Below are 288,358 nucleotides of genomic sequence, written 5' to 3'. Positions count from 1 at the left end.
TGTGTTTGGATGAAAGGCTGCCATAATAAACAATTTCCCTCCACTTAACTAAGGAAAAGATAAGTCAGGACACATCTGTATTATTTGTTTGTTTAGAGAGTTATAAAACACAGACAGAACATACAGTATATTTAATACTTACTAAAGTTATTTGTGGAGCTGCAAAATCTTACTTCAAAGCTTATGAAAAGCAGAATGATAGGGTGCATATGCAGCAACATATCCTCCTTCAGCTTCCAACAGCAACCTAAAAAAAAGTCACCAGGGTTATCCAGGGTAAAAAAAAAAAAAAAAAGGCTGCTTTCTTCCAAAAAACAGCACCCCATCTTCAGATTGTAAGTGGTATTACAACAACCACACATATACTATAAATCGCAGCTACAGTACGTTTAAAAAAAAAAAAAAAATCCCGGATAACCATTTTAATGGAGAAGTCTGGCAAAAATGTACAAGTTGTGGCTGCTGGAGTGGATGATGGCAGAGGGATGCTTAGTGTCCCTCTGGTGCCTTGTGTCACACAGTAACCCCCTGCCATCATCCTCCCAGCAGCCACAGCCCGCACAGCTCTGGGAGTCGGGTCGTGACATCACCATGTTATCCAGGAAGTGAAGCCTTGATGCAGTAGTAAGTGCAGGGCTTTATAAGCATCTCCCGTAATAAGTATATATTGGTGATTTATATAACTTTTGGGGGGCAATACAATACTAAGGAAAAGATAAGTCAGGACACATCTGTATTATTTGTTTGTTTAGAGAGTTATAAAACACAGACAGAACATACAGTATATTTAATACTTACTAAAGTTATTTGTGGAGCTGCAAAATCTTACTTCAAAGCTTATGAAAAGCAGAATGATAGGGTGCATATGCAGCAACATATCCTCCTTCAGTTTCCAACAGCAACCTAAAAAAAAAAGTCACCAGGGTCATCCAGGGTAAAAAAAAAAAAAAAAAAAAAAAAGGCTGCTTTCTTCCAAAAAACAGCACCCCATCTTCAGATTGTAAGTGGTATTACAACAACCACACATATACCATAAACAGCAGCTACAGTACGTTTAAAAAAAAAATAAAAAATCCCGGATAACCATTTTAATGGAGAAGTCTGGCAAAAATGTACAAGCTGTGGCTGCTGGAGTGGATGATGGCAGAGGGATGCTTAGTGTCCCTCTGGTGCCTTGTGTCACACAGTAACCCCCTGCCATCATCCTCCCAGCAGCCACAGCCCGCACAGCTCTGGGAGTCGGGTCGTGACATCACCATGTTATCCAGGAAGTGAAGCCTTGATGCAGTAGTAAGTGCAGGGCTTTATAAGCATCTCCCGTAATAAGTGTATATTGGTGATTTATATAACTTTTGGGGGGCAATACAATACTTAAAAATAAAAATACAATAAAAAAAATTTCAACAGACTTCTCCTTTAAGACTATGTTCAAGGGGGACAGGGAACTGGAACTGAAGACAGCGGACCCCCCCAACTGGCTGTTATATGCAGCCGCCTCCTGCCCAGCTCTTTTGAAAAAGAAAAATGAAAATTAGAGCCCGTATTTCTCCTTTAAAGTGTCATTCTAATAAAACATTTGATATGTAAGAGAGACCTGCAAAAGGTTTGATCAGTCTACGTCTGAGTGTTCAGACCCTTACTGATCATGAGAAAGACTGGGGAGAGGGCCGTGCTACTGACTGATTTCTGTTTATAAAAATTTTGCTACCAAGAAAGTAAAAACATGAGTGTATAAAAAAAAGTGATGTACCCCTATGGTATATTTTCATACAGTGTATGGCTATGTTCACACATAGTATTTCCATCAGTCTTTTGGTCTTCTTTTTACAACCAAAACCAGGAGTGGTTTGAAAACATAAAACATAATTTACCCTGCTAGTGCTACTCCTTATTTTGGCTGAAAAAAAGACTGACCAAAAGATGGAAAGAAAAACTATGTGTGAACATAGCCTTAGTATGACACCAAAAAGGTGCCATGGGGTACCCAAATATCAGTACACTTCCATAAAGCTACCTAAATAGCATTGCTCTAAGTTCAGCCACCAATATACACTGCAAAGATAATAAACGGCAATGCCACATGGTACCAATTTACCAACATAAAGTATTTTATTGTTTGAACAATATCATATAACAGATCCATATATAAAGTAATGTAATAACACTATATAACAAATATTTATGCAATGCAACTAATATTAAATTTCATGGGGGTCACAAGTCTCTGCTGCCAGGTCATCCCCTTAAGAGGGAATGACAGTACAAACATCTATGCATATCACTATGGCCAGTTATAACCATCCTAAACATCATAAAAAGTATTAAATATCCTGAAATAATATAAACATTTCAACTTAAACATCAATCATGCAATTTTATACTATGAAGCAAAATCCACCATACCGAGCACAGATAGTCTGTTGATGAAGTTTTCTTGTCCTCTCTGCGTATATTCTAGTGCTGGTAATATTTCAACTTTGTCATATATTAATATATATATATGGGTTCTCCTCAATGATGATGCCAGGTGCACTGTCCCCACATGCACTTTTCATGGCTATTGTGAGTTATACAGCATTACAGACTATATTAAAACACTTCAATGAAACAATACAGAGACAAAAGATAATGTAGTCCACATTGTCCTCATAATATAATTTATTTAGTGGGTATGAATGCCTCAATAAACAAATACATGCATTCTAATGGACTAAGTGTTAAGTAACAGATGGACTATGGACAAGCAGTAAGCAGATACGTGTAATATTATCTGTATTACAAGGTATTATTCACGTGGTATGTTTATCAATGATAGTAATAATAGTAGTCTTAGAAAATATGTGAAAGGCAATATATATGCGTTTATGCTGCACTTAGGCAATACATATTTAATAAAATGAATATTTAGTAAATTGTTAAAGGGAAAGTCTGGATAGGAAAAATATATTGAGTGTTATATAGATGTCTCTATACAAAGTCTGTGCAGTTCTGCCACACTGGTAGTGATGGAGTAAAGAAAAGTGGCCCTCCTGCAGTCCACTCTGTCTCCTCCCCCCCCCCTCCAAGACAGAGATCATGTGACCTACATCTCACATTCAGTTTGTTTGCCAAGCACACAACATGGTGGATGCAGACATGGCAGGTGACAGAAAGGGGGTGGGATTGGGTGGAGAGGGGACTGAGCATAGGTGTATGTGTGTGTGTGGGGGGGGGGGGGGGGGGAGGAAGTGGGCAGGAGGGGAGAGGAGGGAAGAAGAACAGCAAGATTGATCAGGCAGAAAAACGCCTCTGAAGAGAAGGATTACTTTAAAACTGTAGCATCTAAGAGCACAATTCCTGCACCTGTCCAAAAGTGGTTTATTATATGTTTTATAAGGTAACATGTTTTTATGTGAAACTATGCTTTGTATTTTCTGTACCAGTGTAACTGGCAGGCAGAGAATGGGTTACATGCCTTATACTACACACACCACACAAACTGTTAGGCAACCATGACACCTGCAGTTTTTAGTGGGTACTGCTTAGGTAGCATAGAAAGTCTCTAGTTTATTCTAGACCTTCTAGGCCTCTGTACCGCCTCTTTCTGAATTGACATCCCCCTCCCCCCGTTAAGATGTACAAGGACCCCCTAGGAACCAAAAATAGTTGCTTATTGCTGCTGCCCTAGGCACTACACCTGAAGACGCCACCATCTTCACTCACCAATTAGCATCATGATTTTCTAGTTTCTGAACATCATATTGATATCTTATCAGTCTTAGGCTAGGTTCACACTCTGTATCTGTGCGGCTGTATTGCGGGCGGTAAATCATCGGCCGGATTTTTCCGGTTCATGCGTACGCTGGAAAGTATACGATATACGGCTGCACAGTGCACACTATGTATGAATCTACGGCCCGATCGTAAACGGACCCGTAAAAAATGAACAAGACCATTGTTTGCGGCTGGAAATGCGGCCGTGGATTGACAGGCGGTCCGTACGGAGTACTTCAAAAATAGCCGGCAATGATGCCGAATGACGATGCCTCAAATAGTTAATATATTAAATTAATAAAACACATTTTTTTTGTAATAAAGTCACTTTCGTTGTTCAATAATTTAATTCTAACGAATCCATCATTGTGCAATTAAATATACTGTTAAAATAAATATATATATAAATAAATGTATATTTATATATATATTTATTTTTTGACAGTATATTTAATTGCACAATAATGGATTCGTTAGAATTAAATTATTGAACAACGAAACTGATTTTATTTCAACGAAAATGTGTTTTATTAATTAAAGGAGAAGTCCGGCGAAAATTATTTTTTTATATGTTATTACTTATGGAAAGTTATTCAATTTTCTAATGTACATTTATTATGGAAAATGCTCATATACTGCTATTTCCCTTAATTTAGTGTATCAGGAAGTGTTAGAATTATCTCTGAAGCAGTGACGTCACGACCAACGGTGTAATTCCTATGGAGTGTCCAGCAGGGGGCGCTCTATATATAGAAGTCAATGAGTACCATTGACTTCTATATATAGTGCGCCCCTGCTGGACACTCCATAGGAATTACAGTGTATGTAATGTAATGTAATGTAATGCACTGTACTGTTGTGACTTTATGAATACATTTATGGAATACTTTGGGGAGCAAGTGTCCTTGCTCCCTAAAGTATCCCATAAATGTATTCAATGAATACATTTGCAGGGCACAGAGCAGGGAGGAAGAGAGGTGCCATCTACCTCCCCCCCCCCTTGCTCGGTGCTGGGAACATATACAAAGCACTACTCCCCAATTATCTGCAGATAATGGGGGACTAGTACCTTTTGCTATCCCTATCACCGCCCGCGCCACCGCCGCTCACACAGGGGCTGCTATTCATGCCCCCCGCCGCTCCCCCTCCTCCTCCTCCCGGCATCAAACTTACGATCGTGCCGCTGATTCCCCGCCGCCCCTAACTACCCGCCCGCTCGCTCACCCGCCCCGTTCCTGCCCGCCGCTCTCTGCTCATGCCGGCCGCGTCAGCCCGCCCCCACCCCGGCCAGGGACACCAGGAAGCGCCGTGCTCCCGGCCGGGGTGGGGGTGGGCTGACGCGGCCGGCATGAGCAGAGAGCGGCGGCCAGGAACGGGGCGGGCGGGCGAGCGAGCGGGCGGGTAGTTAGGAGCGGCGCGGGCGGCGGGGAATCAGCGGCGCGATGAATAGCAGCCCCTGTGTGAGCGGCGGCGGCGGCGCGGGCGGTGATAGGGATAGCAAAAGGTACTACTCCCCCATTATCTGTAGATAATGGGGGAGTAGTGCTTTGTATATGTTCCCAGCACCGAGCAAGGGGGGGGGAGGTAGATGGCACCTCTCTCCCTCCCTGCTCGGTGCCCTGCAAATGTATTCATTGAATACATTTATGGGATACTTTGGGGAGCAAGGACACTTGCTCCCCAAAGTATTCCATAAATGTATTCATAAAGTCACAACAGTACAGTGCATTACATTACATTACATACACTGTAATTCCTATGGAGTGTCCAGCAGGGGCGCACTATATATAGAAGTCAATGGTACTCATTGACTTCTATATATAGAGCGCCCCCTGCTGGACACTCCATAGGAATTACACCGTTGGTCGTGACGTCACTGCTTCAGAGATAATTCTAACACTTCCTGATACACTAAATTAAGGGAAATAGCAGTATATGAGCATTTCCCATAATTAATGTACATTAGAAAATTGTATAACTTTCCATAAGTAATAACATATAAAAAAATAATTTTCGCCAGACTTCTCCTTTAAATATTAATTAGTACAGGAAGCTCCAGAAAGCCGTTAATTCATATTGCCGGCAATAGAGCTTTCTGTACTAATCATCACTCTACTCTAATTAAAACATCAAATGTTTCTTCCAATTATGTTATCACAATAGCATTATTAGAAGAAACATTTAGAATTATATGTGCGCTCAGCTGATTGGCTGATCGGCTGAGCGCACATATAGTTAGCGGGTGCGAAGTCACTGTGCTGCGGACCAGTGAAGAGGACACATTGGGGTGAGTATAGAGCTCTCCCCACCCCCTCCCCAGCACTGCACCCCCCCCCCAGCAAGGAAGGGGGGTCACTTAACCCCTTCCTTGCTGGGATGGTTGCAGTCTGACATCAGTCTGGCCCCCAAAGGGTTAAGGGGGATGCAATACATCCTCCCTTAACCCCTTGGGGGCCAGACTGTAAGCAGCGATCTGTAAAGATGCTGCATACTGTAAGGAGCACAACACCGCTCACAATGATGGGTGTTGTGCTCCTGTTTGTGTGTTTTTTGTGTGTTTCTCCCTTTTTGTTTTTCAGATATCGGTATCCTGTGGATTACGTCGGATTCCGTGGACTACGTCGATGACCAGCGGTTGTTTGTTGTTGTTTTTTTTAATAAAATGGTCAATGAGGGGTGTGGGGGTGTTTTTATTTGAATAAAAAATTTTTTTAACTTGTGTCTTGTCTTTATTTCTTTACTTTATAGACTTAGTAGTGGAAGCCGTCTAATAGACGGAATCCATTACTAAGTTGGGGCCTAGTGTTAGCCGGTATAAAATGGCTAACACTAACCCCCTATTATTACCCCAGTACCCAATGCCACCAGGGGTACTGGGAAGAGCCGGGTGCCAGTGGTCCCGGAGCGTTAAAATTGGAGCTCCTGGACCGGGCGGCAGCAGGCTGGTAAGATTTAGGCTGGGGTGGGCCTAAAACAATGGCTCTTCCCACCCTGGTGTTACCAGGCTGCTGTTGTTTGGTTTTTAACCCGGCTGGCTATAAAAATAGGGGGGACCCTATGCGTTTTTTTTTTATTATTTATTTAACGCATAGGGTCCCCCCTATTTTTCCCAGGGGTGCAGTACAGGGGAGGGGGTGGGGAGAGCTCTATACTCACCCCGATGTGTCCTCTTCGCTGATCCGCAGCACAATGAAGTCACTGTGCTGCGGACCCGCTAATTATATGTGCGCTCAGCCGATCAGCCAATCAGCTGAGCGCACATGTAATTCTAAATGTTTCTTCTAATAATGCTATTGTGATAACATAATTAGAAGAAACATTTGATGTTTTAATTAAAGTAAAGTGATGATTAATACACATTTTTGTTGAAATAAAATCAGTTTCGTTGTTCAATAATTTAATTTAAACGAATCCATCATTGTGCAATTAAATATACTGTCAAAAAATAAATACATATATAAATATACATTTATTTATATATATATATATTTATTTTAACAGTATATTTAATTGCACAATGATGGATTCGTTTAAATTTAATTATTGAACAATGAAAGGGACTTTATTACAACGAAAATGTGTTTTATTAATTCAATATATTAACCATGAGAGACATCGGCTATAGTGCAGAGGATCGCAAAGCCCGGTAATAGCGATTCATGTAAACTGTGTTCCCTGCTTTCCCAGATGCATCCAGAGGTGTTTGCATCACTTTCTTAAGATTTTATTTGTTATTTTTAGTTGAACCAGTTTTCTAAGTAAATGACCGTATGTTTTCAGCCGCATGTCTATTTTTTCCTACGGCCGTAGTTTCAGCCGCACATTTCCAGCCGCATAAAAAATACAGCCGCACACATTCATAGTGTGAACATAGCCTTAGGCCGCATTCCCGCATTTACTGTACGTCACTACATGCAGCCAAAACCAAACTCTCATGTAGTAACCAATAGGCGTATGGCCAATAATCCTGGTAACAGCACATGACTACTGGGAAGAAATGGGAGCGTAGTTTCGTCCACATGCATTTCTCTACATGTAGAAACATTGTCTGAATTGCTTCTTTTATGGTTTGTAACTGCTTAACCTTTAGAGGACCGGGCCAATTTCAAATTTAGCGTTTTCGTTTTTCCCTCCTTGTGCTTAAAAGGCCATAGCACTTGCATTTTTGCACCTAGAAACCCACATGAGCCCTTATTTTTTGTGCCACTAATTGTTCTTTGAAATGACAGGCTGAATTTTTTCATAAAGTACACTGCAAAACCAGAAAAAAATACAATGTGGGGTGAAATTGAAAAAAAAAACAAAAACAAAAACGCATTTCTTTTATTTGGGGGATTTTCGTTTTTACGCCATTCACCCTGGGGTAAAACTGACTTGTTATATATGTTCCTCAAGTTGGAAAAAAGAAAAAACGTGGAGAAGACTACAATGGTTGTAGATACTATGTCGACAATTTATACACAATTAAAACATAGGGTAAAAACATCAAAAGGTTTTTCAAAGCATACAAAAATACAAAAATACAAAAACAGCAGCATAAAATGTCCCAAGATGGATAACTGTGATTGCGAGCTGATGTTTGCAAAAGCCAATTTTACTCACGCTATCCGGCCGGATAAGCAGCTATAGTTCAAGAGCCTAGTCCATACGAATGGAACAACCAGATGGTATAATCCTCGGCAGCTGATCTCCCGGACGTCGTGCCGTGGCCACAGCACGTGATGTCCGCTCGTGGTATAATTGGTTGTTCAAGACGCAGAAGTACTCCCAACAGAGTCGTATTGGAATCACAGTTAAAGTAGATTCAGTAGGTGTATGATGGGGGTAGTTGTCCACCCGACTGTACTGTGCTAGACGCGTTTCGGAAACTCTCTTTCCATCCTCAGTAGCGAAATGGTTAATTCATTATTAAAGGAGACAATTTATAGTAACGGGAAAATAGAAAAAATGTATAACGAAGTAAAAAGCAAAAAGATGAATGGACGAATATGACCTGGGTCTTTGGTGGATTCTAAAACCTGGATCCTGTCTGTTCGGTTAGAATTCACACATTAAATTAGTGGTTGACTCTATAGCGCCGTACAAAACTGCCGGCAGACAAGAAGTTATCTTCTTCCTCTTTATTCTATTCGTTGACGAATGTCTCTTCCTCCGGCACTCTCTGCCTCTTCACATCAAACGCAGATTCCTCTTACAGCCTGCTCGCAGTTTGTCAGGGACCAAAATGTAGAAGATTTCTTTATCCTCCACGTTTGACAGATTCGATCAAAAAACAGAAATCTCTTTATTCTATTCGTTGACGAATGTCTCTTCCTCCGGCACTCTCTGCCTCTTCACATCAAACGCAGATTCCTCTTACAGCCTGCTCGCAGTTTGTCAGGGACCAAAATGTAGAAGATTTCTTTATCCTCCACGTTTGACAGATTCGATCAAAAAACAGAAATAAGGTGATACATGCAGGACACTGTATGGCAGCAGGCTTAGATACACGCAGGACACTGTATGGCAGCAGGCTTAGATACACGCAGGGTGATGCAGTAGCTTCTCCCCTGTGGCGCTACAGGGGAGAAGCTACTGCATCACCCTGCGTGTATCTAAGCCTGCTGCCATACAGTGTCCTGCGTGTATCTAAGCCTGCTGCCATACAGTGTCCTGCATGTATCACCTTATTTCTGTTTTTTGATCGAATCTGTCAAACGTGGAGGATAAAGAAATCTTCTACATTTTGGTCCCTGACAAACTGCGAGCAGGCTGTAAGAGGAATCTGCGTTTGATGTGAAGAGGCAGAGAGTGCCGGAGGAAGAGACATTCGTCAACGAATAGAATAAAGAGATTTCTGTTTTTTGATCGAATCTGTCAAACGTGGAGGATAAAGAAATCTTCTACATTTTGGTCCCTGACAAACTGCGAGCAGGCTGTAAGAGGAATCTGCGTTTGATGTGAAGAGGCAGAGAGTGCCGGAGGAAGAGACATTCGTCAACGAATAGAATAAAGAGGAAGAAGATAACTTCTTGTCTGCCGGCAGTTTTGTACGGCGCTATAGAGTCAACCACTAATTTAATGTGTGAATTCTAACCGAACAGACAGGATCCAGGTTTTAGAATCCACCAAAGACCCAGGTCATATTCGTCCATTCATCTTTTTGCTTTTTACTTCGTTATACATTTTTTCTATTTTCCCGTTACTATAAATTGTCTCCTTTAATAATGAATTAACCATTTCGCTACTGAGGATGGAAAGAGAGTTTCCGAAACGCGTCTAGCACAGTACAGTCGGGTGGACAACTACCCCCATCATACACCTACTGAATCTACTTTAACTGTGATTCCAATACGACTCTGTTGGGAGTACTTCTGCGTCTTGAACAACCAATTATACCACGAGCGGACATCACGTGCTGTGGCCACGGCACGACGTCCGGGAGATCAGCTGCCGAGGATTATACCATCTGGTTGTTCCATTCGTATGGACTAGGCTCTTGAACTATAGCTGCTTATCCGGCCGGATAGCGTGAGTAAAATTGGCTTTTGCAAACATCAGCTCGCAATCACAGTTATCCATCTTGGGACATTTTATGCTGCTGTTTTTGTATTTTTGTATTTTTGTATGCTTTGAAAAACCTTTTGATGTTTTTACCCTATGTTTTAATTGTGTATAAATTGTCGACATAGTATCTACAACCATTGTAGTCTTCTCCACGTTTTTTCTTTTTTCCTTATTGTGGTTGTTGAAGTGCATTTGGTATACACTTTGGAGTGTGGACTCTGGTTGTAGGCGGTTTTAAGTGAGTGGGACGCTGTTTTTTCTTTTTTCTTTTATGTTCCTCAAGTTGTTATGATTACAACGATATGTAACATGTATAACTTTTATTGTATCTGATGGCCTGTAAAAAATTCAAACCATTGTAAACAAATATATGTCACTTAAAATCGCTCTATTCCCAGGCTTATAGCGCTTTTATCCTTTGGTGCATGGAGTGAGGTGTCATGATGTTTACTTTCTATTGGTACCTTGATTGCACATATGCGACTTTTTGATCGCTTTTTATTACAATTTTTCAGGATTTGATGCGACCAAAAATGCGCAATTTTGTTCTTTGGGATTTTTTGCGCTTACGCCATTTACCGTGCGAGATCAGGAATCTGATTAATAAATATTTTGGGTGATTATGCACGCAGCGATACCAAACATGTTTATTTATTTATTTATAACATGGGAAAAGGGGGGTGATTCTGACTTTTATTAGGGGAGGGGGCTTTTTATTGATAATAACACTTTTTATTTTTCTTTAACATTTATACTAGAAGCCCCCCTGGGGGACTTCTAGTATAAGTACACTGATCTCTCATTGAGATCTATGCTGCGTACATAGGCAGCATAGATCAATGAGATAGGCACATTGATTACTTCCAACTGCTGCAGCCGGAAGCAAAGGAGTAACCGAGCCGGGATCAGCTCCATTACGGCGCTGACTCCCAAAAGCAACAGATGTGTGGATCCTGGAGGAGCGATCCACCACACTAGACACCAGGGAACGGCTGCATCAAGTAATCGGATGCAACTGTCAACTTTGACAGCTGCATCTGATTACTTTATTACCTCCAGGGTTCCAGGTGCCGCATGTAGTCCGGGACTGCAGCTATTAGCGGGCACGGTCCGGACCCCGGCTGCCCTGCGGCCCCGCTCTGGACACATGGAGGCGGCCCTGGACATACGGGTACGTCCAGGGTCACCTAAGGGTTAACACTAGAGATGAGCGAACCTCGAGCATGCTCGAGTCCATTTGAACCCGAACTTTCGGCATTTGATTAGCGGTGGCTGCTGAAGTTGGATAAAGCCCTAAGGCTATGTAGAAAACATGGCTATAGTCATTGGCTGTATCCATGTTTTCCAGACAACCTTAGAGCTTTATCCAAGTTCAGCAGCCCCAGCTAATCAAATACCAAACGTTCGGGTTCGGATCGACTCGCTCATCTCTAGTTAACACATAAGCAAATTTCCACATTGAATCAATGATTAGAGCTGTCTGCATATTGTCTGATGGAATTCTCACCACAGGATTGGTAAATTGGTAGGTAATAGCTCCAGGCGTCACATTTACCACCACCACACCAGACCTGACCAATACCGCCATACTGTGATTGGATAACAACGCCACACCAGACCTGACCAATACCGCCATACTATGACTGAATAACACTGCCAGACCAGACCTGACCAATACCGCCATACTATGACTGGATAACACCACCAGACGTGAATGATACCGCCATTCTGTGACTAGATAAAACCCCAATACCAGACTTGAACGATACCGCCATTCTGTGACTTGATAAAACCTCAATACCAGACCTGAACAATACCGGCAAACTGTGACTGGATAAAACTGCCATATCAGACCTGACCAATACCACCATAACACATGAACGGGAGGTTAGAAACTAAAAAAAATAAAAACATAAAAAAATTTGTTTCCTTCCCCCTGCTTTCTGGAGCTACCCCCCTGCAAGGTGCTCCCCACCTGAGACCATGACAAGTCCATGTGTAAGGCTGCCATGCACCACAAGGCCCAGCCATTTTGCATGTAGCAGCACTCTCACTCTGCAGCTCTCGTTGTATCCCCTCATTCTAGAGTTCAGCGCTACACACAGGAGAGATCTAAAAATATACAGCCTTTCCAACTACCACCACCATCATCCTCTCCTCACATCCTCTTATTCTCTTCTACCCGCACATGCAAAACCACATGAAGAGTGTTAGACCTTCCCTTGTTTTCTTGGAGTTCCCCTTTAATAATTTTTTCAACCACATTTTTTATTTAAAAACTTAAAAATGCACATGCAGTCATGACAAAAAGAAAGTCCCCTTTCTTGAGTTCTATGGTTTAAGGTATCCTTACTTCCACAGGATTTAGGAGGGTAAGTAGAAGCCAGTATGATTACATGTATGATTATATGTAGGGAACCGAACCTAAAATGAACCTTGCAATAAAGGCTGAATAATTGCAGCTACAATAGTGGGAGTCTGAAAGGGTATAGTTTCGTTTAGTTGCAGTTGCTATTACAATGGGAAAAAAAAGGAAAAAAATCAAAGTGCAAAAAAAGTGAAAAAAAAAATAAAAATTGGCAAGGTGTATGTGATTACACGGAACATAGGACACAAAGTTCCTTGGACCCAGTACGGTGGAAAACAGACATTTGACAGTGGAACCAGCAGCAGTAATAGTACTATATTGGACCCAGTATGGTTTAAAAGAGACTATTGAAAGAGGCGGCACCACTTGATTGCACCCAGTATGCCCAGTATGATTGAGAACAGACTATTTGAGGAGGAGGAGGCAGTACCTGATTGCACCCAGGCCAGTATGATTGCGAACAGACTATTCATGGAGGAGGATGTCCAGCCTTGGAGTAGTGGCCTGGGATTCCTCCCTGATGATGTTGTTCACCGCACTGTGTTGTTGATGCCTGCTCACAGAGTCGCGTCCTCAAAAGGGATCAACAATTGGCATGACATGTTCGAAGAAACCTGTGCACTATGAGATTTATCACATTTGCCATACAAAGTGTATGACTCCCTGCTGCACTGCAGAGAAAAGGTTCCAGGTTCCTCCCTTTGTGGGCTACAACACTTCCCACCGTTAGTTGACCTTGGCTTAGCCATTCATATATCTCCTACCTGATGGTCCGGAGGAGCTCCTGCCCACTGTGGCTACGTTCACAGAGGCTCACCAAATGGAGGACAGCCTGAGAGTGCCGGGCCTGACATCGTTGGTAAGAAACCAGGGCAGGTTGGACTGCAGTCAAAGCGCTGGATGGTTGCAAGCTGGTGGAGGCCGAACCGACCTTTTTCCAAAGTTTGTAACAAAACTGGTTTGGAACGGTTCGGTTCGCTCATCCCTGATTATATGTATAAAAGCAGACATTTGTGCAGTTTTTATTGTCTGGAGCTTTCAAACATGCAGTTTCTTTATCAAATGACTGTATAATATGTCTAATGTTAAGCTGCGCTACATATTTATGAACCTACACATGGATATCAGTTGATATCATTGTGTTAACCAAGAACATACTCTGCATTAGTGATGAGCCAATAGTGAGATATTCGAATATTCAATATTCGTACGAATATCCCGCGAATATTTGAATATTCGATCGAATATTCGATCCCATTAAAGTCTATGGGAAAAAGTATTCGATTAGTGAAAAACATCTATTTGACCATTTGGAGGGTGAAACCGGAAGCTGGGGGACTTAAACACTTATCGAATATTTATCGAATATTCGTGGGATATTCGTACGAATATCGAATATTCGAATATCTCACTATTCGATCGAATATCTATTCGATCGAACAGTATTCGCTCATCACTACTCTGCATATATTACTAAATACTGATGGACTTCCAGGGCCCCTTGTGCAGTATTATATAGGCACCCTGCCAGTGAGCTGCTTCTTATAGTGCACTTTGCTCATGGCTCACTAGTATTCCTTTACCATGGTGTCAATATCATTAGTGGACACTGTTTTATCATTTACTTTGATCCAGTGACATTGGTAGCATAGCCTGCTTTATAGAGAGCTTCCTGGACCTACCCACCTATGTGCCAGATTTGGAGTCAAATGACTTGGGTGTTTGAATACCCATAGAGGACAGACAAGCATATATTCACTTTTAAAGTATAGATGTACAAAGACACATGCTGTGCAAAAAAGTTTAATGATCAGATTAATGCATTTCTCGTTAAGTTAATTTGTATTTAGGAAATGATGACAAATCATACACCTAATCAGAGCTTAAAGGTTTACTGCCTGGCCATATCTATTGATAAGACAAGGGTAGGAATAGTAGATACTACATAGTCTCTACTAAGTCACTACTATAGAATATCAAAGTAGTCAATAATTATAATATAGATATAATTCCGATCAATTGTTGAGCTATGGTCCAAACAAAAAAAACTCAAGTCATCAGAAAGAGGAAGAAGCTGATGAAGGTAAATGATGCATGTATTCCTGAAAAAAAGATAATATTTATAATTAGAATGCTATAATTTTATTGAATTTTGAAGGTGCTTTCTGTAAAAAAAAAACACTATTTTTCTGTAACAGTCTCTAATAGAGGTTTTCTGGGATAAAGTTTATTTTACACAACTACTGTTTGTAGATACATAACAGGGTGCCTGGTAATAATAAAAAAAAAAACTGTACTTGCCTCCCTCCTTCACTCACTGCAACCTCTGTTATCAAGGTGCCTGGTCTCTTTTGCACTCCACTTCCTTGCACTGAGGTCGGAACAACAAATTGCCAGTTGGCTGAGCAGCAATGTCTCCTGTTGACCCTAGCACCAGGAAGTGGAGTGCAGCGGAAATTGTGTTAAGTGATAACAGAGGCTGAGAAGAGCCAGGAAGGTAAGTATAATATTTATATCTGATATCTATAATATTTATATCTTATATATTAGGCATCCTGAGATAGCTGTGTAAAAATACTTTTGCCTGGAAAATGTATTTCTTCCATTTTTGCAACTATTATTAATGCGCCAATGCTGTTATTGTTCTAGCCTTTTACTAGAGTTATGTGCTGCTATCTCCCATTTGGCCTCTATCTTAATGTTTTAACAAGAAGAAGCATCAGATGGACACACAACTGCAGGATAAGATTACAAAGAGTTTATGTCAGGGACGGGGAGGCAGGGACAAGACACAACAGTGAGCCCTGATGCTGAACCCACCAACTGTCCCTACCTACTTGCCTCAAATGGCCTAGGCGGCCGTGGACAACCACAAAGACGTTACCTGTACTTTGATACGTGTACACAGAACAAGACAGACAAACAAACACAATATCGGATAGTTAAACAAGTAAGGTCAGAACCAAACGGCAGCGTAGTACAAAATCAGGTACCAATCGGATAGTCAAAAAGTCAAGCAAGAGGTTAGGTGACAAAGTCGAGCAAGCAGAGGGAGTTAGGACAGGGATCGCAGGAATAGAAAATGGGAGCTGGGATCAGGGTATGAACCTAAATAGCCAGCAGGGAAAGACTGGCTTCAGCTTTCATTTATCAGGATCAAGAGCCCGGTCCGGATCCCCATTGGACTGGCGCTCTGACCCTCCAGGTTCCAGACAGGCAGAAAAGAACATCAATCAGCTCAGCTGCGGCAATTAAGGTTTGGAGAGTTCAGTGGTAACTCTTGCATTGCCGGAAGCTGATAAGTAATCGGGCGTGTCACACAGAAGCAAAAAACTAGGCCCAGTTCACAAGAGGCTACTGCACATTCCTGACAGTTTATTTGTAGTCTGTAACAATGAAAACACCTAGGTATTCATAGATGCTAAATACAAAAGTTAGGTTAATTTATTTAGTATAGCTTAAGTCCTTATTAAACAATTGTATAGTTTTTCACGATATATGTGCTGTTTTAGTGCAATAGTGCAAAATAAATATGGCATGTCATGTAAGGGTGGGTTCACACACAGTATTTTTGCTCAGTATTTTGGTCCTCATATTGCAACCAAAACCAGGAGTGGATTGAAAACACAGAAAGGCTATGTTCACACATGAAATTTAGTGGATGGCCGTCATTTTATGACAAATTATGGCCGTTATTTCATAATGACACCCATTTTTTGCTATTAAATGACGGCCATCCACTAAATTTCAACAGTGTGTGAATATAGCCTTTCTGTGTTTTCAATCCACTCCTGTTTTGGTTACAATATGAGGACCAAAATACTGAGCAAAAATACTGTGTGTGAACATAGCCTAAGACTGTGTTTTGGTGCATATTGTTTCAGGATTCTGATGGATTTGCAATAGTAAATTTGAGCATTATTTTTCTAATGAGTGCTGACCATTGAATGACATATATAACTTACCGATACAGCCTGATGCTGGAGTGTCTGATACTTTATCTGAAAAAATACATTTGGGGGTTAACTAATCAGTAACATGTAAAAGTTGACTGTAGACAAGACAGAAATTGCTACTAAATCCAGAAACGGAATCATAATGCCTTTGTACAGTATCTAAAAATGCTATTCTCCAGCAGAAGAGTGACTCATTTCAGTAGGCATTTTCTTTTTCACTATAATTTACAATAAAAAATCCTATTTAAAGGATTTAAACTATATTATGTGTTCTATTGTATTGAGAAATCCATGTGAATACTGTTAACAAGTTTATAAGCCACCCTCAATAATAATTTTTCAAAAATACAGCGCAGTTTAGTTGCTCCTTTGTTTCAGTACACATATGGAATAAGCATTCCAAACTACTTTTTGGAAGTCACAAAAGGAATACTATTTACGGAGAGCACAAGTAGATATAATTATTGTGTGGGTGGATAGAGAGGAGATTAACTACTGTGGGGGGCACAAATTGGTCTTATTACTGAGTGGCAATATAAATGGGCCTAACTACTTTGTGGAGCCAAAAAAAGGACCTACATAGTGTTTAAAAGGAACCAAGAGGCCTAATCATTGCATGGGCATACAAAGAGGTGCCTATTAAGTGTACGGCGACACAAAGAGGGACATAAATTGTGTTTAGGGATACTAGAGCGGCTTACTATTTTGTGGGGTAAAGAATGGGTCGGGATGTAGTTGTGTAAATACCAAAACGGATGGACATTATTAAAGTATTAGGGCACAAGGCGGTCATTATTACTGCGGGTGCACTAAGCAAGCCTAGTCTTTTTTATGTGGGACATCTAATAGGGCATTTTTACCATTTGGGGCATTATAGGTGGGAAACAGGTGAAGAGAGTGGAGGTAAGGTGAGGAGCCAACATTTATCTGGCATACTCTGCAGAGACAAGAGGTTAAAAGTCTTCGTGGCCATCTGGGACAGATGGAGAGGGAAAGAATAAAGCCTCCTGCTTTTGCTGAAGACAAAAAACACTATGTGAGCTGCACTCTCTATCTCCCCCCAAAGACAGCTCATAAAAACAGCTCCCTGGCTAGCTAATTCTACAGGGTTAATCACAGTGAGGTCACCAGCAACAACTTGACTTCAGATTGACCCTCCTGGCTTTACAGAGGGCCAAGACATACGCCCAGGTTGCTGTTTAGATTATCCATTTTGGAAGAGAAGGGGGGGAGGGGTGACAAAGAACAGCTCACACACAGTTTTCTGTGTCTTCAGTAAAAGCAGCAGACTCAGATCTGACTGAAGGAGACTGATAGGGTAATGACATGTATGGAAGGAATTAGTCTCCAGAAGGGGGACAATTTTACATGTATTGTACCTAAGGGAAATACTCCTTTAAAACATTAAAATAGTTATTTTGGTCACCTTGTCTCCCACAAAATGGAAAAAAGTGATCAAAACGTGATATTGACCCACAAAATACAAGCTCTCATACAAGTTCATCAGTCCAAAAATATGACAACACAAAGCATTTTCTTTTTTATTTGGTATCCCTATAATGATACTGTCATGCAGAGTAAAGTTACTGCAGGATAAATGATAGAAGATGAAACCATGCACAATTGGCAGAATTGCTTTTTTCTATTCCACCCCAAAGATATCCTTTAAAAAAAATCTCAACATAGTATATGGTATATTATATTATACTATAGAATGGCACCATAAAAAAAATAAAAATAATAATAATATTAATCTGCAGAAATTATTAAAGGACAACTCCGGCCAAAACTATTTTTTAATATGTTATTACTTACGGAATGTTAGACAAATTTCTAATGTACATTAATTATGGGAAATGCACATATATGGCTATTTTCCTTAATTTAGTAGATCAGGGAGACTTCAGATTCTCTAAAAAGAGATGACGTCACGAACCGGGGGTGTAATTACAATGGATCGCCAGCAGGGGCGCACTATATATAGAAGTCAATGAGTACCATTGACTTCTATATATAGTGCACCCCTGCTGGACACTCCATTGTAATTACAATGGATGTGTATGTAAATGTAATACAGTATACAGTGTTTTTGATTGAATACATTTATGGAATACTTTGGGGAGCAAGTGTCCTTGCTCCCCAGAGTATTCCATAAATGTAATCAATCAGTACATAACAGTAAGCACGCCGCCACCACCACCGAACGCCCGCCGCTACCGAACGCCCGCCGAACCGCCGCTCTGGACTACGCTCATCTACTACTCTCATCAGGGTTCTATCGCCGCTGCCGCCGCCAATGCTGATGGGCGCAGGGGGAGCCGCTCATCACTCTGCAGCAGCTATCATCCTCCTCCGCTCCCCCCTCCTCCTCCAGCCAAACTTTACTCTATGTGATTGCTGAATCCCCGTCGGCGCCGCTCTCCGATAACACACCAGGGGACACCAGGAAGCACTGGGAGCCGGCATGTGTGATCGGAGAGCAGCACCGGGCGGGGATTCAGCGATCACATAGAGTAAAGTTTGGCCGGAGGAGGAGTGGAGGGGGATGATAGCTGCTGCAGAATGATGAGCAGCTCCCCCTGCGCCCATCAGTGGTGGCGGCAGCGACGATAGAACCCAGCTACCACTCTCTCTGATGAGAGTAGTAGTTGAGCGTAGTCCAGAGCGGCGGTTCGGCGGGCGTTCGGTAGCGGCGGGCGTTCGGTGGCGGCGGCGGCGTGCTTACTGTTATGTACTGATTGATTACATTTATGGAATACTTTGGGGAGCAAGGACACTTGCTCCCCAAAGTATTCCATAAATGTATTCAATCAAAAACACTGTATACTGTATTACATTTATACACACATCCACTGTAATTACAATGGAGTGTCCAGCAGAGGCGCACTATATATAGAAGTCAATGATACTCATTGACTTCTATATATAGTGCGCCCCTGCAGGCGATCCATTGTAATTACACCCCCGGTTCGTGACGTCATCTCTTTTTAGAGAATCTGAAGTCTCCCTGATCTACTTAATTAAGGGAAATAGCCCTATATGTGCATTTCCCATAATTAATATACATTAGAAATTTGTCTAACTTTCTGTAGGTAATAACATATTAAAAAATAGTTTTGGCCGGACTTTTCCTTTAAGTTCTTACTTAATTACAGCAAAGTCAACAGAAAAATAAAAATGTTGTATCTCTTGAAAGACCGGGTTAAAAATAAAAAAAAAATCACATACTGTTATAGTAGATATAATGTTAGCCGATTCATTCAGCATTCAGGAATCCAAACAAGTTCGCTCATCACTACTCATGGCTCTATTTATCTATATATTATAACACAGTTAGGATTCTTACCTTCACGAACTATGGGACCCACTTTTAACTGGTAACTTTGATCAACTGATGCACTTCGGGACGCGATTCCGGAACATGACTGCAATGATGGAATAATATCAATGTATGGAAATAAGAATTGATAAAGCTCTAAAATGCTTGAGTGATTATTACTCGATCAAGTGACAAGACCCATTGAAAATTATTGGAGACTCACATATTTAACCAGGTTCCCCTTGCTCAGCAAAGCAAATCCTAGAAAGTGACAGTATGGCCCCCAGGGTGCTATGTAATCCCCTAGGGCTCAGAATGAGCTCTTTTGGACAAACAGCGGCTGCAGTGATGTCCTGTCTCAGGCAATGATTGACTGGAGCAATATGCATAATTTTATGATTTGCTGAGTGCATAGACCAGAGCGGTAAGTAACGTTTTTAACAACCCCGACCACCACCACCACTACGGCCTTAAAGGTTGCCGAAAGGCTTTTTTATACCGAGTACCCGAGCAGCACAAGGTACTCGACCAAGCATGCTTGCTTAGCTCTAATGGGAATCATATTGAATAAATCAATTCAGAGAAAATAATGTAAGACAGAGTAAAATACAGGTATTACTTACAGGGGAGCATGATCCAGTGGTGGGGTCACACAGACTTACAGCACAGTGAATGTAGACAAAGTTGAAATTGCCAACAAACTTAAACACTTGAAGTGACAGGCGACCTTGTCTTGAGACAGCATTTTCCAGTACGCTAATGGTTGTGTCTTGCTTATTAGGACAACTAAAGGGAAATATAATACAAACACCAGTTACAATAATATAGTCAATACCTACAACAAAGATAGTGAGCCCTCAGCCCTCCAGCTGTTAGAAAACTACAACTGCCACTTTGGCTGTCCAATCATGATGGGAAATGTGGAACCTACCTGTAGAGACATGCAAAGCCTCTCTACCTCATAAAACCAGCATTATAAAAGCACACGGTAGGAGGAGGCCCTGCTACCGATTCTGCATTAGGGCCCAGAGCTTTATTATTAACTGATATAACTTTTATTTATTATATATTTATTTTTATTTTTTATTTTAAAGAGGGGGGTTATACTAACTATATGTATGATGTACTAAAACATATATATTTCATTTCAAACTCATTTGTGTACTAATATATTTATTTTTATTATCAATCTGTCTCCCACAGGGATTGTAACCCCTTCTCCCCCTTTAACACAATCATATTGTCTGTATTGTCATTTATTTAAAATACCAATAAAAAAAAATTCTGAGTAAAAATGATCACATGTGGAAATAACAAGAAAAACAGAATTAACCAATTAATATTTTTTTTCCCCTTTATGCCATGCTGACATGAGCGGGGAATACAGACAGTGGGTGAGTTCCACATAGGTCTTACTACAAGTCTGGAGGAAACATGGTGCAAAATGGCTGTGGACTGCATTGATTTTTGGGTGAGTGCCACTTTTTTCTTGTTTTTTTCCTGCATGTGATGGTTGACACAAGGCTACTAGGTCTACTAGTCATTGCTTCCTAGGTCTACTAGCCATAAGTCTGCCTGAGGTCAATAATGATTTTGCCGTGGTGGTCTACTAGGCATTGCTCCCTCCTAGCCAGATTCTCCTTTGACTGGTCTACCTGAGGTCAGTGAACGTTTTGCCATGCTGGTGTACTAGGCATGGCTCCCACCTAGCCAGATTCTTCCTTGACTGGTCTCCCTTAGGTCAATAATGATATTTCCATGGTCGTCTACAAGGCATTGCTCCCTCCTAGCCAGATTCTTCTTTGACTGGTCTACCTAAGGTCAGTGAACGTTTTGCCGTGCTGATATATTAGGCATTGCTCCCGCCTGGCCAGATTCTTCTTAGGCTGTTCTCCCTGAGGTCAGGGTTCATTTCGCCATGGTTGGCTATTCAGTAGAGCACCACTTTGCAGTCCCCATACTAGCCGAAGCCCAAATGGAGAAACTTGTCAGCATTTGGTGAGCCGGGACTTCATTTCATTAATTATAAAACTATTGTCTGCCTCCTCTGTAGCAAAATGCTAACTTAGAGACTATTAGTCTGTACCTGTCTTTTATGATGTAATACTTCACACCATCATCTGAGTTGCTTGTAGGCGTTGCATAGCAGTTCTTCATTACTAAAACATACTGAGAAGTGTCTCCTCCCTGAACGAACACACCAACGTACAGCATAGACTTAGCTGAGAGCACAACTTCTGATCCTTCATACGGAGTCACAAAACTGCCGTCTTTATAAAGAGCCATGTATGCTGTGAATTGTCCAGTCCCACCAACACTGATATTTGTGGAGCTGTAGAAATGAAAAGAATAATTCATACATTTTACCATATATAAGTGCTACAAGCTAATATAAAGTAAAAAAAAAAAAAAATAATAATATATATATATATTTTTTTTTTTTTTTTAAATACTGTGTTAGATGTTGCAGTTCGGCTAATGCCAACAAAAGAGGAGAACCTTTTTAAAGCTGGCTTTACAAACTAGGCTTCTACCAATTTTGACTGAAGATGCAATGTGTAAGGCCTATTACTGTACATGGAATGATTATCTGACAAATCAGGCATGTATTGTGTTGGGGTAAAGTGAAACAGGTTTTGCATAAAATGCTTAAAATGTACAATCGCTCATTACAGGGGACCACTAATTTTGTGGGACTTTTAACCTACACCAAGCAGACTGTACCTAAAGTATAAAGGTAAGAATTAAGTTGAATAAATGGGTTACCTAAATATTGGATTCACAGCTATATTCAGACTGACCATCATGTCCAGGGGGTACGCACAAGACATTGTGACCGCCAGTTCATCTTCTCTTGTGATTAACCCAGTAGATTCCAGGGCCAAATAGGCAGTGTTTTCATAAATTGCATGTGTTCCATTGTTCTAAATAAATATATAAATAGTATATTTATCAAGGCGAAAAGTTGTATTTTTTGGTGTAAAAGGTCCAGATGTGAATAAATTTATTAGCAAAGGCTTATTTTTTGTAAATAAGTTTTGTCATCTGGACCTTTTATTCCTGTTGCGCCAGAGGGCATCTCTTAAATCTGCGAAGAAGCGGCACCACAGGACATTTTTAAGCCCGGGGAGCGTAAATGTCCCCCTTAAAGTGTAGCTGTCTCAGTAAAGCCTTTGAAATTTCTTCTTGCTGAAGAAGTTGATGCCAGATAATTTACGTAATTTTTTTTTGTACACTATTATGGGGGCTGCCATTTTCCTTCTAGGTTGGGGGAATGTCAGTAGTTTTCCAGCAGCTCTTCCCTGCTTCCTCCCACTACTCCCTCACACAATTTGGTTTAAAAAAAAATAATAATAATAAAAAACGGCAAAAGAAAACAAAACACAAGCCAAAAGTGGATTTAAAACTAACAGTAAATATAAAGGCAGGACTTATTCTTCTACTTGCAGGATCCCTTTTTGTCTTTGGCTCAAAAAAGCAGGGACATATATAGTATAAGCCATTTGTGTCTAAAGAAAAATGATCAAGGAATGTCACCTACAGTTATCCGAAGTCCACATCTTCCTGCTTGAAGGAGCGCTCTTATAGTAAACGTGTTTATGCTCGGATCATCATAGAATTCAAAGCAGCTGCTATTTTTCAAAGCAACAGTATTGGCATTAAGGTTCAGGCTCTTCAGCTGACATTTATGAAAAGCCGCTTTCATGTCATAGACATCACAGGTCAGATTGGGGTGTATGTCTGCAACATCTACAATAGGAAATGCACAAATGTTATTTACTTTCCATTCAGCCGGTAAAAGCTTTCTTGTCAGTGACACAATGTACCTCCATAGTCAAACATTTGCTGTGCAAACTATGTAGTGCTTCGTCTCCAGTGTGTTGGTGCTGCAAAATGGTATACTTACTGCAAGGATTCCAGGCAGACACCCTGGGGGGGATTTATGAAGACTTGTACTTGAACGCCGGTCTTATATAGGGCCCCTCCTACTTTTCCCAGCAGGATTCACTAAGAGGTGCACGCCTCTTAGTGAATCCGGCTTCCCGGGAACCCAAACCTGCTCCTGGCGTTCAAAATCTACACCTCCCAGTAGGTGTAGTTTGGATCAGGCGTAAATGATAAATGAGGCGTGGGAGGAGCCACGCCTCCTCCCCGCCTCGTCACGCCCCGCCCCCCCCCCCCTACCCTGCCTATTGGGCAATCAGGGTGTTCGGGAGGCATACACTAGGGAAAAGGGGTGAATCTGCACCTTCTCCCTGGCGTACGCCTCAGGCGTGCGCTTAATATCCCCCCTTGTCCTCCTACCCTCCTTCCTCGACTCCTCCTCCTAGCAATATGTATTCCCCCCTCCTCCCTCCAATTCTCCTCCTAGCAATATGTACTGTATTCCCATCTGTTCCCTCCAATTCTCCTCCTAGAAATATGTATTGCCACCTCCTCCCTCCATTACTTCTACTAGCAATATGAATCCCAACCTTGTTCACTCCCACTACTTTTGCTCGAAGTCTGCATACCACTATGTTCCCTTCCACTCCTCCTCCTAGTAGTCTGCATCCCAGCTTTGCCCCCTCTACTACTCCTCCTAGCAGTCTGCATCCCCACCCTGCTCCCTCACTACTGCTCTTATCAGTCATTATCCATGCCCTTCTCCCTCCCACTATTCCTTCTAGCAATCTGTATCTCGACCCTGTTCCCTCCCACAAATTTTCTTAGCAATTTAACTTCTTCAAGCAGTCTACAGCCCTGCCCCCTCTGACTGCTCCCCCAGCAGTCTGCATCCCTGCCCCATTCATCCCATTGGGATAACAGACAGACTGCAACAGAGTGGTGAGGGTTACCCAAGCTATACAATGGATACCCGTCCTGGATACCAGGCGTAGGCCAGTGTAAAGGTTGTGAGGAAAACCCATTTTAGGTAACAATACACCTTAGACTAAAATAGGCTGAATCTGCCCCAGATGTGCTGGGTTTACACAGATGGACTGGCACCAAAGCAGTCTGGCAGTGGCTTACCCCACCCCTCTGCATAGAGAGCACATGAAGATTTGGTCTTGCCAAACATTCATGTGCTTGAGGAGCTCGGGAAACCTAACTGTGAGCTGAATGAATGCTTAGCCGACAATTATCCTAAAATATACGGACAAGTGTACTTTTTAAGAATAAATGTTGCTACGGGAGATGTGTTTTGTTTGCAATGACAGACTTACCTGCCACTTCATATTTGTCTTTGCAGTAACATCCATAGCTTCCATCTATTAGCTTCAATTCTTCATCTGCTGCACATGTCTCATTTGCTGTGGAGGGATCTTAAAACATAAAGATGAACTTTTGCTTCATCAGTCTCTCTACATCTGGGATCAATCAGTACGTGGGGATGCATCTGGGGTTGTTTAAACAGTTTAACTGATTCACGTACATGTACATGGGGTTGAATGGGCTGCAACACCTTACATACAGTACATGTACGTGATTCCGCATCAAGAGGTTAAGTACACATAGAAAATTCTATTGGCAAACTGTGATGACAAGTCACTTTTATCATTCCTTTTGTAGACTTAACATTGCAAATTGGATCCTTGACCCTGGAGAGCCCTTTGGTTGTCAATAAAAATTATTGACAGCTCTGCAGAGAAAAAAAACTTACAAAAACAATTTCTCATATGTCAATCTTGATTCCTTTGAGTTAGAGATGGGGAAGAGGGGTTGGAAAGCATATAGTAAGGATAATAGTCTATAATGAAAAGAAAAGCTATTACTTACCTGTGCAATAGGACGAATAGCAACCTGGGGTTCCATTCAGTCTATACACATGATATCCTGCAGGACAGGCTTTTATCTGGACGGTAGTTGACCATGTACAGCAGCCCCAATACCAGCTGGCACAAACTGTCCGAGTCACAATCCCATCACTTACAATTGGATGTGTGCCCATCAACCACATTGAGCCTTCTGTACCACAAGCGTAAAGTTGTGAGCAACTTTCTGGCAAGCGAATACCCCCACTGCCAATAAAGCGATACCATCCATTTTTAGTAGAGTCACAATTATATCTGTAATCATACATATTGGATGTACTTCTCCAGGGTTCATTGAGAACAGTGTGGTTTGAACATGGATCGGAACAGGTATAAGACCCAAGTGATTTTATACACTCACTCCCTGGGTCACAGAATCCATATAAACATTCATTAATTTCACAATGGAAACCATCACCATAATAACCAGAGGGGCAGTAACAGGAGTAGTTGCCATAGGTATTGATACATAATGACTGTGAATAGCACCTGTTTAGGTCAGGGCGGGCACATTCATCTATATCAATACAGGTGCCTGCTGAGCTGGTAAAGCCACTTGGACAGTCACAGGTGAAGGAGCCAAAAGTATTACGGCAAATGCCATAAGAGCAATTATTTGACCAAGAGTAGGCACATTCATCTATATCAGAACAGGTGAAACCATCACCAATGAACCCTTCTTTGCAGTTGCATTCTACATAGCCAACATAGTCTTCACAGGTAGCATTTGGATGACATTTGGAGCAATTTCCTGCAGCTGTAACAAAAAATAAAGACAGTGTAAAAATGTTAATAATTTTCATTTAAAGTGTCACTGTCGTTATAACTTTCCAAATCTAAAACAGTAGATGTCATATAAAGCAAGTTTGCAATTTACATTCATTATTTTTTTTCAAAGAGTCTAAACACAGGAAATCCCATGTTTCCCAGGTCATCTGCACTTACAGAGAAGGCAGTCAGTCAAAATAATTGATGGACACATTGACCCATGATACTCTTTATTGGCCGGGACTTCATATGTTTAGTCTCTTTTCTCAACCAGCACAAGACTAAAAAGCTTCCTTCAGGAGACTGGACCTGGATACAAGTGAGTTTAACTTTATTTTACAGCATGGAAACTAAAAATAATAATGAACATAAATTGCAAACTTGCTTTATTTCACATCTACTGTTAATTTAGATTTGGAAAATTATAACAAGTACATTTTAACTACTGCTGTAATCCATTGAATTATACCTGAAAGGAACACATCTAGAACGCACTCCTTACTTCTTGTCATCTCATTGATTCCCTCCCTCATCGTCATGCCTAAGTTATTGTTGGGAACCGGACAGTAGGACAAGACAAGACAGTGAGCCCTAAGCTCAGCCCCGCCCACTGTCCTCTACCTACTTGCCACAATCCGCCCTAAGATGGCGGCGAGCAACTGGGCGGCAGTCCCTGCACTGGCTAGGTGGGACACAAAGACAAGACAGACAGACAAAACACAATGAAGAATAGTCGACAGTCCGGGTCACAACAATCGGGCAGCAAAAGTACAAAATCACAATCCAATACGCAGAGTCAAAAAACAAGCAATATGGTCAGGGGCAGGCGGCTAGCAAGGAAGGTCAGAACACAAGGCAGAAGGGTCAGAGAAACGACAGATAATAGCAGAAACTTAAGCAGGCAGAGACTAAGTCTATAACCAGCAATGATATCCCAGACTGAGGAAGTTATATAGGAGGCCAGGGTTCTGATCCAGAACATAATTGGACCATCCCCCTGATCTCCAAGCACAGACACCTGAGAACAAAACAGATCCACTGGCAGGAAGACCTGTCAGTCACAGCAGAACCAAAACACAGATTAACCCAGACATGACCAGACAGAACTCAGCAGGTGAAGTCGGGTGTGTCTCTCAAGGTGAGCAAATAACCAGTGTTCACACACTAAAAAACAAAACACAGAAACAGAATGCAAGAAAATCAGCGCCTTCTCGGCCGCACAGCATGAGCCGAGGGGCGCATAATGCTCCGCAAAGATACAGTCCTGACAGTACCCCCCCTTTTATGAGGGGCCTCAGGACCATCACAGGACTCAACCTCACTTAGAAAATTACCATCTGACTCCCATTCATCAGAAGACGAGTCCATGGCATGGAGAACAGGCTTACTGACAGGACGAGCAGAAGAACATGATAAATTTACATCAGATACAGGCAAATAAGGTACAGCAGAACTAGAATCATTTATTTCGCCGGAGGGTACCTGTGCGCCCAAGTGACTTTCCTGGGAATCACCTGAACGCTGATGATCTGAGTGCTGGTTTTCTTGCCGCCTGGGACGCTTGTGGCAGAAACTGATGTAATGGCCGCTGTCACCACAGTAGTAACATAGACCGTTGTGTCTCCGGTGTTCTCGCCTGGTCCTGGCGTCCAATTGTCCCAGCTGCATGGGCTCATCCTCATGAATATCAGGGATAGCAACAGAGTTTTTGACAGAGCAGGGAACAGAGGTCTTAGAAGGCTCAGAGCCTACTCTCTCCCTATGTCTTTCACGGAGCCTACGGTCTATGCGAATAGCTAAATTCATGGCCTGCTTAAGGGTGAAAGGATCTGGGTGTCCTGTCCAGGCATCCTTGATGTCATCAGACAACCCCTGCTTAAACTTGCACCTAAGCGCAGGATCATTCCATCCGGATGGAACGCACCACTGGCGGAACTCGGCACAATATTCCTCCACCGGTCGCTTGCCCTATCTCAAAACTGTCAACTGCCTCTCAGCTGCTGCTGCCCTGTCAGGGTCATCATACAGTAATTCCAATGCAGAGAAAAACTGATCCACAGAAGACAATTCCGTGGCAACTGGAGGCAAAGAAAAGGCCCACTCCTGCGGAGGTCCTTGTAAGAGTGAAATAATAATGCCCACTCTCTGGCTCTCATCCCCAGAGGACCGGGGACAAAGTCTGAAAAACAACTTACATCCCTCTCTGAAGATTCGAAAGGTCTTTCTCTCGCCTTTGAACCTATCAGGAAGCTGCACTGGAGGTTCTGGGGGAACAGCAGCAGATAGCATGGCATTTTGGCCCAGGAAAGACTCTACCTGCTGCACCCGTTGCGTAAGGTCCAGAACAAGCTGGTTGAGACTTTGCATTTGCTCAACCAGAGCTTTCATGGGGTCCATAGCAAGGTGGAGAGAGAGAAGAAAAAAAAAAAAAAAAAAAAAAAAAAGTATGGCTGGTTATTCTGTTAGGAACCAGACAGCAGGACAAGACAAGACAGTGAGCCCTAAGCTCAGCCCCGCCCACTGTCCTCTACCTACTTGCCACAATCCGCCCTAAGATGGCGGCGAGCAACTGGGCGGCAGTCCCTGCACTGGCTAGGTGGGACACAAAGACAAGACAGACAGACAAAACACAATGAAGAATAGTCGACAGTCCGGGTCACAACAATCGGGCAGCAAAAGTACAAAATCACAATCCAATACGCAGAGTCAAAAAACATACAATATGGTCAGGGGCAGGCGGCTAGCAAGGAAGGTCAGAACACAAGGCAGAAGGGTCAGAGAAACGACAGATAATAGCAGAACCTCAAGCAGGCAGAGACTAAGTCAATAACCAGCAATGATATCCCAGACTGAGGAAGTTATATAGGAGGCCAGGGTTCTGATCCAGAACATCATTGGGCCATCCCCCTGATCTCCAAGCACAGACACCTGAGAACAAAACAGATCCACTGGCAGGATGACCTGTCAGTCACAGCAGAACCAAAACACAGATTAACCCAGACATGGCCAGACAGAACTCAGCAGGTGAAGTCGGGTGTGTCTCTCAAGGTGAGCAAATAACCAGTGTTCACACATTGCAAAACAAAACACAGAAACAGAATGCAAGAAAATCAGCGCCTTCTCGGCCGCACAGCACGAGCCGAGGGGCGCATAATGCTCCGCAAAGATACAGTCCTGACAGTTATCTTGCACAAATTCTATTTAATGTGATACTTACATGAAATATTCATAGCTGAAAAAAAAAAAACAACAACATTGAATATTTACGTTATTAATGTAAGATTACATAGAACATACTCAACAGAAAACAGGTAAAGTGGAGACCGCTTAGAGATAGATAGATAGATAGATAGATAGATAGATAGATAGATAGATAGATAGGAGCACTGGCGTAGCTACCATGGGGGCAGGGTACGCCGTCGCTATGGGGCCCGGGGGCTTAGGGGGCCCGGGCCCCCGCGTTAAAGTATGCCCCCGCCCCCTGTATTGCCGCTCACTATGCATATGCATAGTGAGCGGCCCTGAGCCATCCCCTCCGCCCGCCCCTTCTATCGCTGCTCAGCTGAGCCGATCAGAAGCCCGGAAAAGTGCAATGAGCAGCACTTTCCTGGGCTCCTGATCGGCTAAGCAGCGATGGAGGGGGCGGGCTGGGCGTGCGGAGGGGATCGCTGTCCTACTCACCTGTCCGCCGGCCCCAGCAGCTCCTCTCCCGACACTCCGGTCTCCCGTCATCCTCCGGGCACAGGCAGTGGGGTACAGAGACGCTGCCTGTGTCCCGGAAGTGTTCTGCAGCGGCAGTCTCTCTGTCCCCCGCTGCCTGTGCCCGGAGGATGACGGGAGACCGGAGTGTCGGGAGAGGAGCTGCTGGGGCCGGCGGACAGGTGAGTAACCTGTTTGTTGTTTTTCTGGTCGCAGGGGGGATTGGCTACTATTGGGGCACTGTATGGGGCATTGGCTACTATGGGGGCACTGTATGGGGCATTGGCTACTATGGGGGCACTGTATGGGGCATTGGCTACTATGGGGGCACTGTATGGGGCATTGGCTACTATATGGGGGCACTGGCTACTATGGGGGCACTGTCTGGGGGCATTGGTAAACTGGTACTGTTTGTATTATTCATCTTAACATACTGGATTTGGTTGGTAACAATATAGTGGTAATGGCAGTGGTCATGGTGCTATAATGCTTTTCCTAATACTATATATACATATTGCTCTCTCTTCACAGCTTAGTGGTCAGTTGTTGGGGGGGGGGGGGGGGCAATCAAAAGTTTGCTATGGGGCCCAGCTAGTTCTAGTTACGCCCCTGGATAGGAGATTCTATATCTTCTTCCTAACAAATGTCAGATAAGTTTTACTAAGTTCTTGATTTTGATGTCATCTTCTTGTGCTTGCACTATATCGTATGCTATGTATTCTGTATGTAGTTCACACTGTTAATGCTGTATTAATGTCTTTGTGAATTGCCTATTGACTGTTGCTGCCATCTAGTGGCCATTATGTACGAAAGTCTGCAAAAACAGGGCAATGTACCTATATTGACACATGGCTTTAGGATAGAGGTCCTGCCCTCCTTGAAATGCAGGTACCATGAAGCTGGCACTGCAAGCCCAGGTAACCTGCAGGTTTTACTCCATTCAAGTGGTAGCCTCAGGCTGTGTACTAGTGACTCTGCACTATACATATACCTGGGATCAGAGTTTGGGGGAGCTGGCACCACTCTCTACATGCTGAGTGTTGCATCTGCTTTGCAGATAGATAGATTTTCAAAGTAAAATACCTGTAAACCCTTCCACTCGTACAGAGTTTTGACCTCCTGCATATATGTATATAGTCCACATTCCTTGTCCAGGGTCTTTCAGCAAATACATGGATCCCCACACTTCTAAAACTATCTGTTTTAGTGGAAGTTCTGTAGCTGCACATAAAATAAATAAAAAGTGATGTTACTGCAGTGCTCAAAAAATAAAGGAACACTTAAACAACACAATATAACTTCAAGTAAATCACACTTCTGTTAAATCAAACTGTCTACTTAGGGAGGCAACACTGATTGACAATCAATTTATCATGCAATTAGCAAGACACTCAATAAAGGAGTGGTTCTGCAGTTGAGGACCACAGACCACTTCTCAGTACCTATGCTTAATGGCTGATGTTTTGGTCACTTTTGAATGTTGGTGGTGCTTTCACACTAGTGGTAACATGAGACGGACTCTACAACCTATACAAGTGGCTCAGGTAGTGCAGCTCATCCAGGACGGCACATCAATGCGAGCTGTGGCAAGAAGGTTTGCTGTGTCTATAAGCGCAGTGTCCAGAGGCTGGAGGTGCTATCGGGAGAGAGGCCAGTACACCAGGAGACCTGGAGGAGGCCATAGGAGGGCAACAACAAAGCAGCAGCACGGCTACCTCAGCCTTTGTGCAAGGAGGAACAGGAGGAGCACTTCCAGAGTATCCAGCAGGCCACCAATGTGCATGTGTCTGCACAAACTGTTAGAAACCGACTCCATGAGGATGGTATGAGGGCCTGACGTCCACAGATGGGGGTTATGTTCACAGCCCAACACTGTGCAGGACGCTTGGCATTTGCCAGAGAACACCAGGATTGGCAAAGTTGTCACTGGCGCTTTTTGCTCTTCACAAATGAAAGCAGGTTACCACTGAGCAAATAGGACATATGTGACAGAGTCAGGAGACGCCGTAGAGAGATCTCCAGCCTGCAACAATCTTCAGCATGACCGGTTTGGAGTGGGTCAGTAATGTGGAGTGGCACTCCTTTGGAGGGCCGCACAGTCCTCCATGTGCTGGCCAGAGGTAGCCTGACTGCCATTAGGTACCAAGATGAGATCCTCATACCCCTTGTGAGACCATATTCTGGTGCAGTTGGCCCAGGGTTCTTCCTAATGCAGGACAATGCAAGACCTCGTGTGGCTGTGCCATCAGTTCCTGCAATATGAAGGCATTGAAGCTATGGACTGGCCTGTTAATCCCCAAACCTGAATCCGGTTGAGCACATCTGGGACATCAAGTCTCGCTCCATCCACCAATGTCACGTTGCACCACAGATTGTCTAGGATCGTGCCCAGGTGTTGTAGGGAGGTCATACAGGCACGTGGAGGCCACACACAATACTGAGCCTCATTGTGACTTGTTTTAAGGACATTACATAAAAGTTGGATCAGCCTGTAGTGTGTTTTTCCACTTTAAGGCTATGTTTGGGGGGGGGGGGAGCCTGCAGCTGAGGGGAACGGTGGCACATCAGAGGAGCTCCGTGAACAAAGCATCTCTACAGCCAACAAGGGGTCTTAACTTTTATTATTTTATCTTCGGAACACTGCTGACTCTCTCTGGAACCCTGCAATATGGGAAATACATCGAGACAGGCATCGGTAGCTGCAAGGAGGAAAACTCAAGCGTCTCTCCCTCAAGCTGCGACATCACAAGATGGCTCCGGGTCTTTACAGGATCACCTTCTGAATGCGCTTGTGGCTGAAGCAGGAGCAGCATGGTGGGACCCAGCGACACCGGAACAACCAGCACCCGCATCGGAATCTAACGCTGGTACACCTGTGCCTATCAAAGCGGCTAAAAGGAGGAACAGGAGACATAAGCCTGATAGCGCTCATTCCTATCAGCTGTGCTCGACTAATGTAAGAGATTGTAGACAGAACTCCTCTCCTAGCATAATTGCTTCCCCAGCACTTACTACGCCGGCAACAACAGATATCTCCCGGCACACTCGATCTCAAGCTTGTGTCTTCATGAAGTTTTCTCCGAAGATCAGCCTGCTCTCTCACAACAGACATCACAACTGACTGGAGCAGATACTCCTGGGGGACTGTTGCAACCTCCATTACCACCCCAATCTCCGTATGGATATACTACCCTCTCTCCCATGGCTCTGATATTTGTGAGTAACTCATCTACAACTCCTTCGCTTCCGCCCGCACAAATTGCAAGGGACTTATGTCCCCCTATCTCTCCGTTATTGATGCGAATACAGAGAGACTCGGACTTAGCCCCTAATTCGCTACTTGCCGACCATGCCCAGCTATTCCTACCAAATGTCAGAGGATGGTTTCTATAAGGGACTCTCTGTTAACAGGCATGGATCACTTATTTAAAGCGTAACTGTCAGTACAAGCGATTTTAAGAAACTCTGTAATAGGTTTTATGTACTAAAAGAGTTTCCTTCTGTACAGAAAAAGCAATCTTCCAGCTTCCCCCCTCACATCAAATGAAGCAGGATTTCTGTCTCCATTATGTGGCTATGGAGAGGGGAGGGGCTGTTTGGAGTGACTGAGCACAGAGCAGTCCTGCACAGCACAACACCCTGCAATCTTCTCTCAGTAAGTTCATAGATAAGCACTGACCTTTCTGACACCTGAATTTAGCGTTTTAGGTGCCCAGAGAGTCTACAAACAGCTGACCTTCATGTCACCTCTTCCTGCTCCCTCATCTCCCTCAGCCTCTCCCCCCTTCATAGGCTTACAATGGAGAGAGCAGAGCCCGTCTTCACTGGCTTCTCTGTAATGAAGACGTGTTTGCCTGATAATGCACAGATAAGAAGTCAGGGGGGGAGGCTGGGAGATTGCTTCTTGAGTACAGAAGGAGGCTTTTTTGGCTGATGAAACCTATTACAGAGTTTCTTAAAATCGCTTATACTACTGATTTCTGCAATAAAAAAAAACATGACAGTTACGCTTTAACTCTGTTACCCAAATGATACGTGGGGTTGAAGACAGGACTATATTAACGGAGCAAAAAATGGCTGAGGTGATAGATGCTCAGAATTCCTTATTAGATACTTGTGAGCAGTTGAAGGACGAGACGATAGTGCTCCGCAACAAAGTAGCCGCATTGGAGGACTATAACAAAAGACATAACCTGAAATTCCATAATATACACGAAACTTCCACCAACACAGAGCTCCCGTCCTTCCTACAGAACTTACTCAAACAAGTATTGCCGGATTGCACAGACTCTGAGTTAACAATTGATTGGGTGAGGAGGATACCCAGTCCCCATCATTTACCCTTAACATCATCCCGAGATGTAGCTGCCAGAATGCATTTTTTGCCTATAAAATCCAAGATTCTTGCAACAACAAGGAAATGGGGGATAGTATCAGCCGACTTTCAAAACACTTCTGTGTATTCAGACTTATCATCTGAAACCTTGAAGCAACGTAGGACATTTGCAACACTCACTCAGAAACTTCGTGAGAAACTAATTGTGTATAAGTGGCTAACCCCTGCTCGCCTTTTGCTTATTTATCATGGCGTTAAACACTTCATCTCTACCCCAGAGGAAGGACAACAACTGCTCGACTCATGGAACCTCACTTGAACATCTGTTTGTTGGACCACCTGTTGGTACCCCTGGCATAGGCAAAACTTTATGCCCCTACCCTCTAATAGCGTGTTGATTCCACTCTAACACGCAGATTTTTATGTTTTTACTAGCAAGATAGTCACCTTCCACTTTATTGCAAGTTAGATGTTGAAGCAATTTTGGTGACTTCTCTCATTGATCATTAAGTTACACTTAAATATTTCATAGAATATCTTTTTGCAACATAGCATGACGATGGCCTGTCTAATCATCTTACCATCGCTGCACCCTGCTCAGCTTGGCCAAATTTACTGTATACTCATATAGGCTTAAACTTCTCCCCAATCTTTATTTATAACCAACGCTTTTTATTTTGATTTTTACTCTAAGCGTCTGTAGTTATGCGTTTAATTTCCTATACTTATGTTGAGGCATAATATACGTTTATGTATACATTTAAGTGTATTTATAAGCATTTAATGTCTGTTTGCCTGTTTGTTGTTTGATTTGTACCAGCACTCTACAAGCGTTGAGTGTTTATCTGTTTATTGTTTTCTGCTCGACTTATACCAGCTTTGTACTTATAATTGCCTATCGTAGTGTTAAGCCCCGCTACCTGCTTGTTCTTCATTTTCTTTACCCATAAAGGGACATGTCTTTATCTGTATTGTAAAATTTTATGCAAAATTTCTAATAAAAATTTATGGAAACATCAAGGCTATGTTTAGACTACGTAAGAGACCGCCGTTCCGTGACCCAGCCAGTTTCTGAAAAGATCATCTCGGCCAGTACTGCAATACCGGCCGGATGATCTATAGGGCCGCAGAGTTCTTATGTGGACGCAGAAAAATGAAATGTCAATTGTTTGCGGCACCGCTAGGGATTCCGGCCGAAGCGTACACCATGTGTATACGCTCCGGCCAAGATTCCATAGGCAGCAATGGCACGTATATTTTCGTATAAATCACGGCCGTTGTTGCAATCCACAACAATGGCCGTAGTTATACGAAAATATACGTAGTGGGAACATGGCCTAATTTTGTGTGTGACTCCAAATCCATGGCTCAGTTGGTTAATAAATTTGATTTCCATTGATGATTTTTGTCTGATTTTGTTGTCAGCACATTCAACTTTGTACAGAACAAAGAATTCAATGATAATATTTCATTCATTCAGATCTAGGATGTGTTACTTGAGGGTTCCCCTTATTTTTTTTTGAGCAGTGTATAAAACAAGCAAGCAGGTTATCATTATGTCCAGAGTAAAGAGACTTACAGTCAGGTCCCAATACTTGTATTGAATAGATCACTCCATCTGTGGTAATGATTAGAGCTGTAAAATTGTCTGCAACAGCAAAGTTCGCAGAATTATATCCTGCATTATAATCCCCGGAGAAGAGGCGCACAGAGCTGTTGGAAGGTCTTGAAAGTGTGAAGTCCAAGTAATTAAAGACCTGGGAATAAGGTATATTATAGGGTCAAGTCAGATGTATATTACATCATTACATCATCAATACATTGGTCATGATTTTGTTAAAGGGGTTGTCCAGCGGAAATCTTTTTCTTTCACATCAACTGGTGTTTATAGATTTTATAGTTTTATAGATTTGTAATTTACTTCTATTAAAAAATCTCAAGTTTTCCAGAGCTGTCCAGAGCAGGGGAGGTTTTCTATGGGGATTCCCATTGATTTGAAAGAAAAAGATTTTTGCTGCACAACCCCTTTAAAGAACTCCACTGAATATGTGAAAACTTCACAATCACCTTTTACCTCTGCCCTGGTCCAGAATGTTACTCAAATGATAACTGTGTTGCAGTGTCATACAGAGTCTTGGGATTAGATGTGCAACACATACACCCACCAAGAAGAATATTGATGGAAAAGAACATTCCAGAAAAGTGACAATAATGCCTATGATAAATGAATTGAATACTAACATGTAACCGGTTGCTTTTGATAATAGTCGGAGAAGGCTATAACCACACAGATTTATAGAAAAATAAGGTATTTAATACAAAGAACAATACTTAGCTGTAGTTACAGATGGTACAGATGCATAGTTGTTTTATCCACAATGAAATGGGGAGCCCCTTTGTATATTATGGTCTAATATACGCCCATTTCCCTCGATGACCACCAGGGTGCTGGGCACCTTCCATCCATGGTCCCAGCTGAGGCTGGCTCGAAGCTACATACCCCCGACCTTTATAGTAAGTTTGGGTGGGGGTGATGTGCTTGTATGTCTATGTAGACCACTGATGACCATGAATGGAAGTTATCTGATGTTTCTCCGGCCTTGTACATATTTACCAAGCACAATGGGGACCCAGTTTTACAATTACAGCTATAAGGTTCTTTCAGCCATACAACAATAGCAACAAACAACTGTATCCTCCAATGTCTACACTATTGTGCAGGTATATGGCTGGACAGCTGACATAGGTGTGACAGTATACATACACACACACAACTACAATGACTTCTACACACATAGCCATACGAATAAATATATATACATATATATACATATATATATATATATATATATATATATATATATACACACACAAGACATTAAAATAATACATTCCTTCTCATTACATCAATAAGACACTTTAATTTTCTGAAATGAACCCATCCGGTTACACTCCACCCCTTGTCTTATTGATGTGATGTAAGGAAGTTACAAAACATTATTTGTGACGCCATTTACACATTCTTCTGATATCATCCTCATTTAACCATGTGATTGCTCACTTCCTATTTTCTCTTACATTGGTCGGTTGCTACAAACAGAAACTAGTGCGGTCACAGCTGGGCTTAAAACCAAAAAAGAAAAATCAAATGTCCAGTAATACAAAATGCAATATCCATTCTGGTGGGAATTTTCTTTCTTCTGATCTTCTTAGACCCCAATCTCAGGTGCAGGGAAGCAAGGGGATTATTGTGCCCTCGCCACAGGGGCCTATTGCTCAGGTAACGTCACTACTTCCATGGTTGGCCAAAGGACAGACCCTCAGTAGGCATCTGCCCCAGCCCTTTACACGTTCAGAAGTCTGTCTCATTCATTCCCTCCCCCTCTGTATCTCTGGTGAGGGGTTGGGGGGTTGCAGGTATGGCTGCAGACTGTAGAGCCCCTTTGGCAGTGCTGTTCCAGGTACATTGTCTTCCTGCACTTGTGCATCATCTTGGCACCTTTGAAGACACTAGATCTCGGGATGTCAGCTCTTCAGGCTCTCTGCACTTGCTGAGACAGACTTAACAAGGGTCAATATCCAAATAGGAATAAATCAATGAATCCACAGCAGATAGGAAACACGGTGGCTTTAGATTCAGTCACATGAGAACAGAAGGTCATTTGCGAAGTCTCTGTAAACTCTGTATGGTGGTCACTCATTCCTTCATCAAATGGAGAACTTAAAAATAAAAATCCAAATGTCTTTCTTAGGGAAAAAAAACAACAAATCAAATCTCTGCCCAGGAAAGTGTTTCTGTTGATAGCAAGGACATGTAACAATGGCTATCTACCTAATCCCATTACCAACATGTTTATCGTCAAACAACATTCCTAAATTTCAAGCATACAAACTAAACATATAGTATATGACTTCAGTCTATTGGATGGTTAAACAAATCAAGAGTATACACACATATCCTTTAATATGCATCCCATGTAAAGCAAACCCATCATCCTGTATTGGAGATATATACTGTATATACACACATACATATATAGCTATATCCATGCAGGCATTTTCTCAGTAATGGGTACCCATACATATTTGCATTTTCCCAACACAATTCACCCACCCTTATTGTTTTGTTTGTAAACAATCTTGAACGTTCTGAACTCATTCAGTTTATTACTTCAATATTGATTAATTTTTATCCCAAAACAATTTTAATCAAACATTTTCCATTTAACATTCAGATACACCACTTATATAGCTCCAAGTAGGCATCTGAAGATAATTCAGACTTCTCAACCTTATTTTCCTCTCAGGTTTCAAGTGACCATAACATCTTTAGGAAGAGCAAAGGACTGGTATATCCAAACATAAGGGGCTGTCACTCTCCCTTTCTTATCCCACCTTTCTCCTCCCACCTTTCTATGTCATTAGTCACCACCCCCTTAGTCCAGGTCTTTGTATTGTCATACTTCAGGTCAGTTGTCTGTAACCCTGGGACCATACCAAACCTACTAACCTTCTTGTGGTATCACAAGACAGACAACACATATAACAATACAGACATGTACAAACATAAAACACACACATGGGCCCATCCATTCATAACATACAATTCACACAAAAGAAATGATAAAAATAAAACAAAACATGGAGCTCCTTTCAAAAAAAAAAAACATCATGAAATGCCTAAAAAATTGTGGTTAACCATATCAAAAAATGTCTCTTTCATGTGCAAATCCTAAAATATTAATGGACAATTAATGGCATTTTCACACAGTTGAAGTTCTTGGTCTCCATCTTGCTTAACTGTGGAATAAACAAAACTTTTCATTAGGGCAAAACTCTCCTACAGCTGTGGAAACAAACAAAACTCATGGTTATTTTTCAAATCTTATAAGGTGTAATCAATATCACCACGTGGATTTTTCTCTTTCTATACCCCAATTTAAATTTACCAATTTAAATGGATCCATTATATTACAAGTTATACACATACTATATACTGTATAGCAACATTCCTTCAAGAACCTGCAGATAAAACACAGACATATTAGTTTTATCATAGATTAAATAATCCCATGACGTCACCATATACTATCAGATTATATCCTCTATCTGACTGGTCCACAAACAGAAAATACAAACACTAAACAATGGAGAGAGGACAAGACTTTGCACAGAGATTACGTTTATAGCTCTCAGACACAAAATAGCCATAAACTCCCCTACAAATGACAAACACACAGTACCAAAACCATTCTTATTCAACAGAGATAGCACACAAAAAAACAAACAACTAACACACTTTTCCACAGCAGCAGAAATATACATTCCTAGTCATCTTTCCTTGAAACTAAACTTCCCATGACCTACACCTTGTCTTTTTATAAACATTCTCTGAATACCAACACACAGATATTACTGAGCAGGAGTATCTCCCTGTACCCTGTTTTCCAAAATGACGTACTACTCAAAATACCAACCAAGTCCGATATTCTGGAGATTCAAAATACAAATCACCTTCTGTCACTTGCATTTATACCTTTGTAAAGTAACTAACAAATCACATCCATGACCATTTCCTTCATTAGTTCCAAACATGAATATCTAGTAACATTAGACTTAAAAACATAACTTTAAAGTTGAAACTTTACTCCACTAACTCCATATCAAACATATAGACATCAGTCTCAGAAGCTGAACAAAGGCTATTGACTGCTCAAGCCTCGCCCTGCTTTTCAGAATACAAATAAACAAACAAAATTTTCTGCAGTGCAACAACACATGCAACGTCAGAAACTCTTACATGTCATGACAATACAAACCATTACAACACACAACAAATACAAATTCCATTTATGGTTGGAAGTTACACTTCTTACTATCACACTGTGACCGCTCATTGGCCAAAACCTGGTGAGGAGCCTGCTCCCACCCTAGAATCTCCACATCCATGAAGCCCACTTGCTTCACTTCTTTTTCTTGTATGTCTCTCTCAATTCGCACCAGCAGACAGATCCATCCCACATCTGCTGCGGTCTTCTGCCATTCAAGAGACATAACAAGATGCACCACCACCGACTGGGGTCTGTCAGCTGAAATGGTGTCACCACCTCGAGTGCTGGGTGCCCAGGGTCGCGAACTATACACCCACCAGGGGACTGGACTCGCTTTGTCATCTACCCCACAACTACACATCTCAGCTAACACATACATTATATCCTATCAAACAGTTATAGCAATTCTATGACTATTATCCCACTTCTGACACCATTATGTAACCGGTTGCTTTTGATAATAGTCGGAGAAGGCTATAACCACACAGATTTATAGAAAAATAAGGTATTTAATACAAAGAACAATACTTAGCTGTAGTTACAGATGGTACAGATGCATAGTTGTTTTATCCACAATGAAATGGGGAGCCCCTTTGTATATTATGGTCTAATATACGCCCATTTCCCTCGATGACCACCAGGGTGCTGGGCACCTTCCATCCATGGTCCCAGCTGAGGCTGGCTCGAAGCTACATACCCCCGACCTTTATAGTAAGTTTGGGTGGGGGTGATGTGCTTGTATGTCTATGTAGACCACTGATGACCATGAATGGAAGTTATCTGATGTTTCTCCGGCCTTGTACATATTTACCAAGCACAATGGGGACCCAGTTTTACAATTACAGCTATAAGGTTCTTTCAGCCATACAACAATAGCAACAAACAACTGTATCCTCCAATGTCTACACTATTGTGCAGGTATATGGCTGGACAGCTGACATAGGTGTGACAGTATACATACACACACACAACTACAATGACTTCTACACACATAGCCATACGAATAAATATATATACATATATATACATATACATATATATATATATATATATATATATATATACATACACACACAAGACATTAAAATAATACATTCCTTCTCATTACATCAATAAGACACTTTAATTTTCTGAAATGAACCCATCCGGTTACATAACACATAATTGTAACAGACACCTCTTTTTGAACAGTATCAATGCCATTGGCTTCAAGCTACTGGGACACCTCTATAATTTCTCATTCAATGTATAGCTATGAAAACATTGATTTATAAGCTGGTAAATTACTGTACTTTGTTAAGATCTGAAAGGGAAACTTGAAATACGTGTCCAAAACTGGCAGCGGCGATATCTCGATATACAAGGAAATCTGCATCATAAATGCTTCCACAGAGCCCAGTGATAAGGAAGAAAACCTGAAGGGGAAATGAAGGAGCTTATCAATGGTTAATTAAAGCAGCTCTATACTTTGTAATATTGACAGCAAATCCTTTAGGTTCTGTTGAGATTTCCCAGGGACCAGTGACGTCGGCAATATGGATCCTCATATTGGCCACAAGTAAATCGATTCTACCTAAAGTGACATCTTTGATGTCCAGGAAATCTCAACTCTATGTGGGGAATTTCTTGTGCAGTACTAATGGAGCGCGCCACAGGCCGGGGCGCCTCCGATAAGGATGTTCGGTATTTGAAAGTGAATTTGCAGGATTAAGCCATCATACATTAATGAACATTATCCAGCTTCACAAACTTCCGATTGGGACGTGACCCGCTTTAACACACTGAAAAGATACTGCATTTTTTTTTTTTTTTATTAACACTGAATTTCATACATTGGTGTACAGGAATGTCAAACTCAAATACACAGTGGGCCAAAATTAAAAAAATTGGAGAAAGTTGCAGGCCAACCATGATATTTAATGAAGATTGCATGCAGCGTTTCTGGCACTGTCAGAGCAGCGTGCGACGTTCCTGGTACTGCCTATCCTAAAGTAATTTTCCCCACATGAAAGTTACGCATTATATCCCTCAAGCAGTAAGTAATGCCATAATTGTGCCCCATGTAGTAGCCACCCCAAATAGTGCCCCACATACTAGCCAGGCCTACTATTAGAGAACTACATAGTAGCCAGCCCTCCCGATAGTGTCCCATATAGTAGCCAGCCCTCCCAATAGTGTCTTATGTAGAAGCCAGCCTTCCTAGTAGTGTCCCATATAGTAGCCAGCCCTCCCCATAGTGTCTTATATAGTTGGCAGCTCTCCCCAAAAGCCTCTAATGTAGAAGCCATCCCTCCCAATAGTGTCTTATATAGTAGCCAGCTCTCCCCAATAGCCTCTTATATAGTAGCCAGCCCTCTCCTACTGTTTTATATAGTAGCCAGCCCTCCCCAATAGTCTGTTATGTAGAAGCCAGCCCTCCCCAATAGTATCTTATATAGTAGCCAGCCCTCCCCATAGTCTCTTATATAGTAGCCAGCCCTCCCCAATTGTGTCTTATATAGAAGCCAGTCCCTAAAATAGTCTCTTATATAGTAGCCAGCATACCCCAATAGTTTTTTTTTTTTATAGTAGTCAGCCCTCTCCAATAGTCTTATATAGTGGCAAGCCCTCCCCAATTGTCTCTTATGTAGAAGCCAGTCCTCAAGAATAGTCTCTAAAATAGAAGCCAGCCCCTACTGTAGTTGCTCATGACTGCCCCCTTAGCTTGGACTCACCCTACCTGCGGCTCCAGAGGCTGCAGGAGGTGCCCGTTGGAGGAAGGGTGCGATGACTTCACCATATTGCCAGTGTTGGGGCACTACTGAGATACTTCTAGGCCATGGGCTAAAAACTGCCTGGGGCCTACAAGATTATAATATGGGTGGTCCAAGCAGCTCTACGGAGCATCCATATTATAATCTGCTGCAACGTCAGGTGGGCCAAATATAACACAGCAATGGAAAAGCATGGCAGGCCAAAAATAATGGCACCACGGGCCAAATTTGGCCTGCGGGCCAGAGTTTGACATGACTGTTCTAGGATACTAGACAGTATGGGGGAGATTTATCAAACAGGCTCAGTTGCCCCTAGCAACCAATCAGATTCCACCTTTCAGTCTGTGAGGAATGAAAGGTGGAATCTGATTGGTTGCTAGGGGCAACTGAGCCAGTTTCACTTTACACCATGTTTGATAAATCTCTCTCTAAATGTGTATTTATGAGTATTACAAGTATTAGAAATAGTAGTAGTATCATCATACCTGTGATTTAGTGATTTTTATTAATGAATAGATGTGGTTTATCAGGGATAAATCCCAGTAATCTAAAGCAGATGCATCTGTTAATACCAGGATGAAAGAATTGGGTGGGGAGCTTTCCAAGGCCAGTTGAAGTCCATGCATTGCCAGCTCTGGACAATCTCCACCTCCGCTGGCCCCCAGGCTGTTAAAGAAATCTGCAAACTGTTGTTTTGATTTGGTTATTCGAACAGGTCCATAAGCTGTGAAAGCAATGAGGAAAAGCACAATATCACTAAAGAGGATTCCCCACCTTTCAGAAATTTCTATTTCTCCCTACTCTGTGCACGAGACAGGAGACGGCCCCTTAGGGTCCATTTACTACATTTTCTGGTGCCTGGTGGAGGTCTGAACACCCAGACTCTGATCAATCAAACCATGTTCCTGGGAAATGTCAAAAGTTTTCTCAGATGAAAGTACTAATGTAAGAGCTTTACATATTGTTCAATCTTTAACCCCTAGATGACCCTGGACGTACCTGTATGCTCTGGCCACCTGTCACCAGACGACCCTGGGCGTACAGGTACGTCCTTGCTGTATATCCCACTATGAAGCGTGCTCCAGAGAGGAGCGCGCTTCATAGCAGGTGGGTGCTGGCTGCAATCAGCAGCCAGCCCTCACCGTTAATGACAGGCTGCACGATCGTGCTGCAGCCTGTCATTAACCCCTTAAACGCCGCAGACTGCCGGAGGTCTCTTACCTTCTTCCGTGCAGTCCGATCGGCGCTCTGCTCCTTGAGTCTGCCACAGGCATAAAAACAATTAAATAAATAAACATGTAATATACCGTAGCGTGCGTAATTGCCTGATCTATTAAAACATAACAGTATAACTATATGACGAGCGGCGTAAACGAAAAGAGGGAAAAAAGTGCCAGGATTACCGATTTTTTGTTACATTATCTATTTAAAAAAAATTAATAAGAAGTGATCAAAACGTCCGATCTACACAAATATGGGATTAATAAAAACTAGAGATCATCGTGCAAAAAAAAATGACACCCCATACAGCCCCATAGGTGAAACAAAACCGTTATAAGAGTCACAATAGGCCCATTCGGACTGAGCTATAGAATAATGGTATCATGTCACTTTTACCATATAGTGTATTACTAGTAGTGGATTATAATAGGGGCATTCTGGGCTGCAGCCCGAGGCCCTAAGCTCCTGGGGGGCCCATGACCACCCAAAAAGACTTATACTTTCAGTGGTGTACTGTCTCCTGGCTTCACTTCCACCATGATTTGCAAAAAAAATCACAGTTTTTTTATGGCAATTTTGCACAAATTAAGACATCAGGACATTATATATACTGTACTATGAACGCCAGGCTAGTGCCGCCATAGTTACAGTGGGTTGGGGGGGCCCAGGCTTGGTGAAATGCCCGGGGCCTATGGTAATATTAATCCGCCCCTGTGTATTACGTAGACACAGGAACCCCCTCAAAGGGGTATCAATGTATCAATGCACATGTATTTTTTCCAGAGACCCTCCCTGCACAGTGCAGAGGTGTGTCCTCCTCCAAATTTATCAATATTTTCGCCTGGAATTAAAAAAAAAAAAATCGAAAAAAAATCGACGTCAGCTCGGATATTTTATCCTGCAGTGCAGCAACATCAACTATGTTGGATTTATCAAGAGGTGTGTACCTCTTGATAAATCCAGCTGCGCAAACAATACAATTATAAATAGGTGTGGCGCAAAAAATGTGGACTCTTGCTTTTGAGCATCTTTCCAATTTCATAGTACATATGAAGCACTAATGGAGAGCCTTCTAAGGGGACCTCTAAGTTCAAAGAGAAATATTGGAACATCTGAGTATCTTTAAACTATTTAAAAGGGCCAAACACACCCCTCTGTGTTAAATAAAATTGTCACTATCTAACGTGTAATAGGGTATACCGATTGTCCTGCTAAAGCAAGTGTTTGGAAAAAGAAGGATCGGGAGTCTGAGATTTCATAATTTCTAATAACTTCTTCCTACAAATATTATACTGCAACCTCTGCTTAAGAAGACCTCCAAACTGGCATATGAACTCTTAAGGGAAGCTACCTCCAACAGGTGGCACTGTAAAGCAAGTTCTTTTCCTTTTGCTTTCTAACACGTTGGCTAATTCATTATCTAGTAAACATTATGGCAGCCTAACAACCTCTTGGATTTTCTGATCCCTCTTAAGTTTTGACCTTCTCATTGCTCTTGTTCTTAGTTTGTTAAAGGTTCTTTTGTTATCTGTCTCTATTCTTCTATTCTATTAATACAATGTAACTGATTCTTCATCTCTACATTTATAGAATTCTTATTTGATGGCATCTTAAATTTCATTGGTAAATAAACTTACCACCTTTGTTGGATTTTCTTCTCTAATTTGATCATATTTTTGAGCACATCCTATTTTTTTTTTTTTGGCTTTGTCATGCAACCATTTGATCTAAAATAAGAATGTAAATCCATCCGTTCAATGTCAACGTAATAACGTTCCGATAACATACCTGGATCATTAAACTCCACCATGGTATACTGGCGAACACCACAAGGGAACCTGGCGGTCACACGGTCCAGAAGCCAACTATTTACAGTCTTTAGCTCTATAAAATCATCAGACATTGACCCTGTAGTGTCCACCAGGTAAGTGAGGGATGAAGACTCTAGAGAAGATAAAGAAATGTAAGTTCATACTACAAAATTAGGGATGGACCGAAACTGCCGAGGTTCAGGTTCGTATGAACCCGAATGCTTAGCATCAGATTCCCGCTGTCTGCCCGCTCTGTGGAGCGGGTGGATACAGCGGAAGGACTGCCTGGAAAACTGGGATACAGCCTATGGCTATGGCTGTATCCCAGTTTTCCAGGCGGTCCTCCCGCTGTATCTACCCTCTCCATGGAGTGGGCAGACAGCGGGAATCATTACCGAGAGTTCGGGTTTTTACGAACCTGAACAACCATCCCTATACAAAATCCATAATATACTGTAGAGTGGTCACTTGTTGGCCTCTTAAAAAAATCACTTTAAATTTTTTTCATGGACTGGCCATCTGAACGTCCCAGTGAAATTATCCATTTGAACAATTTTTAAACAAAAAGAATTTAAGTCATTATGGTCTTAATAAATAGCTGAGAAGCAACAAAAAATTGGTTATCTGTCAGGGTCTGAGTGTTCCTCTCCCTGCTCTGTGTCTGCGACCTAGACAGACCCAATTGACTTTATCTAGTCAAAAGTGAATGGCAGTGCCTATTTAAGTAGCAACTCTAAGTTCCAGCAGCAGGACACCCTGTTATCAGCTTATCATCAGGGAACTTCTCTAACAATAAGCAGAGACAATTCCTTTAACTCCTTGGCAACATCTGCTGTACATGTACAGTGAATTCTAATTACTCCTCTTTTGCCTCTTTTTCGCCCCCAAATAAAAACATATTAGGTATCGCTGCATGAGGAAATGTCCAAACTATTCAAATATAAAATTTATTATCCTGCACAGTATAGATAGAAAAAGAAAAAAAAAATACAATGTGATAGTTGCTGAATAAAAATTCTCACATAACCCAGCATGTTTTTAGCTGTCTTTAAAGTGTCACTGTCGTGAATTTTTTTTTTGCAGAAATCAATAGTACAGGCAATTTTAAGAAACTTTGTAATTGGGTTTATTATCCGAAAAATGCATTTTTATCATGAAAAAGCAGTTTGAAGCTCTCCCCCCTGTCTTCATTGTTCTCCTATGGAGAGAGCTAAAGAAAAGACCAAAACAGGACAACAAACAGTTAATCTACAAATCCCTCACGGGATATCTCCTGTGACAGTCACCAGTGACCTGTCTGAGCTCGGATTACAGCTGTCACCCAGCTCCGTGCCTGTAATCCTCTGTTATCTGCTTTCTGCTGCCGGCTAACTCCCTCCTTCCTCCTCCCCCCTCCCCTCTCCCTAGAACAGACAGGGGACGTCTCCTGCAACAAGTCACAATTTTCAGATTTTTCAGAGTGGATGAAAAAGAGGAAGGAGGGGGGGACCTGGGAAAAGGCTTTTTACATGCAGATAATGGCAGATTTGGCTAATAAACCCAATTACAAAGTTTCTTAAAATCGCCTGGACTATTGATTTCTGCAAAAAAAAAAAAATACGACAGTGACTCTTTAAGGGGTAAATATTATTTTTAAAAAAAATCCATATTCTGTCTGTATTCTGCATGTTTGGATCAAAAATTGGGGTGATCAGGCAAATGTGCTACCATAGAGTATATTTTTTATATACAGTATTTCATATTTTGCGGATACAAATGTATTATAGTGATTGTGAACATGTCTTACCTGTGTACACATCACAGTTCCCTCCAACTTCATCAGTGACAAAAACTGTAAAGGTGGTAATGAAATTGAGATTATTTACAACTGATAAACAAGATCAAATACATATAATGCCACAGACTTGCAAAAACAAACATTATTTGTGGAATGTAGTCATATTGGTAAGATCTTAACAGACATACACATATATGTACCCTGTCTACAGATTTATCCACAGAGGTAGCTATTGACATTGCCGAGGTAGAAGTTCCACCTCTTTCAATAAATTTGATCTGTGCCACAGTTCAGCTGCACATCTATCCTACAGACTGCCCACTTACCACTGCTGTATGGGATTGTTGGGGATGTTTCAGGCACTGTGGTGTTAACTCCTGTTATAGTATAGAGTAGAAAACCATAAGGACAAAAATAACAGATACAATGCAAGATCTTAATCTTCAGAGGCTGGGTTCACACTACGTATATTTCAGTCAGTATTGTGGTCCTCATATTGCAACCAAAACCAGGAGTGGATTAAAAACACAGAAAGGATCTGTTCACACAATGTTGAAATTGAGTGGATGGCCGCCATTTATTGGCAAATATTTGCTGTTATTTTAAAACAACGGCTGTTATATTGCAATAATGGCCGTTATTTACTGTTATATGGCGGCCATCCACTCAATTTCAACATTGTGTAAACAGAGCCCTTTTGTGTTTTCAATCCACTCCTGGTTTTGGTTGCAATATGAGGACCACAATACTGACTGAAATATACGTAGTGTGAACATAGCCTTAAGGTGTTAACAAATTAGGTTCCACATTTGGCACTCACCCATAGCTTCTACTGTAATGAGTTGGAAGAGGAGGGTCAGATATAGATACATGGTTACCTATAAGCTGTCATGCAACATTAAGTTTCTGGTGTGTACAGCAAGGTCTTCTCAATGTAAGATGTCCCTTGTCTGATATCTGTGAACACTTGAGCCCAGGATGATCTGCTTTTATAGAGTATACGGGAGCCATCACTCATCTGACATATTGTATATATATGTTATTTGATATGGATTTCCTTGTCCTTGTTATTCCCTACATAAATATAGACCTTTAAACTGTCTTGTTAACATATTATACATTGTAAATTGCAGTTTATAAGAACAAACAAAGGACAAAGTTTTCTAAATGCTTCAATAAGTCAACTGATGCTACCTCAGCCTTTGATACAGTTCCCATAAAGGAATCCCATCTGCCTCAGTGTGTAAATGCGATGTCTCTCCACCGAAAATAATGGGGGGGACAAGACAAGAAAGGGGGGGGGGTAAAGAAAAGGAAGGGGGGACACCTTTAAATTTGTTAAAGGACAAATAAGGTTCACGAGGGAAGTGTTTTTAGGAAAAAAAACTGAACTCAGAAACAAGAGGACACAGTGAGAGGTTATTGGGGGAAAGATAAGAAACAATGTGAGAAAAAATTACTTTACTGAAAGAGTAGTAGATGCTTGGAACAAACTTCCAGCAGATGTGGTTGATAAATCTACAATAACAGAATGTAAACCTGCCTGGGATAAATATATATCTATCCTAAAATAATAAGTAGGGAAATACTAATAAGAAAGACTAGATAGACCAGGTGGTCTTTTTCTGCTGACAATCTATGTTTCTATGTATTAATAGAGTGTATTCCGAGCAGAGCCTGGTTACACGTGGTGTGCCACAAGGTTCTGTTCTGTGTCCTGTTCTATATAATATGTTTGTAAGTGACATAGGAGAAGGTTAGGTAGGTAAGGTTTGTAACAACAGGGGCATGCATTAGGCTTTTTCACACATTAAACCCTGTTGGACATCACAGCATAAAGAATACCCCCATGGTCACAGGGCTACCAGAATATGCGATAGCTGGAAGCACAACGTGCAGCAGCCTGAAGTACATTCACAGTAATAAATTCCTTCTTAGCTACAATCATAGTCATGGCCTTCAGCACAACCATAATATTACCAGCATTGAGGGAGCACAGGTAAGAGGGGGCACCATATAAAATCAGTGACTTCAGTGACGAACAGCGAGCAAGTTACTGAGCCTATGCTGCATCCTGTGACTTGTCTTCAACAGCAAACAGAATGGAAAAAGCGATAATTGTCACAGGCCCTTTGGCAACAGCACAGGCGCCGATAAAGGTCCTGCTGGACAAATCAGACAATTTTTACCTTAGATTAATAGCTCTGGGCCAATGTCTAGGGGAGAGAAGTTAAAGAAACTATATGCTTTGTACTAAAGCTAGGCCCCTCCAAATGCTTCACAGGATGTAACTATCAGATTTCAATTCTATCGTATAAAGCCCTGTTATGTTCACTTATTTTGAATGCCTGCCAGAATAAAAAAAAAATGGCTACCATTTACTACATATATGGATTTTGTATGTGAGACAGAATAGCATGATAGGTGCTTGGCTAATAAAACCTATGGGTGCTTTGCATTATATGTTTAAAAACCTATTTTGCCTTTATACAAGCAATGCAGTACTGACTTTACATATGAACAAGCCCTTGCATGCACACTATCATTGACCTTTTTTTTTTTTTTTTACTTTTATGCACGTCAGCACTTGCCGACACTAATCTGTAACTTTATCTAACCCTTAACAGGACCTAATCTAACCCCTAGCTCAGGGTTATATGCACAAATCCCAAGTGGCATTCAGTCTGTTCACTTATCGCTCACCATTTGTTTAGTGGTTGACATGAGGCGCTGATTTCCACCTTTTCTATTTCTTGCCCAAGGTTCATCAAAGCCTCTGTGCTTAATGATAAATTTTGAGCAAGGTTTGTGAATTTTTGTGCTGCATTGAAAAAAAGCTCAAGCACAAAAACATTTTGGCAAGATGGTAAATATGCCCATTAAAGTGACTGTACCACCAGGCCCAGGCTGAAGCACTGGAGGCGGGCCAACCCACCCCCAGTGGGAAGAAACCTCAGCCCCTCCATGACGTGACTCCATTAGAATCAATGGAACTTTATCATAGAGGTGCTAGGGTTTCTTCCCACTAAGGGTGGGTCGGCCCGCCTCCAGTGCTTCAGCCTGGGCCTGGTGGTACAGTCACTTTAAGGCTCTGTTCTTACAAGGTATTTTGTCAGCATTTTGGGCAGTACTTTTTCAACCAAAACCAAAAGTGGGATGAAAACTGTGCAAATCTTCCATTGTAGTTTTTTTTATGTCGGCTCTTCTCTTAATTTTGTCTGGCTAAAATATTGACAGAAACACTGGCCAAAATAATAAAGGAGTATATTTTTCATTTTCACAATAATTCCTGCGCTAGCACACTTTTCAAGTGCTGAACAAAAATCTCTGATCCATCTCTGCTCCATGGTCTAAATTTATTAATAGGTGCATAGGCCTTAATAAATATTGCACAATTTTTGCGCTTTTTTTTTTAACTAACAACTTGCACCAGGGTCTGACTGGAGTACTGCTGCAAAAATTTTTGTGCAAAAAAACATCCAAAAATATGGTCAACACATGATAAATTTAGCTAAAACCCAACCTAACTTAAACCAACCCCCTCCGAGCAAAATATTTCAAAAATAGCGCAGCCAGCCATAAACTGCTCAAAATAGTAAAAAAATACCTTGATAAATATGTTGTTAGAAGATACAGCTACCGGCACTACTACCCCCATGCGGCCCGGACCATATATGGGGTGAGCAGAGTATTAACACTTTTGTCAATGTTGTAGCCTAGGTGGTGCTCACTTACAAGAATTGCAGCATTGCAGGCACAATAGTCTTGGTAGAAGAAATAGTGTAAGGACACTCACCGATATGTGCTGTAAACTTTATGTAGTGAGAACTTTTTTGTTACATAGCAATTAGCAGGCGGCAAGGATGCTAAAACCCTCCAGGAGACAGCAGTATTATTTGCTTGTACTGGTTAGACTACAGCTACTCAATGTGGGTGATATTTAAAGCGAATGTACCACCGGTACATAGCTTTTCTGATAGTTACATGGGGAGACTGGCACCGGTCTATTCCTGGGCACCAGCCGGGGGTGAAGCACTGGAGGCGGAAAACCCCCTCCCCTTTATGAAGCTGCTTCATTAAAATCAATACAGTATGATACAAGCACTTTATTTTTAACCATTCTAGGCAACATATTGGATGACACATGGACAAATGTTTCCAAAATTTTAAAGTAAATAGCTAACACCTAGTAACAAGACAAGTTACATGATAGATCTAATGTGCATTTTGTAATATTTACCAATTTCTTCCTTTGTATTGTATATACAATAAAGACTTGCTCTACACTATTTAAAGAGTCTCATAATAAAAGTTATGTTTTGCCTAAATATTGATAGCTAGCATAATGGGTTTATTTACAGTACTCTGGTGTCAATTAGGAAGCAAAATATTTATATTACACTCCAGAGCATTTACATACTGTGGAGAAGTGAATCATTGCTCAGGTGAAAGAAAGATGGGGTTGAATCTGCTTGACCTTCCTATGGTATGCGGAAATTACAGCAACAGATCCCTGGGACTACCCAGGCTTTTAAAACAGTTCTATTTGTCCACAAACATCATATAAGGAATACTGTATATTTCAATAATGTTAATACTATTGTAATATTAATTACATATCACAAAAACAGACTCCATGAATAAAAATAAAAAAGATGATTCCCCTTAAATAAAATAAACTTAAAGGAGAAGTCCATCAAAAATTTTTGATTTGAAAGTATTATATTGCCCCCAAAAAGTTATACAAATTACCAATATACACTTATTATGGGATTATCATAGGCTTTACTTCCTAGATTAAATGGTGATGTCACGACTCACTGGAACTCTCAGAGCTGTGCGGTGGCTACTGGAGAGGGGCGCAGGGACACTGTGGCACTGACCTATAAATGCTGCAGATGGCTTTTCTGTATTAATTTATATGGTAAATAGCCACAGAAACGCCTTATTCAGCATAAATAGGTTGCATTGCCTGAGAACATGTATATAGCCCCCTTAGCCAGGCTATTTGACCTAATAATGCCACACAGGACTTTTCTATATTAACCCCTTTGCGTCCCATAATGTACCTGGTACGTCACGGCGGCACGATGGGAGTTCTGAGAGGGGTCCAGCTGGGACCCTGCTCTGAGCGGTGCCACTCCTTGCTGCTATCTGTTGTTAAAGTAGTTAAAGTAAAAGATAAAGTAAAAATTTTTTTTTTTTTTTTATTAATAAAAAATCCCCTCCCCTAATAAAAGTCCAAATCACCCTCCTTTTCCCATTTTTTGAATGTAAATAAATGAATAAACAAATAAACAAACATATTTGGTATCGCCGTGTGCGTAATCGCCCTAACTATTAAATTATCACATTCCCAATTCCAAAGTGCAAAAAATTTAATAAAAGTGATCAAAATGTTGCATACTGTATAAAATACTGTACAAAAAATGACACCTCACAGAGCCCCATAGACCATAGGATAAAAGCGCTATAAGGATTTTAAACAGATTTATTTTTTTTTTTTTAAAGGTTTTCATTTTTTTAAGCCAACAAATAAAATAAAAGTCATAAAATAGATAACATGTCAGTTTTACCATAGGGTGAACAGCATAAACACAAATCTCAATGAAATGATAACAAATTCCTTTTTTTTTTTTTTTTTACAGCGCAAATGTTTTCTTTCCGATTTTGCTGCATATTTTATGGGGAAATAAAGCCTGCCAATGCAAAGTACAATCGGTGTCACAAAAAATAAGGGCTCATGTGGGTCTCTAGGTGAAAAATTGCAAGTGCTATGGCCCTTTAAACATAAAAAGGAAAAAGCTAAAGCGCAAAAATGAAAATTGGCTTTGACCTTAAGGGGTTGATATATATGGTTAAAAAGGTTGGCCACTTTATAGTAAAATTGTTCAATGTGCGGTATTAGTAAGTGTATTTACTATACTTACTGACAGCAGCTCCCTGAGTACCTCATAGAGCTCCCTTCCTCCAAGCTGTGCTGCCAGGCTCTGTGGTGAGTCTGTCCATAAGATGGCCAACATAGAGGAGTATGTGACCATGCTCCACTCCCCAGTGTCCACCACAGAGCCTGTATTTGCCTATGGAGGACACTGGGGGTGGTGCATGGTCACATGCTTCTCTATGTTGGCCATCTTATGGACAGACTCACCACAGAGCAGGACAGCACAGCCTGGAGGAGGGGAGTCTGATATTAGCTCTATGTGGTACACAGGGAGCTGCTGTCAGTAAGGGCAGTGAGTACACTTACTAATACTGTACACTGAGCAATTTTACTATAAAGTGGCCAACCACTTTAATAGCCACAGAAAAGCCTTATGCAGCATCTATAGATCCCATAGCCTGAGGACATGCATATAGCCCCCTGAGGCTACGTAACCTATAGATGCTCTACAGGGCTTTTCTGTATTAAATTATATAGTAAGTAGCCACAGAAAAGCATCTATAGGTTGCATAGCCTGAAGACACAGAGGGATATATACTAACAAATCTAAAAACACAATTTTGGCATAATTTCCAATCTAATGTGTTTAGTCAAATTTATGTAAATTGTCTAATAGCATAGTAAATGTGTCTTAAAAATAATGGTCTTTTAATTAGTTTAATAAATTCACCAAGTTCGGAGCAGACGTAGCGATGCGCCAATATATGCGACTTTTTAAAAAGATTGCGAAGTTAATAAATTTTGCTAAAAAAGAATTCTGACGCACTTTCAATCTAATTAACAACAAAAAATCTAATTCAAAAAGTTGCATCTAATTTGGATAGTCTTGGCTAAAAAAGCTTCATAAATTTATATTAGATTTATTTTGAGCCCAAACTAGATATATTAGACTAAAAACAGGCGCAATAAGTTTGATAAATGTCCCCCATGGTGTATAACCCCATTGGTCAATTCTATTGATTCTGACCTGATTACAAATTAAACATAGTCTGTTTAAGGGTAGCTTCACACGTACCGACTCGCAGCGTTAATAACGCTGCGAGTCAGCTAGGTCCTGGTAGATCACTTTCATTACATACACACAGCGGTCTGAAACGACCGCTGCGTGTATGTAATTCTGCCGGCCGCTTAACCCCTTCAGCTCCCGTCCGCCTCCCGCTCCGCTCCCCAGCTCTGTATACATTACCTTCCAGTGCTGCACAGGGTCCCAGCGTAATGCTCTCCCGCCCGGCCAATCAGTGGCTGCGGCTGGGCAACACACTGATTGGCCGGGCGGGAGAGCAGTACACCGGGACCCCGTGCAGCGCGGACAGGTAATGTATACAGAGCGTGCGCCGGGCGCAGCTGAAGGGGTTGAGCGGCTGGCAGAATTACATACACGCAGCGGTCGTGTGTATGTAATGAAAGTGATTTGCCAGGACCTAGCCGACTCGCAGCGTTATTAACGCTGCGAGTCAGTACGTGTGAAGCTACCCTAAAACAATATCTAGGTGTGATCATGTCTGTTAAATAATTAGGAAATTACTATATTTGAAATGTGAGAAGACATCTATATAAGTGGGGTAGGGCAGAGGGCGGGAAGGAGTCATGGTTAGCAGGCAGGGTTAGTGGAACCATGGTCAGTGAAGTAGGGGCAAGGCTAGAGGGGGCATGGTTAGCGGGGGGCCACAATTTCTGAACAGCCCAGGGCCCACTGTATCCTTAATTTGCCCCTGCACAGAGAGTTTGCGTTATAATTTACTGGGCAAAAAAAATTGTGTTTCTGACCATCATCCTTTGTTCTGACTGAACACAATGAAAGGCAACGATCCTCATTTAACAGGGTGGTATTTAAGCTTACAACCTTATTGCTTCTCAGTAGAGTACAAAGCAGGAAGTCAGCACAAGAATGGTGATCACCTATTCCGATTTGGTACCAAAAATACAAGAAATTTCTGTTAAAGCGACTCTGTACCCACAATCTGGCCCCCCCAAAACCACTTGTACCTTCAGATAGCTGCTTTTAATCCAAGATCTGTCCTGGGGTCCGCTTGGCAGGTGATGCAGTTATTGTCCTAAAAAACAACTTTTAAACTGGCAGCCCAGTGCCCAACGGCCGTGGCTTAGATTGTGTATGCATTAGGCTGGCACAACCTCTCTGTCCCTCCTCCCCACCCTCTTCATCATTAGGAATGCCAGTAGAGCATTTTCTCCTGTCTGAACATTGCATAGATACCTTAATGATCCAGCCCATGTTCAGTATTCACTGATGAATAGGAGACAATCTGCCTGGAGCATTCCTAATGATAAGAAGGGAGGGGGAGGAGGGAGAGAGAGGTTGTGCCAGCTTAATGCATACACAATCTAAGCCCCTGCCGTTGGGCACGGGGCTGCCAGTTTAAAAGTTTTTTAGGACAAAAACTGCTGACCGGACCCCAGGACAGATCTTGGATTAAAACCAGCTATCTGAAAGCACAATCGGTTTGGGGGGGGGGTCACATTGTGGGTACAGGGGTACAGAGTCGCTTTAAGGAAGGACAAGCTTCTTCTTCAGCTAGGGTGAATTCCGACAAAATGGCACTATATATTTGCAGGAATCATAGGATAATGGATTGTCCACCGCTCGAGTTAAATAAATGTAGAATCTTTATTTCACATCTTTAAAATGGATGACAAAATAATAAAAACATGCGCCGACGCGTTTCAGGACGTAGTCCCTTAATCATGGCATCAGGGATTACATCCTGAAACGCGTCGGAGCATGTTTTTATTGTTTTGTCATCCATTTTAAAGATGTGAAATAAAGAGTCTACTTTTATTTAACTCGAGCGGTGGACAATCCATTATCCTATGATTCCTGCTTCCACTTGTTGGCACCCGGTGTTTTCATCTACCTGCTCCTTCCCAGGATCCCGCCACACAAACAGAGGACTAAGTAATTGGGCATTTACGGGAAAATTGCTGCTGCAATAGAAAAAAGGACGGTGACGGTGAGGACAACCCAAAACAACAGGATTACTTCAACCAAAGTTATTAAGGTACCAGATCTTTAATAGCTAAGGTCATAGGTTTATATACAGCACGAATAGTTGCATACTAATAGGGATATTCACACTGTTATGAGTTGTAGCGCTATTTGCATCCATATGGTATCATTTTTTTGTAACTATTAATGTAGGAATATGGGGTATCTATTTGCATTTGAGCAGCAAGCAAGAGTTCCGCAACTACAGCGCCGTGTTATATATGTGAATCTTTTGTAGGGAAGCACATGATGTTTTCAAGTCATGCTAAAATTTATTGACATATTAAACATGACATAAACCCAATCAGAACCCAACAATTTTCTGCACAGTCTTTGTTTCTATTACCACCGCAGTCAATGATACAGAATATCAGAATATTTGTAACATAATGAGAATATCAGTGATGATCGGTCTAAAGAAACAAAACTTGGGTCATCAGAAGGAGAACAAAACCAAGGAAGACAAATGATGCACGTGTGCCTGGGAAAAAAAAAAAGATACAGTTTTTAAGAAGAATTTCCGTGCTTCATTACTAGAAGGAATATTCCATAAAAACACCTCTTTGTAGCATTATAGATTATACTTATATATTTTTTTTTCTTTACAAGCAAGAAAACTTAGTGACACTGTCACCTCCTTTTTTCATACCTTATTTTATATCATACGTCATGGTGCTTGTTCAAGTAAAAAGTGATCTTTTATCAACTGCAGATTGTGTTAAGTGGGCGGGGCTTCGCCGCATTAGCACCACTTAGCCACTTAGCCCTGTAAACGGCACCACCATTGGCCCCACCCCCTCGCCGGCCATTGGTACAGGCTGGCCTAAAAGTCTCGGCCCCAACCCCTTTAGGTCAACCCACCAATGGGATCAAGGGGGTGGAGCCAATGGTGATTCTGTGGGTGGGGCTAAGTGGTGCTAATGCCGTGAAGCCTCGCCCACTTAACACAATCTGTAGTTAATAAAGGATCACTTTTTACTTGAACAAGCACCATGACGTATGATATAAAATAAGATATGAAAACCACTAAATTTATTCTTTACATCTAGAGATGTCACAATGCACAAAAGGGGGTGACAGTGTCACTATAAATCAACTGATAGCAAAAAGTTGTACAGACTAATACGTCTACTAATAAAAACAAAAACTTGTCTTTCAGTACTTATCAGCTGCTGTATGTCCTACAGGAAGTGGTGTATTCTTTCTAGTCTGACAAGGTTCTCTCTGCTACCTTTTTCAATGTAAGAAATGGTTCAGACCAGGAAAGGTTTTCTATGGGGTTTTGCTCTGGACAGTTCCTGACATGGAAAGAGGTGGCAGCAGAGGGCACTGTGTCAGACTGGAAAGAATACTTACTTCCTGCAGGACATACAGCAGCTAACAAGTAATGGAAGACTTGAGGTTTTTTTTTTTTTTAAAACAGAAGCAGATTTCTACTTTACTACTTGACAGTTCCCCAGTGAAATTCATCTAAAGCAAATATACTTAAACACACCATAACTTTGTGTGTGAGCAGCTTCTATTCAGATCTACAGTAATGTATTGTGGTTTGTAACCGTGGACACACATGAGTCTGCACAGGTGCTGTATACAAAAATATTAGAAAAGGTTTAAAGGGGTTATCCAGCGCTACAAAAACGTGGCCACTTTCTTCCAGAGACAGACCCACTCTTGTCTCCAGCTTGGGCGGGGTTTTGCTGCTCAGTTCCATTGAAGTTAGTGAAACTAACTGGAGACACGAGTCGTGTTGTCTCTGAAAGAAAGTGGCCATGTTTTTGTAGCACTGGATAACCCCTTTTAAGAGTTGCTTATTTTTTTTCTTTATTATCTCATATGTAAAAAATCATTGCAGATATACATATACCTTTTAAAGAATATTGATGTTTAAATGACATACAGCACTTACCAATACAGCCCGAAGATGGAGTAACTGCATCTGTGAAAAACAAATGTGGATTCATTTGAGCAAATGTAAAAAGTTATCTATAGAAAGCCTCATTCACATGTACTGTATATGGGGAAATATATACACTGCCGCTTTGTTCTTATGGGAGGTTCAAAGAATTGATTGAGCTGCTATATATTTATATGATTTATCAGTGACATACCTCTTTTTTTAATTAACGCGTATGGGCCACTATTAATATTGGGAGGGGGCCTAATTACTGCATGGCGACCTGGAAAAGAGGCTAACTATTGGTTAGGGGGCACAACCAGGGGCCGAGTATCGTCACACAACCGAGGGATAAGTTTGGGGGGAGGGTCTAAATATTGTGTGGAGTGCACACACAGGAGCCTAACTTGTGTGTTGCACAAACGGGAGGGCATTTTTAATGTATTTGGAAAAAAAATGGGGCATTTTTACTATGTGGGGGAAAAAAATGGGCATACTACTGTGTGGGGTTCACAAGAGGACATGACTGTGGGGTGTAACAGGGGTACTGTGACTATTAAGGGACTGTGTGGTTACAGCACAGTATGCAGTTACATATGATATGACGAGGAGACCAGTTTGATCTGGAAACATAAGTTTATTATGGGATTTCTTGAGAGTAGTTGCGCCTGATATACCCTGATTCTGGGAGAGGAGGACTGCATCTTGTCATGACCCCAGCCTTCCTTCCTGTTAAAGGAGACTTGTTACCAACCGTGCCAGGGTGACAGGCTCCCGACCCCCAGCTAGATCCCCTTATACTTACCTCATGTCGCTGAGTCCCGCTGCCGGAGCCGGTCCCGGGACGGAGATATCCAAGTCAGAAGATAGTTCTGCCGTCTATAGAGAATGAATGGAGCCGTGCGCTGCAAAGATGAGTCCGGCTCCATTCATTCCCTATGGACGCCGGACCTATCTTCAAAGCGAGTGTGCCGGCTTCTGACCGGGATATCTCCGTCCCGGGACTGGCTCCGGCAGCGGGACTCAGCGACATGAGGTAAGAATAAGGGCATCTAGCTGGGGGTCGGGAGCCTGTCACCCCTACACGGGGGATGACAGGTCCTCTTTAAAGCATGTGGAGAGTTGTGCCTCTTTCTTGTACAACTTGACCAGGTGAGAGGGGAGCCAGTTTCATACATGCAGTGTCCCTGAGCCGGTGTCCACTGCTTTATTTAGGCATGTGTGGGTTGGTGATATTATGTATTTCCTGCTCTGTGACTGAAGGGCCTGTAATTCACACTCCAATCATTTGGTGCCTCTGTCCTCTAGTACACCACTGAGCACCGCTGAATAAAGCTAAGCAAAAGAGCTAACTGTATTATGATGTATTATGTATTTTTTATCCAGTGGTATCCAGAGACCAATCCCTGTCCATGATCTCTCACACTATATCCTCTACTATCCTTAAGCCTATCAAACAAAAAATGTAATAGCCGATATTCTACCCCGATAGTGCATAAAGCAAGTGCAAATGTAATACATATGGGGATATCCTACTGGGTGCTACAACAGCAAAACGATACATATACACCTACAAAGAAATACTGTACCCAGATGTAATATAATCACAAAAAGATATTTTATTGATCACAAACAAAAATAAATATAAAAATGCAATAAAATCGCTAAATGAATCAGAACAGATGATTACAGAAAACACATGGGTAAAGTGCATATACTAAAGTGCCGACATATAAGAAGAATGTGCAAAAATGCAAGTGCTACAAATACAGTGCCTGGTACAATAAATAATCAAGTCTACATATCCATCAGGGGTTCATTGCAGTAAACAACATATACCAAATAATCATAAACCAATGTCATAAAGAACACCGCTACTGAGACATTGCCTAAGGTGCTGGTTCACACAATACCCATGAGGTGCGCCCCGACACGCGTTTTGGCAACACGCCTTTCTCGAGGGTCTATCAGAGGCCTTATTCTATGTCACCAGATGTGTTTCTCCCAATTGTAGAGCTCCCTGAGAGATCAATAATGCCAGGGAAGTTAGTTGAGGCCAGTTGGGGAGTGGGGAGTGCTTCAGAAAGGTCTTGATTGTGAGACTGAGGCGTTGCATTGGCTGTCACATGGATTGAATAAACCACCTTGATTTATTCATGTACTTAGGTGTGCCGCAGTATTTTGCTTTTGGATAATTGTTGGTCTACAGCTGGCACCCAACGCTGTGATATTACTTGAGTGCTGTGTCCCTTTCTGGTTATAGATAGATAGATAGATAGATAGATAGATAGATAGATAGATAGATAGATAGAAAAATACTCCTGACTTATATATCATCACTGTTAGGATTCTCACCTTGACGAATTATTGGACCCACTTTTAGCTGATAGCTTTGCTCAACTGCTGCACTTCGGGACCCAATTCCAGAACATGACTGCAATGATGGAATATAATGTCATTATATGCGGATTGTACAAGTTCAGGCATAATGCACGCTGTGCTAAGAAACAAAATGATGCAGATTAATGCACAGTTTATACTTACAGGGGAGCATGATCCAGCAGTGACGTCACACAGACTAATAGCACAGTGAATGTAGACAGAGCTATAGTTGCCAACAAACTTAAACACTTGCAGTGACATTCGGCCTTGTCTTGAGACGGCATTTTCAAGTACGCTAATGGTTGTGTCTTGCTTATTAGGACAACTAAAGGGAAATATAATACAAACACCAGTTACACTAATATAGTCAATGGGCCACCTAACGTGCCCTGTTTTGCCACCCAGCACATAATGGGTGTGGTGTTTAACAGCCCCTACTCCTACCAGTATAAACTTTGCCCTACACCAAATGGTCCCATATCTGCCTCACATAATGCATAAGGCTATGTTCACACTACGTATGAGACCAGCCGTTCCGTGACCCCGGCGGGGTCACGGAACGGCCGGTCTCTGGCCGGATCATCTCAGCCGTCCGGATGATCTTTCCGGCCTCAGAGCTCTGATGCGGGCGCATCAGCGCGCGCCCGCATCAGAGCTTACCATAGCACACAGTTTAGCGAGGGGCCGGAGCCGCTCGCTTCACTGTGTGAACTGACAGGTCTTTCTGCGGCCGAAATTCACTGAATTCCAGCCGCAGAAAACTTAACCTGTCAGTTATTTGCGGGGCCGCACAGATCCCGGCCGGAGCGTATTCGATGTGTGTTCCGCTGTACAAAAACTACATCCGTTGTTGGCATCGGCAACAACGGCCGCAGTTTTACGTAGTGTAAACATAGCCTAAAGTCACGTAAGCAAGTTTTCTATAGATCAGTTTCAGTGAGAATCCACAATAAGGCTATGTTCACACTACGTATATTTCCGGGCGTTTTTTTTACGTGGCCGGAAATGTGCGGCTGAAACTACGGCCGTGGGAAAAAATAGACATGCGGCTGAAAACATGCGGTCATTTACTTGGAAATCTGGTTCAACTAAAAATAACAAATAAAATCTTAAGAAAGTGATGCAAACACCTCTGGATGCATCTGGAAAAGCAGGGAAACATTTTACAGGAATCGCTATTACCGGGGTTTGCGATCCTCTGCGGTATGCCGATGCCTCTCATGGTTAATATATTTAATTAATAAAACACATTTTCGTTGTAATAAAGTCCCTTTCGTTGTTCAATAATTAAATTTAAACAAATCCATCATTGAGCAATTAAATATACTGTTAAAATAAATATATATATATAAATAAATGTATATTTATATATAGATATAGATATATAGAGATTTTGTATTCACTTGCTTGAAAAAGGATCCTATGGATGGATCTGAAACGTTGCTACTGAGTGTATCCATGAGCTAATAAATCACCGTTTTTTACACGACTTGAGAGTGCTGCAGTCATATCCTTCTTGTAGATATAGATATATATATATATATTTTTTTTTTTTTTTGACAGTATATTTAATTGCACAATGATGGATTCGTTTAAATAAAATTATTGAACAACGAAACTGATTTTATTACAACAAAAATGTGTTTATGTACAGGAAGCTCCTTTAAGCCGTTAATTCATATTCCCGGTAAATAGAGCATTCTGTACTAATCAACACTTTACTTTAATTAAAACATCAAATGTTTCTTCTAATTATGTTATCACAATAGCATTATTAGAAGAAACATTTTGAATTATATGTGCGCTCAGCTGATTGGCTGATCGGCTGAGCGCACATATAAAGAGCTGGTCCGCAGTACAGTCACTTCATTGTGCTGCAGACCAGCGAAGAGGACACATTGGGGTGAGTATAAAGCTCTCCCCACCCCCTCCCCAGCACTGCACCCCTCCCAGCAAGGAAGGGGGGTCACTTAACCCCTTCCTTGCTGGGATGGGTGCAGTCTGACATCAGTCTGGCCCCCAAGGGGTTAAGGGGGATGCAATTAATCCTCCCTTAACCCCTTGGCGGCCAGACTGTAAGCAGCGATCTGTAAAGATGCTGCATACTGTAAGGTGCACAACACCGCTCACAATGATGGGTGTTGTGCTCCTGTTTGTGTGTTTTTTTGTGTGTTTGTCCCTTTTTGTTTTTCAGATATCGGTATCCTGTGGATTACGTCGGATTCCATGGACTACGTCGATGACCAGCGGTTGTTTGTTGTTGTTTTTTTTATAAAATGGTCAATGAAGGGTGTGGGGGTGTTTTTATTTGAATTTAAAAAAAATTTCACTTGAGTGTTTTTTTCTTTACCTTATAGACTTAGTAGTGGAAGCCGTCTAATAGACGGAATCCATTACTAAGTCGGGGCCTAGTGTTAGCCGGTATAAAATGGCTACCCTATGGTATTACCCCAGTACCCAATGCCACCAGGGGTACTGGGAAGAGCCGGGTGCCAGTGGTCCCAGAGCGTCAAAATTGGCGCTCCTGGACTGGGGCGGCAGCAGGCTGGTAAGATTTAGGCTGGGGAGGGCCTAAACCAATGGCTCTTCCCACCCTGGTGTTACCAGGCTGCTGTTGCTTGGTTTTTAACCCGGCTGGTTATAAAAATAGGGGGGACCCTTTGCGTTTTTTTTAAATAAATAGATAATTTAAAAAAAACGCATAGGGTCCCCCATTATTTTTATAACCAGCCGGGTTAAAAACCAAGCAACAGCAGCCTGGTAACACCAGGGCGGGAAGAGCCATTGGTTTAGGCCCTCCCCAGCCTAAATCATGCCAGCCTGCTGCCGCCCCAGTCCAGAGTGCCAATTTTGATGCTCCGGGACCACTGGCACCCGGCTCTTCCCATTACCCCTGGTGGCATTGGGTACTGGGGTAATAATGGGGAGGTTAGTGTTAGCCATTTTATACCGGCTAACGCTAGGCCCCGACTTAGTTATGGATTCCGTCTATTAGACGACTTCCACTACTAAGTCTATAAAGTAAAGAAATAAAGACACAAGTGAATTTTTTTTTTTTATTCAAATAAAAACACCCCCACACCCCTTATTGACCATTTTATAAAAAAAAAAACACCAAACAACCACTGGTCATCGTCGTAGTCCATTGAATCCGACGTAATCCACTGGATACCGATATCTGAAAAACAAAAAGGGAGACACACACAAAAAACACACAAACAGGAGCACAACACCCATCATTGTGAGCGGTGTTGTGCACCTTACAGTATGCAGAATCTTTACAGATTGCTGCTTACAGTCTAGCCAAGGGGTTAAGGGAGGATGAATTGCATCCCCCTTAACCCCTTGGGGGCCAGACTGATGTCAGACTGCACCCATCCCAGCAAGGAAGGGGTTAAGTGACCCCCCTCCTTACTGGGACGGGTGCAGTGCTGGGGAGCAGGTGGGGAGAGCTTTATACTCACCATCCAATGTCCCGATGTGTCCTCTTCGCTGGTCCACAGCACAATGAAGTGACTGTACTGCGGACCGGCTCCTTATATGTGCGCTCAGTCAATCAGCCAATCAGCTGAGCGCACATATAATTCTAAATGTTTCTTCTAAAATGCTATTGTGATAACATAATTAGAAGAAACATTTGATGTTTCAATTAAAGTAAAGTGTTGATTAGTACAGAATGCTCTATTTACCGGGAATATGAATTAACGGCTTACTGGAGCTTCCTGTGCTAATTAATATTTAATTAATAAAACACATTTTTGTTGTAATAAAATCAGTTTCGTTGTTCAATAATTTAATTTAAACGAATACATCATTGTGCAATTAAATATACTGTCAAAAAATAAATATATATATAAATATACATTTATTTATATATATATTTATTTTAACAGTATATTTAATTGCACAATGATGGATTCGTTACAATTAAATTATTAAACAACGAAAGGGACTTTATTACAAAGAAAATGTGTTTTATTAATTTAATATGTTAACTATTAGAGGCATCGGCATTCGGCATCATTGCCGGCTATTTTTTAAGTACTCTGTACGGACCGCCTGTCAATCCACGGCCGTGAATTTGCACAGTTCCGGCCGCAAACAATGGTCTTGTTCATTTTTTACGGGTCCATTTACAATCGGGCCATAGGCTCATACGTAGTGTGCACTGTGCAGCCGTATATCGTATACTTTCCAGCGTACGCATCAACCTCAAAACTACGGGCAAATATTCGCGGCACGCACTATGGCCGTACATATACGTAGTTTGAACATAGCCTAACAATGGAAAATCCAGTGATCTGAGCAACTTCAAATTAAGACTGGTCATCAAAACTAGACTAAGGCCACGTTCATCATCCTCTCAAAAGAAAAAAAAGCATATGCACAAAACATGGAAGCACATCACAAAAATCTTTATTATATGCGTTCCAGCCGGGACTGGACTAATCTACCACTCTGACTCAGGACTGTATGTACAATAACAAAAATCCAACATCTCTACCTAGACAGAGACCCAGTAAAACAAAATATAACCACAAATAGTGGAGAATAGAAAAAATTGGAAAACAAATCACCATATACAGTCCAACAGAATGAGAGTCAGATGGGATAAAAAAAATCACCCCACGCGTTCCGCCATCTCAGGGATGTGGGCAGAAAGGTGAGGGGCATAGTATATATACCTATACAACATGTGAGAGCAATTACAGATTAGATAAAAAATCAAACCATGTGCAGGAGAAGCAAGCATGTCCGGCGCCATCTTGGAAGAGCTGCACATGCGCAGTAGCATCAAGAAGCTGCCACTGAAGGCAGAAGTGTATGGGCTTCAAGAATATGGCAGTTTCATATATGACTATAAAAGCGTCTGAGAAGCCGACGCCATTTTGGAGTGGTCACGCATGTGCATTAGCCTTGGAAGATATTGTCATTAGAGGTAAAAGTAACCATATGTTTGCAAATGGTGATTTTTTTTTTTTCCATTTTTTTTTCTATTCTCCATTATTTGTGGTTATATTTTGTTTTACCGGGTCTCTGTCTAGGTAGAGATGTTAAGGGAGAGAAAAAGAAGAAAAAAGTGGGCACCGGCGCCTCGTGTGATACCTCAATACACCAAGGATAAGGATTATGTGAGAAGGTGCTCATCTGGATGCCACTTGGGCTTTGTGCATATCACCCCTCAACAGGGTACAAATCCGAATCCAGGGTCTTGTTTGGTGACAGTCCACTGTATAGGGGCCTACTACCTCTAGAGACTGCTAAGCTGACTGTACCAAAAACACAGGATACTCCCAAAATAAAGGGGCCCGTGGAGAGAGTAAATGAATAAAATAAAAAGGAATTAAGGTACTCACGGTCAGCGCTGTCCACATAGAGAAGTGGCCGAAAGATTTAGAGGTCAGTATCTACTACAGCCATGTGTAATGCTTCCCTGCTGATGTTGTGAGTGTCAGAACGCTACTTCCTTTTTATTTTATTCATTTAGGTAGAGATGTTGGATTTCTGTTATTGTACATACAGTCCAGAGTCAGAGTGGTAGATTAGCCCTGGCTGGAACGCCAGCAGGACTTATGGTGACATTTTAGTGTTTTTAATATAGAGCAGTATTTGGGGTGTTTTCTCCCTCATTTTACTACTCCTGTACATTCATATATTTATGTGGTATTTTTGTATCTATGTCAGTGTTATAATAAAGATTTTCTACTATGCTGCTACTATTTTTTGTGCATATGATTTTTTTCTTTTGAGAGGATGATGTACTACTTATATGCATTGGTTTAGCACTCCATGATTATTAGTGGTGCCCACTAGCTTTATATATATATGAGGCCACGTTCACAGGTTTGCAACAACTGCCGTTGTTTAATGAAGTGCCCGATTGCTTTCATTACTATGACATTCCGGCCGGAGTGTATACACTCTGTATAAACTCCGGCAGAGATTTTATGCGGCCACCCAGGAAACTGACATGTCAGTTTTGTGAGGCCACTTTTCATTGAAATTTGCCACACAAAACTGACAGTGCAGACAATGTAAACTGTGGCTCTGGCAGCACTTTACATTTTCTGCAATGGTTAATTGGAATTCGGGCACACTCGACTGCGTCCGGAATTCTTGGAAGAAATTTTCAAATGTTGGTAACTATGAAACACCAGTATTTTAAACAGCACATGGTAGGTCGTGACCCTTATACAGAATTTGTATTGGAGGCCAGGAGCTTTATGTTACGCCTCTGCCTTCAATATTAGGTAATATAAAGTAAACATTTGTTCCTTGAGCCAAATAGCTTTTTGAGAGACTATTAGTCTGTACCTGTCTTTTATGATGTAATACTTCACGGCATCATCTGAGTTGTTTGTAGGCGTTGCATAGCAGTTCTTCATTACTAAAACATACTGGGAAGTGTCTCCTCCCCGAACATAAACACCAATGTACAGCATAGACTTTGTTGAGAGCATGACTGCTGATCCCCCATAGGGTGTCGTATAACTGCTGTCTTGATAAAGAGCCATGTATGCTGTGAACTGTCCGGTTCCACCAACACTGATATTTGCATAGCTGTAGACATAAAAAGGTTAATACATAAGCCACATGTATAAGTGCTATACAGCAGAAAATATCGATACTAGAGGTTTTTTTGTGTCTGTTTTCTAAAGATCTGCGCTGTTCATGCAAAGAAAATGAAGGCTTCCCTCTGATCTCAGCGTCAACAATTTCAGTGCTTAGTGTAACCCCTTCGTTGCCACACTGCTGCTGTTTGTCTCATTTCTGCTCATACAACATTTGCACAATCAATGCATTAACAACCTCCTCCACCAAATACCATTTATAGCAGTATACCATGGAAACTACAAACCACACATTGCAGTCTGTCCAGTCTATGGCATTGCAGAGTGGAATACTGTATGTGCTGTGCTATTGTGGTGGTGGTGGTGGTCGGGTACGCGTTTTCGGTAGTAACCGGATGGTATAGCATCTCAGGGGTGCTTAGGGTCACTTGGGCACTTGTCACAGTAGCCTGGAGTGGTATTAGACCCACCCTGGACTGTTGGTACCGCCACACATAGAAAGAGGGTAGCACAAGTGTACAGAGATGTGTTGGTGCAGGTTCCGAAAGAGTAGCCCAGAGTCTCGTAGTGAATCAACGTAGTGCAAACCAAGAACAGTACACATAGTGACATTATAATACAGTAGTACAGATCTAGCTGAAGACTTAGGTACTAGTATCTGAGGTAGAACACCAGTGCTTTTAGTAGAAAGGTGCTTTGCAGTAGAGAGAAAGGAGAGAAGTAGCCAGAGGGGCTCTGCCCAATGTAGTAAGTGTGCTCTGCCTGAACAGGTTAAGTACAGAAGAGGTGAAAAGAATACTCGTACTCACAAAGTAATTCGAGCCCCAGTTGTCGGTTATCTGAGTGTAACAGACTCCCAGGATTACCCACTTGTCCTGCACTGCGCAGTAGGATACGTAGACCTTTCTCACAGGAGCTTTGTCCCACTGGGGTCAGTTACTATAGCTTCAGGTAACTGCCCTGAAAGGTGTTCCCTGTTTAGCTTCTCTCTCATTTTTAGAGCTTAGCACTGCATAGTTCTCTTAGCGTTTAGTCGGAGAACTTTGTAACTCAGCTGCTTCTCACACATCCGTCCGCTTGGACCTCCAGCCACTAAATCACACTAACTTCCTCCCTCCAAGAACTTACTCCTCCTACAGGTGCTGTTTTAACACTCCTGTTAGTGGTGGAGCTGAGTGTGTGAGTGAGAGAGAAGAGAAGAGACGGGATAAGACAGAGAAGAACTAACACCTGTGACTGGTTAATATCCAACATGTGACACAAAACAATTTAACCCCTCTGCTACTTCAGTTGTGCATAAATAAAACAGTAGTGACACCTAGTTGGAAAAAACATAACAGTACACCATCCCCTACTTGTGTGATCACGAGAGAGTGACTTACTGAGGTGCCATAGACAGCACCCTGTGGTGGGACACCACGCTATGATTGGACTGACAACTAAGATAGGAACTATCTACATATGTACTACAGATCAGCAATGGTTCCAACCCCCAGAATGGAGAGAATGAGAAATGAACTGTGCACTATGGTGGGGGCTTCAAGGGGCTCTGTACCAGGGTGAGAGTAGTAATACCAACTTGTCGCTAGCCTGAATTTTTAATGTAACTAGCCCAGACAGGTTTTACAAAATTTTTGAAATGAACTTCTTAAAGCTGGCTATGCAGAGCTAACATTTTTTCCCCCAATTTTGGTGTAAGGGGGCTGTACCATAGTCCCCTGGACCCAAGAATGATTGGGCATATTGGATTTTGACATGCTTTATTTATTCTTGGTTGATAAACTGCTGCCATAGAGGCCAAACGTAGCTTTCAAAATTGAAACATATAGAAAATATAAATAAACTTTGAAGGGTGAGGGATGTGGCTGATTCCCTTTAGGATGTACAATCTCTCACACCAAGCACACTACACCTAAGGTATAAAGGTTAGAGTTCAGATGTGAATAAATGGATTACCTAATTATTGGATTTACAGCGATATCCAGACTGACCATCATGTCCAGTGGGTACGCACAAGACATTGTGACAGCCAGTTTATCTTCTCTTGTGATTAACCCAGTAGATGCCAGGGCCAAATTGAAGGTGTTTTTATAAATTGCATGTGTTCCATTGTTCTAAATAGGTAGAAGATATAAACACTTTATACACTGTGAAGAAATGAAACTGTAGCCTACTACATGGACCAATCCAGCTTAAAGGAGTTATCCAGAGAGAAGAAAAAGGTCCTGCCTGTTCTGCTCTCTGGTGCTGCACTTCCTCCCTCTGGCTGTCTCAGACAATAACTTTCGAGATGAGAGGGAAGCGGGTGCATGTTATGGGCATTGTTCAATAGCTGCCCGATATTACCGATTTGCAACAAAATTGCAGATAGGGACTTGCCTACATCAGCCGTCTGGGAAGGGAGGGAGGAGGAGGAGACAGAGAGAAGAGCTCACACACAGATTTCTGTGTCTTCAGCACAAAGCAGCAGTTGCGAACTGGGAGAAGGAGACTGAATAGATAATTCATGGAGGAATAGATAATTCAAGTATGGAAGGAATTGTTAGTCTTACCATGGGCAGCAACATATGAAAAGTTATGTTTGAGCAGAATTCCCCTTTAAAGGGAACCAATCACTTAAAAAACTGCTATAACGGTATGGGAATGTGCTGTGGCAACAGCCAGCACACTTCCCAAACATGCTTCTACACCCCCCGTCCCTGAAGTGTACAGCCCGAAAACTTACTTTATAAATATGGAGCCCTGTATGTAAATTGCCCCCAAGTAGTCACAGTGGGTGGTCCCTGGGCGTTCCGGAGTGGTAATCACGCCCCTCTGGGGGTGATTAGGCTGCATATTTGTGGCGACATCACCGGGAGGCGGGCTGTCCCTAACGTCAGCACGCCTACGTTCTTTCTGTGCCACTCATGTGCAGTACAGGGGGTCCGGACTGCACAGGTGCAGAAAGCCTCAAACTCATTGCTGGATGTCCGGCAATGAGTTCGAGGCTATTTTTCACCTGCGCAGTAACACAAAAGACCATAAAAAATGTCATGTCTCTATGGATGTAGGTGTTTATCCCCCAAGCCTTCAATAGAAATACTTGAATTGCATGATTCGCATGTAGAGAAAAACATGTAGAAGATTAAACACTAAATAAAAAAAAAAACAATTAGGCCTTTACATATCCTTTGTCCCATGGGCAGGCTTGGACCTGCAGCTATGCGAGGGACCATGGATGTGTATTCGCAGATTCCCACAGCCTGTGTGAAAGGGCACGGTCCCCTGCATTCAAGATAGGGGAGCCATGCCACAAATGTGGACCATATTATGGCTTGTCAGCATTTTTGCACCATGGATCTCGGCCCCAATACACATCCACAGCACATATGGATGTATACATGGCACCATAGAAATTGATTGGTCCACATTCTGCCTGTAGTCGCAGACCTGCAGCTACAGACAGAAAAAAAACCCATGCAAAATTTGTGTCTAAAGGAAGCCCAACATACACCAAGCCTTGCTCTCAATAAAGACATAGAAGGAACCATTTTCCAATAGTATGAAAAGAATAATGATCAAGGAAGGTCACATACTGTTATCTGAAGTCCACATCTTCCTGCTTGAAGGAGCGCTCTTATAGAAAACGTGTTTGTGCTCGGATCATCATACAATGTAAAGCAGCTGGTGTCCCCCAGAGCAACAGTATCGGCATTGACATTCACACTCTTCAGCTGACATTTATGAAAAGTAGCTTTCATGTCTATTTCATTACAGGTCAGCTCGGGCCGTATGTCTGTGACAGCTGCAATAGGAAATACATAACTGATAATTACCGTACTTTCAGTTCAACCATAAAAAGATTTCTAGTTAAAGCCACAATGCAGTCCCAAAAGGGCTTTAGTGTAAACTATTTAGTGTTTCAACTCCTCTGTGTTGGTTCAGCAAAGGTTATATTTGCTGCCAGGCTTCCCCAATGGCTTCCCACAAAACCATGGATCTGTATGGCACGAACACCCAACAATGTCGTCTGTGAGCCTTGTGCAGTCAAAGACTGTGCACATGTGAAGGAGACCAAAAGTCTATGCGATCGGAGCATAGTCTGGACCATATAAGTGCATGTCCATATATTTTTAGTCCAGGCTTCGGCAAGTGCTGACTTGGACTTGGCCTGTATTCTATGGCTGTGTGGAGAAAGCCCTACGGATCCAAGGTTTTGCAGACCAGAAAAAGCACTATGGCTGTGTAAAGAAGATCTTTACTAAAGGGAGTAATTACATATAGGAATGTTTCCATGTCGACATACTGTAGCTAAGAATCATGGATAGACTGCCAAAGACTTTGGAAGAACCAATGTTTTTGGTCATAAGCTATATATAATAAGGTTTATATGGTTTGTGTGGGTTGTAGAAATGCAATTTCTTTGTAACTTTAAGGGGAACTAACAGCAGGTTAAAAGACTCTAACCTGTTATTATGTCATCATATGGCTGGTGACGCTGAAAATAATGGTAATTGAATGAGGTTTTGTACTGCGTTGACAGAAATTGGGCAACTGGTGCACCAATGGCTATATTCCAACCCCAGTGCACTAAGTCATCTAATTATTTAATACTATTTTAAGTAAAAAGGAGTTAAATAAGATAAGCAAATGACCTTCCTTCTCAGTGTCCCCAGCAGTATGGGAACATAGCAGCAGGTGAGTCATCTAACCTGCTGTTAGTTTTTCTTTAAGTGGATTGGCTAGTCATGGCATGGAATAGAGGTTTCCAACAATGTCATCAACTGTTCTGGTAGTTATCCTTGGATGGAAGCTTTCTAGGCAGTAAATCCTTTGTTAGGATTAGTGGAATAATTTATAATAATAATTGTCTTTGCTTTTTGCTTTTCGTCTGTTAATGGCCATAACTATTTTATTTTTCCATCTACACACCCACATGAGGTCAAGTATTTTGCAAGACTAATTTTCCTTTTTAATGAGACTTTTAGATTTTTCCTTCTAATATATACAGTACTTCTAAAACAAAAAAGCATTAAAAAAGGTGATCTATATTTTTTAATGTCACTATGAGTACACCAATTGCCAACTCATGTAGCTTTTATTTTATTTTAACAGAAAAGATGATGTAGAGACAGCACACCCAATACTTTCAACACTTTAATCACACCAGTGCAATGTATAGGGCCAGTTCATGGGAGCTCTCCGCTGCGGAATCCCACCTGCCTCAGTGTCAAACAGCATGTCTATGGGAGGGCTTGCGCGCCTCCGCTCAACGCTCAAAGAGTTAAACATGTCAGATCTTTTAGTGGGGGGCCACAGAGAGCGAGCCCTCTCATAGACACGCTGTTTGACACTGAGGGAGGTGGGATCACATGGTGGAGAGCAATTTTCTCAGTGTGAACAACCCCTTAGGCTGTAAGGTGTAGCTTCTTTCAAGCAGATGTTAATCTTTAAGAGATGTTTATTAAAGACAGTGGATTACAAACACTAATGTTAGCACTATGATCAGTTAAACATTTAATATATGGTTTGTTAATGCCAAAACTAGATGTTGTTTTAGACAGACTATATTTAATTTTTAATCAAGTCAGATACAACAGAATTGACCAAGGGAGCTATATACCATGCCCTCAGGTTATGCAACCTATAAATGCTGCATAGGGCTTTGCATTAGCCATTAATTAAAAAATAACACATACAAGCCCTATACAGCATTTATAGGTCAAATAACCAGGCTGAGGGGACTATAAAACATGTCCTGAGGCTGTGAACTATAAATACTGCAGAAGTATCTTCTGTGGCCAATAGCCATATAAATTACCTGTTGCCTGCCCCCCGAGCCCTCTCTATACCCCCAAACCACACCATATTGTATCTGGATGTGTTGGTGCAGGTAGGAGAAAAACATTGGGTTCTATTAGGAGGCTTTCTGTCATTGCATCATTTATATCAGTGGCTCAGAGGGTTTTCATTATATGCAAGGGAGCCACTACTGTTCAACAGAAAGAGGCACAACGTTTTTTGTGCAGTTTTTACCGGGTTTGTGCCGCTGGATTTATGAAAAGGTGCATGCATGTAAAAAGGTGCACGCCTCTTGATATATCTAGCCAGTGTCGGACTGGAGTGCCTTGGCCCACCAGGGGAAAACATTCTTGGGGCCCACCCTTCTGCCACCGCACTTATCTATGGTAACATTAATAAAGGTACATTAACACGGCGTGATATGGGGCAGTGTAGGGCTGCAAATGATTGCTAATCAGCAGGGCAGGTGATGTGCAGCCGACAGCAATGATCTTAGCCGCACAAAAGATCAAATCAGCCGACTATGGGGCATTTGCTTGCATGTCAGCCAATCTCTGGCACTTTTACATGGGCCGATCATCGGCTGAATAGACTTCCTAGGAGCACTTGTTACCGATTATTGGCCGGTGTAATCGCGCTATAAGACAATTTTCTTTGCATGATAACACTGTATGCTACCAATAACACCAGTATATAAAGAGCAAATATCCCCACACATATTACCGCTATACAGTAACTGACCAAATCCTGTATATCAAGACCGATATTACCAATAAACCAGTATACAGGAGGGAAATAGTATCACCATACATATTACCGCTATACTGTTACTGACCAAATCCTGTATACTGAAACCAAAATTACCAGTACACAAGGGGGAAATATTACCGCCACACCACAACCATCACCACCATATTGTTACTGACCAAATCTGGTATACTAAGACCAATGAACACCGCACCAGATTACAAGTAACAAATAATACCCCCACATACTGACTAACACCGCCATTTACTGACTAACACCCCCACATACTGACTAACACCACAGCTGCTACTGAATAAAATCCTCTGAACAAAGATCAATATCCCCTCATACAGTCATATAGAGGTGGCCCCAGCTCTACACCATATACATTACGGTGCACATAGATTTAGTGACTCACAGGGGACGTCTTCTCTGATCGGAGTTCTTCCCTTTTCATCTACTTCTCCATCTGCCCTGGGCCCTTATGAGAACTTCTCCGAGCCACGAATCCACAGAATCTGCCAGAGAAATATATTAGGCTCCTTACTCTGTCACCATCCTCATCTCTCTACAAACTGCACATCTGTATTGGCCTCTTTACACCTTCTCTCAGTGGTTAGCCCTGACTATTGTGTGTGTGTTCATATATATATATATATATATATATATATATATATATTGTGCACACACCTTGTAGATGGCCCCTTGTTCAGTCCTCCATATAGATGGCCCTGTGTCCCTCTACTATAGTAGAGATCCCCCTCTGTGTAATCCCTTTATAGTAGATGACAACCTCTGTGCATTCCCTATTATCAGGGGTAGGGAACCTTGGCTCTCCAGCTGTTGCAAAACTACAACTCCCTTCATGCCTGCAACAACTGCAACAGCTGGAGATCCAAGGTTCCCTATTCCTGCCCTATAGTATATGGCCCCCTCTGTGTAGTCCACTAAAGTAGATGCCCCCTATAGCCTATTGTATACACACCGCACCCAGTATAGTTAACCTTATAGATGCCCCCCATTGTTGTCCCCCTCTGTGTAGTGCCCTTTATAGATGCCTCCTCAGTGTTGTCCTCCTTATAAATTGCCCCCATCCAGTGTCCCTTATAGATGGCTCCCTGTGTTATTCCCCTTATAACTGGCCCGCTTGTGTTATCCATCCCCCCATATAGATAGCCCCCTTATGTTGTCCATCCCTACCCCCCATATAGCCCCTTATGTTGTCTATTCCCCCGTATAGCCCCCTTATGTTGTCCTTGCCCCATATAGCCCCCTTAAGTTTTCCTTCCCCTGTATACAGTCCCTTATGTTGTCCTCCCCTGTATACAGCCCCTTATGTTGTCCTCCCCCTGTATACAGCCCCTTATGTTGTCCTCCCCCTGTATACAGCCCCTTATGTTGTCCTCCCCCTGTATACAGCCCCCCTTATGTTGTCCTCCCCCTGTTTATAGCCCCTTATGTTGTCCTCCCCCTGTATACAGCCCCTTATGTTGTCCTTCCCTGTATATACCCCCCTTATGTTGTCCTTCCCTGTATACAGCCCCCCTTGTGTTGTCCTCCCCCTGTATACAGCCCCCCTTATGTTTTCCTTCCCTGTATACAGCCCCCCTTATGTTGTCCTTCTCCTGTATATAGCCCCCTTATGTTGTCCTCCCCCTGTATATAGCCCCCCTTATGTTGTCCTTCCCTGTATACAGCCCCCTTATGTTGTTCTCCCCCTGTATACAGCCCCCTTATATTGTCCTTCCCTGTATACAGCCCCCCTTATGTTGTCCTTCCCTGTATACAGCCCCCCTTGTGTTGTCCTCCCCCTGTATACAGCCCCCCTTATGTTGTCCTTCCCTGTATACAGCCCCCCTTGTGTTGTCCTCCCCCTGTATACAGCCCCCCTTATGTTTTCCTTCCCTGTATACAGCCCCCCTTATGTTGTTTTCCCCCTGTATACAGCCAACCTTATGTTGTCCTCCCCCTGTATATAACCCCTTATGTTGTCCCCCCTGTATACAGCCCCCCTTATGTTGTCCTCCCCCTGTATACAGCCCCCCCTTATCTTGCCCCCTCTGATAAAAAAAAAAAAAAAACACAAGACTACTCACCTAACCACACGCTCCCCCGTCGGTCGCCGGCCTCCTCTTCTCTCTTCTCTGACAGCAGCTCCGATGTGAAGTCCCGCCGGCGCCATCACTGACCTCAGTGTGCGCCGCGGTGGCTGGGACTTCCGGTATGCGCTGCATGAACCGGAAGTCCTAGCCGCCGCGGCGCACACTGAGGTCAGTGATGGCGCCGGCGGGACTTCGCAACGGAGCTTGCGTAACTCTTGTGATCGCAAGCAAATCTCTGCTTGCGGTCACAAGAGTGATTGACAGGGCGGGAAGCCGTAGGCTTCCCGCCCTGTCAATCACAACACTGCTTACATTTAACTGGAAGCGATTGTTGCGATCGCTTCCAGTTAAAAAGGGAGGAGCAGGGGGCCCACTCCAGCTCGGGGCCCACCGGGGGTTTCCCCGGCCCCCCGGTGGCCCAGTCCGAGCCCGTATCTAGCATAGTGGAGGCAGCTGCACAACAGGCTAAAAAAAATCTTATTTTTAATTTTATTTTTAATCTGTTCCCCTCCCTGCCCCCTCTCTGCCCATATGGCATACAAGTTGCCCACTTTTTGCACTCTTCTTTAAGTTTGCGTTAGGCACAGAGCTTGATACTGTAAATATGGCCCTAAATGTTTATCTAGGAAGCACATGTAACATATTCTCAATGATGGACTTACCAGACACTTTATACTTGTCTGTGCAGTAACATCCATAGCTTCCATCTCTTAGCTGCCATTGTTCATCTGTTGGACATGTCAGTGTATCATTTGCTGTAGATTGATCTGAAAAGGAAAGGAAAATTCTGCCTCAAAAATCTCAGGTCGGTAATTGGATTGGACTATGAGGTCCTTGAACTATGGGTGCAGCCACTTCCAAGACAGATTCTTCTTGGCAGTGACAACTCGCTCGGCCAATTACTGACCACTGGGCTGTTCCGTCTCAGTCAGTGATTGAGCAGGCTGTCATTGTCAAGACTATTCCATCTCAGAAGTGGAGATGGAATCTTGCAGTGGGAGACCCAGAGACTCAGCAGATGGATTGGGGTGCATTGAAGATGTGCTAACTAAAGCAGTATATCAAAAGTAAATAGGGGGTTTAATGTGCCCATACACATTCAATAACTGTTAGTTATGACAACTACCTCTCCCGTCCTCTCTGTATACATGAATGTATGGCATGGCCGAATTTTCATGTGTTCCCTATTGGGAGTGGTAAGTGGTGGTGGCTTATTTCTTGTAGAGCATGATCTGTTGGTGGAGACTTAGGAGGCCCCTTATATCTTATACTGACAGCCAAACATGCTTACTAGTACAAAATTTATGGGGTATAAATAAGGGTGGAGGAGCTCACTATATGTTAAACAAATAAACTAAAGTCTTAGGAAAACACTGATATCCTAAGTGTCAAAAGATAATGAAAGTATCTTGGTAATGATAGCGTGAGTATCTAAAGTGTATGGAGGCCTAACTGTAATGCTGTCAGGATGGGAGGTATGAGACAAGACAGTGGGCACTGAAGCTGGACCCACTCATTGTTCCTATCTACTTGCCTCAGTTGGCCCTAGGCGGCCGCGGACTACCACGAAGGCGTGCCCTACACTTAATAAGTGTAACACTGAACAACACAGACAGTCAAACAATATGGGAGAGTCAAAAAGCCAGGTCAGAACCAAACAGACAACACAGTACAGAATCAGGAAGCAAACGGGTTGTCAAAAAGATCAAGCGGGAGGTCAGGTAATGAGTCAAGCAACAGAGGAATTAGGAACGGGGATTGCAGGAGTAGACAGGGGGAGCTGGGATCAGGGTATGAATGTTAATTGCCAGCATGCAGAGGGGTAATCAGCCAATTACCAGACCAAAAGGAGTCCTCACAAAGCCTGGATCAGCGCAGAAGTACTGAGGTTTGCACACGGCGGTACAGCCAAAGGTCAACCAACCATGGAAAATGTAATAACCATATACCATATAGGTATATGGTTATTACATTTTCCATGGTTGGATGACCTTTGGCTGCACCGCCGTGTGCAAACCTCAGTACTTCTGCGCTGATCCAGGCTTTGTGGGGACTCCTTTTGGTCCGATAATCGGCTGATTACCCCTCTGCATGTTCTTCTTTTACCGTTGATAGTGATGTCCCCTGGAATAGCTGCGGAGTACACCTTTACATGTCCTTAATAGAGTTGTGTCTATAATTTGCACAACTCACCCAGGTGAGTGGATCCCTGCAGAACTTTGCTACCACACTCACTGTCTCCTCATACTACACAAGGAAGCGCCCCCCCTCCCCCTCCCTTCTTAATTGCCAGCAATGAGAGACTGATTCAGCTTTTATTTATGAGGATCAAGAGCCCAGCCCGGATCCTCATTGGACCGGCGCTCTGATCTTCAAGGTTCCGGACAGGCAGAAGCATATGTCAATCAAAGGACACTGCTGCTGTAACTCCTGCATTGCCAGGAGGCTGAAGGCAAGCGGGTGTGTCACACAAAAAGTAAAAACAGGCCCAGTTCACACCAGGCTTATTGCACATTCCTGACAAATGCCATGTATAACTTTTGAAGCTGTATAACCTGTGGCTTTACTGCAATTCCGTGTATAACCTGTGAATAGATACTGAGAATAGAAGAAAGCCTTCATATTTTTTAAGTTCTGAGAGAACAATAGCCTATTTACTGGGCATTGGATTATTATTAACCTCTTCAAGACAGAGCCCTTTGATGCACAAAAGTCTGGGTCAAATTAATGCAATGTTCCTCCCCGCCTTCTAAGAGCCTTCCGTTTACGCCGTTCACCGTGTGGGAACAATAATGTAATATCTTAATAGATCGGACAATTCCGCATGCTACGATATGTAATATGTTTATTTATTTTTATTTTTTTATATTTTTATTTTATAATTGGCAAGGGGGTATATTAAGCTTTTATGGTGGGGGGTTAGAAAGGATTTTTTTTATATACTTTTAAAAACTTTTTTTTCTACACTTTTTTTTCACACTTGTTTTCACTGTAAATTATGCAATCATTAGATTGCATTTACTGATGAATGCTATGCCATAGCATAGCACAGATCAGTGTTATCGCCTAAGAGTAGACTCTATGCACAGATTGCCGAACCGACAGGACGGAGCAATGTCGGACTGGGGTACCTTGGGCCCACCAGGGAAATTGTTCTAGGTGCTTACCCTACATACATACACTGTACATAACCGACGCCAAACCTTTCATGTTAGTACAGCAACCTTGCATACAGCTGTGTATGTGACCAGCGACGTAGTGCACTGTCACTTGTACAATCTTTTCTGTGGCAGCATATGCAAATAGCATAGAGTGACACATAGGTGAAGCAGGAACACCTATCATCCAGACAGGAGTTCTTATTACTTTCATTAAACTACCACGTGTAGAGAATTTTCCTAGTACTTTGGCAGTGTTAACGCATGGCATTTATGCTGGGTTTTTCATGCCATTTTACCATAATTTTAGATACAGTAAAATTGAGCTATCATGATGTATGCAATTGCAATATAACAGCACCATTTATGTAGCAACTTCACTGAAATTGCAACAATATTGCTGCAAAAAAACATTAAAAATGCCACGTGTGAGCACAGCCTTAGAAACATAGATTAGAGAAAAGGAGCATCTGGTCCATCTAGTCTACTCCTTTATTAAAATCTCCAGCAGAGGAGACTATGACGGATTATTCTAGCCTCACCACATCAAGGTGTCACCAAGAATAACACCTCTTAATAACCGCAATGAAAGACATAGCAGTGGTCATTAAAGCGTTTATGTCAATGTGAAAAATATATTTGACCTCAGACATGATAAAGTGTTTGATCGGTGAGAGTCTCAGTGTCTCTAAAACTCCTGATGGCAGCCCTGCCCCTCAATATAAGAGAATACCCCTTAAAAGTTTTTTTTTTTTTTTTACATATTTATACCCTTATAGAGAACATAATAAAAATCCTTTTTTTTACCTCACTGAGCTCCCCGGGTCCTCCTGTGGCTTTTTCTGGTCCCCTGCTGAACGTTCCGGTCGCCATTTCTGAGGCATTGACAACTCACTGGCCGCAACACTGTCCTGTCTGTCAGTGTTTGTGGCATCGGGATCATTCAACAGGGGACAAAGAAAAGCCACAGGAAGATACCGGGTGAAGTAAGAATAGGATCTTTATTACATTCTCTATAAGGGCATCAATACATAAAAAGAACTTTTAGGGTAGCTTCACACGTATCGAATCCGCAGCGGATTCCATGCTGTGAGTTAGCCGCAAAATCCGCTGCGGATCCAGTAGTGTGAAGCTGAATGGGTCCCATACACGCAGTGGACGGGACCCTGCCCCTTTAACCCCACCGCCACCGGCCACCCACAGTCACGGCCCGAAGCATACATTACCTGCTCTGCGCCGTGGCTGTGTGACGCTCCCGGCTCCCCACGCTTCAGCCAATCAGTGCACGGCAGCGCTGATTGGCTGAAGAGGAACGAGGGGAGCCGGGAGCCTGAACAAAGCCGCGTAATGTATGCTCGGGGCCAGGGCTGCGGGCTGCCGGGTTAAAGGGGCCGGGTCCCATACAGGCAGTCCTTAAATCCCAGAGACAGGGATGCAAGTGAATATAGACGGATTGTGTGGCTATGAGCCACCTGGGAGCCCTGCACGCAGACAGCTCGAAGAATGTACCATCAGCCCTATGTAAAATAAATTTTTGCAGTATGTTATCTGTGATGCACCTCTATTAGAATCAGCAGGAACGCGTCACCAAGGGCAGGGGCCCCCCTCCAGTGCATAGAGCCGGGCTGGTGCACAAGAAAAAAAAAATGTGCCAAGCACGGGAACTGGGCAGCGTTTAAAAAAAAAGGTACTGCAATTTTTTTTTTACATAAATCTGATTACATTCGGATTAAGGAATAATCTGACATTCTATACATGTACACATGCAAATATATAGAGATACACACAGATGCGCACACAACACACCTTTCATACATATATCTAATAATACAAACACACACAAATAGACACATACTGCGAGGGCACCACCTGACTTTTACACTGCTACCACTAAGTGTTATGTATATATGGATAGATACACAAATATACAAACACTAACACAAACTAACTTACTTATGCTCTCACTGACACACTGACTTAGTTTATGCAGTGAGCTCCAGGGGTCCACTAGTCACCATTTCCTGTACAGCTTTCAGCCTTTCCCCCTTCTCCTCTGCACCGACAGCACAAAGCATCAGGAGAGGGAATACATCACTGCAGGGAGAGGGGGGATGGAGGGGGCCCTGCTGCTGCTTCTCTGTGCAGCTTGCTGCGTGTACCTGCTGCCACAGGGTTTGTTTACTGTGAGGACAGAAGGAGCATGGTGACAGGCAGCAAGAGAGCCACTCTGGGAGCTGATTTGGACCAGACTGTTCCATTGACAGTGCAGGGGGAGGAGGGGCCGTGACTTTACAGCAGTGCAGTGAAAGAACGGCCCTGCTGCTGCTCTCACTAGAACAGCATGGATGGCAGCAGAGGGCCCCTTGATCCTCGATCATACGGAGATGCTAAACTGGAGGCCCACCTCAAGCTTAGGGCCCTTTAAAGGAGGAAGGGCCCACCGGGGGATCCCCCGGCTCCCTGTTGGCCCAGTCCGAGCCTGGGATGGAGGTACAGTAAGGGGCTTACCCCCGGCCGTCGATACAGCCCCTTCAGTCAGAATCATGGATATACTTGGTATGTGCAGCAGGAATGTATAGCTACGTATTGCTGACAGGAAGGGGTTAATGTCAGTGGGTTGGGCTGACTTTTCAATTGTGTGTATGGCTAACTTTAGGAATCTAGGTGTTAGGATGGGGACTGGGAAGACAAATAGATGGTGCAGTCCCTGTCGCTGACACCCGCCTCAGCTGTCCCTACTTGCCTGCCACACTCTGTCCTAGGAGGCAGTGGACAACATGGAGGCATTCCCTCACCTGCGGTAAAGTGAAACACACAAAACAAGACAAGATGAATACACACAATAAAGGGTAGTCAGCAGTCCAAGTCAGCAACGTTCAGAATATAAACAGGTCAGAGGAATGCTAGCTCAAGATACACTAGGGTTACTAGGCTCTATCACAGGCACTGGACCTGATACAAGTGCAGGTACTTGTGGAACTAGAAGTCCCAGCCCGGCCAGTTGCTGACAACTGACTGGTAGTGTCAGCTGTCAATCAAAATCACTGAGATCACCAACAATTAATGCTAATGGACCGGGGGAGTAACACCCCGGCCACTGCTACATCAAGGAATAGCAGAGCAGAAAACAAGAAGCAGTCTGGCTGCTATGGACGCCGTTGACGCACCCCTAGTCCCGATTGTTACGTACAGAAGTTCTAACACTAGGATATTGAAATACTGTTATGTAGGATCCTGTTTTCTACAAACCTGTTCCAAGAGCCCTCTTTCATTAATCTGACTGCAAGAGGAGAAACTTTGTTTAAAGGGATACTCCGGTGGAAATATATTTCTTTCAAAGCAACTGGTTTCAGAAAGTTATTTAGATTTGTAATTTACTTCTATTTAAAAAAAAAATCTTGTTTTTCCATACTTATCAGCTGCTGTATGTGCTGTGTTTTAATTTCAGTCTTATACAGTGCTCTCTGCTGCCACCCCTGTCCGAGACAGGAACTGTCCAGAGCAGGAGAGGTTTTCTATGGGAATTTGCTACTGCTCTGGACAGTTCCTGTCTCTGGCAGAGGTGGCAGCAGAGAGCACTGTGTCAGACTGGAGAAAACACACCACTTCCTGCAGGACATACGGCAGCTGATTAGTATGGGAAGACTTGAGATTTTTAAATAGAAGTAAATTACAAATCTTTATAACTTTTTTAATCCAGTTGATATATATATATATATATATATATATATATATATATATATATATATATCCCCCCCCCTCCGGAGTACCCTTTTAAGCCCCTTAACCATACACAGATCAAATCCAATTGAGGACCTTTAAAGGAGGTTATAACAAAGATAATAATCTGTAATAAAAAGAGAAGCTATTACTTACCTGTGCAAAAGGACAAATCGCAATCTGGCGTTCCATTCAGTCTATACACATGATATCCTGCAGAACAGGCTTTTATCTGGACGGTAGTTGACCATGCACAGCAGCCCCAAAACCAGCTGGCACAAACTGTCCGAGTCACAATCCCATCACTTACAATTGGATGTGTGCCCATCAACCACATTGAGGCTGCAGTACCACAAGTGTATTTTGGTGTGCAACTTTCTGGCATGCGAACACCCCCACTGCCAATAAAGCGATACCATCCGGTTTTATTATAGTCACAATTCAGTCGGTAATCATATATATTGGATGTACTTCTCCAGGGTTCATCGAGAACAGTGTGGTTTAAACATGGATCAGAACAGGTGTAAGACCCAAGTGATTTTATACACTCAACCTCTGGGTCACAGGCTCCATGTAAACATTCATTAATTTCACAATGGAAACCATCACCATAATAATCAGAGGGGCAGTAACAGGAGTAGTTGCCAATGGTATTGATACATAATCCCAGGAAAGCACACCTGATTAGGTCACGGTCGGGACATTCATCTATATCAACACAGGTGCCTGCTGAGCTGGTAAAGCCACTTGGACAGTCACAGGTGAAGGAGCCAAAAGCATTACCACAAATGCCAATGGAGCAATTATTTGACCAAGAGTAGGCACAGTCATCTATATCAGAACAGGTGAAGCCATCGCCAATTAACCCTTTGTTGCAGTTGCATTCTACATAGCCAACATATTCTTCACAGGTAGCATTTGGATGACATTGTGAGCAATTTCTTGCAGCTGTAAAAAAATTAAATAAAATGGATTTTTTTTAAATGGAATTTAAAAAAAAAAAGAACATTATTCACATTCTTTACTCCTGTCACCATATTTCTCCATCTTCAGGATATGGCATAATGCAAAAAATGTTAATTAACATGATACTTACATGAAGCATTCACAGTTGAAAAACAGAAGAACAATAAGTAGTAGAAAATATTATTCATGTATAATTATACAGTTAATACACAAGAAAAAAAAAGGAATTTATATGAACTTCCCAGTACATTTATGCAAAACAGTTTTCTGAGGTTGGAAAAAATGGCCCTTTTTCCCATGAACAGCACCACCTTTGTCCATGGGCCGTGTCTGGTATTGCAGCATTGATTTGAATGAGGCTCATATGCAATACCTAAATGATGGTGTCCTTTTTTTTTTAACCTGTGACAACCAGTCCAAGCTACACAATGCTTATATCATGAAAGTTAATTATTATATGGCTATGTTCACACAACATTTTTACAGCTCCATTTAAAATGACGTCCGTCATTTTGAGTCTAAAATACGACGTTATTTAGCAACCTGGCCTCCCCTAGTGCTGGTACATTATTCTAGTTTGCGGTTACTAATTGCCCTTTGGGTGCGGCTTAATTGAAAAGTCCATTGAATTTATTAGTAAAAACGGAAAAAGAACGGTGACAAAAGAAAAACTGTGTGTGAACAACTAATAAAAAATGTCTGCTGTTTGCAAAAGACCTCCGAAAATAATGATCATGTTCATTATGTTGACATCTGCGGTAAAAACGTCCTTTATTCAATGCATTGTATGCATTGGACGTCCGTCTTCCCATTGACTTCAATGCATTGCCATTGCAGTCAGTTAAATCACGGCAAAAACTGACGTACTTTTAAATAGCAAAATTGGCCGCCTTTTTTCTATTTTTGACATTGTGTGAACATAGCCTATTTAAGGAAATATGATAGATAGATAGATAGATAGATAGATAGATAGATAGATAGATAGATAGCAAAAAAAGATAAAGAGCAGCACTGCTGTGGGATTGCAGGTGCCTGCGGTCCAAGTCCTGACCAAGGACCGATTTAAATATCAGTAGAAAGTCCGCGGCACACAAAAGTGTAGGTGAAAAGTTAAACGTAGTTTATTTCATAGTGCAGCAATCCAGACGCAACGTTTCGGTGATTACATATCACCATTTTCAAGCGTATCAAGTGAAACATTCAAAAGACATATATAGTGAAGTAAGCAAACATGATTGGTGTACAATAATTGTCAAAACAGAAAACAACTGTGTTAGATATATTCTTATTGGTAGAAAATAATCTTCACCGCCCAGTGTGGGCGTAAAAATCCGTGTTGGTGATTTTAGGTCACATGGGCTTCATAGCCATTGTGATAGGTGAATAGTCCGTGTAAGTCCGTGTATCACCAAAGTGTATAAAAGTGTGACCTCTTGAAAAGGTGATATTCCATCACATAATCGGGAACATTCATAGGTAAATATTGAAAATTAAGAATAAGGTTAAGTAGCTTTCGGATCCGGGCTCACCACTTCTCCTACGGGATGTCTGTAAGATCGCGCATGCGTGGTACATCAGCCTCCCTCGCGTCCTGTGTTGTCATAGAGACTGGAGCCGGGAGCGCATAATGGAGTGTCACAGCAGTAGTTACAAAGAGGCTATCTATTCGTCACACGGCCCCAGGACTACACGGTCCAATTAAGGATCGTAAAGGTCCCCCGCCACCTTGGAATCAAATACCAGCCCTGTGAGGGGCAGCATTACCTTCCTTGGAGCGAGGCCCGTGACACGGACCTCTCCAGGTCCATTAAGGAAAACGCATCTCTACCGCATCGTGTGACTGTCTCCTTCCAAAGTTGTTGCTCCACAGGATGTCCGAGAGGAGGTAAGAGGAAGACATTCAGAGTGGATTAGTGTGGTGAGTCCTTATCCTCCAGCGCACATCAAAATCTGGAATATATAAGGTATATAGGTAAGAGATAATAATATTGTACACATGTTTCACATAGTTAGAATATTCGGCTTAAGAGGTAGGGAAAAAAAATTATAATGGGCAAGTGGATAGAAGATCACTTCAACATACTGTTACTGATTTTATATTCCACATTTAGTCCCTGTGGGGTTAGAGCCCCTAGTCTGTAAATCCATTCCAGTTCTCTCTTTTTTAATAGCATCAGTCTGTCACCCCCATATTTTAATGGTGGTACTCTGTCAATAATCATAACCTTTAGGTCGCCTTCCGTGTGTTTCATCTCAATACAATGTTTGGACACAGGTAAGTCCATTCGTCCCTTTCTGACTGAGTATCTATGTTGTCCAAACCGTGTCCGTAGATTATGTGTTGTTTCACCAACATAAATTTTTCTACATGGGCACCAAAGTACATACACAATCCAATCTGTGGTACAAGTAAGAAAATGTTTAATGGCATATTTATTCTTGGTTTCAGGATGTATGAAATGTGAACCCTTCACCAACTGTCTACAAGTCACACAGTCCGTACATGAAAAACATCCCAATCTGGGAGAGGTAAGTAGAGTTTGTTTGTCTCTTTTTTTGGAGACATCAGTTTTAACTAATCTGTCTTTTAAATTTTGATTTCTTCTATATGACAGTAATGGCGGAAGTTGGAATTCACTGATATTGGGATACGTGTCCTTTAGAATACGCCAATATTTGTTAACAATCCTGCCTATATGTGGGGAACAGTCTGTGTAGGTAGAAATAAACGGAATACGTTTTTGGGGCTCTCTTTTCCGTGTGTCCTTTTGTAATAGTGTCATCCTAGATATATTGGTCACTTTGGTCTTACATTGTCTTAACAATGGCCCTGGATAACCTCTACCTAGAAAGTCAGTGGTCATTTTGTCTAGTGCAGAATCTAGCTTGGTGTCATCTTCTATGATACGTCGTGCTCTGAGCATCTGACTATATGGTAGTGATTTAATCATACTTTTTGGGTGACAGCTAGAAAAGTGAAGAGTATTATTGGTGTCAGTTGGTTTTTTATAGATGTTGGTAGTTAGTGTGTTATTTACACGTGATACAGTAACATCTAAGTATTGCATTTCTTGTTCAGAAAAATTAACTGTAAATTTAATGGTTCTGTCTACAGTGTTCAGATATGTCACAAAAGCCTGTAGAGTGTCCTCTCCTCCTTTCCACAGGAGGAACACGTCGTCGATGTAACGCCACCAGACCAAAACATTCTGGAACTGGGGCGCCACATAGATTTCGTGCTCCTCCAAGTGGGACATGACGATATTTGCATAAGTCGGGGCGACGTTCGCGCCCATAGCCACGCCTCTCGTCTGCAGGTAGATACTCAGTCAGAAAGGGACGAATGGACTTACCTGTGTCCAAACATTGTATTGAGATGAAACACACGGAAGGCGACCTAAAGGTTATGATTATTGACAGAGTACCACCATTAAAATATGGGGGTGACAGACTGATGCTATTAAAAAAGAGAGAACTGGAATGGATTTACAGACTAGGGGCTCTAACCCCACAGGGACTAAATGTGGAATATAAAATCAGTAACAGTATGTTGAAGTGATCTTCTATCCACTTGCCCATTATAATTTTTTTTCCCTACCTCTTAAGCCGAATATTCTAACTATGTGAAACATGTGTACAATATTATTATCTCTTACCTATATACCTTATATATTCCAGATTTTGATGTGCGCTGGAGGATAAGGACTCACCACACTAATCCACTCTGAATGTCTTCCTCTTACCTCCTCTCGGACATCCTGTGGAGCAACAACTTTGGAAGGAGACAGTCACACGATGCGGTAGAGATGCGTTTCCCTTAATGGACCTGGAGAGGTCCGTGTCACGGGCCTCGCTCCAAGGAAGGTAATGCTGCCCCTCACAGGGCTGGTATTTGATTCCAAGGTGGCGGGGGACCTTTACGATCCTTAATTGGACCGTGTAGTCCTGGGGCCGTGTGACGAATAGATAGCCTCTTTGTAACTACTGCTGTGACACTCCATTATGCGCTCCCGGCTCCAGTCTCTATGACAACACAGGACGCGAGGGAGGCTGATGTACCACGCATGCGCGATCTTACAGACATCCCGTAGGAGAAGTGGTGAGCCCGGATCCGAAAGCTACTTAACCTTATTCTTAATTTTCAATATTTACCTATGAATGTTCCCGATTATGTGATGGAATATCACCTTTTCAAGAGGTCACACTTTTATACACTTTGGTGATACACGGACTTACACGGACTATTCACCTATCACAATGGCTATGAAGCCCATGTGACCTAAAATCACCAACACGGATTTTTACGCCCACACTGGGCGGTGAAGATTATTTTCTACCAATAAGAATATATCTAACACAGTTGTTTTCTGTTTTGACAATTATTGTACACCAATCATGTTTGCTTACTTCACTATATATGTCTTTTGAATGTTTCACTTGATACGCTTGAAAATGGTGATATGTAATCACCGAAACGTTGCGTCTGGATTGCTGCACTATGAAATAAACTACGTTTAACTTTTCACCTACACTTTTGTGTGCCGCGGACTTTCTACTGATAGATAGATAGATAGATAGATAGATAGATAGATAGATAGATAGATAGATAGTAAAATACCTGTAAACCCTTCCACTCGTACAGAGTATGGAGTTCCTGCATTTATGGCTATAGTCCACATTCCTTGTCCAGGGTCTGTCAGCTGATACATTGATACCCACAATTCTGAAACAATCTCTTTTAGTGGAAGTTCAGTAGCTGCAATTAAGAGACATAGACATGAAACTATAGAACAAGCAAGCAGGTTATCATTATATCAGGAGTAAAGAGACTTACAGTTAGGCCCTAATACTCGTATGGAATTTATCACTCCATCTGTGGTTATGATTAGGGATGTAAAGTTTTCTGCAATAGTAAAGTTCCCAGAATGATATCCTGCTTTATAATCCCCAGAGAAGAGGCGCACAGAGCTGTTGGAAGGTCTGGAAAGCTTGAAGTCAAAGTACTTAAAGACCTGAAAATAAGGTATATTATAGGGTCAAGTCAGGTATAAATTGAAGGCATTTTATCCATAACCAGTTGGTCATGATTTTAGTAAGATTTTATTAAAAGAGAACTCGACCTGACTTGTACTTCTGCCAGCATGTTACCAAAATAAAAGCTATACATCAGTGACATTAAGAATCCTGATATTAGAGGTGTAACACATATGCAATGTCCCAGTACCCCGTCTACCTGCCGAAAAATACAGGTTGTAGTAGATTTACCTCTGTCAGTATGGCACTGTATGGCTACTGTAAGTTCAAACATGCCTAATATGTACTGTATTACTTCATACTGCTTAATGCCCATGCCCCCAAACTACAGGGGCACCTCTATAAATCTTCCATGTTCCATAAATAACATTACTTATATAGAATATTATTTATAAGATGTAAATTACTGTACTTTATTGAAATCTGAAATAGAAACTCGAAAGACTTGTCCAAAACTGGCAGCGGCGATATCTCGATATATAAGGAAATCTTCATCATAAAAGCTTCTACAGAGACCGGTGATAAGGAAGAAAACCTGAGGGTGAAATAAAAGGGAAAATAAGTTGATAACAGTTACATTTTTTGTTTTGATAATCTTGGGGTGATAAGGAAATATAAATCCACCATTTACAGCAAAAATGACAGAAGTAGGACCCTCACTTATCATAAAGTGATAGCATAGCCTAGTAATATACCATTACTAGAGGTGATCGAATCTTCCAAACTTGAATTCCGGTAGATTTGCTTGAATCAGCTGTCAAATTTTATAGAAATTTGGAAGCAGATTACGATCTTGGGTTGAGCACAGAGTGCCGTGTCCAGGAAACCTGATAATATGTTTAAACAACAATGTACTAGACAATAACACACATGCTCTGCCTCGCTGCCCAGTGTACAGGAGTAGACACTCTAATACCAATCCTGGAAACTTTGATTTCAGACAAAACAAAGTTTTTTGGGGAGATCTCCATTTGTTTAGAATCAGTTTGTACAACTCTAGCTATAAAAGATGGGAATATTGGTAAAAGACTAAAGGGCCATTCCATCCAAACTGAACCTTTCGTAACACCTGTAACACCTAGTTAAACATTTTTTTTACAGCTAATTAACAATAATGCAATTTAACCACAAAAGTTATAAATATACATAAAGACTCTTAATGTATATTTATAACTTTAGTGTTTAAATTTCAGTTTTACTAGGTTTAACTAGGTGTTACGGGTGTTACGAAAGGTTCAGTTTGGATGGAATGGCCCTAAAGCTATGCAGGTTATGCCCAATATTCCCAATATTACTAATGGTCTACACCACTAAGTAGGGACTGTATGTACTTTGATTAGGTCAGGTTTATCATTATCAACCATCAATATTATTATTATTATTATTATTATTATTATTATTATTATTATGTTACCTGGGATTTGGTGATATTGATCAGTGAATAAATGTGGTCAATCAGGGTTGAGTTAAAGTAATCGAAAGAAGAGGATGTATATACCAGGATAAAGGAGTTAGGTGGGGAGTTTTCCAAAGCCAGTTCAAGTCCATGCATTGTCATCTGCCCACAATATTCACCTTCTCCTTTGGCCACCAGGCTGTTGAGGAATTCTGCAAACTGCTGTTTTGATTCCGTTATTCTTACAGGTCCATAAGCTGTTCAAGCATTAAGGTTTTTAATTGCAATATCGGAATATATATATATTTTTTTAAATCTATTCTCCAATGTGCTATGGCTGCAGCAGGCTGTGTGTGTGTGCGTGTGTGCGTGTGTGCGCGTGTGCGTGTGTGCGCGCGCGCACGCGCGCTATGGCAGAAGTGAAAGGAATATTCTGGGCATCAGTGAAAAATCTAGGGGGACAGGGATCATAATAAAGTAGCCCTATTTACATGTCCCCGTTCCCCCACAGTGTAGTTCTGAGTTGTTCAGGACATGGAGGCTGGAGACTAGCTGCATCCACTGCACACGCACAGGAGAATCTGCTTTATATCTTTGCCTCATTCCCTCAGAAGTTGACCCAGGATCAAGTAGGACATTAAACAGAAGCTTCTGAGCCAAATAATACTTTACACTACTTAGGCTATGTTCACACTACGTAAAAGTACGGCCGTTTTGGAACACTGCCTATTCTGCTATGGGATCCCGGCCGGAGCGTATACACATCGTATACGCTCCGGCCGGGATCCCATACAGACCCGCAAAGAACTGACATGTCAGTTTTCTGCGGCCGCAATTCACTGAATTGTGGCTGCAGAAAGACCTGTCAGTTCACACAATGAAGCGAGCGTCTCCAGCTGTTTGCTTCATTTTGTGCTGAGTGAAGTTCTGATGCTGGCGCGCGCTGATGCACTTGCATCAGAACACTGTGTCCGGAAATATTATCCGGTCAGTACTGCAGTACGAGCTAGACAGATCTTGGCAAAGACCGGCCGCTCCGTGACCTGGCCGGTCCTATACTCCATGTGAACGTGTCCTTAGACAAATAAGTCCCCTGGTGTCTGACTGGCCATTTATGAAAAAGTTGGAGTCCGGAGATGGAGTCAGCCCTGTTCAAATTTAGGAATCAGAGCTGTGGTTTACAGACTCCACAGCCCTGTATACAAGAGTCAATGTATTGTGGCTATTTATAGTGATCCTATTCATGGTCATACTACCATTACAACTTGGGTTCCATATGAAAGGATAGTGATCACCTGTAGTGTAGTGATGTCTGAAGTATATGACAATACCTGCAAAGTGTTTGCAGTCCTGACTTCCTTGCATTCTATGTCTCTGTACAGCTATTATCTGCAGGTCATGGGGTCAATGAAGTCAGTGGTGTGTTGCAGACAGTCTAATTAATGGCCACTACATAAAACATGCCACCTCTAAAAGACTCTACAAAGCTCCTGCCCTGAGCAATAAACTTGTCTCACCTCATGGCAGAGACTGCCCTAAGAATATTTAACACCGAAATTATTTCATATTTGTTCAATGTTTGACTGCCTTTTAGTTTTTGTCAGACGCCTTAGGTCCCTTCTCTGTCTAACTTTTTTCTTTCTGTTTTCTCCTTTCTGTTTTACACCTTGTTCTTGTTCCTTTTCTTTTATTGTACTTAGTTTTTATATTTTTTTAGAGCATGCATATAAAAACTGGCCCGCGGGCCAAATCTGGTTATTTTTGGCCCACCGAGGACATTAATTGATTTCCTAGAGCTGACCCACCAATAAAATAGTAACATAGTTAATAAGGTTAAAAAATGACAAGAGCCCATCATGTTTAACCTAAGGAAATCCCACTGTATTGTTCCAGGGGAAGGCAAAAACCCCTATGAGGAAGATAACAATTGCCCCATCACAGGGAGAAAATCCCTTCCCGACTCTAATGACAATCAGAATAATCCCTGGATCAACATATCACCAGAAATCTAATGCCCATAACCCCTGTACTGTCCATTCATATATTTGAACATTGTAATTAGATTGCCCCTAAGACGTCTTTTTTCTAGCGTAAATAACCCCAAGCTTGATAATCTGTCCTGGTACTGTAACCCACCCATTCCCTTAATGACCTTTGTCGCCCTCCTCTGCACCCGCTCCAGTTCAGCTGTGTCCTTCTTATATACCGGTGCCCAAAACTGTACACAGTATTCCATATGTGGTCTGACCAGTCTGACAGGACCGATCCCTCATAAATCCATGCTGATGCTGCGTTATAAGATTGTTTTCATTAAGATTCTCCAATATAGCATCTCTTACAAATCCCTCAAATACTTTACCCACTATAGATGTTAGACTTACAGGCCTATAGTTTCCAGGATTACTCTTACACAGAAGATTATTATATGGGTGTTCTGGATGGCTGCTCAGACCACCTACAGTATATTATAATCTTCTAGGACACAGGCAGTTTGAAGCCTGTGGCCTAGAAGTGAGGGCTTGCTACTATGTGAAGAACTCTTGGGAGGGCTGGTTACTACTGTATGAGACACTATTGTGAGGGCTTACTATTTCATGGAGCACTTTTGGGAGTTTTAATTACTCTATGGGGCACTATTGGGATGCTGACAACTATATGAGGCACTAATGGGAGGGCTGGCTACTATGTGCGACACTATTGGAAAGGCCGCACACCACTTTGCACGCTTTAATAAATATCATGGTTGGCCCACGACTTTGTCCAATTTTTCAATTTTGCCCCACTGTGTATCTGAGTTTGACACCCTTGTTATAGAGGATTCTCATTTTAGGGACTTTTATATGTTATATGTAAATGTATTTTGGTAGATTTCCTCCTTTTGTTTTAATTATGATTTTTTTTTTGTTTATGTTTGTTTTTAATGTTTTCAGCCATGATGCTGCCATGCAACATTTGATAAAACAAGAATGTAAAATCTAATCTGTAAACCTAGTGACAGTCAAAGTAACATACTTAAGTAATTGAACTCCACCATGGTATACTGCCGAACACCACATGGGAACCTGGCGGTCACATGGTCCAGTAGCCAACTATTTACACTCTTCAGCTGCATTAAACCATCAGACATTGATCCTTTAGTGTTCACTAGATAAGTGAGGGAGGAAGACTCTAGAGGAGAAAAGGGAATGTTTTTTTTTTTTCAATTCACAATAAATAAATGCAGAGTCCCTTTTCATATTTGCTGAGTGTTCAATAATATTGTACCTAAATGTTGGAAAGATTCCCCAGTTTCTTAAAGCGACTCTGTACCCACAATCTGACCCCCCCCAAACCACTTGTGCCTTGTAGCTGCTTTTAATCCAAGATCTTTCCTGGGGTCCGTTTGGCAGGGGATGCAGTTATTGTCATAAAAAAAACTTTTAATCCTACATCGCTGTGTCTAACAACCGGGGCTTACATTTGTGTATGCATTAGGCTGGCACCACCTCTCCGTCCTTCCTCCCCACCCTCCTCATCATTAGGAATGCTCCAGGCAGATTGCTTCCTATTCCCCAACTGTGTGTATAATGAACATGGGCTGGATCGTTAATACATCTTTGCAAAGTTTAAACAGCAGTAAATGTTCCTGGATCATTCCTAATGATGAGGAGGGTAGGGAGGAAGGACGGAGAGGTGGTGCCAGCCTAATGCATATACAAATGTAAAACCCGACCGTTAGACACAGCGCTGCAAGATTAAAAGTTGTTTTTAGCACAATAACTGCATCACCTGCCGAACGGACCCCAGGACAGATCTTGGATTAAAAGCAAATATCCGAAGGTGCAAGTGGTTTGGGGGGGGACAGATTGTGGGTACAGAGTCGCTTTAAAGATCCCCATCATACTTCTAAGATAAGAACTATTGAATATTATACAGTCCATCTATATCATTAAAAAAAAGTACCAAATAAATCGTTATAAAAACTGATAATAATAAATGTCAATCAACTTTTTTCATAATTTTCTATTAAGAGTCCTACTAAAAACCTTCTCGGCAGTAATAACTACTTTTGAGGTAAAAGAAAATTGGAACCCAATATGGCTCTGGGATATATTACCTGGATCAAGCTGTATACATATAATGAGAACTCTACTCTTGAATTATCTCGCTACTTTTGCTATAATAGCCAATTTAGGTGTTTCCCGAACATAGAACACTCTATTGGCTTGAATCCACTATCTCTTAAACCTAGTTCACCTTGCATGTGATTGACAATTCATGTAAAGAGTAAAGTAGATGATGATAATGATGAGCATGTATCTGTATTTTGCTGTAAATTACTTCTATGTAGCCAAGAAATCGACTACAATGAAAGCACCGACCTCTGCACATATCTAAATAATAGATTTACAGTAAAACGTGAAGAAAACCTCTTAATAGCATTGAGATAAAATTGCCTTTTCAACTAACAGGATAAATGTCATTTAGCTATATAATTCAAGCTGTTGAATTAAAGATATTACTAGATTTGCAGATATCTATCATAAGGAACACAGTTTGACAGAACAAATAGGGACTGTGTGGTTTAAAAAGTTTATAGACCCTTATCTGGTAGCAGGAGTGGATAGCAGCTACAAAAAGAGTCTATTACGCTGGAGGACCCAATATGCCCATTACATGGACAACCCAATGTAATGACTATCTCCCTTGTAATGGCACTGCAGGGTAATATCAACACTTGCTGTTGGGTTTCCCTCTAACTGACCCCAACTTATCATCAGGGACATTTCTAAGAAAAAAGAAAACAGCAGTCAACTCTATTCATGTCACCAAAAAAATCAGACATATTCTGTTTCTATCCTGTATATTCAGCACAGAAACTAGGGTTATTACACAGTCATGAAAACATATAGGGGAAAATTTATGAAAGGGTGTAAATATACACCTGGTGTAAACTGCCCAGTGCAGCCAATCACAGCTCCTCTTATATTTTACCAGAGCTGAAAGCTGAGCTATGACTGGATGCTGTGGGCATTTTATACCAGATGTATATTTACATCCTTTCATAAATCTCACCCATAATATATCCCTATACTGTATCATGCTTTATCATGATTTCATATTTTGTAAATAAATATATATATATATATATATATATATATATATATATAAATCTAGTAATTGTGGATATGTCTTACCTGTGTACACTTCACAAGTCCTCCCAGCAGCAGCAGTGGTGCCATTACCTGTAGAGGTGTTATTGAGATAGTGATTTACAATTGACATAAACACAAAATTAAAGGAGAAGTCAGGCGAAAATTTTTATTTAAGTATTGTATTTCTCCTCAAAAGTTATACAAATCACCAATATACACTTATTACAGGAAATGCTTATAAAGTGCTTTTTTCCCTGCACTTACTACTGCATCAAGGCTTCACTTCCTGGATAAAATGGTGATGTCACAACCCGACTCCCAGAGCTGTGCGGGCTGTGGCTGCTGGAATGGATGATGGCAGGGGGACACTGAGGGACACAAGCACTGAAGGGACACTGAGCATCTCTCTGCCTTCATCCTCTCCAGCAGCCACAGCCTGCACAGCTCTGGGAGTAGGGTCGTGGCATCACCATTTTATGTAGAAAGTGAAGCCTTGATGCAGTAGTAAGTGCAGGGAAAAAAGCTATTTATGAGCATTTGCCGCATTTGGTGTATATTGGGGATTTGTATAACTTTTGGGGGCAATGCAATACTTAAACTAGATTTGCATTTCCAGGAAAATACATAGTGCTTGAAAAGAGCGCCCCTTTACCAGTTACTTCCAGAGCACCCCTTTAACAGTGACTTCCCTTTAAGAGAATCTTTAACCCTGAGTGCCATCCCTTTAAAAGCGACCTAGGTCCCGTCCCTTTAAGAGCGACTTGGGTCCCGTCCCTTCAAGAGCAACATGGGTCCCGTCCCTTTAAGAGTGACTTGGGTCCCCTCCCTTTGAGAGCGACTTGGGACCCGTCCCTTTTAAGAGCGACTTGGGTCCTGTCCCTTTTAAGAGCGACTTGGGTCCCATCCCTTTTAAGAGCGACTTGGGTCCCGTCCCTTTTAAGAGCGACTCTGGTCCCATCCCTTTAAGAGCGACTCTGGTCCCATCCCTTTAAGAGCGGCTCTGCTACTTATAATGGTAAAGATCATTGCTTGGTTACCATGACAATCTTAGGGCCCTATTCCACAGTAACGATAATCGGCCGAATCGGCCCCATTTGGCCCGATTCGGACGATTAACGCTCGGTAGAATAGAGAGAACGATCAGCCGATGATCGTGTCATCGGCTGATCGTTCATTTAGGGCCAGACCTAAAATCATCGTTCACACATCGCTATGGTTAAATAGCGGTGCGCGGCGGGCGACCGACGATTTGACAAGCAGCAGCAGCAGCATACATTACCTGTCCAGACTTCTTCTCCGCGCTGTCTTCATCCCCGGGTCCCGCGCACTCTATCTTCAGAATGGCCGGTCAGCTGACGGAGCGCTCAGCCAATCACAGGCCGGGACCACCGGCCTGTGATTGGCTGAGTGTGGCTTGTGGCTGACAGGCTATTCTGAAGCTAGATCGCGCGGGACCCGATGAGGAAGACAGAGGGGAGAAGAAGACCTGACAGGTAATGTATGCTGCAAGGACATCGGTAACAATGTCCCTGCAGCCCTCGCTCAAGGATCATCGGGCCATGGAATAGGCCCAGTAAATGAGTGGCGATCTAGCAGATCGGCGCTTGTTTAGATCGTTGATCGGGCCCTGCTCGGCCCGTGGAATAGGACCCTTACTCATGTCAGGTAGACAAAATCGTTAAGAAATTTCCATATATTACATCTTCTATTGGCCAATAGTGGACATGTGACTATCTGAATGTTGTGATACATTGCCTGACAAGACCTTAGAGTTCCTATTGGCTGCCATATTTCAGCTATTTGCATATGTGCTGTGATTAGAGTGTGGCCATTATTTCCAATGGGCCATTATTTTCTATGGGAAATTCGGGGTCTTTAAACGTAAATTACTCAAAAACGAAAAATCCGATCGAAACGAAAAATAGATAGCACACCTTACACCGCCAAGGGCTTTGAAACGCAGTTTAAACAGAGTCTGTGTGCAAAGCGGTGCGGGCTGTATTACATGCAGAAAAATGGCTGAAAGAAGAAGAAGAAACGGAAGAATAAGAATACGGATTACAATATGGTGCTGTTCAAGCACTATAATAAAAATTTTCACCAGACTTCTCCTTTAAGTACATATAATGTCACAGAGGTGGTTAAAAATATTCTACATGGAATATAGTTATATTGGTAAAATACACAAAACTACCTGTACCATACAGTATGTCCATGGATTTATCCACAAAAGTCACCCCTCTGCCAGGTAAGAAGATACTGGTATTATAAAAACCAAGACTCTTTATGCATTTGATAGGTGCCAACACATACAGTTGAGTTGCATATCTATCTTTTATACATTTTACACTTACCACTGTTGTATGCGGTCGTTGTATTTGATGTTGTGTTGTATCCCCCTATTGTTACAGTATAAAATGGGAAAAAAAGGTAAAATATTGCAGATGCACTTTAAGCTGCTAATAAATTATAGAAGGTTCCACATTTTGAACTCACATATTGTTCTTGCTGCGATGAGTTGAAAGATGAGGCTCAGGTATAGATACATGGTTATATTGCTTATTAGTTGTCATAGAGAACTGAGTTTCTTGGTGCGTACAGCAAAGACTACTCAATGTAAGACGTTTATTGTCCTAGTCTCTGGAGCTGAAGCAGCTTTTTCTAGTTTAGACAGGAAACCACCATTCACTGGATATGTATTGTAATCATATTTTTCATGCATTTCCTTGTCCCCTTTGAATAAGTTTTTACCCAACTGGTTTAATGCAGAGACAATAGCGTTAAAGTAATGATAACCTACATATTTCACATAATTTGCTGTATCTATGTTAATGTTGAGAGGACAAACAGGATTCTCTGAATGCTTTCTTAGCCAAGTCATCTGCTGCTTTTTCCACATAGTGTTTTTCATGTTTTTGTATGATTTAAAATAAATGTAAAATTTAATTTTTTTCTTGTATATTCTGTGTATTTTTGCTAAATTATATACATATTATGGCTGGAGGTAGGTGCAGCTCACTTAAATAAATCCCAATGCTGAGGTTAACAGAAAAATGTCAACACCCGAGTATAAACAAATATAGAATAAAAGGAAATATATCTGTCCTTTAACCACTAGGCGACCCGGGACGTACCGGTACGTCCTGGAAGTCTGTCCCCAGACGACCCTGGACGTACCCGTACGTCCTAAGCTATGAAGCGCGCTCCGGAGCGGAGCACGCTTCATAGCAGGTAGGGGCCAGCTGCAATCAGCAGCCGGCACCTCACCAATAATGACAGGCTGCAGCGATAGCACTGTAGCGTGACATTAACTCCTCAAACTCCGCGATCGCGCCGCAGCGTTTAAGTACAAGTGACAGGGGGAGTTCCCTGTCACTTACCGATCGGGACCCCCGCAGTGTGACTGCGGGGGTCCCGATCGGTAAAACGGACCGCCGGAGGTCTCTCACCTGCCTCCATGCGGTCCGATCGGCGCTCTGGTCACTGAGCCTGCACAGGCAGGCTCAATGAGCAGAGAGCCGATAACACTGATCAATGCTATGCCTATGGCATAGCAGTGATCAGAGTGTACAATAAAAGTAATCAATGTACAAGACCCCCAAAGGGACTTAAAATGTATAAAAAAAAAAGTTAAAAACACCCAACACACTACCCCAAAACCCCTCCCCCAATAAAAGTCTAAATCACCCCCATTTCCCATTATATAAATAAAACATATACAAATAAATAAACATACGGTATAATATACCGTAGCGTGCGTAATTGTCCGATCTATTAAAATATTAAAAGCGTCATTGTGAACGGCGTAGACGAAAAAAGTGCGCGGATTACCGATTTTATGTTACATTTTATATATATATATATATATATATATATATATATATATATATATATATAGAAAAATTTATAAAAAGTGACCAAAACGTCCGATCTTCACAAAAATGGTATTAATAAAAACTAGAGATCATGGCGGAAAAAATTACACCCCATACAGCCCTGTAGGTGAAAAAAGTAAAACTGTTATAAGCGTCACAATAAGCCCATTTAATTAATATTTAATTGGCAAAAAAAAAGGATTTCATAAAAAAAAAAATATAACATTAGAGAATCTGTGTAAACCTGCATATGGATGTGTTCGGGCTGCCCTATAGAATAATGGTGTCATGTCGCTTTTACCATTCAGTGCATTACGTAGACAGAGGAACCCCCCAAACTTTACCATATTGCATTCTTTTTTACGATTTCACCTATTTATATCTTCATAAATAATATATTTGGGATTCCGTCATACATGTTATGGTAAAATGAAAGACACCATTACAAAGTACAACTATTCCTGTAACAAAAAAGCCATTAAATGACCTTGTAGATAGAAAACTGAAAGTGCTAGAGCTCTTAGAAGGGGAGGAGGGAAAAACGAAAGCGCAAAGATCAAAATTTACGCGGTCCACTGGGTCATTTTGGGCCTGGTTCTTTAAAGGGTTAAAGCAACTCTGTACCCACTTTCGCCCCTCCCCAATTACTTTTACCTACTTGTACCTCATGTGAAGTCCATTCTTTTAGTATTTTTGTGGACACTGGTCGAGTTTTCGTTCGTGTGAAAAAAGAATTACTTGTGGAGATGTTGTGTCTAAGAGGCAGGTCCCAGAGCCTTCGTGCCCAGGTGACGCGCCGCCTCTGTGGTCCCGATCTGCGCCTCCCCCTCCTGCCCTTTGTCTGCCCTCACTCCTGAAGTTGTTATTGGGTCTGCGCCGTGTGTCGAAACCCCTGGCAGCGCAGCCTCATTGCGGGTCACGCTGCGCGTCGTCCAAGCCTAGTGTTGGCGACGTGCTTCTTGTGGCCCGCCTCCAATGTGTTTGTAATCAGCCTCCCCATCTTCCTGTCCCGCCTCCCATGTCAGTCCTGTTCCACCACGCCCCCCGCTTACGCTGTTTCCGTCCCTTCTAGCTTCGGTGGCGCAGCACATGCGCAGTAGAGCGCCGTAGTGCACGTATCCTGCGCCGGATATGTGCGCTACTGCGCTCTACTGCGCATGCGCTGCGCCACCGAAGCTAGAAGGGACGGAAACAGCGTAAGCTGACCCCTAACGTCACAGAGACTTCGCCAGGGATTTTGACACACGGCGTAGGCGCAATAACAACTTCAGGAGTGAGGGCAATTATGTACAAAAGATAGTGGGTTGTCCAGGTTAATCTTAACCAGTATCTGTTCTTCCTGTTCGTCTCTAAAAATGGCAGCTGAAATCGCAATGGTCCGTATAGCGTTCAGTCACCTTAGTCATAGCGACCCCTGTCGGTCAAATAAGCCTTCAACGGCTTATGTCAAATTATGACCCCTGTCGGTCAGTATAGCCTCAAACGGCTAAGATCATATGCAAACACCTGTACTCTAAGCTTCCAATGGCTTTTGTGGAGTTATGACCCCTGTCGGTCAGTACAGCCTTAAACGGCTAAGATCATATGCAAACACCTGTACTCAACGCGTTTCAGTCAATTGTAATATAAACATCATCAGGAGTATTAGGTGGAATATGTGCAACAGTAATAGTTATTCAATATGCAGTTTATATTATGGACACGAGGTTCCAACAGCGGTACTCACTATCCCATGAGGGTAGGGCAAGGAACATGTAGATACGGTTTAGCAGTGGCCAATGTGTGACGTCACTCATTAGCCCAGTGTGCGCCACACCAACTGCCCTCCTGTGCACGCCTGCAACAGGGGCAGGACCCGCCCCTCGGCGTGGTAAGAGAGGGGCGGGACATGGTGTCGACCTGATCACGCTCCCGGGTCCTGTAGTGAGAGCCAAGGAAGGTACTGTGCTTGGTGCTGAAATATTCGTTTAGACATTGGTGGGTGTATTCTGGTTATACGTATGGACAGATAAGTGCAGTTGTGATGATGTGCAGTATGTGATAATTCTGCTGACAACAGTGAATGGACCAGGGGTAGGGATAAACCTATTTGGAAATATTGACAGCAGTCATGACTGTGAATAATAGAGGAACTATTAATTAATCTAGTTATCCCTAATCACTAGGTCCCTATGCCTAGGTGGGGTGGCCGCCCTAAAAAGGGCGGTTCCACTCTGGATCCTAATCTATCCGTCCCTAATGTACCCTAATTGAATCGGTACAGGCCAGTGTTACCTCATACAGGGCCTACTAAGGTCCTGGCTACGTCGATAGCACAGCACATTAGACAGGTGCACAGGGGGGACCCATCCTGTAACAGGTTCTCAGCCATTGAGAGCCTCAAACCCTCACAGAGAGGGGGGAATCTGGACAGACTCCTCCTGCAAAAGGAAACGAGATGGACCTATACCCTTGATCAGGGGCGTAACTAGAAATGGCTGGGCCCCATAGCAAACTTTTGATTGGGCCTCCCCCCCCCCCCCCCCCCGACCGCCCCCTCTCGATCGACCACTACGCCATCAACACACTCAGCTCTACACAGGTCCTGTACACCATATAAATTACAGTACAGTTATATCAGGTGACTTACAGGGGACGTCTTCTCTGTTCGGAGTTCTTCCCTTTTCATTTTCTTCTCCATCTCCTTCTCCGAGCCACAAATCCACAGAATCTGCCAGAACAACATATTAGTCTCCTCACACTGGCACCATCCTCATCTCTCTATACTGCACATCTGCATTGGCCCCTTTACACCCTCATTTAGTGGGAAGGCTGACTCTATGTGATCCCATTTTATTTTATGGCTCTCCTCTCTGTTGCCCCTCCTTATAAATAGCCCCCTTATGTTGCCCCCCTTATAGAAGCCCCCCATGCTGTCCCCCTTATAGATGCCCCCCATGTTGTCCCCTAATAGATGGTCCCCTATGTTGCCCCCCCCTATAGATGGCCCCTCCTATGTTTTCCTCTTATAGATGGCCCCCTCTCCCCCTATATTGTCCCTTTATAGATGTTCCCCTCTCCCCCAATGTTGTCCCTTTATAATATCCCTCTCCCCTATGTTGTGCTCCTCTCCCCTATGTTGTCCCCTTATAGATGGCCCCCTCTCCCCCTATGTTGCCCCCCCTTATAGATGTCCCTCTCCCCCCTTCCTTATAGATGTCCCCCTCTCCCCCCCTTCCTTATAGATGGCCCTCTCTCCCCCTCCCTTATAGATGCCCTCCTCTCCCCCCTCCCTTATAGATGCCCCCTTCTCCCTCCCTTATAGATGTCCCCCCCCCTTCCTTATAGATGGCCCTCTCTCCCCCCTCCCTTATAGATGCCCCCTTCTCCCTCCCTTATAGATATCCCCCTCTCCCCCCTTCCTTATAGATGTCCCCCTCTCCCCCCTTCCTTATAGATGTCTCCCTCTCCCCCCTTCCTTATAGATGTCTCCCTCTCCCCCCTTCCTTATAGATGTCTCCCTCTCCACCCTTCCTTATAGATGCCCTCCTCTCCCCCCTCCCTTATAGATGCCCCCTTCTCCCTCCCTTATAGATGTCCCCCTCTCCCCCCTTCCTTATAGATGTCTCCCTCTCCCCCCCTTCCTTATAGATGCCCTCCTCTCCCCCCCTTCCTTATAGATGTCCCCCCCCTTCCTTATAGATGCCCTCTTCTCCCCATCCCCCTTATAGATGCCCTCTTCTCCCCATCCCCCTTATAGATGCCCTCTTCTCCCCATCCCCCTTATAGATGCCCCCTTCTCTTCCCCCCCCCCCCCCCGGAAAGCAGGTTTAAAAAAAACAAACAAACTCACCTTACAACGCGCTCCCCCGTCGAGCCTTTTTCCTGTCAGTCTCCCGTCTGATGCGCGGCTGCCGGGGGTGTCGCGTCCTATCCCCGACAGCGCGCGTATCATAGAGCTCTCTGTGGGCTTGTGCTGCGGCCGCGACTTCCGGCACACAGAGAGCTCTATGATACGCGCGCTGCCGGGGAGAGGACGCGACACCCCCGGCAGCCGCGCATCAAACGGGGGACTGACAGGAGCGCTGTCGGTCGGTCCCGTGCTCCTCCTGGCCCAGTGACTCCTTTTCCCTATGGTTGGGGAAAGGAGTCGCCGGGTCAGGAGGAGCACGGGACCCGCGTCACGGGCCCCCTGATGCGGCGGGGCCCCATAGCAGCCGCTATGGCTGCTACGGCGGTAGTTCCGCCATTTCCCTTGATACAGTATCACCAAAAGGGCTCAATGAACATCTTAATTTTGCCTGTTATATCTAAACTACGTTATTTCCGTCCCCTTAATCCTACTTTTACCCGATTTTCCTCCCCCACCCTTTCTCCCCACTCCTTCCCGACTCCCTTATATCCATCTTCATCACCCCGGCCAGTAAATAGGCAGATAGCCAGGACCTTAGTAGGCCCTGTATGAGGTAACACTGGCCTGTACCGATTTAATTAGGGTACATTAGGGACCGATAGATCAGGATCCAGAGCGGGACCGCCCTTTTTAGGGTGGCCACCCCACCTAGGCATAGGGACCTAGTGATTAGGGATAACTAGATTAATTAATAGTTCCTCTATTATTCACAGTCATGACTGCTGTCAATATTCCCAAATAGGTTTATCCCTACCCCTGGTCCATTCATGTTGTCAGCAGAATTATCACATACTGCACATCATCACAACTGCACTTATCTGTCCATACGTATAACCAGAATACACCCACCAATGTCTAAACGAATATTTCAGCACCAACGACAGTACCTTCCTTGGCAGCTGATCCACTCACTACAGGACCCGGGAGCGCGATCAGGCAAACACCATGTCCCGCCCCTCTCTTGCCACGCCGAGGGGCGGGTCCTGCACCTGTTGCAGGCGTGCACAGGAGGGCAGTTGGTGTTGGTGCACACTGGGCTAATGAGTGACGTCACACGCGTCGGGCCCGCTCTCTCTATATGGTAGCGCGCTGACCAGGGACTCCCTTCTATCTGCCACTGCAGAAGAACGGAGCGCTCACGTCTCCCCACCCTTGAACAAAGTAAGTTCACATTATTAGCTGTCTTTTCCTACCCATGCTAATGTCTTTTACTTGTGTAACTAATTTTAGTCCATTTACCCTTAGACCGGCACACCACCGGATTCTAAGACAGCTACTAGACTCACATTACAGGGGACAATTGAGGGACTTAGTAAGTATGATTACAGAAACTAGTCTGTACATAGCCTGTATATAATTACATATACACTTACACTTGCCTCATTGTTTACAGGATCGGTATTGGCCACTGCTAAACCGTATCTACATATTCCTTGCCCTACCCTCATAGGATAGTGAGTAATGCCGTTGGAACCTCGTGTCCATAATATAAACTGCATATTGCATAACTATTACTGTTGCACATATTCCACCTAATACTCCTGATGATGTCTATATTACAATTGACTGAAACGCGTTGAGTACAGGTGTTTACATATGATCTTAGCCGTTTAAGGCTGTACTGACCGACAGGGGTCATAATTTGACATAAGGGTGGCATACAGCAGGGCCATCTTAACAGCATTATGGGCCCCTGGGCAGAGGTGCGAATTGGGCCCGACCCCCCGCGGCCACCGCCATCAAAACCCCCCATCTTTGCAACCCCGCCCCTAGCCAGTACAATTACGTACAATAAAAAAATACAAATTATTGTTAACATAAACTTTAATTCACAACACAGTCTTTCAGCAGCGCAAAAACAAAAAATAACCGTGCGTGCATGCCTCACCAAACCAGGCCAGGTTGGCTTTAAAGTATCCAAAAAACGCAATGGAGACAGCACTTCCAACAGCAATCTGCAGGGTTTATTGTCACACCAGTGCAACATGTCTCATATATACAGAGGGGCAACAACATGACTATTATATATGAGAACCATGTTGTTTCCCTGTATGTATACTGTATAATACAATATACAGGGAAACAACATGGCTTATATATAGAGAAGGGCAAAACAACATGTCTCATATATACATAGGGGCAACAACATGACTATTATATTATATATGAACCATGTTGTTTCCCTGTATACAGGACACAGGGAAGCAACATGGTTCATATATAATATAATAGTCATGTTGTTGCTCCTCTGTCTATATGAGACATGTTGTTTTGCCCGTCTCTATATATATGCCAGATAACAAGCAACAAATATTACCACCGCATACTGACTAACACCACCGCTGCTACTGACTAATCCACTGTACACAGATCACTATCACCTCATCCAGTCATATAGAGGTACCCAGCTCTACACAGGTTCTGTACACCATATACATTACAGTGCAGATACATCAAGTGACTCACATGGGACGTCTTCTCTGATCAGAGTTCTTCCCTTTTCATCTTCTTTTCCATTTGCCCTGTACCGTTATGAGAACTTCTCCGAGCCACGAATCCACAGAATCTGCCAGACAGACATATTAGGCTCCACACTCTGTCACCATCCTCTTCTCTCTACACACTGCACATCTGTATTGGCCCCTTATAGATAGCTCCCCCTGTATTACCCCCTTATAGATGGCTCCCCCCTGTGTCCCCCCCTTATAGATGGCTCCCCCTGTATCCCCCCTTATAGATGGCTCCCCCTGTATTACCCCCTTATAGATGGCTCCCCCTGTATTACCCTCTTATAGATGGCTCCCCCCTGTATTACCCCCTTATAGATGGCTCCCCCTGTATTACCCCCTTATAGATGGCTCCCCCCTGTATTACCCCCTTATAGATGGCTCCCCCCTGTATCCCCCCCCGTATAGATGGCTCCCCCTTTTTCCCCCTGTATAGATGGCTCCCCCGTATTCCCCCCTTATAGATGGCTCCCCCCTGTATCCCCCCCTCGTATAGATGGCTCCCCCCTGTATCCCCCCTATAGATGGCTCCCCCCTGTATCCCCCCCCTCATATAGATGGCTCCCCCCTGTATCCCCCCTCGTATAGATGGCTCCCCCTGTATCCCCCCCCCTCATAAAGATGGCTCCCCCTGTATCCCCCCCCTCATATAGATTTCTCCCCCCTGTATCCCCCCCTATAGATGGCTCCCCCTGTATCCCCCTATAGATGTCTCCCCCCTGTATCCCCCCCTATAGATGGCTCCCCCCTGTTTTCCCCCTATAGATGGCTCCCCCGTTTCCCCCCCTATAGATGGCTCCCCCCTGTATCCCCCTATAGATGGCTCCCCACTGTATCCCCCCTATAGATGGCTCCCCCTGTATCCCCCCTATAGATGGCTCCCCCCTGTATCCCCCCTATAGATGGCTTCCCCTGTATCCCCCCTATAGATGGTTCCCCCCTTTATCCCCCCCTATAGATGGCTCCCCCCTGTATCCCCCCTATAGATGGCTCCCCCCTGTATCCCCCTATAGATGGCTTCCCCTGTATCCCCCCTATAGATGGCTCCCCCGTATTCCCCCCTTATAGATGGCTCCCCCCTGCAAAGCAGATTAAAAAAAAAAAACACCCAACTCACCTACCAGCGCTCCCCCATCGCTGCTTCCTCTCCTCTTCTGCCCCCGGCTGATGCGTCGCTCCCCGGGGGAGTCTCTGGGAGCGCACACATCCGGAAGCTCAGTGTGCGCCCAGGCCGGGACTTCCGGTACAGGAAGCCCCAGCGACGCGCACTGAGGTTCCTGATGCGTGCGCTCCCGGAGAATCCCCCGGGGAGCGACGTATCAGCCGGGGCCGGATTTCCTCTTGCGACCGCAAGCAAAAAAGTGCTTGCGGTCGCAAGAGAAGGGGAAGGGGGGCGCGCAGGGCCGTCTTACCCATTGGGCATGGGAGGCGGCTGCCCGGGGACCCTTGCGTCCTAGGGGGCCCCTGCCTGCTGTGACAGTGGGATGGGGCCCCCTAGGACGCAAGGGCCCCCGGGCAGCCGCCTACCATGCCCAATGGGTAAGATGGCCCTGGCATACAGTATATAGCAGCACTCAAACTTAGCTTATGCTTGACTGACGTGTGCAACCTGTGCCACGCCAGGATCAGCAGAAGAGCCAACACTACCAGCCTAACCACTACTAGCATGCACAGGCATATGAGTGCTAAACACCCCACTCAGTGGAACTAAGGCCGTTCAGTTACTGCAACTCACACCCCTGCTCCTTCCCCTGTGTCACGTGCCGGCTCTGTCAGTCCCCCCAGGCACGAGGAGCTCCCACCCTACCCCCACCCCTTCACCTCCACTATGCTCCACGCCCTTCAGTAAGGTGTCCAAGTGCAGCATTTAACTGTCCCTACAACAGACCTTTGAACGGCAGCGCAAATACACTGCCACTCACCAACATGCATAAGCCCTAAATGTGCACATAGGCAAACTGCTGAGCCTGGAGATGCTGCCCTATCGGCTAGTAGAGACAGAGGCTTTTAGGAACCTCATGGAGGAGGCTTCCCCTCGGTACTCTACTGTGCCAGGCCTAATTTTTGGGAGGTTCCACACCTGCCTTATCTACTTTATGGTCTTTTTTTAATCTTCTATTTCAATTTTCAAATCAAATCAACTTCAATTAAAGTGCTATTTTGCAGGGCTGTCAGGTCATCTATTGTATCTCCTAGATACACGCCACCATTCAAAGGAACAGACAGTGAAAGTGGTGGATCCTAACTGAGCATCCCTGTGTTGTCCATTTCGAACCATACTATGTATGGATGTCAACTTGCGGGTGTCCTATGCTTTCCTTTTATTTTTTAGCTGTTTCAAAGGCAGTAGTTAGCTACTGCTCAGTGTATCTGAAATGCACAGAAGAAAAAAAAATTTGGGAGCGGAACTGTTATCCCAGTAGAAATCTCAGAAGTCAGCAATCACAACTTACACTTGGTGAGTGGTAAAAATGTTCACCACTTACTAGATGTACTGTATATGCCCAAAACAGTTTCCACATGCAGATCCGCTGCAATCCTCCCGGACAGGCTCAAGGTCTCCTGATATTGAAGATATTTGCACATAAAAAATAAGAAAATGGAGAACGGATACTTATATGATAAATAACAATCAATGACCTTAGCTTCTCAGATATGAGGATACTCACTCTTCGGAGGGGAGTAATAGCCAGACCCCCCCCCAGGCCAGGGACATCCTTTTCTTATATCTCCTTATTACATTGGGAACTCGATGGCTGATCGAACTCCAACTTGTCCAGCTCAGCAGTAGCACACACCTTGTTGCACAGGGAATGATTCAGACACTTCAAACCTCCTGGATCTTCACAGCTGCACAGATTCAGCAAACCTTGCCACAGGGAGAGCCACTGTTCACAAACAGTGAAAATGGTGGATCCTAATTTAGCATCCTTGTGTTGTCCATTTCGACCCATACTGTATGTGGATGTCAACTTGCGGGTGTCCTCTGCCGTCTTTCATTTTTTAGCTGTTTCAAAGGCAGTAGTCAGTTGCTCGTTAAATGCCACTTTATGGCCTATTTTTTAATCTTTACTTTCAATTTTAAAATCATATCAACTTCAATTCGACTAGTAGTCGAAATTAAAATTCAACTATTTTGCAGGGCTGTCTGGTCATCTATTGTATCTCCAAGGTATCAGGCTAAGTTTTTGGGTGGTTCATATGCTACCTCTGTTTTAATGGTTTTCTGTGTTCTCACAGCCATGCTGTGTCAGGCTACATTTTGGGGTGGTTCATATGCTACCTTTGTTTTAATGGTTCCCTGTGTTCTCACTGCCATGCTGTGTCAGGCTACATTTTGGGGTGGTTCACATGCCCACGAGGTGGAATTCCACCTTCCAGATGGTATCCAAGGTTTACCAGCAAGTCAGAGCCATTGTGGAATGTCAGATGTCAACCTTGTCAAGAAGCGGTAGTCAGGTCAGTCAGCTTCCTCAAATCTACAATGAGGAGTGGACGTGGATGTCTGCTATCTGTCAGGTTCTGGGCCCCTTTGAGGAGTCAACACAGATGCCACCATCATCAGCCTCACCATCCCGCTGCTGTGTCTGCTTCAAACCTCCCTGCTCAGCCTGAAGTCTGAGACTTTGCCATCGTCTCAGGAGGCAGGGAAGAACATCTGCCGCTAGCTAGCCGGCCCACCCTCACTTCTGTTTCTCTGCACGAAGTGGAGGAGGAGGAAGAGGGGTAGGAGGAGCAGACTGCTGTCGTGACTGAAAAGGGTGCCCATGCTCAATCCTTAGCTGTTGAGCGTGTATGGCCTTAAGAGGAGGAATTGGTGGAGAAGGAGGAAATTGAGAGTCAGCCTATGGAGGAGAGGGAATTCTTGCGTGTTGGGACCCTGGCGCACATTGCTGACTTTATGTTAGGCTGTCTTTCCCTCGCGTTAAAAATTTTTTTTGACAACACCGATTACTGGGTGTTCACCCTCCTGGACCCTCGGTACAAGCAGAAGTTTTCCACTCTTATTCCTGCCAAGGAACACAGTAAGAGAGTGAATCAATATGAACAGGCTCTGGTGCAGAAGCTGAGAATTTACTTCCCATCTGACACCACTAGCTCCAGAGGACGTAGTTCTGTGGGCCAAAGAGTGGGGGAGAGGAGGGATGGAGCAGGTAGCTTGTCAAGGTGCAGGGGAAAACTCTCCAAAGCCTTTGACAGTTTTATGGCACCCCAGCAAGACTATGTCACCCGTCCCCAGCCTAGACAGAGTAGGGGGAGGCCTTCAAAAAGATGGTGAGGGAGTACGTTGTTGACCATACCAACGTATACAATCTGTGGGTAACTGCAGCTATATAGTATATGCCACGATCTTACACAGGGAAATTAGCAGTGAGCTTGGATGTGACTCACCACTTCTCCCCACCGCTGATTTGATTTTGAGTTTGACTTTGAGGTGCTGGGCTTACCTGCCGCTAACGTGTTGTCAGAGCGGGTCTTCAGTGCAGCTGGTGGCATCATCACTGATAAGCGCAACCGCCTGTCAACTGACAGCGCTGACAGGCTGACATTTATAAAAATGTCACCTGAATTCAACTGCCCAGCCGAGGAAAGCAGCTCAACATGAGGATTCTTCGTATATCCTCTCCTCCTCTTCCTCCTTCAATTCTCAGCCAACAGCCAATTCTTGTTCCACCATGCTGTGTCTGGCATAATTGTTTGGAGGCTCACCTGCTACCGCTTCTACCTGGGTCACTCTGTCCTCATTGCCATGCTGTGTCTGGAATAATTGTTGGGAGGCTCACCTGCTACAGCTTTTACCTGTGTCAACCTGTCCTCACCGCCATGCTGTGTCTGGCATAATTGTTGGGAGGCGCATCTGCTACAGCTTCTACCTGGGTCACTCTGTCTTCACCGCCATGCTGTGTCTGGCATAATTGTTGGGAGGCTCATCTGCTACAGCTTCTACCTGGGTCACTCTGTCCTCATCGCCATGCTGTGTCTGGAATAATTGTTGGGAGGCTCATCTGCTACAGCTTCTACCTGGGTTACTCTGTCCTCACCGCCATGTTGTGTCTGGCATAATTGTTGGGAGGCTCACTTGCTACCTCACTTTTAATGGTTCTCTGTGTCCTCACTGCCATGCTGTGTCAGGCCTAATTTTTGGTAGGTTCCACACCTGCCTCATCTAAAGGCCGGTAAAGGCCACTTTATGGTGTTTTTTTAATGTTCGATTTCAATTTCCAAAGCACACTGCAGACATTCACTCTCTAGCTTCTTTCCGCAACTTACAGGGCCTCAGGGTACACCGCTATTGAAACCGCAGCAGTGTGATCACGTGGAGATAACATTCAAACTTCATGCAGATGTTGTCCCTGGTGGGATTTGAACCCAGGACCCCAGCGCTGCAAGGTTACAGCGCTAACCACTGAGACACTCAAATTCAAACTCAAGCTCAAATTCAAACTCAAACCAGCGGTGGGGAGAAGTGGTGAGTCACATGATACAAGGGAAATTAGCCCAACTGCTCAAGTAGTCAGGGGGTGTCATGCCCCAGCCCAGGTGAGTCTAGTAACTTAAATAGACAAGTAATTAAGGAGGGAGGAGGAGAGCAGTCAGCTTGTCAGGCACTGGCAGGGGAACACTCTCGAAGGCCTTTGACCTTCAAAGTGACCTTCAGGCCTTTGACCGTGGTTGCATGTGCCTCGCCCATCTTGGTCTAGGTCAGCACTATTGTCTTGAGGTTGACCACCAGGCTGTTGCCTAGAATGTGGCATAATGGTGCGATTAGGCAGCCTCAGAGGCATCCATGCATGCTGCCCCTGCTGTTTCCTGTCCATTTCCGTGCTGTTCAGTGGTGTCAGGCTAAATTTTGGGGTGGTTCATATGCTACCTGTGTTTTAATGGTTCCCTGTGTCCTTACTGCTATACTATGTCAGGCTAAATTTTAGGGTGGTTCATATGCTACCTCTGTTTTAATGGTTCCCTGTGTTCTCACTGCCACGATGTGTCAGGCTAAATTTTGGGGTGGTTAATATGCTACCTCTGTTTTAATGGTTCATTGTGTGATCACTGCCATGCTGTTGCCCATAATTTGGCGTAATGGTGCCATTAGGCAGTCTCAGAGGCATCCATGCATGCGGCCCCTGCTGTTTCCTGTCCATTTCCGTGGTGTTTCCATCATTTTCTGAGGTTGACAGATTTTTACTAGAGTTGAGCAAACCTCGAGCATGCTTGAGTCCATTCAAACCCGAACTTTCGGCATTTGATTAGCAATGGCTGATGAAGTTTGATAAAGCCCTAAGGCTATGTGGAAAACATGGATATAGTCATTGGCTGTATCCATGTTTTCCAGACAACCTTAGAGCTTTATCCAAGTTCCCCCCGCTAATCAAATGCCGATCGTTTGGGTTTGGATGGACTCGAACCCAAACCCGGTTCGCTCATCTCAAATTTTTACACAAACTTCCCAGTGCCAAGCTTGGGTCCCCTACAAAAATGCTCCAGTTTCCCATTGACTTCAATAGGGTTCGTTACTCGAAACAAACACCCGAGTATCAGGAATTATTCATCTCAAGTAGTACTCGCTCATCACTAATGGTTTTAAAAAAGGAGTAAAGATGTGACCTGATAGGTAATTAACAGGGTTAGGCCAGGATCACACTATGTATGACACCGGCGGTTTTGTGACACGGCCGTGTAACAGAAAGGCCGGTGTCTGTGAAGTTTATTCCAGCCAGTACTGCAGTACCGGCCAGATGAACTTCATTCTTTTTGATTTGGAATGCTGGCAAATTCCGGTTTTCACCAAATTCCAAATAACTATATCTGACAATGTAAAGTGCGGCCGGAGTTGCACTTTACATTGTCTGCTCTGTCAGTCTTCTGCAGCCGCTATTCAATGAATAGCGGCCGCACAAAATTGACATGTCAGTTTTTTTGTGCTGCCACGAGAAATCCTGGCCGGAGTGTATACAGTATATGTACTCCGGCTGGGATTCCATAGAAGTCAATGCAATGTACTGTATTTATTCAATTAAAAACGTCTGATGTTGCAATCTGCAACAACAGCCGTTATTAATTAAATAAATACATTGTGTAAACTTAGCCTTAAAGTGTCACTGTGGTTTGTAAAAACATTTGACACGTCAAAGACATGTCAAAAGTTTTGATCGGTCCAGGTCTGAGTGTTCAGAACCGTACCAATTGGGAGAATGGGCCTGTGGAAGACCGTGCTAAGCTGTATCGTCAGCTAGAGTAGGTTAATATTGAGTCAGCTTGAGCAGTATATTTAAAAAAGAAAATGTAAAATATTAAGGCATTTGGAGACAGATTCCTCACCAAACGACAACTCTAGTTTACAGCAAGTGGGACACTGGTGTCGGGACACTCTTCTTCTGAAAACTGTGGTCAGTTCTGCAGACCTCACCTACAAAAATGGTGGCAGGAAAGACTTGAAGAATTAGATCTGTATACTCTCAAGGAAAAAAAAAATAGGGACATGTACTTCTTTACATTCACACTCCAGTGCTTTGACATACAGGTATACAGCAGAGAACTGAATCTTTACTGATGTAAAAGTAAGTTGAGTTTGACCTTGCTTGACCTTCCTCTCTTGCAGAACGCTGGTATGGGAAAATGACAGCAATAGATCTCTGGGACTACCCAGCTTCTTGAACAGCTCTCTTTGTCCACAAACATTACATGAAGTTGTACGTCTACTCCATGGATTCTAACAGAAACAGCAACACATAAGATATGCTGCCGTAGAGCAAATAAGTGCAGAACCCTATGAAAGAAATGAGAGGAACAATAATTGTAAGAAGCTTTACCTATTTATAATTATTTTCTTGTATTACAGAAACAACCCAATGCATAATAATAATAATAATAATAATAATAATAATAATAATAATAATAACTAGATTTGCATTTCCAGGAAAATACATAGTGCTTGAAAAGAGCGCCCCTTTACCAGTGACTTCCCTTTAAGAGAAACTTGCATCCCATTCCTTTAAGAGCGACATGGCTCCCGTCCCTATAAGAGTGACTTGGGTCCCATACCTTTAAGAGCGACTTGGGTCCCTTTAAGAGTGACTTGGGTCCCGTCCCTTTAAGAGCTAAATGGATCCCTTTAAGAGCGACTTGGATCCCTTTAAGAGCGACCTGGGTCCCTAAAAGGGACCCAGGTCGCTCTTAAAGGGACCCATTTTGCTCTTAAAGGGATCCATGTAGCTCTTAAAGGGACCAAGGTCGCTCTTAAAGGGACCAATTTTGCTCTTAAAGGGACATATTTTGCTCTTAAAGGGACCCAGGTTGCTCTTAAAGGGACATATTTTGCTCTTAAAGGGACCCATTTTGCTCTTAAAGGGACACATTTAGCTCTTAAAGGGACATATTTCGCTCTTAAAGGGACCAAGGTCGCTCTTAAAGGGACCGATTTTGCTCTTAAAGGGACATATTTCGCTCTTAAAGGGACCCAGGTCGCTCTTAAAGGGACCTCTTTTGCTCTTAAAGGGACATATTTCGCTCTTAAAGGGACCCATTTTGCTCTTAAAGGGACCTAGGTCGCTCTTAAAGGGACATATTTTGCTCTTAAAGGGACCCAGGTTGCTCTTAAAGGGACCCATTTTGCTCAAAAAGGGACATATTTCGCTCTTAAAGGGACCCATTTTGCTCTTAAAGGGACCCAGGTCGCTCTTAAAGGGACCCAGGTCGTTTTTAAAGGGACATATTTTGCTCTTACAGGGACCCAGGTCGCTCTTAAAGTGACCCATTTACCCCCTCAAGGGACCCAGGTCGCTCTTAAAGGGACCCGGGTCGCTCTTACAGGGACATATTTCGCTCTTAAAGGGACCAAGGTCGCTCTTAAAGGGACATATTTCGCTCTTATAGGGACCCAGGTCGCTCTTAAAGGGACCCAGGTTGCTCTTAAAGGGACATATTAAAGGGACATATTTCTCTCTTAAAGGGACCCAGGTTGCTCTTAAAGGGACCCAGTTCGCTCTTAAAGGGACATATTTCGCTCTTAAAGGGACCCATTTTGCCTTTAAAGGGACATATTTCGCTCTTAAAGGGACCAAGGTCGCTCTTAAAGGGACATATTTCGCTCTTATAGGGACCCATTTCGCTCTTAAAGGGACCCAGGTCGCTCTTAAAGGGACAAATTTCGCTCTTAAAGGGACCCATTTCCCCCCTCAAGGGACCCAGGTTGCTCTTAAAGGGACCAAGGTCGCTCTTAAAGGGACCAAGGTCGCTCTTAAAGGGACCAAGGTCGCTCTTAAAGGGACCAAGGTCACTCTTAAAGGGACCAATTTATCTCTTAAAGGGACATATTTTGCTCTTAAAGGGACATATTTCGCTCTTAAATGGACCCAGGTCGGTCTTAAAGGGACCCATTTTGCTCTTATAGGGACCCAGGTCGCTCTTAAAGGGACCCAGGTCGCTCTTAAAGGGACATATTTCGCTCTTAAAGGGACGTATTTCGCTCTTAAAGTGACCCATTTACCCCCTCAAGGGACCCAGGTCGCTCTTAAAGGGACCCGGGTCGCTCTTACAGGACATATTTCGCTCTTAAAGGGACCCATTTTGCCCTTAAAGGGACATATTTCGCTCTTAAAGGGACCAAGGTCGCTCTTAAAGGGAAATATTTCGCTCTTATAGGGACCCAGGTCGCTCTTAAAGGGACCCAGGTTGCTCTTAAAAGGACATATTTTACTCTTAAAGGGACCCAGGTCGCCCTTTAAGAGCGAAATGGGTCTCTTTAAGAGTGAAATATTTCCTTTAAAGGGACTCAGATCACTCTTAAAGGGACCCATTTCGCTCTTAAAGGGACCCAGGTCGCTCTTAAAGGGACATATTTCGCTCTTAAGGGGACCTATTTCCCCCCTCAAGGGACCCAGGTCGCTCTTAAAGGGACCAAGGTCGCTCTTAAAGGGACCAAGGTCGCTCTTAAAGGGACCAAGGTCACTCTTAAAGGGACAAATTTATCTCTTAAAGGGACATATTTTGCTCTTAAAGGGACATATTTCACTCTTAAATGGACCCAGGTCGGTCTTAAAGGGACCCATTTTGCTCTTAAAGGGACCAAGGTCGCTCTTAAAGGGACATTTTTCGCTCTTATAGGGACCCAGCTCGCTCTTAAAAGGACCCAGGTCGCTCTTAAAGGGACATATTTCGCTCTTAAAGTGACCCATTTACCCCCTCAAGGGACCCAGGTCGCTCTTAAAGGGACCCGGGTCGCTCTTACAGGTATTTAGTTTGCTCTTAAATGGACCCATTTAGAGCGGCTTGGGTCCCTTTAAGAGCGACTTGGGTACCGTTCCTTTAAGAGCGGCTTGGGTACCGTCCCTTTAAGAGCAGCTTGGATCCCGTACCTGCTACATGGCTGCCTCAGCTCTGCTATTTTACTGACTGACCTCTGCTACTTATAATGGTAAAGACCATTGCTCGGTTACCATGACAATCTTACTCATGTCAGGGAGACAAAATGGTTAAGGACCTTCCATATATTACATCTTCTATTGGCCAATAGTGGACATGTGACTGTGGATGGTGTGATACAATGCATGACGAGACCTTAGAGTTCCTATTGGCTGCTATATTTCAGCTATTTGCATATGTGCTGTGATTGGCTGTCAGCAGTTAGAGTGTGGCCATTATTTGCAATGGGCCATTATTTTCTATGGGAAATTTGGGGTCTTTAAACGTAAATTTCTTAAAAACGACAAATCCGATCGAAACGAAAAATAGATAGCACACCACACACCGCCGAGGGCTTTGAAACGCAGTTTGAACGGAGTCTGTGCACAAAGCGGTTCGGGCTGTATTACGCGCAGAAAAATGTCTGGAAGAAGAAACGGAAGAAGAAGAAGAATACGGATTACAATATAGGGATTTTCAAGCACTATAATAATATACATTGCTTTTATTACAACCCAAATTAATTTTGGCCCATGCTGCAATACAAGATATTTTATTATAAAAATATGAAAGCTAATTCCCTCATACACCTTAGATTGGGGGCCGAACGAGACGCAAGTATCTAAATTTTAATCTGTATGGTAATCTTAAGGAACCTCTTCATTCCTAACCTTAGTGGGGAGGTTAGTGGCTGAACCGGACGATATTGTTGGCCTAAGAGAGTAGTTTGAAGCTCAGCGAGGCAGAGTATGAGGTTGAAACTGGAAAAAGAATAACATGTACCCAGAAAGCGATCCAAAGGAGGCAATCCAGAGACAGAATCGCATTACCAAATGTTTATAGTGTCCATCCCATGTGTCATCCCTTTCCCTGATCCAAAACATATTGTACTGTATGCCCCCAGAGGTCACACTTACAGAAGAAATAAGTACCAATAACGTGGTCAAACAGCATCAAGATCAATTCAACTAAAGTGACCTGTTTTTAAAGGTCTCTGAGAAGGCTTTTTTTTTTTCTTTACAAAAAGAAACCCATCACCAGCAGGGAAAGAGGAATGGTAGGTGAACCCCCTGTCCAGACTCTCTTAAATATATAGTGACATTGCCTCAGTCTTGTGTTAACACAACAGATTGACCTGAACCCTGGAAGGTTCCTCATTGGGAGGGAGGGCTATGGCATAGGAAAATGGTTTTCTTTTCTTTTTTTTTTAAGTAGTTTTGCTTGATTTTTGCTTTCTATTTTGTCCTCAAAATCGCAGTACTGGGGCAGAACTCTAGACATCAGTGAAAGTGACATGACAGGGACCTAAGAGAAACAGATCACTGATCTCGGGAAGACCAGCCAAAGATAACACTGCTGGTTGCTGATTAAATCACTCAAAGCAGTGGAATCCTAGGTGCATTGCACCTTGGGAAACATGAATATGCAAAGAAAAGAGCCTGTGGAGCCTCATTGAAGAGTCTCGAAACACAGGACTAGCCAGATATCCCTCCGGGAAGGACCCCGCCAAGGGGTGGCTCCTGTAAGGAAACCACCATATTAAGTGGCCCTATAATGGCCCTGTAATGACAAGGGAAAACCCAAAGCCAGGTATCCATCCACAGACAGCTGTTTTGGGGTGTTGCCCCTCATCAGTGTGGAGCAGGTTTCTGGCTAGGTTGGAGCAATTCCTAGTAGAGACATACAGAAAACTGGTTTTAGATCCCACCTCTCCAGGATCCATATAGGTCTGAGAAAATTTCAAATGAGTACTATTAGCTACAGTGATAATGTCAGGATTACAGTGAAACCTTTCCAAAAGATCACCTCTTTGAGAAGACCCCACACCTTACTATACTGTACCATGCATAGTGAGAAACCCTCTCCCCTCCCCCAGAAGGTTACTTTTTTATGCAATTTTGGATGGCCTGCCACAAAGATGTTTCATCTTATGTATTGTTCTCAGATTTGGCCACTAGTAGCTGCTGTTTCAATGCAAAAATGTTGTACTGCTTATGGTATCGCTAATGTAAGCCATCATGCTTCCTGTTTTGGGTCCACTTCAGATCACACGACAATCACAACGATACATAATTATTGTGAATTAGACTTGTATTGTGCCCTTGTGAACTGTTTTTTCCAAACTGTTCTTGTTAATTTGCTGTGTTTAAACTTACTTTGTATCCAACTCTTCTGAGTACTTTTTTTGCCTTCTCTATGGAATCCACCAGATATGTACTTTTGGAGGTTTGTGTACCTAACATCTACCGCTTGCTTAATAACATTTATTCTTACATATAAAAATTTGAAGACAAAATATTTGGAATCGAAAATCAGATATATTACAATGTAAAAACTACCAAGTAGTCACTAAACGCTGGATCTCCGCAAGAAAAATCATGTTTCTGAGATAAAAGGCTTTAGTCTGGCTAAGCCCTTTAAAGGAAAAGTCAGGCGAAAATTTACATTCTTACGATATGTTCACACTGAGGAATAGAGGAGGATTTGATTTCAGCTCTGGCGGAATCCAAGCAGAATTCAAGCCCCATTGACCTCTATAGGATTTCTCTAGTGGAATCTGCAGCTCCATCGCTTGCATCCGCTCACGGCAGTGCACATCTCCACCTGTCCCATGGACACCATTTTATGGCCGAGTTGATTCCGCCGTATGCCAAAAGAATTGACATGTCTATTGTTTCGGCGGGTAATGGAATCGGGACAGCCATAGAATGGTGTTTATGGAACGGGCACAGATGTGCGCCACCCCAAGCGAGTAAGAACGACGAAATCCACCTAAACTTCTACGGGCAGATTCTGTAGTGTGAACCTACCCTCAGTCTGTCTGTATGTATGTGTGTTTGTTTTTCTGTCGTCAAGCAAAACACTTATATTCCTGTGCATCTACTTTTTTTAAAACCCACCACACCTCCTTAAATCTCCACTCAGCCAATCAGTGGCTGCAGCAGTGTCCCTCTTTAACCACTAATTGCCTGAGCGGAGATTACAGGAGAAGCTGACCCGGCACACATGTGCGCAGCATCTGAAGAAATAAGAAGCCCAGCAATGTAAGTATAACACCCTCATCCACCATCCTAAAAAGTGCACTGCGGGTGCAGTGTGTGTGTGAACAGGGGGTTTACATTCACCACTATTCAATGTACCCAGCACATTGAAGTTTTTGTGTACTGCATTGGCCCTACTGCAGTGTCTGCAGTTTTATCTTTGGCTGGTTTCCTTGAGATCTGTTTCTCTTATGGCTCTACTAGGCATTGCTCCCACCTAGCCAGAATCCTGCTCCACACTGATGAGGGGCAACACCCCAAAACAGCTGGCTGTGAATGGATGGGCCTTGGTTTTTCCCTGGTCATTACATTGACTTATACGGCCACTAAATATGGTGGTTTTGGTGGTTTCCCTACAGGAGCAACCCCTTTTCTTTACATATTCATGTTTCACAGGGAGCAATGCACCTAGGATTTCAATGCATTGAGTGCTTTAACTAGCAGCCGGCAGTTTTATCTTTGGCTGGTCTCCCTGAAATCAGAGAAGACATTGTAGATCTTATACAACCTGCACAAAGAGCCCAGATCGTTTGCCTCCAGGAGACTCATTTCAAAATGGGTCATTTTCCTTACCTTAAGAATAAATACCATCCTACCTAGTGCCATAATCTTAATTCAGAAGCCAGATCAAAAGGAGTCTACATTGGCTTCCGCAAATCATTGCCACATAAAATCATTGAGGTCTCTTTTGACCCTTTCTACATTTGCATCTCTGTCAAGTGTGAAATATACATTACAGTTAGGTCCATAAATATTTCAACAGAGACATCTGTACATTACAACAATGAATTTTGAACAAAACAATTCAGATGCAGTGAAAGTTCAGACTTTCAGCTTTAATTTAGTTGAACAAAATGATTCCATAAAAATGTGAGGAACTAAAGCATTTCCTATACACAGTTCCTTCATTAAATAATTGTAAATACAATTTTAATTTCTAACTCTTGGTTGAAAACCCTTTGTTGGCAAGGTCTACCTGAGATCTCGAACTCATGGACATCACCAGATGCTGTGTTTCCTACTCTTTAATACTCGGCCAGGCCTTTACTGCACCAATTTTCTTTTGCTGTTTGTTTGTGGCCTTTCTGTCTTAGGCTATGTTCACACTGCGTACGAATCTGTACGCAGTTCTTACGCCGCCGTACATGTGCGGTTGATACTACGGGCGTGTGAAAATTTGACATGTGGCCGGATGCGTACGCACTGCGAACATACGCCCGTAGTGCAGTTATGCTTACCTAGTGTTAGGACTAGGAATAACCGCTCAGGTCGGTGGCTGGGGGCGCGACGACGGCCTCCATAGCAGCCGGACTGCTGTGCATGGTTTTCACTAACTCTGCTCTGCTACTCCTTGTTGAAGCAGTGGCCAGGGTGCTCTCCCCTGGCCGATCAGCATAAGCTGTAGTAGGTTTCACTAATTGTTGATTGACAGCTGACACACCCAGGGCCGTCTTAACAGCATTATGGGCCCCTGGGCAGAGGTGTGAATTGGGCCCCACCCCCCACGGCCGCCGCCATCAATATCCCCCCATCTTTGCAACCCCGCCCCTAGCCAGTACAATTACGTACAATAAAAAATACAAATTATTGTTAACATAAACTTTAATTCACAACACAGTCTTTCAGCAGCGCAAAAACAAAAAATAACCGTGCGTGCCGCACCAAACCAGACCAGGTTGGCTTCAAAGTATCCAAAAAACGCAATGGAGACAGCACTTCCAACAGCAATCTGCAGGGTTTATTGTCACACCAGTGCAACATGTCTCATATATACAGAGGGGCAACAACATGACTATTATATATGAGAACCATGTTGTCTCCCTGTATGTATACTGTATAATACAATATACAGGGAAACAACATGGCTTATATATAGAGAAGGGCAAAACAACATGTCTCATATATACAGAGGGGCAACAACATGACTATTATATTATATATGAACCATGTTGTTTCCCTGTATACAGAATACAGGGAAACAACATGGTTCATATATAATATAATAGTCATGTTGTTGCCCCTCTGTCTACATGAGACATGTTGTTTTGCCCTTCTCTATACATATGCCAGATAACAAGCAACAAATATTACCACCGCATACTGACTAACACCACCGCTGCTGCTGACTAATCCACTGTACACAGATCACTATCACCTCAACCAGTCATATAGAGGTACCCAGCTCTACACAGGTTCTGTACACTATATACATTACAGTGCAGATACATCAAGTGACTCACATGGGACGTCTTCTCTGATCGGAGTTCTTCCCTTTTCATCTTCTTTTCCATTTGCCCTGTGCCGTTATGAGAACTTCTCCGAGCCAAGAATCCACAGAATCTGCCACACAGACATATTAGGCTCCACACTCTGTCACCATCCTCATCTCTCTACACACTGCACATCTGTATTGGCCCCTTATAGATAGCTCCCCCTGTATTACCACCTTATAGATGGCTCCCCCCTGTATCCCCCCCATATAGATGGCTCCCCCCTGTATCCCCCCCGTATAGATGGCTCCCCCTGTATTACCCCCTTATAGATGACTCCCCCTGTATTACCCCCTTATAGATGGCTCCCCCTGTATTACCCCCTTATAGATGGCTCCCCCTGTATTACCCCCTTATAGATGGCTCCCCCCTGTATTACCCCCTTATAGATGGCTCCCCCCTGTATTACCCCCTTATAGATGGCTCCCCCTGTACCCCAATAGATGGCTCCCCCGTATGCCCCCCTTATAGATGGCTCCCCCCTGTATCCCCCCTATAGATGGCTCCCCCCTGTATACCCCCCTTCTTGTATAGATGGCTCCCCCCTGTTTCCCCCCAATATAGATGGCTCCCCCTGTATCCCCCCTCGTATAGATGGCTCCCCCCTGTATCCCCCCTATAGATGGCTCAACCCCTGTATCCCCCCTATAGATGGCTCCCCCCTGTATCCCCCCTATAGATGGCTCCCCCCTGTATCCCCCCTATACATGGCTCCCCCTGTATCCCCCCTATAGATGGCTCCCCCTGTATCCCCCCTATAGATGGCTCCCCCCTGTATACCCCCTATAGACGGCTCCCCCCTGTATCCCCCCTATAGATGGCTCCCCCCTGTATCCCCCCTATAGATGGCTCCCCCCTGTATCCCCCCTATAGATGGCTCCCCCCCTGTATCCCCCCCTATAGATGGCTTCCCCTGTTTCCCCCTATAGATGGCTCCCCCTGTATCCCCCCTATAGATGGCTCCCCCTGTATCCCCCCCTATAGATGGCTCCCCCTGTATCCCCCCCTATAGATGGCTCCCCCTGTATCCCCCCTTATAGATGGCTCCCCCCTGTATGCCCCCCTCGTATAGATGGCTTCCCCCTGTATCCCCCCTATAGATGGCTCCCCCCTGTATCCCCCCCCTCTCGTATAGATGGCTCCCCACTGTATCCCCCCAATATAGATGGCTCCCCCTGTATCCCCCCTTATAGATGGCTCCCCCCTGTATCCCCCCCCTCGTATAGATGGCTTCCCCCTGTATCCCCCCTATAGATGGCTCCCCCCTGTACCCCTCCCCTCTCATATAGATGGCTCCCCACTGTATCCCCCCAATATAGATGGCTCCCCCTGTATCCCCCCTCGTATAGATGGCTCCCCCCTGTATCCCCCCCTATAGATGGCTCCCCCCTGTATCCCCCCTATAGATGGCTCCCCCCTGTATCCAACTCTGTCACCATCCTCATCTCTCTACACACTGCACATCTGTATTGGCCCCTTATAGATGGCTCCCCCCTTGTATCCCCCCCGTATAGATGGCTCCCCCTGTATTACCCTCTTATAGATGGCTCCCCCTGTATTACCCCTTTATAGATGGCTCCCCCCTGTATTACCCCCTTATAGATGGCTCCCCCTGTATTACCCCCTTATAGATGGCTCCCCCTGTATTACCCCCTTATAGATGGCTCCCCCCTGTATCCCCCCCGTATAGATGGCTCCCCCCTGTATCCCCCCCATTTAGATGGCTCCCCCGTATTCCCCCCTTATAGATGGCTCCCCCCTGTACCCCCCCTATAGATGGCTCCCCCGTATGCCCCCCTTATATATGGCTCCCCCCTGTATCCCCCCTCGTATAGATGGCTCCCCCCTGTATCCCCCCTCGTATAGATGGTTCCCCCTGTATCCTCCCCATAGATGGCTCCCCCTGTATCCCCCTGTATCCCCCCCTCATATAGATGGCTCCCACGTGTATCCCCCCTTATAGATGGCTCCCCCCTGTATCCCCCCCTCGTATAGATGGCTTCCCCCTGTATCAACCCAATAGATGGCTCCCCCCTGTATCCCCCCCCTCTCGTATCGATGGCTTCCCACTGTATCCCCCCAATATAGATGGCTCCCCCTGTATCCCCCCTCGTATAGATGGCTCCCCCCTGTATCCCCCCCTATAGATGGCTCCCCCCTGTATCCCCCCTATAGATGCCCCCCCCCCCCTGTATCCCCCCTATAGATGGCTTCCCCCTGTATCCCCCCCATAGATGGCTCCCCCCTGTATCCCCCCTCATATAGATGGCTCCCCCCTGAATCCCCCCTATAGATGGCTCCCCCCTGTATCCCCCCTATAGATGGCTCCCCCCTGTATCCCCCCCGTATCCCCCCCTCATATAGATGGCTTCCCCCTGTATCCCCCTATAGATGACACCCCCCTGTATCCCCCCCCTCTTGTATAGATGGCTCCCCCCTGTATCCCCCCAATATAGATGGCTCCCCCTGTATCCCCCCTCGTATAGATGGCTCCCCCTGTATCCCCTCTATAGATGGCTCCCCCCTGTATCCCCCCCTATAGATGGCTCCCCCTGTATCCCCCCTATAGATGGCTCCCCCCTGTATCCCCCCTATAGATGGCTCCCCCCTGTATCCCCCCTATAGATTGCTCCCCCCTGTACCCCCCCTATAGATGGCTCCCCCCCTGTATCCCCCCCCTATAGATGGCTCCCCCTGTATCCCCCTATAGATGGCTCCCCCTGTATCCCCCCTATAGATGGCTCCCCCTGTATCCCCCCCTATAGATGGCTCCCCCTGTATCCCCCCCTCGTATAGATGGCTCCCCGGTATTCCCCCCTTATAGATGGCTCCCCCGTATTCCCCCCTTATAGATGGCTCCCCCCTGCACAGCAGATAAAAAAAACAAACACCCAACTCACCTACCAGCGCTCCCCCGTCGCTGTTTTCTGCTATTCCCAATAATGAGACACAATTTTCATCTGTAGCTGAGTTGACTCAAAAACTGTGCACAGTTTGGGCAGAGAGTCTGTTGACTCTTCAAGATGCCCAGCAAAAACAAATAAAATACGCCAACCGTAAACGCCGTCCCGGCCCTGACTACTCCATTGGTGATAAGGTTTGGTTGTCAACAAAAAATTTGCATCTCCGTGTTCCCTCTCACAAACTTGCTCATCGTTTTATTGGTCCATTCCTTATCATCGAAGTCATAAACCCAGTGTCTTTCAAGTTACAGTTACCCCGATCTCTGCGTGTGCACCCTGTGTTCCATAAGAGTCTCCTTAAACAATATGTACCTCCTGTGGGTTCTCGTCCGCCACCTTTTCCAGTGGTAATACAGGAGGAATTAGAGTTTGAGGTGGATCGGATTCTAGATTCTAGAAAAGTACGCAATTCCACACAGTATTTAGTACACTGGAAGGGCTACGGCCCGGAAGAGCGTACATGGGTAACTGCACAAGATCTCCATGCTTCTGATTTAATCAGAAAATTTCATCTGTCATACCCTGATAAGCCTGGAGGTCCTCGTGAGGGTTCAGAGGCCCCTCCTCAGGGGGAAGGTTCTGTTAGGACTAGAAATAACTGCTCAGGCCGGTTGCTGGGGGCGCGATGACGGCGTCCATAGCAGCCGGACTGCTGTGCATGTTTTTCACTAACTTCGCTCTGCTACTCCTTGTTGAAGCAGTAGCCAGGGTGCTCTCCCCTGGCAGATCAGCATAAGCTGTAGTAGGTTTCACTAATTGTTGATTGACAGCTGACACACCAGTCAGCTGTCAGTACCTGGAGCCTCAGCCCCTATCATGCCTGGGGGCTGGGACTACAGGTTGCATAAGTATCCTCCTCTGTCTTCCACCCCCTGCCTGTGAAAGTGCCTAGTTCGCTAGTGTATCTGGATCAAGTGGTTTCCCTCCTTTTTATTTCTGGTAACTTGACTTCTGGCTTCTGACTTATTGACTACCCCTTGGACACGTTTTGTACTGCACTGCTCGACTGTTACTGACCCGGATTCCTGACCTTGCTCTCATTGTGTTTTGTCTGTCTTGTTTCGTTTAGTGTTGCACTTTGGTAGATCAAGTAATGCCGTCCAGTTGTCCGTTTGCCACCTAGGGCATCTGAGGCAAGCAGGTAGGGACAGCCGGGTGGGTGCCAGCTTCAGGGCTCACCTGTCCTTGTTTCTCCCTGTCCCTATCCTAATACCTAGCTTGTTTCGAAGCAATCTGAAGCAGGTCATTTACTTGGAAATCTTTGCCCAGCCCAATAACACACACAGAACCTTTCGGATCAAAAAATCAAGTTCAATTTGACTGAAATAAGTACTTCGTACGGGACTGCATGTAAATCCACGGCCGTGAGTTCGAACATTTCCGTCCTCAAACAAAGGTCTTGTTAATTTTTCCTGGCGGGGTATACAATGCGATCATAAGTTCATACGTAGTGTGAACTGTGCGGTCTTATATCGTAAACTTTCAAGCTAACGCATCAACCTCAAAACTACGTGCGTATATTTGCGGTTCGCACTACAAGCGGAAATATATGTAGTGTGAACATAGCCTTAAAGAGAACCAATCCCCTAAAAATCACTGCCCCTATTATCAAAGGTAATCTCTCCCTAAGTCTATCCATGAAGATACAGACTGCCTTTGCAGTCTGTATCTTATCCCTTTACCCAATTCTCTTGTTTGCTGCATGAAGGCCAGGCGCCACCATCTTGATGACGTCACTTTGCTTTTTACCTCTGGAACGCAAGTGACGTATTCAAGATGGCGGCGCCCGGCCTTCCAGCACTGAACAAGAAAATCAGGTAAAGTATAAGATACAGACTGCAAAGGCAGTCTGTATCTTCATTTTGTGTATTCAAATGAAGATACAGACTGCCTTTGCAGTCTTTATCTTATACTTTATCTGATCCTTTTGATCCCTGCAGCAAGGCCGGCGCCGCCATCTTGATTACGTCCAGTGGCGTAGCTACCATAGAGGCAGGGAAGGCGGTTGCTATGGGGCCCAGGGAAGATTAGTGCCTCCTGTGTCCTTTTCCTTAACCTCTTATTTTCTGCAGTGTGTAAGTGACCCACTGTTCTCTAACATGCTGAAAAACAAAAAAAAAAGGGTTAATACAGAAGACAATTAGCTTTCTGCCTGACTACTCTAATAACCTCTAACCTCTGTTCTCTGAGTTCCTGCAGAGGTCAGGGGTTATCAGTGCAGGAGTAGCAAAGGAGAGATCTAATTGTCTTCTGCATTAACCCTTTTTTATTTTGCAGCATGTAAGAGAACACTGGGTCACTTACACACTACGGTAAATAAAGGGTTAAGCAAAAGGTAGTCTGCTCCTGCACCTATGTATATAACCATAGGATTCTGCCTCTGGCCACAAGAGAATTTGCGTTCCACCACTGGAATGCAATTGATGTCATCAAGATGGCGGCGCCCGGCCTTGCTGCAGCAAACAAGAGGATCAGGTAAAGTATAAGATACAGACTGCAAAGGCAGTCTGTATCTTATACTTTACCCAATCCTCTTGTTTGGTGTAGCAAGTCCGGTGCCGCCATCTTGATTACATTACTTGCGTTCCAGCCGTATTCAAGATGGCAGCGCCCGGCCTTGCTGCAGTGGACAAGATAATCAGGTAAAGTATAAGATACAGACTGCAAAGGCAGTCTATTTATGAACATACAGGCTGCCTTTGCAGCAAGGCCGGGCGCCGCCATCTTGATGAAGTCACTTGCATTCCAGCGGTGGAACGCAAGCAACGTAATCAAGATGGTGGCGCCGGCCTTGCTGCAGGGATCAAGAGGATCAGGTAAAGTTTAAGATACAGACTGCAAAGGCAGTCTCTATCTTCATGAATACACAAAATGAAGATACAGACTGCCTTTGCATGACGGGAGCTTCCTTTCTCGAGCCGACTCTTTTAAAAAGAGCTGGCGCGAAGCAGGAAAGTAAAACGTCTGTAATTAACAAACGCGGCAATAAAAATTATTGATTATATTTACAAATATTCTTAAAATTATAATATACATCCAATAAGGAAAAAAAAATTTGCCCCTCACTATCCAAACCGAATTTTGTCAGCTTCTCAACAAGTCCTTATTATGGGACTTTATCTGTGTTGAGTGCACTAATATTGGCACCAATAGTGGTCCATCTGTAGGAGCACCCATGTTCTTGTTTGTTGTTTTTAACTCTTTCTGCAGCCGTGATTCGTTGTTCTATAGATTATGAATTGAGGTTCAGTGTTTTCTTATTGGTAGATAGTTAGCAACTAGAACCCATTTCTTATCATTGCAACACTTATTCCCCATTACAGTATTCTATATATGTCTCTGTATGGTGGATTTCTGCATACTGTCTTTTGGTGCAAGCAAATATACCGAGCCCTACCCAGTCTGCCTCAGGACACAATTGAGGGGTTGGAATCCATTTTCACAAAAGAGTAACTGCTTAACCCTTAGGGGACACAGCAAGTTTGGGCTTTTATGACAAAGCAATTTGTCCCTGATCAGCGCCGAGTCCCTGATTGCGCAGCCCCGTTCTCCTGTCCTGCAGCCGCTTCGTGGTCTGAGCTGTGGCTTGAGACGTCATGTCTCAAGGCAGCTCAGCCATTTAGCAGTCTCAGCCGCTAAATGGCTGAGCTGCGGCTTGAGACGTCACGTCTTAAGCCACAGCTCAGACCAGGAAGCGGCTGCAGGACGGGAGAACAGGGTGGCGCAATCAGGGACTTGGCGCTGGAACAGGGGAGGTAAGTGACCGGCGCCTTCTATATCCACCTCCTCCCCGGCCGTACAATAAAAATGACCCAAGCCCAGAGTACCTCTTTAACCCTTTAGGCATTTCACAGAAATAACTGCAAAGTGTGAAAAGTAAAAAAATCCCATTTTCTTAGCAGAGATTCCAATTCCATCCTATTTTTTAATACCACACCAGCTATAAAAAGTGAAATGCAATAAAAAAAAATGTATTCTTCTGAATCTGTAGTTTTTAAAAATACTTAATCTGTGGACATTAAGTGTTGTGCAGGCGCACAACATAACTCAGAACATGAGGAGCCCCTTTTAAATTTTGGACTGTGGATTTGACTGGAATGAATATCCGAGGCCATGTTACATTTACAAAGCCCCCCTAGTGCCGAAACCCCCCACAAGTGAACCCAATTTGAAAACTACACCCCTTAAGGAATGTAACAAGGGGTTCAGTGAGCATATTGATCTTACAGGTTTTTCAGTTTTTCACAATTTTCACATTTATACCTTGCTGAAAACCCTAATTTTTTAATTTAAAAAAGATTGAAGGAGAAAAAGCCCCCCAATATTTGTAATGCAATTTCTCTTGAGTACAGAAATATCCCATTTGTAGACAGTGTTGCACAGGCGCACAACAGGGCTCAGAAGAGAAAGAGCACCTTTTGGAGAGTGGATTTAGCCAGAATTAATGTCAGAGGCCATGTTTCATTTATAAAGCCCCCCCTAGTGCAGGGACAGTGGAAACCCCCCACAAGTGACCCCATTTTGAAAACTACACTCCTTAAAGGGAATGTACCATCAGGCCTGGGCTGAAGCACTGGAGGTGGGCCAACCCACCCCCAGTGGAAGTAAACCCCCGCCCCTCTATGACACTGCTCTATTAGAAGCAATGGAGCCGTATCATAGAGGGGCGGGTGTTTCCTCCCACTGGGGGTGGGTTGGCCCGCCTCCAGTGCTTCAGCCTGAGTGTGGTGGTGCATGTCCTTTAAGGAATGTAACAATAGGTACAGTGAGCATTAGGACCACACAGGTTTTTCAGTTTTTTGCATAAGTGGGCCTTGAAAATGAAAAATCACAATTTTCACACTTGTACCTTGGTGAAAAACCTTTTTTTTTTTTTTGTTCAAACTTAAAAAAGCTTAAAGGAGCAGAATTCCCACAGTATTTTGTTAAGCTATTTCTCCTGAGTACGGAAATACCCCACATGTAAAAATGAAGTATTGTGCAGGCGCACAACGTGGCTTAGAAGAAAGGGAGCACCTTTGTCTGTGTGTGCACTCATAGCAGTAAATGCACGGGCATGGACTAATGCTGAATTATGGACACTGACTTACACTTACTTACGGATGCTGACTGACGCTTACTAATGGACACCAACTAATGCTTACTTACGGACGCTGACTGACGCTTACTAACGGAGGCTGACTGACGCTTACTCACACTTACTAACAGACGCTAACTGATGGACACACGCTGAGTGATGCTTACTGATGGATGCTGACTGACACTGACGCTTAGTAAATGACGCTGACTGACGCTTACTAACGGAGGCTTACTGATGTTTAATCACTTTCTAACGGATGCTGACTAATGCTTAGTAAGGGACGCTGGGGGCGCATGGGGGGCGGCAGAGGCGATCGCATGAGGGGGGTGCTGATCTTTATGCCTTTTTTAGCAACTATAAAGTAAATATAATCAAAAGTGTGGTTTCTCACATTTCCATCCCACAAAATGAAGAGAACTAAGTAAAGCCAACTTTTCCTTTTACAATGCAGCCTTCTTCATGCCCTTGAAATAGACCTCAGCAAATGGCATGAGAGAGATTTGTCATGGACAGGCCAGAGCAATATTTAAAAGATGAATGCGCTACCCTGCTTGCTTTACTTATATCAAACTATCCCTGTGAATTTACCCAGATCTTCTCTATCAAAACTGGATATTGTCCTTGGGTGCTTTGATTGGGGCTGGGTCCCCACAGAATGTCAAATCCAAACTTACCAGGCATAAAGTCGCAGGAGATCCTTGGGAGCTCCCTCACCCCTATGAATTAGGATGAAGTTCCTGGTTCAGGTGTCCTCTTAACGGTGAGAGCATGGAGGGTAACCCGATTTAGGAGGAGGTGTAGCAGAGTGCATGTGGACTGAAGGCAGAAAAACCATCACAGGAGAGCTATGTAGTTTAAGCTTAGTGTCTAAGGGTGCGTTTACACAGAAAGATTTATCTGACAGATTTTGGAAGCCAAAGCCAGGAATGGATTTGAAAAGAGGATAGATCCCAGTCTTTCCTTTATCACCTGATCCCAGATTATAGTCTGTTCCTGGTTTTGGCTTCAAAGATCTGTCAGATAAATCTGTCTGTGTAAACGCACCATAAGCAACTTGTGCCTGAAAACTATTTTGATCACTGGCAGTGTGATTGTTGGTGTGCATAAATAGATCTCTACTGGGAATTCTGCTGGCTGGCCTATCGGTGCACTAAATCATTTAATTTGGTGAAGATACTTGTGCACCAGAGAATAAACTGTGAGGGTATTGCAGTATAAGCAATTGCTTCTTGATAATCTGCCAGTGCATCACCACAAAAATAACTGCTTCCTGGTACTTGTCTGTGTAACGGCCAGTGCATCATTGCATAAATAACTGTTTCTGATATTTGCATGAGAGATTGCCAATGAATCAACGCGCAAATAATTGCTTTCTGATATTTAACTGTGAGACTGCTGGTACATCATTTCATAAATAACTGCTTCCTGATATCTGACTGCGAGAGTGCCAGTACATTATTGCATAAATAGCAGCTTACTGATATTTGTCTGTGAGATTGCCAGCGCATCATCATATAAATAACTGCATTCTGATATCTGTCTGTGAGACCGCCAGTGCATCACTGCATAAATATCTGCTTTCTGACACCTGTCTGAGAGATTGCCAGTGCATCACAGCATAAATAACTGCTCCCTGATATCTGTCTGTGAGATTGCCAGCGCATAACCGCATTAATAACTGCATTCTGATATCTGTCTGTGAGACTGCCAGTGCATCATCGCATAAATAACTGCATTCTGATATCTGTCTGTGAGATTGCCAGCGCATAACCGCATTAATAACTGCATTCTGATATCTGTCTGTGAGACTGCCAGTGCATCATCGCATAAATAACTGCCCCCTGATATCTGTCTGTAAGACCCCCAGTGCATCACTGCATAAATAACTGCATTCTGATATCTATCTGTGAGACCGCCAGTGCATCACTGCATAAATAACTGCCTCCTGATATGTGTCTGTGAGACCGCCAGTGCATCACTGCATAAATAACTGCATTCTGATATCGGTCTGTGAGACTGCCAGTGCATCACTGCATAAATAACTGCATTCTGATATCTGTCTGTGAGACTGCCAGTGCATCACTGCATAAATAACTGCATTCTGATATCTGTCTATGAGACTGCCAGTGCATCACTGCATAAATAAGTGCATTCTGATATCTGTCTATGAGACTGCCAGTGCATCACTGCATAAATAATTGCTTCCTGATATCTGTTTGTGAGACTGCCAGTGCATTACTGCAAGAATTACTGCATTCTGATATCTGTCTGTGAGATTGCCAGTGCATCACTGCATAAATAACTGCTTCCTGATATCTGTCTGTGAGATTGCCAGCGCATCACTGCATAAATAACTGCATTCTGATATCTGTCTGTGAGACTGCCAGTGCATCACTGCATAAATAACTGCATTCTGATATCTGTCTGTGAGATTGCCAGCGCATCACTGCATAAATAACTGCATTCTGATATCTGTCTGTGAGATTGCCAGTGCATCACTGCATAAATAACTGCATTCTGATATCTGTCTGTGAGATTGCCAGCGCATCACTGCATAAATAACTGCATTCTGATATCTGTCTGTGAGATTGACTGCTAGTGCATTACGTGTTACCTGAAGTCGTAGAATGAGCCGTAAAGCAGGAAAGTCAGAGAGCCCGATTAAAGAAAATAAAGATCCAGGAAAAATGGAAAAAAAAAATTCTCCCAGTCAAGCCACAGGTAAACAACGCAATACGAGAGGGGCACAACAAGAAATAAGTGAAGGAACTGAGTCAGGGGTCTCACTGGAAAAAATTAATTCGGCAGTCACTCAAAGTACAGTAATTCATCTTTAGAAGATTTAAAACAGGTGGGGAGTATGCACGCAGAGATATCACTGATTAGGGATGAATTGGGGAAAATAAGAGAGAGATGTACAGAAGCAGAAAGCAGAGTTAGTCTGCTAGAAGATGATGTAAATAAAATAAAAAAGGATATGGAATTTTTACGCAAGTAAATACCCAGATGAAGGAGAAAATGGTGGACATGTGTAACGCCTGGAGTAGTGGATCCACTGGACCGTCACTAGCGATGGCACTAACCTCACCAGGGAGCGGAGTCTAAGGGGCCGATGGTTTTCACCAGAGCCCGCCGCAAGGCGGGATGGACTTGCTGCGGCAGGCGACCCCCAGGTCGCTACCCCTGGCTTGGTTGCTAGTGACGGCAGGCGAGGCGAGGCGTGGCAGGAGCAGTAGGCAGGAGATGGTGCAACTATCCAAGGCCCATAGTTGCCAAAATCTCTCTCTTTAGAGATAAGGAAGCTATCATGACTAAGGCTAGGGAAATGAAGTCTGTGCTATATAAGGAACACAGAGTGGCTATCAGGACTATGCCGTTGAAACACAAAAAGTAAGAAAGATGTTTTTTACTGTAAAGAAGCACCTGCGGATAAATGAAATCCAATATGCGTTGGTTTTTCCCGCAAAACTGCGGTTGACTTTTGGAGGAAAGGCCCATTTTTTCCAGGCCCCGGAGGATGTGGAAAGTTGGATGGACATAAAGGGCCTGAAATAGTGAAATACTGGACATTGACATTGTGTTTGCTTTTTTGATTAAGATATAGAGCATGCAGGGGGGTAGATCTCAAAGTAGAGAGACCCACTGCGAACGTTTGTAGTGGGTGAGCGGGTTGGTGGGGGATTGAGGGGGGGCAGAGCTGTTTTTTTTTGTTTTTTGTTTTTTTTTCTTCCTTTTCTTTTCTTTATTTCTTCGCATACACTTCAGTTAGATTTAACCCTTTGAGGACCAGGCCCAAAATGACCCAGTGGACCGCGCAAATTTTGATCTTAGTGTTTCCGTTTTTCCCTCCTCCCCTTCTAAGAGCTCTAGCACTCTCAGTTTTCTATCTACAAGGCCATGTAAGGGCTTATTTGTTACAGGAATAGTTGTACTGTGTAATGGCGTCATTCATTTACCATAACATGTATGATGGAATTCCAAATATATTATTTATGAAGATATAAATTGGTGAAATCGCAAAAAAGAATGCAATATGGTAACGTTTGGGGGGTTCCTGTGTCTACGTAATGCACTATATGGTAACAGTGACATGATACTATTATTCTATAGGTCAGCCCGAACACAACCATATGCAGGTTACACAGATTCTCTAATGTTATATATTTTTTTTAAATTAAATCCTTTTTTTTGGCAATTAATTATAAATAAAATGGGACTATTGTGACGCTTATAACGGTTTTATTTTTTCACCTACGGGGCTGTATGGGTTGTCATTTTTTCCGGCATGATCTCTAGTTTTTATTAATACCATATTTGTGAAGATCGGACGTTTTGATCACTTTTTATTAATTTTTTTATATATATAATGTAACATAAAATCGGTAATCCGCGCACTTTTTTCCCTCTTTCCGTGCACGCCTTTTACCGTTCGCAATGACGCTTGTTATATTTTAATAGATCGGACAATTACGCACGCTACGGTATATTATATGTTTATTTGTTTATTTATTTTTATATGTTTTATTTATATAATGGGAAAGGGGGGTGATTTCAACTCTTATTGGGGGAGGGGTTTTGGGGTAGTGTGTTAGTGTTTTTAACTTTTTTTTTTTTTACACATTTGAAGTCCCTTTGGGGGACTTTTACATAGATTAGTTTGATTTCTACACTGATTAATGCTATGCCGTAGGCACAGCATTGATCAGTGTTATCGGCGCTCTGCTCATTGAGCCTGCCTGTGCAGGCTCAGTGTAGCAGATCGCCGATCGGACCGCACGGAGGAAGGTGAGAGACCTCCGGCAGTCCGTTTTACCAATCGGGACCCCCGCAGTCACACTGCGGGGGTCCCGATCGGTAAGTAAAAGGGGACTCCCCCTGTCACTTACACTTAAACGCTGCGGTTTAAGGAGTTAATGACACGCGGCAGCGCGATCGCTGCAGCGTGTCATTGCCGGTGAGGTCCCGGCTGCTGATTGCAGCCGGCCCCCACCTGCTATGAAGCGCGCTCCGCTCCGGAGCACGCTTCATAGCGGGAGAAACACCCAGGGCGTACAGTTACGCCCTAGGTCGTCTGGGGACAGACTTCCATGGCGTAACTATACGCCCTGGGTCATCTAGGGGTTAAAGGGGGAGGATGACCACTAAAATAGTGGCATTAAACATTAGAGGTATGGGGGATAGGATTAAACGTTAAGCTGTCTTTTCTGCACTGAGTCACTTTTTTCCTGCAGTTATATGCCTTATAGAGACACATTTAACTAACACTGCCCAATATTTGGCTGACAAAAGATGGAGCACGTATAGATATCACTCTTGTTTTTCCTCCTATGCAAGGGGGGGGGGGGTCACGGTTTTAATACACAGAAGTATAAATTGGGAATTAATAGAAAAAAGTGAACACTGAGGGAAAGTATATAATATTGCACTGTAAAATAGACAATTAGTATATCAGTTTTTTTTTTATATATTCTGCCACCCTTTTCAACTTCTATTTTAAATATGATTTTTAGTATGTATGCTAAAAGGGAGATCTTCCATTACTGATAGTTGGGGACCTGAACTGTGTGATGAATGAGGAGAGGGACAGGAAAAGAGTTAAGACGGTGGAGACTCCGCCAGTATCGCCTTTGGCATGAATTTGTGGGGAGATAGGAATATATGACATATGGAGAGAAAAGAACCCCAATGCCTCGGTGTTCTCATGTCACAATAAAACAAAAGGGACTTTTGCAGTTAGTGAAAAATGTAAAATATATGACAAGAACATTGTCAGATCATTCGCCAATTGTTGTGGAATTGCAGACCAGTCTAAATAGAAGGAGTGAGGTATGGAAAATTAACCCAGTCTAGTTTGACCTCATTGGTAAGGAAAAGAAAGTAGGGGATCAGTTGAGGGAGATGATGGAGCACAATTGGGGATCAGCAAGAGATGGAGTTGTATGGGATGCAAGCAAAGCCTTTTTGAGAGGGATATTAAGGAAGGAGGTTGAAAGGGAAAAAAAAGAGCTGAGAAAGAAGGAGGAAGATCAAAGAATTCAGGTATCAGAGTCTGAACAGAGGTATATAAAAGACCCGGGGAGGAAAATAAGGAGGAGTGGGAAAAGGCCCAGTTAGTATATAATGATTTCTTGCTTAGTAAGGCAAAAACAAGATGCTTTTTAAGGGCAAAGAAAAATATTTAGGGGCAGGTAAGCCAAGTAATCAATCATTTACCCTAATTAAAAATCAGAGAGGTAAAGAACTTATATCTGCAATTCAAACGGAAAGGGGTAAGATGGTTAAGACGCAAGAGGAAATCATGGAGTGCTTTGTTCAGTACTATAAAGAACTGTATACCTCCGAGGAAGTAAGAAATAGCTCGGAAGTGCAGGAACTGTTGGATTCCTTGCGATTCCTGATGGTACCTGAAGAACAGAAAGAGAAGTTGGGTGCTCCTCTGACTCTCAGAGAACTCCAAGAGGCTTTGTGGGAGATAAGAGGTAATTCAGCCCCCCGTCTGGACGGCCTCCCTTATGAGACCTACCGTAGGTACAATGAACAACTACTCCCAGGACTCCATCGAGTCATGTTGGAGGGTGGAAGGGAGGGTGTGCTACCAGAGTCGATGAGGGAGGCAAGAATTATTCTGATTTAGAAGGAGGGGAAAGATGAAACAAGGGTAGAGGCATATAGGCCAATATTATTGTTAAATGTAGACATTAAGATCTATGCTACAGTATTGGCGAGGAGGCTTAGAACTGTAATAGAGGAGCTGATTCATCCAGACCAGAAGGGGTTCGTCGCTGGTAGATATATAAAACAGAGCCTGACTAGGTTGTACCACAATATGCAGGTGGTTTCTGTGTGTGTGTGGGGGGGGGGGGGGGGGGGGGGGGGACACGGCAAAGGCATTTGACAGGGTGGAGTGGGATTTCCTTTGGGAGGTAATGAGTAAGTTTGGTTTGGGGGATTCCTTTATTGACATGGTAAAACTGTTACACTCCCAGTCAAAAGCTAGAGTAACAGTAAATGATGAACTATCAGACAGTTTTGAGCTTAAAAGGGGGACCAGACAGGGATGCCCACTGTCGCCAATGTTATTTCTCCTTGCAATAGGACCACTTGCTATGATTATAAGAAAAGATAATAGGATAAGGGGGTTTGGGGTAAAGAGCATAGAGGATAAGATCAGTCTCTATGCTGATGACATGCTCCTATATTTGGAACATCCGGAAGCTTCCCTGAAATATGTTATGAAAGTAATAGAGAAATATGGTAGTAAGTCTGGACTAGCAATAAATTGGGATAAATCGGTTCTCCTTCCCTTTTCTGGTTCTATGAGTACGCAAGACTTCCAAGATTGGAAGGTTAGGGTTCTGGGACCGGGTGAAAGTTTTAAATACCTGGGTATAAATGTTACAGGGAAAATACAGGAATTCAAGGACCTTAATGTTGAACCTATATTAAAAACTCTGCAGAATAAAATAAATATTTGGTGTGACCTCATTAGAAACAAGGCCGATAGAATAATGTTAGTTAAAGCTATAATTCTTCCTAAGCTCTTATATTTGTTTAATGCCCCCCAATATGGATGATAAAGGAGGATTTGCCCTTCCAGATATGAAACTTTATTTTTTGGCAGCACAGCTTAACGTATGAGAAGAAGATAAAGGGGAATGGTACAGGTATTTACTGTCCGAATCTGAAGGAAAGTATGAGAACATCTGGGAGCTTCTAGAATCAGGTCAATTAAGGGATAAGAAGTGGAGTTTGTTCCCGTCGGTAGACTTACTGTTTCGGACCTGGGAAGAAGTAAAAGAAGTTTTGAAGACAAAAAGGGGATTGATTTTCTCGCCAATTTGGTATAAAACAAACTTAGATGAGTTTTATAAGTTAAAAATTTTAGTGGAGCATAGGAAAGTGGGTATAAATCAAATAAGTGATCTTTTTCTGAATGGAGAGATAAAAACCTGGCAAGAGCAGAAGGAAGAGAGAATGGTATCAGATAAAGGTTGGTTAGAATACTGTAGCCTGTATCATGCATATATTACAACTAAAAATAAAGAGATACTTATGGTACAGGATACCCCAGTTACAATAAAATTGGTATTTACAGAGGGGAAAAAAAAGGGGACTATCAAGATTATATGGAAGTCTGAGAGATGTAAAATATGAAGGTATGCAGGTAAAGAGTCGGAAAAAATGGGAGGAACAGTTGGGAAGTATATCGGATGAACAGTGGAAGGGAGTCTTAAAAAATATAAAAAAGTGTCATTAAACAATAATCATAGAATAATACAATTTAATTTGGTGAATAGAATTTACTATACCCCTGCTTTTCCTTATAGGATAAGAAAGAAACAGCTAACTAGATGTGGTAGAGCGGCAGCGGGTTGGTTATATATGTTATGGTCCTGCTCTGAACTGCAGAGCTATTGGGAAAGCGTAGTAAGGGAAATTCAGTCCTCTCTAAAGCTTAGCATTCCTTTGGAACCAAAACTGATTATTCTAGGGGAGGACTCTGGTCTTAAAGGGGAACCTGGGTAGAGGTTAAAAAAATTTAAACTTCTGCAGAAGCATATAACAATACTTACCTATCTATCCCAGCTTTGAAATTACCAAAAATCCATTTGTTTTGGGGGATTTTGTTCTGTTTTGTGTTTCTGTATTTCCTGGTTGAGCAGATGTCCTCAGTACTACAGGTTCCAGAATGCAATGCTTTCCCTCAGTCCTCCACCCTGCCCATTCCCCACCCAAAGCTGTTGCAGAACATCTAGGCTGTGTTCACACATTGCAGTTTCATTGTGTTACTGAATTATTTGCAGTACTTTATCATTTCATTGTGGTCCCACTTGCACAGCGCTGTATTCTCTACCTGTAATGCTAATATTGGAATAAAGCAAAGAACTTTTTAAATTTAATTTTTTTTTCTTTTCATCTCCATGCACATATTATGATCAAGCATCTTTTATCTTTGAAGTTGATTGCCACAATAAGGAAATTATCCCATATTATGTTACATGGGATATACTGTTTGTGCCTTGTTTTTTGTGCAGGTGGGATTGGCAGTGCCGGCTCTGATCCTCTCTGCTGTTTAGCAGTATCTATTTGTGTTACTGCATCATTTTTGTGCAGATACTGCAGTACTGCAATGACAGTCCAACATGTGTGAACACAGCCCTAATTTCTCTGTAGACTTGCACAATCAGCGAAAGTTGAAACACCTGCTGAGACGAGCAGACTGAGACTAGCAGACACACAATGTGAGACAGAGGCATGGAATATTTGTCTCCTAAGGGGGGGTAGCAGAAGAAGGAGCAGGAGACAATGTGGATTGACACAGAGGAAATTTTTTTTTTACTTCCTGAATATCTATCAGCTACCAGTGTGGCAGAACCGTACAGATACAGTAATACAATGTATAGACACATCTATATGATTTTTATTGTACTTTTAATAGAAAACAAGTTTTTCTTATCTGGAGTTCCCCTTTAACTGTAATAGGAAAAGAAGGGTCCTTTTGAGAAAACGGCTTTTCATTGCCAGGTTGCAAATAGTGAAAAGGTGGATGTCTGAGAAGGCCCCAAATATTAATGAGTGGAAGAAAGCATCTGTTTTATGCAAATTATGGCCGTCATTTGAATAAAATGGATGTGCTTTGGCGCCACAATGACGGCTCTTAAAAAAAAATGCCCAAATTAAACCAGTTGTTTGCAACTGTTTAATATACGCAACTGGGCAAGTATAAACTAACGTGCGGTTACTATTGCGACCGCCATGTTTAACAAATTTGCAAAGGGAATCTGGCGAATTAGCAAATAGCAATGAGGCGAATTAAACACCCGTTTCGCTGCAAATTGGAATTCGTCAGATTTGCTTCGCTCATCTCTAGTGTCTACTACTCATAATTCTACCTTGTTAACAGAAATAATGGGGGAGATTTATCAAACGTGGTGTAAAGTGAAACTGGCTCTACATGGCTTTACACCATATATATGTATATATATATATATATATATATATATATATATATATATATATATACATACAGATTGTGTTCACACGTGTTTTTTTTTTTGTATTTTTGATCGATTGCAAACATAACCTTAGGCAGCTGCAACAAAATCGCTGAACATTCTGACTATAAGTTGTTTTGTTACTTAAAGTAAAGAATGACTCTGTTTTTGTGACTTCAACCAAACTCACATCACAACAGTAACATAAATTCACTTTTCCCACTAAAATTTATTGACATTTTGACAATGACAACATAACATGAACCCAATCAGAACCCAACAATTTGCTGCAGAGTCATTGGGGGAGATTTATCAAACATGGTGTAAAGTTAAACTGGCTTAGTTGCCCCTAGCAAGCAATCAGATTCCACTTTTCATTCATCACAGACTCTTTGAAAAATTAAAGGTGGAATCTGATTGGTTGCTAGGGGCAACTGAGCCAGTTTCACTTTACACCACATTTGATAAATCTCCCCCATTATTTCTGTTAACAAGGTAGAATTATGAGTAGTAGACACTAGAGATGAGCAAAGCAAATCTGACGAATTCCAATTTGCAGCGAATCGGGCGTTTAATTCGCCTCATTGCTATTCGCTAATTCGCCAGATTCCCTTTGCAAATTTGTTAAACATGCCGGCCGCAATAGTAACCGCACGTTAGCTTATACTTACCCAGTTGCGTATATTACACAGTTGCAAACATTACGCAGTTGTGAACATTACGCAGTTGCGCACAACACAAGATAAACGTCCGCATGTCTGAAAATGATTGTTAAAACCATTCCAATCATCGAACAAATTGTTCGTATCGGCGAACAAGAACAATTAGCGGCATGTTCACTCGCCACTATTTTTAATGAAATTCATTTGTATGCAATTTGCGAATATTCGCGACCTTCGCGAAACAAATTTCCGAGTAATTCACTCATCTCTAGTAGACACTACAGTCTCTGATGCAGAATATCCGAGTATGTGTAACTCAGTGATGATCGGGGTAAAGGAACAAGACTTGGGTCATCACAAGGAGAACAAAACCAAGGAAGACAAATGATGCACATGTGTCTGAAAGAAGAAGAAGAAGATACATCTTGTAAGAAGAATGTCAATACTTTATTTCAAGGAATTTTCCATTAAAACACTTCCTAGTACTTTTATAGAATATACTTAAGGCCCAAAATGGCCTTAAGGACCGCACTGATATTCAGTTTTGTGTTTTTGTTTTTTCTTCCTCACCTTCTAAGAGCTATAACTCTTTTATTTTTCCATCTACAGGGCCATGTAAGGGCTTGTTTTCCCAAACAGGTGTATGGGTATCTTTCAATCTACCATAACATGTATTTCTTCTATAGATCGGTCTGAATACAGCGATATGAAGTTTATATAGCTTTTCTAATGTTTTACTATTTTTATTAACAACTTTTTTTTTTTTGCAAAGAGGTGTGATTATAATGGCCCTATTGGGACTCTTATAATGATTTTAGTTTTTCACCTACGGGGCTGTATGGGGTGTCATTTTTTGCACAATGAGCTCTAGTTTTTATTATTACCATATTTGTGGAGATGAGATCTATTGAACAATTTTTATAGTTTTTTTCTAATAAAATGTAATAAAAATCATAAATCTTGGCTTTTTTTTTTACACCGCTTTTTGTTTACGCCGTTCACCGTGCGGGAACAATATTGTTTTATTTTAATAGATTGGAAGATTACACAGACTATAGTTCATAATATGTTTATTTTTTTTATTTTTATATGTTTTATTTATAAAATGGGAAAGGGGGGTGAGTTAAACTTTCATTGGGGGAGGGGCTATGGTGTTTTTAAAAATGTAAATTTTTTTTATTCGATACGATTTATGTCCCCTTAGGGGACTTTAATATTTTTACATTACATTATATCCATTGATCATTGCTATGCCATTTTTAATAAATAAATAAATAAACATCTGAGGGGTGGGGCCAATGCAGTGGTACATCACGGAGGCCTATGGTGGCGATGTGGGCAGGGCTAAGTGGCACTAAATCTGTGAAGCCCCGCCCAGGTAGCACAATCCGCAGATGATAAAAGATCACTTTTTTACTGGAACAAGCACCATGACGTATGATATAAAATAAGGTATGAAAACTGCAAAATTTACCCTTTACACCTGTGTAGAGAAGTCATAATGCTAAAGTGGGGGGAGAGTGCCACTTTAAATTATCACAATTTTGATCTCGCAGGGAAAACAACATAAGCACAAAGCCTCACCAAAGTGCACATTTTTTGGTCACATCTTATCAAGAAAATTTTTATAAAAGGTGATTAAAAAGCTGCATGTTCACAAGCAAGGTATTGATAAAAAGAACATATTGTGGAACAATGGCTGCACACACAGCCCCAACGACCAAAAAATAAAAGTGTTCAAAATTGCTCAATACCAGGGGTGTCAAACTCAGGCCCTCCAGCTGTTTTAAAACTACAATTCCCATCATGCCTGGACAGCCAAAGCTAAAGCTTTGGCTGTCCAGGCATGATGGGAATTGTAGTTTTGCAACAGCTGGAGGGCCTGAGTTTGACACCCCTGGTATTGAGCAATTTTGAACACTTTTATTTATTTAGTTTTTTTTTTTTTATTTAATTTTTAAAAAGCAGTCAAATAAAGTTTATAAATTGCCTATTATTTTAATCATACTGACCTCAGGAACATAGATAACAGTTTTACCGCAGGGCGAATGATGTAAAGAACCCCCCTTCACCCCAATCCCCCCCAAATTTATGGATACTATTTTATGGTACTATTTCATTGCAAAGTGCAATTGTTGTGACGTAAAAAGACCAGACTGCATAAGGGTCTGTAGGTGATAAAATGAAAGCGCAATGGCCTTTTAAGCATGAGGAGGAACAAATAAAAATGCAAAGACGAAAATTGGCTCAGTCCTTATGGGGTTAAGTGGCATACAATACTTACCAATACAGCCTGAAGATTGACTAGCTAGAGTTACTGTATCTGTGAAAAAATACACATACAAATTACCCTGAGCAAAAAAGTTACCACACAGATTACAAAAATTGCCTACTGACTACCAGAGAAAAACATTTATCATCTGGCCTCAGAAACCTTTGAAAAGACTAATCTTCAGAGCTGGATGACCTGCTTCTTAAGACACCTTTTCTTTATCAGGAATGTAATTTACCATAGCAAACAATTTACTAGTTTCTAATCAACAGTAATTCCATGTAAATGCCCAAACCAAACACATCTTTAACCCTTTGAGGACCAGGCCCAAAATGACCCAGTGGACAGCGCAAATTTTGATCTTAGTGTTTCCGTTTTTCCCTCCTCCCCTTCTAAGAGCTCTAGCACTTTCAGTTTTTTATCTACAAGCCATGTAAGGGCTTATTTGTTACAGTAATAGTTGTACTTTGTAATGATTTCTTTCATTTTACCATAACATGTATGATGGAATCCCAAATATATTATTTATGAAGATATAAATTGGTGAAATCGTAAAAAAGAATGCAATATGGTAACGTTTGGGGGGTTCCTGTGTCTACGTAATGCACTATATGGTAACAGTGACATGATACTATTATTCTATAGGTCAGCCCGAACACAACCATATGCAGGTTTACGCAGATTCTCTAATGTTATATATTTTTTTTAAATGAAATCCTTTTTTTTGGCAATTAATTATAAATAAAATGGGACTATTGTAACGCTTATAACGGTTTTATTTTTTCACCTACGGGGCTGTATGGGGTGTCATTTTTTCCGCCATGATCTCTAGTTTTTATTAATACCATATTTGTGAAGATCGAATGTTTTGATCACTTTTTATTAATTTTTTTTTATATATAATGTAACATAAAATCGGTAATCCGCGCACTTTTTTCCCTCTTGTCGTGTACGCCGTTTACCGTTCGCAATGACGCTTGTTATATTTTAATAGATCGGACAATTACGCACGCTACGGTATATTATATGTTTATCTATTTATTTATTTTTATACGTTTTATTTATATAATGGGAAAGGGGGGTGATTTCAACTTTTATTGGGGGAGGGGTTTTGGGGTAGTGTAATAGTGTTTTTAACTTTTTTTTTTTTACACATTTGAAGTCCCTTTGGGGGACTTTTACATACACTACTTTGATTTTTACACTGATGAATGCTATGCCATAGGCATAGCATTGATCAGTGTTATCGGCGCTCTGCTCATTGAGCCTGCCTGTGCAGGCTCAGTGTAGCAGATCGCCGATCGGACCGCACGGAGGCAGGTGAGAGACCTCCGGCGGCCCGTTTTACCGATCGGGACCCCCGCAGTCACACTGCGGGGGTCCCGATCGGTAAGTGACAGGGGACTCCCCCTGTCACTTACACTTAAACGCCGCGGTCGCGCTGCGATCGCGGCGTTTAAGGGGTTAATGACACGCGGCAGCGCGATCGCTGCAGCGTGTCATTACCGGTGAGGTCCCGGCTGCTGATTGCAGCCGGCCCCCACCTGCTATGAAGCGCGCTCCGCTCCGGAGCACGCTTCATAGCGGGAGAAACACCCAGGGCGTACAGTTACGCCCTAGGTCGTCTGGGGACAGACTTCCATGGCGTAACTATACGCCCTGGGTCGTCTAAGGGTTAAAGCGTAACTGTCATTTCAGGGTAATTTTTCTGAAAACATTAAATATCAACAGTACAAGCGATTTTAAGAAACTCTGTAATAGGTTTTATGTACTAAAAGAGTTTCCTTCTGTACTGAAAAAGCAATCTCCCAGCCTCCCCCCTCACATCAGATGAAGCAGGATTTCTGTCTCCATTATGTGGCTATGGAGAGGGGAGGGGCTGTTAGGAGTGACTGAGCACGGAGGATTTCTGCAAAGCACAACACCCTGCAATCTTCTCTCAGTAAGTTCATAGATAAGCACTGACCTTTCTGACACCTGAATTTAGCGTTTTAGGTGCCCAGAGAGTCTACAGACAGCTGACCTTCATGTCACCTCTTCCTGCCCCCTCATCTCCCTCGGCCCCTCATAGGCTTACAATGGAGAGAGCAGAACCAGTCTTCACTGGCTTCTCTGTAATGAAGACGTGTTTGACTGATAATGCACAGATAAGAAGTCAGGGGGGGGGGGGCTGGGAGATTGCTTCTTGAGTACAGAAGGAGGCTTTTTTGGCTGATGAAACCTATTACAAATCGCTTATACTACTGATTTCTGCAATAAAAAAAAAACATGACAGTTACGCTTTAAGGTATGCTGACTTAAAAGCCATTAGCTTTGGCCCTGGTGCCCAATGGGAATCTAAAGGCCCTCTGTCACATAAGAAGACACCAGTATTACTAATGGCATATAGTAGGTGATAGCTAGCTTCAAAATATGCATCTATAGAAACCCTCCTTCACATGTATATGGGGAAATATATACACTGCAGCTTTGTTCCTATGGGAGGTTCAGAGAATTGGCTGAGCTGCTATGTATTTATAGTAAGTATGCTTTACCACTTTGTTTGGCAGTGGCATATCTCTATTGGAAGCAGACCAGGTGGCTGCAATATGACAAACAGCCTCACCCCTTTCCCAATAATTTCCCTTGGTAAACACTGTTTCTAAGGGCCTTATTACACGGAACGATTATCGGCCGTACAGCCCTGATTCCACTTTTCATTCCTCACAGGTTCTTTGGAAAATGAAAGGTGGAATCTGATTGGTTGCTAGGGGCAACTGAGACAGCTCTACTTTATACCAGTTTGATAAATCTCCCCCATTGTGTGTATTTCATTTTATGTATTTATATTTATTTAATGTTTTTTTTTTTTTTACATTTTTACATTATTTTACTTTTATGTCATACCTTGGAGACTTCACTATCTGATTGCCTGATGACAGGTATAATACACTGCAGTGCTGCTCTGCACAGCCTTAGAGCTTAGCTTTCGTAGCTATGACACTAAAGGCCTACGGTTATCATAGCTACTGACCTTAGAATCTATAGGGTTAACTGCCAGAATATGATTGTAGCTCTATTCCCGGCAGTTGCAGCAAGTGCCCAGCTGTTCATTTTGCTTCTGTGCCCATTTTATCTAATAATGTAACCAAATGTCCATGAGTGGGAATGCACCGCAAAAAATGGACGTACGGTCACAGCCCTGGTCCTGAATAGGTTAATGCAAAGGAGGCACAATTAATATGAGAATGGCGCCTAATTACTGTGTGGGGACACAGAAAAGGGGTTTAACTATTGTTTGGGAGCACAACTGGGGAACAAGTATGGGGGCACAAATGGGCACAAAGAGGGCCTATCTTGTGTGGGGCACAACAAGGAGGTCATTTTTTATGTATCTGGGAATAAAAGGAGGCATTTTTACTATGTAAGGGGGGAAAAAAACAGGCCGTATTACTGTGTGGGTATCGCAAGGGGACATGATTACATTGTGGGGTGTAACAGGGACCTGCAAACAGCGGGAAATTCAAACGGAGGCAGACTCCATAGGGATGGTAAATGTAAAAATTATGTTTATGATTGATTGATTGTTTTTTTTTTATCAGTGCTGGAGAACCCCTTTAAATGGTATGATTAAAGGGTATATGTCATGATGTTGCCTCACCCAATCAGTATGTAGTTGATTCTGCCGCTGAAAGTTCAGGTATCCATAGATCACGTTGAGTCAGTTCCATGCATGAGCCTTATTGGATAGAATAGGGCTTGTGCACACTGATCAAATGAGGCAACATAATGACAGGTACTGTACCCATTACAATACAAGGCATTCTGCAATGTCAACAGGAAAAAAAATCCTCTTGTTGGTTTCTACCATGTTTGGTTTCATAAAATTTCATGCACCCCTATTTGCGGTTTTGTAGTAGTTAGTGATGAGCGAGTACTAAAATGCTTGGGTGCTCGTTACTCGAAACCAATATCTCCCGATACTCGAGTGCTCGTTTCGAGTAACGAACCCCATTGGGAGACTCGAGCATTTTTGCAGGGGACTCAGGTAGAGGGAAGGTCGTGTGAAAACCTGTCAACCTCAGAAACTGATGGAAACACAACGGAAATGGACAGGAAACAGCAGGGGCGGCATGTAAGCATGCCTCTGAGGCTGCCTAATGGCACCATTATGCCTAATTCTGTGCAACAGCCTGGTTAAAACAGAGGTAGGCATATGGACCACACAAAAACTCAGCCTGACACAGCATGGCAGTGAGAACACAGGGAACCATTAAAACAGAGGTAGCATATCATGAACCAGCCAAAAATTCAGCCTGACACAGCATGGCGGTGAGGACAGAGTGAACAAGGTAGCCAGTCAGCCTCCCCAAAATTATACCAGACCTAGCATGGCATTAAACACAAAGAGAACCATTACAAGTGACTGAGGAAGCAAGTGAGCCTCCCAAAAATTAGGCCAGACACAGCATGGCAATGAACACACAGAGAACCATTACAAGTGAGTGAGGAAGCAACTGAGCCTCCCCAAAATTAGGCCAGACTCAGCAGGGTATTGAACACACAGAGAACCATTACAAGTGAGTGAGGAAGCAAGTGAGCCCACCCAAAAATTGGAGTGAGTCCAGGGGCTGGGATATGTAGTGGACATGAACCCAGGTGCTGACAGCTAACTGGCTAGGCCAGCTGTCAGTCACCATTCACCATCAAGGGTACATTTGATGCCTCTCGACCGGGGGTGGTGAGGCCCCAGCCACGGCTAGACCAAAAAAAAATAAAAAATAAAACAGCTGGCTGGTTGGCGGGGGCACGATCAGCGGGCCCTCGGCAACCAGTCCGGCTCCTCCGCAGACATAGTGTGACGTCAGAGCATGGCAGTGAGGACACAGTCTACAGTCTACAGAATACAGTCTTCTTAAGAGGCCCCGGAATTTGAACGAATACACTTTCAATCCTTTAAAGAGTCTCTAAGAGAGGGCAAGTGCGGTAGCCTGTGTATTAAAAAGACCTGGTCAATCCTGCCTTTAAAAAGGCTACAACATCCAAGGAAGGTAGACGGTACTGGTAAAAGGCCTGGTCAATCCCGCCTTCAAAAAGGCTACTACAACATCCAAGGAAGGAAAGAAGCTACTGGTAAAAGGCCTGGTCAATCCTGCCTTCAAAACGGCTAAAACATCCAAGGAAGGTAGAAGATGCATAATCTAGCCGGATTATGGCTAGATTTAGCCTCACACCCTCATGCAGTTGTGCGTGAGAGGCATCTCTTTGGAGGTAGGGACGAAGAATAACAATACAGTCTTCTTAAGAGGCCCCGAGCTAAAAAATGAAAGAACGGCAGAGAACGTGAATAATCGCAATAATGGAACTGTAATCCAACTTAAAGTTGCAAAATTGTTTTTTTATATATAAATCTTGTACTCAAAAAATGATACAAATAAAGTCTTTCACATAACAAACAAAAAGAAAAAGAAAGTCACCACAGTGTAACGGACAAGCAGACGCTGGATGGTATTCGCACCATGCTCCGGTGCACAGCAGGTCTCAGTCCTTTCGAGGCTCTCACCGGCAGAGAACACCCACAAGTTGACATCCACAGATTTTCTGGTACGAAATGGACAACACAAGGATGCTAAATTAGGATCCACCATTATCACTATCTGTTCCTTTGAACAGTGGCGTGTATCTTGGAGATACAATAGATGACCAGACAGCCCTGCAAAATTGCACTTGAATTGAAGTCGATTTAATTAAAAAATTTAAATTGAAGGTTAGAAAATAAAAAAACATAAAGTGGCCATTACCGGCCTTTAGATGAGGCAGGCGTGGAACCTCAAAAAAATTAGGCCTGACACAGTAGAGTAAGAGTAAAAAAAAAATAAAATAAAACAGCTGGCTGGTTGGCGGGGGCGTGATCGGAAGGCCCCCGGCAACCAGTCCTTCTCCTCCACAGACGTAGTTTGACGTCAGAGCATGGCAGTGAGAACACAGAGAACCATTAAAAGTGAGGTAGCAAGTAAGCCTCCCAAAAATTAGGCCTGACACAGCATGGCGGTGAGGACACATGGAACCATTCAAACACTGGTAGCATATGGACCACCCAAAAACCTGACACCACAGACCCAGACCAAGATGGACAATATAATTATGGCTAGATTTAGCCTCACACCCACATGCAGTTGTGCGTGAGAGGTATATCTTTGGAGACAGGGACGAAGAATAACAACACAGCCTTCTTAAGAGGTCCCGGAATTCGATTTGAACGAATGAATATACTTTCAATCCTTTAAAGAGTCTCTAAGAGAGGGCAAGTGTCTATTAAAAAGACCTGGTCAATCCTGCCTTCGAAAAGGCTACAACATCCAAGGAAGGTAGACAGTACTGTTAAAAGGCCCGTTCAATCCCGCCTTCAAAAAGGCTACTAAAACATCCAAGGAAGGATAGAAGGTATTGGTGAAAGGATGGCAGAGGGCACCCCTAAAATAAGATGACATCCACAGATAATATGGTTCGAAATGGACAAGACAAGGAAGGTAAATTGAATTTGACTATGAATTTGCCTCTAACAGTTGGGGTAACATTCCCTGCATCATGTGACTCCCCACTTCTCCCCCCACCGTTGTTTTGAGTTTGAATTTGACTTAGAATTTGACTGTAGCAGTTGGGGTTAGTTTAATTGGTTGACTTGCGGAAATGTGCACAGATGCAGTGCACCTTGGTGAACAAGTCAGCCACATTGGGATAAGTTTTAAGGAAGCGCAGCAACACTAGGTTGAAGACTTGGGCCAGGCATGATACATGTGTGAGGCTGCCGAGTTGCAGAGCCGCCACCAGGTTACGCCCCTTGTCACACACAACCAAGCTCACTGCTAATTACACACGAACCCGGGATGCTAGTTAAGGCCCAGCAGTAGCCAACGAGGCAAGGGCAGGCACACCAGTAATCAACATGGATGCCAGTAAAGGCCCAGCAGTAGTCAACATGGATGCCAGTAAAGGCCCAGCAATAGTCAACATGGATGCCAGTTAAGGCCCAGCAAAAAGGAGGCAAGGGCAGGCACAACAGCAGTCAACATGGATGCCAGTTAAGGCCCAGCAAAAATGAGGCAAGGGCAGGCACACCAGTAGTCAACATGGATGCCAGTAAAGGCCCAGCAGTAGTCAACATGGATGCCAGTTAAGGCCCAGCAGTAGTCAACATGGATGCCAGTTAAGGCCCAGCTAAAAGGAGGCAAGGGCAGACACACCAGTAGTCAGCATGGATGTCAGTAAAGGCCCAGTAGTAGTCAACATGGATGCCAGTTAAGGCCCAGCAACAAGGAGGCAAGGGCAGGCACACCAGTAGTCAACATGGATGCCAGTAAAGGCCCAGCAGTAGTCAACATGGATGCCAGTTAAGGCCCACCAGTAGCCAACATGGAGGCAAGGGACAGTTGCTGCAGGGACAGTTGAACGCTGCGCTTGGACACCTTGCTGGAGGGTGTGGAGCATAGTGGAGGTGAAGCGGTGCGTGTAGGGCGGGAGGCAGGATGTAGTAGAAATCTCAGCAATACAGTGTAGTGCCCACTAGTTTAGGGGGGGCTGGACGGTACAATCTGGGATTGGTGTGAACTATACACACTCTGACACCCCTGTCAAAATCAGCAGTGAAGTTGTATGCAGGATGTAGTAGAAATTTCAGCAATACAGTGTAGTGCCCACTAGTTCAGGGGGGGCTGGACGGTACAATATGGTATTGTCGTGAACTATACACACTCTGACACCCCCTTCCAATCAGCAGTAAAGTTGTATACAGGATGTAGTAGAAATCTCAGCAATACAGTGTAGTGCCCACCAGTTTAGGGGGGCTGGACGGTACAATCTGGTATTGGGGTGAACTATACACACTCTGACACCCCCTTCCAATCAGCAGTAAAGTTCTATGCAGGATGTACTACAAATCCCAGAAATACAGTGTAGTGCCCACCAGTTTAGGGGGGCTGGACGGTACAATCTGGTATTGGCGTGAACTATACACACTCTGACACCCCCTTCAAAATCAGCAGTGAAGTTGTATGCAGGATGTACTACAAATCCCAGCAATACAGTGTAGTGCCCACTAGTTTAGTGGGGCTGGACGGTTCAATCTGGTATTGGCGTGAACTATACACACTCTGACACCCCCTTCCAATCAGCAATGAAGTTCTATGCAGGATATACTACAAATCCCAGCAATAGAGTGTAATATAGCAGCACCACCAGCCCCAAAAGAGTACTGAGCACTTCTTAGGGGTCTGTGTGCAACACCTAATGTCCCCTTTCTGCCAGCAGCTGGTCACCACAGTGTGCTGGTGAAATCGTGGTAGCAGCACTGCAACTCCAAGCCAGCAGTCTGTAATAACACTATAAAAAAACGCTTTGAAGCCCTGAAAAGGGCTGTTTGTTTATATTGCTAGTATATACCCTGCCTACTGGAACATTAAATCCTACACTGACACTCTCCCTGACCAGCAGCAGCTCTTTTCCTGATCTCTCACAGCATGCGTCTGAAGTGAGCACTGCCGGCGCCGATTTTTATATGGCAGGGTCATCTGATCTGGCCAACCAATCGCTGCTATCGACATGTATGGGTCCCACGTGATCGCAGAATGTACCAAAGAGTCTCTTGCATGTTTATTGGCTGAGAAATAGTGCCCAAACTTACAGGAAACGGATGATAAGATTTTCTTGAGTATTGCCAGATGCTGGTCCGAGTAACGAGTGCCATCGAGTACCTTAATACTCGATCGAGTACCAAGCTCGGACAAGAATGTTCGTTCATCACTAGTAGTAGTGTATTGTGCTATTGTTAGCTAGAACTAAAAATAATCCTGACATATATCATCACAGTTAGGATTCTCACCTTGATTAATTATTGGACCCACTTTTAGCTGATAACTTTGCTCAACTGCTGCACTTCGGGACCCAATTCCAGAACATGGCTGCAATGATGAAATATAATGTCATTATATGGGGATTGTACATTGTAAAATCATGTAAAATGCACACTGTGCTAAGAAACAAACTGATGCAGATTAATGCACAGTTTATACTTACAGGGGAGCATGATCCAGCAGTGACGTCACACAGACTAATAGCACAGTGAATGTAGACAGAGCTATAGTTGCCAACAAACTTAAACACTTGCAGTGACATTCGGCCTTGTCTCGAGATGGCATTTTCCAGTACGCTAATGGTTGTGTCCTGCTTATTAGGACAACTAAAGGGAAATATAATACAAACACCAGTTACACTAATATAGTCGATACCTGCAAAAGTCTATGTGGTTTAAGAGTAGGGACCTAATTACCAAACTAAAACAGGTCACCCATCATGGTGCCCTGTTTTGGCACCCAGCACATAATGGTTGTGGTGGCTGACAACCCCTACCCCTACCAGTATAACCTTTGCCATACACCAACTGGTCACTTTATTAGAGCTATTTGCCCTCTCACAACTGGAGCTTCCTTGTATGAAAATTAGACCCTTGGAGTGCAGCATAAAATGAAGTAAGCACTAATCAGTATCTGGGACAATCAACATTAGAATGGGAAAATCCAGTGATCTGAGCAACTTCAAATGAGGGCTGACCATCAGTGCTAGACTAGCTGGGGCCAGTAGTTCAAAAACTGCAAATATCGTGGGGTTTCTGGGGTGGTGAGAGTAGTCCAAAGCAGTAAGTGTTTGGTGCTGTGAGGGACAACATTAGGTGAAAAGGGATCCTGTGGATGGAAACAACTTATCGACAATAGAGGTCAGAGGAGAATGTGAAGACTTATTCTAAAGAAAAAAACTATTTATTAGTAAGCAGATGCAGCCAAATATAAAACTGGAGCTCCAACGTATCTAATAACTAACTAACTAAATAACCTGCCTAGGGAAACAAAAAAGTAAAATGCCAGAGGCAAAAGAATGCAAAAAATGTATCCCTCAGCAGTGGAAAAATATTGACTGGTCAGAGAAACCTAATTTCTGTTGCACTGGATCAGAATTTAGCAGAAGCTGCATATCAATAAATAGAGATGAGCGAGTAGTACTCGATCAAGTAGCTATTAACTGGAATACTACACTATTCGATACTCATTTTCGTTCGAGCATACGACCAGAAACGCAGTAAAAATTTGTTTGTACTCCCACCTTGGTCACATGAGTAAGCCAGCCAATGATTGTAGACGCTGTTCTCGCAATGCTGGCATGCTCCTAGGGCCTGTCACCCCCAATAGCTACTTGAGTACTACTCGCTCATCTTTATCAATAAACACTTCATAATGGTTGAGGAATGTTTTCTTAGCAAACTCTGGGTCTTCCCTGGATGTGGATGTAATATACAGTAAATGTGGTTGATCAAGGAGGAGACCCCTAGAAGCACAGTGCACCATTCCAAAAGAGTTTTATATGCATAAACTAATTCCAGAAAACATGACAGCAAGTTTTCCTTGCTTTCCTTACTTTCACAGTGCCAACATCTTGAATGGAAACTAACAGCAGGTTAGAAGTCTACCCTGCTGTTATGTCCCCATCATGTACAGGGTGTTAAAGGATACCTGTCACCCCCCGTGCCGCGGTGACAGGCTCCTGACCCCCCATTACAGCCCCCTATACTTACCTAATTGCGGGGGGGGTCCCGCTTCCTGGTGCGGTCAGGTCACGGAGATTTCAGCTCCCGAAGCCTGGCGCGTGCGCTCACAGGAGAGTCCGATGCCCATAGAGAATGACGGAGCATCGGACTCCCCATTCATTCTCTATGAGCGTCGGACTCTGCTGTGTGCGCGCGCACCGGGCTTCGGGAGCTGAAATCTCTGTGACCCGACCGCATCAGGACGCGATTAGGTGAGTATAGGGGAATCTAGCAGGGGGTCAGGAGCCTGTCACCCCAGCACGGGGGGTGACAGGTCCTCTTTAAGGATTAAGATCATTGTCTTAGCTTGATCTTCAGCTCAGTTTTTGGTTAATATGTACTTTATTTCCTATGCAAATGAGGTGGTTTGGTGCTCTCGGGGTGGGACTACACCCCCAGCTGATCCACCTTTCCTAATGAACATTCATCAAGCCATCTGCAGTGATAAGCACTGAATAAGCACTTGAATGCTGTAAGTGTGGTGTCCCACTACGGGTGTTTCTGTTAGTTACAACCTTTCCAAAAGCCTGTACTTTTAAGGTTCAGTGGTAATGAAGTAGTACCAGAGTTTTACCACAAGATGTCGCTGTTATAAATAATTATACCTAACCCTTGCACAACTGTAGTAAGTTTGTTTGTTTATGTATCACATGGGTCTGCACACCAATGAGAGTTCTTTCTACACTTATCTCTCTTTAACTCTACATACACACTCCTCACCCACTCACAGCACACCTTAAATGCGCTGTATTTAGGAAGTCACATGGGTAGAGGAAGTGCAGCGTCTTTTGGCTTTGGATTCTGTAGAGGAAAGACATTAGCCAACACGCTCTCTACTGTTTCTTCTCAAGTAACTTCACGACACACTATGCAGTGTTAAGCTTCTACTAGAGAGGAAAATCAGAGATCACCCTAACCCCCTAATAAAAAGCACATGGTAGGTCAAGGCCCTGGTCCAGATTTTGTATTGGGGATCAGGAGCTTTACGTTACACCTCTCTGTTCACTATTAGGTTGGGTTCACACAACTCATTTTTTAAATCAATAACGGCCATTGTTGCAGGTGTCAACATCGGTGGCTATTTAGTGAAAAAGTACATTGCGCTGTCTTCTATGTAATTTCGGCTGGAGTGTTTACGCTCTGTTTACAATTTTGTGCAGCTCTGGCCGCACTTTACATTGTCAGCAATGGCTAATTGAAATGCAGGCACACCCTGGTTCATCCAGGTGGTATTGCAGTACCGGCTTGGTTGAACTTCCCAGACAGCAGCCGACCGCTGTCATACATTGTGTGAACTTAGCCTTAAAGTGACTCTGTACCCAAAATCTGCCCCCCCCCCCCCCCCCCGCAAACCGCTTGTATCGTCGGATAGCTGCTCTTAATCCATGATCTGTCCTGGGCTCTGTTTGGCAGATGATGCAGTTATTGTCCTAAAAAAAAACAACAACATTCAAACTTGCAGCCCTGTGTCAAATTGCCATGGGCTAGAGTGTCTGTGCCCTAGGCTTGCGACACCCCACCGTCCCTCCTCCCTGCCCTCCTCATAATTAGGAATGCCCCAGGCAGGATTTCTCCTATTCATCACTTGTCTGAACACTGCACATGTGCTTTAACAATCCAGCATATGTGCAGTATTCAAACAAGTGATGATGTAGAGAAATCCTGCCTGGGGCATTCCTAATGGTGAAGAGGGGAGGTAGGAGGGACAGAGAGGCGTTGCATGCCTAGGACACAAAAACTCTAGGCCACGCCAATTTGACACAGGGTTGCAAGATTAAAAGTATTTTTTTTTTTTACAATAAGGGTACTATTCCACAAAGCGAATTTTTCAACGATCAACCATTAATGATATACGATCTGAAACGACCGCTATGTCGAACGAGCTGAAATCACTCACCCAATTACATGGAACGATGATCATTACTAATGATCATTCTTGCGGTCGCTACTGCGCTCGTCGCTACTGCGAACGACCGAACAACGTCTTATTACACGCGAACGATTTGCAAATTATCAACGATAAAAATAGGTCCAAACTCTCAAGCGACCAACGATTTTTCTCATTGGTCGTTCAATCGTTCTCTGCTATTAACATGAAATAATTATCGTTCAATTATGAACAATCTAGCGATTTTTCGAACGATAATCATACTGTGGAATAGGGCCCTAACTGTGTCACCTGCCGAATGGACCCCTGGACTGATCTTAGACTAAAAGCAGCTATCTGACGGTTCAAGAATTTTGTAAAGGGGGCACAATATGGGTACGGAGTCGCTTTAAGTAGTCATTTGCTTGTCTTGAACCAACCAGTAACTGAGAGACTATTAGTCTGTACCTGTCTTTTATGATGTAATACTTCACGGCAACGTCTGATTTGTTTGTAGGCGTTGCATAGCAGTTCTTCATTACTAATACATACTGGGAAGTGTCTCCTCCCCGAACGTAGACTCCAATGTACAGCATAGACTTCGTTGTGAGCATGACTGCTGATCCCTCATAGGGAGTCATATAACTGCTGTCTTTATAAAGAGCCATGTATGCTGTGAACTGTCCGTTTCCACCAACACTGATATTTGTGTAGCTGTAGACATGAAAAGGTTAATACATAAGCCACATTCTACAATATATTAGAAACCAAAAAATACCAAAACTATTGACCAACAACTAAGGGAGGAACTTATGTACTACAGCTCAGCAATGGTGCCAATCCCCCAGAATGGAGGGAATGAGAAATGAGCTCTGCTCCATGGAGGAGCTCTGAGGGGAGAGCAATAAAATCACTGTCTAAACCGAATTGTTAATGTAACCAAGCCAGGCAGGTTTTAAAAAATCTTCCTAAAGCTTCTACAGCTGGCTACACAGATCTGACAAAAGTCTTTTCCCAATTGGGGTATAAGGAGGCTATAACACTGTACCCAGAACTGTACCCAATAAAGATGGGGCATAATGAATTTTGAGATGCTGGGTATAATTCATCATTAATAACCTGCTGCCAGAGAGGCTTAAAGTGGCTTTACCAATTGACGTAAATAGAACTCTGAAGGGTGAGGGATGTGACTGGTTCCTTTTGGGATGTACAATCACTCACACCATGCAGACTACACCTAAGGTATGAAGGTCAAGGTGTGAATAAATGGATTACCTCAGTATTGGATTGACAGCTATATCCAGACTGACCATCATGTCCAGGGGGTACACACAAGACATTGTGACAGCCAGTTCATCTTCCCTTGTGATTAACCCAGTAGATGTCAGGGCCAGATTGAGGGTGTTTTTATAAATCGCATGTGTTCCATTGTTCTAAATAGATATGAACACTTTAATAACAACCAATGTTTTAAAATAACAGTATTTGCCATAAAATGGCGGCCATCCACTTAAACAGTGTGTGAACATAGCCCAAGTGTGTTATCCGGAGAGCACAAAAGGTCTTACCTTCCTCCCTTTCTCTGGCTCTCAGATGTTAACTTCCAAGATTAGAGGAGCATGTTGTGCATGTTTAATAGCTGCCCGATGTTACCGATGTTACATTGACAATGGCCATATATTGGGCTTTGTGTGTGGGCATGGTTTCACCCGCACACATTGTTTGCAACTCGATCCTGTCCCCTAAGACAGTCAGAGACTGCCAGGAAGTAAGTGCAGCGCCAGAGAGCAGTCAGAACCTTTTCTGCTTTCCAGATAGCCCCTTTAACCCACATGTAACCAAAAGCATTCCTTAAAAGTAAAAATAAAAAAAAACACCCTAACCATCCTACTCCAAACCCTCCAACCATACGGGGACATTTAAGAACGTACTCGTATTCCAGCCTTAATTTAGGCCCCACCCCCATTCACCTGCTGGGTTTACGAAGAGGTGGAAATCCAACGAGCACAGATATCTACACCTGATCAGTAGAGACCCAGGCACTGCCAAGGGAGGGAGAAGTATAACTTAAAGGGGTACGCCAGCGAAAAGCTTTTTCCCAGTTATTGAAACAGGTTACAAAGTTATATAACTTTGTAATATGCTTCAATCACCTATTTGCCCCCTTCCCGATCTTTTCCCCCCTCAATCCCCCACCAGAAAGTAAAGTAAACTCATTCTTACCTATTGACTGTTGACCCCAGGCTGCTCTGTGGAAGCTATATTGTGACAATGACATCATCAAGAGAGAGGCGGGTCTAAGCCCTGTTAAGCCAGCCTCTCTTTGTCAGATGACTCAGGTTGCTCAGCTCTGATTGGATTGAGCAAGATGTAAGCCATGTAACAGTTTTACAGAGTCAGTTAGACATCACAGGAAACCCCAAACCAGGAAGAAAAGAGAAAATGAAGACACTAACTGGAGCTTCAGGGACCTGCAAACAGCGGGAAATTCAAATGGAGACAGGCTCAGGAGGGATAGCAAGTGGGAAAACTATGTTTATGATTGATTGATTGATTGATTGATTGATTGATTGAGTGTATTTTTTATCAGCGCCGGAGTACCCCTTTAATATTATCACAAATCCAGAAAGGAGTAAAATCGCTAGCACCAATGCATATACAAATCAGACAAAGACTCATGAGCTAGGACAGTCTTTATGAGGGTAATTTGGCACATTTGTAATTTCATACAAAAAAAGCCAAAAATATTAACACCTACAGTTATTTGAAGTCCACATCTTCCTGCTTGAAGGGGCGCTCTTATAGTAAATGTGTTTGTGCTCGGATCTTGATACAATGTAAAGCAGCTGGTGTCCTCTAGAGCAACAGTATCGGCATTGAAATTCAAACTCTTCAACTGACACTTATGAAAAGTAGCTTTCATGTCTATTTCATTACAGGTCAGCTCGGGGCGTATGTCTGTGACAGCTGCAATAGGAAATACAGAACTGATAATTACTTTCAGTTCAGCCATGAAAAGATTTCTAGTCAAGGCTACAATGCAGCCCAGAAAGGATTTTAGTGTAAACCTTGTTAGGTTTTATCTTCTCTGTGTTGGCCCAGCATAATATACTTTTGCTGCCCGATTTCCTCACAGGCATCCTGTGCACTTTAGGGCCTCCTTCACGTGTCATCTGTGAGCCGCCTGCTGTCACAGAGCGTGCACATGTGAAAGAGGCCAAAAGTCTATGGGGGACATGTGTCATCTGGCGTATCTCTGATTTTCGTCGGAAAGTGCCGATTTGCTAATTTTTTGATCGCAAAATGGGCATTTTGCGAATAAAATATTTGCAAATCGGCACTTTCCACCGGGTACGCCGAGGATGTGTGAAGGTAGAGGAACGGGGGGCGCTCTTAAAGTTACGCCGAAAACCTACTCCAGCCCTCAGCTGCCGTAGGTTTTCGGCCGTGAGCACTGGAGCGCAAGGTTTTTTTTTGTAGAGGCAGTCCGCCTCTACATAAATCTCTGTTGCGCCGAAGATGCGGAGACATTTTTAAGTTCGGCGGAAAAAACGTCGGACTTAATAAATGTCCCCCTGTGAGTTTGGAGTGCAATCTGGACCATATAAGTGCATGTGTTTTTACCGCGGTAAAGATGGCCGTTTTTCAATGCATTTGGTGCATTGGATGTCCGTCCTCCCATTAACTTTAATGCATTGCCATTGCTGTCAGTTAACGGCCATTTTTTAAATATCAAAATCGGACGTTTTTTGACGTTGTGTGAACCTTGCAATTGTCAGGTTTATATGGTTTGTCTAGGTACCTGTTATATAAATGTAATTTCTTTGTAACTTTAAAGGAAACTAACAGGAGTTTAGAACACAGGAGGAATACACAGGAGGGGACAGCAGACTGACTGATTGGTGCTCCAATGGCTATAGTCCCATCCCCAGTGCACCAAACCACCTAATTTACTTATTATTTAAGTTTACATTAAATTTTTTGTTTTTGTCTTTTTAAAGCCACAACTATTTTATTTTTACATCTACACACCCATATAAGATCTTGTAGTTTGCAAGATTTTACTTTGCAATGACACCCTTAAAGGACAACTCCGGCCAAAACTATTTTTTAACATGTTATTACTTATGGAAAGTTATACAAATTTCTAATGTGCATTCATTATGGAAAATGCACATATAGGGCTATTTCCCTTAATTTAATAGATCAGGGAGACTTCAAATTCTCTAAAAAAAAAAATGTCACGAACGGGGGGTGTAATTATAATGGAGTGTCCAGCAGGGGCGCACTATATATAGAAGTCAATGAGTACCATTGACTTCTATATATAGTGCGCCCCTGCTGGACACTCCATTGGAATTGCAAAGGATGTGTATGGGAATGTACTATAAAGTATGTTTTTGATTGAATACATTTATGGAATACTTTGGGGAGCAAGTGTCCTTGCTCCCCAAAGGAATCCATAAATGTATTTAACCAGTACGTTTGGAGGGCACCGAGCAGGGAGAGAGAGAAGTGCATCTATCTCCCCCCTCCCTCCCTGCTCGGTGCTGCTGCTGCCACATGAACCACATGAACAGATAATAGGGGAGTAGTACCTGTGCTATTCCGATAACGAACGCCGCCGCACAGCTGCTTGTCCAAAGAGCTTCAGGATGCCCCCTCCACCGCTCCCCCTCCTCCTTCCAGCTAACAAGTTGTAACTATCATGCTGATCATCGCCGCCTCTCTCCACCGATCATCGCCAGTGGCGGATTAAATGTACCATGGGCCCCGGGCTGTCCACCCAACCTGCCCCCCCCCCAACAATGATCACAGGTCCTTCATCCATTAGTATCCTTTCCCGTTCTGAGCCCCACCTCCTTATGACATCACCACAGGTCCTTCCCAATTGCTCTGCAGAAAACACGGCAGGTCCTTCTAACAACTCCATGCTGCCGTGTAACACCCTGCAAACTAATAATGTGGGCGGCGGCGGCATGGGCCCCCCCAGAGCCTCGGGCGGCCACCCAAACCGCCCACATTATAATCCGCCACCGATCATTGCCACCGCTTACTGCTTCACTCCGCCGCTTACCGACACCTCTCTCTGCATACGCATACTGCTTCCCGGTCCACACTGCATGGCATGCAGTGTTGACTGGGAAGTGGTATGTGTATGCAGAGAGAGGTGGTGGAGAAAGGCTGTAAGCGGTGGTAAGCCGCGGAGAGAAGCAGTAAGTGGCGGCGATGATCAGCGTGATAGTTACAACTTGTTAACTGGGAGACGGAGGGGGCATGCTGAAGTGCTGGGACAAGCAGCTGTGCGGCGGCGGTGGCGGCGTTCATTATCGGAAAAGCACAGGTACTACTCCCCCATTATCTGTTCATAATATGAACAGATAATGGGGGAGTAGTGCTGTGTATATGTGGCAGCAGTACCGAGCATGGAGGGAGGGGGGAGGTAGATGCACTTCTCTCCATCCCTGCTCGGTGCCCTCCAAACATACTGGTTAAATACATTTATGGATTCCTTTGGGGAGCAAGGACACTTGCTCCCCAAAGTATTCCATAAATGTATTCAATCAAAAACATACTGTATAGTACATTCCCATACACATCCATTGTAATTCCAATGGAGTGTCCAGCAGGGGCGCACTATATATAGAAGTCAATGAGTACCATTGACTTCTATATATAGTGCGCCCCTGCTGGACACTCCATTGTAATTACACCCCTGGTTTGTGACGTCACGCTTTTTAGAGAATCTGAAGTCTCCCTGATCTACTAAATTAAGGGAAATAGCCCTATATGTGCATTTCCCATAATTAATGTACATTAGACATTTGTATAACTTTCCATAAGTAATAACATGTTAAAAAATAGTTTTGGCCGGAGTTGTCCTTTAATTTTTCCATGACATATGCTGCAAAAACAAAAGAAAAATTGTTTTTAAAAAATCTATATTTTAAAAGTGTCATGATTTAAAAAAAAAACAAAATGTCAGAGAAACATCTCAAAAGTTTTTATCAGTCCGGGTGCGACCCATAGCGATGAGTGGGGAGCCGACCTCGGTCTCTCCCCGTTTATTCTCATGATCACTACAGCGCTAAACACTCAGTCCCGGACCAATCAAAACCTTTAGCATGTCAAAAGTTTTATATGATGACAGGGAAGCTTTAATGTATGACTACAACAGTCGTCAATTCATGTAGCTTTTATTTTATTTTAGATTCACTGAGATAGGGTATATAAAAAAGATCTAAAATGTAACTTTTAATAATCTTCATTAAAAATAACTAACCAAAAAATGAAAACCAGATATGAACCAAACAGTGCCGAAACTAGGAAAATATTTATCTTACCGCTCAACGGTGGCTGCTGAGTCGGGATAACTGGAGTGGCCGTGGATCATTCACATCGCCATAGCTGTCCTTGATCTTGAATGAACTCCACGTAGGCGGCTGAGATCTCCCGGTGAGGTGAATGGGAGAAAACACAGTGAAGTGTATACACAAATGGGAGATAGGGCAGCCGGTCCCTGACACTGTCCTATTACACCCTATTAGATCTGTCCCTCCAGACAGAGCTCCCGCCCTAAAAAGGGCGACTCCGCCACACTCACTCCTAGGGTCCCTAGTTAAACCCTACTAAAATACGTGGCTGCGTCCCAATGCATTTCATCTCCCGTAGGGGGAATCATCAGGGGATCCAAAAGATATTAGAGTGCCACTAAACAAAGAAGAAAAGGGAAGGGTAAAGACTGCACGTATGGTGCCAGCCGCGCGTATGGCGTCCCCTTACTAGTATACACACATACTGGTTTAAATACACATAGCTCCGCCCCTTCTGGGTTGCGGATACACACCTGATAACTATCTTGCTTCAATGTTGCTATAGCCCCCACGTGTGATGTATTCCAGTCTTACTAACAGTACTTCCGGGTTGTTCCGTCACGTGACTGGGGAGCTCATTCCGTCACGGCTACGTAGTAGTCACCTGATCGCAGCTAGTGCGTCCAAGTGCTATCTGCACTTCCAGGTTGTCCCGCCCCCGTTACGTGACTGAAAGACTCATTTCATCAGAGCTACGTAGTGATCACCTGATCACGACTCATGCGTCCCAGTCAGCTGATACCAGATTTGGAACGCAGAGTAACGTAGGTTGGAACGCATATCTATTCAACCATCCCGTACCTTTTTAGGTGAAGTGCAACTAATAAAGATGATAATTGTAAGTATCAACAAACCAGTCGGGTCAGAGTTAAAAGATAAAAAGCAGATAATTATCCACCTTACCCTACCGCTGTGTACAATCACACAACCTATAGATAAACCATTTATGACAAAAGTCAAACTACATAGACCCCAAGTAACATCATCATATTGCACTATCCCAGAAGGTATGACTGCAGTGTTAGTCTCAAAAATTAAGATAGATCAAACCAAACACACATAACTAAATCAGAGCTAAAGCAAATGAGAAGCAATAATGATGTGTCTGTTTAACACAAATAATAGTAATAAATGTGGCAGGTCATGGCTGGTACATGTTTAGACAAATGGAGATGTATATTACATATAGAAAACCCCCACCAAGCTAGTGTGGTACCTACAAAAAGCAGGCATAACTAATTTGTTCGTTAAGACCCAGAGGACTTACAGTTTTGAGTCTGAAAGTCCAGCGACATTCCTTTTGGAGAATCATTTTATCCCAGTCGCCGCCGCGTCTGGGAGGGCGCACTTTTTCAATGCCCACAAACGATATCTCTCTCAAATTACCATTATGGACCTCATTCATATGTTTTGCAATGGGCGTGTTCTCATTTCTCCTGATATTACCGATATGGTCCTGAACTCTCTTCCTAAACTCTCTTATTGTTTTCCCTACATAATCAAGAGGGCATGTACATCTTGCCTTATAGATCACACCTCGCGTACGGCAGCCTACGAAGTCTCTTATCTCAAACTCCTCCCCCGTAGTCGAGGAGGAGAATTTTTTGTTTTTTTGTATAACTTCACATGCAGAACAGGATCCACAGGGAAAGCAGCCATTCGGTGGCTTTGGAAGCCAAGTACCATCTTTCACTGGGACAAAATGGCTATGGATTATTCTGTCTCCAATGCTTCTCCCCTTGCGATAGGTAATCGCTGGGTATGATGGTATTACCTCCTTTAAGACAGGATCCATGCGCAGAATCCCATGTATCCCTCGTGAGCTCAGGAAGGCGTAAGGCGGTGGCTTACTTCCTGAGCTCACGAGGGATACACCATCAGAAACATAATCAGTTTATCCTGGATTTACTTGAGCTAGTCCTCACCAGCAATGTCTTCACGTTTAGTGGGAGGGCCTACCACCAGCGCAGAGGCACCGCAATGGGGTGCCCCTGCGCTCCCACTTATGCAAACATACTATTGGGATGGTGGGAGGCCCGTTTGGTGTTTGGGGAGAGTGATAACACCTACTCTACCAACATCCCCTTTTGGTCACGTTATATCGATGATGTGATGCTGGTGTGGACTGGCTCAAGGGAGGAGTTTCAGGACTTCATGAACTGGCTAAACATCAACCCTATTGGGTTGAGGTTTACAAGTGAAATTGATAAAAATTTAATCAATTTCCTTGATGTAAAAATCATGAAGAATCCAGATTACTCCCTCAGCACTACAATTTTCAGAAAGAGTACGGCTACGAATAGCTTACTCAGATGGGATAGCTGGCATCCCTTCCCGCTTAAAAAAGGCATTCCCAAAGGGCAGTTTCTGCGTCTGAGGCGCAATTGTTCCTCGCGCTCAGACTTTGAAACTGAAAAAAGTGATCTAAAAAGACGTTTTCTGAGTAGGGGGTACCCTAATGAGGTCATAAATCAAGCAATGGAGGTGGCTTCTGTCACTGAGAGGTCTGAACTCCTGGTACCTAAAAAGGTAAAAGGAGGTAAGAATGAGACTATGAGAGTGATTGGCACCTACGATAGCGCGCCTAGGGAAGTAAGAACAGTTCTGGGGAAATACTGGGACATTCTGCGCATGGATCCTGTCTTAAAGGAGGTAATACCATCATACCCAGCGATTACCTATCGCAAGGGGAGAAGCATTGGAGACAGAATAATCCATAGCCATTTTGTCCCAGTGAAAGATGGTACTTGGCTTCCAAAGCCACCGAATGGCTGCTTTCCCTGTGGATCCTGTTCTGCATGTGAAGTTATACAAAAAAACAAAAAATTCTCCTCCTCGACTACGGGGGAGGAGTTTGAGATAAGAGACTTCGTAGGCTGCCGAACGCGAGGTGTGATCTATAAGGCAAGATGTACATGCCCTCTTGATTATGTAGGGAAAACAATAAGAGAGTTTAGGAAGAGAGTTCAGGACCATATCGGTAATATCAGGAGAAATGAGAACACGCCCATTGCAAAACATATGAATGAGGTCCATAATGGTAATTTGAGAGAGATATCGTTTGTGGGCATTGAAAAAGTGCGCCCTCCCAGACGCGGCGGCGACTGGGATAAAATGATTCTCCAAAAGGAATGTCGCTGGACTTTCAGACTCAAAACTGTAAGTCCTCTGGGTCTTAACGAACAAATTAGTTATGCCTGCTTTTTGTAGGTACCACACTAGCTTGGTGGGGGTTTTCTATATGTAATATACATCTCCATTTGTCTAAACATGTACCAGCCATGACCTGCCACATTTATTACTATTATTTGTGTTAAACAGACACATCATTATTGCTTCTCATTTGCTTTAGCTCTGATTTAGTTATGTGTGTTTGGTTTGATCTATCTTAATTTTTGAGACTAACACTGCAGTCATACCTTCTGGGATAGTGCAATATGATGATGTTACTTGGGGTCTATGTAGTTTGACTTTTGTCATAAATGGTTTATCTATAGGTTGTGTGATTGTACACAGCGGTAGGGTAAGGTGGATAATTATCTGCTTTTTATCTTTTAACTCTGACCCGACTGGTTTGTTGATACTTACAATTATCATCTTTATTAGTTGCACTTCACCTAAAAAGGTACGGGATGGTTGAATAGATATGCGTTCCAACCTACGTTACTCTGCGTTCCAAATCTGGTATCAGCTGACTGGGACGCATGAGTCGTGATCAGGTGATCACTACGTAGCTCTGATGAAATGAGTCTTTCAGTCACGTAACGGGGGCGGGACAACCTGGAAGTGCAGATAGCACTTGGATGCACTAGCTGCGATCAGGTGACTACTACGTAGCCGTGACGGAATGAGCTCCCCAGTCACGTGACGGAACAACCCGGAAGTACTGTTAGTAAGACTGGAATACATCACACGTGGGGGCTATAGCAACATTGAAGCAAGATAGTTATCAGGTGTGTATCCGCAACCCAGAAGGGGCGGAGCTATGTGTATTTAAACCAGTATGTGTGTATACTAGTAAGGGGACGCCATACGCGCGGCTGGCACCATACGTGCAGTCTTTACCCTTCCCTTTTCTTCTTTGTTTAGTGGCACTCTAATATCTTTTGGATCCCCTGATGATTCCCCCTACGGGAGATGAAATGCATTGGGACGCAGCCACGTATTTTAGTAGGGTTTAACTAGGGACCCTAGGAGTGAGTGTGGCGGAGTCGCCCTTTTTAGGGCGGGAGCTCTGTCTGGAGGGACAGATCTAATAGGGTGTAATAGGACAGTGTCAGGGACCGGCTGCCCTATCTCCCATTTGTGTATACACTTCACTGTGTTTTCTCCCATTCACCTCACCGGGAGATCTCAGCCGCCTACGTGGAGTTCATTCAAGATCAAGGACAGCTATGGCGATGTGAATGATCCACGGCCACTCCAGTTATCCCGACTCAGCAGCCACCGTTGAGCGGTAAGATAAATATTTTCCTAGTTTCGGCACTGTTTGGTTCATATCTGGTTTTCATTTTTTGGTTAGTTATTTTTAATGAAGATTATTAAAAGTTACATTTTAGATCTTTTTTATATACCCTATCTCAGTGAATCTTGTTGGTTATCTGTTAGGCGTTCTTTGTGGCACTATTTTTGGATTTATATTTTATTTTAGAACTGAAAAAAAAAGTACATAAAATTGCCCAGTAACCTTTTTTATTTTCCTGTCTCCAAGGCTAATTGCGGGCCATCTTTTTTTTTTACACTATGATCTGTAGTGTTCATTAATACAATTGTCTATAACTGGCTTTTTGATCACTTTATATTTCATTTTTCTAGGATGTGATAAAAAAATAAGCAATTTTGACCCGATACTATGGGATATACAGATCAAGGCAGTAGATATGTACTACAATTATCCATTAGATCTGTTCTGTATTGCTAAAGCCTGCTGTACCATCAATGACGTGCCCCTGTACTTCCAGAATTATCAGCAACATTTTAACTAAAACAGCTAGCAATGGAAACCACTTTTTGTTGTCTTATAGTCATAACGGTTGTCTGCTGGGAGCCGCCAGATATAGAAAAAGCCTGAAACCGCCACCCCACCCCACCCCCGCCCACCCCAAACTATGATGTAACTTCCACTGTCCAGAAGAATAAGTAAGTAGGTAAGTAGGTATTTGGGAGGATTTTAGGGATTGCGTCATTTATATGAGTGGCTCAGTGGTTCGTCATCATATGCAGGGGGCCACTACTTTTCAAGAGTAAATGTTTCTCCAGGAAGCACATGTAACACATTATTAATGACAGACTTACCAGCTACTTTATATTTGTCTGTGCAGTAACATCCATAGCTGCCATCTCTTAGCTGCCATTGTTCATCTGTTGGGCATGTCATGGTATCATTTGTTGTAGGATCTGAATAAACAAAAGTGAAATTATACCTCAACAATCTCAGGGTGGACACCACAGGAAGACACCGGAGTAGTAACTCTAGTACCCTATAGTTTCCCTTTAAGACACCACACCTGTCCACGGGTTGCATCTGGTAAAGTAGTTTAGCTTTTTTAGGGTACGTTCACACTTACCGAATCCACAGCTGATTTTCTGCTGCGGATCCGCAGCGGATCCGCAGCAGATTTCATTTAAATAACTGAACACAGAATCAAATCTGCACAATCAAATCTGCTGCGGATCTGCTGCAGATCTGCTGCGGATCCTGTAGGTGTGAACGCACCCTTAAAGTGAATATCGGTTTAAATGCACATACACCTTCAATAACTGTCAGTTATTTATCTCCTGTCCTCTTTACTGAGAAGATATTGTGGGAAAGGAAAGGAAAGATTAGGAAAGCGGAGAGGAGAAATCTAGTGATTGAGAGAGAAATATAGAGAGGGCGAAAGATAGATAGATTAGGCATAGGACAGAAAAGGGTGCACGGAACCAAAACGTGCAGTACAGATATACAAGTCCTATACTTCTGATAGTGTGTATATCACATCCGTCTTTTCCTGAGAGACTAAAATACCTGGTTCAGGTGTATAGCATTGTATCTTAAAAAAAAGTGCTATATACTGAATTTATATACTTGGACCCTTACTCCTGCCTGGCCTCCATGTTGGCTACTGCTGATCCTGCCTGCCCTCCATGTTGACTACTGTTGCTTCTGCCTGGCCTCCATGTTGGCTACTGCTGATCCTGCCTGCCCTCCATGTTGGCTACTGCTGATCCTGCCTGCCCTCCATGTTGGCTACTGCTGATTCTGCTTGGCCGCCATGTTGGCTACTGCTGCTCCTGCCTGGCCTCCATGTTGGCTACTGCTGCTCCTGCCTGGCCTCCATGTTGACTACTGCTGCTCCTGTTCTGGCCTCAAATGACTATTGCTGGACCTCCACTGGCCTCCAATGACTACTGCTGCTCCTTCACTTCATTTGTGACCTTTTTCCTGCATAGACCCTGTAATTGTGAATTTCCTGCATAGACCTGTAATGGTGAATTTCCTGCATAGACCCTATAATGGTGAATTTCCTGCATAGACCCTGTAATGGTGAGTTTCCTGCATAGACCCTGTAATGGTGAATTTCCTGCATAGACCCTGTAATGGTGAATTTCCTGCATAGACCCTATAATGGTGAATTTCCTGCATAGACCCTGTAATGGTGAGTTTCCTGCATAGACCCTGTAATGGTGAATTTCCTGCATAGACCCTGTAATGGTGAATTTCCTGCATAGACCCTATAATGGTGAATTTCCTGCATAGACCCTGTAATGGTGAGTTTCCTGCATAGACCCTGTAATGGTGAATATTGAAATCTAAAAAAAAAATTGACTTTGACAGATCGAAAAGATAATGATATTACTGACATGTAGAGCCCTAAATTCAACCAAATACACTACCCCTGTATCATACAGATGTTTTAAACTATAAAATCCGAAGAAATCCAAAATTCGGTCGGACCGAACTTTCCGAAAAAGTCTGAAAGTCCAGTCGGACCGAACTTTTGAAACAAACTTGACAAACATGACAGCTGCATTTAAGTCCTCCACAGGCCTTTGCCTGGGGTCTAGTGGCTGGACCCGCCCCCCCCCCCCCCCTCACGCGCGATGCGATCGCATAGGGGGGATCCCTTCTGCTTACCGGCCCGGGCCTTATCATTGGAATATCGCTGATCCTGGCTCAGTATTCTATTAATCTGGTCTATAAGAGGCCAGACCAATAGAGCACCGATTTCATTGATCTATGCTGTATAATGCAAACTACACTGATCTCTATGAGAGATCTGTGCAGTTATATTAGAAGTCCCCCAGGAAGATTTCTAATTAATGTATAAGTTTTTTAATAAAAAGTGTTTTTATTAATAAAAGATTGTGAGCCCTAATGGGGACAGGGAGCAATAATTGGCAAAACTATGTAAAGTGCTGCGGAATCTGTGTTCGCTATACAAATAAAATCATTATTAAAAGCATTATTATAAAAATCCCCATCCCCTAACAAAAGTCTGAATCACCCCCCTTTTCCCATTTTATAAATAAAGATAAATAAATAAGCGAAAATCATTATGTTAATTTGTTTTCCCTGAGACCCATTGGCATCACAACATATGGGGTATTATCGCCCCTGCAAACCCCTGGGACGAAGGAATTTTAATGAAAAAAATAAGTAAAACTTTTATTCCCCTCCTCCAGGAAGTATAATAAGCCCCACCTCCCCACACACCTCAGTCAATTATAACGAATAGGGCGGGTGTCTTGTGATGCCAATGGGTCTCAGGGAAAACAAATTAACATAATAATTTTTGCTTTCCTATCGTCCCATTGGCATCACAACATATGGGGAACTAGCAAGCATGATCCTTATTGGGTGGGTTAACAATAACAGCAGCAGAGAGTACAGATTTTGCAAATACAGTTCTTGCTGAACAGATAGATTCCATCTATAGTGGTTGACAAAGGTAGACAGTGATGACCAGGTAGCCGTCTGGCATATGTCCTCAAGCGGCACAAATGCCCGCTCTGGCTAACTAGAGGCTACTGCCCTAGTAGAATGAGCTCTAGTGAACTCAGGTGGAGATAACTCAGCCGAAGTATAGCAAAGGACGATGGAATCACAGATCCATCGAGATATGGTAGGCTTTGACGCTCTTTTTCCTTTGTTCTTCCCAGCGAAAAGAACAAAAAAAATGTCTTCCTTACGGAATGTGCTTACTCTATCCAGGTATATCCTGATAGATCTGGAAACGTCCAACAGCGAGAGATTTAATTCATCTTCAACCGAAGATACAAGAGAAAAAAACTGGGAGAACCACCGACTGGTTAATGTTGGAATAAGACGCCACTCTAGGGAGGAATCCTGGAAGAAACTTCAGAATAACTTTATCCTGAGAAAAAACAACATAAGGGGGGGGCAGAACCAAGCGCTTGGAGCTCCCCTACCCTCTTGGCAGAAGTGATCCCCAAAAAAAGGCAACTTTAAAGGAAAGGAATTTGAAGTCTGTTTCTTCCAATGGCTTAAATGGAGGGAGGCATAAGCGCCTCAACACTAGGGACAAGTCCCAAGTGTCTACCTGTTTCACCAGATTAGGTCTTAGTCTGGTTACGGCTTTAACAAAGTTTTTTATTTCCAGGATTTGAAAGAGACGCCAATTCATGTAGGCAGATAAAGGAATTCTAGTAACTGTGGAGTAGACGGTTTCATTGGATCGATCTCTTTAGAAGAACACCAGGCCTGAAAAATCTTCCAAATCCGAAGATAGGTTTTATTTGTGACACTGCTACGTGCATGAGAAAGAGTATGCAAAACCCTGCATTTAATATGGTCCTTCTAGCCTCCAAGCTGTCAAGCTGAGGTTGGCTAGATCCCTGCACAGATGATGTCCCTGGGATATCAGATCTTGATACAGAGGAAGTTTCCAAAAATCCCCTCTGCTAATATTCATGAGCAGGGTGAACCACGACCTCTTCGGCCAGAAGGGTGTCACGATTATTACTGTTGCCTGATCCAACCGGATCTTCGTCAGAACTGTGGGAATCATGGCGATCGGTGGAAAGATGTAGGCTAGTTGAAACGTCCACGGTATTGTCATAGCATTGACTACGGTCGGGTTGTCCGACGTATACAGGGAACAAAACCTCATCAGTTTGGCTTTGTTTGCTGATGCCATGAGATCTATTTGAGGAAGTCCCCATCTGTGTGTTATTTGAGTGAACACTCTCCTCGAGAGAGACCACTCCCCTGGGACCATAAGTCCTCGACTTAGTCGATCCGCCAGAGTATTGTGTATACCTCTGATATGAATGGCAGATAACCTGGTCACCCTGGTTTCTGCCCATGTGAAAATCTTCTCCACCTCCTTGAGAAGCAAAGGAGATCTGGTACCTCCCTGCTTGTTCAGGTAAGCAACACAGGCAATGTTGTCTATCCTGATCCTCACTGCTTTGTGGATTATAACTGGAGAGAAATGGAGAAGAGCAAGATAAATTGCTCTGAGCTCTCTTATGTTGGAAGGAAGACTGGACTCTAGTGGGTTCCAAACTCCTGAGACTGTGTTGTCTAATAGATAGGCTCCCCGTCCTGTGCCCGAAGCGTCCGTCGTTATGGTGACCCAATGTGGCTCTAAAATCAAAAATCCATGTTTGACTTGCCTCCACCACATTAGGGATTGTCTTTTTCGTGTAGACAGGGCATGCATTGCATCCAGATCATCTAGTCTCCAGTTCCAGGCTGATAGAACTTCCGTCTGTAGGAATCTCATGTGCCACAGCGCCCAAGGAACTGCATCCGCTGCTGAGGTGAGGAGTCCTAGGAACCTCATTAAGGTTCTTATGGAGACCTGACGAGGAGGAATAAGAAATTGAGCACCTGCCTGGATACGTTCTACTCGGGGAGTTGATAGAAATAATTTAATTTGTGCGAAATCTATTAGAAATCCCAGAAACACCTTGGTCCTGGATGTCCGATTTCTCGTGGTTGATCCCATCCTAGCTGTTGAAGTATGTCCTGGACATAATTCAACTGATGATTCAGAAGATTCTGAGTCTGAGCCATAATCAACCAGTCGTCGAGGTATGAGATGATCTTTATCCCCTGTAACCGGAATAGGACCATCATGGCCGACACTATTTTTGTAAAGATGAAGGGAGCAGAGGTTATCCCGAATGGGAGAACTCTGAATTGCAAGTGTCTTACCTGACCCTGTAGTTGGATGGCGATCCTTAGGTACTTCCTGTGTGCTTTCAGAATTGGAACATGGAGATAAGCAACTTGTAGATCTATTGATGCCATAAAATCCCCTTCTTGGAGGATTGATCTTACCGATTTTATATTTTCCATGCGGAATTTCTTCTTTATTATGAATGTATTTAGATACCGCAGATCTTTATTAAGCCTCCACCTTTCGGATGGCTTGGGCACGAGAAATATGGGAGAGTACACGCCTTGACCAATCTCTGATGGAGGAACGTCTTCCAATGCCTGTATGGATAAGAGGTGAAGAATATCTTTCTCTAGAACTGTCTGTTTCTCTGGTTTTAGCTTTCGTGAGAGATGAAACCTTGGAGGAGGAAGAAGAGAGAAATGAAGGACATAACCACTGCGGATAAAGTTTACTATCCACTGATCCTTTAATAACGTTTCCCAAGCTGGGAGATACAAAGTTAGACGCCCCCCCACCGGGGTGCTTCTGGCGTCAAAAATTGGGTTTTTTATTGGTGTACTTATTTTGCTGCTTGCCAGGACCTCTTCTTGAATAATTCTTTCCTCTTCCTCTGTACTAGAATCCCACGCTGTGGTGATTTAGCTCTACGAAAGGAATCCCGAGTCTTGTAGGATAGAGGAAGTGATTTCCCTTTCTTATCTGACATCTCTTCCATTAGTTTGTCAAGTTCTGTGCCAAATAATCTCCCTGGTTGAAATTCCATGTTACATAGTTGAAACTTTGAATTTGCGTCTCCAAACCAGGGTCTTAACCATAATGCTCTCCTACCTGCAGTGGAGAGAGCCATAGTCTTGGAGGCTAGACTTGTCCCCTGGGATGCTGCATCACAGAGAAAATCTATGGCCATGTTTACCTTTTTGAAGGAGCGAAGGATCTTATCCCTGCTTACTCCAGATTCCAAGTTCTTTTGGACTTTAGCCAGCCAACGTCTGAGGCTTTTAGAAACCTCAAATGAGGATATGGAAACCGCCCCTTGGCAGCGGCCGCAGTATAAGATCTCTTGAAGGCCACCTTGACCCTTTTGTCCATAGGGTCTCTGAGGTTTGAACCATCCTCCGCAGGTAAGACCATGCGCTTGGATAGTTTGGCAATGGCTGTATAAACTTTTGGAGGTTCCATCCACTCCTTACATTGTTCCTCCTTGAGGACATATAAGGTTTTGAACCTCTTACTCAAGACCGGAGCTTTTTCCGTTTTTCTACATTCCGTTTGTAACATACTCATTGACGTCTCTCCAACATGAAAAGCCCTAGGCTTTTTATTGGAGGACTGACCTTCCTCTAATTCTTCCGGATGAATCTCTGCCTGTACCGCCTTACGTAGCTTGTAGATTCTATCAGTGGTAAAGTACCCCTTAAACAGTTCTTTCTCATCTTCAGATATAGAAGAAGAATCTGAAGAAAAGGAGGATTTCTCTTGCTGGATTACAGAGTGTACCGACCCAGGCTGAGAAGTGGAAGGAGAGATACTCCGTTTATTCCTTTTCTTAGAACAAGGCTGAACAACCTCTCTTGCAGCTAGAGATTTCTGTACATAGTCCTTGACCCATATGACAACGTCCTGAATGTCAGGTTCCTCATTAGGCTTAGGCTTAGGTCTGCAAGACTCACAGCGAAGGTATTCATAGCCGTCCGGCAGAGGAGTCTCACAATCAGCACAAGCAAAATGCTTTCTTTTTCCAGATCTTTTGCTGGATGGACTGGTCTCCATTTCAGACATTTAGTAGATGAAAATAGAAAGCCGGATTCACGCTCTGTATAAACTTTCTGCAAAGACAGAAAACTGGGATACAGCACCCAAGATCGAACTGATCAGACCTGTCTGCTGGCATCCTGGTTCGCCTTATATGCAGCTCTGGAGCGCCGGCACGCCCGCACGGCGAGCCGCGACCAGAACCAGAAGTGACGCACTGCTGACTCGGCACTGACACGCAAGCGCGTCATGCGTTCTACAGCCCGGCAGAAATACCGGAAGTGACGCAACGTCGTGAATGGAACGCAAAATGCGTTCCAAGAGTAAAATCATAACAAAGTAAAGATAGAAGAGAAAACCGGGCCCGAAACCCGGGACCTTAGCTACTGGCCTGCAACTGGATCCTGCGGTGGATACCTGGCACCAAGGAATCCACAGGTACCTAGAAAGATAAGGAGGAGGGACAGAGTCCCCTAGGGATAACAGAAACGAAGTGAAAAAAGACTGAAGTGTGTGGGGAGGTGGGGCTTATTATACTTCCTGGAGGAGGGAAATAAAAGTTTTACTTATTTTTTTTCATTAAAATTCCTTCGACCCCGGGGCTCGCAGGGGCGATAATACCCCATATGTTGTGATGCCAATGGGACGATAGGGAAACATATTTGGTATCACCACATGCGTAATTGCCCAAACTATTAAATTATTTCATTCCTGATCTTGCACATTGAAGGGCGTAAGCGCAAAAACCCGCCAAAATGCAAAATTGCGCTTTTTTGGTTGCATAAAATCCAGAATAATTGTAATCAAAAGCGATCAAATAGTCGCATATACAAAATCAAAGTACTGATAGAAACTACAGATTATGGAGCAAAAAATAACACCTCACACAGCCCCATAGACCAAAGGATAAAGGTTATACAAGTTACATATTGTTGTAATCGTACCGACTTGAGGAATATATATAACATGTCAGTTTTACCATAGGACGAACAGCGTAAAAACGACCCGTCCAAAATAAAAAAATTTAGTTTTATTTTTCAATTTCACATATAATTTTTTTCTGGTTTCACAGCGTATTTTTTGCAAAACTTAAGTCTGCCATTGCAGAGTAGGAGGAAAAATGAAAATTGGCTCCATCATTAAGGGGTTAAAGTACAACTCTGGCTTAACAAAAAAAAAAAAAAAACACATTCACCTTATATTTATACCATCCTTTCGGTAACGATCGAAGATTGAATCTCCCACCGGCCGTGTCCCCATCATCTCTGGCGGGTGTCTTCGGATCTCCCTCACTTCCAGGTTGCAGTAAAGTGAATGAGAGAGAAAAGGCTGCTGGTGGGCATTAGTAATGAGCGAGTACTAAAATGCTCGGGTGCTCGTTACTCAAAACGAATATCTCCCGATATTCGAGTGCTCGTTTCGAGTAACAAACCCCATTGAAGTCAATGAGAGACTCAAGCATTTTTTGAGGGGACTCAGGTTCAGTAGAGGGAAGGTCGTGTGAAAACCTGTCAACTTCAGAAATTGATGGAAACACAACAGAAATGGACAGGAAACAGCAGGGGCAGCATGTATGCATGCCTCTGAGGCTGCCTAATGGCACCATTATGCCTAATTCTGTGCAACAGCCTGGTTAAAACAGAGGTAGGCATATGGACCACCCAAAAACTCAGCCTGACACAGCATGGCGGTGAGAACAGAGGTAGAAGGTAGAAGCGGTAGCCAGTTAGCCTTCCAAAAATTATACCAGACCTAGCATGGCATTGAGCACACAGAGAATCCTTAAAAGTGAGCGAGAAAGCATGTGAGCCTCCCAAAATTTAGGGCACAAGCAGCATGGCATTGAGCACACAGAGAACCATTACAAGTGAGTGAGGAAGCAAGTGAGCCTCCCAAAAATTAGGCCAGACACAGCAGGGCCATGAACACACAGATAACCATTACAAGTCAGCGAGAAAGCAAGTGAGCCTCCCAAAAATTGGAGTGAGTCCAGGGGCTGGGATATGTAGTGGACATGAACCCGGGTGCTGACAGCTAACTGGCTAGGCCAGTTGTCAGTCAGCACTCACCATCAAGGGTACACTTGATGCCTCTCGACCGGGGGTGGTGAGGCCCCGGCCACGGCTACACAAAAAAATTAAACAGCAGGCTGGTTGGCAGGGGCGCGATTGACGGGCCCCCGGCAACCAGTCCCTCTCCTCCGCAGACGTAGTGTGGCGTCAGAGTGAGGAAGCAATTGAGCCTCCCAATAATTAGGCCAGACCCTGCATGGCGGAAGAAGACTTGGCAGTTGGCTGAGAATTGTAGGAAGAGGAGGAGGAGAGGAGATACCAAGAATCTTCATGTTCAGCAGCTTTCCCCGGGTGGACAGTTGAATTCAGGTGAAATCCAGGCGAAATCCAGGGTTTGTTCATTTTTATAAATGTCAGCCTGTCAGCGCTGTCAGTGGACAGGCGGGTGCGTTTATCAGTGATGATGGTACCAGCTGCACTGAAGACCCGCTCTGAAAACACGCTAGCAGCAGGGCAGGCCAGCACCTCCAAGGCGTAAAGCACCAGTTGGGGCCACGTATCAAGCTTTGAAACCCATCAGTTGTAAGTAGCAGAGTGATCGAAAAGGACGGTGGTATGGTCAGCAAGGTACTCCATCACCCTCTTCCTGAAGGCTTCCCCCCTACTCTGTCTAGACTGGGGACGGTTGACATAGTCTTGTTGGGGTGCCAGGAAACTGTCTAAGGCCTTGGAGAGTGTTCCCCTGCCCCTTTAAAAGCTGCCTGCTCCACCGCTCCTTTCCCCGGCTCTTTAGCCCACAGAACTACGTCCTCTGGCGTTAGTGGTGTCAGATGGGAAGTACATTTTCAGCTTCTGTACCAGGGCCTGTTGATATTGATTCACTCTCATACTGCGTTCCTCTGCAGGAATGACAGAAGAAAAGTTTGGTTTCTACCAAGGGTCCAGGAGAGTGAACACCCAGTAATCTGTGTTGTCCAAAACCAGTAGTCAACATGGATGCCAGTTAAGGACCAGCAGTAGTCAAAATGGATGACAGTTAAGGCCCAGCAGTAGTCAAAATGGATGCCAGTTAAGGCCCAGCAGTAGCCAACATGGATGCCAGTTTAGGCCCAGCAGTAGTCAACATGGATGCCAGTTAAGGCCCAGAAACAAAAATGCAAGGGCAGGCACACCAGTAGTCAACATGGATGCCAGTTAAGGCCCAGCAGTAGTCAACATGGATGCCAGTTAAGGCCCAGCAGTAGCCAACATGGATGTCAGTTAAGGCCAAGCAGTGGCCAACATGGAGGCAAGGGCAGGCACACCAGTAGTCAGCAGTAGTCAACATGGATGCCAGTTGACTTTTGGAAATGCGCACAGATGCGGTGCACCTTGTTGAGCAAGTCAGCCACATTAGGGTAAGTTTTAAGGAACGGCAGCAACATTAGGTTGAAGATGTGGGCCAGGCATGGTACATGTGTGAGGCTGCCGAGTTGCAGAGCTGCCACCAGGTTCCGCCCCTTGTCACAGGCAACCAAGCTCACTGCTAATTACACACGAACCCGGGTGCTGACAGCTAATTGGCTAGGCCAGCTGTCAGTCACCATCAAGGGTAGACCTGATGCCTCTCGACCGGGGGTAGTGAGGCCCCCACCACGGCTAGACCGAAAAAAACTAAAATAAAACAGCTGGCTGGTTGGCGGGGGCACGATCGGCGTGCCCCCGGCAACCAGTCCCGCTCCTCCGCAGATGTAGTGTGACGCCAGAGCATGGCAGTGAGGACACAGAACAATACAGTCTGCTTAATAGGCCACGGAATTTGATCAAATACACTTTCAATCCTTTAAAGAGTCTCAAAGAGACGGCAAGTGCGGTAGCCTATGTATTAAAAAGACCTGGTCAATCCTGCCTTCAAAAAGGCTACTACAACATCCAAGGAAGGAAAGAAGCTACTGGTGAAAGGCCTGGCCAATCCTGCCTTCAAAGAGGCTACTACGACAGCCAAGAAAGGAAAGAAGCTACTGGTGAAAGGCCTGGCCAATCCTGCCTTCAAAAAGGCTACTACAACAGCCAAAAAAGGAAAGAAGCTACTGGTGAAAGGCCTGGCCAATCCTGCCTTCAAAAAGGCTACTACAACGGACAAGAAAGGAAAGAAGCTACTGGTGAAAGGCCTGGCAAATCCTGCCTTCAAAAAGGCTCCTACAACAGCCAAGAAAGGAAAGAAGCTACTTGTGAAAGGCCTGGTCAATCCTGCCTTAAAAGCGGCTAAAACATCCAAGGAAGGTAGAAGGTGCTGTTCATCAGTTTGAGCACCGCACGCTGACGCTTACCCACGGCAGTGCTGCTGCTGAGCCTAAAACTAAAATAGCCGGATTAGGGCTAGATTTTGCCTCACACCCTCATGCAGTTTTGCTTGAGAGGCATCTCTTTGGAGGTAGGGACGAAGAATAACAATACAGTAGTGATGAGCGAATAGTGAGATATTCGAATTTTCGATATTCGTACGAATATCCTGCGAATATTCGAATATTCGATCGAATATTCGATCCCATTAAAGTCTATAGGAACAAGTATTTGATTAGTGAAAAACATCTATTTGACCATTTGAAGGGTAAAACCGGAAGCTGGGGGATTTCAACGCTTATCGAATATTTATCGAATATTCGCGGGATATTCGTGCGAATATCGAATATTCGAATATCTCACTATTTGATCGAATATCTATTCAATTGAACAGTATTCGCTCATCACTACAATACAGTCTTATTAAGAGGCCCCGTAATTTGATTTGAATGATTCAATCCTTTAAAGAGTCTCTAAGAGAGGGCAAGTGTCTATTAAAAAAAAACCTGGTCAATCCTGCCTTTGAGAAGGCTACAACATCAATATGGACCAGGACCACAAATCATTTGGTACGAAATGGACAAAACAATGAGGCAAAATTAGGGACGCCAGTAAACCAAAGGCCCAGCAGTAATCAACGTGGATGCCAGTTAAGGCCCAGCCAAAAGGAGGCAAGGGCAGGCACACCAGTAGTCGACATGGATGCCAGTTAAGGCCCAGCCAAAAGGAGGCAAGGGCAGGCACACCAGTAGTCAACATGGATGGCAGAGGTAGGCATATGGACCACAAATCATTTGGTTTGAAATGGACTAAACCGAGGTTGACATCTGGCATTCCACAATGGCTCTGCATTGCTGGTAAACCCTGGCTACCATCTGGAAGGTGGAATTCCACCTCGTGGGCACGTCGGCCACGGCTAGACAAGAAAAAATAAAATAAAACAGCTGGCTGGTTGGCGGGGGCGCGATCGGCGGGCCCCCGGCAACCAGTCCCGCTCCTGTAGCAGTTGGGGTAACATTCCCTGCATCACGTGACTCCCCACTCCTACCCCCACCACCCTTTCGATTTTCAATTTGAATGTAGCAGTTGGGGTAACATTCCCTGCATAATGTGACTCACCACCTCTCCCCCCACCGCTTTTTGAATTTGAAATTGACTTTGATCCTTGAGGATCTGGCAATTGTCTCACCATTACAAGTGAGTGAGGAAGCAACTGAGCCCACCCAAAAATTGGAGTGAGTCCAGGGGCTGGGATATGTAGTGGACATAAACCCGGGTGCTGACAGCTAACTGGCTAGGCCTGCTCTCACTCACCACTCACCATCAAGAGTACACTTGATGCCTCTCGACCGGGGGTGGTGAGGTCCCGGCCCCGGCTAGACAAGAAAAAATAAAATAAAACAGCTGGCCGGTTGGCAGGGGCGCGATCGGCGGGCCCCCGGCAACCAGTCCTGCTTCTCCGCAGACATAGTGTGACGTCAGAGCATGGCAGTGAGGACACCGAGAACCATTAGAAGTGATACAGAAGCAATAAAGTGTAGTGCCCACTAGTTTAGGGGGGGCTGGACGGTTCAATCTGGTATTGGTGTGAACTATACACACTCTGACACCCCCTTTCAATCAGCAGTAAAGTTCTATGTATGATGTACTACAAATCCCAGCAATACAGTGTAGTACACACTAGTTTAGGTGGTGCTATCTGGTATGGGCACCAACTGTACACACTTTGTCACCCCAATACAATGAGCAGTGAAGTAAGTTCTATGCAGGATGCACTACAACTCCCAGCTATACAGTGTAATGCACACTAGTTTAGGTGGTGCTATCTGGTATGGGCACCAACTGTACACACTGTCACCCCAATACAATGAGCAGTGAAGTTCTATGCAGGATGCACTACATATCCCAGCTATACATTGCAGTACACACTAGTTTAGGGGGGGCTTGACGGTGCTATCTGGTATGGGCAACAACTGTACACACTTTGTCACCCCAATACAATAAGCAGTGAAGTAAGTTATATGCAGGATGCACTACAAATCCCAGCTATACAGTGCAGAACACAAGTTTAGGGGGGGATTGACGGTGCTATCTGGTATGGGCAACAACTGTACACACTTTGTCACCCCAATACAATGAGCAGTGAAGTAAGTTCTATGCAGGATGCACTACAACTCCCAGCTATATAGTGCAGTACACCAGGACCACCAGCCCCCAAATAAAAAAGGAGTACACTGAGCACTTCTTAGAGATCTGTATGCAACACCTAATGTCCCCTTTCTGCCAGCAGCAGGTCACCACAGTGTGCTGGTTAAATCGCGGTAGCAGCACTGCAACTCCCAGCCAGCCGTCTGTAGTAATAGTATTAATAAAAGCTTTTAAGCCCTGAAAAGGTCTGTTTGTTTGTATTGCTAGTATATACCCTGCCTACTGGAACGCTAAATCCTACACTCACGCTCTCCCTGACCAGCAGCAGCTGTGTCCCTGATCTCTCACAGCATGCATCTGAAGCTAGCACTGCCGGCGCAGAGTTTTATATGGCAGGGTCATCTGATCTGGGCAACCAATTGCTGCTATCGACATGTATGGGTCCCACGTCATGGCAGGATGTATCAAAGAGTCTCCTGCATGTTTATTGGCTGCGAAATAGCGCGCAAACTTACAGGAAACGGAAGATGAGATTTCCTCGAGTATCGCAAGATGCTCGTCCGAGTAACGAGTACCATCGAGTACACTAATACTCGATCGAGTACCAAGTTTGGACGAGCACGTTCGTTCATCTCTAGTGGGCATGCGTGCTGGCAAACTTTGCATTGGCTGGAGTGCATCTCATGGCTTCCATGGGAAGTCATGGGATGCACTCCAGTCAATAAAAAAGGCTGCCAGTGTGCATGCCCACCAGCACCCTTTTGTCTTCTATTTACTTTAGAGGAAGACACTGAGGAGGAAGAAGACTAGACCCGCTCTCCACTCTGACAACACTGACACAATATGGCGCTGGGCAGGGGCGTTGCTAGGGTCCTAAAACATCCGGGGCCCGGGCCCTCTGAGTGCCGTCATAAGCGCTTAGCGAAGGAGCCCGATGCAGAAGCTAGTAACCCCAATGACTGCTCAATTAGTCCTGCTCTATTGCCTCCACTCTTAATAACTGTGGCTAAGCAGGCACAGACAGCTCCTTCACAGCTCCCCCTGTACACACAGCCTCTGGGAGGTCTGCCCTAGCTCCTATCCTCTAGGCCAGTGTTTCCCAACCTTTTCTACCTCGGGGAACTCCTACCAGATAACGTTCTACAAAATGCAAAAACCTCATTCAGTGACTCACAGGTGACGTCTTCTTTGATCTGAGATGTTCTCTTTCCCTTTTCCTCTCCATCCGGCCCAAACCACCATGATGATTTCTTTCAGTTGCAATTCATCTCTTCAGAACCTGCCAGACAAACATCTCAGGCTCTGCACTTTTCCTTCAATTTCCTTCCCTTTTCCCCTCCTATAGGCTCCCATACAGTAGTTATTCCACTACCTGGTGTCAGTGAGTAGGTAGGTAAGTATGTTGCCCCCTGTAGGTAGGATACTCTGCTGTGCCCCCAAATAGTAATAATGTCCAGTGTTGTGCCCTATAGTAACAATGCCTCCTGCTGTATTACCCCACATTGTAAAATGTCCCCCTGCTGTGTACCCTTATATAGTAATAATGCCCTCTGCTGTGCCCTATATAGTTATTATACCCCCTGCTGTACCCTCCATATAGTAATAATGCACCCTCTGCTGTGCCTCCTATGTAGTAATAATGCCTCCTGCTGTACCCTCCATATAGTAATATCCCCTCTGCTGTGCCTCCTATATAGTAATAATGCGCCTGCTGTACATACCATAGTAATAAAGTTCCCATCCTGCCTGCAATTAACCCGACCGCCATCCCCAAACACACTACCCCACCTGACCCCTTCCACCCACACACACTACCCCACCTCACCTTCTCCACCCACACACACTACCCCACCCGGCCCCCTCTTTTCCCCATGCTTCTCCCCCCCGCTTCTCTCCCCTATGCTTCTCTCCCCAATACTTCTCCCCCCTGCTTTTCTCCCCCATACTTCTTCCCCTTGCTTCTCTCCCCATACTTCTCACCCCTGCTTCTCTCCCCCATACATCTCTTCACCGTGCTTCTCTTCCCGACTTCTATCCCCCATACTTCTCCCCTGTGCTTCTCTCCCCTGCTTTTCCCCCCATAATTCTCCCCCCTGCTTCTCCCCTGTGCTTCTCTCCTCTGCTTCTCTCCCCCATCCTTCTCCCCCCACTTCTCTCTCCCATGCTTCTCCCCCCCATATTTCTCCCCCATACTTCTTCCCTGCTTCTCTCCCCCCTGCTTTTCCTCCCATGCTTCTTTACCCTGCTTCTCTCCCCCCATGCTTCTCTCCCCCATATGCTTCTCTCCCCCATGCTTTTCTCCCCCCATGCTTCTCTCCCCCATATGCTTCTCTCCCCCATATGCTTTTCTCCCCCCATGCTTCTCTCCCCATATGCTTCTCTCCACCATGCTTTTCTCCCCCCTTGCTTCTCTTCCCCCATATGCTTCTCTCCCCCCATGCTTCTCTCCCCCATATGCTTCTCTCCCCCATATGCTTCTCTCCCCCATGCTTTTCTCCCCCCATGCTTCGATCCCCCATATGCTTCTCTCCCCCATATGCTTCTCTCCCCCATGCTTTTCTCCCCCCATGCTTCTCTCCCCCATATGCTTCTCTCCCCCATGCTTTTCTCCCCCCATGCTTCTCTCCCACATATGCTTTTCTCCACCATGCTTTTCTTCCCCATATGCTTCTCTCCCCCTTTCTTCTCTTCCCCCATATGCTTCTCTCCCCCATATGCTTCTCTCCCCCATGCTTTTCTCCCCCCATGCTTCTCTCCCCCATATGCTTCTCTCCCCCATGCTTCTCTCCCACATATGCTTTTCTCCACCATGCTTTTCTTCCCCATATGCTTCTCTCCCCCTTGCTTCTCTTCCCCCATATGCTTTTCTCCCCTCATGCTTCTCTCACCCATATGCTTTTCTCCACCATGCTTTTCTTCCCCATATGCTTCTCTCCCCCTTGCTTCTCTTCCCCATATGCTTTTCTCCCCCCATGCTTCTCTCCCCCATATGCTTCTCTCCACCATGCTTTTCTCCCCCATATGCTTCTCTCCACCATGCTTTTCTCCCCCCTTGCTTCTCTTCCCCCTTGCTCCTCTCCCCCATATACTTCTCTCTCCCCCCTTGCTTCTCTCCCCCAGATACTTCTCTCCCCCGTGGTCCTCTCCCCCATATACTTCTCACCCCATACCTCTCTCCCCCTTGCTTCTCTCCCCCATGCCTCCTCACCTCCACAGTCACCTCCACCTCACCTCACCTCCACTGAGTTTCACCTACTGCCCGCTCGTAGCGGCCGCCGGATGTGCTGCGCTGCGGCGGGCCGTGGTGTACGCATCAAATCAGCGCGTGCGCCATGGCCCGCCGCAGCGGCCCCGCACTTCCGGTCTCCGCTGATTGGATTGGAGCAGCATGCACGGCGGGAGCTACGGGTGGGCAGTAGATGAGATGAGCGGCTGGCGAGGCGGGCAGCAACCGCGATCTGCGAGCCAGATGCGGCCATCAAAAGAGCCGCATCTGGCTCGCAAGACCGGGGCTGAAGAAATCCGGGGCAGCAGGCATTTTATTCGGGGCATGAGCCCCGAATAAAACTGCCTAGCGATGCCACTGGCGCTGGGAGAAGAGGACGTGGCAGAGAGTTATTAAGTATGTATGCTTCTTTCTGTTTGCAGGGGGGGGGGGGGGGGGGTGAATGGGGCCAGTTAGCTTATTAACATATTAACATACATTACAAGGTTATATAACTTTGTCCTGTGTGTTAATTAAGTTCAAAAAAAATGCCAGAGTTGTCCTTTAAAAGGAGCCTTTAATATACATAGTAGTCTGTAATACAGAAGCTATTACTTACCTGTGCAATATGAACTACAAATACCATATGGGGTTCCATTCAGTCTATACACATAATATCCTCCAGGACAGGCTTTTATCTTGATGGTTGATGACCATGTACAGCAGCCAGAAATCCAGGTGGCACAAACTGTCCGATTCACAATCCCATCTCCTACAACTGGATGTGTGCCCATCAACCACATTGAGGCTGGAGTACCACAGCTGTAAAATGGTGAGCAACTTTCTGGCATGCGAACACCCCCACTGCCAATAAAGCGATACCATCCATTTTTGGAATAGTCACAATTATATTGGTTATCATACAAATTGGATGTACTTCTCCAGGGTTCATTGAGAACAGTGTGGTTTGAACATGGATCAGAACAGGTGTAAGAGCCAAGTGATTTTATACACTCACTCCCTGGGTCACAGAATCCGTATAAACATTCATTAATTTCACAATGGAAACCATCACTATAATAACCAGAGGGGCAGTAACAGGAGTAGTTGCCGTAGGTATTGATACATAATGTCCGTGAATAGCACCTGTTTAGGTCAGGGCAATCACATTCATCTATATCGATACAGGTGCCTGCTGAGCTGGTAAAGCCACTTGGACAGTCACAGGTGAAGGAGCCAAAAGTATTACGGCAAATGCCATAAGAGCAATTATTTGACCAAGAGTAGGCACATTCATCTATATCAGAACAGTTGAAGCCATCGCCAATAAACCCTTCTTTGCAGTTGCATTTTACATAGCCAACATATTCTTCACAGGTAGCATTTGGATGACATTGTGAGCAATTTCTTGCAGCTGTAAAAAATAAAAATATAAAAATAAATATATATTTTTTTTTAAATTACTCTTTACTCATGTCACCTTATTCCTCCAACTTCAGAATATGTTATCATGCAAAAATCTGATTAATGTGATACTTACATGAAGTATTCACCGCTAAAAACAAAACAAAAAGAACAATGTGAAGTACTGTAAGTAACATTATTCATGTATAATATTATAGTAAATACACAAGAAAAACAGACACCTCCCAGTTTATTTATGTAAAGAGACTTTAAGCTGTTTTCTGAAGTTAGAAAAAAAAAGTGGTCTTTTTCCCCCATGAATAACCCCACCTTTGTCCATGGTCTGTGTCTGGTATTGCAGTATTAATTTAAATGAGGCGGATATAAAAATTAATAATCTGGGACAACCAGTTGAAGCTACACAATGCTTACAGCATGAAAGAGCATCATCCTTTTCAAGAAAAGATGATAGATAGATAGATAGATAGATAGATAGATAGATAGATAGATGAATGCAAATACTCTGCAGCACTCCAGATAAGTCGAAAAAACGTGTAGTGTCATTATTCCATCCAAACGATACACAGCAAACAAGGTAAGTGATACACAATGTTTTGGCATACCTTGCTCCATTTTCAAGGTACACCGAAACATGGAGTATCACTTACCTTCTTTGCTGTGTATCGTTTGGATGGAATAATGACACTACACGTTTTTTCAACTTATCTGGAGTGCTGCAAAGTATTTACATCTAGCTGACTTGTGATCCTGGGTCTAGGATTTGTCTGCGGGCACCCTCCTTTGCATTTTGTGCTGCTGCTCACATTATTGATTATAGATAGATAGATAGATAGATAGATAGATAGATAGATAGATAGATATTGTCAGCAGTAATATACCTGTAAACCCTTCCACTCGTACAGAGTATGGAGTTCCTGCATTTATAGCTATAGATATCCAACGTAGAAAAGAAAAGTCTGGCTCTCACCCAAGTAGCAAAAAATATCAAAATTTCTTTATTCACCAACAGCGGGTTATCATGGCGTGGACGAACACAGATCAGGCTACAGCTGTTTCGCGTTAATCACGCTTTTTCACAGCCCTGACGTCATCACGTATTACGGTCATTTATATACAGCATTAAATTTACATAATTAGCATATTTAAAATCACATGATAGCAAAAACCAAACATAGCAAATGACATAAACAATATTGACATGTAATACTTATTTGCATCGTGCATATCAAGCGAGCTTTTTCTACCAGCAGGTTCCGTGAATACCGGACCTATCATTCAGACCTAGCGGTCCGATGGCTTCCGTTTTCAGTATAAGTTCAGTCTCCTCTTGGAGTAATCGCAACTGGCGATCACCTCCAGCTGGTAGATATTTTACCTGTTTTAAACCCATAAAGCATAGATCAGAGGGATTACCATTATGCACTGTGTGAACATGGGCCATTAACTTCGGACATCCTTTACCAGTTTTTAAAGATCTAACATGTTCTGAAAAGCGCACATACATAGGGCGTATGGTCTTACCCAAATAATAAAATCCACATGTGCAAATTACCGCATATACTACGTACTTTGATTTACACGTAATGAAATCTTTTACTTCCCATTTAATGGGGCCTAGCTGAACAGTTTTCACATCATTTAAAAATTCACAGTAATTACAGTGCTTACATTTATAGTTACCCGGATCATGAGTAGCTCTACCTAGCCATTTATAGCTATAGTCCATATTCCTTGTCCAGGGTCTGTCAGCTGATACATTGATCCCCACAATTCTGAAATAATCTGTTTTAGTGGAAGTTCAGTAGCTGCACATAAGAGAAATAGACATGTAACTATATAACAAGCAAGCAGGTTATCATTATATCCAGAGTAAAGAGACTTACAGTCAGGTCCCAATACTTGTATGGAATAGATCACTCCATCTGTGGTTATGATTAGGTCTGTAAAATTTTCTGCAATAGTAAAGTTCCCAGAATTATATCCGGCATTATAATCCCCGGAGAAGAGGCGCACAGAGCTGTTGGAAGGTCTCGAAAGTGTGAAGTCCAAGTAATTGAAGACCTGGAAATAAGGTACATTATAGGGTCAAGTCAGGTATTAATTGAAAGCGTAACTGTTATGTTTTTCTTTTGTTTAGTTTTTTTGCAGAAATTAGTAGTATAAGCGATTTTAAGAAACTCTATAATAGGTTTTATTAGCCAAAAAAGCCTCTTTCTGTACTCAAGAAGCAATCTCCCAGCCCTCCCCCCCCCCCTGACTTCTTATCTGTGCATTATCAGGCAAATGTGTCTTCATTACAGAGAAGCCAGTGGAGACGGGTTCTGCTCTCTCCATTATCTCCTATGAAGGGGGGAGGGGTCAAGGGAGATGAGGGAGCAGGAAGAGGTGACATGAAGGTCAGCTGTTTGTAGACTGTCTGGACACCTAAGACGCTGGATTCAGGGGTCAGAAAGGTCAGTGCTTATCTAGGAACCTACTGAGAGAAGATTGCAAGGTGTTGTGCTGTGCAGGACTGCTCTGTGCTCAGTCACTCCTCTCAGCCCCTCCCCTCTCCATAGCCACATAATGGACACAGAAATCCTGCTTCTTCTGATGTGAGAGGGCAGCTAGGAAAACAGCTTTTTTTTAGTTCAGAAGGAAACTCTTTTGGAAAATAAAACCTATAACAGAGTTTCTTAAAATCGCTTAGAGATGTGTCACAGCCTCAGAGTTATGCCGGGCTAGAGTAAAAGGACCTTGTTCAGCGCTGAACGGTACTTAGTTCAAACAGGTATATTGAAGAGATAATATATTGTCTCAGAAACAACCGGTTTCGAGGTGTAGTACCTCTTTATCAAGTTAAAAGAGGCATAACTCTGAGGCTGTGACACATCTCTATTCTCCGGCATTGGGATCTCGTGGCTCAGGATCCTCGACAGCAAACTCTGGGACTGGCTGCTGCGGTTACTCAGTCTGTCTTCGTTGATAGCGCTACAAGGTGTTGTACTCTTTGTACAACACAAAAAGGTGAGCATAACCATATGGCTCCCCCTTCCCATCCGAGTATTGATGTTATTACCCTATGGCGCCTCTCTCTTCCTTTCAGCCTGCTTCTTAAAATCGCTTGTACTATAGATATTTATTGTTTTCAGAAAAATGACCCAGCAATGACAGTTGCGCATGAAGGCCTTTTATCAATACCCAGCTGGTCATGATCTTAGTAAGATTTTGTTAAAAGAACTCAGCCTGACTTGTACTTCTGCCAACATGTTACAAAATAAAAACTATACATCAGTGACATACAGAATCCTAATATTAGAGGTGTAACACATATGCAATGTCCCAGTACTCCGTCTACCTGCCGAAAAATATAGGTTGTAGTAGATTTACCTCTGTCAGTATGACACTGTATGGCTACTGTAAGTTCAAACATGCCTGATATGTACTGTATTCCTTCATACTGTTTAATGCCCATGGCCCCAAACTACAGGGGCACCTCTATAAATCTTCCATCAATGCACAGATGAATAACATTACTTATATAGAATATTATTTATAAGCTGGTAAATTACTGTACTTTATTGAGATCTGAAATAGAAAGTCGAAAGACGTGACCAAAACTGGCAGCGGCAATATCTCGATATATAAGGTAATCTGCATCATAAATGCTTCTACAGATACGGATGGTAAGGAAGAAAACCTGAGGGCGAAATAAAAAGGGAAATAAGTTCTTAACAGTTACATTTTTCTTTTTCATAATTTTGGGGTGATGAGGAAATATAAATCCACCATTTACAGCAAAAATGACAGAAGTAGAACCCTCACTCATCATAAAGTGATAGCATAGCCTAGTGATATGCCATTACTAGAGGTGATCGAATCTTCCAAAATTGAATTCCGCTAGATTTGCTTGAATCAGTCGGCACAGTTTATAGAAATTTGGAAGCAGATTATGATCCTGTGTTGAGCACAGAGTGCCGTGCCCAGGGAACCTAATATGTTTAAGCAGCAATGTACCAGGCAATAGCACACATGCTCTGCCTCGCTGCTCAGTGTACAGGAGTAGACACTTTTGCCCTTTACGTGAATTCCAATTCCAATCCTGGAAACTTTTAATACAGACAAAACCAAGTTTTTTGGGGAAATCTCTATTTGTTTAGAAGCAGACTGTCCAACTCTAACTATTGCTTTGAAAGATTGAAATATTGTTAAAATAATAAAGATATACAGGTTATGCCCAATATTCCTGACTGCACTGCAATTAGTACACCACTAATGGTGCGTTTACACAGGCAGATTTATCTGACAGATCTTTGAAGTCAAAACCAGGAACAGGCTATAAACAGGGAACAGGTCATAAAGGAAAGACTGAGATTTCTCCTCTTTTCAAATCCATTCCTGGCTTTGGCTTCTAAAATCTGTCAGATAAATCTGTCTGTGTAAACGCACCATAAGTAGGGACTGTGTAACCTTTGATTAGGTTAGGTTTATTATCAACAATCAATATTATTATTATTATCATCATTATTATTATTATTATTATTATTATTATTATACCCGGGATTTGGTGATATTGATTAGTGAATAAATGTGGTCAACCAGGGTTGAGTTTGAGTAATCGAAAGCAGAGGCACCTGTTAATACCAGGATGAAAGAGTTGGGTGGGGAGTTTTCCAAAGCCAGTTCAAGCCCATGCATTGCCAGCTCCCCACAATAGTCACCAGCTCCTTTGGCCATCAGGCTGTTGAGGAATTCTGCAAACTGCTGTTTTGATTCTGTTATTCGTACAGGTCCATAAGCTGTGAAAGCAATGACAAAAATAATTTCAATATTACTAACATGTGTTCAAGTGTTCAGGTTTTAACTGCAATATTTGAATATTAAATTTTTTAAAAAATCTATTCTTCAATGTGCTATGGCTGCAGTAGGCTGTGTGTGTGTGCACGCGTATGGCAGAAATGAAAGGAGTAGTCTGGGCATCAAAATCCAGAGGGGACAGGGGGTTGGAATCATAATAATGAAGTCCTATTTAGCTGTCCCAATTCCCCCACAGTGTAGTTCTGAGTTGTTCAGGACATGGAGGCTGGAGACTAGCTGCATCCACTGCACACACACAGGAGAATCTGCTTTATATCTTTGTCTCATTCCCTCAGAAGTCCCCCAGGATCATGTAGGATATTAACCTCTTAAGGACATATGACGTACCCGTACGTCATATGTCCTCATTAGCACTTCAAAGCGGGGCCGCGCGGCGACCCCGCATTGAAGCGCCGCGGTTCCGGGTGCCGCGTGTAGCTCTGGACCGCCGCTATTAGCGGGCATGGTCTGATCGCCGTGCCCGCTAATTAGCTAATCGGAGGCAGCTGTCAAAGTTGACAGCTGCCTCCGATTACCGGAGGCAACCTTTCCCTGGGGTCTAGTGGGGGAGACGTTGTCCCGGAGGAGCGATCTCCGTTACTGATGCCGGCCGGGGACTCGTCCAAGATGGCGCCGTCCCCGGCTCGGCACTCGTTTACTTCCGGCTGCAGCATATCTATGCTGCAGAGATCTCAATGAGAGATCAAAGTATATATACTAGAAGTCCCCTAGGGGGGCTTCTAGTATATGTGTAAAAAAAAAAAAAAGTGTTGTTAATAGTAAAAAGCCCCCTCCCCTAATAAAAGTCTGAATCACCCCCCTTTTCCCAGGTTTTAAATAAAAGTAAACAAATAAATAAATAAATAAATAAACATGTTTGGTATCGCCGCGTGCGTAATCGCCCGAACTATTAATTAATCACATTCCTGATCTCGCACAGTAAACAGCGTCAGCGCAAAAAAATCCCAAAGTGCAAAATTGCGCATTTTTGGTCGCATCAAATCCAGAAAAAATTGTAATAAAAAGCGATCAAAAAGTCATATATGCGCAATCAAGGTACCGATAGAAAGAACACATCATGGCGCAAAAAATGACACCTGACACAGCCCCATAGACCAAAGGATAAAAGCGCTATAAGCCTGGGAATGGAGCGATTTTAAGGAACGTATATTTGTTAACAATGGTTTGAATTTTTTACAGGCCATCAGATACAATATAAGTCATACATGTTATATATCGTTTTAATCGTAACGATTTGTGGAACATGCATAACAAGTCGGTTTTACCCCAGGGCGAATGGCGTAAAACCACAGTTCCCCCAAAGAAAAGAAATGCGTTGTTTTTTTTCAATTTCACCACACTTTGAATTTTTTCTGGTTTCGTAGTGTACCAAATGCAAAAATTCAGCCTGTCATTGCAAAGTACAATTAGTGACGCAAAAAATAAGGGCTCATATGGGTTTCTAGGTGGAAAAATGCAAGTGCTATGGCCTTTTAAACACAAGGAGGAAAAAACGAAAACGCAAAAACGAAAATGGGCCCCGTCCTTAAGGGGTTAAACAGAAGCTTCTGAGCCAAATATACTTTACTTGGACAATTAAGTCCCCTGGTGTCTGACTGGTCATTTATGAAGGGGTCCGAGTCCGAGTCAGGAGTCGGAGTCAGTCCTGATAAAATTCAGTAGTCGGAGTCGAAGCTGTGGTTTACTGACTCCACGGCCCTCTATACAAGAGTCAATGTATTGTGACTACTCATTACAACTTGTGATCCATATAAACGGGTTATGATCACTTGTAGTGTAGTGATCTCTGAAGCATATAACAATACCTGCAAAGTGTTTGCAGTCCTGGCCTCCTTGCTTTCTATGTCTGTGTCCAGCTATAATCTGCAGGTCATGGGGTCAATGAAGTCAGTGGTGTGTTGCAGACAGTATAATTAACCCCTTCGTGCTGCAGCTAGTTTTGGCCTTAATGACCAGGCTAATTTTTCAAAATCTGACCTGTCTCAATTTATGCTCTTATAGCTCAGTGATGCTTTAACGTATGCTAGCGATTCTGAGATTGTTTTTTCGTGACATATGGCACTATATGTTAGTGGCAAAATTTGGTCACTATTTTGTGTGTTTTTTTGTGAAAAACATCAAAATATCATGAAAAATTAAAAAATTTTGCATTTTATGAACTTTGAAATTCTCTGCTTCTAAAAAAAGAAAGTCATAGCACATAAATTAGTTACTAAGTCACATTACCAATATGTCTTCTTTATTCTGGCATAATTTGGTAAACATATTTTACTTTTTTAGGGTACAAACCCACACACCGTATACACAGCAGATACGCAGCAAAAACGCAGCAGATTTGAAGGTGCAGATTTGATGCTGTGTTCAGTTATTTAGATCTAATCTGCTGCGTTTTTGCTGCGTGTTTGCTGCGTGTTTGCTGCGTATCGCAGCAGTAAATACGCTGCTTATACGGTGTGTGGGTTTATACCCTTAGGGTGTTGCGGGGCTTAGAAATGTATCAGCAAATTATCACATTTTCGTGAAACTGATTTTTTTAGGGACCAGTTCTTTTTTTAAATGGATTTAGAAGTCTGGTATCCTGAAAACCCCATAAGTGACCCCATTTTGGAAACTACACACCTTAAAGAATTAATCTAGGGGTATAATGGGCATTTTAACCCTACAGGGGCTGGAGGAAAGTATTCACAATTAGGCAGTAAAAAAATTGAAAATTTTAATTTTCCAATAATATATACGTTTAGATTAAAGTTTCTCATTTTCAAAAGGAATATGAGACAAAAAGCACCCCAAAATTTGTAATGCAGGTTCTCTTGAGTACAACGGTACCCCATATGTGGGCGTAAACCACTGTATGGGCACACAGCAGGGCTCAGAAGGAAGGGAGCGCCAATTAGCTTTTCCAATGCAAATTTTGCTGAAGAAGTTTCTGAGCGCCAGGTGCGTTTGCAGTGCCCCTGTAGTGTCAGCAGAGAGAAAAAACCCCATAAGTCACCCCATTTTGGAAAGTACACCCCTCAAAGAATTCATCTTGGTGTGTGGTGACCATTTTGACCCCACAGGTATTACAGGAAAGTATTCAAAAGGAGACAGTAAAAATGAAAAACTCGAATTTTTCCAATATTATGTTCTTTTAGTTTGAAATTTCTCAGTTTTATGAGGAACAAGAGGAAAAAAGTACCCCAAAATTTGTAACGCAGGTTCTCCTAAGTGAAAAGGTACCTCATATGTGGGCATAAACCACTGCATGGGCACACAGGAGGGCTCAGAAGGGAAGGAGCGCCAATTAGCTTTTTCAATGCAGATTTTGCTGAAGAAGTTTCCGAGCGCCAGGTGCGTTTGCAGAGCCCCTGTAGTGTCCGCAAAGTAAAATCTCCCAATAAGTCACCCCATTTTAGAAAGTGCACCCCTCAAAGAATTTATTTTGGGGTGTGGTGAGCATTTTGACCCCACAGATATTAGAGGAAAGTATTCAAAAGTAGACAGTAAAAATGAAAAACTCAAATTTTTTTCCAATAATATGTTCCTTTAGTTTTAAATTTCTTAATTTCTCGAGGAACAGGAGAGAAATGTCACCCCAATATATGCAAAGCAGGTTCTCCTGAGTAGAACGGTACCCCATATGTGGGCATAAACCACTGCATGGGCACACAGCCGGGCTCAGAAGGGAAGGAGCGCCAATTAGCATTTTCAGTGCAGATTTTTCTGAAGAAGTTTCTGAGCGCCAGGTGCATTTGCAGAGCCCCTGTAGTGTCAGCAGAATAGATTCCCCCCAAAAGTCACCCCATTTTGGAAAGTGCACCCCTCAAAGAATTCATCTTGGGGTGTGGTGACCATTTTTACCCCACAGGTATTAGAGGAAATTATTCAAAATTGGCCAGTAAAAATGAAAAACTCGAATTTTTCCAATAATATGTTGGTTTAGTTTGAAATTTCTCAATTTAACGAGGAACAGGAGAAAAAACGTACCCCAAAATCTGTAACGCAGGTTCTCCTGAGTACAACGGTACCCCATATGTGGGCATAAACCACTGTATGGGCACACAGCAGGGCTCAGAAGGGAAGGAGCGCCAATTTACAGGAGCAAAACCGCAGCTAGTAATGGTTATTAGAATAGCGCAGTTACTAAAATAGAATTAAAAAAATGAGATTACAGGTAATGTGGGGTGGTTACGGGCAACCAGGGGTGGTTATGGGCAACCTGAGGTGGTTACAGGTAATCTGGGGTGGTTACGGACACAATGGGGTGGTCACGGGCAACCTGCTGTGGTTACGGCAACCTGGGGTGGTAACAGGCAACGTGGGGTGGTTACGGGCAACGAGGGGTGGTTACGGGCAACGAGGGGTGGTTACGGGCAACCTGCAGTGCTTACAGACAATCTGGGGTGGTTACGGGCAACGTGGGGTGGTTACGGGCAACCTGCAGTGCTTACTGACAATCTGGGGTGGTTACGGGCAACGTGGGGTGGTTACGGGCAATGTGGGGTGGTTACGGATAAACTGAAGTTCTTATAGGCAATCTGGGGTGGATACCTGTTATCTGGCATGGGCACCGCAATCTGGAGGGGGTCATTGGCAATTTGGGGTGGTCAGAGGCGCCGTGGCGTGGTCAGAGGCGACGTGTGGTGGTCAGAGGCGACGTGCGGTGGTCAGAGGCGACGTGCGGTGGTCAGAGGCGACGTGCGGTGGTCAGAGGCATCTTGGCGTGGTCAGAGGCATCGTGGCGTGGTCAGAGGCATCGTGGCGTGGTCAGAGGCATCGTGGCGTGGTCAGAGGCAACGCGCGGTGGTTACGTGCAATCTGGGGGGGGGTTACATGTAATCTGGCATGATTACGGGGAACCTGGGGGGTTATGTGCAACCTGGAAGGGTTACAGACAATCTGGGATTGTTACTGATAAACTGAAGTGCTTATAGGTAATCTGGGGTGGGTACATGTAATTTGGGGTGGTTACGGGCAATCGGGAGGGGGTCACTGGAAATTTGTGGTGGTTACGGGCAACGTGCGGTGGTTACGGGCAACGTGCGGTGGTTACGGGCAACATGTGGTGGTTACGGGTAATCTGGGGAGGGGTTAGGGGTAATTTGGGAGTAAACTGCAATTATTACTATAATAAAAAGTGTGTGTTTTATTTTTTTGTATGTTTGTCACTTTTTGTACTTTACACATTCATTTTCACTGTATTACTATGATTACTGTGATATTTTCTATCTCAGTAATCATAGTTCAGTGACAGAGACCAAATTGGTCTCTGTCACTTTAAATTTTCAGAGTTGGCTGGTTGTGAAGCGCATGCGCACTTCATAACCAGCCAGGACGTCGAGGAGGAAGGAGCTCCGTGGATCCGGTGAGTAAATGGGGAAGGGGGGGTGACTGGGGGACGGGGGTGACAGGGGGGGTGGGGGGCGACTTGGGGGGTGGGGGGACATCACTTTTTATCCCCTGTCACCAATCATTCATGGTGACAGGGGATAAAAAGTGCCGGCGGCACATGGTACAAGCGATCAGCGGTATATAGTATATACCGCTGATCGCTTGTACCGGGACCAAACAGGGGGGTCCCCGATGACTGCCCCATGCTCTCCGCTACCTCCGGTGGCGGAGAGCATGGGGCTTTCATTCATTTTAACTTTTACATCGCTGTGAACCGACATTAGTCGGTTCACAGCGATGGCGGCGGCCATCTTGGAAATGATGGCCGCCGGGGGAGGGGGGTTAGTGATCACCCTACTAGGGGGGGCTGATCTGAGGTCTGGGGGACACTTATTTCATCTCCGTGAATCTACGGCGGGGGGAGATGAAAGGCGGCGGCGGCACCGGTAATCTCCTTTACCGACGGCCACCGCTATAACGTTAATAGCGGCGATCGTCGGTAAGGGGGGGGGGCGGGACGGACCTCACACACTGCCCCAACCCCTCAGCTACCTCCGGTAGCCGGGGGGATGGGGTGGGGGCCGTCCCGGCCCCGCAGCCTTGTTCTCTGCCATCGCCGTAAAAAGCTGATGGCAGCAGAATAAGGACCATTAGTGACCGCCGTAGAAAGCCGTATCGGCGGTCACTAAGGGGTTAATGGCCACTCCAAAAAACTTGCCACCTCTAAAAGACTCTACAAAGCTGCTGCCCTGAGCAACAAACTTGTCTCACCTCTTGGCAGAGACGGCCCTAAGAATATATAACACCTAAATTGTTGCATATTTGTACAATGTTTGACTGCCTTTTATTTTTTGTCGGACACCTTAGGTCATTTCTCTGTCTAACCTTTTTCTTTCTGTTTTCTCCTTCCTGTTTTACACCTTATTCTTGTTCCTTTTCTTTCATTGTTCTTAGTTTAAATATTTTTTTAGAGCAGGCATGTCAAACTCTGGCCCGCGGACCACATCTGGTCTGCAGTGCCATTATTTTTGGCCCACAGAGGTCATCAATTGATTTCCTAGAGCTGGCCCACCAATAAAATAGTAACCTAGTAACATAGTTAATAATGTTGAAAGAAGACAAGAGTCCATCAGGTTCAACCTAGGTAAACCCTTCTGTGTTGATCCAGGGAAGGCAAAAACCCTGTATGAGGCAGAAGACAATTGCCCCATCACAGGGAGAAAATTCCCTTCCGACTCCAATGGCAATCAGAATAATCCCTGGATCAACATATCCCCAGAAATCTAATGTACATAACTTGTAATATTATATTTTTCAAGAAAAGCATCCAGGCCTCCTTTGAACTTATTTAATGAATCGGCCATGACAACATCATGTGGCAGAGAGTTCCACAGTCTTACCGCTCTTACAGTAAAGAACCCGCGTCGATGCTGATGATGAAATCTTCTTTCCTCTAGACGTAGAGGATGCCCCCTTGTCATTGTTACAGACCTAGGAGTAAAAAGACCACTACAAAGATCTCTGTACTGTCCATTCATATATTTGTACATTGTGATCAGATGGCCCCTAAGACGTCTTTTTCCTAGCGTAAATAACCCCCAAGCTCCCTTAATGACCTCTGTTGCCCTGCTCTGCACCCGCTCCAGTTCAGCTGTGTCCTTATATACCAGTGCCCAAAACTGTACACAGTATTTCATGTGTGGTCTGACCAGTGATTTATAAAGAGGCAAAACTATGTTCTCATCTTTAGCATCTATACCTCTTTTGATGTATCCCATTATTTTATTAGCCTTGGCAGCTGCTGCCTGGCACTGATCACTAAAGCTGAGTTTACTGCCCACCATGTCCTTTTCAGAAGTAGTTTTACCCAGTGTTTTATTATTTAGCACATAACTGTACTCATTATTTCTATGGCCTAAATGTCTGACAGGACCTATCCCTCATAAATCCATGCTGATGCTGCGTTTTAAGATTGTTTTCATTAAGATTCTCCAGTATAGCATCTCTTACAAATCCCTCCTATACTTTACCCACTATAGATGTTCGACTTACAGGCCTATAGTTTCCAGAATCACTCTTACACAGCAGATTATTATATGGGTGGTCTGGATGGCTGCTCAGGCCACCTATAATACAATCATTTAGGATGCAGGCAGTTTTAAGCCTGTGGCCTAGAAGTGAGTTAGTCACGTCCAGGCAGCATGGTGACATCACCACACATCACCACTGCCCAAGATGCAGCCCCGTCTCCTGGTGGGGGCAGTAATCAAGAACTATAGTGGGAATAATTGTTGGAGCTGGCTACTATGTGGTGCACTATTGGGAGGGCTTGCTACTATGTGGAGCACTACTGAGAGGGCTGGTTACTATGTGAGACACTATTGCGAGGACTTACTATTATATGGAGCACTATTGGGAGTTTTAATTACCTCTTGAGGCACTATTGGGACAGCTGACAACTATATGGGGCACTAATGGTGGGGCTGGCCACTATGTGCGACACTATTGGAAGGGCTGCACACCACTATGCATGCTTAAATAAATATCATGGTTGGCCTGTGACTTTGTCCAATTTTTCAATTTTGGCCCTCTGTATACCTAAGTTTGACACCCCTGTTATAGAGGATTCTCATTTTATGGATTTTTCTATCTTATAGGTAAATGTATTTTTGTACTTTGCAGATTTCCTCCTCTTGTTTTAATTATGATATTTTTGAGCATGTCCCTATATGTTTGTTTTTAATGTTTTCAGCCATGATACTGACATGCAACTTGATAAAACAGGGATGTAAAATCGAATCTGTAAACCTAGTAACAGTCAAAGTAACATACTTGAGTAATTGAACTCCACCATGGTGTACTGCCGAACACCACAAGGGAACCTGGCGGTCACACGGTCCAATAGCCAACTATTTACACTCTTCAGCTGTATTAAATCATCAGACATTGATCCTTCAGTCTCCACCAGGTAAGTGAGGGAGGAAGACTCTAGAGAAGATAAGAGAATGCTAATCAGTTCATACTATGAAATTCATAATAGAGATGTCAATCTCTTGGTCACCTCTTCAAAGTAACAATTTCAATATATATATATTTTTTAGTCATAATATGTAAATGCAATGTCAATTTTCATATTAGCTGAAAGTTCAATAATATTGTATCTAAACATTGGAAAGATTCCCCAGTTTCTTAAAGATCCCCATCATACTTCTAAGATAAGAACTATTGAATATTATACAGTCCACCTACATCATTTAAAAAAAAAAAAGTACCAAATAAATGGCTGTAAAAACTGATAACGATAAATGTCAATCAACTTTTTTCAGAATTTTCTATAAAGAGTCCTACTAAAAACCTTCTCAGCAGTTATAACTACTTTTGGGGGTCAGAGAAACTCTATCCCTATATGGCCATGGGATAAATTACCTGGATCAAACTGTATACATATAACACATACAATTAGTTATATGATAAGAACTTTACTCTTGAATTCTCTCACTAAGTTTTGCTATAATAAATCATTTTGGTGATTCCCTAACATAGGTAACACTATTGGCTGGAATCCACTATCTGTTAAACCTAGTTCACCTTGCATGTGATTGACAATTCCTGTAGAGAGCTGGAATCAAAGTAGATGATAATAATGATGAGCATGTATCTGTATTTTGCTGTGGATGACTTCTATGTAGCCAAGATATCGACTACAATGAAAGCACCGACCTCTGCACAGATCTAAACAATAGAATTAAGGTACAAAAAATAAAAAACTCTTAAATAGGTTATCCAGTGCTACAAAAACATGGCCACTTTTGCCCCACTCTTGTCTCCAGTTCAGGTGTGGTTTGCAATTAAAGTGTCACTGTCGTACAGTAGTAGAACAGGTGATTTTAAGAAACTTTGTAATTGGGTTTATTAGGCAAATATGCCATTACCTTCATTCAAAAATGCTTTCCAGAGGTACCCCCCTCCCTCCTCTCTCTTATTCACTGCTCATTATCAGGAAATCTCAACTAGTTTACATCAGTCGGGCCATGTCTATGCTATGGACAGGGGTGAGGGGGAGGAGGGAGATTAGTCACCAGCAGAGAACAAAGAATTATAGTGTGGATGCTATATGAAAGCTGGTATTCAGAGGTCAGAGATGTCAGTGCTGACTTCAGAGGAGATAGCCGGTGATGTAGCTGTAAATTAACTCTTTGTTGTCCTGTTTTGGTGCCTCATCTCTCTCCACCCCTCCCCTCACCACAGAGAACCATGAAGACAGCGGGGAGAGCTTCAAACTGCTTTTACATGATAAAAATGCATTTTTCAGCTAATAAACCGAATTACAAAGTTTCTTAAAATCGCCTGTACTATTAGTTTCTGCAAAAAAAAGAAAAGAAAAGACAGTGACACTTTAAGCTCCATTTACTTCAATTGAACTCAGCTTCAAACCCCACCCAATCTGGAGACAAGAGTGGTGCAAAAGTGGCCATGTTATTGTAGCACTGGATAACCCTTTAATAGCATTAAGATAAAATTGCCTTCCCAACTCCTAAGATAAATGTCATTTAGTTATATAATTCAAACTGTTGAATTACAGATATTACCAGATTTCCAGATATGTATCATAAGGATCACAGTTTGATAGAAAAAATAGGCACTACGATGCCACAAAAGTGTGGTTTAAAAGTTTATAGACACTTATCTGGTAGCAGGAGTGGATAGCAGCTGCAAAGAGCGTCTATTACGCTGGAGGACCGAACATGCCCATTACATTGACAGCCCATTGTTTGGATTGGCACAATGTAATGACTATTTCCTCTGTAATGGCACTGCAGGGTAATTTGAACACTTGCTGTTGGGTTCCCCTCTAACTGACCCCCAACTTATCAGGGACATTTCTAAGATAAAAAGAAGTTGCTAACAGCAGACAACTCCATTCATGTTGCGGTGACCCCTGGAGGATGTTGTTGCGGTGGGACAGCCGGTCACTTGCTAGATGGAAGTGTGACACCACTACTTGTGGTGGATGGCCAAGATACAGCCGGACCTTAAGGGTTTTGTCACGTGAGGCCAGTGCCTGGTGGGCACACAGGTGTTATGGCACGCAGGGGCGTAGCTAAAGAATGATGGGCCCTGGTGCAAAAAGCAGGATTACTAACCGGTAATTTTGTTTTCATAAGCCCATGACAGCACTCCTGGAGAGGACCTCCCACCGCAGGACCGGAAAACTGAAGATAAAAACTTGACACACCTCTCCACACCTCAGTTCTGAAAAAGTACTCCAGCGGAGATAATAACTAAAGTCAACAAAAATTAAATGGAAACTATAATAGCAACTATAGGGAGGGTAGACATAGGGGGTGCTGTCATGGGATTATGAAAACAAGATTACCGGTTAGTAATCCTGCTTTTACCCTGACGCCCAAGGACAGCACCCCTGGAGGATTAAGCTAGTAATCTAATTAGGGGGGGGGGGGGGGGGGGGGGGGGACTACAGCCGATAAAACTTTACGGCCAAAAGACAAATCTGAGATAGGATTTAATTGGAGTCTGTAATATTTCTAAAAGAAATGTACTGAGGACCAAGTGGCTGCTTTACATATTTGGTCTATAGTAGCATCTGCTCTTTCTGCCCAAGATATGGCGACTGCTCTGGTGGAATGGGCTGTAAAATAGGCAGGGGGAGTTACTTTCTGAGCTTCATATGCCATAATGATAGCCTGTCTTATCCATCTACTAATGGTAGGTTTGGAAGCTGTTTTACCTTTGTTTACGCCCAAAGACTGTACTAAAAGGTTCTCAGCCTGTCGGAAGCTACTAGTAACTTCCAGGTATTTGAGGAGACATCGCCTTACGTCTAAGGAATGAAAATACTGTTCTCTACTATTTGTGGCGTTATTACAAAAGGAAGGAAGCACTATCTCTAGATTTTTATGAAAATCAGAGACTACCTTGGGAAGAAAGGATGGAAGTGTCTTCATGATAACCCTGTCGTCTAGGACCTGGGTATAGGGAGGAAAAGCTGAAAGGACTTGCAACTCTCCTACCCTGTGGGCCGTGGTGATTGCTAGGAGAAAGGAGAGTTTAAGAGATCGGATCTTGATAGGCAAATCATCTAAGGGTTCAAAAGGTGGGCCTGTCAGAACATCCAGTACCAGATTAAAGCCCCTATTCCATGGCTCGTTCCCTGCTCGCGGCACCAGCGAGCGGGTGTGTGCAGAAGGGGCGGCGGGGAGCTGCGGGGGGGGCTGCTCGGAGGATCGCTGATCGTCCGGGCAGCCCATAGGATACAGCAGCGTCTGCTGCCGACGCTCCTATTCAACGGAGCGACGGCAGCAGATCGTTGCTGTATCAGTCGCTTGTTTTTCAACATGTTCTCCCTGGTTGCGAATAAATCCACAGTTGGAGAACCGAACCTTTCTACTATCATGTTGAAGGTCTCTTTGTTGAGCCCCCACTCTGACTGGCTGAGATGGACTCTGCTCAAAAAGTCTGCCGTCTGATTTTGGGTCCCCTTTAGGTGAACTGCAGATAGGGAGGAAAGGTTCTTCTCTGCAAAGCTGAAAATTTGACATGAAAGGTGAAGTAGAGCTTGACATCTGATGCCCCCCTGTTTGTTGAAATACACTACAGAAGTTGTATTGTCCGAGTATATCAAGACATCCTTGGATGATATCAGATTGGACAAGTTCTCTAGGGCTAACTGAACTGCAAGAAGCTCTTTGTAATTTGAGGACATGCGTGTTATCTTTAGAGGCCAGGATGCCTGTAGTAAATGATGACCCGAGTGAGCCCGCCACCCCCAGGGACTGCTGTCTGTTGTTATTCTTATAACTTCTAATGGAGTCCATCTCACCCCTCTTGAAAGGTTCACTGGGCCTGTCCACCATAGAAGGCTGATTGTTGCTCCGGAGTTTAGATGGAAGGAGAGATTCATGGACGACTGTTGCTTGTCCCAGAGTTGAAGTATATTGTTTTGGAGTGCTCTGGAATGAAACTGTGCCCATTGGACTGAGGGGATACAGGATGTCATTAGGCCTAGGATCGACATTGCCAGTCTGAATGAGGGATTGTATTCCAAGAACAGGTCTTGAACTCGACAAATGAGGGCTTCTCGTTTTTGGATAGGAAGAAAGGAGGTTTGTAGAGTTGAGTCCAGGAGGACTCCCAGGAAGATGCATTTTTGAGATGGTATGAGGTTGGATTTCAGGTGATTTATATTCCAAACTAGAGAAATGATTAGTGAGGATGCCTCTTGTATGTGTTGCAGAAGGAGAGGGGTTGACTCTGAAACTAGTAAAAAGTCATCTAAATAAGGAATGAAAAGGATGTCCTTCATTATGATGTAGGCTGCCATTTCTGAGATAATCTTGGTAAAGACTCTCGGTGCATGAGAGACCTCAAAAGGGAGGGCTCTGTATTGTAGATGAGTCCATTGGCCCTGCAAGCATACTGCTACCCTGAGATACCCTTTGATGACTGTGATGTATGGGGACATGGTAGTAGGCATCCTCTAAATCAATTGAAGCCATGTAACTTGATTTTAGAGTCTCCATACAGAATCTCTTGTACATTAAGTGTTTGTTCAGATCCTTTAAATTGATAATGACTCTGAAAGACCCATTTGTTTTTTTCACCAAAAAGAGAGGGGAGTAGAATCCCTGACTTATCTCTGAGGGAGGAACTGGGACTAGTACATTCTTCTTTAGTAGCAGTTGAACCTCTGATTCTATCACTGACTGTTTTAGGGGGTCTGAAAGGATCCGGGTGGGAAGATATCTGACTCCGGGATAACTCCTGAACTCCAGGAATAATCCCCAGGATGGATTGTCTACCCCCTCTAGAAGAGGAGGAGTCCTGTCTAAATTGTGAAGGGAATTTCTTTTTCCCGTCGGCCGCCTTTTCCAACAAGCAATCCAAAACCGGCCCAAATAAAAACTTCCCATCACAAGGGATGGAACATAGTTTACCTTTCGCAGCCATCTCGCCCTTTCAGGGTTTAATCCACAGAGCCCTTCTAGCCGAATTTGACAGGGCTGCAGCCCTAGCAGACATTTTAATAGAGTCTAATGAGGCGTCTGCCAAAAAATCCACTGCTTTTGAAAGAATCGGGAAATCTTCTACCAATTTTTCGCAAGAGGGATCCTTGGACAAGGCGGATTTAAGATCTGATAACCAAACGCTAAGGGAGCAAGCCACGCAAGTGCTGGCTATACTGGTCCTTAGGGAACCTGTTGCTGCCTCCCAAGTTTTTTTGTTGTAAAAATCAGCTTTTTTGTCCATGGGGTCGGGTAGTGTTCCTAGATCTTCAAAGGGTAGGGTATTGCGTTTAGCAATTTTGGCGACTGAAGCGTCGATGGCTGGGGGCCTGTCCCAGGAACTGCGCTCCCCCTCCTCAAAAGGATACTTCCTTTTAAAATATCTGGGAGTGAAAAACTTTCGGTCAGGGTTCTCCCATTCTTTGTTAATAATGGACTTAATGCTACTATGTAGGGAAAATATACAAGATTTCTTAGGAGCCAACCCTTCATAAAGGGCGTCCTCAGGTGATGGAGTGGTTTTGGCATCTTCCATATTCATAGAGGCTCTAATAGCCTTGATGAGCTGATCAGTATCTTCTACAGGAAAAAGGGATTTAGTCTTAGTTCCTGAATCAGAATCATCATCACCTGAAGAATTTATCAGGTTAATCTCGCCTTCCTCTAACAACACTTCTATGTGAGGAGGGGAAGGTTCACCAGTCAAATCCGACACAACAGGTATACTGGAAGGTAAAAGAGCTGAAGGCAATGAAGTTGTTCTGCTCCTCATTGAAAGTTGAATTTCATCTCTCAATTTTTTTAATGCTCTGTGCTAGAGCCGATGATTCCTGGGCCACAAGGTTATTAATACAGGATGGGCACAGGGTTCTAACATAATCATCCCTAAGGGGAGTTTTGCATCCTGCACATTCTTTATGGTGTGCTTTGGCAGTGGCTTTCCCAGTAGATTTAGTACTTGATCTAGAGCCCTACAATAAACCATATGAATCTTCTATTATTCCACATATAATAAAAAAGATTCGGTCTCACCAAACAGAAGGACGAGCATCTTAAATACCGGAGTAGAGGCTGTGGATGATCTGTGATCATGGTGGTCATGGCGTCCATTTTCTCCTCTTTCTGCAGAGTCCAACATGCTAGCAGAAGGAGAATGTCAGCAGCAGTTTGTCCGGAATAACGGGCTGACTGCCCCCCCCCCCCAATCCCACCTGATCACGCACAGTCAGAGGCTGTCCCATTGTTGATTCAATGGGATTTCTTCTGCGTCTCCACTTTCTGTTCGAAGAATTGACATGTCAGTTCTTTGAGAGGAGAGTGGAGGCACATGAGTGGTCCCACTGAATCAATGGGACAGGCAGAATTTCAAGCGGCATCTGCATTGTGCGCTCCACTTGCATTTCCGCCTTTTTTGCTCTGTGTGAATGGGCACTTAAAGCATAAAACCCACTATATAAAGGCCAATAATGAAAGGCCAACCATATACACAGTCTCATATATATAGACACACATATATGTGTGTGTGTACAAGGCCGATTCTGGGGTCTCTGCCTCAAGGCAGATTCTGGGGCTTCAGGCGGCCGCCCCCCTCACTAGCGCCCGAACATCCCCCCCACCACCACCACGGTCACGCGCCCGCAGCAAGCCTGAATGCTCATTCCTCCTCATGGCAGAAGCGTCCCTGTGTGTGTATACATGTGTGTCTCTATGTGAATATGTCTTTATAAATGACACTATATTATATGTCTGTATGTGTGTCTCTATGTGAATATGTCTTTATATATGAGACAGGCTCATATATATACCCATACACACATGCTGTACACAAAGGTACATGCATACAGTCCCATACACACATAAAGACTTGAACATACATACAGAGAGACACATACAATTACATATACACAGGCCCGTATAGTCAGACACATACATAGCCATACAGGGACACACACATGCTGTACACTGAGGCACTTACATACAGTCTGGCACATATATACTCATACAGAGATACATACATGCTGTATACTGTACACTGAGGCACTTACATACAGTCTGGAACATATATACTCATACAGTCTGGCACATATATACTCATACAGAGATACATACATGCTGTATACTGTACACTGAGGCACTTACATACAGTCTGGAACATATATACTCATACAGAGACACATATACACACACATGCTGTATACTGTACACTGAGGCACTTACTGTACATAGTCTTCCTCTCTTGTCTCTTGCCGGGCAGTGTGTGGGCAGAGCTTCCTCCTGGACTGCCCTGTAACCCCTGTATACTGTCTTCTCTCCCTTTGTTCCTCCTGGGACTGGCAGCCACAGTAAACCTTGCGCAGCAGATCTCCTCCAGCAGCATCCGGGTCGGCCATCAGCTCAGAGAGGCCTGCTTAGGAAGCACAGGGCCTGAGGGGGGGCCTGGGAGGGAAGGAGGGTGTCTGCAGCGCTGCCTGTTATTTATTTTTTTTTCTTAAAGGCAGCACTTACTTTTACAGCCCAGGCGGCCCCTCCAAGCACTGGCAATCTAGGCAGCCCACTGGACTTACTGGTCTGTAAGTCCGGGCATGGAGTGAGAGCAGCAGTGCAGTTCTCCCAGATGGCTGTGATTTTCACAGCCAGTTGGGGAAAACTGCAGAGTGACAGAAAGTGGTGTAGGGGGGTGTCGGCAGGCCCCCCATAGCTACAGGGACCAGTCGCCATGACGACCGTTGCAACCCCTATAGCTCCACCGCTGATGGCACGCCTGCTCTTAGGCCCCGTTCCCACTGAGCAAAGCTAGCGGAATTCCGCGACGAAATTGTCTGCCGCGGAATGCCATTAGCCTCCCGCTCATAATGGGAGTCTATGGGAGGCGCACGCTGCCGCTCCCATAGACTCCCATTATGAGCGGGAGGCTAACGGCATTCCGCGGCGGACAATTCCGTCACGGAATTCCGCTAGCTTTGCTCAGTGGGAACGGGGCCTTAGAGTGTAAGGCCGGTTGTCCCTTCTCCCTTGTTATCGGTGTCCTGTCGGGTTACTGCTGGGTCCCTTGGGATAGTGTAGTCACAGGTGGTCAGAACGGTGTAATGACTCTCCCGAGTAGTGGTAGGACCCGCCACCCACAGAAAGGGAAAAAAGTCCCAAGGTTGCGGTGTACGTGCTGTGCAGGTGGTGGTGAATAATCACAGACTCAGTTGATAACGTTGACTTGGTTTACTACTTGTAAATGTGCAGCAGGTAATACAACTAATCTGGAGATACACTTGATACAGTTCTAATAAATACACATAGAACCATCAGATCTGTGTGACAAGTGCTGAGTAGGATATAGTAGAGTTGATAAGGTTGTACTGAGGTAGCGTAATAAGAGGAGAGTGCAGTGAGAGTCTCAACCCAAGTAGTAATGTTCTCTGCCGGGAGGTTGGAATGCATAGAAGAATACTTGTAGAAGAAGAAGAAACAACCTGTGCCTGTGTTTTGATCTTTTCCTATAGTCTTCACTCCGAGTACACCCGTGCTGCGAGAATGAGTTCATCGACTTTTAGTAACTTTGCTCCACCCGGATCAGTTCCTAGCTTTTTGGCTTTTATAATGGATACTGTCCTGCACTGTAGTGATTCCTAGTCCTCGGCGTGGGTTGAGGTGATCTGTTGGCTAGTCCTCTCCTGAAGGGCTTAACAGTGCATCACACAGCGTGTTTGCTGATTCAAGAAAGAGGTTGGTGAGAAGGCTCAGTTCTGCGTCCCACCCATGTGGGGTACTGACTAAGAACTAAGACTAACTTGTGAACTCCTCCACTTTCCATCCAACGTGCCTGTAAGGTGCGCTGTGGTTGGGTGGAAAGAGTGCAATAGAGGAGAGGAAAAGAAAGAGAGGATAGGACAGAAGAAAGGAGAAATCCTATTGGTTAAACAGAATCTGGTACATATACAAACAGTAACCCTTTCAGATACTTCAGCTTTGCAGCTTCTAGACCGTAGTTTTACAATACAGCGACATCTAGTGGTCATCTTTGGTAACACTGTAACTGCAATAAGACCACAAAAAAGTGCAGACTTTTACGAAGGGTGTAAATAGTAGCAACACCCACAGTGGGACACCACAATGTCACCAAAAAATCTGCCATATTCTGTTCCTATATTGTATATTCAGCACAGAAACTAGGGTTAATACACAGTCATGAAAGCATACAGTAAATCCCTATACTGTATCATACTTTATCATGATTTCATATTTTGTGAATATAAAATAACATTCTAATAATTGTGAATATGTCTTACCTGTGTACACGTCACAAGTTCTCCCAGCAGCAGTGGTGCCATTACCTGTAGAGGTGTTAATATATTAATTTACAGTTGACATAAATACTAAATTAAGTAGATATAATGTCACAGGGGTGGTGGAAAAATATTCTACATGGAACAGAGTGATATTGGTAAAATACACACAACTTTCTGTACTATATGTCCATGGATAAATCCACAAAAGTCACCCCTCTGCTACGTAAGATACTGGTACTATAAAAGCCAAGACTCTCTATTCATTTGATAGGTGCCAACACATACAGTTCAGTTACATATCTTACTGTTATACATTGTACACTTACCACTGTTGTATGTGGTCATTGTATTTGATGTTGTGTTGTATCCCCCTATTGTTACAGTATAAAATGGAAAAAAAAGTTGAAATATTGCAGATGCACTTTAATACTCTAATAAATTACTAAAGTTTCCACATTTTGCACTCACATATTGTTCTTGCTGCGATGAATTGAAAGATAATGCTCAGGTATAGATACATGGTTATATTGCTTATTAGTTGTCATAGAGAACTGAGTTTCTTGGTGCGTACAGCAAGGTCTACTCAATATAACACGTTCAGTGTCCTAGTCTCTGTACACTGGAGCTGAAGCAGCTTTGCTAGTTTAGACAGGGAACCAGCATTTACTAGACATGTATTGTAATCATATTTTTCATGCATTTCCTTGTCCTTGGATTTCCCTACAAAAGTGCAGCCCTTTGAATGGGTTTCTACCCAACTGGTTAAATGCAGAGACAATAGCACTAAGATAATTATAACCTACATTGTTTTGCTAAAATATTATACATAATTTGCTGTATTTATGTCTATGCCGAGAGGGCAAACAGAATTCTCCGAATGTTTTCTTAGCCAAGTCATCTGCCGCTCATGACCTTTCACTCTGAAAGTTATCCTATCTTATAAAGCTATGTCATCGCTCTATTGTTTGCTTATGAAAGCACAGGAAACACCACAGAAAGTCACATAAAATTTATTGAGAGACCTCAAGTGTAAGCAACACTCTATATACACAATGCAAGTAAAGCAGCCCTTGCAGAATCTTGTGGCATATGATTAATCCTCAACAGCAAGCAGCATGGAATAAGCAGTTTTTGCTTCTGATCTTGAGACATCATCATGGGTGCCAATGAACATGCCCTATTAGGTCTATAGAGCAACAGGTGATATATTTGTGGTTACCAAGATAGACCCTTCTCCATTATTATTATTATTTATTACTATTATTATTATTATTATTATTATTATTATTATTTCTGCAGCACCAACATAATCTGCAGCACTTCCCAAATCTGGGGATATATATACAGACAAGAAACAGACTTTCCAAAATTACACAATTATTCATAAAAGAAGAGTATTGGTCCTGCTTGTAAGAGGTTACACAAGTAGATATTTTGGAGGTGTAGGTGACAAAAATGACAAAAGGACTGAATACATGGTTTAGGATCTGCCTCTAGCATGACCATAAGACAGGGTTCATGCTGACCAGGAGTTGTGCTAGTACACACAGTGAGATGGAAATGTAAGGTATAGGTTGATTAGTAGATGGAGAAAATACTGTGTTTCTCCGAAAATAAGACAGGGTCTTATTTATTTATTTTGCTGAAAAAGGGCTAGGGCTTATTTTCAGGGTAGGTCTTATTTTTGGAGAAACTTGGTATGTAGCTACACTGTGGCCCCACTCTATACAGTAGTTGGCAGCCATACTATATTTCCCATGGTAGGCTCCTACAGTATATTGTAAGTTCCCCAGGAGTTATTCTTTAATACTGTATTTTGTACAGTAGTTCTTCCCTCATGCTATATACATTCCTCCTCTGGAGTAAAGCCCCCCTCCATATTGAATACTTCTTGCCTCTCTTCGTAGTTGTTCCCCATACTGAATACATTCAGCCTCTGCAGGTAATCCACATACTGTATATCTCCTGGCCCCATCTGTAGTTCCCCAATGCTGTATACAATCTCCCTTTGCAGGTAGTCCCCATATTTTATACCCTTCTCCCCCTCAGTAGTTGGCCACATACTCTCTGCCCCCCATATTCAATGTCTCCTTCTGTGCATCTTTTTTTTACCACTCCTGCCCCCCCTGCAGCTTGTGTTGAGCAGATGTGGGGGGAGCTTAACAAGTCTGGCACTGATTGGCTAACGCTCAGCCACCCAGTGCCTGGGATCTGGTCAGCTACCTTTACCTAGGGTTTATTTTTGCAGTAGGGCTTATTTTCCAAGCCTACTACAAAAAAAGCCTGAAGCTAGGTCCTATTTTCGGAGTAGATCTTATTTGTGTAGAAACACGGTATGAGAATTTTGGTTTTATTTTGAGAAATGATACACAGAAGCAGAGATCAGAAAGGTTAGAAAAAGACGCGAGAGTGTGGAGACCAATGGAGCATAGTAAGAAAGAGTTGGAGATCTACAGTGTCAAAGTTGACATGTTTGAGGGACATAACAAGAAAATCGAAACCCAACAACACCGGCAAGTGAGGTCCATAAACATAGCTTGTGTAAGTGCACGCACGCTATAAAGCTGACACTCCCAAACTCAGTGGATAGATATGAAGAAATAATATGAATCAAAACTGGATGCTGTGGGATTCCATAATATCTTCATGTCCGACATGACATTTCAAAAGTCTTTATTAGGGTATATTCACACGGGCGGGCTCGCAGCGAGATTCTCGCTGCGAGCCCGGCAGGTCCTGTCAGTTCCCATAAACTACATACTTGCTGCGGTCTAAACGACCGCAGCGAGTATGTAATTATACCGCGCTTAACCCCTTCTACTCCCGCCGGCTCCCCCGCTGTAAGCAGCATACATTACCTGTCCTCGCTGCACGGGTCCGGCGTCCTGCTCTCCCGCCCGGCCAATTAGTGTGTTGCCCAGCTGCAGCCCGCCCGTGTGAATATACCCTTAGTCGGGGTCTGAATTTTCAGACTCAAACTGATCAGAAGAATAAGAAGGGAGAGAGTATGGAGTGTATTGCAGCTATACCAGTTTCATTCTATGAAGACTCTCTAATAGAATGTGAAGTGTTTCTGTGGGAATTTTCACCCATTTAGTAAGGTCAGATACTGATGTCTGACTCTCATTCTGTTATTATGTTAATCCCCAAATTGCCCAATGGGTCAAGGTTAAGGCTCTGTGCAGCCACTTAATTTCTTCCACATCAACCTCATCTAACCATGCATTTATGCAATGGGGCAGAGTCTAGTTGGAACAGAAAAAGGGATAAACTGAAATTGCTTCAACAAAGTTGAAAACATGCAATCGTCTGAAATGTCTTGATATACTGAAGCATTAAAGGGGTTATCCAGATATGTAAAATATATGTTGAATCACACACACACACACACACACACACACACACACACACACACACACACACCCTCCTGGAGACTAGCTGTCTCCTTCCCCCAGTTTTGAGCTGCTGCTTTTTGCTAAAGACAAAAAATCCTCTGTGCTCTCAACCCTCTTCTACCCCCTCTCTTCTGAGGTGGTGTTAGGAATGTGACTTTGCGCTCCTCAGTCCATGTCGGGCGGCCAAGGAAGCGCTGAGTTTATGTCTGCTGTTGCACTGGTTTTGTGTCTGAATTGTGTTTCACTTCTCAGCCACACCTGCCTGGCCTGTCAGACTTCTGGCAGTGTAGGGGTTACTGCACTGCTAGGTCTGTTCAGCTGAGCTTGATGCTGGGATCTGGGCTGCTCCAATCAGCTGCTGGACCTGGTCTTTTTTCCTGGATAAAAAGCAGTCAGATCCTCTGTTCCCTGCTGGTTATTAGTTGTTACTAGTCCCAGCTCCCCTGCTCCTTTCCCAGCGTTCCCTGTCCTAATCCCCTTGCTATTGCTCTGCCCGTGTTCTGACCTCTTGCTTGACATTTGACTATCCGCTCTCCTTCTGATTTTGTACTGCGTTGTCTGTTTGGTTTTGACCCTGCTAGCTGACTATCCTCCATTGTGTTTTGTTTGTCTGTCTACGTTTTGTGTATCCACCTACGCAGTGTAGGGACCGACTCCGTGGTTGTCCGCGACCGTTTAGGGTCGACCGAGGCAAGTAGGCAGGTGACAGTGGGTGGGTTCAGATCTAGGGCCCACTGTCTTTTGTCTTGTCTACGCCTGCCTGTCCTGACAGGTGGCTCCTGTAAACATCCCTGGGTGGCTGTTTCTGCACTGTGTGAAGCCAAAAGGGTAATTTGTGGTAAAGTTACTTGTGACCTTACTGTAATTAACCCTTCCTGCTGTACAGAGAAAAGAAATAGTGCAGAAACAGCAGGTCAGGGAGTTTCTTACATCAGCTGTCTCAGAAGGGAGGGGTATGAGGGGATTGACAGCAGAGAGGATTTTTGTGTCTTTAGCAGAAAGCAGCATGCTCTAAACTGAGGGAGACAGAAAAGGTAATGACATGTATGGAATTAATTGTTAGTCTCCAGGAGAGGTGTGTGTGTGTGTGTGTGTGGGGGGGGGGGGGGGGGGGGGGGGAATAATCCCTTTAAGATATCCTTAAATGCACTATAGTTACAACTAGTAATCCTAGCAAATTCTATTATGCCTCTCTATTGCCACTCCCCATGATGTATACCTAATATGTTTGAATAAAAAGAAAAGATGTGTATTTTTATAAAATAGAACATTTTCATTGCTTCAGGGTCAAAACCCTTTTTTCCCCACAGCACAAACACAAGTTTGTACCAGCACAAACCAAGTTTTCATTTGCAGTACCAGCCAGATGAACTTCATTTCTTTTGATTTGGAATGCGGGCACATTTGAGTGTTCCCGCATTCCAAATCCCTACATCTGACAATATAAAGTGCAGCCAGTCACACTTTACATTGTCTGCTCAATGAATAGCGGCTGCAAAAAAACTGACTTGTCAGTTTTTTGTGTTGCTGCAAGAAATCCTGGCTGAAGTGTATACAGAGTATATAATCTCCGTCCGGGATTCCATAGTCAATGCAATGTCAATGCAATGTATTTACTCAATTAATAACTTCTGGTGTTGCAATCTGCAACAACGGACGTTAGTAATTGAATAAATACATTGTGTGAACTTAGCCTTAAAGTGTCACTGTGGTTTGTAAAGACTTTTGACATGTCAAAAGTTTTGATCGATCCAGAGTGTTTAGAACCATACAAATTGGGAGAACGGGCCTGTGGAAGACTGTGCTAAGCTGTATAGTCAGCTTCAGTAGGATAATACTGAGTCAGCTTGAGTATTACATTTAAAAAAGAAAACTTTAAAGATTCAGGCATTTGGAGACAGATTCCTCACCAAATGACAACTCTAGTTTACAGCAAGTGGGACACTGGTGTCAAGACACTGTTCCTCTGAAAACTGTGTTCAGTTATGCAGACCTCACCTACAAAAGATATTAAAAATAACTAGGGTTCAAAGATGAGCTACAAAAATGGTGACAGGAAAGACTTAAAGACTTAAAGAATTAGATCTGTATACTCTGAAGGAAAAAAAATAAAAATAGGTACATGTACTACTCTACATGCACACTCCAGTGCATTGACATACAGGTATAGAGCAGAGAATTGAATCTTTACTGAGGTGTAAGTAAGTTGAGATTGAACTTGCTTGACCTTCCTCTTTCGAAGAATGCTGGTTTGGTGAAATGGCAGCAATAGATCTCTGGGACTACTCACCTTCTTGAACAGCTCTCTTTGTCCACAAACATTACATGAAGTTGTATGTCTATTGCATGGATGCTAACAGAAACAACATGTAAGATCTGCTGCCGGGCAACAAAAAAGTGCAGAACACTGTGAAAGAAATGAGAGGAGCAATAAAAACTGTAAGAAGTTTCACCTATTTTTTTTTTTTTTAATTATTTTCTTGTATTACATATCACAGAAATAACCCAATGCATAATAAAAAAAAAGAGAAAAATACATTGGGGGAGATTTATCAAAGAGTGTAAAATTTAGACTGGTGCAAACTGCCCACAGCAACCAATCACAGCTCAGCTTTCCTTTAAACACTGCCTAAAGCTGAGCTGTGATTGGTTGCTGTGGGTAGTTTGCACCAGCCTAAATTTTACACCCTTTGATAAATCTCCCCCATTGTATTAATTAGAACCCAGAATAAATTTTGGCCGATGCTACAATACACAATATTTTATTATAAGGCAAGGTAAGGCCCTCATACACCTTAGATTAGGGGCTGAACCAGCCACCACAAGTATCTAAATTTTAAGCTATATGGTAACTTTAAAGTGTAACTATAATTTCAGTAGCCAAAAAAATGAAATTCCTCAAATAAAAAGCCCTCGTGTTACCCTTTAAAAAGAGCCCTAAACTGCGTTGATAGTGTGGATAGTGCGCTCACTGAGATAGCCCCAGTTGTTTGGCTGGGAAGAATAAATGAATTTTTCTTCTGGCTGAGACAAAGTGGGTGTGGCCTATCCCTCATCTCCCTGGCTGGGTCCCTCCATTCACTGACCAGCACCTTAGCAGATGTATCACACATAGCAGGATTAGATACAGCCCCAGCATACAGTATCACAATGTAAGATTAAATACAGAGCCCCAGCAGATGGTATCACACAGAGTGGGATTAGATATAGTCATTTGCTCTCATTACACTGTAGGATAATATCAGCCATGGAGGTGGCGGCACCTGCTGCAGACATCTGATAGTGAGTGTTATATGTACTATGGAAGGACTACAGCTGTGTTGTACTGGGACTTGTAGTCCTCCCCTCAGTGACTCACCCACTCTCCCTCATGCAGTAAATTGGAGTCATGGTGGCACTGGATACACTTGTCCCTCCATCCAGCTCTTCCCCTGAGCTGCTCCTCACACACAACACCCTCAGCTCTGCTAAGTCACCTCTGTGAGGGGAGGGGGGAGAACCTGCTGCTAGGAGGTGGGGAGGAGGTTTTGTTTCTCTCTGTGTCAGGGCTGTTATCTGATCCTCCTGTCACAGTCCGTACACTCAGGACGGATCTCCAGGGAGGGGGCGTGTCCAGCAGGAATGCAGAAATAAGTCAGAGCCAGAGAGGGCTATAAGGGGATAATCAGCCTTATGTATTTAAAAAACTGTTCATTTTAGGTTATTAATGTATATAGCAAAAATTATTATCATGACCTAAGCTAACTAAAACTGAAAGGTCAAAATATTTTATAGTTACGCTTTAAGGAACCTCTTCATTCCTAACCTTTGTGGGGTTCATAACATGGGGAGATTAGCGGCTGAATCGGACGATATCGTTGGCCTAAGACTTTAGTTTGAAGCTCAGCGGTGCAGAGTATGAGGTCAAAAGAGGAAAAAGAACAACATGTACCCAGAAAGCGATCCAAAGGGGCAATCCAGAGACAGAATTGCATTACCAAATGTTTATAGTGTCGATCTCAAGTGTCATCCCCTTTCCCATCACACTTGGAGATATACCAATCACGTGGTCAAACAGCTTCAAGATCGATGCAACTAATGTGACCTGTTTTTAAAAGTCTCTGAGGAAGATTTTTTTTTTCTTTTTTACTAAAAGAAACCCATTACCAGCAGGGAAAGAGGAATGGTAGGTGAACCATTCCCCCTGTCCAGACTCAAATATATACTAAAAGAAAAAACAAGGGACAGCACTCCATGGCGTGGAGCAGCTTTACTAAAAGGGGTGAAGGGATAGAATATGGTAACCCTCACTTGATAGAGTCGTGCTGAACAGGAGGCACAACTCTCGGAATAGCATGAAAAGTATAAACCGGCTAACCGCAGCCACTCCCGAACTCCACCAAGGGAATAATGAGGAAAACACCACCAAACTCCAACAACGAGGATCCAGGCACAGGTCCGACTAATGGTGACCAGAGCCGAGCGACCCCTCTCTGAATGCCCCCACCCGAAAGAGGACGTACAGTTACTCTGTCATGCGGGAAGGTGTTAAAGGGAATCTGGCAGCACCTGGAGCTTCCGAAGAGAAAGTGGTGGTGAGGCGTGCCGAAGTGCAGCACAAACACCTCACCATTTCTCATCTTTGATACTTGGATGCAAAGTAACAGGCAGGAATATGAAAAATCTACTGCACCAATGGCTACAAGAAAGGTACCACACAATAAGTTACATACACCTTCACTACACTGTCAGCAACTCGGGACCAGCCCAGGTGCTGACAGATTCCCTTTAATGTTAAGGAATTTAAAGGGGTTATCCAGTGCTACAAAAAAATGGCCAATTTCTTTCAGAGACAACACGACTCTTGTCTCCAGTTCAGGTGCAGTTTGCAATCAAGCTCATTTACTTCAATGGAACTGAGCAGCAAACCCCGCCCAAGCTGGAGACAAGAGTGGGGCTGTCTCTGGAAGAAAGTGGCCATGTTTTTGTAACGCTGGATAACCCCTTGAACATTCCAGAGAAGAGATCGCAGATCCTTTACAACCTGCATAAAGAGCCTAGATCGTCCCCCTCCAGGAGACTCATTTTAAAGTGGGTCATTTTCCTGACCTTGAGAATAAATACCATCCTGCCTGGTGCCATAATCTTAATCCAGAAGCCAGGTTAAAATGAGTCTATATTGGCTTCCACAAATCATTGCCACATAAAATCATGGAGGTCTCTTCTGACCCTTTCTCCCTTTTCACCTTTGTCAAGTGTGAAATCTTAGGCCAGACATACACATTACAGTTCGGTTCATAAATATTTAAACAATTTTTTTTCTGTACATTACCATAATGAATTTTAAACAAAACAAATCAGATGCAGTTAAAGTTCAGACTTTAAAAAATGTGAGGAACTAAAGCATTTCCTATACACAGTCCCTTCATCAAATAATTGTAAATACAATTTTAATTTCTAACTCTTGGTTGAAAACCCTTTGTTGGCAAGGTCTGCCTGAGGTCTCGAACTCATGGACATCACCAGACGCTGTGTTTCCTCCTTTTTAATGCTCGGCTAGACCTTTACTGCACCAATTTCAGTAGCTGTTTGTTTGTGGCCTTTCTGCCTTAAGTTTGGATATCTATATGCCTAGATCCCGGAGAGTACTGTATGCTTGGTTGGCTGCTGTGTAGGATTTTTTCTTGCCCATCTAAATTATTCTGCAATCATCCATGACCATTGTCTTCTGTTAGCGTCCAGGTCTTTTCATAATGATGAGTTCAGCAGTGCTTTCTCAGGATGTACCAAACTGTAGATTACACTGGCCAACAGTGAAAATGTTTCTGAAATGAAAATAGCTGGTTTGTAATAATTTTAGCATCCTAAAAATGAATATGTTACTTAAAGTCATTTTTAGCTCTTGTTTCTGAGATACAGGTCATATATGATTATGCAGGAATTATCAGGGAAATTTTTAATTCGTGACCTACTTAGGGATGGAAACTTTGACGAGATCCTACAAGGCAATGAGAAGGCGGCATGGCAAGCCTTCAGAGATGTTGTACGTGGCTTCTTGGGAAACAGACGAGTTGATAACTATGTTGATATTGTGAATAACCTTCTTACGAAGTATCATAAATTAGGCTGCGTTCACACTACGTATATTTCAGTCAGTATTGCAACCAAAACCAGGAGTGGATTAAAAACACAGAAAGGATCTGTTCATACAATGTTGAAATTGAGTGGATGGCCGCCATATAACAGTAAATAACTGCCATTATTTCAATATAACAGCCGTTGTTCTAAAATAACAGCAAATATTTGCCATTAAATGGTGGCCATCCACTCAATTTCAACATTGTGTGAACAGAGCCTTTCTGTGTTTTTAATCCACTCCTGGTTTTGGTTGCAGTATGAGGACCACAATACTGACTGAAATATACTGACTGAAATATACATATACTGACTGAAATATACGTAGTGTGAACGCAGCCTCATCTGGATTTCTTCCCGGACAATTGTGGTGCAGTAAGCGATGAGCATGGTGAGCGATTCCACCAAGATATTTTAAATATGGAACGAAGATATCAGGGCAAGTGGAATGCTTCCATGCTTGCAGACTACTGTTGGACATTAATCAGAGATGTACCAGAAGTACACTTCAATAAACAAGCAAAAAGAAAGCCTACCTCTGAATAGGTCTTGTCTGAACTGTTGTGTTCAATTAATGTATTGTGTTCTTGCTATTTTGTGCTATTTTAAACATTCTCTGTGAAATATTTCAAGTTTAAACATGACATTTGTGTGCAATTTATACTCTTGTAATGAATGCTTCTCGCTATCTACAGCACATACTTCCATGGCGTGTATCTAAAAAACGAGAGCTAATTAAACGATTCTGTGGGTATATTTGAGTTTCTCGACCCAAAATAAGTAATATTTGCATATTTTCATCAAAGAAACATAAAAAAAGTAGTTTTTTGTTGGCCTGTGTTATTAGAGGAGGATAAGTTCTGGGGAACTTGCTACACCAAGTTATCCAAATAATGGTCTCCCATACCAGTATGATCACGCCGTGGTCTACTGCATGGTTTGCAGTACTGAATTCTCTTGGCTTCTCAACGAGTCCTCATTATTGGACTTTATCTGTGTTGATAACCATAAGAGAACTATTGTTAACTTTACCCATGACCATTAATCGGACAAAACTTTAGCCCCTATCAAATAGGAAGCGCTCAAGTGTGTCCTGATAGAGGTTTTGATGAAACATGGCACTCCCCTAAAGAGAGAGGCAGCCTTTAAAATAAAAATAAAACTTGCAACATTTGCAACAGTTGGACATACTCCACAAACATTTCTTGCGGGAAGCCACCCTGCATGACTTGATTGCAACATGCCACGAGATCCAGATCCTCCTCAATGCTAAGCTCAAGAGGGACCAGCAGCTGTGCAGTAGAACATTTTATCAGTGGGGTAATAAGCCAAGCAAATACAGTATCTTGCCTGGGCTCTTTGTGACAATGGTTGGCCTATTTCATCCCCTCCATTAAAAGTTTCCAAGGGGTTACATCCTATTTGACTAAAGATATTGAAAATGTGTTTCATGCTTACTATGCTTCTCTGTATGATCTATCCCCACCCCACCCCCTTTTGCAGTGTACTTTGTTCCCCCACGCACCCTTCAGCAGTCTTATAAATCTGACAAAGCCGTACCCTATCTGCCTCAGGACAATTGAGGAGTTGTAATCCCCTTTCACAAAAGATTAACTGCTTAACCCTTAGGGGGCACAGCCAGTTTTGGCGTTTATGACACAGCTAAATTTTTCAAATATGACACGTGTCACTTTATGTATTAATAACTTTGGAATGCTTTTATCGGTCCTTGTGATAGTTTTTTTGTGACATTTTCTACTTTATGTTAGTGGTAAATTTGGGTTGATACCTTTAGCATTTTGTTGTGGAAAAACTCCAAAATATTGTGGGGAAAAAGAATTGCATTTCTTTAAATTTGAAAGTCTCTGTCAATAAGGAAGATACTTGTATTTGTATCTATGACATGTCTACTTTGTATTAGCAGCATTTAGTGAACATGCTTTAACTTTATGGGGATTTTAGAGACCGTAATTGTTTAGTAGAAATTTTCAAAAATTTTGTGAAAATTTAAACTCAGAATTTTTTAGGCACCAGTTCAGTTTTGTAGCCTATTCTAGAGGCCTCTCTACTACAAACCCCTCTAATTCACCCCATTTTGAAATCTTTACCCTTTCAAGTATTCAAATTGACATTCTTACAGTTTCTTAACACTTTAGGTGTTTCACATGAATAACTGCAAAGTGTAAAAAAAATTTTAAAAAAATATTTTCAATCCTAGTTTTTCATAACACACCAGCTATAAAAAGTGAAATGCCATAAAAAATGTATTTTTCTGAATCTGTAGTTTTTACAAATACCTAATCTGTGAATGTAAAGTGTTGTACAGGCGCACAACATAGCTCAGAAGATAAGGAGCACCTTTTAAATGGAATGAATGTCAGAGGCCATGTTACATTTATAAAGCCGAGACAGTGTAAACCCCTCACAAGTGATCCCATTTTGAAAACTTCACCTCTTAAGGAATGTAATAAGGGGTATAGTGAGCATATGGACCTTACAGGTTTTCAGTTTTTCACAATTTTCACACTTATACCTTGCTTAAAACCCTAATTTTTAAATTTCAAAAAGTTTTGTAATGCAATTTCTCAGAAATCCCATGTGTGGACATAAAGTGTTGCACAGGCGCACAACAAGGCTCAAAAGAGAAGGAGCACCTTTTGGAGAGTGGATTTTGCCAGAGTTAATGTCGGAGGCCATGTTTCATTTATAAATCCCACTTAGTGGCGAGGCAGTGGAAACCCCCCGCAAGCGACCCCATTTTGAAAACTACACACCTTAAGGAATGTAACAATAGGTTCAGTGACCATTTGGACCAGACAGGTTTTTCAGTTTTTTGCAAAAGTGGGCCGTGAAAATGAAAAATCACAATTTTCCCACTTATACCTTGGTGAAAAAACATATTTTTCAAACTTCAAAAAGTTTGAAGGAGCAGAATTCCCACAGTATTTGTAAAGCTATTTCTCCTGAGTACAAAAATACCCCATTTGTGAACATAAAGTATTGTGCAGGCGCACTACATGGCTTAGAAAAGAGGGAGCGCCTCTGTCTGTGTGTGCACTCCTGCTGTAGCAGTAAATGCACGGGCACAGACTCACGCTTACTAATGGTCACTGACTCACGCTTACTAACGGACATTGACTAATGCCTACTTATGGACACTGACTGATGCTTACTAACGGACATTGACTAATGCCTACTTATGGACACTGACTGATGCTTACTAACGGACACTGACTGATGCTTACTATCAGACGCTGACTGACGCTTACTTATGGACGCTGACTGAAGCTTACTAATGGAGGCTGACTGACGCTTACTCACTCTTACTAATGGGCGCTGACTAATGGACACTGACTGACAGACGCTGAGTGATGCTTATTGATGGATGCTCACTGACACTTAGTAAACGTCGCTGACTGATGCTTACTAACTGAGGCTGACTGACACTCACACTTACTAATAGATGCTGACTGATGCTTAGTAAGGGAAGCAGACTGACACTGACTTATTAAATGGCGCAGACTGACGCTTACTAGTAGATGATTACTAACATACGTTAACTGTGAAGATGATAGATTGATGTGAATTAAAAATATATATATATGTTTGTAAACTTTGTGTTGGTACATGAATTTCCCTGGACTAACAAACCACTTGTGTGAATGGTTCTGTTTGCTTGTTTCTTGCTTTGCTTTTTCTCATTAGGCTGGCCCCCTAATGTTCTCAATTTTACCTCTCATTTCTGGTATTGCCACCAGGGAACAATATACCAAAACTAAGTAAAAGTGATGTGATGTGAAATGTAACATTATAACAATTTTGTGTTTTGTTTTGTTTTTTTTACTTACCTGCCTGGAGCAGCTGCAGCAAGGTGTATGCTCTGACCATGTAACAGGCAGACCAGCAAAAACTCAGGGGTTTTATAGGAAAATGTGCAAAGCATTGTGGGAGTTCCAAAGGGTATAAAACCCCATCAGGTGTAAATGATTGTGTGGATTGTGAAGTTTTGCACTATGTTACAATGTGGAAAGCAGCAGCTAACTACTGTCACGGTACAAACACACACACTGTATACGCAGCAGATCTGCAGCAGATTTGATGGTGTGTTCAGTTATTTAGATCTAATCTGATGCGTATCGCAGCAGAAAATACGCTGCGTATATGGTGTGTGTGTTTTTACCCTTATGTGAATTTTTTGGGTGGAGTAAAATAAAAGTCCTTTGGATTATTTTCCTCTGATCAAGGTTGATCTTTTTGAAAACCCCATGTCTAAGGGTATAAACCCACACACCGTATACGCAGCAGATATGCAACAAATACGCAGCAGATTTGTTGGTGCAGATTTGATGCTGTGTTCAGTTATTTAGATCTAATCTGCTGCGAGTTTGCTGCGTATCGCAGCAGTAAATACGCTGCATATACGGTGTGTGGGTTTATACCCTTACACTGACTAACACTGGCGCTTACTAACAGACTCTGACTGACAGTGACTATGGGAAACTAACTAAGATCTCTATTATCACTGGAAGATCACAGGGGAGGGGGGATTTATTATTATGTGGACTATATGGATGCAGGCTCTGATTTTCTCACAGCTTTCTCCTAGTGAGGGACCAAAGCTGCATCCATGCTCTGCCCTCCTCCTGTGATGATCAGGTACTGTGATTGACAGCTCGGATCACAGAGCTGCCAATCAGAGTATATATTAGCATGGACCAGTGTCATTGGACAGATGCTGGTCACATGCTGAAGCAGGATGGGCCATCCCCGGATACTGGAGCTCAGAGTGAGCACCGGGAACAGGGAATTCACTGACAGGGGGCTGGGGCGGCGGGGGGTTGTGCGGGGGATGGGATTGAGATGGTGTTCAGGCACGGGGGTGGTGGCGATTGCATGGGGGGGGCAGGTGAGGCGATCGCATGAGGGGGAGTGCTGGGGCTGGGGATCCGGCGGATGTGGCAACGGGGGTTGGGGGATGGTATAGTAGGCAGAGATGAGGAGCTCTGCCACAGCTTCCCCCAGATCCCAGGACCGGGACCTGGGATTTTTCTGTTGTTATCACTGGCGGCAGTGGGTTGTTACCGATCCACTGATGAAGGTGATCGCTGGTGCTGGATTCCTACAGGGGGTCCTGGAACAGTAACACTAAACTTTCAGCAATCACTGTGTATGTAAACAGTGAGCATCGGGAGACGGTCAGTTTTTGTAAGTCCTAGTGCGGAAAGTAACCTCCCACCAGTATGTACAATAACTGACTGGTGCGGCTAGGGGTTAATGCCCTTTCCCTAATGCCATCAGAAAATGCACAGCTCCAGCCTGCTATGGTACAAAGTTACCAGCCTGCTTACTCTCTGCTTTCAACAGTATACTGTAAGTGATGTAGTTAATTTCCCACCCTCATTTCTAACTGCACACATAACAATAATCCCAAAAGAGGGTAAAGATCCCAATGTATGGGCTAGTTACAGGCCTATCTACCTCCTCAATACTGATGCCAAGCTGTTTGCCAAGCTGCTGGGGCCACTGATCCACCCAGATAATATTGGGTTCATCGCGGCTAGAGAGACACAAGATACAAGCTTGCATGGACACATAAGATCCGGCTCATGCTGCTCTCGCTGGAAATGGTCAAAACATTTGACCGGGTGAATTGGGGTTTTATGAAGGCCACCGTACAACAAATTGGTATTGGTCCACTTATGCTTTCAAATATGTTGGCTCTATATCATATCATCTTTGAAATCAATTAATGCCAGAAAGCGCCAGAGATTTGTAATTTATTTCTAATTTAATCTACTGCTCTAGACAGTTCCAGACATGGACAGAGGTAACAGCAGAGAGCACTGTGTCAGACTGGAAAGAATACACCACTTCTTCCAGGACATACATACAGCAAAATAAAGGGTGAGTCTTTTTGTGACTTCATCAAAACCCCCATCACAACAGTTACATAAATTCACTTTTCACGCTAAAATTTATTGATATTTTGAAAATTACAACATAACGTTAACCCAATCAGAACCCAACAATTTGCTGCAGAATAATTATTTCTATTAACAAGATACGATTAACAGTAGTACACTAGAGATGAGGGAAGCGAATCTGACGAATTGCAATTTGCAACAAATCGGGCGTTTAATTGGCCTCATTGTAATTCTCGAATTCACCAGATTGACTAAACATGGCGGCCGCAATAGCGACCGCACTTTAGCTTATACTAATGCAGTTACATACATTACACAGTTGCAAACATTACCCAGTTGTGAACATTAAGCAGTTGCGCACATCACGAGATAAACGTTCGCATGTTCGAAAATGATTGTTATAACCATTCCGATCATCAAACAAATATTTTCGTATCAGCGACAGAACAATTAGCGGCATGTTCATACAAACATATGAACATGTTCACTCGCCACTATTTTTGATGAAATTCGTTTGTATGCAATTCACAAATATTTGCGAACTTCTCGATCAGTGATGATCTGTCTAAAGGAACAAAACTTGCGTGATCAGAAGGAGAACAACCCCAAGGAAGACAAATGATGCCCATGTGCCTGAAAAAGAAGATACATCTTGTAAGAAGAATTTCCATACTTTCTTATTTAAAGGGATTTTCCATGAAAACACTTCCTTGTACTTTTATAGAATATACTTATATTTATAACAATCAAGATAACTTAAACCTTTATGGACAGAGCCCAAAATGGCCTTAGGGACCGCGCCAATTTTTGTATTTTTTCATCTACAGGGCCATGTGAGTGCTTGTTTTTTTCAAGAACAGATGTACTTTGTAATGGCATCTTTCAATCTACCATAACATGCATGGCGGATGCCCCAAAATATTATTTATAGGGTGAATTCGGGAAAAAAAATTGAAGATTTTGTGAGGGTTCCGTGTTTACGTAATGCACTTTATGGCAAAACTGACACAATATATTTATTCTATAGATCAGTCTTTATACAGTGATATGAAGTTTATATAGCTTTTCTAATGTTTTACTATTTTTATTAACAGCAAAACTTTTTCTTTGCAAAGAGGTGTGATTACAATGGCCCTATCGTGACTCTTATAGCGCTTTTATGACGGGATGTCTTTTATGACGGCCTTAAAAATGACGGGATGTCATTTTTTGCGCCATGATCTCTTGTTTTTATCAGTACCATATTTGTGTAGATGAGATGTATTGATCAATCTTTATCATTTTTTTTAAATAAAATGTAATTAAAAATCATAAATCTTGGCTTTTCTTACCGCTTTTTGTTTATGCCGTTCACCATGCGGGAACAATATTGTTTTATTTTAATAGATCAGACGATTATGCACACTATAGTATGTATGTTTATTTATTTATTTTTTTATGTGTTTTATTTATAAAATGGGGAAGGGGGATGATTTAAACTTTTATTGGGGGAGGGGCTATGGTGTTTTTAAAAACTTTTAACATTTTTTTATTTAACACTTTTTACGTCCCCTTAGGGCATTTCAACATTTTTACATTAGATTATATCCACTGATAATTGCTATGCTATTTATAAAAAAATAAATAAACATCTGAGGGGTGGGGCCAATGCAGTCATATGTCACGGAGGGGCTGCATCCGTGAAGCCCCGCCCAGGTAGCACAATCCGCAGATGATAAAAGATGACTTTTTACTGAAACAAGCATCATGAAGTATGATATAAAATTAGGTATGAAAACTGCAAAATTTACCCTTTACACCTGTGTAGAGCAGTCACAATGCAAAAATGGGGTGACAGTGTCACTTTAAATTATCACAATCCAGGGAAAACAACGTAAGAACAAAGCCTCACCAAAATGCAAATTTTTTGGTCACATCTTATCAAGAAAATTTTTATAAAAAGTGATTAAAAAGCTGCATATACACAAGCAAGGTATTGATAAAAAGAACATATTGTGGCACAATGACTCGGCACACAGCCCCAAAGACCAAAAAATAAAAGCGTTACAAGGATCAGTATAGAGCAATTTTAAAACTTTTTATTTTTATTTAATTTTTTTTTTATTTAATTTTTAAAAAGCAGTGGAATATAAATTGCCTATTATTCTAATCATACTGACCTCAGGAACATAGATAACAATTTTATAGCAGGGCGAATGATGTAACCCCCCCCCCCCCTTCCCCCCAATCCTCCCAAATTTGTACTATGGTACTATGTCATTGCAAAGTGTAATTGTTGTGACGCAAAAAGACTGCATAAGGGTCTGTAGGTGATAAAAAGAAAGCGCAATGGCCTTTTAAACATGAGGAGGAAAAAAATAAAAGTGCAAAGACGGAAATTGGCTCAGACCTTATGGGGTTAAGTGGCATACAGTACTTACCAATACAGCCTGAAGATTGACTAGCTGGAGTTGCTGTATCTGTGAAAAAATACATATGCAAATTACCCTGAGCAAATGAAAGAAGTTACCATACAGAGGACAAAAATTGCCTACTGACTACCAGAGAAAAACATTTATCATCTGGTCTATAATTTCAGAAACCTTTGCAAAAGCTAATCTTCAGAGCAGGATGACCTGCTTCCCAGTAATGTCATATACCATAGCAAACCATTTACCAGTTTCTAATCAACAGTAATTCCATCTAAATGCCCTAACCAAACAAATCTATAAGGTACACTTACTTAAAAGCTATTAACTTTGGCCCTGGTGCCCGATGGGAGCCTAAAGGCCCTCTGTTACATAAGAAGACACCAGTATTACTAATGGCATATAGTAGGTGATAGCTAGCTTCAAAATATGCATCTATAGAAACCCTCCTTTACATGTATATGTGGAAATATATACACTGCAGCTTTTTTCCTATGGGAGGTTCAGAGAATTGATTGAGCTGGTAAGTATTTTTAGTAAGTATGCTTTATCAACTTGTTTGGCAGTGGCATATCTCTATTGGAAGCAGACCATGTGGCTACAATGGGAACAAACACCCTCACCCCTTTCCCAATAATTTCTCTTGGTAAACGCTGTTTCTAAAGGCCTTATTACACGGACCGATTATCGGCCTCTACAGCCAATAATCGTTCTGTGTAATAGAACACAATGGTCAGTCGACCATGTTGGCTGATTGCTGTAGCGGTTTGTCTTTTAACATGTTTAAAGACAAACGACTCATACAGCAGCGATCTGCTGCCGTCGCTCTACGCAACAGGAGCGGCGGCAGCAGACCGCTGCTATATGCTATGGGCTGCCCGGACAATCAAGCGATCACCCTGGCAGCAGGACCCCCCGGCAGCAAGTGGGGAACGAGGAGCAATCGAGTGCGGGCAGCATTGGTTCGCTCCTCAGTCTCCCCATGTAATAGGGGCTTAACTGTATTTATATCCTCAGGGCACAGATCTAGTTAAAAATTGTGTGCTATTGGCTCTCTGCACTGTCAATTGCACCTGTAGGACTTTGGTTTCCCTAGGCCCGTGGCCTTCAAGAGTTCAGAAACAGCTTAGGGCTATGTTCACACAACGTAACAGACTGGCCTTCCCGTGACCAGGCCGGATGATCTTTCACGCCGCAAAGTTCTAATGCGGGCGCATCCGTGCGCGCCCGCATCAGAACTTCCCACAGCACCCTATGACATGTTTTTTTACGGCCGCTATTTCCTGACATGTCAGTTGTTTGCAGCGCCGCGAGGGATCCCGGATGGAGCGTATACTATGTGTATACGCTCCGGCCGGGATCCCAAAGAAGATAAGGCAACGTATATTTTCGTAGAAAGTACAGCCGTTGTTGCCGATTTCAACAACGGCTGTACTTTTAGGAAAAGGTACATTGTGTGAACATAGCCTAAGGGTACAAATACAAGTACCGGTTCCACAGCGGATTTCACATTGCAAATTTGTAGCAGAATCCGTGCAAATCCCTTGGCTGTTAGTTTCTCTGTCATCCCGCTGCAAGTATGTAAATGCCGCCCCCTTAACCCCTCACCAGTCAGAGCATACTTTTACCTGCTCCTCGATCCAGCTTGCTTTGGGGGTTCCAAAAATGTCCTTAAGCTATACGCGAAACGTGCGTAGGGAAGGAGAGGAATCCACACTGCCACCAGGTATTCAGTACTTGGTTTGTTATATTGATTCAGGAAGTTGGACACCTTTCCTGCCCTAGTATATTGTCTTAGACTTGTTAGGGCTGAGGTGGAGACTCATAGCTACTTGGACTAAAGCTGTTTACATTGCATTTGCAATAGGCACTTTGTATTTATATATCCTTCTTGTTGCTGCTTTATCACCTTAGTTATATTCCTACATTATTGGAGCTTACCTTTTTTGTAGGATTTATATGTGTGTGATTAGCCAAATACAGTTGCTAGTCTTTGTAGGATTAATTTATGTGGTTATAGCTCCGTCATGCTTTAACTTATTCTTGCGATTCTGAGATTGTTTTTTCATGACATACTGTACTGTAGGTTACTGGTAAGTTTTGCAAAAGAGGAGCCCGTGGAGCCTCATTGAAGAGTCTCAAAACACAGGACTAGCCAGAAATCCCTCCGGGAAGGACCCAGCCAAGGGGCAGCTCCTGTTAGGAAACCACCAAATCCCGCCTATTAAGTGGCCCTATAAGTCAATGTAATGACAAGGGATAAACCAAGGCTAGGTAACCATCCACATACAGCTGTTTCGGGGTGTTGCCCTCATCAGTGTGGAGCAGGATTCTGTATCCCACTGGTAAGTTTTGGCCCACATCCATATAATTTTCTTGTAAAAAAAAAAAAATTCCCCCATTACATGAAAAAATGGTAGCTTAGCATTTTTCAGATTTTTAATTTTCTGCAGTCACAGTGCAGATTAAATCATGTGATAATTTTATTGCCAGCATTATTACACAGGCGGCAATATAAAATATGTGTAAGTTTTTTTCTACATTTATTATTATATTAAGTAAAACTGGCTTAGTTGCCACCTAGCAACCAATTAGATTCCACTTTTCATTCCTCACAGGTTCTTTGGAAAATTTAAGGTGGAATCTGATTGGTTGCTAGGGGCAACTGAGACAGCACTCTTTTTCACCAGTTAAATTGTGTGTATTTGACTCTCTGTATTTATATTTATTTAGTGTTTTTTTCCCCATATTTACTTTATATTACTTTTATGTCATTCCTTGAAGACTTCACTATCTGATTCACTGATGACAGGTATAATACATTGCAGTGCTGATCTGCACAGCCTTAGAGCTAAGCTTTTTTAGCTATGACACCAAAGGCCTGACCTTAGAATCTATAGGGTTAACTGCCAGAATATGATTGTAGCTCTGGTCCTGGCAGTTGCAGCAGGTGCCCAGCTGTTAATTCTTCTTCTGCGCCCATTTTATCCGAGGATTCAACTGAATGTCCATGAGTGGGAATGCACCGCAAAAAATGGACGTTCAGTCACAGCCCTGGTACTTATTAGGTTAATGCAAAGGAGGCACAATTAATATGAGAATGGCGCCTAATTACTGTGTGGGGACACAGAAAAGGGGGTTTAACTATTGATTGGGAGCACAGCCAGGGAACAAGTATGGGAGCACAGCCGGGGAACAAGTATGGGGGCACGACTAGGGGATATCTATGGGGGGCACAAATGGGCTTAATTATTGTGTGGAAGGCACAAAGAGGGCCTATCTTGTGTGAGGCACAAAGAGAAGGCCATTTTTTAGGTATCTGGGAACAAAAGGAGGCATTTTTACTATGTAAGGGGAAAAACAGGCTGTATTACTGTGTGGGGCTCACAAGGGGACATGATTACATTGTGGGGTGTTCGGGACTGTAACTGTGTGGAAAACAGCCAGCAGACAGCTTGAAACATGGGACTCCATGGACTCTTTTGCATATTTGTATTTTGTAGGGGGTAATGCATCTGGATTTTCACATGTTCAGCGCTAACTAGCAGCCTCCAGTGTCTCCTTTAGCTGGGCACATTAAGTCCTATTACTTTGTGGGGCACATAAGAGGGCATTGTTTGGGACCTATGGTTAGGAAAAGGTTACCCTTCTCATTGTGTCCTTTTCTATGTTTTGTGCACCTGTTTATAACATGGCTCATTATAAGGCACTTGCGAAGTAGTATAGTATGGTGGATGTGTGCAAGGGAAATATGACATGGGCTCATAGCTTGCTCCACATGCAGCAGATGACAACTAATCCTGCAGCCTATTGTTTCAATTCCATCACATCATAAACCAAAATCTTCTCAATACATAAAATAGGTGTATTAAATGGTATCATTAAAGGGTACATGTCATGATGTTACATCACCCAATCAGCATGTAGTTGATTATGCCGCTGAAAGTTCAGGTATCCATGGACCACGTCGGTTCGGTTCCATGCACAAGCCTTATTGGATACAATAGGGCTTGTGCACACCGATCAAGTGAGGCAACATCATGGCAGGTACTGTACCCTTTACAATACAAGTCATACTGCAATGTCAACAGAAAGAAAAATCCTCTTGTTGGTTTCTACTATGTTTGGTTTCATATATTTTCACACCCCTATTTGGGGTTTTGTAGTAGTGTATTGTGCTGTTAATTGTTAGCTAGAACAAAAACTACTCCTGACTTTTATATATCATCACTGGTAGGATTCTCACCTTGACGAATTATTGGACCCACTTTTAGCTGATAGCTTTGCTCAACTGCAGCACTTCGGGACCCAATTCCAGGACATGACTGCAATGATGGAATAATGTCATTATATGGTAGATTGTATATATGGTAGATACATTGATTGTACAAGTTCAGGCAAAATGCACACCGTGCTAAGAAACAAAATGATGCAGATTAATGCACAGTTAATACTTACAGGGGAGCATGATCCAGCAGTGACGTCACACAGACTAATAGCACAGTGAATGTAGACAGAGCGATAGTTGCCAACAAACTTAAACACTTGCAGTGACATTCGGCCTCGTCTTGAGACGGCATTTTCCAATACGCTAATTGTTGTGTCCTGCTTATTAGGACAACTAAAGGGAAATATAATACAAACACCAGTTACAATAATATAGTCAATACCTCTACAAAATGTGGTTTAGGAGAAGGGGGTAATTACCAAAGCTAAAATGGGTTACCCATTATGGTGCCCTGTTTTGGCACCCAGCACATAATGGGTGTGGTGGTTGACAACCTGTACCCCTACCAGTATAACCTTTGCCCTAAACCTAATCGTCACTTTATTAGAGCTATTTGCCTTCTTACAACTGCAGCTTCCCTGTATGAAAATTCAGACCCCTGGAGTGCAGCATAATATGAAGTAGGCACATTTTCTGTGGATCAGTTTCAGTGACAATCCACATTAAGGCTATTTTCACACTACGTATGAGTCCAGCGTACTTCTTACGCAGCCGTACATGTGCGGCTGAAAGTACGGCCGTGGGAAAAATAGACATGCGGTCGGATTGCAAACATGTGGGCGAACCGCGAACATACGCCCGTAGTAGAGTTATGCTTCCCTAGCTTGTTTCAAAGCGATCTGAAAAAGGTCATTTACTTGGAAATCTTTGTGCAGTCCAATAAAACACACAGAACCTTTTGGATCTAAAAATCAAGTTCAATTTGGCTGAAATAAGTACTCCGTACAGGACCGCATGGGAATCCACGTCCATGAGTTGGAACATTTCCGTCCTCAAACAATGGTCTTGTTCATTTTTCACGGCACCTATATAAGGCTACCACATATATGGTCTTAATGCATACACAAAACTTAAACAAACAAAATTTGGTCTTGCATTCTTTTCCCTTTTTGGTGTTTATTCATTTTTCACGATATATACGATCTGGCCATAAGCTCATACGTAGTGTGCATTGTGAGGCCGTATATCGTATACTTTCAAGCAAACGCATCAACCTCAAAACTACGTGCGTATATTTGCGGTTTGCACTACGGCCGGAAAGATACGTTGTGTGAACATAGCCTAAAATGGGAAAATCCAGTGATCTGAGCAACTTCAAATGAGGGCTGATCATCAGTGCTAGACTAGCTGGGGCTAGTATGTTAAAAACTGCAAATATCGTTGGGTTTCTTCTGCAATGGTGGTGAGAGTAGTCCAAAACAGTAAATGTTTACTGCTGTGAGGGAAAACATTAGGTGAATGGGGATCCTGTGGATAGAAACAACTTATCCACAATAGAGGTCAGAGGTGAATGTGAAGAAAAAACAAACTATTAATTTGTAAGCAGATGCAGCCAAATAACACTGGAGCTCCTGCATATCTTCTAACTCTTTGTTTCTTAATGCGGATAGGCTATAATACATATGACCAGTTAAAGTTCCATTGCTGTCTAGGGAAACAAAAAGGCAAAATGCCAGAGGGCAAAAGAATGCAAAAAAAAAAAAAAAAAACTTCCCTGGTCAGAGAAACCTGATTTCTGTTGCACTCATGAAAGGATCAGAATTTAGCACAAGCTACATATTTTAATAAATAGAGATGAGCGACTAGTACTCTGAATAAGCACTTGAATGCTGTAAGACTCTTCCTCTTCTCAAGCACTGGAGTGTTGTCACTGCAGAGTCATCCCAATATTCATTAGGAGTAGCAGATCATCCGGGGCGGATCAATACACTGAGGTTTGTGACCCAGTGCACCAAACCGTTAAAACTGTATGCAACATTTTTTATTGTTATATACCCTAACAATGAAAAAATAAAATCCTTAAATTGTCCGCAACCTACCCATAAAAGCATGCCAGGCCATGAAGTAGGCCCAAAAACCTCTCTGCCTCATAAAAAAAAGAACAGTACAATAAATAGCACATGGTAGGTCAAGGCCCTGATCCAGATTTTGTATTGGCGACCGGAAGCTTTAGGTTACACCTCTGTGTTCACAATTAGGTCGGGTTTACCAACATATTTTTTCAATTAATAACGGCCGTTGTTGCCTCCCTGTCCCTCCTCCCCGCACTCCAAATCATTACGAATACCCGAGGCAGGATTTCTCCTATTCATCACTTGTCTAAACACTGCACATGGGCCTTTACGATCCGCCATATGTGCAGTGTTCAGACAAGTGATGATGCGGAGAAAACCTGCCTGGGGAATTCCTAATGGTGAAGAGGGAAGGTAGGAGGAATACAGAGGCGGTGCAAGCCTAGGGCACAGACACTCTAGGCCATGCCAATTTGACACAGGGTTGCAAGTTTAAAAGTTTTTTTTATTTTTTTTAACAATAACCCAGGACAGATCTTGGATTAAAAGTAGCTATCCGACTGTACAAGCAGTTTGGGGGGGGGGGGGGGGGGGGGGGGGGGGCAGATAATGGGTACAGAGTCGCTTTAAGTAATCATTTGCTTGTCTTGTACAAACTAATAACATAGATTACAAGCTCTTGCATGCAGGGTCCTCTTCACCCATGTATCAGTATGCCATTTGCCTTCATGTAAAATGTTTTGATCTTGTATTGTTCCTGTTTGTTACCCTTATTGCTTGTATAGCACTCTGGAGGGGCGCTTTATAAATAAATAATAATAATAACTGAGAGACTATTAGTGTGTACCTGTCTTTTATGATGTAATACTTTACTGCGTCGTCTGAGTTGTTTGTAGGCGTTGCATAGCAGTTCTTCTTTACTAAAACATACTGCGAAGTGTCTCCTCCCCGAACGTAGACACCAGCATACAGCTTAGACTTCATTGTGAGCATGACTGCTGATCCCTCATAGGGAGTCATAAAATTGCTGTCTTGATAAAGAGACATGTATGCTGTGAACTGTCCGGTCCCACCAACACTGATATTTGTGTAGCTGTAGAGATGAAAAGGTTAATACATAAGCCACCTTCTACAATATATTAGTGCTATACAGCAGAAAATGCCAAAATTATAAAGAGTTTTTTCCTAAGTTGTCTGTGTCTATGCTATAAAGGTCTGCACTGTCCATACGAAGAAAATGAAGGCTTCCCTCTGATCTCAGCATCAACAATTGCAGTGCTTAGTGTAACCCCTTCCTTGCCATGCTGCTTACACAACACTTGCACAATCAGTGCATTAGTAACCTTCTCTCCCAGGTGCCATTTATAGCAGTATGCCATGTAAATCATCAATACAGCACATTGCAGTCTGTTCAGTTCATGGCATTGCAGAGTGGAATATGTGCTGTGCTATGAATTGACCAACAACTAAGGAAGGAACTATCTGCATATGAACTACAGCTCAGCAATGGTCCAATCCCCCAGAATGGAGAGAATGAGAAATGAACTCTGCACCATGGAGGAGCTCTGAGGGAGAGCAATAAGATCACCTTCTCATCAAATGATGTCTTCATGATGTCACTGTCACAAAATGGCTGCCACAGAAAAGCCTGGGGTCAACAGTCATTAGGTAAGAATGCGTATACTTCACTTCCTGGTGGGGGATTGAGGGGACAAAATATAGGGAAGGGGGCAGATAGGTGCTTGAAGCATATTACAGAGTTATATATCTTTGTGATGCGTTTCAATTACTGGGAAAAAGCTTTTCGCTGGAGCACCCCTTTAATGTAACCAAGCCAAAAATCTCTAAGCTGCTATAGTTGTCTATACAGATCTGACAAAAATCTTTTCCTAATTGTGGTATAAGGGGGCTATACCACTGTACCCTGAACACAAGAAAGATTGAGCATATTTAATTTTGAGATGCTGGGTATAATTAATCATTAATAACCTGCTGCCAGAGAGGCCTAAAGTGGCTTCACCAATTGATATAAATAAAACCCAAAAGGGTGAAGGATGTGACTGGTTCCCTTTGGGATGTACAATCGCTCATGCAGACTACACCTAAGGTATAAAGGTTAGAGTCAAGGTGTGAATAAATGGATTACCTCAGTATTGGATTGACAGCTGTATCCAGACTGACCATCATGTCCAGGGGGTATGCACAAGACATTGTGACAGACAGTTCATCTTCCCCTGTGAGTAACTCAGTAGATTCCAGGGCCAGATTGAGGGTGTTTTTATAAATTGCATGTGTTCCATTGTTCTAAATAGGTAGAAAAAACTATTAATACACTTATTATATTGTAAAGAAATGAAACCATTACACCCTTAGGCTATGTTTTCACAGAGTATTTTTGCTCAATATTTTGCAACCAAAACCAGAAGTGGATTGAAAACATAGAAATGCTATGTTCACATACTGTTAAAATTTAGGGAATGGCGGCCATTCAACGGCAAATAACAGTAAAAATAACAGTAATTATTTGCCATTAAATGGCGCCCATCCACTAAAACAGTGTGTGAACATAGCCTAAGGGTGTTATCCGGAAAGCAGAAAAGGTCTTACCTTCCTCTCTTTCTCTGGCTCTCTCAGATGATAACTTCCAAGATTAGAGGAGCATGTTGTGCATGTTTAATAGCTGCCCGATGTTACCAAAGTAACAGTCACAATGGCCATATATTGGGCATTATGTGTGGGCATGGCTTTACCCGCACACAATGTTTGAAACTCGATCCTGTCCCCTAAGACAGTCAGAGATTGCCAGGGAGTAAGTGCAGCGCTGGAAAAAAGTCAGAACCTTTTCTGCTTTCCAGATAATCCATTTTACCCACATGTAACCAAAAGCATTCCTTGAAAGTTAAACACATAGGGGGATATTTATTAAGAGCGTCGTACTCGTATTCCGGTATTAATTTAGGCCCCACCCCCATTCACCCACTGGGTTTACTAAGAAGCGGTAAATCTGATGGGCACAGAAATCTACACCTGATCAGTACAGACCCAGGCACCATGAAGGGAGGGAGAAACATAACTTAATATTATAGTGCCGTCTCTTTTACACAAGATGATAACAATAGGGAGTTTAGGCTGGATTCACATTTGGCATACAAAAAAACACCAATAGCACTATAATTACCACATGGCTTTTTTTTCCATAAAAAAAAGTCAGGAATATTAAGTGCCATACCCAGATGGGATCTCTGCATTTGCTAAGAAAAAAAACGAGAAAAAAAATGCCATGTCTCTATGCACGTTGGCGTCTTTTCTGATGTTTTTTTCCCCCCAATCCTTTAGTAAAAATCCTGGAATCACATAATGAAAAAATCACATGGCTTGTACTCCAAAACACCAGAGTGATAAAACACCAAATAAAAAGAAAAATGTTTAGGCTACGGACAGGACCATGGATGTGGCAACTGTCCGCAGCCTGTGTAAAATGTCACCTACAGTTATCTGAAGTCCACATCTTCCTGCTTGAAGGAGCGCTCTTATAGAAAATGTGTTTGTGCTCGGATCTTGATACAATTCAAAGCAGCTGCTGTCCTCTAGAGCAACAGTATCGGCGTTGAAATTCATACTCTTCAGCTGACATTTATGAAAAGTAGCTTTCATGTCTATTTCATTACAGGTCAGCTCGGGGCGTATGTTGGTGACAGCTGCAATTGGAAATACATAAATCATAGTTACTTTCAGTTCAGCCATGAAAAGATTTCTTAGACGCAATGCAGTTCCTAAACATTTTCAATGTAAACTTTATTAGGTTTTATCTTCTCTGTGTTGGCACAGCACAAGGTACTTATGCTGCCAGGTTTACTCACAGGCACCCTGTGCATGCTAACCCCTCCTTCACGTGTCATCTGTGAGCCACCTGCCGTCATAGACCGTGCATAATGCAGTGCGGGGCGGTCCTTATCAGCTACTGTGGTGCCATTTTCTCCAGAGCACATGGCATCCTGCACCACTTCACAAAATGCAACTATGGTGCAATCACATTAGACCTTACAGTCTTCACCACCCTGGGACTGGCAGGAACACATGAAGTTGCTCCCTACCAGAAAAGATACAGTATGGAGCAATTTGTGCAGTGTTTGGAGACTTCTTATAAGCAAGAATTAACTACTCTTAAAGCCGCTATTCACACAACAGAGCCTAAAGTGGAGGAAATGGCTGCTTACCATGTTGCAGTACAATTGGAGAAAACCGCCACTAAGGTGGACACACATGAATTTCACATTGCGCAGTTATTCCGCTTGCATGATGATAGTGAAAATAGAAGTGGGCGCAACAATTTTAGAATTTGCGGTCTGCCTGAGGCCACTAAAACAGCTGATCTTAATACCCTTGCTACAAGGGATTGCAAGGGTTTCTTCACTATGTCTAGTCATTGGGTATTATGTGTTTATCTGTACTTTTGTTACATATGGCGGATCTAAAGTTAATTATAATGGGGTGTCTCATAGGCAGTTTTTTTTCCGCTATCTACTGATATGGCCATATACTGTATGTTACATCACAAGGGATATGTGAGGCATAACATAAGCTGATTACTTCATATACTTCGTGGGGGAGCCGCTACTGCTATTGCTAGTTAGGTCCCAAAACTAGGTTAACGCTTATAGCGCTGTTTGTAGGTACTCTTCTTCTGCAGAGTCTAGGCCTCTGAAGTTACAGGGCTTCTACTGTAAGTCGTTGTTTCTATGTTTTTGTTGTGTCGTGTGCATCTATGTAGTTCCTTTTTTTTGTTTGTCTGCTTGACCTTTTCCTGTTGTTTTTCGCTCCCTGATTTCCTCCTGTCATATCCTATCATTGCCCCGATCTCGCTTAAATTGGCCTCTCTCAATGTGAGGGATTTCAATGAACCACCTAAACGCTCTTATGTTACGTATGCTATGCACAAACAACATGTTCATATTCTCTTATTGCAGGAGACTCGTTTTCGGACGGATCATGTGCCTCAGCTCCAGACCCAACATTATACCCATTGGATGCATAGCAAAAATCCCGAGTCCATGTCTAAAGGTGTCTCGATCATGTTTCAGAGGTCTTAACAGCATGATCTTTTGGACACCAAGGTTGACCCTAATGGAAGGCATGCCTTTGTTAAACTCAGAGTGGCCACCACCACTTACACTATAGATAACATATCTCCCCAATGCAGACCAGGGTAGAGCCCTGCAGGGCATGTTGCTGGAGGCGGGCACCTTTATTGAAGGCATGCTAATTGTAGGTGGGAACTGTAATATGACACTAGTGTAACGCCTGGAGTAGTGGATCCACTGGACCGGCACCAGCGATGGCACAAACCTCACCAGGGAGCGGAGTCTAAGGGGCCGCTGGTTTTCACCAGAGCCCGCCGCAAGGCGGGATGGACTTGCTGCGGCAGGCGACCCCCAGGTCGCTACCCCTGGCTTGGTTGCTGGTGTCGGCAGGCGAGGCGTGGCAGGAGATGGCACAGGCAATGGTCTGCAGGTGAGAGCGCACGTGACAGGCTGGACACGGGAACAGGTGGAGTGACAGGGAAACAGGAACCAGGAACAGGGACTTGGGACCAGGTAACGGACAGGACTCAGGAACAGGGACTTGGGACCAGGTAACGGACAGGACTCAGGAACAGGGACTTGGGACCAGGTAACGGACAGGACACAGGAACAACAGGGAGCTGGGCCAAACGCTATGGGAAGCATGTAGAAGCTCCAACACAGGGGACAGGGCATGCTGGGATTTATAGGGGAGTGATTAGGTGCAACTACCAATTAGGAGCGCACTGCCCCTTTAAATCTGAGACAGCCGGCGCGCGCGCGCCCTAGGAGGCGGGGACGCGCGCGCCGGCCGGCACAGCGGGAGACAGGAGCGTGGAGAGGTGAGGCGCCCCCCGGGGCCGAGGTGATAGCAGCGCCGGGTCCCCGACTATGGACACCGGCTGCTGCATGGGGCAAGAAGCGGTCGCGGCGGCGGCCCGGAACGCGGGACGCCGCCGCGGCCGTGACAGTACCCCCCCCCTTTGGCCTCCCCCTCTTTCTTGCCTGCAGATGGCACAGGAAGCCACAAAGTCTTTGACATCTTGAAACAGACTAGGCCACCAGTAGTGGCGAGAGATCCGTTGGCCGGTCTTACGGACTCCAGGGTGCCCGGCCTCCAACGAGGAATGACCCCACTTCAAAATACCTCTTCGAAGCGCAGGGTGAACATGAGTCTTTCCGGGGGGTACTCTCTGAAGCGAGGAGGTGACGACTGGTGCTAGGCGATCAGGCGGTAAAACATGGCAAGGGACTGTGGGTCTGTGGACGAGGACCTTCTGTAAGTTCTCCCGGTGGTGAGAGGACACGACCTTAGTCTTGGGTACGGAGAGAGGGTACACCTCGGCAGAGAAGGCATCCGCCGAGTCTAGGTCCTCTGCCGGTAGGTCGGGTAGAGGCTTGGCTGGGACAGGAAACGACATAATACACTTGGTCTGAGGTGACCTGAGACACTGGTTGGAACAGTCCTGACCCCAACTGAGAATCTCCCCGGTTCTCCAGTCCAGTTGAGGGGCATGTTCTTGCAGCCACGGGAGTCCCAGGAGGACCGCGGGGGAAGAATGGGGCAGGACGTAGAAGGATATCTCTTCTTGATGTAAAGGACCCACCTGGAGGACTAAAGGTGCGGTCTGGTAGTACACACGGTCGGTAAGAATTTCGCCTGTGACCGAGGAGATAGACAGGGGCCTGGCTAGTCGGGTCACGGGTAGCCGCCATCTTTGGATCAATGTTGCCGCAATAAAACTGCCTGCTGACCCAGAATCGAGGAAGGCAGTAGTCTGATGATTTCGTCCTGAGAGAGTCCGGATGGAAACTGGCATAGACAGACTTGGAATGGTGGCATTCACACCTAGGGACACCTGTCCCACCGGACCTAGGTGCGAGCATTTTCCGGATGTTTGGGGACGTAGGGGACATCCCAGCCGGAAGTGATCGGAACCACCGCAATAGAGACAGAGATTCTGCTCCAGGCGCCGGATTCTTTCATCAGGCGTCAGGTGAGCCCGTTCCACCTGCATAGGAATCTCAGGAGAGGGTTGGGACATCGAAAGGTCAGGATTCTGGAAAACCGGCGCCAGCTGGGGATGGCGACGGGAACGGGTTAGTAAATGTTCATGCCGAACCTCCTCCTCCCTCTCCGAAAAACGAGTATCAACTCGGGTGGCCAGTAGAATGAGTTCGTTCAGGGAGGTAGGCAGGTCTCGGGCAGCGAGCACGTCTCTCACACGACTAGACAGGCCCTTCTTGAAGGTGGCCAACAGGGCGGCCTCGTTCCAGTCCAATTCGGCTGCCAGGGTGCGGAACTGGATGGCGTAGTCACCAACAGAGGAGCTGCCTTGAGAGAGGTTGAGGAGAGCAGTCTCGGCTGAAGAAGCACGGGCAGGTTCCTCAAAGACGGAGCGAAACTCGAATAGGAAGGCCCGGAGATTGGCAGCAACTGGATCATCACGGTCCCACAGTGGCGTGGCCCAGGCCAGGGCTCTACCTTCTAATAGGCTGATGATGAAAGCCACTTTAGAGCGCTCGGTGGAAAACTGACTACTCAAAAGTTCAATGTGCATGGTGCACTGAGTCAAGAATCCTCTGCACAACTTAGAGTCCCCAGAGTACTTGCTTGGGAGGGCCAGTCGGAGTGAAGAAGAAGCGTCAGGAGGTGGTGTGCGCTGGGCAGTAGTCTGCTGCTGTAAGGCGGCAGTGAGTTGCTGGATCTGCTGTGACTGCTTCTGGATTTGTTGCGCCTGCTGAGTGACCACTCTGGCGACATCACGGAGATCAGGCACCTCGCCGGGATCCATGGTTGGAGCCTACTGTAACGCCTGGAGTAGTGGATCCACTGGACCGGCACCAGCGATGGCACAAACCTCACCAGGGAGCGGAGTCTAAGGGGCCGCTGGTTTTCACCAGAGCCCGCCGCAAGGCGGGATGGACTTGCTGCGGCAGGCGACCCCCAGGTCGCTACCCCTGGCTTGGTTGCTGGTGTCGGCAGGCGAGGCGTGGCAGGAGATGGCACAGGCAATGGTCTGCAGGTGAGAGCGCACGTGACAGGCTGGACACGGGAACAGGTGGAGTGACAGGGAAACAGGAACCAGGAACAGGGACTTGGGACCAGGTAACGGACAGGACTCAGGAACAGGGACTTGGGACCAGGTAACGGACAGGACTCAGGAACAGGGACTTGGGACCAGGTAACGGACAGGACACAGGAACAACAGGGAGCTGGGCCAAACGCTATGGGAAGCATGTAGAAGCTCCAACACAGGGGACAGGGCATGCTGGGATTTATAGGGGAGTGATTAGGTGCAACTACCAATTAGGAGCGCACTGCCCCTTTAAATCTGAGACAGCCGGCGCGCGCGCGCCCTAGGAGGCGGGGACGCGCGCGCCGGCCGGCACAGCGGGAGACAGGAGCGTGGAGAGGTGAGGCGCCCCCCGGGGCCGAGGTGATAGCAGCGCCGGGTCCCCGACTATGGACACCGGCTGCTGCATGGGGCAAGAAGCGGTCGCGGCGGCGGCCCGGAACGCGGGACGCCGCCGCGGCCGTGACAACTAGATCCAACACTGGATACGTCCACAGGGCGTCCCGTAGGTTCCTAATGCCTCTAGATTATTGGTTAAGGGGACGTTGCTTACCCACCAACTGGTAGATATTTGAAGGATACTTCACCCAACTGACCAAGATTATACTTACTACTCACCTGCACATGGCTCTTATATTTCGCTCTAAACCCCACCCAACATGCTTCAATAGGGATGGCACTATGGTCAGACCACTCGCCAATCTTCCTACCTGTTGGAAATCTTTGGGGTGTCTCTACTGAGTTGACCTGGAGGCTTAATGAGTCTCTTCTGAAAGACGTCTGTAGGGCAGCAGTGGATGCGGCAATTATTGAGTTTTTTAATGTCCATAAGAGCGGTCCCCCACCTCCTTGTGTAATAAGGGGAATTTGTATCCAGCACAGCTTAAGGCTCAAAAGGGAAAGGGGTGCAAAAATGAAAGCTCTTCTTGAAGAGCTAGAGGAACTTTCCATAAACTTTTAGGAACTTAGAGGAACTTTTCATAAACGCAACCCTGATTCTTCCGTGTTGTCTGAAATAACTAAGGTTAGAGAATAGCCTCCGTAGCGGATTGCAGGGGTTGACACTGATCATAAGACTTGCTTCCGAAGTTATCTGTATGTTAATGGTAATAAATGTGGGAGGGCCTTAGCATATTATCTTTACCCCTGTACTGACCCTACTTATGTTCCCCACATCAGGGATTTGACGGGCCGCATGGTCCATGACCTGAGACTCATAGCTAAGAAATATTATGGCACCTTATATTGGCTACCTGGCCACTACGCGGATTTGCCTGCCCACCAGGACAGGAAAATTCTGAAATATGTGGAACTGACAGCTATTCCTACCATAGACCCTGAACAGAATGAAGGCTTCGATGCACCCCCTCACAGATTTGGAGGTTGGATCAGCTTTGTCCTCTTTGAAAAATGGAAAGAGCCCAGGCCTGGATGGGTTTACTGCTCCCTTTTTAAAACTTTTAAAGGACGACTAGTCCTGTTCCTGATGAAAGTCTTTAACTCCATCTCGACTACTTATAAATTCCCTAGACAATCTCTGGAGGCTGATATGATGGTGCTACACAAACCAGGGCAAGACTCATCGTATTTTAGCAGTTACAGGCCCATATCTTTGATCAATTGAGACATTAAATTGTATTCCAAGATATTGGCCACTCGCCTAAATGCAGTTATCCCTCATGTTATCCATAATGATCAGGTGGGTTTCATCCCTGGGAGGGAAGGGAGGGACAACACCCTCCACACTATTACCTTACCTTACTATCACCCATGCCTGTCAAGCTAAAGTTCCAATGTGCCTTCTCACAGTTGATGCTGAGAAGGCCTTTGAGAGGGTTCGGTAGAAATTCCTGGTGGCTACCTTAACTCAGCTGGGCCTTGGAGCTGAGTTTATTTTCATGTTTTTTTTTTCATGAGTTTAAGATCATGGCCTTGTATTCCTCACCCACTGCTAGGGTTATAGCGAATAGAACCCTGTCGGAGGCCTTCTAGATCAGCAATGGGACAAGACAGGGATGTCCCCTGTCCCCCCTCCTGTATATTCAAACAATGGAACATTTGGCAGTGGCCTTTCGTGGGAATCCTGACATTAGGGGGATTGAAGGTAGCAGGTGAGCAGCATAAATTAGCTCTTTATGCTAATGATCTTTTGTTATACATCACCCGTCCTCACATTTCCTTTCCAGTGGTTTTGAGAGAATTAGAGGAGTTTGGTAGGCTTAGCAATTTCAAGGTAAATCTCTCTAAATCTGAAGGGCTAAATGTGTCTTTTCCAAGTGCAGACGTAGCTCTTTTACAGTTTAACTTTTCCTTCCAATGGCAGCCTGGGAGTATTAAGTATCTAGGGGTTCAAATCCCCTCATGCTTGGAGCTACTTTTCCCATTAAATTACCTCCCACTACACAGGAAGACCATGGACATGCTACAGCCTTACCACCGTAAGTTTATAACTTGGTTTGGCCGCATGAATGTACTTAAGATGGAAGTGCTGCTGCAATTCCACTATGTGTTTCAGACAATTCCGATACATGTTCCCTCCAGCTATTTTAAGCAATTACAGCGAGCCTTTACCAGGTACGTGTCGGTGGTGGTAGAGCTAAACAAGCTTTTAACGAAATCTTAAGTTTAGAGGGGGTTCAGAGCTTCCTGATTTGAAGTTGTTTAATAAAGCAGCGGTGCATGCGAGAATTATTGACTGGACCCCTAATGTGACCTCGAAGCTTTGGGTGGCACCTGAAACCAGCCTCTCCCCGAAACTCTCCACCTTGTCATGGCTGTTTAAAGCAGATTGGGAATCCCTGACGAATTGGGATCATCTGACTAGACACACGCATTGTGTATGGGATGTGTGGGTGTCCAAATATGCAATATCCCATAGGCCAGGACCCATGACTCCCCTGTTCACCAATCCAGCTCGTGCCAGGTCTTGTATAGTCTGTCTTCTTGATCTGGAAACTGGAGGATTCTCCCCATTTACATATTATCCTGGTTGCATCTCAAATCTGGACTTTGACCGTCCTTCAGGAAGCCTGTGCAGATAGGACTCTGGTTCTGGATTCTGGTTCGCATACTATCAGTTGTGTTCATTCCTGCGAGCATCCTCAGTGGGCTCTCCAGCTTTTCCTGAATATACTGACTTTAACAACTGGGTTCTCTTTTATGAGGGGGGCACGGGGAATCTCTCGAGAATGTATTCCTTGTTTCTTGCTTTAAGCAATGACGATCAAGCTTCCTTTTTTAAGCATGGGAAAGAGACCTTGGAGTAACTTTCTCTCTGGACGATCCGCTGAAAATTTGGACGTTCTCGCATAGTATGTCCCTAGATGTGCACTCAAGAGAGAAAAACTACTACATTGCAAGTACCCAGAAGTATCAGACAGGTGCTGGAGGTGCCACACAGCAGAGGGAACAATCCTCCATATTTGGTGGGAATGCCCTGCGATAAAATTGTTATGGGAGGGCATATTTAAAATATACAGTATGAAGGCTATTCTGGGAAGGGGGTGGCCCACACTCCCCATCTAGCTTTGCTCTCTCTCCTGTCGGGGACCTTTGCCACCCAAAAGAAAGGAGGAAGAACTGGTGGCAGAGGCACATGACTGCTCTGAGAAGTGCACAAAGGTATGGTCCTCGTGGATTCTTTTTAAAAGCTCTCCTTGCTTCTACAACTCTTGACATGAACAGTTGGTCCTGGGATATGGTTGGCTATTAAGCAAGACAGCTGTTCCCTATCTTTGCTACCCAATGGGTGTTATGCTTTTCTTCTATCTTCCTCCCCCCCCCCCCTCCCGGTAGCTTTCCTCTGTCTGACTAGTGTGCCCCCCCATTTTTTTTTTTTTTTGTCTTGCCCCTTGAATATATGTTTTCATAGATAACGTCAGGGCCGGACTGGCCATAGGGCGCTTCTAAATGACCTATCCCGTGCTCCTCCTGACCCGGCGACTCCTTTTCCCTACCGTAGGGAAAAGGAGTCACTGGTCCAGGAGAAAGACAGGATCTGCCGGTTCATACTGGACCCTGGATGATGCACGGCTGCCTGGGGGGGGGGGGGACCGTCCTATCCCCGGGCAGCGCGTGCATCAGAGAGCTCCCTGTGTGCCTGTGGCCGTGACTTCTGGTACAGGGAGCTTACTTTAGAGACATTCATTGTGCCTGAAGTCCCAGCCCCAGCGCACAGGGAGCTCTCTGATGCGGGGCCCATCTATAGGGTGGAAATATGGGGGGAGAGGGGGCCATCTTTAAGGGGGGCGACATATGGGGAGAGGGGGCCATATATAGGGGGGTAACATGGGGGAGAGGGGGCCATCTGTAGGTGGGAAAGGGGGTCATCTATAAGGGTGGCCAACATAGGGAAAGAAGGGGGCCTCTATAAGGGGTGGAGGCAGCATAGGGGGAGAGGGGGCCATCTATAAGGGGGGCAACATAGGGGGAGAGGGGGCCTATAAGGGGACAACATAGGGGGAGAGGGGGACAACATAGGGGGAGAGGGGGACAGCATAGGGGGAGAGGGGGCCTACAAGGGGACAACATAGGGGAGAGGGGGCCTATAAGGGGAAAACATAGGGGGAGAGGGGGACATCTATAAGGGGACAATATAGGGGAAGAGGGGGTTATCTATAAGGGGACAACATATTGGGCATCTATAAGGGGACAACAAAGGGGGCACCTATAAGGGGGGCAACACAGAGGGGCCATCTATAAAGGAGACAACATAGGGGGCCTTCTATAAGGGGGGCAACATAGGGGTAGAGGGGGCCATATATAGGGGGGGAACATGGGGGGAGAGGGGGCCATATATAGGGGGGAGAGGGGGTCATCTATATGGGGGGCCAACATAGGGAAAGAGGGGGTCATCCATAAGGGGTGGAGGCAGCATATGGGGAGAGGGGGCCATCTATAAGGGGGACAACATAGGGGGAGAGGGGGCCTATAACGGGACAACATAGGGGGAGAGGGGGACAGCATAGGGGGAGAGGGGGCCTATAAGGGGACAACATAGGGGGAGAGGGGGCCTATAAGGGGACAACATAGGGGGAGAGGGGGACATCTATAAGGGGACAACATAGGGGGAGAGGGGGCCTATAAGGGGACAACATAGGGGGAGAGGGGGCCATCTATAAGGGGGACAACATAGGGGGAGAGGGGGCCTATAAGGGGACAACATAGGGGGAGAGGGGGACAGCATAGGGGGAGAGGGGGCCTATAAGGGGACAACATAGGGGGAGAGGGGGCCTATAAGGGGACAACATAGGGGGAGAGGGGGACATCTATAAGGGGACAATATAGGGGGAGAGGGGGTTGTCTATAAGGGGACAACATAGGGGGCATCTATAGTGGGACAACGCAGGGGGGCATCAATAGGGGGACAACATGGGTGGTCATTTATAAGGGGAACAACATGGGTGGCCATCTATAAGGGGGACAACACAGGGGGAGCCATCTATAAGGGGGACAACATAAGGGGTCTACACGGGGCGTATATAATAGGGCATGGGCTACAGAGAGGAGGGCCATGTACTATAGAGGATGTACAGAGGGTGTCATCTACTATAGGGGGACTACACAGAGGGGGGGCTCTCAAGTAGATGCACATGGGGCTATCTATATGGAAGACTGAACAAGGGGCCACCTGTAAAGTGGCTACATAGAGTGGGGCATATACTATAGGGGATACACAGAGGGGGACCATCTATAAGGAGGCTACACAGAGGGGCCATATACTATAAGGGGGTCACATACAGTCAGTCTACCCACTACACGAGGGTGTAAAGGGGCCAATACAGATGTGCAGTTTGTAGAGAGATAAGGATGGTGACAGAGTGAGAAGCCTAATATGTTTGTCTGGCAGATTCTGTGGATTTGTGGCTCGGAGAAGTTCTAATGGCCCAGGGCAGATGGAGAAGAAAATGAAAAGGGAAAAACTCTAATCAGAGAAGACGTCCCCTGTGAGTCACCTGATATAACTGCACTGTAATGTATATAGTGTACAGAACCTGTGTGGAGCTGGGTCTACCTCTATATGGTTACTGTATAAGGGGATATTGGTCTTTTTAAAGATGATTTTATTCAGTAGCAGTGGCTAGTTAGTGCAATGGCGTTAGTCAGAATGCGGTGGCGTTAATTAAGTTATATAGATGTGTCCATACAATTTATTACTGTATCTGTGCGGTTCTGCCACACTGGTAGCTGATAGAAATCCAGGAAGTGAAAAAAAAATGGCCGCTGTGCCAATTCACATTGTCTCCTGCTCTTTCTGCTATCCCCCCTTAGGAGACAAATATTCCATGCCTCTGTCTCACATTGTGTGTGTTTGCTGAGCACAGGCTGATGATACAGACAGGGGGCAGGGCATGATGTCACAGGAGGCTTGGCTGGAGTGAACCACCATCTGTGAATGGCCAGAATTAGGTGCAGCATTAATTTTACTGATTGCGATAGGTGGGGGACAGTGATGATCAGCTGAGGGAAAGCATTGCATTCTGGGAACTGCTCAACCAGGAAGGACAGAAACATAATACAGAACAACCCCCCCCCCCCCCCAAACAAATGGATTTTTGGTAGTTTCAAAACTGGGATATACAGGTAAGTAACCTCTACCTGGAGTTCCCTTTTTAAACTCAGCACGGCGACCGGGGCTGTAAGCAGTCTGTCTCTGTACACTGTGTAGTGGTGACGACCTGTAACTGCAGCACTGAAACACAGTACAGAGACAGAAGCTTTTGACCCCATTTATGTGTTATTATCTGTAATTTCAGTCATGGCCGTGATGATACAACATGTAGCCATGCTGCACACACAACATCGTCTCATAACTTTTCACCACACGGCAAGTGGGCCTGTGTGCTCTGAAATGCCAGGGATGATTTTCAGTCCCAGTCCGGCCCTGGATAACGTGATTAGGCAGTGTTCACTAGTAAGACCTGCTCCATCTGCTAGTGGTTGGGGGGATTTGTCTCCCTACAGTGCTTATTTTTGCTCTAAACTGGTTAATGTGCTAAGCCCGTAGACTAATTTTATCATATCTGCCGACGAAGTAGTTTTCCTCATTTATAGATTACATGCCTTCTACCATTGTATGTTTGTTTCAACTGATGCACTACTTTCATACTGTTCTTTACATGTTAAATTGCATGTTTCATAAAGCGTTTATATCTTCCTTTTTGTATGTGAGATAATTGAAAATTTTAATAAAATAAGAGTTAACATCAATACATATAGGAATGTTTCCATAAGAACATACTGTAGCTGGACAACAGGGATGGACTGGGATATGAACAAGAGCTAAGGAACTAAGGTAGAAGGACTAAATAGTTCAAGTATTATGTAGGCCACCAATGTTTTTTGGTCGTAAAGTATACATTTCTTTGTACTGTAACTTTAAAGTGACACTGTCACCTCCTTTTTGCATTCTGACATCTCTACACAGGTGTAAAAGGGTAAATTTAGCGTTTTTCACCCCTTATTTCATATCATACGTCATGGTGTTTGTTCAAGTAAAAAGTGTCCTTTTATCAACTGCAGATTGTATTAAGTGGACGTGACCTCTCGACATTAGTGCCACTTAGCCCCGCCCACAACGGCACTGTTGGTCCCGCCCCCTCGTCGGCCATTGGAACAGGCTGGCCGAAAGGTCTAGACCCCACCCCCTGTACGTCGGCCAACCAATGGGCGTCAAGGGGGCGGGGCCAACTGTGCCATTGCCTTCATGGCAGGTACTGACACTGACATCCGACCACTGTACCCCCAGGGGTCCAGAGAGGAAGACGGACCCACCACTGCACTGTTCAGCCCCCTCACTGTAGTGCCCGGTGAGCGGGCTGAACAGAGGAGCAGGACCTGCCAGACCCTGCATGGCACAGGAGAGGGATGAAGGACCTTATAGTCACATGACCCAAAGGTCTTGAATACTTCTATGTGAAGAGCAGCCCGGACTACAGGAGGAGGAGGAGGGAAGCCTGGGAGCTGTAAGTGCTGTGTATTTGTGTCAGTGAGTGTATATATATGTATCTGTGGGTATATGTATATGTCAGTGTGTGTATATATGTATCTATCTGTGTTTATATTTATATGTCAGTATGTGTATGTATCTGTGGCTATATTTGTGTGTATGTCAACAATGTCTGTAGCACTGCTGTATATGTGTGTGTTTGTGTATGTCAGTTGTGTCTCAAGTGATTGACAGGTTTGCTCCCAAAGATGTTCTGCAGCAGCTTCTATTAATGCCAGACTCTAATAAAAGAACCCACCACTAATATCTGCTGCATTTTCTTTTATTTCTGGTTAAGAATTCCTTATTACACTGAGATGATTTCCCTGTGTACAGTCTATTCATGGTGTATACATCAGCACTAGTGTAATCACATTACAGCGTATATATGTGTGTATGTCAGTGGCGTATCTGTATATATGTTATTGGTGCCTCTGTGTGTGTATATGTGCGTCATTGTCTGTGTTTGGAAGTGGGGTGGGGGTAGGGGAGAGTACAGGATTCATGGGGCCCCATACTGTTTTTTGCTATGGGGCCCCATGAATCCTAGCTACGCCCCTGAATTTTTACTATGGGATGGATTTTATTTTAATTTTTTAAATTTACTTTTTTCATCCCCCCCTAGTGATCATTTGATTACTCCTACATATCAAGGCAGTAGATGTGTACAACATTGATGCATTAGATCTGTTCTGTATTGCTACAGCCTGCTGTACGATCAATGATGTGCTCCTGTACTGTCAGAATTAGAGTGGCTCAGTGGTTCGTCTTTATATGCAGGGGCCCACTACTTTTCAAGAGTGAATCTTTCTCCAGGAAACACATGTAACATATTCTCAATGATAGACATACCAGCTACTTTATATTTGTCTGTGCAGTAACATCCATAGCTGCCGTCTCTTAGCTGCCATTGTTCATCTGTTGGGCATGTCACAGTATCATTTGTTGTAGGATCTGAAAAAGAAAAGGGAAATTGCACCTCAACAATCTTAGGGTGGACACCACAGGAAGACTCCGGAGTGGTAACCCTAGCACCCTATAGTACCCCTTTAAAACACCACACCTGTCCACAGGTTGCATCTGATATTGTAGTTTAGCTCCTTTAAAGTAAATAGGGCTTTAAGTGCTCATACACCTTCAATAACTGTCAGTTATTTGTCTCCTGTCCTCTCTGTACACATGAACGTATGGCATGGACAAATTTTCATGTGTTCCTTATGGGGAGGGGAACAGTAAGCCAATCTGGTGGTGAACATGATCTGTTGGTGGATCTCAGGATGCCCTATATACCTTATACTGATGACAAACCTGCCGACTAGTATAAAGTGTATGGGATAAATTCATATATATATATATATATATATATATATATATATATATATATATATGTATATGTAGTGGTACCTAGGTTGAAGAGCGTTTTGGTTTAAGAGCTCACAGTTTTTCAAAATTGTGACTTGTTTTAAGAGCATTGCTTTGTTTTAAAAGCTCCCTGTACTGGGTGGTAAGGCGAGTTGGGGAGAGGCATGGTCTGCATAGCGGGGTCTACAGCCCTGTACTCTGACCCAGGAAGTCTCCCTCACCTTCCAAATCATAGCAGATCCACTTCAGGCTGGGGCTTACATCAGGGGACAGGACTGTGGAGGTTATCTCTCCATAGCTGTAACCCCTCTCTCCCTGGACAGAGAGTGCTGCATGTATGTGCCCACATATGTCCTGCTCATTCTTTCATGCTCCCTGCAGTCTCTGTCAGTCCTGATTGGTTCATGCTGAACACGCAACTCTTCCCCATTGCTGTCATGTGACCACACAGACCTCTGACAGCAGCCGTGCTTCTCTATTCTAACCTGTTGTACTACGCTACTGCAGCTCCGTCCTGTATGTACAAACTGCTGCTGTTTTTCAGGTTTATGCACTTACTATACATTATATGCCACATGCTGTTTGTTATACTGTACAGTAACTTATAATATGACATATTTAGCTGTTTATAAATGTTTGTTTCATTTGTTATAGTGCTTAAAAAGCACTATATTGTAATCCCTATTCTTCTTCTTCCGTTTCTTCCAGCCATTTTTCTGCGCGTAATACAGCCCGAACCACTTTGCGAAGAGACTCTGTTCGAACTGCGTTTCGAAGCCCTCGGCGGTGTGTGGTGTACTATCTATTTTTCGTTTCAATCAGATTTGTCGCTTTTAAGAAATTTACGTTTAAAGATCCCTAATTTCCCTTAGAAAATAATGGCCCGTTGGAAATAATGGCCACACTCTAACCGCTAACAGCCAATCACAGCACATATGCAAATAGCTGAAATATAGCAGCCAATAGAAATTCTAAGGTCTATGGCCAAGGACTATTGGCCAATAGAAGATGTAATATATGGAAGGTCCTTAACGATTTTGTCTCCTTGACATGAGTAAGATTGTCATGGTAACCGAGCAATGATCTTTACCATTATAAGTAGCAGAGCCGCTCTTAAAGGGACCCAGGTCGCTCTTAAAGGAACCATGTCGCTCTTAAAGGGACGGGGGCCATGTCGTTCTTAAAGGGACCCAGGTCACTTAAAGGGACCCAAGTCGCTCTTAAAGGGACCCATGTCGTTCTTAACCTCTTAAGGACACATGACGTACCCGTACGTCATGCGTCCGCAAGAGGAGTTCAGAGCGGGGCCGCGCTTGTCGCTTGTAGCCCGGGACCGCGAGTATTAGTGGGCACGTCCGATCGCCGTGCCCGCTAATACAGTAATCAGATGCAGCTGTCAAAGATGACAGCTGCATCCAATTACCGGACGCAGCTTATCCCTGGTGACTAGTGGCGGAGATCACTCCTCCGGGACGAGCGATCTCCTTTACTTGTGCCGGCCGGGGTCTTCGCCAAAATGGAGCTGATCCCGGCTCGGCACTCGGATGCTTTCGGCTGCAACAGCCGAAAGCATCCGAGTGCCGATCTCATTGATCTTTGCTGTATCTCTATACAGCAAAGATCTCAATGAGAGATCAATGCACTTATACTAGAAGTCAGAATCACCTTCCTTTTCCCATGTTTTTAATAAAATTTAATAAACAAATAAACATGCTTGCTATCGCCGCGTGCGTAATCGCCCGAACTATTAATTAATCCCATTCCTGATCTCGCACGGTAAACTACGTAAGCGCAAAAAAATCCCAAAGTGCAAAATTGCGCATTTTTGGTCGCATCAAATCCAGAAAAAAATGTAATAAAAAGCGATCAAAAAGTCGTATATGCGCAATCAAGGTACCAATAAAAAGTAAACATCATGGCGCAAAAAATGACACTTGACACAGCCCCATACACCATAGTTTTACCCCAGGGCGAATGGCGTACAAATACCCCCCAAATAAAAGAAATTTGTTTTTTTGTTTAATTTTACCACACTTTGATTTTTTTCCTGGTTTCGCAGTGTACTTTATGCAAGAATTCAGCCTGTCATTGCAAAGTACAAATAGTGACGCAAAAAATTAGTGACGCAAAAAATAAGGGCTCATGTGGGTTTCTAGGTGGAAAAATACAAATGCTATGGCCTTTTAAACACAAGGAGGAAAAAACTAAAACGCAAAAGGAAAAGTGGCTCCGTCCTTAACCCCTTAAGGTCAAAGCCAATTTACGTTTTTGCGCTTTTGCTTTTTCCATTTTATGTTTAAAAGTCCATAGCGCTTGCATTTTTTCACCTAGAGACTTATTTGAGCGCTTATTTTTTGTGAAACCAATTGTACTTTGCAATGACAGGCATTATTTTTCCATAAAATATGCTGCAAAACCGGAAAAAAATCATTTGCGCTGTCAAATTGAAAAAAAATCGAAGTTGTTTTGATTTCGGGGAGTTTTGCATTTACGCCGTTCGCCCTATGGTAAAACTGACTTATTATGCATGTTTCTCAAGTTGTTACGATTACTATGATATATAACATGTATAACTTTTATATTATCTGATGGCTTTTAAAAAATTCAAACCATTGTTAAATATATGTTCCTTAAAATCGCTCCATTCCCCGGCTTATAGCGTTTTTATCCTTTAGTCTATGAGGCTGTGTCAGGTGTCATTTTTTGCGCCATGATGTTTACTTTCTATCGGTACCTTGATTGCGCATATACGACTTTTTGATCACTTTTTATTACAATTTTTCTGGATTTGATGCGACCAAAAATGCGCAGTTTTGCACTTTGGAATTTTTTTGCGCTGACGCCGTTTACCGTGCGAGATCAGGAATATGATTCATTAATAGTTCGGGCGACTACGTTCGCGGCGATACCAAATATGTTTATTTATTTATTTGTTTATTTAATAATTTATATTTATAAAATGGGAAAAGGGAGGTGATTTGGACTTTTATTAGGGGAGGGGATTTTTTATTAATAAAAACACTTTTTTACTTTTTTTTTTTTACATAAACTAGAAGTCCCCCTGGGGGACTTGTATATCCACAGCAATGATCTCTCATAGAGATCAATGCTGTGTATATACACAGCAAAGATCATTGTAATCGGTCATAGATTGCTATGGCCTGCTGCAGGCCATAGCAATCTATTGCCGAGTCGGGATCAGCGTCAGTGCGACGCTGAGACCCGGGCCGGCCAGAAGAACGGATCTCCCCCCCCCCGCGCGATCGCATCGCGGGGGGGGGGGGGGGGAGATACGTGTCACTAGACACCAGGGATGTTGTGCATAAAGCACTTTAATGCAGCTGTCAGGTTTGACAGCTGCATTGAAGTGCTTAATTAGCCGGCTAATAGAGGCACTGGACCCCGCTCTGAACACTCCCGCGGCACCATGACGTACCAGGTACGTCATGGGACGCTAAGGGGTTAAAGGGACCCAAATCGCTCTTAAAGGTACATGAGCCATGTCGCTCTTAAAGGGACCCAGGTCACTCTTAAAGAGACCCAAGTCACTCTTAAAGGGACTGGATCCAAGACGCTCTTAAAGGTACCCATGTCGCTCATAAAGGGACCCATGTCACTCATAAAGGGACCCATGTCTAAAGAGCGACCTGGGTCTCTTCAAGAGCGACTTGGGTCCCTTTTAGAGCGACTTGGGTCCCTTTAAGAGCGACCTGGGTCCCTTTAAGAGCGACCTGGGTCCTTTTAAGAGCGACCTGGGTCCCCTTACGAGCGACCTGGGTCCCTTACGAGCGACTTGGGTCCCTTTAAGAGCGACCTGGGTCCCTTTGAGAGCGACTTGGGTCCCTTTAAGAGCGACTTGGGTCCATTTAAGAGCGACTTTGGTCCTATTAAGAGTGACCTAGGTCCCTTTAACCCCTTAAGGACAGAGCCAATTTCGATTTTTGCATTTTTGTTTTTTCCTCCTTGTGCTTAAAAGGTCATAGCACTTACATTTTTCCACCTATAAACCCACATGAGCCCTTATTTTTTTCAGCACTAATTGTACTTTGCAATTACAGGCTGAATTTCTTTATAAAGTACACTGCGAAACCAGAAAAAAAAATAAATGTGTGGTGAAATTGAAAAAAAAACGCATTTTGTTTATTTGAGGGGTATTTGTTTTTACGCCATTCGACCTGGGGTAAAAGTGACTTGTTATATATGTTCCTCAAGTCGTTACGATTACAATGATATATAACATGTATAACTTTTATCTGATGGCCTGTAAAAAATTCAAACCATTGTTAACAAATATATGTTCCTTAAAATCGCTCTATTCCCATGCTTATAGCGCTTTTATACTTTGGTCTATGGGGCTGTGTGATGTGTTATTTTTTGCGCCATGATGTTTACTTTCTATCGGTACCTTGATTGCGCATATGCGACTTTTTGATCGGTTTTTATTAATTTTTTTCTGGATTTGATGCGACCAAAAATGCGCAATTTTGCACTTTGGGATTTTTTTGCGCTTACGCCGTTTACCGTATGAGATCGGGAATGTGATAAATTAGTAGTTTGGGTGATTACGCATGCGGCAATAGCAAACATGTTTATTTATTTATTTATTTTTATTTATAACCTGGGAAAAGGGGGGTGATTCAGACTTTTGTTAGGGGAGGGGGCTTTTTATTGATAACAACACTTTATTTATTTTTTTACACTTATACTAGAAGCCCCCTGGGGTTAGGGTTATTCCTCCTGGGGGACTTCTAGTATATACTCACTGATCTCTCATACAGCAAAGATCAATGAGATCAATGAGATCGGCACTCATTTGCTTTCGGCTGCTGCAGCCGAAAACAAACGAGTGCCGAGCTGGGGTTTGCTCCATCTTGGAGCGGACCCCGGCTGGCACCACACACAGAGATCGCTCCTCCGGGACGTTGTCTCCCCCACTAGACACCAGGGAACGGATGCCTCCAGGAATCGGAGGCAGCTGTCAACTTTGACAGCTGCCTCCGATTACCTTATTAGCGGGCACGGCGATCATAAATATACGCCCTTTGTCGTTAAGGGTTTAAGAGCAACCTGGGTCCCTTTAAGAGCAACCTGCGTCCCTTTAAGAGCAACCTGGGTCCCTTTAAGAGCGAAATGGGTCCCTTAAAGAGCGAAATGGGTCAATTTAAGAGCGACCTGGGTCCCTTTAAGAGCGACTGGGGTCCCTTTAAAAGCTAAATGGTTCCCTATAAGAGCGACTTGGGTCCCTTTAAGAGTGAAATGGGTCCCTTTAAGAGCGACCTGGGTCCCTTTAAGAGCAAATTGGGTCCCGTTAAAAGCTAAATGGGTCCCTTTAAGAGCGACCTGGGTCCCTTTAAGAGCAAAATGGGTCCCTTTAAGAGCGACCTGGGTCCCTTTAAGAGAGATATGGGTCCCTTTAACCCTTTAAGGACAGAGCCAATTTCGATTTTTGCGTTTTAGTTTTTTCCTCCTTGTGCTTAAAAGGCCATAGCACTTGCATTTTTTCACCTAGAAACCCACATGAGCCCTTATTTTTTGCGTCACTAATTGTACTTTGCAATTACAGGCTGAATTTTTGCATAAAGTACACTGCGAAACCAGAAAAAAATTCAAAGTGTGGTGAAATTGAAAAAAAAAAAGCATTTTGTTTATTTGGGGGAAATGTGTTTTTACGCCATTCGCCCTGGGGTAAAACTGACTTGTTATATATGTTCCTCAAGTCGTTACGATTAAAACGATATGTAACATGTATAACTTATATTGTATCTGATGGCCTGTAAAAAATTTAAACCATTGTCAACAAATATACGTCACTTAAAATCGCTCCATTCCCAGGCTTATAGCGCTTTTATCCTTTGGTCTATGGGGCTGTGTTAGGTGTTATTTTTTGCGCCATGATGTTTACTTTCTATCGGTACCTTGTACCAAAATCCGTTTACCGTGCGAGATCAGGAATGTGATTAATTAATAGTTTGGGCGATTACGCACGCGGCGATACCAAACATGTTTGTTTATTTATTTATTTACTTTTATTTATAACCTGGGAAAAGGGGGTGATTCAGACTTTTATTAGGGGAGGGGGATTTTTACTATTAACATGACTTTTTTTTTTACTTTAACACTTATACTAGAAGTCCCCCTAGGGGACTTCTAGTATAAGTGCTCTGATCTCTCATAGAGTTCTCTGCAGCATAGATATGCTGCAGAGATCCATGAGATAGGCACTCGTTTGCTTTCGGCTGCTGCAGCCGGAAGTAAACGAGTGCCTAGCCGGGGACAGCGCCATCTCGGAGCGGTCCCCGGCCGGCTTCAGAAACGGAGATCGCTCCTCCGGGATAACATCCCAGAGGAGCGATCTCCTCCACTAGACACCAGGGAGATGCTGGATCCGGTAATCGGATGCAGCTGTCATGTTTGACAGCTGCATCTGATTACTGTATTAGCGGGCACGGCGATCGGACCGTGCCCGCTAATACCTACGGTCCCAGGCTACACGCGGCACCCGGGACCGCCGCGCGGCCCCGCTCTGAACTCCCTTACTGGCATCAGGGCGTAAATTTACGCCCGATGTCGTTAAGGGGTTAAGAGCAACCTTGGTCCCTTTAAGAGCAACCTGGGTCCCTTTAAGAGCGAAATGGGTCCTTTTAAAAGCTAAATAGGTCCCTATAAGAGCGACTTGGGTCCCTTTAAGAGTGAAATGGGTCCCTTTAAGAGCGACCTGGGTCCCTTTAAGAACAAATTGGGTCCCGTTAAAAGCTAAATGGGTCCCTTTAACCCCTTAACGACATCGGGCGTAAATTTACGCCCTGATGCCGGTAAGGGAGATCAGAGCGGGGCCGCGCGGCGGCCCCGCTCTGAACCGCGCCGGTCCCGGGTGCCGCGTGTAGCCCGGGACCGTAGGTATTAGCGGGCACGGTCCGATCGCCGTGCCCGCTAATACAGTAATCGGATGCAGCTGTCAAAGTTGACAGCTGCATCCGATTACCGGACGCAGCGTCATCCCTGGTGTCTAGTGGGGAGATCGCTCCTCCGGGATGTTATCCCGGAGGAGCGATCTCCGCAAATGAAGCCGGCCGGGGACCGCTCCAAGATGGCGCCGTCCCCGGCTCGGCACTCGTTTACTTCCGGCTGCAGCAGCCGAAAGCAAACGAGTGCCTATCTCATGGATCTCTGCAGCATATCTATGCTGCAGAGATCTCTATGAGAGATCAAAGCACTTATACTAGAAGTCCCCCAGGGGGGCTTCTAGTATAAGTGTAAAAGTAAAAAAAAAAGTGTTGTTAATAGTAAAAAGCCCCCTCCCCTAATAAAAGTCTGAATCACCCCCCTTTTCCCAGGTTATAAATAAAAGTAAATAAATAAATAAATAAACAAACATGTTTGATATCGCCGCGTGCGTAATCGCCCGAACTATTAATTAATCACATTCCTGATCTCGCACGGTAAATGGCGTCAGCGCAAAAAAATCCCAAAGTGCAAAATTGCGCATTTTTGGTCGCATCAAATCCAGAAAAATTGTAATAAAAAGCGATCAAAAAGTCGTATATGCGCAATCAAGGTACCGATAGAAAGAACACATCATGGCGCAAAAAATGACACCTCGCACAGCCCCATAGACCAAAGGATAAAAGCGCTATAAGCCTGGGAATGGAGCGATTTTAAGTGTTGTATATTTGTTGACAATGGTTTACATTTTTTACAGGCCATCAGATACAATATAAGTTATACATGTTACATATCGTTTTAATCGTAACGACTTGAGGAACATATATAACAAGTCAGTTTTACCCCAGGGCGAATGGCGTAAAAACACATTTCCCCCAAATAAACAAAATGCGTTTTTTTTTTCAATTTCACCACACTTTAAATTTTTTTCTGGTTTCGCAGTGTACTTTATGGAAAAATTCAGCCTGTCATTGCAAAGTACAATTAGTGACGCAAAAAATAAGGGGTCATGTGGGTCTCTAGGTGGAAAAATGCAAGTGCTATGGCATTTTATGCACAAGGAGGAAAAAACTAAAACGCAAAAATCGAAATTTGCTCTGTCCTTAAAGGGTTAAGAGCGACCTGGGTCCCTTTAAGAGCAAATTGGGTCCCGTTAAAAGCTAAATGGGTCCCTTTAAGAGCGACCTGGGTCCCTTTAAGAGAGATATGGGTCCCTTTAAGAGCAACCTAGGTCCCTTTAAGAGCAACCTGGTTGCTAATTTTTCATATTTCCCAGTGATGGCCACCAGGGGGAGCTCCAGCATTAAACTGCTCATAAAAAGTAACCTGAAATCGACCTGGGTCCCTTTAAGAGCGAAATGGGTCCCTTTAAAAGCTTAATGGGTCCCTTTAAGAGAAACCTGGGTCCCTTTAAAACATTAAAACAGAAATCAAAGTCTATTTTTAAACGAAACAGAAACCTTCAACTCCAAACTACACGGATTGTGGGGCGCAGGTCCAACAGTGAGTTGCACTTAGTTCTGACAGGTGTATAGCTGAACACACAGGGCCCAAACTGGAGCAGACACACAACTCACTCTAGCTGTGAGCTGTGTGTCTGCTCCAGTTTGGGCCCTGTGTGTTCAGCTATACACCTGTCAGAACTAAGTGCAACTCACTGTTGGACCTGCGCCCCACAATCCGTGTAGTTTGGAGTTGGAGGTTTCTGTTTCATTGTTTCCGTGTGGATATCGGGAGTGTCTGCGGTCTAGATCTACATGCTTAAGAGTGTTGTGCCTCCCTATTTGCACAACCATACCAGGTGAGGGTTGCTATGCACCCCTAACCCATTTGTATCCTGTCCTTCTGATCCTCGCTATGGAGCGCTGTCGCCCTTTGTTTTGTCTAACTATTTTTAAAGATATTAATTAAATGAAACAAAAATAATAAAAAGGAAAAAAAGTGACACATTCCCTTTGAGAGCATCTTGGGTCACTTTAAGAGCGACTTGGGTCCCTTTAAGAGCGAAATGGGTCCTTTTAAGAGTGACCTGGGTCACTTTAAGAGCGACCTGGGTCCCTTTAAGGTCGAAATGGGTCCTTTTAAGAGCGACCTGGGTCACTTTAAGAGCGACCTGGGTCACTTTAAGAGCGACCTGGGTCCCTTTAAGAGCAACCTGGGTCCCTTTAAGAGCGACCTGGGTCCCTTTAAAAGCTAAATGGGTCCCTTTAAGAGCGACCTGGGTCCCTTTAAAAGCTAAATGGGTCCCTTTTAAAGCTAAATGGGTCCATTTAAGATCGACCTGGGTCCCTTTAAGAGCAACCTGGGTCCCTTTAAGAGCGAGTTGGGTCCCTTTAAGAGCAAAATGGGTCCCGTTAAATACTAAATGGGTCCCTTTAAGAGCAACCTGGGTCCCTTTAAGAGCAACCTGGGTCCCTTTAAGAGCGAGTTGGGTCCCTTTAAGAGCGAAATGGGTCCCGTTAAAAGCTAAATGGGTCCCTTTAAGAGCAACCTGGGTCCCTTTAAGAGCGAGTTGGGTCCCTTTAAGAGCGAAATGGGTCCCTTTAAGAGCGAAATGGGTCCCTTTAAGAGCGAAATGGGTCCCTTTAAGAGCGAGTTGGGTCCCTTTAAGAGCGACCCGGGTCCCTTTAAGAGCGGCCGGGTCCCTTTAAGAGCGACCCGGGTCCCTTTAAGAGCGATCTGAGTCCCTTTAAGAGCCATGTCGCTCTTAAAGGGACGGGACTCAAGTTGCTCTTAAAGGGACAGGACCCATGTCGCTGTTAAAGGGACCCATGTTGCTCTTAAAGGGATAGGACCCATGTCGCTCTTAAAGGGACGGAACCCAAGTCGCTCTTAAAGGGACGTGACCCAAGTCGCTCTTAAAGGGATCGCACCCAGGGTTAAAGTTTATCTTAAAGGGAAGTCACTGGTAAAGGGGCGCTCTTTTCAAGCACTATGTATTTCCCTGGAAATGCAAATCTAGTTTTACATGTTATTCAGAATAAAAAATCATTATTTTTGGGGTGTGGGACCAATTGTCTGCATTTCTATGATTTCTTATGGGAAAATGTTCTTTGGTTTAAGAATAGATTTGGATTACAAGCGCAGTCTCGGAACGAATTATGCTCGTAATCCACTGCACCACTGTATATATATTTACATGTCACATCATCCCCGTGGTCTCTCTCCCATCCCGCACTGGAGCTGTTAGTGGAGTTTACCCTGCTTCCTTTACCCGCCGCGCACAGCCCAGACCACATCTCAGTGGGTAATGATGTAGTAAAGCTTATAGTTAGCTTATAAACATACATTACAAAGTTATATAACTTTGTAATGTGTGTTAATTAAGCCAAAATAATTGTCCTTTCAAAGGAGGCTTTAACATACATAATAGTCTGTAATATAGAAGCTTTTACTTACCTGTGCAATAGGACAAACTGCAAATACTATAAGGGGTTCCATTCAGTCTATACACATGATATCCTCCAGGACAGGCTTTTACCAGGATAGTTGATGACCATGTACAGCAGCTTCCCCACCAACTGGCACATACTGTCCGATTCACAATCCCATCTCCTACAATTGGATGTGTGCCCATTAACCACATTGAGGCTTCTGTACCACAACGATATGCCCGTGAGCAACTTTCTGGCATGCGAACACCACCACTGCCAATAAAGCGATACCATCCGGTTTTAGAATAGTCACTATTATATCGGTAATCATACATATTGGATGTACTTCTCCAGGGTTCATCGAGAACAGTGTGGTTTGAACATGGATCAGAACAGTTGTAAGACCCAAGTGATTTTATACACTCAACCTCTGGGTCACAGGCTCCATGTAAACATTCATTAATTTCACAATGGAAACCATCACCATAATAACCATAGGGGCAGTAACAGGAGTAGTTGCCAATGGTATTGATACATAATGACCGTGAATAGCACCTGTTTAGGTCAGGGCGGGCACATTCATCTATATCGATACAGGTGCCTGCTGAGCTGATATAGCCACTTGGACAGTCACAGGTGAAGGAGCCAAAAGTATTACGACAAATGCCAATGGAGCAATTATTTGACCAAGAGTAGGCACATTCATCTATATCAGAACAGGTGAAACCATCGCCAATGAACCCTTTGTTGCAGTTGCACTCTACATAGCCAACATATTCTTCGCAGGTAGCATCTGGATGACATTGCGAGCAATTTCTTGCAGCTGTAAAAACAAATTTAAAAAAAATAATTAAATTAATAAAAAAAATAATTAAATTACTCTTCACTCCTGTCACATTATTCCTCCAACTTTAGAATATGTTATCATGCAAAAAATTTTATTAACATGATAAGTGGAGAACAAAAGAAGAGAAAAGGCGGGGGCGCCTCCTGGTGTAGTATGTCAGAGAGAGGAAGATGTCCTTACAGGGAAACAAAGATGAGTTTCACTCACCTGGTGGAGTTGTGCAAAGTAAGCACATAAGAGGTAAAATGGAGCACCGCAGCTCCTGCCGAAGCACATTAAGGAGGACGTGCGATTCTGTAACTTGTATATAGACCAAAGCGGGCTGATGGACCATGGATAACTCGGCTTAGTGTGGGCGCAGGTGTTCAGAAAGCCACAATATGGCAATGGTTAATCCATATTTTAAAATTTATTTGGCGCGTTTCGGCCACCAAGTCATTGATAAAATTTACGAATACATTCAGATGGTAATTCGTAAGTTAGAATAATAGTGCCACCTAGAGGACAAAAAATGATAGTGCACCAGAAAAAAAGACATATATAGTGATGTATATGTAGGGGAAAAAATATATGTACATATAAATTAGTTATAATAAATAGATAAATAGATTATTAAGTTTATGTATAAATAATTGTATTAAATGGATAAATATATATAAGGAAAAAAAATGGATAAATATATATACGAAAAATGGTAGTGATATATATAGGAAGTCTATAATAAATAGAAGTCTATCTATTTAGACTTCTATTTATTTATTATGGTCTTTTTTCCTTCTTCCTATATATATATCACTACCATTTTTCGTATATATATTTATCCATTTTTATATTTTTTTCCTTATATATATTTATCCATTCAATCCAATTATTTATACATAAACTTAATAATCTATTTATTACAACTAATTTATATGTACATATATTTTTTCCCCTACATATACATCACTAGATCTCTTTATCACTATCATCTCTTTTTTTGTCCTCTAGGTGGTACTATTATTCTAACTTATGAATTACCATCTGAATGTATTTGTGAATTTTATTAATTATTTGGTACATATGACTGTGATCAATGTGCCATTCCGTATTAAGTTGATATATATATATATATATATATATATATATATTATTTGTGGTTTTATATGATTTTGTTCATATCTCGATATTTACGGTTATCTCTATTCTCTATTCTCTGTACGCAGTCTACGTAAGCGGTACTTCCGGAACCACGTGATGCAGGTGCGCACTGCCGTGATGACGTGGACATAGTGACGACGCAGTGACGCACGGCCGCTCACGTGATCCAGCCGGTGCTCGGTGCCGGTTTTACTGACTGTAAGTTGTACATAATACAGGACCTCTTTATATGTTTTAATCATGTCTTATGTACTTGCAATTATGTCTTATGTATCCGCAATCTATTACCAGCCCCCTCTATGCATCAATCATGGTTGCGGTCCTGACCTGGAAGTTCACCTGGGGTTGTGTAATACTATATGTTATTTAAAGTATTTGTTTGTGAGAGTACTGTTATACTTGAAAAAGGCCGCCTTGGACTTGGTGGCCAAAACCCGTTGTGTCTAATAAATTTTAAAATACGGATTAACCATTGCCATATTGTGGCTTTCTGAACACCTGCGCCCACACTATGCCGAGTTATCCATGGTCCTTTAGCCCGCTTTGGTCTACATACAAGCTATTAACATGATACTTATATAAAGTATTCACAGCAGAAAAAAAAACCAAAAGAACAATGTGAAGTAACATTATTCATGTATAATATTACAGTAAATACTCAAGAAAAACAGACACTTCCCAGTTTATTTATGTATAGAGACTCAAAGCTGTTTTCTGAAGTTAGGAAAAAAAAACAAAAAACAAAAAAAAACCAGTCTTTTCCCCCCATGAATAGCATCACCTTTGTCCATGGTCTGTGTCTGGTATTGTAGTATTATTTTAAATTAGGCGGATATGAAAATTGATAATCTAAAACAACCAGTCGAAGCTACACAATGCTTACAGCATGAAAGAGCATCATCCTTTTCAAGGAAAGATTATAGATAGATAGATAGATAGACAGATATGTTGCAGTGAAATGATAGAATGCAGGGATTTGATCAAATCAAATGGCCAAGCCCTTCCATCATTTCCCTAAAGAAAGTCAGGGATTTGATCAAATCCTTGACTCCTTTCAGGGAAATGATGGAATTCTATAATTTCCCCTGCAGCATACCTCCTGCTCCCCGCCCGCCTCTGGTCCCGTCCGGATAGCATTTCAGTAACCTATTAACCTGTGTTACTCACCGAAGGCCAGGCACAGCAACGGGGAGCAGGAGGCCCAAGATGGCGGTGACCTCTCGGAAGGCACATGGCTGATGGGGATGGACATGGAGCAAGAGGCCCAAGAAAGCTTATGATAGAATTTCATTCCATCATTTCCCTGAAAGGGGTCAGGGATTTGATAAAGTTCCTGACTTTTTTCAAGTAAATAATGGAAGAGCTTGGCCATTTTATCATTTCCCAGGATTTGATAAAATCCCTGATTCTATCATTTCACTGCAATAGATAGATAGATAGATAGATAGATAGATAGATAGATAGATAGATAGATAGATAGATAGATCAAACAAAGTGATTTATTCCATTTTCAAAATTCGCCCTGTTGCACTATTTTCTGAATTTTGAAAATGGAATAAATAACTTTGTTTGATCTACAAGACGTACTGTGGGGAATTCCTTGATATAACTAAGTGGCTTTTGGTCAGAGCCGTCCCTGCGGGCACTCGAACTCCACAAACTGGTACAGTGCTACCTGTATACTGTGATAGATAGATAGATAGATAGATAGATAGATAGATAGATAGATAGATAGATAGAGTAACTCCATTTCTTTAAATAGTATGTGACCTAATTAAAAAACAAGTGTGACAGGTGATTCAACTTGTCAATCAGTGTTCAGAGTTTGTACTACAAACATGTAGGTAATCATTATATAACAATAGTCCATTGTGTTAAAAATGCTCAAATACATGCAGTCAGGGTTTTAGACTGAATGTGGCCCTGGGCAAAGTTGAAGGTGGGGCCCCAAATGCTGAAAAATTGTAGCAACAATTTAAGGTCCCCATACATTTTACAGTTTTGTTGGTGGTACCTGCTGCTTGTGGTGGGTTCAGCTATCACTGTAAGATGTATGGAGCTCTCAGATTATGTCAGTGGACAATATCACCGCCATAGTGTAACCACCACATAATTACTGTATATACACACACTATGTACAGACCAATATTACTACCATAGATTGATCACCGCATAATAATACTATATACAGATCAACTGCCCAGTTTGTCCCCCCCCCAACGCCGGCCCTGCGTGCAGTGAGCATAAAAACTTGAAGCCGACAGACTCTCAGTCTGTTATGCAATATTAGTACAGAACGAAAATTCATAAGATACATAGTAGCAAATGTTACGATCCACAGTGAAAGACGCTCACCACTCTGTGCGGACTCGGAACCATGGAAGCTGCGGCAGCGTTTAAAACCCAATACGAGCAACTCTTCTACTGGTCTGGAGAGACCGTGTGAGCGGATCCAGGATGAAACCCATGCTTTTTACAAATGCTGTGAATAAGGGATTAATGTGATCACTACATGTGCCTTATGTGTCAGGGTTTGACCTTTGGCCGCTTTCTCAGTGTGTACCAATAGACTTTTATTAGTGATGAGCAAGTACTAAAATGCTCAGGTGCTCGATACTCGAGTCAAATATTTCCGGATGCTTGGGTGCTCGTTTTGAGTAACGAACCCCTTTGAAGTCAATGGGAGACTCGAGCATTTTTGCAGGGGACCCAAGCTCGGCCCAGGGAAGGTTGCTTGAAAACCTGTCAACCTCAGAAAATGATGGAAACACCATGGAAATGGACAGGAAACAGCAGGGGCAGCATGCATGGATGTCTCTGAGGCTGCGTTATCGCACCATTACGCCAAATTCTGGGCAACAGCCTGGTGGTCAACCTAAAGATAATAGTGCTGACCCAGACCAAGATGGGCAAGGCACATTCGACCAAAGTCAAAGGCCTGAAGGTCACTTTGAAGGTCAAAGTCCTTGGAGAGTGTTCCCCTGTCAGTGCCAGAAAAGCTGACTGCTCCCTCCCCCTCCCCCCCCCCCCCCCTTAATAACTTGTCTTTTTAATTTACTAGACTGACCAGGGCTGAGGAATGACACCCCCTGACTACTTTAGCAGTTGGGGTAATTTTCCCAGTATCATGTCACTCACCACTTCTCCCCACCGCTTCTGTTCTGGCGACTGAATTTAAAATTATTTATTTTTGAAATTTGAATTATAATTTGATTTTGACTTTAAATTAAAATTTGAGTTTAAATTCGAATTAGTTTAAATTTTGAGTTTGATTTTTTTTTTTATTCAAGTTTGTATCCAGCAATAACATGGTATGAAATGGACAATACAATCATCCAATAAAAATAGCCGGATTATGGCTAGATTTAGCCTCACACCCTCATGCAGTTGTGCATGAGAGGTCAATCATTGGAGGTAGGATCGAAGAAATAACAATACAGTCTTCTTAAGAGGCCCCAGAATTTGAATGACTACACTTTTAACCCTTTGAAGAGTATCTAAGAGAGGGCAAGTGCAGTAGTAGTGGGAGGACTTTTTCCACCATTTTCACTGTGTGTTTCTTTTAGCTGTGGCTTGTATCAATACAATAGATAACCTGACAGCCCTGCAAAATAGCACTTGAATTGAAGTCGATTTGATTTGAAAATTGAAATTGAAGATTAAAAAAACAGGCCATAAAGTGGCCTTTACAGAGCTGCCGACCACTGCCTTTGAAACAGCTACAAAATGAAAGGATGGCAGAGGACACCCGCAAGTCATTCACCAATTATATGGTTCGAAATGAAAAACACAAGGATCCTAAATTAGGATGCACCCTTTTTTACTGCCTGTTCCTTTTAGCTGTGGCGTGTATCTTGGAAATACAATAGATAACCTGACAGCCCTGGGTGGTGGATAAGTTACTGGACACATTATTCACTATCCACATCATCACCTGTTCACACTGCTGCAGTTTCAATAGCGGTGTACCCTGAGACCCCTTAAGTTGCAAGAATAAGCTAGGGAGTGAATGTCTGCGGTGTGCCACTGCTCCCTCCTCAAAGGGTGCTGTGTCAGCCTGTCCAAAACCACAGCCTCTGCCCACTGCATTGCTTGGAACCCCACGCCCTCATCCTCGACCCTTACCCCTGGGGTTTATCAATTTATGGACACTGCTGACACTGCTGGACAGTGCTGTTATATGGTGTATGCTCAGTGGTCAGTAACTACCACTGTAGCAGCCATAGCGGCTGCTATGGGGCCCACCACATCAGGGGGCCCCGAGGTCTGCTCCTGCAATACACTGGCCCCCCAGAGATGTCATTATTTACAACATAAGCAGACCTCCCAGGATTCGAAAATGTCCCTTTAACTGAAAGAACACCAGTTATGACTACACTCAACGGCTTAGTAGTCAGTCGGGAGGGGCCCAATCAAAAGTTTGCTATGGGGCCCAGCCATTTCTAGTTACACCACTGTGTATGCTACCTGTTACACAGGACAATGAGCAGTGAAGTTTGGCATGGCTGCACTAAGAAAGAAAACAGCCCTGTAGACTGGCTGCAGATGACAACAGATAATAGTCAGACTAGTTTTGGAGGTTGTCGTATAGTCTGTGTGTAAGTGGTGCTTTATGGTTTATGGAACCTGTTATACAGGAATAAGCAGTGAGGTTTGGTATGGCTGCACTAAGAAAGAAAGCAACCCTGTAGACTGGCTGCAGATGACAACAGATAATGGTCAGACTAGTTTTGGAGGTTGTCGTATAGTCTGTGTGTAAGTGGTGCTTTATGGTTTATGGCACCTGTTATACAGGAATGAGCAGTGAGGTTTGGTATGGCTGCACTAAGAAAGAAAGCAACCCTGTAGACTGGCTGCAGATGACAACAGATAATGGTCAGACTAGTTTTTGGAGGTTGTTGTATAGAGTCTGTGTGTAAGTGGTGCTTTATGGCGTATGACACCTGTTACACAGGACAATGAGCAGTGAGGTTTGGTATTGGTGCACTAAGAAAGAAAACAACCCTGTAGACTGGCTGCAGATGACAACAGATAATAGTCAGCCTAGTTTTTGGACGTTGTCGTATAGAGTCTGTGTTTAAGTGATGCTTTATGGTGTATGGCACCTGTTACACAGGACAATGAGCAGTGAGGTTTGATATGGCTGCACTAAGAAAGAAAGCAACCCTGTAGACTGGCTCCAGATGAAAACAGATAATGGTCAGACTAGTTTTTGGAGGTTGCCGTATAGAGTCTGTGTGTAAGTGTATGCACCACCTGCTGTCCCCTTTCTGCCAGCAGTCGATCACCACAGTGTACAGCTAAGATCGTGGTAGCTGCATTGCAATTCCCAGCCAGCAGTCTGGAGTCCTCCAAAAAAATTAAGATTTTAAGCCCTTACAAGGGCTTTTGGGTTCTTTCTATAGTATGCCTGCCTACAGGAACGCTAATTCCCTCCCTAAAGCTCTCCCTGACAATCAGCAGCTCTCTCCCTATTCTCATCATCCTGCATGTGAGGTGAGCACCGCCAGCCCCGATTCTTACATGCCCGGGTCATCTGATCTGGACAACCAATCGCTGCAATTGACATGTATGGGTTCCACATCATCGCAAGATGTACCAAAAAGTCTCCTGCATGTTGATTGGCTGATAAACTTACAGGAAAAGGATGATGCCATTTTCTCGAGTATCGCGAGAAGCTTGTCCGAGCATAGAGTACCTTTGAGTACCTTAATACTCGAATGAGTACCAAGCTCGGACGAGCATGCTCGCTCATCACTAATGGTGACTATTATATGGGTTTTAACCAAGCTGTTCTTGTATGAGATATAAGTATAAAGAAATAATAGTCTAAAATGTCTAGGTGAAAGCATAGGACAATTTTAAAGGGGAACTATTAGCAGGTAAGACTAATATAACCTGCTGATAGCTCCCTACTGCGCACGAGACGCCAAAACGTCTCCTAACTTCCTCCTCAGCGCCGTTCCCTTGCAGTTATTAGTTGAATCCATGGCCGGGAGCACCGTTAGGAGCACTGCCCCGTCCTCATCACATCTCCTAATGGGGCCCCAGACTGAGGATTACACTGCTAACAGCACAGGAAAGGCGCCAAGGAGGAACGTAAGAGACATATTTTCCTCCTTAGCGCCCTGTGCGCATTAGGGGGCTGATAATTCCCCTTTAAGCTCTCTTTAAGGCTATATTCACACAGTAAAATGACGAAATACAGCCATGTTTTGAAGGTAATAATGTGTATTATATTGAAGTCAATATAATATTGGACAGCAGTGCACACACCGTCTAGATAATCGCCTGTAATTGATTACAACCATCAAAAGGCTATGTTCACACAACGTCAACAAAAGAGAAAAGGCGTTCGCTTTTTGTATTTAAAAAGACGACCATTATTGCCGCCATTTGACTGACTGCAATACAATGCTTTAACCCCTTAAGGTGAAAGCCAATTTTCGTTTTTGCGCTTTTGCTTTTTCCATTTTATGTTTAAAAGTCCATAGCGCTTGCATTTTTTCACTTAGAGACTTATTTGAGCGCTTATTTTTTGTGAAACAAATTGTACTTTGCAATGACAGGCATTATTTCTCCATAAAATATGCTGCGAAACTGGAAAAAAATCATTTGCGCTGTCAAATTGAAAAAAAAAAAAACGAATTTGTTTTGATTTCGGGGAGTTTTGCATTTACGGCGTTCGCCCTATGGTAAAACTGACTGATTATGCATATTTCTCAAGTTGTTACGATTACAATGATATGTAACATGTATAACTTATATTGTATCTGATGGCTTTTAAAAAATTCAAACCATTGTTAACAAATATATGTTCCTTAAAACCGCTCCATTCCTACACTTATAACGCTTTTATCCTTTGGTCTATGGGGCTGTGCGAGGTGTCATTTTTTGCGCCATGATGTTTACTTTCTATCGGTACCTTGATTAAGCATATACGACTTTTTGATCACTTTTTATTACATTTTTTCTTGGAATTTTTTTGCGCTGACGCCGTTTACCGTACGAGATCAGGAATGTGATTAATTAATAGTTTGGACAATTACGTGCGCGGCGATACCAAATATGTTTATTTATTTGTTTATTTAATAATTTATATTTATAAAATGGGAAAAGGGGGGTGATTTGGACTTTTATTAGAGGGGGGAATTTTTATTTATAAAAACACTTTTTTACTTTTTTTTTTACATAAACTTGAAGCCCCCCTGGGGGACTTGTATATACAAAGCACTGATCTCTCATAGAGATCAATGTTGTGTATATACACAGCAATGATCCATCATATGGCCTGCTGCTATGGCAGCAGGCCATAGCAATCTATTGCCGAGCCGGGATCAGCGTCAGTGCGACGCTGAGGCCGGGCCGGCCAGAAGAAAGGATCTCCCCCCCCACGGTCGCATCGCGGGGGGGAGATCCGTGCCACTAGACACCAGGGATGTTGTGCATAAAGCACTTCAATGCATCTGTCAGATTTGACAGCTGCATTGAAGTGCTTAATTAGCCGGCGCAGCAACGGGACCCTCGCCGGCTAATAGAGGCACTGCTCTGAACACCCCCCGCGGCACCATGACGTACCAGATACCTCATGGGTCGCTAAGGGGTTAAAGTCTATGTAATGACGGACGTCCAATGCACACAGTGTATAAAATGATGGACATTATCTGCGCGGATATCAAAATAATAATCATGTCAATTATTTTCAGCTGTCTTTTGCAAACACCGGAAGTTATTTTTTTAGTTGTTTACACACAATTTTTTTTTTACTGTTTTTACTATTAAATTCACTGTTTTCACTTAAAGACACATCCAAAGGCCAATTAGTCCCCCTAAACTATAATAATGTACCAACAGCTGTCATTGCATGGGCGGCCAATCCTCAAAATAACGGATGGAATTTTGGACTCAAAATGATGGAAATCATTTTAAAAATTAGAATCGGACCAGAAAAAAACGTTATGGGAGCATAGCCAAATAATGAACATACAGGAAAATACGGCATTTTTTTCACACTTTTTATTTTATTACTTAAAATTATGGCCGCATTACATTTTCCCTTATCTTGTTAGAATACAGCAAATATAACATATTTTTAGTCAGAATTATCATGTGTTTGTAGCGCTGGAAAACCTTTCCACAAATAACATCCATTGTTTTATTATAATGCACTAGCCAAAAAGACAGAAATGGCTGCACATGGCACCCATGGTTGACACGAAAGCTTGTTCAGCTACATTTAAAAACATAAAATTTTTGGCTTCTGCATATTTTATGTATTCTGTCCCTTTTCTTTTCATTTTATCTGGCACTCCTCCTTTGTAAGACCCACATGATCCAAATTAGCAGTAAGCACCTGTGTATATATGAGGAGGGCTTCATAGTATTCTCCTATTCTACCTGCAGGAGTAATGGGGAAAGGTAAGAGCTTGTTCACTTGCAGGGCCGGCGTCAGCACCAGGCATACTCGGGCAAGTGCCGGGGCCCACAGTGCCTCAAGGGGCCCCCCTGCACTTGCCCACCCATTTCTTCCCCTCTCCCTCCCCTCTCACTGCGCTCACACACTGACACACATCGCACTGTGTGCAGGTGGTGCTGTGCTGTGAGCGCACACATCATTACCTGAGGCTGTGGGGGGAGGGGGGATGAGCCGGGCGCAGGGATGAGGGGGGCGCTGGTGAGCCACTGAAAGCATATTGTGGCTCCTCCAGGCCTCAGTCTCTCAGCGTCGGACCAGAGGAGAGGGGGGCGGGGCTCACTGCACGGCAGCCTGTAGAGGCCAAACAGCAGGTCAGGGCCCAGAAGCCCAGTGCTGCCTGTGCTGTGCTTCCCTGCCCCCTCCTGTATTCCTGGGTCTCCTGACCCCTCCACAGCGGCCCCGGCAGAGGGAGAAGATGTAACAGGACTGACAGATACAGAGGTGAGTGTATGTGTGACTGAGTATACATGCATATGTGTGCAAGTCTGTATGCAGGTGTTGTGTGTGTGTAAGTCTGTATGCTAGTGTTGTGTGTGTAAGTCTATGCAGGTGTTGTGTATGAGTATCTGTCTATGTGTGCTGGGAGTAGGAAGGTAGGGTCACCTGTGGCATATCTGCTGCAGTGGATTTATTGCAGATTTTCCCCTTTATTTTCCATGGGGAAGTCACAATATGCAATAAATCCACTGTTGTATTGCTATTTTTTTCTCTCCATTTAGTGTAGGTGATCAGCAGTGTATTATAAGTATATATATATATATATATATATATATATATATATATACACACTCATACAGGGGGGAATAAGTATATAATACACTGCTGATCACCTACACAGAATGGATATATATATATATATATATATATATATATATATATATATATATATATACACACACACACACACACACACACACTCATACAGGGGGGGGGGATAATAGGTATATAATACACTGCTGTATACCTACACAGAATGGAGAGACATATACTTATTATCCCCCTCCTGTGTGTGTATGTGTGTATATATCTCTCCATTCTGTGTAGGTATACAGCAGTGTATTATATACTTATTATCCTTCTGTATGAGTGTGTGTGTATATATATATATATATATATATATATATATATATATATATATATATATATATATTGTATATCTCCATTCTGTGTAGGTATACAGCAGTGTATTATATACTTATTATCCTCCTGTATGAGTGTATATATCTCTCAATTCTGTGTAGGTATACAGCTGTGTTTATATACTTATTATCCCCCTGTATGAGTGTGTACAGTATATATCTCCATTCTGTGTAGGGATACAGCAGTGTATTATATACTTATTATCCTCCTCCTGTATGAGTGTGTATATAATACACTGCTGTATACCTACACAGAATGGATATATATATACACACTCATATAGGGGGATAATAAGTATATAATACACAGCTGTATACCTACACAGAATGGAGAGATATATACACACACATACAGGAGGATAATAAGTATATAATACACTGCTGTATACCTACACAGAATGGAGATATACAGTATATACACACTCATACAGGGGGATAATAAGTATATAATACACAGCTGTATACCTACACAGAATGGAGAGATATATACACACACATACAGGAGGATAATAAGTATATAATACACAGTTGTATACCTACACAGAATGCAGAGATAGAGACCCTCTAAAAGTGATGCCACATGATTTACTATACAAAGGGGCCCGCTGAGGCTCTGTCGCCCAAGGGCCCACCAAAACCTGGAGCCGGCCCTGTTCACTTGTGTTGTTTGGCGTCCACTCTCTCCGCTGGCGGTGCCTGCGGGGTTCGGGGGGGCCCTTTGGGGTTTGGTCCTGTGACATTGGGGTTGCAGGCCATTCCGGGGCCCCCCTTCTCTGCTTGCGCACGCTTTGCGGGGATTGTGTTTGCTGACCGGCACAGTGATGTTTTTTGGTTAGGGCCCCATGTGTATCAGAGACCTGTACGTTGGTACATGGGGCAATATGGTTTGATCAAATTATATACTAACTTCTGATGTTGGTTTTTAAATGTAGCTGAACAAGCTTTCGTATCAACCATGGGTGTGATGTGCAGCCATTTCTGTCTTTTTGGCTTGTGCATGTTTTATTATAATGGCTGTTATTTGGGGGAAAAATTTATATTTTTAGGCCCTGGGAGTGAGCCCCTCAAAAAATAAATTTTTAGGCCCTGGAATGACCTGTTAGTTGGTTGTGGTGGTGGTGGTGGTGGATTAGGAGAAGGAGAAGGAGAAGGAGGAGGAGGAAGAGGAGAAAAGAGCAAAAAAACATGCACTTAATACACTTGTTTGGGTGATAGGGGTGCATGTGAATTTTCTGGCAGAGCTTAAAAACACACAAGGCACTTCATGTTTTGCTGCTTTCCACCATTGGAGAAGCAAAGTCTGGGTCAATCCAATGGCTCTTCATCTTGATAAGCGTCAGCCTGTCAGCACTGTCAGTTGACAGACGGATGCGCTTATCCGTGATAATGCCACCAGCTGCGCTGAATACCCTCTCTGATAGAATGCTGGCGGCAGGGCATGCCAGCACCTCCAAGGCGTAGAGAGACAGTTCCAGCCATGTGTCCAGCTTGGAGGCTCAATAAGTGTAGGGCACAGAGGGATCAGGAAGGACAGGGTTACGGTTGGCGAGGTACTCCCGCAACATCCGCCAATACTTGTCTCTCCTGCTCACTGCAGGCCCCACAGTGGTGAAAGTTTCCCAAGGAGGTGCCATGAAAGTGTCCCACACCTTGGAGAGTGTTCCCCTGATGACTGTGGGCCTGCTGGATGTTTTCAGACTGTGGGAGGAACTCTCCTCTCTGCCGCTACCAGAATAAGAGTGGAGATGTTATCCTTATACCGGGGGTTGAAGATTGCAAAGATCCAGTATCTTTTGCTCTCCATTATTTGGACAACGCTTTTGTCCCGGGAAAAGCAGCCCAACATGAAGTCTGACATGTGTGAAAGCATGTGTGAAAGTGAACTGTGAAAGCTTAGTAGGAGGTACACAGGGGTTTTGGAGCTGGTACTCCATCAATGCAATTTTCGGAGGTTAGCACCGGTTACAGTTGACTTAGAAAGTGGGCGCACAAGTGCGCTTTCACCAATAGCTCTGGGAGACCGGCGTACATTTAAAAAAAAATGTTGCACCACCAAATTGAAAACATGGGCCAGGCATGGTACGTGTGGGAGTTCGACAAGCTCCAGAGCCGCTACCAGGTTTTGGCCATTTCTGTCTGCATTTCTGTCTGCTGCATTATGGTGTGCAGCACCTCTGAGGCACTGTGTTTCTTCTCACGCAAGCTGATGAGCTTTAGCACGGCCTGTTGACGTCTCCCCAAGCCAGTGCTGCAGCGCTTCCAGCTAGCGGCTATGTTATAGTGGAGAAGAGGAGGAAGAGGGGTTGTCTGAGCTGTCAAACAAAGTTGCAGCAACCCTGACAGATCCAGGGACCGCAATCTTGGGCGGGTGGAGCAGGTAGGCCGTCCCAGGGTGTGACCCAGTCGCCGCCTCCACAACGTTGACCCACTGTGCCATCAGGGAGATGTAGCATCCCTGTCCACAAGCGCAAAGCGAGGGCAGCGCAGAGAGAAAAGTAGTGACGGCTAGAGACAGAATAACACGATGCGGCGCCAGGTCACGGAAGGCTTGCGTTTCAACAAGGTGTACTTCCAGCTGCGATCAAATGCCTGGGAAATTGACAACTGATGGGATGATGCGGATGATGGTGCAAGTGAAGGGGCCGCTGCCTAAGCAGATGTGCAGGTGTCCTGACTGGTGCAGTGGCAGTACACAAAAGGGAAGTGTGGCAGTGACTGGTGCCAGTTGGTGGATGTTTGCTCTCTCCCACTCCAATGCTTGACTTCCAAGTATCGCCACATGTCGTCGGTGGTAATGTTGCTCTTTTTATAACCTCTACTCAGCTTAGAATGACACAGTGCGCAGACAGAACTCTATATTCCATTCACACGTTAAAATATCTCCACACCAAGGAAGAACAACCCCTCGATGAGGGAGCTTGGCAAGACGGTCTGCTACGGGGAAGAGCTGCGGCCCTGCTGGCTCTGGCCTGCCTTGGCTGCATGGACTGTGTTCTGCCTCTGGCCCCCCACTGCTTCTTCCTGCCTTTTGTGGAGCTGCGCATGCCTCCACCTCTGCACTGCTTTCCCCGCTAGACATGACACCTGGCCAGGTTGGGTCACTCACTTTGTCATCTGCCACCTTCTCTTCCACTTCCTCACTCTTCTACTCCTCCTCCCCACTGAATATACCAACAGTCTCACTTGCTGGCAACTGTGTCTCGTCATCATCATTCATGAATTTAGAGTAAAGTTGCCGCCCCACGGCACCAACATCACCAGGAGATGGCAGATGTTCCTGTGTTTGGGCATCAAAACACACAAAATACTCTGCTAACTCCTGCGATTATAGCAGTACTTGAAAGGAGTCAATGTCAGGAAATGGACCTGAGAACAGCTTCTGGGAGTGGGCAAAGGTGGGTTTGTAACATTGGGCAGGTTGGAAGGAAGGAGGGTCAGAGTGCGGTTGCTGCTGTCCTGACACTTTGTCATTGACGACAGTGGACTGTGAGGATGACAGTGGTGGACAGATGACTGTAAACGTATACAGTGTAGGTAGAAAAGTGGACGTATGGGGATGCAGATATGTGACACATCCGCGGCCGCGGCACATACCTGTCGCCGCGCCGCTGCTGCCCCATCTCCTGCTCTGTGCCTGGGGTTCCTCCTTCAGCTCCCTGTCAGCCTGAAGGGTGCGTCCCTGTCTCCTAGGGAGCGCGTGCGCCGGCTCTGCTATAACTTAAAGGGTCACTGTGCCTTTAATTGACTGCTGCTCTGCTCTGAGATTCTGCTATAAATTGCAGCCCTGCCCCACCACAGGTGTTGGAGCCTCTGCATGCTTCCTAGTGTGTTTAGTCCCAGCTACCTGTTTGTACCTATCCTGTGTTCCTGCACATTGTTTCTGCTACCTGCAGTTCCCTGTATCCAGCTGCCTACCTGCCTGTCTGCCTGCTTGCCTACTGTTCCAGCTACACCTCGTCCGCCGTCACTAGCAAGCCAAGCCAGGGGTAGCGACCTGGGGGTCGCCTGCCGCAGCAAGTCCATCCCGCCTTGCGGCGGGCTCTGGTGAAGACCAGCGGCCCCTTAGACTCCGCTCCCTGGTGCGGCTTACACCATTGCTAGTGACGGTCCAGTGGATCCACGACTCCAGTCGTTACAATATGTCACAGAGTCCGTTGTTCTTTTTTTTTACTCTGCGCAGAGCACTATGTACTGCGATGCGACAATTTTTAGCTAATAGCAGCTAAACAAACATTGGCGTATATAGTATAGGTACAAAAGTGGACGGATGACGGATGCAGATACGTCACTGAGTCCTTTATTGTGTTTTTTTTACTATGTGCAGAGTGCTATAAATTGCAACAATTTTTAGCTAACAGCAACTTAACAAGCAGTGGCGTATACAGTATACTCTAGGTGGAAAATGGGGGATGCAGATATGTCAATGCGTCCTTTTATTCTTTTTTTTTTTTTTTACTTTGCGCAGAGCGCTATGAACATTCATGCTGTGTTCTGCCATTACAGAGGCTGGGCTGTCAGTGTGTCAGCCCAACCCTCCTAAAGAGCAGGGAGCTGAGAGCATAGCTGCCAGTCACATCCATCACTAAGCACAGAGCCCGAGGTGAGCCCTGTGTCTAGTGCTGGCTGTATACAGGAGGCTTCCCTTCTGCAGTCAGCTGCTCTATCAGTTCTGGGGAGCAGAGACCTGGAGAAGAGCAGCAGAGCGGAAGACATGACCACCCCATCCCCCTATAGACATCACTACTAGTAGTGCTATAATGTCCTCAAGGCTTGTATAACCATACAGTGTGATCTGCCCCCAGAAATCCACTGTATAGAGGTCACTACTAGCAGTTCTATAATGTCCTGCAGACTCCAGATTACTATATTCTGTCATCTGCATACAGGGGGTTGCTGGGATCAGGCAATTCCATTTTAAACTAGCTCAAGGTCAGTTACTGTAAAAGTAAATACATTTTTGGTAAAATAAAATAAAAAAACAAACAAAAACAATAAATAGGGGGGCGTGCCCGAAAGGAGATGTGAGCATGAGCTAGGAGCTCCGCTCTGCACTAGCCCGTTATAGCAGTCAACTGCCACAAAAAAGAGACCTAACCTGCCCGAAATGTCCAGAAGAGGTCCCAGGAAGCTGGTGATCAAGAACACCCGGTTGGCCAGCCCGCTGGTCGGCTCTCTGGACACATATCTGCACCCGAAGCTCTCTCAGACGGGATCCAAGATGGCGCCAGCGCCACTCGGATTAGCGCGCCAAGCTTCGGACCCGGGCTCTCCCTTACTGGACGTCCAGCAGCCAGGTGAGCTCTCCGGGCCCCGATTCACCGCGCACACCCTCTCGGGGACCCCCGGTCACAGATACAACAGCATGGGACAGTGACCTACGCCTGAATGCCGATCCCTTTGAACCGGCCGCACAAAGATCTGGCGAGTGGGTACCACGCACCTCAGGGACTCAGAGACTGTCGCACCCTCCCAGGCAATAGGGGCAACTTCGGGGGGGGGGGGGGGGTCCGAGGAAGCCCAGGACGGAGGGTCCACTCCACAACCCTTACCACAGCGCCACTCCTCACAGAACACTGTCAGGGGTGCGGCGACATTATCAGGGCCTCAGGGCCTAGAGGCTCGGAAAGTGGCCGCCCAGCATCCTGCCCAACTCCATAGAGCTGCTGTGTCTGATGATGGAGGAGAATGGTGGTCCACACAGTCCACATCCTCTGATAGAGATGACTCCATTACTGTAGTGGATGCCCCCTGGTCTCACCTCCTACATAATTTGCCAACAAAAGAGGACTTTCGTTCCCTTATAGCTGAAATGAGGGAGACTTTCAAGGCAGAAATTGCGACTATCCACCATGATTTGCAATCCATGCAGCACCGCATTGAGATGGTGGAAGATGAGCACGATCACACACGTCAATATATTAGTGACCTCCACACCACGATCTCAGCTCAACAGGTTGCTATGGGGGAATACCAACATCACCTGGAAGACCTGGACAATAAAGGTCGCCGACACAATATACGTATAAGAGAGAGTAAGTAATTTAATGGAGCCCCTTTGCAAATCCTTGCTGACCTTTAATGGGTCACCCTGCAAAAGAGAAGAAGGCTGTGCCCTCTGCTTCAGATACTTAGTGACCTGCAAATTCCCTATCGTTGGGGGTTCCCCTTTAACCTCACTGCAATGCAGAGATGGGAGATCGGCGACCTTGAGAGTGGCAGACGACTTGGAAAAGTTTTGTGAAATTCTGTATATATTACCCCCTCGGTTGATGAACTGGGAACTGGTTCCTCCGCCTCCTCCCCCTCCACCTGTGTGGACACCGGCCTGGAATCGGAGAAAGCGTGCTGCCCAAAAATCACCATCGACCCAGGCTAGGCCCTCGGGGCAGTCACGTCCAGGCGGCCCCCCCTAGATTCTGCTGCAGAACACCCGTGTACGGTCAGCCGCGGCCCCCTTGCCCTGATATACACATGTTAGGTCCTATTTTCTTACATACCGCTTTTGTTATCTGTATTAAGCTCATGCAGTGTTAGAGTTAGGAGCACTAGCTCGGTGCCTGTGACTGGAATGTTTTCTGTTCCCTGGTCTTTTCCCTGGACCATTTTCCAGTCTCTTTTTTTTTACTTTTCACATGCCTTACTCTCCTTCTGACCGTTTCCCCCACTTAGGTTTTTCCTTTTCCTCAAGGGATTTTTTGCTGTATCTTCTTTGTGGATTCAGCTATCCCCAGCGGATGCCGAGGGCGTACTGGTTACCACCTTGGCTCAAGTGACATTTTTTCTCTCTGTTGGTCTATTTGTCTTGTCTTGTCTGTCCCCCTGTCTTGTCTATGGTGTGTCATCCCTTTTGTTTCCTCAGGTCGCATCTAATGCATTCCTGGTGTACTCGAGCAGAGATGGTGATCCTACTGGGTTTTCTCCTACAGCAGGTTCTACATGGGTTGGGGCTCACTGGGACCCTGGCCTGATCTCGCTACAGCTCTGTTATGCAGAGCACAGGTATCTGATGCTATTTGTTACTACTATTGGAATTTCTCATGGTGTGCTTGGTTAGTCTTAAAGGGCCTCAACTCTGACCTGAAGAGGAGGCTCCTCTTAAAAGAATTATCTACCTTGCATGCAGATATTGCATTTATCCAGGAAACACACCATGACCACTCATGTACCTTTAAGTTAGCATTTTTTAAATACCCTGTGGTCTATTCCGCCCCGAAGGATAAGAAACGGGCGAGAGTTGCCATACTTTTTGGCGTTAACTGTCCCTTTCAGATCTCCTCTAGCGACATAGACCCACAGGGCAGATACATAATTTTGACAGGGTCTCTAGAGGGTGTTCCGGTTATTCTTAGCAATCTATATTCCCCTAACGATGGCCAGATGAGGTTCCTCACAAGGGTGCTCACTAAAATAGCAAGTCTCCCTCCGGCACTGTTACTGATAGAAGGTGACTTTAATGCAATACCTTTGGAAACCTGGGACAGACACACTGTCTCCCCATCCCCACCCTCCCGGGCTACTGCCCAAATGGAGGCGGCCTTTCATAGGCTAATCAGACAACATCAGTTATACGACCCTTGGCGAGTAGGCCATCCCATGGAAAAGGCTTTCACATTCTACTCCCATCTCACACGTATTGACCTTTTCTTGGGGAACGTACTGGGACTGCGGTCCAACTCTCGGTCGAAGATTCACCAGATCTCCTGGTCAGATCATGCTCCAGTCTCCCTAGACCTGACCTTGCTGTTGCAGCCCCATAGGGTATGCCACTGGGAGCTCAATGAGGGCCTACTGAAGCATCCTCTGCATAGGGAACATTTGGCCGCAGGTCTCTGGGAATACTTCACACTGAACTTAGGTAGTGTTAGTTCAGCAGCTATACTATGGGATGCCCACAAAACTGTGTTTCGGGGCAATTGCATCTCCCTTTCTTCCCGACTTAAAAAGGATGCACAGGCCTGTTCCACAGAACTAACCCAATTATTGCGCACCAAAGAGGCCTGTATGGTCCGCAGACCCTCGGTCCCTTTGCTTAGGGCCATAGTGGCAATACGTAACGAACTGAAGGATCTGGCAATAGCCAAAGCTGGTCGCCTCCTTTCATTCACAAAACACAAATACTACGATAAAGCCAATAAGACCCATACATTACTGGCCCCACAGCTCCGCGACCAAAACGCCAAGAAAAACCCTTTTGCTCTGAGAGACAGACAGGGTAACCTATATTATGACCCCTCAGGTATTGCCAATGTCTTCTCAGACTACTATTCCTCCTTATACTCCCTCTCTACTACCCTTCCTCCTGACCCATGTGAGCGAGGTAACCTTCTTAAGTCCTACCTTGAATCATGTGGCCTACCGAAACTTTCCCCTTCTTATCTAGAGTCTCTTAATGCACCCATTACCACAGAAGAACTAGAGGAAGTGTTTAAAGGTCTGCCGTCAAGGAAATCTCCTGGCACGGATGGTCTGCCTTATGCATATTACAAAACGTTCTCTGCCATTTTACAACCTTATATGCTTTCTCTCTTTAATTCTTTCATTAGTGGGGAGGAACAGATACCTTCTGCGATGCTGGGATCCTTTATAACGGTCATCCCGAAAAAAGGCAAGGACCCTTCGGACCCTGCTAGTTACAGGCCCATCTCTCTGCTCAACGCGGATCTTAAAATATTTACCAAGGTATTAGCGGTGCGATTAGGGATGGTCCTGCCGACCTTGATACATGCCGACCAGGTGGGTTTTGTGTTGAACAGACAGGCTGGTGACATCACCAGAAGGACGATTGACCTGATTGAAGTCATAAGTAAAACACACTCCCCAGGCAGGCCTGTATTTAGAGTTCATGCTGCCCTAGGCACTTTGGATGCTGAGGTTACATGCATGGTATATACCCTGGAACTTGGGTGTCGCTCTGCTTGATGCCCGCTGTACTCATCAAACAGAAGTGATGGAGGAAGAAAGGAGGCCATCTTAGTTTGGGGACCGCTTCTGTCCAGTGTCGGACTGGGGTGCCTGGGGCCCACCAATATAGAACCAGTGAGACACGACATTCTGACCCGCTCCTTTCCTGAATTCATCTGTATCTGGGACAAATCTCAGAACACCCTCCATTTATACAGCTCTCAGGGTATGCTGGGAGTTGTAGTCTCTGAGAGGACAACACTGTAATAAATCACTGTGTACAGAGGCTCCTGGTGGCTGCAATCTGTGTGTGACAACCATCAGCCCTGAAGGTCCAGCAACACATCTGTATACACTGCACTACAACTCCCAGCATATCCTGAGGGCTGCACACTGCAGTAAATGCTGGTAGTTGTAGTGCCTGCAGCTGTTGTAGTTTGGTCCCATACACTGGATGCTTTGTGGCATATAAGAATACATAGATCTGTGGGGGCTCAGTGTAGGGAAGTGACCCCAGAAAATCACTAATAGGGGATAGGGGTAGATGTTTTTGTTCTATCCCCTATTAGTGATGTTCTGGGGTCACTTCCGTACACTGAGCCCCCACAGATCTATGTATTCTGATCTCCCAAAAAGCATCCAGTGTATAATGCACCTAGGACCCAACTACAACAGCAGCAGGCACTACAACTCCCAGCATATCCTGAGGGCTGCAGACTGTTCTGGGAGTTGTAGTGCCTGAAGCTGTTGAAGTTGGGTCCTAGGTGCATTATGCACTGGATGCTTTGTGGGAGATCAGAATACATAGATCTGTGGGGGCTCGGAAGTGACCCCAGAACATCACTAATAGGGATAGGGGGAGAATTTTTTGTTCTATCCCCTATTAGTGATGTTCTGGGGTCAGGGGGAGTAGTGGGGGCAGGAGAGCAGCTGAGGATGCAGGGAGGAGAGGCTGGGGGGGGGGGGGAGACGGAGCAGCCGGGGGAGCAGGGGCAGGATGGAGAGGCTGGGCGGCAGGGGAGACGCTGGGGTCAGGGGGAGATGCTGGGGGCAGGGGAAACGATAGGGGAGAAGCTGGGGGGCAGGGGAAAGGCTGGGGGGCAGGAGAGATACTAGGGGTCAGGGGGAGAGGCTGTGGGCAGGGGGAGAGGCTGGGGGCAGGGGGAGAGGCTGGGGGCAGGGGGAGATGCTGGGGGGCAGGGGAGATGCTGGGGGGCAGGGGGAGAGGCTGGGGGCAGGGGGAGAGGCTGGGGGGCAGAAGAGAGGCTGGAGGTCAGGGGGAGAGGCTGGGGGTCACGGGGAGATGTTGGGGGTCAGGGGGAGACACTGGGGGTCAGGGGGAGACGCTGGGGGCAGGGGAGATGCTGGGGGAGGGGCTGGGGGCAGGGGAGACGTTGGGGGTCAGGGGAGAGGCTGGGGGGAAGGGTAGAGGCTGGGGGCAGAAGAGACGCTGGGGGTAAGGGGGAGACGCTGGGGGAGAGGCTGGGGGGCAGGGGAGACATTGAGGGTAATGGAAGAGGCTGGGGGGCAGGGGAGACACTGGGGGGCAGGGGAGACGCTGGGAGAAGGAGGAGAGGCTGGGGGCAGGGGAGAGGCTGGAGGTCAGGGGGAGAGGCTGGGGCGGGGGGAGAGGCTGGAGGTCAGGGGAGACGCTGGGAGGCAGGGGGAGAGGCTGGGGGGCTTCCGGCACACACAGCCTGACAGAGGCCGGAAGTTCACAGCTGAACCCCCGCGATGCCCGATCTTCTCTCCTGCTCGGCGATGACGTCACATCACGTGAGCGCGGCCGAGCAGGAGAGAAGATCGGGCATCGCGGGGCTGCAGCTGTGAGCTTCCGGCCTCTGGCAGGCTGTGTGGGCTGGAAGCTCACCTTAGCCCTGGACCTGGCGATCCATACCCCCCCCCCCCCCCCGGCGCGGACTAGGCACCCGTGGCTCGCTGCCTATAGTGGCGGAGGGGATTTAAAAAGAAAGAAATGAAAAAAAAAAAAGGGTACCCTGCGGGTGCCGCCCCTTGCAGGGCACCGCCCTAGGCTCCGGACCACGGGTGCCTAGTGGCAAATACGGCTCAGTCCCCAGGTCTACTTTTAAGTTTGGATCCAGAGAAGGGCTTTGAGAGGCTTGGCTGGCCCTTCATGTTTGCAGCCCTCCAATCTTATGGTATCTCTGGGCCTTTTCTGCATGCCATTCGAGCACTTTACTCGACCCTTACGGCTCGAGTTAAACTGCCCCATGCCACTTCGGCCTCTATTACTATACATAACGGGACTCGGCAGGGCTGTCCCCTCTCCCCGCTTCTTTTTGTTCTTAGTGTAGAGCCGTTGGCAGCACAGATTCGCCTCTCCCCAGATGTCCAGGGTGTCCAGGTCAGAGATCGAGAGTTTAAACTCTCCTTGTTTGAGGACGATATTTTGCTTTCTGTCCGTAACCCACAGGTCTCGCTCTCTAACCTCCACTCCATACTGGATGCATATGGAGCCTTATCAGGCTACAAGATTAATTCACATAAAACTGAAGCCCTCCCTATAAATCTGCCAACTTCCCTAGTGCAGTCTCTTCGTAGTTCATACTCCTACAAATGGGTTGAAGAAGGACTTAGATACCTGGGCACTAACATCACTCAGTCTTTCCGAACCCTTTATAAACATAACTTTCCACACTTCTTTCAGGAGGTATCTTCCCAACTAACAGCCATGGTCCCTGAGGTTAGTAAGTTAGTGTGGATTTTTCCTGTGTGCATATACTTCTCTCTGACTATGGGCTGTTCTCCATTGCTTCTCTATTGTATCTTATTGTATTTGGTTGTTTGTGTGGACTTTTTGAACGTAGCCAGGTCATTATATCTATGTTATTTCAGAGCACAGATGCCTCATGGTGACTCATGGGATGGGCTATATTCATTTCCCCTAGATTATTGCGGATCCAGGTATTATGGTCTTCCTCTACTCCTATATATCAATGTATCATATATTGATTCTATTATGATGTATATCTAATTTGGTTCATTGACATTGTAGCCAATTAACAGCTAGCCATATATACAAATGCATTATTTATTGATTCCATACTATCATATATATTCATTGATTTTGGTCTATTGATACTATAGCCAGTTAACAATGATGTAACACGGACCAGTGTACAGGATATGATACGAGTATTAATTATGGTCACAATAATATATATGTTTTTAACCACGCTTGTAATCTTTGTATATTAACACTTAGTCTGTTTGTCTAACTATACAGATGCCATGATTAAGAGCTAAGTAGGCTCAAAACGCTTCGGCAACTATTTTAGACTTTTTGAATTAATAAAAGTGGAATTTTATATGAGCTGGAGGAATGAAGTTTCTTTCCTTGCCATTGATACCCCAGAATCCAGGGGCTTTACCCCCCGAGCTCTATTCTCCTACGTGATCTAAGAAAGCACAAATCCATAACACTGGGAGCTGACCACAGCCACTGTTTCTCTAACTAAATGGTCCACCCTGTTCCTGTCCCTTATAGGTAGAATCAACGCCATCAAAATGAATGTTCTTCCTAGCTACTTGTACCTCTTGGAAACCCTCCCAATCCTTATCTCTGCTGCTGTGCTGCATCGGTTTCAGAGGACTGAGACTACATTTCATATGGGGTGGTGGACGCCACAAAGTGGCCAAACGGTACTTTGTGCTAGCAGGTCCCATGGAGGCCTGGCTGTCCCGAATGTACACCTTTTATTATTTAGATCCATTTGAGAAGGATCGCCTCTTGGACATCCCTCTCAGCGTACAATAAATGGACTGAGATCGAAAAACTGTGGCTAGCTCCCATCCACCCCAGTGAGTTGATATGGTCCCCTTCTTATTCCGGTTCCACGGATTGGCTTCTTGGACCCATGAAGCACACTAGGGAGATATGGATGAAAAGTAATCAGCAATTTTCCCTTAAGGCGCAACCATCCTTGCTTACCCCCTTTCTGTACACTGACCTACTGCCAAATAGCTATGACCGCGCCACTATCCTCCCTTGGCAATCAGTCAAATTATTCCAGTTTGCAGATATTGTATGCCCTATTGAGAGGGAAGTACTGCCGTTCCGAGTTCTTAGGGAAAGGTTTGAGCTGCCACCGCAAGCATCAGTCTTCCACGAGGTTGTGTCATATTTTGCATCGGAAATCACGGTCAATAGACCTTTTCCGAAACCCACTGCATTTGAGCTCCTTTGTAGGGGAACCTCCTCCACCAAAGGCCTTATGACAGAAATTTATTCTATCCTAAACACCCCCTCGGGGGACACCCCGCTATGCCACTCGTATATAGCCAAGTGGGAGCAGTACCTCCATAGACCTATCCCCCTTAACCTCTGGCAGGTGATGTGGTCACAAGCCGCCAAATCGTCCTCCTATATATCATACAGGGAAAACCAGTATAAAATTCTCATGCACTGGTATCACACTCCTGACCTCCTGCACCGTTTCTTTCTGGCCACTACGTCGGCTTGCTGGCGTTGCCTTACTGTGACAGGCACCCTCCCACATATTTTCTGGGATCGTGCTGTCCTCCGACCCTATTGGCTGGGAATTCAGGGTCTCCTGGTAGCTATTTTCCAGGTAACTTTACCCATGGATCCTATGATTTACTTGTTGAATGTGCCTCCCAAATCACTGAGTAGGCCAGCATCCCGCCTTTTACTATATATTCTTACAGCAACCAAATGTTTGCTTGCTAAGTACTGGAGGCAGACCCTGATCCCCTCAGCGATTGAACTTATCAACAGAATCCAGAAGGCCAGGAGATGTGAATATCTTTCTGCTTCTAATGAAGACCGAACTGAAAATTTCCATAAAATATGGTCACTATGGGACACATACTATGAGATATTCCAAACTTCGGGACACCACTCTGCTTGATCTTTTCTTTTTGTTACCCTTACCCCCTCCCCCGATGTCCCCGTCTTGTCTCGTATTGTGTTTATGTTTGTTTGTCTCTTGTTCTTTTTTTTTTACACCCAGTTTTATTACATATTTTTACCCTAGATCGGTTTATAAGGTCTTTTTTTTCTCTTTTTGGTTAAATAGTGGTTGACCCTGAGTAGTCTCTTGAACACTACCTTGTTTTTGGTTGTACATTGGGTTGAGACAATCTGTTTATTCTGTGAATTTATCTCACTATCCCACTTTTGGATTCTGATACCTACTTTCCGATTGTTTGTTTCTGATTTCATACTCTGTGTTCATGACTCTTCTCTGTTTTATGCTTTCTGACTGCATATATCTAAATGACATTTTGTTATTGAAAAATCTTATAAATAAACAATTTATTAAAAGAAACAATAAATCAATAAATCAATAATAAAACAATAAATCAAAACCCTTGTATCTTCAAAGGTGCCTTCTTTCACATTGACACGTTACCTGGGCATCTAGCACCCTTGTAATAATGCGTATTGAACCGAGTAATGAACTTCTTAATGACCAAACTTTTTAACCCCTTAAGCACCGGGCCTAAAATGGCCTTAAGGACCGGAGCAAATTTTATGAATTTGACCAGTGTCACTTTATTCATTAATAACTTCGGGATGCTTTTACCTATCCGGCTGATTCTGAGATTGTTTTCTCGTGACATATTGTACTTCGCATTTCTTGTAAATTGGAGTCAATACTTATAACAAATCTTTATGAAAAAACCAAAATAGCGTGAAAAATTGTGAAAAAATGCATTTTTCCAACTTTAAAACGTTTCTGCTTATACAGAAAATGGTTATACCACATAAATTATATACTAAATAGCATTAGCAACATGTCTACTTTATGTTGGTGGCATTTATTAAACTATATTTCATTTTTTTAGACAATAGAAAGCTTAAAACATTAGCAGCAAATTTCCAAATTTTCAGTAAAATTTCAAAATCAGATATTTTTAGGGAACTGTTCAGGTTTAAAGTGTATTTGAGGGGACTGTGTGTTAGAAAGCCCCACGAAGCACCCCATTTCAGAAACTGCACCCCCTAAACTCTGCAAAAGCACATCCAGAAAATTTTTTAACCCTTTAGGGGAGTCACAGAAATAAAAGCTAATTGTGTAAGAAATTAGAAAATTTTAATTTTCTGTGCAGAGATTTTATTGTAATCCAATATTTTTCATAATTATAAACCTATTACCAGAGAAATGCACCCCAATATTGATTGCCCCGTTTCTGCAGTTGATAGAAATACCCCATATGTGGCCCTATTGCGCTATTTGACGCAACCACAAGCCTCAGATATAAAGGAGCGCCTAGTGCATTTCAATGGCTCCGTTATATTTGGTCATTTTTGACTGTACCACTTCAGGTTGGCAGAGGCTCTGGGGTGCCAAAACCTAAAAAACACCCCTAAAGGGACACCATTTAGAAAACAAAACCCCTCAAGGAATGTAACAAGGGGTGTGGTGAGCATCTGGACCCCACAGGTGCTTCACAGATTTTACGAACAATATGGCGTGAAAAAAGACAAAAGTAATTTTTTACACTAAAACGTTGTTCTAGCCTTCAATTTTTTATTTTCACAAAGGGATAAAAGGAAAAAAAAAACACAAAACATGTAGCGCAGTTTCTCCCGAGTACAGAAATACCCCACGTGTGGACATAAAGTGCCAAGCGGGCGCAGGACGAGCCTCCAAAGGGAAGGAGCGCCAATTGGCTTTTGGAAGCTGGATTTCACTGGAATGGATTTCAAGGGCCATGTCGCATTTACAGAGCCCTCGTGCTGCCAAGACACTGGAAACCCCCCACAAGTGACCCGATTCTGGAAACTACACCCCTCAAGGAATCTAACAAGGGGTGCAGTGAGCATATGGACCCCACTGGTGACGGGCACAAATGTGGAAAAATGTCATTTTTTCACTTTCACAACACAAATGTGCCCGTCATCAAGGGGTCCATATCCTCATTGCACCCCTTGTTAGATTCCTTGAGGGGTGCAGTTTCCAGAATGGGGTCACTTGTGAGGGGTTTCCAGTGTTTTGGCAGCACGAGGGTTCTGTAAATGCGACATGGCGTTCATCATCCATTCTAGCCAAATCCAACCTCTAAAATCCAAATGGCGCTCCTTCCCTTCGGAGGCTTGCCCTGCACCCACATGGCGCTTTATGTCCACATGTGGGGTATTTACGGAATACGTTTTATGTTTTTTTTTCTCTTTTAACCCCTTGTGAAAATGATAAATTCAAGGCTAGACCAACATTATAGTGTAAAAAATGTAATATTTCATTTTCACGCCACATTGTTCCACATTTGTGCTCGTCACCAGTGGGGTCCATATGCTCACTACACCCCTTGTTACATTCCTTGAGGGGTGTAGTTTCCATAATAGGGTCACTTGTGGGGGGTTTTAACTGTCTTGGCAACACAGGGGCCTTTTGAATGCAACATGGCCCCTCGAAATCCATTCCATCCAAATCCAGCCTTCAAAAACCAAATGGCGCACCTTCCCTTTGGAGGCTTACCCTGCACCCGCATGGCGCTTTATGTCCACATGTGGGGTATTTTCCGTTTTTTTTATCTTTTAGCCCCTTGTGAAAATGAAAAAATCAAGACAAGATCAATGATATAGAATAAAAATTTAAAAAAATTACACTAAATGTTGGTCTAGCCTTGATTTTTTTCCATTTCCACAAGGGGTTAAAAAAGAAAATAAAAGCAAAACGTGTAGGGTAAATACCCCTACACGAAAATACCCCACATGTGGACATAATGTTCCATATGGGCACAGGGCAAGCCACCAAAGGGACAGAGCGCCATTTAGAGGCTGGAATGGAGGATGGAGGCCATGTCGCAATTACAAAGCTCCTGTGCTGCTAGGACAGTAGAAACCCCCCACAAGTGACCCCATTCTAGAAACTGCACCCCATAAGGAATCTAACAAGGGGTGCAGTGAGCATATGGACCCCACTGGTGATGGGCACATGTGTAGAACATGTGCCGTGAAAATAAAAAATACCATTTTTTTTTCATTTTCACGTCCCAAATGTGGCCGTCACTAGGGGGCCATATATCCGCTGCCCCACTTGTTAGATTCCTTATGGGGTGTAGTTTCCAGAATGGGGTCACTTGTGGGGGGTTTCTACTGTCCTGGCCGCACAGAGGCTTTGTAATTGCATCATGGCATCCTCTAATGGGAATGGCGGCCATGTCTATTTAGCTGGGGAAAAGGGACCATTCTAATTTATTTGGGGGTATTAGGCCAATTATTAGTTTATAATGTTGAAAATGACAGGTGTCCATCAAATTCAACCTGTGTTGATCCAGAGGAAGGCAAAAAAAACCCTCGTAAAGGCAGACGACAGTAGCCTCATCACAGGGGAGAAATTCCTTCCTGACTCCATAATGGCGATCAGAATAATCCCTGGATCAACGTGACCCCTGAAATAGGAATGAGGGACAGAATTTAGAAAATGTAGAACCCCAGTGACGTGTGGTTGACCTTGGAGCGATCCAGTATGCAGAGGCCGGGGTGATCAGGACAGGTGTCACACGGGAAAATGGTGTCCTTCCTGATCCCCCAGTTACACCACACTTTGCACTTCTTCTGGGGTCTCCTGTTTTCCAGTGTGGGGGACGTCACCTGGAAAATGTTGCCCTGGTGCGATACGGGGTCCTTCATATCCAGAAGCGCTGGGTCCGCTCCATGGCTGCTAAATATTAGGGCTCTATTACTGCTTCTGATATTTTCGGATCGTGCCGCAAGCTACAGTAGCTCGGGCAGCGAGGGACCAGAAGAGGGGGGTGCTGGTATAAAAGTTATCCCCGTACAGGTGGTGACCTTTATCCAGCAGTGGGAAGATC

The 288,358-nt window shown here is 43.8% G+C and overlaps 4 protein-coding genes across 4 annotated transcripts; all 4 read right to left on the bottom strand.

Moving 5' to 3' along the window:
- Positions 1-14,684: 14,684 nt before the first annotated feature.
- On the bottom strand, positions 14,685-46,281 carry LOC138801200 (uromodulin-like). The gene is made up of 15 exons (XM_069983763.1): positions 46,134-46,281; positions 43,610-43,848; positions 41,664-41,786; positions 36,120-36,297; positions 31,288-31,425; positions 29,723-29,737; positions 25,703-26,494; positions 25,150-25,248; positions 23,484-23,692; positions 22,709-22,866; positions 22,029-22,274; positions 20,566-20,728; positions 19,970-20,048; positions 16,633-16,668; positions 14,685-14,769 (listed from the first exon to the last, which is right to left on the bottom strand). The coding sequence occupies exons 1-15, from the start codon at positions 46,246-46,248 to the stop codon at positions 14,717-14,719; spliced, it is 2,643 nt and encodes an 880-aa protein (XP_069839864.1). The 5' UTR covers positions 46,249-46,281; the 3' UTR covers positions 14,685-14,716.
- Positions 46,282-49,995: 3,714 nt separating this feature from the next.
- On the bottom strand, positions 49,996-108,996 carry LOC138801809 (uromodulin-like). The gene is made up of 17 exons (XM_069984907.1): positions 108,783-108,996; positions 95,811-95,858; positions 93,646-93,801; positions 90,652-90,890; positions 89,650-89,772; positions 89,038-89,215; positions 88,822-88,959; positions 88,239-88,253; positions 83,394-84,185; positions 77,022-77,126; positions 71,305-71,513; positions 69,686-69,843; positions 67,473-67,718; positions 61,320-61,482; positions 61,131-61,209; positions 50,637-50,754; positions 49,996-50,095 (listed from the first exon to the last, which is right to left on the bottom strand). Exons 1-17 carry the CDS (start codon positions 108,994-108,996, stop codon positions 49,996-49,998), a joined length of 3,081 nt encoding a protein of 1,026 aa, XP_069841008.1.
- A 997-nt stretch (positions 108,997-109,993) lies between these two features.
- Positions 109,994-203,905, bottom strand: LOC138801808 (uromodulin-like). The gene is made up of 19 exons (XM_069984906.1): positions 203,860-203,905; positions 197,636-197,791; positions 189,113-189,354; positions 188,133-188,255; positions 186,460-186,637; positions 186,283-186,381; positions 185,455-185,502; positions 184,692-184,706; positions 183,771-184,565; positions 166,875-166,976; positions 157,964-158,172; positions 156,481-156,638; positions 155,674-155,919; positions 151,778-151,940; positions 151,584-151,662; positions 137,569-137,578; positions 136,321-136,422; positions 136,134-136,201; positions 109,994-110,052 (listed from the first exon to the last, which is right to left on the bottom strand). The coding sequence occupies exons 1-19, from the start codon at positions 203,876-203,878 to the stop codon at positions 109,994-109,996; spliced, it is 2,871 nt and encodes a 956-aa protein (XP_069841007.1). The 5' UTR covers positions 203,879-203,905.
- Positions 203,906-223,105: 19,200 nt separating this feature from the next.
- LOC138801807 (uromodulin-like) lies at positions 223,106-261,279 on the bottom strand. The gene is made up of 9 exons (XM_069984905.1): positions 261,099-261,279; positions 259,076-259,873; positions 248,225-248,326; positions 234,738-234,946; positions 233,395-233,552; positions 232,096-232,341; positions 229,407-229,569; positions 229,195-229,273; positions 223,106-223,173 (listed from the first exon to the last, which is right to left on the bottom strand). The coding sequence occupies exons 1-9, from the start codon at positions 261,277-261,279 to the stop codon at positions 223,106-223,108; spliced, it is 2,004 nt and encodes a 667-aa protein (XP_069841006.1).
- Positions 261,280-288,358: the final 27,079 nt, after the last annotated feature.

Source organism: Dendropsophus ebraccatus, chromosome 9 (assembly GCF_027789765.1).
Source record: "Dendropsophus ebraccatus isolate aDenEbr1 chromosome 9, aDenEbr1.pat, whole genome shotgun sequence".
Taxonomy (NCBI): Eukaryota; Metazoa; Chordata; class Amphibia; order Anura; family Hylidae; genus Dendropsophus; species Dendropsophus ebraccatus.
The sequence above is the reverse complement of the archived record's forward strand: the minus strand, read 5'-3'. Positions and strand labels throughout refer to the sequence as shown.

Excerpts from the sequence above, each read along its gene's own strand:
- LOC138801807 (XM_069984905.1), bottom strand. The coding sequence starts at position 261,279 with ATGATTAAAACATATAAAGAGGTCCTGTATTATGTACAACTTACAGTC. Across the intron at positions 248,327-259,075 it reads CAGTTTGTCCTATTGCACAG|ATCCTACAACAAATGATACT; the intron begins GTAAGTAAAAGC and ends TTTCTTTTTCAG. Across the intron at positions 232,342-233,394 it reads GCTGTCAATCCAATACTGAG|CTACACAAATATCAGTGTTG; the intron begins GTAATCCATTTA and ends TCATCTCTACAG.
- LOC138801808 (XM_069984906.1), bottom strand. Across the intron at positions 166,977-183,770 it reads TTGTAGTTCATATTGCACAG|ATCCTACAACAAATGATACC; the intron begins GTAAGTAATAGC and ends TTGTTTATTCAG. Across the intron at positions 151,663-151,777 it reads CTGCTGGATCATGCTCCCCT|CCATGTTCTGGAATTGGGTC; the intron begins GTAAGTATAAAC and ends TCATCATTGCAG.
- LOC138801200 (XM_069983763.1), bottom strand. The coding sequence starts at position 46,248 with ATGTCTGATGATTTTATAGAGCTAAAGACTGTAAATAGTTGGCTTCTG. Across the intron at positions 25,249-25,702 it reads CTATTCGTCCTATTGCACAG|ATCCCTCCACAGCAAATGAG; the intron begins GTAAGTAATAGC and ends TTATGTTTTAAG. Across the intron at positions 23,693-25,149 it reads AGACAAATATGAAGTGGCAG|ATGTTGCAGACATACACCCC; the intron begins GTAAGTCTGTCA and ends TTCCTATTGTAG.
- LOC138801809 (XM_069984907.1), bottom strand. The coding sequence starts at position 108,996 with ATGGGTCGAAATGGACAACACAAGGATGCTAAATTAGGATCCACCATT. Across the intron at positions 93,802-95,810 it reads GACTTGTGAAGTGTACACAG|AGTCTTCCTCCCTCACTTAT; the intron begins GTAAGACATATC and ends TTTCTCCTCTAG. Across the intron at positions 71,514-77,021 it reads AGACAAGTATAAAGTGTCTG|CTGTCACAGACATACGGCCC; the intron begins GTAAGTCCATCA and ends TTCCTATTGCAG.